Source organism: Aplidium turbinatum, chromosome 3, assembly GCF_918807975.1.
Source record: "Aplidium turbinatum chromosome 3, kaAplTurb1.1, whole genome shotgun sequence".
Classification (NCBI taxonomy): Eukaryota; Metazoa; Chordata; class Ascidiacea; order Aplousobranchia; family Polyclinidae; genus Aplidium; species Aplidium turbinatum.
In genome coordinates, this window is record NC_137474.1 from 7,418,938 (window position 1) to 7,707,295 (window position 288,358).

The 288,358-nt window shown below is 37.3% G+C and overlaps 10 protein-coding genes across 14 annotated transcripts; 3 read left to right on the forward strand and 7 right to left on the reverse strand.

Annotated features, from left to right (window-relative positions):
• The first annotated feature begins 11,718 nt into the window (after positions 1-11,718).
• On the forward strand, positions 11,719-21,496 carry LOC145767209 (negative elongation factor A-like). Of its 3 annotated transcripts, none has more exons than XM_082578988.1 (12): positions 11,719-11,937; positions 13,828-13,996; positions 15,538-15,699; positions 16,266-16,489; positions 17,294-17,446; positions 17,530-17,743; positions 18,296-18,446; positions 18,614-18,705; positions 18,770-19,026; positions 19,215-19,535; positions 20,409-20,543; positions 20,766-21,496. In XM_082578988.1, exons 1-12 carry the CDS (start codon positions 11,728-11,730, stop codon positions 20,931-20,933), a joined length of 2,256 nt encoding a protein of 751 aa, XP_082435114.1. In that variant the 5' UTR covers positions 11,719-11,727; the 3' UTR covers positions 20,934-21,496. The 3 variants fall into 3 exon arrangements, with proteins under 3 accessions (XP_082435114.1, XP_082435115.1, XP_082435116.1); XM_082578989.1 differs by having other exon boundaries at positions 18,773-19,026; XM_082578990.1 differs by having other exon boundaries at positions 17,533-17,743.
• Positions 21,481-28,696, reverse strand: LOC145767210 (protein TEX261-like). Its single transcript, XM_082578991.1, has 6 exons — positions 26,159-28,696; positions 25,946-26,025; positions 23,849-24,002; positions 23,172-23,239; positions 22,662-22,779; positions 21,481-22,513 (listed from the first exon to the last, which is right to left on the reverse strand). Exons 1-6 carry the CDS (start codon positions 26,226-26,228, stop codon positions 22,398-22,400), a joined length of 606 nt encoding a protein of 201 aa, XP_082435117.1. The 5' UTR covers positions 26,229-28,696; the 3' UTR covers positions 21,481-22,397.
• LOC145766494 (signal recognition particle 14 kDa protein-like) lies at positions 28,697-29,053 on the reverse strand. The gene has a single exon (XM_082578220.1). The coding sequence runs from the start codon at positions 29,051-29,053 to the stop codon at positions 28,697-28,699; it is 357 nt and encodes a 118-aa protein (XP_082434346.1).
• Positions 29,054-29,117: 64 nt separating this feature from the next.
• LOC145766495 (kelch-like protein 25) lies at positions 29,118-32,340 on the reverse strand. Its single transcript, XM_082578221.1, has one exon. The coding sequence runs from the start codon at positions 32,332-32,334 to the stop codon at positions 30,859-30,861; it is 1,476 nt and encodes a 491-aa protein (XP_082434347.1). The 5' UTR covers positions 32,335-32,340; the 3' UTR covers positions 29,118-30,858.
• A 41,069-nt stretch (positions 32,341-73,409) lies between these two features.
• Positions 73,410-83,992, forward strand: LOC145766907 (pseudouridylate synthase PUS7L-like). Its single transcript, XM_082578612.1, has 10 exons — positions 73,410-73,892; positions 74,222-74,377; positions 77,197-77,356; positions 78,455-78,589; positions 79,109-79,175; positions 79,344-79,508; positions 79,818-79,932; positions 80,543-80,865; positions 81,602-81,852; positions 82,021-83,992. Exons 1-10 carry the CDS (start codon positions 73,472-73,474, stop codon positions 82,223-82,225), a joined length of 1,998 nt encoding a protein of 665 aa, XP_082434738.1. The 5' UTR covers positions 73,410-73,471; the 3' UTR covers positions 82,226-83,992.
• Positions 83,993-107,245: 23,253 nt separating this feature from the next.
• LOC145766497 (A disintegrin and metalloproteinase with thrombospondin motifs 9-like) lies at positions 107,246-160,076 on the forward strand. Its single transcript, XM_082578222.1, has 41 exons — positions 107,246-107,414; positions 108,312-108,859; positions 113,893-114,058; positions 120,489-120,982; positions 126,705-126,794; positions 130,814-130,938; positions 136,840-136,880; positions 139,971-140,076; positions 140,434-140,589; positions 141,507-141,648; positions 142,425-142,532; positions 142,695-142,840; positions 143,958-144,021; positions 144,325-144,462; positions 144,811-144,948; positions 145,361-145,577; positions 146,078-146,268; positions 146,508-146,651; positions 147,087-147,193; positions 147,266-147,341; positions 147,585-147,737; positions 148,066-148,230; positions 148,343-148,507; positions 148,618-148,846; positions 149,001-149,131; positions 149,557-149,736; positions 150,096-150,404; positions 150,853-150,966; positions 151,070-151,225; positions 151,307-151,483; positions 153,178-153,354; positions 154,153-154,323; positions 154,506-154,688; positions 155,378-155,563; positions 155,633-155,869; positions 156,342-156,436; positions 156,751-156,884; positions 157,569-157,660; positions 158,082-158,186; positions 158,672-158,763; positions 159,341-160,076. The coding sequence occupies exons 1-41, from the start codon at positions 107,246-107,248 to the stop codon at positions 159,342-159,344; spliced, it is 6,621 nt and encodes a 2,206-aa protein (XP_082434348.1). The 3' UTR covers positions 159,345-160,076.
• Positions 160,077-160,170: 94 nt separating this feature from the next.
• On the reverse strand, positions 160,171-180,723 carry LOC145767183 (cAMP-dependent protein kinase type II regulatory subunit-like). 3 transcript variants are annotated; one of them, XM_082578956.1, is made up of 10 exons: positions 180,584-180,723; positions 168,436-168,628; positions 167,822-167,869; positions 166,339-166,472; positions 165,616-165,722; positions 165,338-165,497; positions 164,328-164,429; positions 162,600-162,746; positions 162,101-162,227; positions 160,171-161,502 (listed from the first exon to the last, which is right to left on the reverse strand). In XM_082578956.1, exons 2-10 carry the CDS (start codon positions 168,533-168,535, stop codon positions 161,375-161,377), a joined length of 1,053 nt encoding a protein of 350 aa, XP_082435082.1. In that variant the 5' UTR covers positions 168,536-168,628; positions 180,584-180,723; the 3' UTR covers positions 160,171-161,374. The 3 variants fall into 3 exon arrangements, with proteins under 3 accessions (XP_082435082.1, XP_082435083.1, XP_082435081.1); XM_082578957.1 differs by lacking the exon at positions 180,584-180,723 and adding an exon at positions 177,576-177,596; XM_082578955.1 differs by lacking the exon at positions 180,584-180,723 and adding an exon at positions 174,585-174,767.
• Positions 180,724-189,782: 9,059 nt separating this feature from the next.
• LOC145765899 (endoplasmin-like) lies at positions 189,783-200,076 on the reverse strand. The gene is made up of 19 exons (XM_082577566.1): positions 199,944-200,076; positions 199,215-199,332; positions 198,988-199,129; positions 198,614-198,730; positions 198,171-198,369; positions 197,500-197,687; positions 197,005-197,163; positions 196,752-196,910; positions 196,232-196,369; positions 194,830-194,907; positions 194,321-194,484; positions 193,696-193,867; positions 192,950-193,195; positions 192,769-192,839; positions 192,540-192,605; positions 191,912-191,990; positions 191,569-191,724; positions 190,963-191,127; positions 189,783-190,251 (listed from the first exon to the last, which is right to left on the reverse strand). Exons 1-19 carry the CDS (start codon positions 199,993-199,995, stop codon positions 190,231-190,233), a joined length of 2,490 nt encoding a protein of 829 aa, XP_082433692.1. The 5' UTR covers positions 199,996-200,076; the 3' UTR covers positions 189,783-190,230.
• Positions 200,077-206,921: 6,845 nt separating this feature from the next.
• LOC145766498 (IgGFc-binding protein-like) lies at positions 206,922-246,266 on the reverse strand. Its single transcript, XM_082578223.1, has 42 exons — positions 246,154-246,266; positions 245,441-245,600; positions 244,391-244,532; positions 244,043-244,236; positions 242,571-242,891; positions 242,059-242,211; positions 241,559-241,719; positions 238,694-238,832; positions 237,961-238,124; positions 237,630-237,757; positions 236,742-236,923; positions 236,273-236,377; positions 233,101-233,290; positions 232,246-232,372; positions 231,886-232,048; positions 231,473-231,605; positions 230,741-230,934; positions 230,508-230,655; positions 229,965-230,221; positions 229,240-229,395; positions 228,413-228,573; positions 227,202-227,340; positions 225,981-226,144; positions 225,652-225,779; positions 225,080-225,261; positions 223,758-223,862; positions 222,820-223,009; positions 221,289-221,415; positions 220,552-220,714; positions 219,842-219,974; positions 219,486-219,679; positions 219,252-219,399; positions 218,654-218,907; positions 218,028-218,183; positions 216,264-216,424; positions 215,516-215,654; positions 214,427-214,590; positions 214,080-214,213; positions 211,845-212,077; positions 210,587-210,691; positions 209,612-209,786; positions 206,922-207,746 (listed from the first exon to the last, which is right to left on the reverse strand). Exons 1-42 carry the CDS (start codon positions 246,264-246,266, stop codon positions 207,658-207,660), a joined length of 6,774 nt encoding a protein of 2,257 aa, XP_082434349.1. The 3' UTR covers positions 206,922-207,657.
• A 20,743-nt stretch (positions 246,267-267,009) lies between these two features.
• LOC145766901 (zonadhesin-like) lies at positions 267,010-286,144 on the reverse strand. Its single transcript, XM_082578608.1, has 25 exons — positions 286,022-286,144; positions 284,605-284,780; positions 283,944-284,091; positions 282,077-282,261; positions 281,407-281,554; positions 280,875-281,053; positions 278,889-279,036; positions 278,432-278,613; positions 277,568-277,672; positions 276,867-277,056; positions 276,522-276,648; positions 275,817-275,979; positions 275,405-275,537; positions 275,049-275,242; positions 274,797-274,944; positions 273,882-274,138; positions 273,329-273,484; positions 272,284-272,450; positions 271,952-272,090; positions 271,269-271,432; positions 270,916-271,052; positions 269,775-270,115; positions 269,136-269,240; positions 268,188-268,362; positions 267,010-267,497 (listed from the first exon to the last, which is right to left on the reverse strand). Exons 1-25 carry the CDS (start codon positions 286,095-286,097, stop codon positions 267,409-267,411), a joined length of 4,032 nt encoding a protein of 1,343 aa, XP_082434734.1. The 5' UTR covers positions 286,098-286,144; the 3' UTR covers positions 267,010-267,408.
• Positions 286,145-288,358: the final 2,214 nt, after the last annotated feature.

The following is a 288,358-nucleotide window of genomic DNA, read 5'->3' on the forward strand; positions in this document are numbered from 1 at the left end:
CCTGAAGAATAGCAAATTTTAGTCAAATTTAGAAAGGAATTTAATTGTGGTCATTTCAGTCCAAAAATTTTCGAAATCGATAAAGAATTCGCAAAGACAGAACAATTCAAAGAAACCCATATCAAGAATCCAAGTCTGCGGTTGCCGCATGTAACAAACAAGCTATTGACTCGCCAGCCTCAGCTTTGAAAGAATAGGGATGAGGAAAGTAAATTATTATCCAGTGAAGCAATTGAAGTACAGTACGGTAGAAAATTTATCAAACAACCATTAGTAAGCCATGTGGATTAATTGTTTTACATTCTATTGTGTAACATCTTGTTTGCTGCCCATTATCAAATCGGTTCAAAGTTTGTCCTAAAATTTTTTGTTTTAAATTGTTGTGTTTTAAACTTTTCTGGATTAGTGTGTTTTGTATCGGTATAAATCAATTTAATTAAACCAGCGCAAGAGTTTTTAATGATAATTTACTTAGTTTTTGACATAAAAATCGAACGTTGGCCAGCAATCAAGCCTAGCCAGTTTTTAAGCAGGGCTGCCAGACAAGTTTGGATCAATCGCACTTAGCCTAAATCGACAAAAATGCTTTTTTTTTCTTGCTTTTATTTGAATGCGAAGTGTTTGATTTTTTTAATTGAATTTAAATTTTGTTGCTTTATGTCAGTGGAAAAGTGACAAAAATTGTCATAAATTGTTATTTTGGGCTCAAACTTTGTAATGATACGTCGTCTGGATTTGATTTTTGTTAAATTTCGTCTGAAGAAAACATTATTGACCTATTGTGTTATTCGGTTACACTCAATTATTTCTCATTTAGCCTACATTCTATTCAATTTGTTTGTCAAATTATATGGTCACATTGCGCTAGTTTCATGCAGCCTAACAGGTACCACTGAGAGTCACTCAGCCATTTCTTTTATGACAGAACAATAGGCCTAGGCTATACCTTTTTTTTAAATTGTGATTATTTTTGTATTGTAATACTGTTACTGAAAATGTTTTTACTCGTAGCCTTGAACTATTTATTGGCTTGAACTTTTCTTGGTTGCACTGAAGTTTAAACGCCCTTGCTACAAGAGTTTATTGATTTCAAAAGTTTTTCCTATTTTTAATCACCCGGAATAAAGTTTATATTTGAATAAAACCACAGGACTTCACTTAAGGATCGCAGCAGCACATGATTTTTTTTTTCTTTTATTAATATTACTGAACATCAGCCTATCTTGTTTCAACGTAATTTGCCGATGCTTGACATTTGTCACATTAAGAACTGGGAAGCAGCTGACTCGATGACTGATATAGTCTTTCGCTGCTTCCTGTCTGTTGTGGTATTTAGATAGCTATGGTACTATTTTATTCGTATTGTTTATAATTGTACCGTACTATTGTCGCAACAGACGAAATAAAAGGTTTCTCTCTCTCTCTCTCTCTCTACTGGAGAATTCTTGTTGAAGAAGCTTCCCTTTCCCAAGCAGGTTTGCCAGATTGGCCCTTTTGGCGCCAAATTTGCGAAATTTGGCCCTTTTTAGAGGTAGTTGGCCCCAATAAAAATTGTTTGGCCCTTGGCCCTTTGTTTTCAATATTTGGCTCTTTTTGGAAGCAGTTGGCACATACTATCAAACTAGCTATTTAAATAAGTGTTATTCGGAAATTGAGACTGAAAAGTGTTATTACGATTTTTTAGACAGTGTTTAGCTGACAATGTTTATGCCAATGCCAAAGATTCGAGTGGAAACACTGTAGAAGATCAAGATTTGGAATTGTTCTTGTAGAATGTAGTAGACTGTGTTGTTGTAATGTTGTAACGTTATTGACGTTGTTAACGTTATTATGTATTATTAGCAACGTTATTAACATTATTGCACAATTTGGCTCTTTTTTACCCAGTTTGGCCCTTTTTTCGACATTGTTTGGCTCTTTTTCTCAAAAGCTGTCTGACAACCCTGTTCCCAAGGATAGTTCTAGGGCTAGCTTGCTTGTTCAATGGTCTGTCTAAGATACGATCAAGAGGCACTGGTGTGTCAGCCTCATCGGATTTTGTTTAAAAAAGTTAAGTTTTTCAATCAGTTTTCAAGTTGCCGTAATCTGAAACATGGCCTTTTTCCGTTGCTGCAAGTTTGTTTTGTTTGCAGCCTGAGTGTTGTAAAGCTGAAAAACCACACCATCCAACCTTTGTGTTTTTTTTTGTCTAGAAATTTGAAATATACTGCAATACTTCATTAAATAGCCTATTCGGATTCTAATGCCAACCTACAGACTAATAATATATGGTACCGTACTTGAGTGCAACCTAGTTCGTACCCTGAAAAGATCGAGAGAAAAAATGAAAAAAAGCTGAAGTCGCTGAACGCAGATTCCGCAAACAAACAAACTGAAAAGATCAAGAGAAAAAAATAGAGCAAAGCCGAAGTCGCTGATCGGAGTTTCCGTTTTTCTGCAAACATTTTTAAATTTCCGGTAATGATCCTAAGAATTTGCCGAAGTCCTGATCGCAGTTTCAGCAAACATTTTAAAAGGTTTAGGGTTAGGAAAAGATCGAGAAGAAAAAAATTAAAAATAACCAAAGTTGCTGATCGGAGTTTCGGCAAACAAACAAACTGAAAAGATCGAGAGAAAAAATAGAACAAAGCTGAAGTCACTGATCGCAGTTTTCGTTTTTCCGCAGTTTCCGCAAACATTTTAAAATTTCTGGTAATGATCCTAAGAGTTTGCCGAAGTCGCTGATTGCAGTTTCTGCAAACATTTTAAAAGGGGTTAGAGTTAGAAAACGATCGAAAGAAAAAATTTAAAAAAGTTGAAGTTGCTGATCGGAGTTTCCGCAAACAAACAAAACAATCTGAAAAGATCAAGAGAAAAAATAGAATTGTTTTTCCGCAGTTTCCGCAAACATTTTAAAAGGGTTAGGGTTGATCGGAGTTTCCGCAAACATTTTAAAATTTCCGGTAATGATCCTAAGAGTTTTTGTTTGTTTGCGGAAACTGCGATCAGCGACTTCGGCTTTTTTTAATTTTTTCTCTCGATCTTTTCAGGGTACGAACTGTTCAGGGTACGAACTAGGTTGCATCCACCGTACTCATATAGCCTATCTTTTATACTTTTTTTCAATTTATTTTGGTTATGTTTTGTTCATTTTAAACACTGTTCTGATTGATTAATTATTTTCTTAAAGTTTTGAAAATCAGTTTACTTAATCTGAACAGTTACAATCACCAAGTACAAATCCTACAAGAGAAACTGTAGAGTGATTCCAAGAGTTTACTTTTTTCAGGTTTTAAGTATGGTAATGAAGTTTAATTGGATCATTATTTAAAGTTTAATTGGAGTTCACTTGTTTTATCAAAAAAATAAAATACAGAAACATTGTGAAATTTAATTAGAGATGTACCGATATATCGGTATCGGCATCGGTATCGGTGATATCGGCCATTTTTTGAGTATCGGTATCGGCATCGGTATCGGCAAAAGTTGGCCGATACTGTGGCCGATACTAAACATGTAAAAAAAAGGCGTTTGCTGGGGATTTTCTGCAGAAGCACAGATATAGATTTTTTAAAGTTGTAACTAACGTTACATTGATGTAGAAAAATAAAAACCTATTCAAATTTTTGATACCTCACGTCCTCACACTCCCATGACTTCATGCGCGCACCTTTTGGCATTGTCTGCTTACAGTGATTCTTTCACTCAAACAAAACGTTTTGTTTCAGCAGTTTTGCGTTGTTCTATTCTTAAGTTGTGAAGGAGACTCAATTTCTCCAATATTTATCATTTGTGTTTCTCTTTTACTCTTATCAGAGGATAAAACCAGGCCAGGACTGCCCAGGTGGTGGAAATGTGTAATTTTGCATCGTTCTAGCGTTGCTGGACGTTTGGGGGACCCGTGTAACTTGGTTGTTTTTGGTGGTCTGGTTCTGTCGGTTTGTGATTTGGTTTCCACCTTTCGTTGTGGTGGACTCGCCAAGCTTGGGCAATGTCGTGGCGGAGTGAGTGGGAGCGGTGGACTGCGAGTCCTCGCTGGGCTGGTCAATAAGTGGCCTTGTTGCGCCTGGGATGGCGGCCTCGTTGTGAGGGGAGTGTTCTTCCCGGCTGTCGGCGCGGGGCGCTCACTGGTGCGGCGGGCTGTTGCGGTTCGCTGGCCATAGCGGTGTGGCTTCCACTCTAGCCATTTAGACCATCCAATCAACTATATGTTTCTCGGCAGCCATTTTGTAGCAAGAATTGACATCGACAAGAATTGAAATGGCTAGTGTGGAAGCTGCACCGTTGTGGTTGGCGGGTCGCGGCTGCTCGCTGTGCTGGTGGGTGCTCGGCCTTGTGCTGGTGGCCGGGAGGGGCGCTCCTTTCTTTGCGGTGGGGTTGTCGTATTGGGCGCGGCAGGACCGTTTTGATCGGTTTGGTGAGGATTCGTGGTCCCATTGCTTTCGTTTTGGGCCTGCTTGTTCTGCCGTGGCATTGTTTGAGCTTGGTTGGTTTGTTGCAGCGAGGGGTGGAAGTTGGGTCACGGACTGGTGGTGCCGGCTTGCTGGGGGTTGCAAGGGTTTTTTGGACCTTTAGCAGTGTGGGGGCGATGCGGGATTGTGCATTTTTGCTGCCTGGGTGGTCTTGGCCTGGCAAAAGCTTTTCAACCAAACGACAAGCGCCCTTAGGTTGCACATTACTTGTCGAATAGTTTTTGTACTACTACACAAATTACTTGGTTTACATTTTACAATATCTTATTATCAATTATGATTGCCTATATGGAGAGACTGCCGAATGGATCAGAAATCAAACGAAATTAAGAGATATATTGAGCACAATCAAGAAACTAAAATGGTCCTGGGCAGGTCATATAGCAAGATATCAGGACAATAGATGGACTAAAAAATTAACAACATGGACACCACGAGAAACCAAAAGAAAGAAAGGAAAACCAAAAGTAAGATGGAGGGACGACATTGACAAACAATGCAATACAACCAATTGGTACCAACTAGCACATAATCATGTAAATTGGCATGAAAAGGGGAAGGCTTACGCTCTGCAGTGGGCTCTCACAGGCTGAAAATGATGATGATGATATGGAGAGTAGGGTGACCCAAAAAAAACTAAATTTTGATTTTTAAACTTTTTCTTGTTTAGACCTCTGCATTGTGGTCCAAAATGACACCTTGCCAAGTTTGGTTGAGATTGGTCTACATTTGACGCCCTAGCACTGGGCTGGTACCCACCGCCGAGTCAAAATTGGCCAATCTGGCTGTATCTCAGCAACCGGTAGGCCTAGAATGCTCAAACTTGGCTTTAAAGAAGCAGAATGCATGGTTTCCTATCTAACTTCCAGAGGATTTTGGGGTCTAAAACATTTAGTTTATAAAAAAATTGTAAAAAACACATTTTTGACCAAATGCGGCACCCCTAAACGTGTAATGGTCAACTTTTAGTGTAATATACATCACCAATAACACAAAATTTAAAATACAAGCAACTTTTGTTTTATCACAGACAAGTTTTATTGTTTTGCACTTTGGTTTACCACTTAAATCTTAATATTTTTTTCAAATGACCACTCCCAGTCTCTTTATTTAAAACATTCAGTAGCCTACCACTGCAAACTGGCTTCTTTTTTTTTCACTCTTTCGTCTTTTTCCTTAGTGTCTTGCCATCCCAGTGGAGCATCCACACACTCCCTTTATTTTGTATTGTTTTCACCAATTTATTTGACATAAAATTGTCTTATTTTTGTAACTTAGATCAGGGTTGCCAATTTGGAAAATTCTCTGCCAAATTTGTAAAATCTGGCAGTTTTTTTTGTAAAAATGGCACTTTCAACTTTCAGCAAAATCTAAAACTATACTTTTTAATATTATGCCATTTTCAGATTTCTGTGGTATCATTGTGATAAAAGTTAAGTTACCGGTATTATCATAAAATGCAAACTAGACGTGAAACGTGTTTGTAGCCCTTTAGAAGATCTTTGTATCCTTGTGATGACGATTTTTCATATCAAGGAAGATTGCCTCCAACTGTTGAAGATGATCTGTTTAACTTTTGTTCAAGGCACCAAAAACAACAAGAACTAACTTCCAGGCAGTCTTCTCTCACAGATGCAGCAAAAGGAACAGTGAAAGAAATTCAAAATTGGTGGATAAAGGCTGGGTACAAGTGTAAATCGGAACATAAACTTGTGTTGCAAATACTAGACCTCGATAAAACTTGGAAGCAACTAACCCAAGTTTACAATAAGATAACGAATAAAACTAGAAAACTAACTCCTGCCACTCACAAGAAGCAAAAAAAGTTTCTTAAAGACAGTAAAAAGACTTTTCAAGTGGTTACCAAGGCATACGAAGAATACTTGAAACTATCTCTATCAACCACAACTGATCCTAAAGCTAAAGAAAGATTTCAAGCAGACTATCAATACTTGGTGAATATGCATCGCCTTAATGGTGACGAAAGATATGGAAGTCTTGGTTCCAAAGATGTGACACTTGCTTCTGCTAAAAAGAAAGCTGATGAAAGAAAGGCAAAGCACATAATCACAAGCTCAAACCCTCTGGGTGAGGAAACTCCACACTGTTCTGGAAGTCTGACTGACGATAGCTCTTCAGACACTGGGACTGAAACATCGATTTCATCATCGGATGAGTCGGTATGCATACCCATAGCAAAAAAGAAAAAGATAGAAAAAAACACGATGACTCTCACCCTAAGCAAAGATATGTTGAAAACAGTAAGCTTACAAGCTGATGTGTATGGTTTAAGTACACGCCAGCAGTTGAAATATACAGCCAATTTAATCGAAGGTGCAGGTGGAGACATAAATGACATCAGCTTGTCTCAAACCAGTCTTTTGAGGTATAGAAAAGAAGCTCGACAGAAAAAGGTTAAACAAATTGACGATGAAAATGCAGCTTTGTTACAAAATGAAGAGAGTGTGTGGGTGCTCCACTGGGACGGCAAGACACTCAAGAAAAAGACACATACAGGAAAAAAGAAGCCAGTTCTTGCAGTGGTACTGAAATGTTTAAATAATGAGGCAGAAGTGTTGGTTGATGTGATAAACATGACGGACTCAAGTGGATCAAAAAATGAAACAAGAAAGGTGATTGAAGCACTGAATGCTGTCAATTTTGACATAAAAACAGTTTTGGGTCTTGTTTTTGACACAACTGCAGTAAATAGTGGTTATAAAACTGGCGTCACCGTTCAACTTCAAAGCCATATAGGACACAGTATCCTTCAACTAGCATGCAGGCATCATATCATGGAGCTTGTTTGTGGTGGAGCAGCTTCAGTGGTCTATGGTGACACAGAATCACCACATGAAGCTGTATTTAAAAGCTTTGCAGAAGTTTGCGTGAACATAAACGTTCACGTTTATGAAACTTTCCAAACGAACAACAGAAAATTAAATGGGATCAAAGAGTCAGTTCTAGATTTCTTGTTCAGTTGGCTTCAAAATGGGAAGAACATACGAGAAGATTACAAAAAGTTGGCTGAATTGTCCATTTTTTTTCTTGGTGGTACTTTCCCACTTGGATACAATTATACGTTCAAGGCTCCAAGTGCATTTCATCATGCACGTTGGATGGCGAAGATCGTTTATACCATTCAAATTGAATTGTTCAAGCAGCAGTTATCAGAAAATCCGGCTTTTACCAAAGATTGTGACCTTGGGAATATATATTCACTGGCTGCTTTTTTAACACTTTTTTATGTTAAATATTGGTTTACATCCAAAAGTTTGACAAATGCTGCAGTGAATGACTTAGAAATGTGGAACGCTCTCACAAATGCCATTCAGCTCATCTCTAAAAGAAGCAGCTTAGGCTACCCTGACCTTTTCCTTGAAATGACTGTTGCTGCTCGTGCAAAACTCAACCTGCACCTGTGGTACCTCACTGAGCGCCATGTTGTGTTTGCTTTTGCAAGTGATCGTGTGAGCATATCCACCAAAGTACGAACGTGGCAAAAGATGCAAACATTTCGATCAAGTTCCGAGAGAGCCGTTATTGGAAAGGGCTTAGTTCAAATGCCTTCTATTCAAAACTCCACTCGCTTGCCGGACTTGATTGGACCAGACTCTTTTGAACTGTTTAGAGTTTTGCCTAAGTTTGAATGTTTAACTCGTGAAAGTCCCAGATCTTGGCACCATATGGAGGAGTTTTCATCATTCAAAGCTCTGCTACAGAACATGCCTTGTACAAATGATGTTGTGGAGAGAGTTTTGGGCATGGTCACTGATGTTGAGGAAAGGGTTTCTGCCCCAAGAAGTGAGAAAGAGTTGAACAAAGCAATTAAAGTCACTCATGCTTACCGTTCCAAAGTTCGAGATATGGCCAAGAAGTCGTTGTCCACCAAAAAGCTGGACACAACCACAAAATCATTTTTAAGAAATGTTAAGTGGTAAACTAATATGAAAAAAAAACTGTCTTGAATTATTTAATGGGTAATTACAGTGGCCAGTGGTTGAGAGTTAAGTGGTAAACCAAAGTGCAAAAACAATAAAGCTTGTCTGTGATTAAACAAAAGTTGCTTGTATTTTAAATTTTGTGTTATTGGTGATGTATATTACACTAAAAGTTGACTATTACGCGTTTAGGGAGGCCACATTTGGTCAAAAATGTGTTTTTTGCATTTTTTTCATAAACTAAATGTTTTAGACCCCAAAACCCTCTGGAAGTTAGATAGGAAACCATGCATTCTGCTTCTTTAAAGCCAAGTTTGAGAATTCTAGGCCTACCAGTTGCTGAGATACAGCCAGATTGGCCGATTTTGACCCGGCGGGGGGTACCGGCCCACTGCTAGGGCGTCAAATGTAGACCAATCTCAACAAAACTTGGCAAGGTGTCATTTTGGACCACAACGCAGAGGTCTAAACAAGAAAAAGTTTAAAAATCAAAATTTAGTTTTTTTTGGGTCACCCTAATGGAGAGTTTGCGCAAACACTTTATTTAATTTTTCAGAAACCCCAATTATGATGTAATGTTTCTTCCCTTATACCCCAGTCCTCAATTATGGTGGCCTTTCATTACTAAAACCTACTATTATGACACAACAATGCGGTTGAGATTGGATTCTTGAATCTTTAATAAATAATGCCAATTGAAAGCTTTTTTTAATAGTTTTATGCAAATAAGGTAAAACTTAGCATTTGATATAATTCCTTGCAAATACCAAAATTGCTTCTTTTTGTAACACCAAAGTATCGGCCAAAATATCGGTATCAGTATCGGTATCGGCCTAAAAAAGTGATATCGGTATCGGGATCGGTATCGGCCAAAATATTGGTATCGGTACATCTCTAAATTTAATTATCCAACTTAAATCATACATATTTAGCCATTTGCTGATAATGTAAAATTAGTGTTTGCAATATCCTGAAACTGACCTAAAAATTATGATTTTTGTTTTGGCATTAATCCACTTGTACAATGTATAATACATTATGCAGCACAGAGTGTATACATATTTTAACCAAGTGCGGTATGTTAGTTAATACATTTATTGAGTTCCATTTAATAAAAACATACCGTGTGTTAGATAATCAATATAACAGCTGTAGATTAACCTTTCATTTTAATCGTCAATTATTAATTTATAGCTTTGAACAATAGTTATCCAGTGTTTTGCTATCAATCATTACTACTGGGGTATATGGAAAAATTGCTCTTTTTATAAAACAAATGAATCATTCGAGAAGCTACAATAATGTTATGTTTATGTGACGTCACCATCATCAGTTTTCTTGGCAAACCCTAGATCATATAAACATTGTCTATGTTGTCATAGAAATGCGAACTTGAATAAGAGTGCAAAATAAAATCAATATATGTTTGTTTAACCTGGTAAAGAAGACTCTCCTACAAGTCTGTGGTTGTTGGCTGAGCAAGTGACAACTGACCTAGCAACATTTCAGCAAGTGGCTGAAAGTTTGCAATTCATGAAACCGGGAAAGTAACAATTGAGCAAGCTATTATTATTGACTGTGGCTATTTTTACGCTATATAGTGTAATTTTACTAATATTTTACACTATATGAGAAGAGTTTAAATCTGTTGAAAACAAAAACTTGTATTTTGGAAATTTTGTTTAGTCCTAGGCAAAAATCAAAGCCCTAATCTTTATTCTAACTCTAACCCTTACCTTAATTAATCCTAACTCTGGCAACACTTGATTGTAACCATGGCAACAAGTATGAAAAAATAGCCACTTCCAGGCCTCAAAATTCCGGCGGTCATGGCGGACATGACCTCCGGAATGACCTCGAATGTCTGCCGAAGCCGACTCATTGGTCGGTCATAAATGACCGCCGCAAAATTCTTGACAAAAATAGAGATAATGCAGCAAAAATATATATATTTTAAATTTGAATTGTTACAATTGTTTGTCGCGAACAAATACGGAGCTGAAACAATAATCGCACAGGCAATTGCTATAAAGATCACATTAGAGTGGCGTGGTTAACGAGCTGATGGCAAAAGTAGCCATTTTTACATCATTTCAACGCCTTGCAATGTTGCCTTGAAATACAGTTGTCAGAACTTTTCGGCAGGATATGTATTCTAATTTTAACAATGAGGATTATTGCGTTACATTGATCGTTTGTTAAAAAGAAACGTCACAGAGAAGCAAGTCTCAGCTGGGTTCCGCACGTGCTCAGGCGGATGTGGCGACCTTATTCACGCTGAGACTGATAGAAATAGAATTTCTGCGCATAAGGGAGGGTGTTAGACTAACACTATTGTGTAAGTTAGTTAACACTAACACTATTGAGGGCTAACACTATTGCGTCACTAATGCGCATTTGTCTGGACAGTCCTGACATGGAGATTTACGACCCCGCGCCGGCAGTAATCGCTTGGCACAACGATTCTATAACGCGAAAATCACCAAATAAATGACCGGAGTTGCTTTTGTAATAAGGAAATTTGGACTGTTGTTTTCAATTGTGTTTATTGCGTCATTACACGACTGTCATTAACGCACTGATTTATTTGCAAGCAAAAAATATGTCCGGTTGAGATATTAAATGTCCGCTGAAAGGGCCAGTCCGGTAGGACATGCTTGACCGCCGGAAAAAAGTACAAATTTCGAGGCCTGCACTTCCATTATTATCATTTATTTGCATCAGACAAAGCTGTCCATATCCAAAACAAAGTAAAACACAAATTGCAAATGCACAAAGGTCACAGCGAGCCACTTTGGATGTCGTCAGTTTAAGAGCTCACTAAATATCTAACTCACTGTTACAAATTAACATACAATGAGCAATGAGCATTGTAAGAGTTGAAAGTATTCAGAATGATAAAAACAATCAGATGACATCAGGTCTGATATGATATATAATATAACTTAGCATGTCATAAGTCAGCACATTCAGTTAATTGTAAGTGATGACCAAGCAAGTCCAATGCTATGTGAAAAATCTTATTTGCTGACTTGACAGTAGCTGAAATCTACTTGGTGAGTTGAAGCACTTGCTGAGTTGTCACATGCTGATTGGCTGACAAAGAAGCAGGCATTTTTTACTGTTTAAACTGCAAAAGGAAAGTTTTTTTTTGAGCGACTTTGAACATCCTTGCAAGACAATTTTTTTTTTATTATAAAGGGGGTCTTTCCTCCAATGACAGGATGTACAGTAACTCTATTCCAACCTAGTTACAGTATTTGTTAACTCGGTAGCCTAGCCTAATAATTTTGTAAATTTTTTAAATGTTTTAGTTGATACAGGTATGTAAAAAAATGGCTCATGTACGTGATAGTGATACTGCCTTGTGGTTACACAATAAGCTGGGATCAGCTGAAGAAGTATGGATACCATCAAGCATAAGTGGAATAATAAAAACAAGTACCATCGACAACATATATCGATGCTTTCCTGTGTTAACTGTCACTGTAAAATTAAAATTGCTTTTGGGAGTTCTTCATCTTCCACGCCGAAACTTGGAAGAGGTGAGTTGTAAAATATTGCAATTTAAAAAAGTTACTTGTATCATGAATAGGTTTCTCCAAGTAATGTTTGATCACATCTCAAGCTGTGCATTTGAACATCAATCTTGCTAGTTGTAAGTAAGGTATGTATAAGCTGCACTGTATTGGTTTGCAATCAAGTTACAAGCTACCATATTTTCTTGAATAGAAGGTAGCTTATTTTATACCAAAGCAACACAAATTTGTTTTTTGTAAGTTCAGCTGCTGTGTTTTGAGTACTTGCAATTTTGCAAAGGAAAATGAATATGAATGTAAACACCCCTTTTGCCATTTGAAATTGTTGGATATGTTGCATGCAAAAAACAAATTACAAGTATATGCCTGATTAGGGAATCCTCTATGTATGCTACTTTAATCTCATTAATGACAAAAAATATAAACAGTGTAAAGAATGGTGGCACACTCAGTCACTCACAGTGTATTAGTTTGAAAGAATGTAAACACCCCTTTTGCCATTTGAAATTGTTGGATATGTTGCATGCAAAAAACAAATTACAAGTATATGCCTGATTAGGGAATCCTCTATGTATGCTACTTTAATCTCATTAATGACAAAAAATATAAACAGTGTAAAGAATGGTGGCACACTCAGTCACTCACAGTGTATTAGTTTGAACTGTCTTGTTATTTCTACAATAGCATACATTCAAGGTTCGATAACTTGAAGCTCTTTAACTCAAAACTTTCTCTACCTTGAAGGAGGTTGACTGGTCCCTGCAAAACGCCCGTCAAATACATGCAAAAACTATCCCTAACTTGAAACTTTGATAACTCCAAGCGTTTTTGGTGTCCCAAAGACATATGCAGTGCTCTTTATTAAATTATTTCAAAATTATTGAAAAAACGCCAATGTTGTGGAAGCGTTGCACATGCTTGATAGAGTTTGGATATCAGTTGAGGCAAAAACGATGAGCATGCTTCAGACATGCCAGTTTGTTATGACTCATGCAACTGAAACTACAACGGACACATCTGATGACAAAGATGACATCCCGACTGTTGAGCTCACCAGACGTGATGCAAATGCCGGTGTGATTTTGACCGAACATAGGAAGACTATGCAACAGCTGATGACAGTGTTGCACCATTACCCCTTTGGGGTCTGCTACTATTCGGTGAGTCCGATTCGGTGAGTTCGATTCGGTGAGTTCCTAACCTCTAACCCCAAACCCCTAACCCTTAAACGGCAATGATAATTAGGTTACGGTACCCGATAATTAAAAAAGAAAATTGAAAAAATCCCCCGTTAAGGGATCGGACTCACCAAACTGGACTCACCGAATCGGACTCACTGAAACGGACCGTTCCGACCCCTCTGACAGAGCTATTTTTGAGGCAGTAACAGAAAAACGAAAAACACACAACAGCTGACACTGCTATGATGTTAACAAGCGGGTAGTCAGACCCATATCCATTATCCACTGTAACAAGGACGCTTGATCATTACATGGAGATACAAGACTTTTTTAAATACTTGAAGATTCTGCTAAAACTTTTGCCCATCCAAGAAACAAATACACTGCTTTGAAGAAAGTGAAGGCATTGAGACAAACTGCTGTTGACGGCTATTTGTGTGTGTAAATTATGCATATGTATCAGTGCTTTTTGCAAACTGCGGATAACTCAAAGTAATTTAGCCGGTCCCTTTAACGAGCTAACAATCTTTTCAATTTAAAAGATATATGGTAATTGTTGGGAAGCTGTTGCACACTTTAAAAAATAGTACTAGTGAGTGCCTGCATAAGATTATCTCTCCGAGAGATCAGGGTTTATCTGTGCAGAATGCAAGACTGATGTTTGTAGTTAAATTTTTTTTCTGGTAGGCCTAATAAATTTATTGATGACTTCCAGATGAAACATACTATTGACGGAATAATTGAAGTTGCTTTGGAAGATTCGGACTTGTGGGTGAAGCTTGTGGCAAACATAATAAAAACTTATCCTATGACTTGCAACTTGAATTTGGATTTAAGAAACAGTTCAATTGCCCAAAATGTAATCCAACAACTTTCAGACAAAGGTAAAGTTTCATAATGTATTTGGTTATTAATAGAGTTTCGCTTTTAGCAGCATGATTGTTGCTACTTCACAATGTAGATTTTAATTTAACGACCTGTTTTAGCCTGATGCTGCGAGTTTGCTGCGGTAATAGCGGATTGCACTAGCTTTCGGAACACAGTTCCCTAGTCACGTGCTATGCTATATCTTTTGTTGCGATACAATTTATACATTGTCCAAAATGTTTAGGGTCTTATAACTCTTATATTGTCGGTTGAAACTGAAACGTGATAACAAAAACTTACTTTTGCAAAGCTCTGCTTTCAAACTGAATGTGTAGCTAAGGATATTGATCGATTTAAAAATATGCACAGCTCAAGCCAATAGTTAAATTATAATAGTCTTTTTTTTTGCCACAATTTAATTTCTTCTGATGCAAAAAAGTAGTGGTTTGTTAAATAGAAATACACTTTGTGGAACAAGCTTATCGGAAACGGGAGCAAGTCTTTTAGGCGCAGACAGTTAGGCGCCCGTCAAATAGGCGCGCACTCTGTGGCGTCAGGATATTTAGGTGCGGAGCACTGTGACGCCCGTTTAGGTGCTATTCCTAGTAAAGTCTGCAGATTGTATCAACTTGGCAGGTACTAGGTAGGGCAATGCTTTTCACACAAAATTTATATTGAACAGAAAAAATGTGTTGTTTTGTTAATGCGCGTGCATTTATTTGTTGTTAGTCATGGCTTCAGTGAGTGAAGCTGCTTTATCCGGCAATGCTTTTCACACAAAATGTTGTATTGAACAGAAAAATATGTCATGGCTTCCGTGAGTGAAACTGTTTAAACCGGCAATGATTTTCACACAAAATGTTATATTGAACAGAAAAATATGTTGTTTTTTTAATGCGCGTGTTCGGCATTTATATATTTGCTGTTAGTCCAGGTTTGCGTCGGCGAAAGCTTCATCAATAAATTATTCAAGTTTCCGAACATGACTGAGTTCACTTTTAGTTATATAAGTCAAATAATAACTACACTAAACATCAGTAAAAAATATACCGTAGCCTATATTCAAGCCAAGCGGGTGGTAAGCTTGAGTGAAGAGTAACTTAGTTTTTCGTCAAAACCTTGACTAGGTTTTGCCAAAGCTGAGCTGATACAATTTGCAGACTTTACTAGGAATAACACCTAAATGAACGGGCGCCACAGTGTTCCGCACCTAAATATCCGGACGCCACAGTGTGCGCGCCTATTTGACGGGCGCCTAACTGTATGCGCCTAAGAGACGTGGACCCTTGGAAATACACAGCATAGTCATTGCTGCAAAAAGTTAATAAAAACTCACTATAAATAGACTTTGACTAGTTTAGTGTTCAGTTGATGACAGTTGCACTTAATAATTGTATATATGTATAGTCCTTATTTTGTTTCAGGAAATGCAATTGTTTAATATGACTTTTCGTATTATGTGGCTAAACATGATCGACTGTCGGACTGATTGTGTATCTTTTCATTGGTTGCAAATTGCAATGCAATAAAATTAAAATGTGATTTTATTGTATTTCAGTGACCAACGCTGATCCTTTTGCCAGTCTACCTCTTGAGTGTCAACTCGTTAACAAAAATTCTCTACAAAGCTTAGTGGGAAGCGTACCTCCTTTAAACAGACATTTCGCTCTAAAAAGGAAGCCTAAATCAGCTGCTTTGCGAGCAGATTTAATGCAAAAATGTAAGCGTATAGCCTATTACACTAATAAGCGGAACGTAGATGTGTGACTTTAAAAACAAATAGCAAAAATTTATGGTGTACAAAATTGTACATATATAATTATTACAGTATGAAGACTCTGTCGAATGAGCTCTGATTTGCATTTAGCACCTCGAAACTATCATAAACCAATTTTCTAAGTTTCTGCAAGAACAATCGTATTGACCAGTGTTATCAGTGCAATTACATAAAACGTTTTTCCAAGCTCCTCAGCATCTGTTAATTGTACTAACATCTGGATTTTTATTTAATATTGGAAATGGCAAGATTTATATAACAATTCTGGCTAATGCGAACTACATGAGTAAGCTGTGCACTCAATACAGTATACCAATTTGGCCGAGTTGATGGTATATATTACATAAACAATTATTTTATCTCAATTCAATTTTACTTTTGCATACTATAACGAAACTTTGAGAACTATGAGCCACAAGCCATTTTTGACGACCAATAAAATTCTTTCGAATTTTGTTTTTATATCATGTATTGTATACATTTGTTAGAAACATTACGTTACTTTTTAGCCAACGAGGCTGTCAGCCAAATTAAAAAGGGAGGTATTGGAAGCGGAACTAAAACTGTTCCTGTAAAGCATCGCGACATGACCAGGCGATCGTCAGATATCGTTCCTATACGCCGTATTCCGAACAAAACAACGATACATCGTTCCGACAGTACCCGTGGTACATCTGCATCAAATACCCCAAGTACCAATAGAACACTTTCTCGAATATCTGGCAGACAGCAAGTATGGTGTTTTCTTTTTAGTTTAAAATTATCATATTAGTTAAGGAGACAGCTCCTGATGGAAAGAATTTTTTTATCAATTTTTTTATATCTATACAGCAGTAAATATCACCAAGATTCTGAATATGGTAAAAATTTGACTCTATTCAATGTCTTTGTGTGTCAAAACTTACAGTGTTATTCACTGTCCCCTTAGGGGGGTGTAGAGATTTGTGCTGTCATTAAGGGTGAAACTCAAGTATGGCGTCTTCCATTTTCGTTCAATCGGAGCCTTAATGACGATCATATGGATGATTGGACAATGGACATTGTCTGCACTTCTTCAGATGACGTATTATATGACTATGTTTTCAATGTACTTTCATTGAAACTTTCATTTTTTCCCCATGGGTCAAGCGCTGAAAAACAAATTGTTGCTCGCATCTCAACGACGGTGCCATCTTTAGAATCCCAGAAACCTTAACCCCGCCACTTTGAACTCCTTCTACAGCAAAAAGTGTTGAGTCACCGACGCAAATCTAGTTACAAGAGTTGCTAGTTTGAAGTTTCTCCTCATCGAAATGTTGATGATGCCTCTGTCAGTAAACTTTCCAGCCTATCCACTGAAAGCTGCCAAATGAGAGTTGAGCATGATTGCTTCATCTTGCCATTTATTTAATCACAACACTGGTGATAGTTAACCACATTGCAAGAATAACGGTAGCCGGGTTGTAGACCCCAATAACTGTGATGACTTTGCAAATTACTGAACATCTTTCGTTTTTTAAGTTTTAACATAATGGTGAAAACATTTTTTCACTTGCAGGTCGGAGGAACAAAGCTTTTAGACATTACTGAGCAGCCGATTGGAGGGAGTGGTATTGGGGCTAGAGATAGCAAGCGACGAAAGAAGCAGTTACAACAGCAAGATGCTGCTGCGGCTGCTGTTGCTCAGCCTCAAGATGAGGAGACTGTGGAGGTTTGTTGTTTCGTTCAATGTTGTTTGTGACTTGTGTTCTAACCATCCACTTTCAATAATAATTCTTACATTGTTCATTTTAGCAGCAAGAAAAAACTCCGGACTATGCTGCTGGACTTGCTCCGCCTTCGGTTGCAATGCAACCTCTCGAAGACGAGGAGGATGAAATAGCTCCTCAACAATCAACTGTTGAAATCCCATCATCTAATACTCCTACGAGAAGAAGCACAACCGAGTCCACGGCCGACGAGTCTGCATCAGAAGAGGAACCAATGGAGCCTCAAAACTTAAGCAAAGGTATTTGAAACTTTGGTATCAGTTTAAATTTATGCTTCAGTGTTATAACGTAAAAAAAGCTGAATTGCGTAAAAAAGTGTCAGAATCTATTTTAGAGTTCTTGTTTAATTATTATGGTTGATAGTGATAGTGTGATAGCTAATTTTTACTACTGTACATTCTATGGTTGGAAAGTCCAAATGTTCAGGTTGCATTCATCGCGTAGCAAAGGAAAGCTATTTTTTGTGTTTTTGTAATATATTTCGTGTTTTGCTGGATTCCCTTCTTGCCTAGCTTCCTAGAAATCCTTACGTTTACCTTTACTTATAAAAAAAAGATTCATGTTTTTTTATGATAAAATATTTCAAGCACCGCTACATGCCCTATCATTCATAAACGCTTTGTGCTGCGTAATGATATTTCGATTGTGCTTCGCAACTTGAAGCAATGCAACGACTCGGTATTTAACACAATATGCAATATCGCTTATTTTTATTTGCTTATGGTTCAGCAAAGTTGCATCTCTACCAAAATTGCATTAAAAAATAAAAACTGTCATGCGTATTTGTTCAGCTCAACCTGCTACCAAATCCCTTCCTCAACCGGTTATAAGTATCCAGCCACAACCGAGCCAACAAGAGGCGGTCGCTACTACAGTACAACCTGTTGTTTTATCCCAACCTGCTAATTTGTCTACTCATCAGACCATCACGTCACCACTGTAGTAAGTATTCTGTTCAGTTCACCTCAGTTGAAATAGTCTAACTTATGTTGGCACCTAATGCTCACGGTGATGTGATCCTTCCTCTTTGACGTGCTATACAGTCACAATGACGAAGAAAACTGGCTGTTTAATTTACTTTCCTTGACATTTTGTTGTTGTGCTTTCAGTGCCGTTTCTGCCTCACCACAATACCAGCCTCAGAGGAACGTGGCTGTATCTCATCAACCACAAATCTATCAAAGACTGGCTTCCCCTACTGGTAAGCAGCATGTTATGTAGCCTAGTTTTCACCACAACACTTCGGTCTAAAATATTTTTTATAGCAGGTCTATCCTCCCCACCGCATTTGGTGCAAAGGTCCCCCTACCACCAAGTCCAGTTGGTCCAACAGGCGACTCCAAATCGGAGGCAAGCAACCCTATTGTCGCCTGTGCGAACGCCGGCCAATTCATCGGCTCAAAGCGTAAGTTCCACCCCGGTGCAACAACTACGTCACATTTCCATGCCAACGTATTCTCCTAACACCATTATCATGGCCCATCAGCAGCCATCCGCAATAGTCAGAACTCCGACTGTTTTGGTAAGAAGCGTTATTGTTTTGGTTTTGGACATGAAAGTTTATCTATCAAACTGTTACAACTCGAAGCATAAAATTGCGCTTTTTTAGTTTATTTTTGGTAGTGGGAATAATTGTGGAGTCTTTTTGTTAAAATAAAAACTACGGTACAAGAGTAAGAACGGTACGGTAAAAGCTACTTAATTATTTAGGTGCGTCAGCAAGTGTCTCAGCAGCAATTGCAACAGCAATTAATCTCTCGACAGCAACAGCAACAACAACAACAGCAGCAACAACAACAACAACAGCAGCAACAACAACAGCAGCAGCAACAACAACAGCAGCACCAGCAACAAACTAGACAGCAAACTCCAAGGGCACAGTTGCATCTTTCTAATCCAAACTTCTATCAACAACGACTTCCCCAACAACAGCAGCTACCAGGCCAACCTGCCCAACCCCAGCAACAGACGGTTTTCATGAAGCCTCAAATTCTCAACCCCCCAGCTTCGAAACGTGGATTGATTCTTTCGGTAAGTAAAACACTCGTTGGTTATTGTCATTGCACATGACTAGGAAACTGTGTTCCGAAAGCTAGTGCAAACCGCTACTACCACAGCGAACGCGCAGCATCAGGCTAAAATTGGTCATTTTTATGTACATTTGTGAAGTAAACACCGATCATGCTGCTGAAAGCGAAAATCAAGCTATTGCACACGTCTGTAAGATGGCAGAATGCCGATGAAACCGCTTTTCTTCGTTTTTGTAGGAAGTGATCTTTGTAGGATGCCATCATGAGGCTAGAATCTTCGTGCCCATAGTATGTTTCTCACATAGTTCTTTTAGCTTCCATACGACTTTACACATCAACATGTTGTTATGCTGCAGTACATACCCCAACCAGTCCTTCTCATTATGATGCCTATTAGATATTGCGTCATGGCTCATAGCCTTCCTCAATATTGTTTCGGTTGTCTTGTTAGCTGACTTTCTGCAATATTGTCCATCATCACGTTTCCGTTTTATTTTCGTTCTTGATAGATCGTAAGATAGGGTTGCCAATTGCCATATTATATTTCATAGAATAGGATTGCCTATCATAGAACACACTACCCACGATAAACAGCCTCATTGTCTTTGTAATCATTAAATGTGATCAACATCCGAGTTTTAAAATACTTTGTTTACAAAACTTTATACGATACTTTCATTCAAATTTAGCCTACTTAGTATAATTTTGTACCAATTATTGCAAAATAGTTATATCCTCTTAGTTTGACTGTTTATTCTGTTATTTTTAAGGCACGGCGTAATTAGTTTTATCGAAATGGGATAAAAGATATACGGTGTGATTTTATGAATTAAATTAGGAAATTTTTTTAACACACGCTGGACCTTCATTCCAGAGAGAACAAATGTTCGAAGCACAAGAGCTTTTCCGCACTGCCAACCGCCTTAGTCGTCCTGAAAAAGCAATCATCCTTGGCTTCATGGCTGGTGCCAGAGAGAATCCTTATCCAGAACAGGGGGATATTGTTCGGGTACGTTAAAAAGCCTTGTATGTATTTAAAACCGTCGATGAAGTTGTTAGAAATGGTTGCCTATCCAGAAATCCTTACTGGTTTCGAATTTACTCAATATTGTTTGCTTGACTTGACCCGAACGACGATTTTTGTTCTGCACGGTATGAGAAATGTGACCTGGTCGTTAATACCGAGCCTTTTTGTTTCAATGATTTCAGTATCACTGTCCTTGCGTTGCAGATTGTCCTATCAGAGTCGGTGCAAAACATACAGAATCCCAATGGAGGCGGAATCATTCCTGTTATCATTGAAACCATTTTTGAAATGGATTATAGAACTGGGCGCACAAATAAGGCACAGAGGTTTAAATCGGCCATGGCTACCCACCAGCCAGGCATTAAAACCTGATTTTGTACAGTACTTTAAATGTTGCGTTTGGTAATTGCATGTTTTTGTATTCAGTCTTTTTGGCAGAACCGTTTATTTTTGCAGAAGCGATTCTTTTTAATTTAAACTTTTAAAAGATGAGGATAAGTGCGAGAAGAGATGCTCAAGACACTTTGGCATTGAAGGCTGTTCAAATATTATCCGATGATGCAATTTTATTTCTCTCCGCTTTCCCGGTCGCGTGGTGAGAACATTCGAAAGGGCGCGGTTGTGAAATTTGACTTTGCCTTCCTGTCCACTTAATCTTCGCCAACCGATGTGAACACAATAAAATGGACATGACGTCACATGATATTCGATCAGTCACTAATCCCAACCCAGAGAGCAAAGTCCGTCATTTTTACATTGCAGACGTTAAATCAATGTAAAAATGACGGGTTTTGCTCTCTGGGAAGGTGTACTCTCCGAATTTATACTCAGTGATGTACCGCTGCCCTTGAAGGATGTGACAGCCAGGTTGCATGACGATGGCTGTCGAGTGTCGAGCGTTTAAAGTACTTGCCAGAAGTAACCGTATTGCGTTTTGTAATTACAAACAAGGACGGTTTGCACAAAAATAAAACTCTGCCAATCGCTTCGTGTAAACCTACTTTCATTCCATGAATAAGCATGACCTTTGTGAGCAGAAACAAACAACCGTTTAGTAAACATTTGCATCTGTAAATTGAAGAACACAATACTGTATAATAAATCCAGTAAAACACCTAACGTGTTTTTAAGCATTTTGTAAGGGTGCTAATAAATGCATGACTTGATGCTCATGATGATAAAGAGGTCCCAGTGGATGACTACTTCGTCTGGGCAGAGCTGTTTCTTGACCTTTGTAAAGGTGCTGTAAGAGGTCAGGAAATTTATTACAGAAAGCACGACAAGAAAAAATCTTGAGTACCGGTACCCAGGAAGCTGAATCGCATTTACTTTTGCAGCATAAAAAACTAAATGTTAAATACAGTATTTTGAAAACAACTAGGAAACACCAAAGCGATAACATCAATATACCAATTAAAAGCGCAATATGTCAACGCTGACCGAAACACAATAGGCTCGACATAGTTCAATATGATGCACAGAGAACTGAGTGTTTGCAATAATTTCAATGCCCAAATTTTATCGTATTTTTTTTATAGCCGGTGCAATTGTTTTGATCAGTGATGCGGCATATTGCCAACATGTGCGAAAAACATCGTTTTATATTACTGTAAATGAACAGTTGAAGACGTTTAATTAACGTTAAGGTACATGTTACTAATGGGGAAAGACATACGAAGCTTCTATGCCAACTACATGCGTTTTGACAACGTCAATACTTGAACACTGAACAGTGTAGTTGAGAAAATCCCCTGCGCAGTTGTTTCGTGCAGAAATATTTTCCACTTTAAATTCGTACATCAAAGATTTTATTCGAAAGATCTGCATTTGATACATTTAGAACCGTTTCGACCTGGAAGGTACCACTATGTCTTTGCAACTTTCAAATATTGTGAGCAGAACCGATCGTTTCTTTTTTCCCTTGGTCATGTAGTGTGACAGCACGTCACTCTCTGTAAAAAGTAAAGATTTGGAGTAAGCTGATTAGCCTCGTAGTCAGTCGTCTCTTTAGACATCGCTTATCACCTCACTTAGCAATCTAAATGTAGCTGATGAGTCCACAAGCTCCTATTAAATCATGAAAAAGAAGTGTTTCCATACCTTGGTTGTTGTACAACTGCGGCTGCATCGTTGAAGGCAGAACATTGTCGCTTGCAGAAAGAGAAATAAAAAATATGAATGGAATCGACCACAAGCATAGCGTGAAATATGCTAGGACCTGAAATATGATCAAAGTTATAGGTTACCGTGCGTTAAATGGAACCATATGGTCCCCAATATGGCTAGTACAACCAGGGCCGCTGAGAGAAGAATTTGGGCCAGGTACCAATAAAATCCACGGGCCCTAAGTTCTAAGAAAAATGCCCCGCATCCAAAGTATACGCAATAGCGTCTTCGTTCCTGGTACCAAAAGTACCCCATGAACCCCCCTGCTAACATTACTGAGTACAAATACAAAACTTTGTCGGAATCTCTTTATTGAAGAATGCAGTATCGGTACAGTGTATTTGTCACACAACGTTTTTTATTAAGAAATAAAGCATAGAAGTATTACATTTGTTGCTACAGAAAGTGTCTAAGTGACTGCATATTGATATAAAAACTACCTACCTCAGAAAACGTGTAGTAGACGTCGCTAAAATATTGAAAAGCGAAATAATGGTTGACGAACACAAGCACTGAAAAACAAACAAGCAGTTAAGAATAACAGCACATTTCAATAAATGATGTGCTTGCACAGTACAAGCACATAGAAACTTGAATTTCATCAACACTACACAAAGCTTTTGAAGAAAATACTATTTTCATATAAATTCTAAATTCCCTTGTTTCACTTTGGTGCCTGTGCGCTAACGTAAATTGATAAACATCATACCTGAAACTAATTTCGATGGTTTATCAGCACAACTATCCAGCGGCAAGAACATGTTAATACTGACTGCCTGGCGCAAAATGGCACACGTCAGTTTGTAGCCTATATGTGAACAATTGTTTTCAAAGTTCACGGCGCACTAAAGAATATTCTTGAGTCGGCCATGAGTGGTACCATTTCACACTGAGTAGGTATTTGTTGCCCGTTAAGCCCTTGGATGAAACCAGTGCTACTGATAGATGATGTACAATGAAAGTAAAAATCTTGTGGAAGAGTATACTGACCGGAAGAATGTGATTTCAGATTTGATGCCTACTAAATAGCCTAGTTATACTTTTCATTAACGTTGTTTCATCAAGATTAATACAATAACAATTACTGCTATATCACAACAGTATTCAATTATTCATCTTACCAACTGTGAGCATAAAATATGGAGAAGTAAGCTCAATGAATGGAAAGGTTTGCAGTAGCGCGAACTCGACTACGTTTGACAAAAGACCAAATCCAATGAGAAAAAATGGGAATCCTTCGAACACCCACAGGCCGAAGTATATGCCACATGACAACTGTAAGCATATACACGTTCTTGTCAATCAAACAAAGTACAGAGCACAAGCTGTTTTACGTACCTGCAACAGCTGACAGGAATTGTTCAGGGTGAGCCAGAAAAACCTACCACATTTCAAATTGTTACTGTACCAATGCTGTAGCAGTCTGACAGAAGGTTGAATTGAAATTTTGCAGCCAAGAACTTACCATTTGTGTTTCAGGTTTTATAAGTAAATAATTTTCTGTGCAAATTTTTAAAATTTTGTATCGGTATGTAAAATGGCCTGGACTGGCGAACACCGGGTATTTATTGTGAAAGATTTCATTAGAAATGGGAAAATTAAGAAACTTTAAGACTCATTTCAAACTAAACCGTAACGATCCTGGTCCCAATCAAAAATCTGTAATGCTCTGGGTCAAAAATTTCTGAACTACGGGTTCAGCACTAAAGCGAAAGCCACCCGGAAGGCCTCGAAGTGTTCGAACTCCAACAAACATCCTTGCTGTAAAAGAGTCAATTTAGCAATCTCCCAGTCGTTCAGCTCGCAAGCACGCCTCGGCATTGAGCGAAATACATCAAATGATAACCTTTTCACTTTGAGATTAGACAATAAATGTTTTGATTGCTTAATGCTCATAAATTTAGTCTCTTTTTCCTAGTTTGAAATGTGGTATGTTTTTCTGCCGCACCCTGTATTTACGCCTGCCTTAAGTCTTCTGTTAGATAAGACACTAATAAAACTTTACAAGTTTAAAACGAAAAATTTGTCGCAGAAAAAAAAGGATTGAAAAAATTTATTCACTTTTGATTGGTCAAGTTCTATCATAATATGGATAATAGCAACCTACAATATACAAACTTGCGTTAAATCTTGCGAATATGGTATGAACCCGCAGACAATAGTTTTAGCTTCAAATGTTGGTGTTCGCTTGCCAAAGTAACAGCTCGTACAGGTTATGTTAGCTTCTATTTGAAATCGTCTTGTTTTAACCTTTTAAAAATACTCCATTTTATACGGTGTCCGACAAATTGTTCGTAAGCAATTGTTCGTAAAGCAACTGTTTGTAAAATTAATTCTTCGTAAAACAATTCTTTCTGAAGCATTTTTTCGTGCATGCAGTTAAAATTTGATGTATATGAAGAAATGCTTTAGGGAACGTTCAAATATTACGTAACGCTTTTTTTCCGAATTTTTGACCCCCCCCTCCCCCATGTAACGCCAACGTAACGCTTTTTTCAATCCCCCCCTCCCCCATGTATCGCTTTTTCACTACGAATTCAGCACAAAAAACTACCATTCCGTACTCGACAGCGTTACGTAACGTTTTGCTTGAACCCCCTCCCCCCCGATGTGACGCTAACGTAACGCTTTGCATAACCCCCCTCCCTCCCCCTCGAAGGCGTTACGTAATATTTGAACGTTCCCTTACGAAGAATTGTTTTACGGATTTCATTTTACGAAAAACAGTTTACGAACAATTGTTTTACGAACAATTGCTTTACGAACAATTGCTTACGAACAATTGCTTACGAACAATTTTCCTACAACCATTCTATACAATAGCTTGAGTTTTTAGCAGCATGATCGTTGTTTACTTCATTCTAAGCGGTTGAAGTCTAATATCGTATCAGCACAGATGCAGAACAAATTCTGCACTTGTATGGTCTTGACAATTTGGGGCGCTTTGAAACCAAATTTTGTTCCGGCAATCTACTCTACGCCACAGAAACAAATTTAGGATGGTAAACTCAGTTGTGGTAAAACTGTCTAACTTGTAATGAGCCCACAGGAACAGTGGAACACATCTCAGATCGATGGCAGCAGTGTGTGAAACCTTACTGATTATGAAGACATGTTTTGAACTTATAAAATCGTTTAGAATACTTCTTTTTCCCCTTCCTGACACAACATTGAATCTGATTGATTTATTGAATGTGAGACAAAACACACAAACTTACAGAAATCATGACTTTTAGAATTTTCTTTGTCATCACAGTGTATTCTTCAATAATTTCAGCAAGGTAATACAAAGCAGCCGCTGAAAAAAATAACATTAACAAATGTTGAGTAATTTTATTGCTTGGGAAAAATATTAAAGCTAAGTTATCAAAGACCAGCTAAACTTCGCATAGACGCAGCTTGTTTAATATGCAAGAACATTTATTACTTACCAATAGCCAGAGTTATAAATAGTATTTGCAAACCAGTGGAGATCCATGATAGTAAATATAGGAACCACATTTTGCATTCTGTAACAAAAGCAAATTTCTTTTGAATGTATTCATCCGCGCTATTAAAGCAACCCCTTCAACTTATACCTCACACTTACAAAAAGTTACACATCAAGTCCATCCACCATAACGTTTAAAATAGATCAAATAAGGTTGAAAATTTGTTTACCCAACTTAACGTTATCACACAACGCAAATATCCTTCAATGTTAAACAAATTATTGAGTGACAACATAAAACTGTATATTGTAGCACTGAAGTAAAAACAAAATGTAGTGAGTTATAAGTTCCCAGACAGTAAATCAGTCGTTTTTTACATTCTAATAAAAAACGACTGATTTGCTGCCTTGGTTACGACCATCAACGTACATTCACTAGATGACGGCAGTAACATATTCACCAAACCCTAGACACCAACCAGCGTCAACACGTACAGTACAAAAAAACAATATATAATGCAACTTCACCCAATGTGGCTGGACAAACTGGGGGTGCAGCCATTAAATTATCAGACAGTAGGATCAATAATTTCGTTCTATCGTAAGTGACAAAAGCCCATGATGAAATTTACTGAATTTTATGTCTGCTTGGATAAAAAATTCTTACACATATTCCAGCATTACGTAATTTTATGGGTAAAATAACTGTGTTAGTGACTGCTTGTTGAATGATTTGATTAAATGCCGCCACATCCATTCTGAGAAGTGTGTCCTGAAGCATTCACATTTCACAATATACGGTGCAATCCAGCTCTAACAATAGCAATTCTATTAGCTGTTCGTTGCTATCAAACAATTCTTTTCAAACAATTCAAAAAAACAAGTGGTTTAGCAGACAAGACAACAGGGTCAACGAGATTTGCTCCAAATAATTTACATAGATTTAGCTGACATGACATTTTTGCGTGGTTTTATAAGATTTGAAAATACAAATCATGGCAATGAATCAGAAATTGTATGTTGCATTTATCGGTCAATGTAAGCCAATGTGTTGAGTAAATTAACAAATGCTTTAGGTAGAAACACTTTGCAATCAATTCAACACCATTAAAAATTTCTATCTATAATAACTGTTATGAAACATTGAATGCTCAAAATTAGCGGTTAATGATGATGAGTTGCAATGTGATGAAAGCTGTGAAATGTCATTGTTTCAACGTCTTCATAATAATCATTTTTAAGTAATGATCAATTTACTCAATTCCTTAATAATTAATTCTAACGGTGTCTAAACCTCATCTGAGTCATCTGACCTAACAAAAAGTGCCCTTTTCAAGGCTTGAACATCAAGGTAATACTAACAGGCATGAGAAATACATTTCAGACAGTTTTTATGTTTGTTTCGCATAGTTATGTTTAACTTGTTTTTCGTAGTGATGGTCAGAAATAAAAACAAACTGAACTGATAGCTTGAGCACTCAAAAGCTCTGAAAAGCAACTTTACTGACTGGACAAAACCTGAATGAAAATCATCCAATGTGCACAGCCTCAGATAATGAACAATTTAGGAAAGTGAAAAAATCCACGATGTAAAAACGTTACATGAATTCAAAGCAAGACCTAAAGCAACTTCATCTTATCTCGCGAACACTTCATCTGAAGTGTGACAACAACAAATTTTAAATCTAAGAAACAATACAACACTTTTGAAAACTTTAGTTTACACATGTTCTCACGACAATTTAACTATAAGATTACACTACCAAACTAGTTTCACGATTTGTTGTTGTTAACTTTAACTCAATGCATTGCATCAGGACAATACCGGTGCATTACTTTTAGGGGTAGACACTTGGGCACCGACACTGTGACGCCGAGATATGTAGGTTTTGCCACACTGTGGTGCTGGGTGATGGGCGCTTTTCCGAGCAAAGTGCATTTTACTGTGTGTTATGTATAGTTTGTATACACATATAGTTTATGTTAATAACACTGTAAAAATATTTCCTATTTTTCTTTTACCAGTGTTTCCAGATGCTCTTTGCATTAGGAACACAAATGCCAAAATGTATGTAGTTTAATATTTGCATGGCAACAGGAGTAGAAAAGTAGTCCAAAATCACACAAAGTATCAACAAAGACTATAATTATTTGCCAACTATTACTCAGACTATCAACTTTTATTGACGATTCTGACTGCTATCAAGGGTAGCAGATTGGCCTCCAGTCAAATTTTAAGCTTCAACATTGACATGGCCTGTGTATACGCCATTCAACATACCGGTTATTAGGCCCAGTAGGGTATGCAAATGCATTGATAAAATATACCACGCAAGCAACTGTAAAATACACTGTCCTCAGAATAGAGTCGAAATCACCAGATGCCACAATGAGGCAGTTCCTAAATGTCTCAGCGTTGGAGTGAGTCTGCCTACCAGGCAGGTACCTTGGGTCTGAGCCAAAAAGTCATAGCCCAGAAAAACTGCATTCAAACTAATTTAAATAATTGTTTGTTGTCTAATATTGCAGGAATACTTTTTCATTGCTCAGCTTTTACAGTTGATTTAGCAGCTTTCTTGCCCCGTTTTTTCAAACCATCTAAATTAGCTCGTAGCACACTTGAGTATGCCATTTGAAATCTATTAACGTCTTTGGCATTGACAACAGTGCTCAGTTTCTTTTTCCCATTTGTAGCTCGAATTAAACAAAGTCCTTCAACCACAGGCTGTGGTGCGGATTGCCACTTTGCTTTCTTTGCTGATTTACGTTTTTTCGGCCTGGGCTTTGTTCTTCCGTCATACTTCTTCATTGTCACATGGACTGTTCCTGAGGTGCGGCATTTTTGATAAAGCGTTGTTAGTTCTGTTAAAAATGCATCATTTTCCAACAATACCATACTTGTTTAATTTTTATAAGTTCTTTTTTACAAAATGTAGCCTATTATAGAAATAGAGTGCAACCTGCAAACAAAAAATAACAGGAAAACATAATATTATTTTACAAAACGCTACAAAATAAGAGTACATTGAAGAGATAGAAATAAGAAAAATGCTATTACCTACCCTTGCCAGGACTATTCAATATGAAAATAATTAAATATCCACCTTTAGGGTAAAGTGCAAAATAGACATAGATTTTAGTTACCGTACGTCACATAAGCCATGATTCATATTTGAAGATAGATTTCAAAAAATACATAACTAACATGTGCACAATGTGACTTAGAATAGCACATATCCAAAAACCAAGCATAAATTTCAGAAACATAGTTTTTTTTTGAAAACTTGTTGAAGATACAGCACATTGAAAACAGAGAACAATTGAATAACATACAAAAATATAAGTTCAGCCAAAAGGTACCTAGGCACAACCATCAATGATAAAAATTGCAAACTTTGTTGCAGCAATCTTACATAAACAAATTGTTTTTGAATTAACTAAATAATGTTAAAATGTTATAAACATAATCTTGCAGGCCTATAAACCAAACAAAGACATTTTGGAGCTACCCTGTTTAATTCATAGAAAGACAATAAATAATCACTAGTTCACTACAGTTTTACTAAAAATACATAGTTATTGTTACTACACCCGTTAGTTTCAAAATGTCTATATTATATTTGGGGTTGCATAACTGCAAAGATTTTAATATTTCCAGAGTCAGTTTTCAAAAAGAGCAAGAGTGGATAAAATTGATAGGATGAACAATCGGGCACTCAAACTCTAACTTCAAAACCATAATCTTTCATGGCTACCTACCTAGTACCTATAGATATGACACGATTTGTCACATTCTGCAGATTTTTTCAGATTTCGCCAACTTTTGATAACTATCTGAATGAAATGTTCTAAAATTATATTTCAAAGTTTTTTTATACTGTTTTCCCCATGTATATAATAAAATAAACTTTAACCACATTAGGCGTTGAAAAACATAGACAATTTAAATTTGATTCATAAAAATTCAGTCAGACTGATAACACTGGTCTACAAAAAAGCACTTTTCTCTGCGGTTGGAACTCTGATAACTGATTTGGGATAAATTTGGAATCCGAACTCAGATTTTTACTATCACACCACATGTTGGAGGTATAACAAAAATACCATACTTTATTTTTGCCAAAAGTGGAAAAGTGTATAGCACACCATGTATGTGTGATAAATGCACTTTCAAATCTTCCACTTTTGGAAAAAATAACAGTGTGTCGTTATCGTATCTCAAAAATTTGACATTATGAATGAATAAATCTGAGATCAGATTCGGATTCAGCACTCCAAAATTACTCTAAATCAGTTTTCAAAGTTTGTACTGCAAAAATCATGTAGACTGGTGTAACCACTCGTTAACAGTATGATCAAACATTTTTTAAATTTTTTTCTCTTTTTCTACTACTTCCCCAAGGCAACAAAAAGCTATCATTACAAGTCAGCAAAAACAAAAAACCTTAAAAAGTTTCTGTCATGCAGTGGCAGAAATCAAAATCTGAAAAACGTGACAAAACAGGCCACCTCTCCAGATAGCCATAATTTTTTTAATGTAACATATTATAAGTAGATGCACTTAAATAAAGAATCAATTAATCCAAAGCAACAAATCTGAGCTCAGAACTCTTGCAGAGTCTAAAAATTCATGTTTAATCCAACAAAACTTAATCAATTTGATATTTCATTAAACATTCAAATAGAATTCTTTCAAACAATTTAAACAACAACGACACAATGATGGACTAGTTCTTCATCAGTTTCACCAACGACACTCCATTTATCAGTCAATGGATCATAACATTCAATTTCTTTCACAATGTGATCGGCATCCCGGCCACCTGTAACATATATTTTTCCTTGCATGATGCAGGCAGCACAACCAACCCGTTTAAACTTCATGTCACTGACATACGTCCATTTATCACTGTCAACATCATATTTTTCAACACTTTGCAATCGTGTGTTACTGCTTAGTCCAGATTGCCCACCTATGGCATAAATTGAGTTATTTAACGTCACAGCAGAAAGCCATTTTCTTGGAGCGTTCATTGGTTGGACATTCTTCCATCTAGCATTAACTTCACTCAGACATTCAACAGAGGGAGTACACCCCCCACTAGAACCACCAATGGCATAAAGGCAACCTTTGCATGTTACAAGTACATTTCCAAAACGACCTCTGTTAAGATTTGAAATGCTCATCCAGGTGTTCAAAATTGGCAAATAATATTCTCCTGAAGATAAAGTTATCTCGTGGTCACCTCCTCCGACCACAACAAGAGTCTCTTTGAAAACAGTGGCACCCATGACAAATCGTTTCACATTCATGGAAGCAATTTCTTCCCATTTAAGCTCATTATCCTGAAGATTCATTCGCCATGTGTTAGAAGATGTAAGTAAATCCTCAGTTGAGATCGCTCTTCCACCAACAAAGTAAACATGATCATTCAGCAAAATAGAGCATCCACTATCTCGGCCATCTGGTAAATCAGGATATGTTTTTGATGCTCTGCTGAGAAGACTAAAGACCTCAAGCACTTTTGACTCTGTATTTTCCCCACCGAATGAAAGAATAGTTGTTCCACCTTCTTTCATTTTAAGTTCGCGTGTATGTTGATTTAAAGCTCTTATTAACAATTTTGAACACTCATGGGATTGGATCATTAAACTTTCTTTAGAAACCACATTTTGTAAGATGTCAGGGTGAATTTTACTGAGGTTAATTGTTTGCACAAGTTCATGAAAAAGTTTGCAACGGTTTTTTTCATCATGGTATATCCATTCTACAACTGCAACAAAAATAGATATCTCTGCAACCTGGCACCTGTCTTGCTTTGAAATCAATGAAATGAGATCAATCTTTGATAGATTCTTGAAACCTGAGGTCGAAGAAACATCAATAAAATTATCAGCAATAAATTGTTCAACAGAAATTTTCATTGTATGATCACTGTAACGATCTGCCATTGCAAGTATGGCAAAGCAATTATCATTGTTAATTGAAGATTTTAGAAAATCTAAGCAAAATTGTTTGGCTTCTTCAATTTGCAGGTAATCAGCAGCACTGAGAAGATCACACACATTTTCAGAATTGATGAGTAAGGATCCAGAGTAAATGTATTCAATTAATTGCTTGACTGACTTTCCACTCATACATTGAATTTCAACAGACTTCTGATATTTTTCTCTCATTTCACTTTTAAACATTGACTCAAAGAAGTAAGAATAGCATGAAAGAATTAATCTGTTGGCAGGAATTTTTTCGTTTTCAACACATATCACAACATCAAAGAAAGATTCCAAATGTTCATAAGAATACTTCAGCAAATTTTTAGTGTCTTTTCTCTTTTTACAAACTTCTTCAATATCTTTCAATCCAGGAATTGGAAATGACATCTTACTCGATTTTTATTGGTAAAGATTCTGCAAAATTTAAAAGAAACTTATTTTATTGAGAAAATAAAGTGTCATAAGTTTTAAAATGCCATAATCTGAGATGCAGCCTTTTTCCAATACTGCAACATGTTGGGAAGCATAAAACCTACAATAACCTAAATGAATAAAAAAAATAACAGTTAACCTCTCAAGTACATGTAGCTCCACACAGAGTGAAATTTACATGCCTTTTGACTCTTTTTTATTTCTTTAAAAGTATTATTGACTCAAAAAGAATGTCTAAAAAGACATTACGAAAAGTAACTACGGACAAAGGCCAGTGTTTCGATCTTCCGATCTCTTCAGCGTAGTAAAGTGAAAGTAGAAAGTTGTCTTGAAGCGTTGGTTGAGATGATGATTTGAAACTTGAGTGATTGTTGTGAGACAATGAGACTGGATTTAAGTTTTAATTTTGGACCTCAGCGAAACGTAGTTTTACAGCCTATCAGAAGGTGCGATTTTTTAGAGAATTTGTGCTAAGAAATGGCAGGAATTTGTTAAAAATAAAAACTAGAAAAAACGACAAGAATTTGAAACTGAGCTAGGACAAAACAATCATCTGAGATGGATCAAAAATACAAGAAATTAGATACTAGCGGCACATATATTATACGGTCTGCTACTATTCGGCGAGTCCGATTCGACTAGTCCGATTCGGCGAGTTCCCTATTCGGCGAGAGCCCTTTTCGGCGAGTGCCCTATTCAGCAAGTTTTTGAAATTTTTGAAAGGAAATTATCGGATACCGTAGCCTAATTATAATTGCCGTTTTCACATCGTTTTAACGTCGCTAAACGTTGAAATCGTGCAGAAAGGAATAAAAAGAAAATGTTTGAACTATTAAATTAAAATTTGTCATGTCAGTTCAGTTGTTTTTATTTCTGACCATCATATGAAAAACAATACACGTCAACATAGCAAAGGTAGAAGCGACAAAACGCCAAAAACTCGCCGAATAGGGCATTCGCCGAAAAAGGCTCTCGCCGAATAGGAAACTCGCCGAATCGGACTAGTCGAATCGGACTCGCCGAATCGGACTCGCCGAAACGGGCCATTCTGTATATTATAAGTATTAAAATTCAAAGAAAATGAAGGGATGTACAAGCAAACATCTATAGGATTGGCCCATGATACAAGAGAAGGATCCCCAGAGGATACAAACTGATATGAATGAATCAACAAGTGAATAAAAAAATAACAGTTAACCTCTCAAGTATATACATGTAGCTCCACAACATGTAGTTGCAAATTCTGCAGTTAACTGTTTTTGCATGTTTTAGATCCAGACTTCTGTAGGCTACAAAGAAAATTGAATGAAAATTGATGTAATGTAGGGTTATTATTTATGCTTGATGCAATATTGTCGCAAACCTATTCGAAATGTGTTTCATGATGGTCTCTGCCTGTTCTTTTAAGTTATTGTTGGATTCTGTTTTGTATCCTTTGATTTTGCGTGCTTGTTTCATTTCACTGTGTTGTTTTTTTACACTTTTCTTTACAATAAACAAATCATTTCACTTTGAAATTCAAGTATAATTCCGAAATCGAAGCAACGTGCGGCACTTCAATATACACCAAGATTATGATTAAATGACCTCTGGCTTAGGCTATGCCAGGTGACAAAGATTTGGTTTAAGAGGACAGAAATGCAAGAAAGACTATCATTGTGTTCAGATGAACCCAGTGGATAGAATAGTATGCAGGTAAAGTACTTCAATGACAAGCGGATACTTCACTTCGTCAGTGGATCAAACCCTCTGCAAGTATGCGAAGGATGAAGCCCAAGGATAAATATTCTCACCACAAAACCACTATTCTTGACTTTAAGTTTCGTGCCACGTATTTTCAATACCGGTAGGTGTCCAACAGAAATTCCTTGCAATCTCAAAGTGCTCAACACTTTCGTAAAACTTAAAGCCTTCCCCGTGTGCGAGACTGTGATACTCACTGAAGGTTGATGGAGTTTTGACTACCGGTTGAGGGCTGTATCTAGCAACCCGGCTTTTTTTATCTCATCGACTCATCCTCAGACCTCAATTCTGAATTCTCAAATCTCAATTTCTCATTCCTCAGCCTGTCTCAGCATCTTGCAAGAGGGTGTTGCCAAATGCCAAGCCAATCGGTAAATCTTTCCAGCGCCTCTCGTGCTTAGGCTATTTTCCCAAAGTTTAATTCGCCAATCAGGGCCGGATTTAGCCCAAGTGCTGCCCTAGGCAGATGAGAAAAGTGCAACCTCCAAAAAAATTTTGCGATGGTGATTTTCGATTTTTCGATACAACACAGGCACTTGTTCTCATTTGTCCTTAATGCCGCCATTTTTATAAAATTTCATGAAGCTAAAGTTCTTTTGTATACTAGTCTTACTTTTTGGCTTGTTTACATACTTTAAGCATCAAAGCAAGTAGGCCTACACAAAATAGCCTGCAACTTTTCCATCAACCTAACATTGACTAAAAACATTTTTTCTAGGCTCCTTCAAATTTACTAACAGTGAAACAAACCGAACAAAGATTAATAAAAATTGCACAGACAAAGCCTAGTCCTCCATACTAAGCGAGACAGATAACAAAAAGAAGTGCTAAGCAGCACACATCGTTGAAAACCAATCAAGCGTGAAGTACTCTAGGGGCGATGACTTGCCATACATGACTTGCCGCACTGTTTATAAATGTGTGTGATGTGATAACATATTTATTAATTGCTATATAGGTTATATCTGAATATATCTGTTGTGAATTATTATACCCTATTCACGTACAGTATTATCAATGTAATATATTCATATATTTTGCCGCCCCCAGTAATTTGCTACCAACTGCCTACTCTGCCTACTGGTAAATTCGGCCTTGTCGCTAATGTGTACCAAACTTTTCGCGCCTCAATCGTTTTCGTACGTCATCATCATTATGTTCCTTCCTCGTATTGAGGATTGGATACAATGCGCCATTGTTTCGTACGAATGTCAGGCTTTTTCGCTAAATTATGCATCAATGCGGAATGGCATCTTCTTTTTTGTATGAATGTGGCGCTGAGAAACAGAACACAGCATTCACGAATTGCACTTCTGTATCTTCAACCTTAGGATCAGAAGATTGAGTGATGAAACCGGCACCTTTAAATACCCATTGTCGTCAGGCATTGTCGTCTTTTTTTGTGGGGGTCATTGTCAGAGTTGCCAATTCAAATTGGACCACTTTTGCGAATTACAGTTTGTGTTGCAATTGGCTTGAGAAAAAGTCTGGTAATTTTCAAAGGTTGCCAGATTCACAAGTTTTTCCCGCCAACTGGGCTAGTTTGACTTCCCAGTTGCCGGAAATTGTTGGCAGTTGCAGGTTTTGATATTGTTGATTCCTTTAATTTCCTATTATATCGAATCGACTTCAATAGAATAAATACTATTTTTAGTGAAAAACATCTTGCAACACTGACAATGCCTGATCTAGCGGACGTGGCGTAGTCTACTGCATGATGAGACGCCTGCTTATACACAGCTGTCGTTAAGGCGACAACCGACAACGCTTCTGGGCACGATGGTGGCGAGGCGTGATCAGGAGTCAGGACACGGTGGTCTTCAGTGTTGCATTTGTTATAAATCTAGGTATGGGAACGAAGGTGTAACACAGCAAGCATGACGGAATCCAAAAACTGGAACATTGAACAGAAATAAAGGTTACCAGCCCCGAAACCAGAAACTAACAGTGTTGTACGCGTCAATGAAATAAATTGACGGCGTCAGCGCGAATTGCCTAAAAACTTTACGGCGTAAAGTAATGCGTAAGCTCTTAAAGAAATTGACGGCGTCAGCGTCAGCGCTAATTTGTAGCGCTATTTTAGCCAAGGTCTCACAAAACGGAAGTATTTCAACCAAGTTTAGGCTAATAATAGCTAGGCTATAAATAAAGAGCAGGTTTTATGTTTTGAGACTGTATTGTAACTAGCTGCTTTAGCTTATTAGTTATTTCCTTGCAGAAACACAAGCATTTCAAAACGTTTGTCTGACAATCTGCTGCGTTTGGGAAGCATAATGTATTTTCCAAGTGAAAACATGCGTTCCACAGCAGCATGGTACTGGTGTGTTGTATTTCAAAAACAAGTCTTGAAAACGTTTACTCTTAAAGGTAGCCTATCACTGTTCCAAGCGTGCTGTGATGGCTTAGCAGTTAGCATGTATAAATCTTTTGACGAGGACCACTGTACCAACATCGCTTAGGGCTACCATAGGCTATGTCCTCTTTTAAGAGGATTTGTCCTCATTTTTCAAGAAAAATGACTTGTCCTCCGAGGACACTAAAAAATGCTCAAATGTCCTCTTTTTTGACAATTTAAGTTTTCATGCTTATAGCCTATTTTCGATGGGATTTTATTGCTTGGTGACGTTTCAACGACGGCTTGTAGGCTATTTGTTTTCTAAACATTTTGTATACCAATGTAGGCTAACATGCTAATTTATAAATTCTACAAGATATTGGCGCATTTTATGGAACCGTTGTTGAACGTTCATTGCCTGGATACTGTAAGATATTAAATGACATTTCAAAGGCCATGCTCACACTTTCACAAAGAATTTCTTTTACCTACATAAGTTACGTTTTATATTGATACCGTACAACGCTGGTAGACGTAACGTTGTTGATTACCAACTCAGTTTGGTACTTGAACAAATCGAAACGAATGTCTAAAAGTGCAATTTGTATAAGACCTAACCTACGGCAAAAGAAATCGTGGCATGAATAGGCCTTGGGAAGGATGAGGTAAGTTGAGCCACTTTTTACTTAAACGCTTCCACGAAGAAAACAGCTTGGTTTACAATAAAAATGAAAGTGGCAGCATAATGATTAATGCTTTGGCCTTAATTTAACAAAAAATTTTTTTCATAACTCATAAGAATATTGAAAAAAAGCATGTTTTAAATAGCCTATTACTTCATTTTGGCTCAACTTACCTACCCCACGTGGTAAGTTGAGCCGGGGTGTGAGGTAAGTTGAGCCACTCGTTTAAGCTCAATAACAAAAGCTGTAGCGATGGTAGCCTACATTGGTCACAGCGGTAAACCATAATCTCTTCGTGGGAAAATTGTAACGTAAGATTCCCAAATCCGTTCGTCTGCATGCAATGACCCAAAAATAAACACACTTTCGAAACGTCTATTCAAACAGTGTATTCCAGTAAAATTAGCCCGAGGCTATCGAAAATAGGTGTAACGCCTACACCTCTAAAAAAACTGTCACTACAATACAGATTAATTGGATAAAAGACGGAACCTTTGTCCAGCTAGCAAGCACTAAGCCAACAGTTAAATGTGCGGCCAACTTTCAAACAATCATTTTACGAATGACCAGAATAGATAGCAATATCTCAAATTCACGTATGCAGTACTGTGACGCAATAATGAAAGACAATTATGAAGTCATTTCAACAGGTGTTTAAAGCTAATGTAATATTTCCTGTTTAAACAGGCCCAAACAAGTCCTAACAAGTTTGACACAAGTCTATGAACGATGGTGCAATTTTGGCACATTTTCTAGCAACTTCCATGACGTAATATTCAGTAGACTTGAACGGTTTTATATGACGTTTGATTTGTACAGAGATTGGCCGTAACATAGCGGCCCCTAGTTATGACAGTCTAACATGGCATAACTAAAAAAGAATTGAAGGACAATCGTGAGCCAATGAATAAAACACACGATACACAAATTTTTTGAATCACTCACGTTTAAGTTAATACGCAAATACAAAGGGCATGCAAAGAATGAACAGCAATAAGAATAAACACGACGATACATGAAATTGGTACCATAGGTATTAGGTACACGCAAAATGACGCTATATACAATAGTTGCGATAATAACCGACTGTTCCGGGCTCAGACAAGTATCGGCCACCGCAGACAAAACCAGGCTCAAACCCTAACACTTAGGTGTTCTTTACGGGGGCGAGGCACGAAATATCCCTCAACACGTAGTCTACTTTCACTTTCCCCGTACTCTCATCATAGTTGCAGACGGCAACTTTGGCTCTACGAACCACAGGCTTCCCTTTCCTAATTTGTGGAACTACCTCATGCACCCTCCCAAGTTGATACTTCCCACGTTTACCAATGTCTTGGAGAGAACCTACCACTACAAGTTGACCAGGCTCCAAATTCTCGGCCATTTTTAGCCATTTTTTCCGGCCCTGAAGACCTGGCAAGTAAAAATCGATCCATTTATTCCAAAACTGCTGAGAAAGTGACAAATTGAACCGATAATCCCTTCTTAATTGGTCACGATCATGTGGTTGCCCAACAGCACAGTATGGGTCTAAGTATGGGGTCAAAAGTGAGGCAGGGGTGATGACAGTAAAATCCCTAGGGTCGTCACTCAAAGGTACCAAAGGGCGTTCGTTCACGATCCGAACGGCACTACTGGTGTACGTAAGCAGTTCAATAAAATTGGGCTTACGAATTGAAGAGTCCAAAATGTGAAAAAAGTATTTGGTCACATCAGCCATGAAACCAAATCTTTCAAGCCGAAATCTAGCCAAGACATCTGCCAGAGGGTTTAACAAGTCAGACAATTCAGGACAAGAAGACATTACATCATTTACACAAGTTCCTCGGAATTCAGATTGTTTTAAAGCCTTCTTTCTTAAAGCAGCAGCTCTATCTGACGCCAACACAAAATTGTTAGGTAGATCAATATCTTCCTTCAACGGAACAGGTATCTCAAATCGACCATCTTTCAACTCAATATTCGGTTCGACAAGTTCTCTAGCCAAAATATCATTGCGAGACAATTCACAGGTTTCATTTTGCAAAGTCAAATCCCGAATGACTTTATTCAGGTCTGCTATTTCCATATCGCGAGACTCAATTTTACGCTGAAAGCCAGAGATGACATCCGACTCTGAAGACGTCTGCACTCTGCACACTTTAGCAACGCTTTCAACTAAGGGTGACTTACCACCACAAGCCAACCAACCGAGAGGAGTGAGTAAAGCATGCGGTTCACTGCGATTTTCACCAACACGTTCTTCTTTTGCCCACATCAAATAAGCGTTGTCGTTTCCAATCAGTACATCTACAGTACTACAATCATTCAAATGAAACATATTCACGTCATGAAAATGACGGAAACTACTTAAATCCTGCTTATGTGGTAAAGTCTTAACATCGTCAGCCCAAGCTGGGTTAACCACCGAAGTTATATCACAAAACAGTTCATTCGTCTCTAACGACTGAATGTTGAGTTTAACAAGTTCAGCACAAGTAGGTTTCTGACCAGCCAGAGTATCCATTTTAAACGACGCTTTATCATACGGTTTAAGACCAAGTTCGCACACCAAGTCACTCGAAACAAAGGTCAACTGCGAACCAGGATCATGCTGACAATACACCAACTTCGATTTGCCAGTCATTGGATTCAAAACACGAGCAGCAGTAACGCGGTTAAAGGCTGCTTTAACATTTCCAATCTTAACATTACGCACAGGAACTCTGGCACCAGCATCATCTTTACCGACCGAATCCAGAGAATCACGTGACGTCACATAAAAATCATGCAGAAGAAAATAGTGTTTCCTATCGTTGTTAGGCCCACACTGACGACAGTTGTTTGCATGATTACATTCCTTAACCATATGCTGGCGCAAACAGTTCAAGCATTTTCCAGCTTTCACAATGACATCTCTCCGACCTTTAGGTGTCAAGCGCAAAAATTCTTTACAATTAGACAAAAAATGATATTCAACTTGACCACGTGATGAACAACAAAAACATGCCGGTATGTCACTACGTCTGGCCACACCGCCGCGCGGTGCGCCAACAGCAGTCGAGTACTGCGAACTCCCTGAAATCACATTATCATGGGGTTTTACCGACGTCTGCCTAACCGGACATGAAGGCAATTTTCCTTTGCCAAACTTTTTAAATTGCTGCGACTCACCAGAATCGCCCATTAGCATAATGCTAAAATCAGTCGACTTGCGCGTTTCCTCTCGTACTACAAATTCAAACAAACTCTGAAAGGTAGGTTCCTCAGTGCTACCATACTGATCACCTAAAAAGTCAAGATAACGCTGCTTAGCGTCAAACGGGAGTCGCTTAGCCAAATCCAAAACAAAACGTCCTTCTAATTTATCACGCTGACCATAAGCTTTCGCGTAAAGCAAACACTGCGACAATTCATCTTTAAACTCTTTCAAATCACTGGAAGAGATCGAAGTCAATTTGCTACCATAGCGATACTTTCTAATTTCTGGTTCTGCGAAAAGACCTCCACGAACTCCAAAACGTTGGGACAAGCGAGCTAACGACATTTCTATCCTGTCTTCCTCTGACAAGCCAGGAGTGTCGGAAACCAAATTAGCAATCGTTTGTGCAGCTGTTCTAACACAAGCTGCTTGCAACAAAGTCAAACGAGTTCCCTTAAAGGGCGAAGCTGCCATCAAGGCCATAACACGATTTTTAAAGAAGACAAATGGCATATTATTACCATCGTAACCAATCAAGGCCGCCTTATCGAAGAACGTCCTACTATTTTGGTATTCAAAAAAGCAATCCTGCTGTTGAGAACTCGATTTAGCGGGAGAAGACAAGCTATATCCCTTAAGGGGCTGAGTGGGCTCAGTCACATGCACAGCCCGATCACGATCCTCACACACGTTAAAATCAGGAGACGCGATACGCCTCTCACAACCACCCAAATTACGTGTAGCTGGGCGATCAAAAACTAGCGGCGCAGAAAACTGTGAAGGCGGCAAAGCATTACTGCTAATGGCGGCCCCGTGACCTGTACGCTCTGGGGGAGGAGTTCGGTTGTAATTTGCAGACCTTGGCTCTACAGCCTTCGGAAGACCCTTAGCCGCGGCCCCGAGACCTCCTGAAACAGCTGGAAAACATGTGGATTGTACAGGTCCACTTACAGATTGAACAGGCGTCTGGAAAAGGTTAGGTAAATTAAACTGTGATTGATGTTCACTTCTGGAATGCCTAGAAGAGCCCTTCCTAGAGCTACGCCGGGAGCCCGCCTCTGATCGATATTCAGCTAAAACTACCTCTTTTCGTTGTTCAGCCCTCAACTGAGCGTCTTTGAGTGCGAACTCAGCAGCTCTCGCGGCGACCTCAGCCGCTCTCGCTTCGGCCTCAGCTCTCGCGGCAGCCTCAGCTCGAATGGCCTCAGCTCTCGCGATGGCCTCAGCAGCTCTTGCTTCGGCCTCAGCTTGGATCTGGAGCTCCTCTCGTCTTAGCTGCAGGTTAATTTGTGCCACTATCCGAGACGAAGTCTTAGACATCCTAGTGCTTACATTTGAGGCGCTATCCTCAGGATGTATGTCAGCATCCAACATATCTGAGAACTCACTTTCTTTTTGTTCAAAGTTATTTTTTAACGAGTTAAATTCGGGATCTACCCTATCACGAAGTTCTGCCAAGATTGCAGAGTTAAAGATTTTAGTCAAAAGAGCATGGAAATGCCGTAATTCCTCTTCTAAAGTAGATAACTTAGATCGAAAAATTAACAGTTCCTGCTTATCACTCAAAGAACCTAGGGCCACAGAAAGTTTCCCAATTTGAGTCAAAATATCCCGTCTAAGATGCCGGGCCTCTCGAACTGACTTAGCCTCATCGTTAATGGGTCCCTCCCCAGAATGGCCTGCCCGACCGCAAAGAACATCATCAGGCTTAAACTCAGTCGAGTCTACGGCGGTCGAGTCCTTGTCGCCACCGAGTGTAGACATATTAAATGTTAGGGCTAAATTTAACAATTAAAAAAATTAAGTTACACAAACACACAAAATTAAGTTATAAAAAACTTAACTGCAAAGACCGTAAAAATACAAAAAAGAATTTAAATGCACGATACCGTAGCTGTACGAGTATGAAGTCCTAAAGTCCACAAAACTTGCTTGGATTCTTCGACTTGAATCTTCAAGCACAGATGGATTGCCTTTAATCTTCTTTCTTGCCAATAAATGTCAAGTTATTTTTCTTCTGTACCAAACTGAGAAGAAATGTCTTTACTTTTTAGCTTAAAGTTCTTCAGTTGCCTACCGAGAAGAAATGTCTTTAATTTTCTTTGCTTCTTTAGACTACCAACCAATAAGATCTTCTTTTATTATTTCTTTGCTTCTAAGTGCTTCTTAGCCTACCAACTACAAACTTCGTCTTTTATTTTTTATGGTCACAGCGGTAAACCATAATCTCTTCGTGGGAAAATTGTAACGTAAGATTCCCAAATCCGTTCGTCTGCATGCAATGACCCAAAAATAAACACACTTTCGAAACGTCTATTCAAACAGTGTATTCCAGTAAAATTAGCCCGAGGCTATCGAAAATAGGTGTAACGCCTACACCTCTAAAAAAACTGTCACTACAATACAGATTAATTGGATAAAAGACGGAACCTTTGTCCAGCTAGCAAGCACTAAGCCAACAGTTAAATGTGCGGCCAACTTTCAAACAATCATTTTACGAATGACCAGAATAGATAGCAATATCTCAAATTCACGTATGCAGTACTGTGACGCAATAATGAAAGACAATTATGAAGTCATTTCAACAGGTGTTTAAAGCTAATGTAATATTTCCTGTTTAAACAGGCCCAAACAAGTCCTAACAAGTTTGACACAAGTCTATGAACGATGGTGCAATTTTGGCACATTTTCTAGCAACTTCCATGACGTAATATTCAGTAGACTTGAACGGTTTTATATGACGTTTGATTTGTACAGAGATTGGCCGTAACATACATATAAAATGCTATGCAATACATGTGTTCACGAAATTATTGCCCAGCTATTTGTCCCGAATTGTAACATGGACGGTGATGCAATGGTGACGCCATCATTGCGATGCACTGTCATGTTTGAGCGACAATCTCATTATTTTTTCTCTATTTAATAGCTCGTGTTTTCGCTGCTTGGTGAAAATGTGGTTCGGCCTTTTACGATGTGATAAATCTATCGGACGGACGTATAAGAGCGTGCAGTGACTATTCCACTTCACAATTGATCCAGTCTCTTGTTGACAATATGTAATCTTCATTCAACACATGTAGAACTTGAGTCGAAAGTTAAAAAGAAGACAGGTTGGGTAGCAGTTAATACATAGCTGTACCAGGAAGAAAAAACAACATGTAAAAGGATAAATTTATTTTGTTATGACTGTTCGACTGAGAAATTGCGCACTTCTCAGCCGACAAATCCGCCACTTTTTTGTTGATTAAACGTCAACAGACGTTGAATCAATGTAGTACTAGCAGATCGTGTTAACTGAGCCGCAGAACGGAAAATAAAACGATGAATTAGTACATAATCCTGATTAAATAAACCTCCAAATGTGAATTTTCTAAATCAATTTCCGTTGTCTGTTAGATCTAAACTTATTCCATATGCCACTGATCAAGAAAAGCACACTCATCTTCTGCTTTAAAGACAAAGGACAACTTTTCCTCGGACTTTCCAGGCAATTTTCTTAAAAAGTTGGCCTCAATTTCTCCATCTTCATTGAAGCATTCGATTTTACCAATGTAATGCACAGGTCGGGTTTTCCCTTACATGTTGCTAGTAGGCTGCAGGTTACACTACAAACAGTGTTGGGCGCGATAACTCATTTTTCAGTTAAGCGATAACGATAATCGATAAACGAAAAATGCCTAAAGCGATAACGATAAACGGTAAATCAAAAAAAAGTTAAGCGATAACGATAAACGATAAATTATCGCCGATAATGTCCGATAACGATATTTTTTTTTCTTGATTAGCGCTGCCCCACCCCATGCAGCACGAACTGTTTTCATCAACATGACGAAAAATCGAACATAATGTAGGCCTACTGTAAAGGGACAAAACTTTTTGTAAGTTATGCATGAATAGAATCGCAACAGCGGCAGTAGGGGCATAACACATGTTATGCCCTGAGACGCCACGCAATGGTAATTACGCAGCACTGTGCGCGTACCTGCCGTTGGGCGACGCAAGGACTGCTACGTGAGCGATGACTGAGGTTTTTGTGGTCATTCGAGACTAACACAACATGGTGTCAGAAGTGGGATTCGAACCCACGCCTCCATTCGGAGACCAGAATGGAGACCCACAAAATGGAGACCCACGCCTCCATTTTGAGTACCACAGAACAGAACTATGCTCAAATCGAAAAGGAGGCCCTAGGTGTCACTTGGGCATGTGAGAGGTTTTCTGATTACGTCATAGGACTGAAGTTTGTTGTCCAAACTGATCACAAGCCATTAGTTGCAATCTTAGGAGCAAAGTCGTTAGCAGAATTGACGCCACGACTGCAACGGTTTCGGATTCGCCTAATGCGTTTTTTTTATTCTGTTTTGCACATTCCAGGAAAAGACCTAATCCTTGCAAACGCACTCTCCAGAGCTCCGGTAGAGCCACCTTCCAAAACAGACGAAGATGACTGTCAGCAGGTCCACGCTTTCGTCTGTTCTCTTGTTGAATCGCTGCCAGCTACGGAGAGTCGTCTACAACAAATCAAAGAACGTCTGGCTGATGACCCAGTGTGCTGTGAGATTATGCATTATTGCACAAATGAATGGCCAACCTTAAGTAAGTTAGGCCCAAAACTAAAAGTATTTTATCCCTTTAGAAGCGAATTGTCCGTACACGATGGATTGCTACTTCGAGGAACAAGATTAGTGATTCCCGTTTCATTACGATTGGATATCCTGGAGAAAATCCACGAAGGCCACATGGGAATCGTCAAGTGTCGCCAACGAGCTCGCGATTCAATTTGGTGGCCAGGAATGAGTAAACAAGTCGAGGAAATGGTGAGGAGTTGTGTTTGTTGCGCGGAACATTCCCGCAATCGGTGTGAACCAATGCTGCCCGTGGAAAGACCGAGCAGACCATGGCAAAAAATAGCGAGTGATCTATTTGAGTTCAAAGGTAAGAAGTATCTTTTGCTGATAGACTATTTTTCGAGATGGATCGAATTATCCTTGTTATCGAGTACAACATCTCCTTCCATCATTAATCACATGAAGTCTATGTTTTCTCGTTATGGCATTCCCGAGATACTAGTTTCTGACAACGGCCCGCAGTAGGGGAGGATGAGGTAAGTTGAGCCACTTTTTACTTAAACGCTTCTAGTAAGAAAACCGCTAGATTTACAATAAAAGTGAAAGTGGCAGCATAATGGTTGATGCTTTGGCCTTAATTTAACAAAAAAATTTTTCATAACTCATAAGAATATTGAAAAAAAACATGTTTTAAAGATTACGTCATTTTGGCTCAACTTACCTACCCCACGTGGTAAGTTGAGCCGGGGTGTGAGGTAAGTTGAGCCACTCGTTTAAGTTCAATAACAAAAGCTGTAGCGATGGTAGCCTACATATAAAATGCTATGCAAAACATGTGTTCACGAAATTATTGCCCAGCTATTTGTCCCGAATTGTAACATGGACTGTGACGCAATGGTGACGTCATCATTGCAATGCACTGTCATGCTTGAGCGACAATCTTTCATTATTTTTCCTCTATTCACTAACTCGTGTTTTTGCTGCTTAACGAAAACGTGGCTCGGTCTTTTACGATGTGATCTTCTTCTTCGTTTGAACCTTCTTTGCCACTCCAGGGGTCGAGGGGCTCTGCCTTTTACCACCCTTGGGCAGTGGCGGCGACGCGGTCTAGATGTTCGGGCAGGTGTCGAGCAGCCATTGAATTGATTCGTCATCCAATTCGCGCTGACCACGCACATCATTTGGCGCATGGCAGATGGCGCAGTTACAGATGATGTGGTCTACGGTTTGTTCCTCCATGCCACACTCGTGCAGTGACTATTCCACTGCACAATTGATCCAGTCTCTTGTTGACAATATGTAATCTTCACTCAACACATGTGGAACTTTAGTCGAAAGTTAGAAAGAAGACAGGTTGGGTAGCAATTAATACATAGCTGCTACCACTAAGAAAGAACAACATGTGAAAGGATAAATTTATTTTGTTGTGACTGTTCGACAGTGAAATTGCGCACTTCCCAGCCGACAAATCTGCCACTTTTTCGTTGATTAAACGTCAACAGACGTTGAATTAATGTAGTGCTAGCAGATCGTGTTAACTGAGCTAAAGAACAGAAAATAAAACGATGAATCAATACAGCACAATCCTGATTAAATAAACCTCCAAAATGTGAATTTTCTAAATCAATTTCCGTTGTCTGTCTGATCTAAACTTATTCCATATGCCACCGATCAAGAGAGCATGGAAACCGGAATTTCTGCTGACGGCAGAAAGTTTCTCCAAGTGGTCGTGTGAGGAAGCTTTAACGATATCCTCTTTAAGAAAAGCACACTCATCGTTTGCTTTAAAGACAAAGGACAATTTTCATAGGCGTAGCCAGGGGGGCGAAAGGGGCCATGCCCCGCCCAATTTTCAAAGTTTGGATTCCGAAGTTGAGCCCTTTGTTGAAAATATAATAAAATTTGTAGAAATTTATAACGTTTTCCAAGAGATCTGGCTATTAACACCCCCAAGGACTTGTTTTAGATACACAGAAAGACAAAGAATCGCGCAAAATTTACGCAATTTACGTTTCTTTTAACTAGTTTGTGGAAGCAATTTCAGAATGGCTTACTCTGTTGGGTTTTTGTGTCGCTGAGTTTTTGGTGTTCTCTAATTTTAGCCGCAGATTTTGCCCGTTCGTGTGTAAGAGCCACCTTTAATAAGTTAATAGCTGTTTATCTGCTAATAAATTTTATACAAATATTACCCTAAAAGTGTTTCCAGAAAGCTCTATAATCCATTATTTAAATGTAATTTTGCAAAAATTTTCCAGGGGAGCATGCCTCCGGACCCCCTAGATTACGAGTGCCTTCGGCACGCTATAACCCCCAGTTTCATTGCTTCCCTTGCTCAAGCCACCAGGATACGTCACTGCACATCAGGTGGCGATGGCTTAAACAAAACACTTTGTCGTTCTCTTTAATTCATCAAATATTTGCCCCCCCCCAAACAATTTTTTTCTGGCTACGCCAATGACAACTTTTCCTCGGACTTTCCAGGCACTTTTCTGACAAAGTTGGCCTCAATTTCTCCACCTTCATTGAAGAATTCGATTTTACCAATGTAATGCACAGGTCGGGTTTTCCCTTGCATGTTGCTTGTAGGCTGCAGTTTACACTAGGCAACAAATAAATTTAAACTTTAATAGACCAATGGACAAATTATTTTTTCAGAGATTTAGACTATTAAAGAGTAAAATACACGTTGTTATCTATTTAATGACTACATGTAGGCTATCATCACTTAACACTGGCAGCTGAAGTGAGGTAAGTTGAGCCACCGGCTCAACTTACCTGTACATCACTGGCTCAACTTACCTCAAGGCCGCCATTAAAAGTTAAACGGGAATTTCTCCAGTCATATATGAGCCAGCAACCTCACTTTAATAGTTTCTGAATAAGCTAACATTAGTGATTACTGTTAAATATATCAATACTGGTGAATGCCACAGACATTTTGTAAAACACAAAAAATCTTTTTTTTCAAAAAGTTCAAAAAACTTCCCAAAATCACTAAAAACAGTTTTTCTGTCTTTCTACAAGACAAAGACCTATAATCTTTACAGAACAGCTCCATATAAGATAAACGGTCAGGTAGGTGGCAGTAGAAAGTTGATGCGATTTTTAGTTTTCGAGTTACGGGGGGTGGCTCAACTTACCCACTGGCTCAACTTACCTCACCTTCCCCTATAAGAGCCGAGACTTTTCAAACTTTGTAGAAGATTTTAGCATAACTCATGTTACGTCTAGTCCTAGATATCCACAATCTAATGGCGAAGCCGAAAGAGCCGTCAGAACCATGAAGACATTTCTTGACAAATGTAAAGATCCGTACTTGGCAATGTTGGCTTATCGTTCGACGCCATTGAGGAATGGATTTTCTCCATCAGAGTTGATGATGGGCCGCAAGCTCCGGACAAAACTTCCATGTTTTTTCGACAACTTGCTGCCAAATTGGCCAGATTTTGCACTTGTACGTAAACTTGACCTTGAGGATCAAATCAAACAAAAAAAAGACTTTGACCGTCACCATGGAGCGAGACCACTACCCACCCTCCATCCAGGTGATGAGGTGTTTGTTAGAGACAGCAGTGACACGCAGAAGGGGGTCGTGAGAAACGAGTATGACGCCAAACGGTCATACATCATAGACACCAATCAAGGAACATCAGTTCGTAGAAACCGCAGAGCATTGATAAAAATACCACAGGCTGGTGAATTTGATATAAGTAGTAGGCCTAGCGTGAAATGTGAAATCTCTCATCCTATTGACAATCACTTAGTTAACAACGAAGCAAATACGGAGACCAGCGACGTCCAATTTACAAGAACAAGATCCGGCAGGATCTCAAAACCACCTGAACGCTTGGCATATTAACTGCTTACGTCTTGTGTTTTTTTTGGGGGAAGATAATGTAGGACTATAGTTGTGTCTTACTAGTGCATATTGTTTTGATTTACCATATTTCCTTGAAAGTGTCTTACGATAGGAAAGTTGACAACGTTCCGCGAAGTTTCATGATTGTTTAACTTGCATACATGAGACTTGCTCACAAAAGCTTAACTGATCTTATTTAATACCGTACCCTATTATCTTCCCATGAACCGTGTGAAAACTTATTTTGTTTATTGTACTGTATTTGCAATGTGTGGTTATACACCTGTTTCTGTATGATGTCTTTACAGTACCTCGATGCTTGGGCGGAGATGTAGTGTAAAGGCATAACACATGTTATGCCCTGAGACGCCACGCAATGGTAATTACGCAGCACTGTGCGCGTACCTGCCGTTGGGCGACGCAAGGACTGCTACGTGAGCGATGACTGAGGTTTTCGTGGTCATTCGAGACTAACACAACAGGTATCGAATCTTCAACCTCTTGATCCAGAATCAAACCACTGAGGTAACCGCCGTGCTTATAATTATACCTTCAGGTACCAGTTGAATGCTTTTATCAATTGAGTTACACTGCCGCTTACGTGCAGTAGGCAAAATAATTAAATCAAATGAAAATACCATAAAAAAATTCCAAACTTTGTATTTTGCTTTCTACGGGCTGTTTACAGCAAAGTCAGCAATAATTGAAAAAATTCCAAAAAACGCAAAATGCTTGAAAATTTATCAGTAATCTTAAGCGTTATTGGTAGTGAAATGTGCATACTGTGAAATCCATCAAGCTTGTCAAATTAGTCGTGTTTGTTCAAGAACAATAACATAATCAGGGCCTCCAAGAGCCCTGCCGGGCCCCGGTGCAGATGTTGCTTCCGGGCCCCCCAGCGCAACATGTCGCGTGATATCTCACCAATCACAAGCAAAATTTGCGGTGCGCGTTCTTACAAAGGATAAATTAGGTTAAAGCAGGGGTGTGCAACCTTTATTACAGAAGGGCCAGATATTAATATCTGGGTGAAACCGCGGACCGCACGTTTATTTAACATATGCTTTCTAGTAGTTGCAGGCACAAAAACTTAGTTTTTCTGTTATTCGTGTTATTCTTATGGCATTATTAGGGGACCTTATCTCTTTGAAGAAATAATAAATTAAGACGCATAAATTTCTGAAGAAAACTGCTATTCAAATTTATTGTCACACTGACTTTAAACGAGTTCACTGAGAAATGTGCAGCTGGTTTCTTTTCCGGACGACCTTCTGTTTTAGAAAAAAATTGTTCGCACAAATACGTTGAGCCAAAAAGAGCCATTTTTGAAGCCATGAATTTTTTCAAATATGGAATGTCATCTTGGTTGAGAAGTTTTCGGTAAGAATCGCCAAGATTCATTTTGAAATAGGCTACTTTGCTTTCAAATCCGTTTTTTCTTGAAGATCAATCAGTTCGTTGGATATCAGCTGGTGCTTTGTCAATGTCTGTGTTGAATGGCGAAGAGAATAAGATTTGAAGTCCTTGAAACGAGCCAAAAAATCATACAATAATTTTTCAAATTGGTCCGCAAGTTCAGTTTTCTCCTCAGGATACATTCCATAGTCTTTCAAAGTTGGAAAGTGGAAAAGATTTCCTGTCTGTATATGGGCTTTCCAAAGTCGTAATTTGTTTATAAAGCCTTTTATGTGACCATACATTTGATTTGCATACACTGATTTTTTTTCTCTGCAGTCTTGTATTGAGATCATTCAGGTGCGTAGTTATGTCAACCACGAAAGCTAGATCGCATATCCACTTTTTGTCTTCCATTTCAGCAATTGGGTACCCTTTAAGTTTCAAAAAATTCACGACTTCTTTCCACAGATTGTAAAATCGTCGCAACATGCATCCCTTTCTTAACCAACGCAACTCGAAAAAGTACAGTAGCCTACATCTTTATGTGTTGTGTTGAGACCATGCAGAAACTTTTGAAACTGAGGATGGTTGAGCTCTCGTGCTCGAATGAAATTACTGCCTTAACAGCGGGCTCAAGACGTGTTTGAACTTCAAGGATTTTGCGCACAATTTTTGCTGGTAAATAGTACAATGAAAAATAGCTATGTCATCATCGATTTTTCTCTCCTTCAAGGCAGACTTCAAGGGACCTATGAATCCAATGCCAGTTCCGGACATGGATCAAGCACCATCAGTTACGATTCCGCATAAGCTGGACAAGTCCAGTTCTAGCTTCTCAAAAGCATCAATTATTTCAGTAAAGATGTCAGCACCAGTTGTCGTACCCTTCATTGACTGTAGTGACAGAAGCTCTTCCGTTTCGTTCAAGTCTTTGAGCACTCCTTTTCACATATATGGCCATCTGTGTTGTGTCCTTCTGGTCCGTACTTTCATCGATCGCAAAACTCCATGAAACAAAGTTCTTCACCTTATCCCTGAAAGCGTCACTAATATCACAAGCAAGATCATCGATACGCCTCGCTATCGTCCACCGTGACAGACTTATTTTCTCGAACTCACTCTTCATTTTAGGGCACATTTCTTCTGCGACATCGATAAGACACTGCTTCACAAAATTACCGTCAGAATACGGTTTTATAGTTTGAGCTGTTTCCTGTGCAATTCTATGCCTCTGATCTACTGACGTTCCAAATAATTAAATACAATCGGATTAGCGGTGGCTGGTGGAAGATTTCTAAAATGGTTAACAGAAGGTGCGAAATCTAACCTGCAATAATCCGCTCTAATCAATTGTTCGCACGTAGACTACCAGACTAAACTAAATTATAAACACGTTTCGCGGGCCGCACACAATTCAAAATTGGCACATCTTCGCGGGCCGCACAAATTTTCTTTGCGGGCCACATTTGGCCCGCGTGCCGCACGTTGCACACCCCTGGGTTAAAGTATTAACACTCCATTATTTCACAAACAATGCACTATGTAAATATAACTTTAATTCACAGATACACACTAGTTATACACAAAGATAAAATGCTGTAAAATGCTAAAACACTACATAGTGTAAATATAGCCTCAATAGCGTTGTCAGATATGGAATTCTGCCCTAATTTGAGGAAAAGTTTATAGCTGTTGAAAACAAAAACTTGTATTTTGGATATTTTTTTAGTCCTGGGCAAAGATCGAAACCCTAACCTTTCCTAACTCTAACCGTTCCTAACTCTGTCAACACCTGATTGTAACCATGGCAGCAAGTGGGTAAAATCAGCCATTTCGAAGATAAAAATTGCAATACTATCCGACATGGCTGACATAGCATTGCATATGTGTGCTTGCAGCTTTACATTAACATACAATACCGTACCATTTCTGACCTTGAAATCTGCAGAGACTAGGGCAGCAAACTTAGGATGAATGCATTGCTATTGTTCATGACATTAAGAAATAGGGGAAGAGCGGGACCTGTGAACAGGGGTGACCTGCGAACCAACCCCCGTAATTTTTTTTTATACAACTATTTAGTGCCAAATGTGGATATTGTTGACTTTGACACGCTTCGTTAGGTTTTCCTAGGAAGTAACGTCATTTTTTGAGCTGATTTGTGGACAGGAGACCTCATTGCTGATTTTGACATAATTTTGTAAATTTTTGAGGTCGTACAACATGTTTTCTAGTTTTTTGACTTGAGTGATGTCTTGGTTTTCAGTGATAAGTGGTTAATGTACGATAAATTAGTATTGTTTTTAGCAATGTTGAGTGAGACTAAAAGTTTAGGTTTTAGGCTGGGAGCAAAAAAATTATCGGTCACGTGGTGCGTGACCTGTGAACCTCCCTGTTGGAGCGACCTGCAAGCCACCTTACTCTGGGTCAACAACACGATCTAAAGAAATTAATTGATACCTGCTGACTTCTCTGTGTACAATTTTGAATAAACAAGTTTGTGGTGATAAAGTACAGTCATGTTTGTCCAATGGGAATTGCGAATTAAACTTGGTGCACGGACTATTTTGTGCTGATAGTAAGATCCATCTGTGAGACCAGGAAAATCAATCAGAGAGATTTTTCGATGAGCGCATGCATTCAGTGTTTCCCATTTGACATTTCTTGTAGCAGCATGACAACAGCAAAACATAAAACTGTTAAATAAATGGAAAATCGAAAATACTGCATGTTTTTTTCAAGCGGCTTAGAGGATCCTCCACATATGGTCGTAGGACCCTCACTTGCGGGTTCTATGAACCACTTTGGAGGACGCTACATTTTTCGCTCTAGGGACTTCCGCTTCCACCGGAACATGCTTAAAATCCATGACAGTATGGAGACTGTAGGTAGGAAGATATACATAAACTTTAAGACGAATCTTAGACACAAAACAAAAAATGTATGAGATTTTGTAAAAATCGGCTCGTAGGTCCCGCCCTTCCCCTACCAACTTCAATATAAGAAATACCAACTTCATATAAGAAATACCAACTTCAAAATATTAAAAAAATTTCGTGCAAAATTGACCTTAACACGCAAATTTAAACATTTTATTGGCCCCCTAAACGCAAAAAAATGAAAATTTTGTTGTTCTAAAAAAGGGCATACCCATGAGGGGGCCCATTCAAAATACAAAACTAATATTATTATAAAAAACAATATTTTATGCAAAATCGACCTGAACACGCAAATTTAAACATTTTGTCGGGCCCCCCTAAACTCAAAAAATTGAAAATTCTGTAATTTTAAAAATGGGCATAACTTAGGCTACCCATAAGAGGTCCCATTCGACATACGGAACTAATATAAAAACAATATTTTATGCAAAATCGTTGAAGTCAATCTTTTTATCGCTTGAATTCATACATTTTGTCGGGCCTTTTTGAACTCACCGGGCCCCGGTGCAATGCACCGGTTGTCCTCCCCTCTTGTGGGCCCTGAACATAATTATCGTAATTTACTGATAATTTCAGAAAAATTTTTCTGTTTTCTTTGTGAACACCATCATTAAAGCAATGGCAGAACACTGAGTTGTTGAGATAAGAATTACAATATAGGCACTGTATTATTAGTGGGAATAAAAGATTTGATTGAGCGTTGGCTTTGTTGCATAGGTAAATCGTCGTCGTATCCAGGCTTACGCCCGGTGGTTGAAGATTTTAGATTAAGTGGACGGGAAGGCAAGGAAGCCAATCTTCATGTCCTCCTTCAGGCATGCCTTTAAGTGTCCTGCGAAAGACAGTGTCCTGCCCTTTCGATTGCCGTTCCAGCGCTCTCACCACTCGGCTATGCATAGGTAAATGAGAATGGTTATACTGTATTTAGCATAATTTTACCACGCAACTGTATGCTCATGAGCAGTGTCGAACCGGCGCCCTTTTGATTGCCGTTCCAGCGCTCTCACCACTCGGCTATGCAGCATAGGTAAATGAGAAAGGTTATACTGTATTTAGCATAATTTTACCACGCAACTCGATGTGCTTATTGTCATGCAAAAACTACTACAAGATGCAAAAAGTGTGATGTCGGTCTGCATGTCAAATGCTTCAAGCAATATCATATTCTGCAATGACTTGTTTCAGTGATGGTGGCGCGAAAGACCATGTTTCCGATGTAAAAGCGGCCTCGTATTGCGACACTTTCATAAACCACTTGCCAATTTCTTTTGCTTCGCTTCAAAGGAATCTGTACCGCCTGTGCCCTTACATTTTAATTGTAAAATTCACTCGCGATTGCCGATTGCAGCAAAACAACAAGAGACTTATTGCATGCATTTCATTGCATTGCAATTTGCAACTCTAAAAATTATTGTGTTGTCAGGGCCGTCGCTGCAGGGGGCGTGCCCCTCCCATGACAACGACCTGTGCACACACACTTCAGGTACTGAAGATGAACTGGTTTTAATTTTAGTTTCATGAACTAGGTGGCTAGTAAAAATATTACTTTTCATGTTTTTTCCACTTGTGCGTTGATCCGAAATAAAATTTATCGGCGATTAATTATCGGCGATAATCAAATGTTGCCTTTGGAGATAACGATAAACGATAACTGAAAAAATAATTGAGCGATAACGATAAGCGATAAAAATTTATCGCCGATAATTATCGCCGATAATGCCCATCACTGACTACAAATAAATTTAAATTTCAATAGACCAATGGACAAACTATTTTTCCAGAGATTTAGACTATTAAAGAGTAAAATACACTTTGTTATCTATTTAATGACTACATATATCATCACTTAACACTGGAAGTTGAAGTGAGGTAAGTTGAGCCACCGGCTCAACTTACCTGTAGATCACTGGCTCAACTTACTTCAAGGCCGCCATTTAAAGTTAAACGGGAATTTCTCCAGTCATATATGAGCTAGCAACGTCACTTTAATAGTTTCTGAATAAGCTAACATTAGTGATTACCGTTAGACATATCAATACTGGTGAATGCACAGACATTTTGTGCATCTCAAAAAATATTTTTTTTCAAAAAGTTCAAAAAACTTCCCAAAATCACTAAAAACAGTTTTTCTGTCTTTCTACAAGACAAAGACCTATAATCTTTACAGAACAGCTCCATATAAGATAAACGGTCAGGTAGGTGGCAGTAGAAAGTTGATGCGATTTTTATTTTTCGAGTTACGGGGGGTGGCTCAACTTACCCACAGCTTTTTAGTTCCTACTGTTTCAGTCATATTTCTTGCAAATAATTTAACAATTTCGTTAAAAAAGTTAAGGGTTGACCTGGAGGTCGTGCTTGATTCGTCACAGTTTGCAGATTTTTTGTGATCATTGCTGTCTGACTGAAACTGTCTAAAAATTAGGTCTTTTTTAACTTTTTGCTTACTCTTAAAAATATAAAATCATTTGTTATCTGGAAGCACTAGAAATGAGAACAAATAAGTTAAACGTTCAGTCAATCTGTTTTCTCGTTTTGTTTTTTTTTGATAAATTTTGCTTCGTACGGCAATATTGTAATGAATGATCTAAAAACATGTAAACGATTCTTCAAGCGCAAAATTTACTTGCAGGCGAAACGTGTCTTCTTTTTAGGCGATGAAAATATGGTAGGCCTAAACATCGCTCTTTTCAGGAGCATAGAGCTCTTGAAATAAAGTAGCCTATCTTCAACCACCGCGATGACATTCATTGATTTTTCGCTTTTTTTGTTTTGTTTGTTTTTGTTTTATTATCTTTATCCTGCATTGCGGGAAAGCGGACTTGAGCGCTATGCATCGGTGCACGCCTTCCGACGTACACCTGACCCACGCTGCAGCCGAATGCAATGTCTGTTTCCGGTTGTCTACTCTACTTATATAACTTAAATTTGGTACTACCCATTACTCGAAATCGATCACTGGGTAGAGGCAATTATCGTAAAGTTTCTTGCCCAGAGAAACAACAGCAAGTGCGGGTGGCTGGAGTCGAATATGCAGGCTCTCGACTCCGAGCCAAACGCGCTAACCACTCGGCCACGGCTCACGATATGAGTGATCACCATTTGGCGACCTGCTTCCGTTAGTATTCCAGGTAGCTAATCTAACCAGGGAGTCGAACCGAACCCGAACCGGATTTTTGTAAACCGGTTTTGGTGCGATTTTGTCTGAACCTTAACCGGAACTGAACCGAAAATTTGAGTTAGCTTAAACCCTAAGCGAACCCGAACCGGTTGAAAAAAGCGGTTCACTCCAGCATTACGTCATTGTTCGCATTGTGGTAAGTGAAGTTGTACGTAGCATGTTGTTATCTTGGAGGCCATATTGTACGGATAAGTTATAGCCTATTCCGTAACACACGATCCACTATCATCGATGCTTTGGAGAGGAATTTTTTGAGGTAAACAATTTCTGTTCTGTGACATCATAGACAATATAGTTTGATTGTAACTTGTGCAACAAACAACAAAGGCAAGCTAATTGAGCAAAGCAGTGTTGAGATCAGTGTTGCCAACCTTGCGGTTTTCACGCCCAATTGGGCTAGTTAGTAGTTGGGCAATAGTAGGCCTAGGCCTAATTTTATCGGACCCGAACCGGAACTTATAAAACCGGTTTTAAGTTTCTTCGAACCTGAACCGGAACTGAACCAAATTTTGAAACAATCTTTGAACCAGAACCGGACCCGAACCGGAAAAATCAAACGGTTCGACTCCCTGAATCTAACCAACGCAAAAGCGGGTAATTCGGATGAGTCGCGCTGGCCAGAATACATTGTGAAACTCTTATTGCGAAACGAGATTTTCCATGAAAGCAAAAAATGACGCATAGCGCTTGACGCTTAAAATTGGCAAATAATTGCTGACGGCGCTATCACTTCCGTCAACTAAAAAATAAAATGACGGCGCTAACCTCAACGTCAACGTACACCACTGGAAACTAATAATAACAATGCTATGCTGCAATATATGGTAGGCACTTTAACATGCAGATATCAAATCCAACCACAAACCAATCAGATGCTACGTTGTCTGTCTAATTGTGACCATTCCAGCATTCAGCCTGAGAATTGATTAGGCTATTACTTTGAACTTGTTTGGTAATTACAGAAGAAAAAAGAGTTATAGCATAGGTGGGAGTCAAACCCACGTCAATGAAATGACTAGGCTACCACCGCCCTAACTCTCTGCGTCAACCAAGTCAACCGATGGCAAATCATCATCATCATCATTACGTTCCTTCCTCGTATTGAGGGTTGAATACAATGCGCCATTGTTTTCGACCATGAGCTGTTCGTAGCCTACTGCATTTTCATAACTTAATTTTGTCCATTTTTAAATACTGTTAAGTGTGAAGCAGAAAACTAAACTTTTATCTGGCAATAATCTAGTGATGTTACTCAAGAAATTCCAACCTTAATTTTAGAAAGCAGAAATCTTCCTTGAAAGAATCCTATCTAAGTATTGCATACACTAAACATATCATACTAATAGGCTATTTCATTGCCCTGCAATAATAGAACAATGTGTGTAGATTTATTAGCAAAACAGTAAGATTATAAATACTCCTACTGGATTTCTGATTCTTGTGTTTTTTGTCTACAGAAGTTCTACAAGGTCTACAGAAGTTTTTCCATCCTCTTCGACCAATCGCCATCTTTCGGTGAAGCGATGGTCATGTGCTCCAACCAGTTGTTTTTTATTAATATCTTGGGCTGGATCGTCATGCTATTGTCTGTTTGTTTGTCTATGACTTGTTTCAACGTGATGTGCCGAATTGGAATACTTTTATTTTTGTTTAACATATAAAACATACGGTAACCCAAATTTCTCATATCACTGTGACATGTCACTTAGTGACATCCCAGTTAGCGGTGCCTGTCATTTTTTGCATTGATTCAACGTCCGCTGAGGTTGGACCGGTGTGATGGTGTCGAGTTTAGCTGGCTAGGGTCTTATAAGCTTAATTATCGCTTTATTGACGTAACTTTATATCAAAGCACGCAAGACATAACTTCCCTAGGTATAATTGGATTTCCGCAAGATAATGATATTGTTTCTACTTGTTTGTTTTATTTGTTTTTGTCATTGTTTTGTGTCGTCAAGTTGTAACTATTTGATTGATTGATTGAATCTTTATCCTCGGACTGGGAAAGCTTTTTGCAGAGCTTAATCCTGGCAGTTTCGCATACTTGTAGAGGCTTTGAATCACTGACGCATGACTGACGCAGGCCCGGTCACCGAGATTGACAGAGTGAAGTTTCCGATTGTTGAAGGCTTGTTGTCGGGGAATTATTCCATCCATTAAATGCCGCTGAATGGAGAGCAGCCCTTAACGTGCGTTGCTCAAGCGCACACCCCGAGAGTCGAACCAGCGCCGCTATTGATCTTGAAGTTTCTTCGTTCCAGAAGTGACGCGCTAACCAATTGAGCTATTTATGAGTCGTGCAAGGCCTGGTGCGTTGCGCTTGAAATGGCTTTGCCCGTGGTAGGATTTCTTTGTGGGGTTTTCTTTGCCTGCCTTGCTCTTGTTTGCTATGAGCTAAATGCATCAAGATGTGTTCCCCTCACGACCATCAGCACTCTTGATAACGCACCATGGCCGATCTTCATAGCAAATGTCTATCTATACAAATCTTGAAAATATCAGCTAAAGCTATACGTGGTAATAAGCTGTTTTTTTTCTTATTTTTGTTTGAATCATTTTTATTTTTATTTCCTTTCTACCCTAAATTTTTCTGAAGGTGTTGCGACCGTGCCAAACTTTTTTTCAACTTAAGAACTTACTTCGATCACAATCACGTTTTAACGTTCGCGTTTTGTCGCTTCTACCTTTTTCTCGACCTTTGCTATGTAGACGTGTATTGTTTTTGGTTTGATGGTCAGAAATAAAAACAACTGAACTGAACTGAAAGTGCTGAGAAAATGAATAGACTACTGTATGTATTATTAAAGGGGTGATTTGAAATTTTCTGTTTTACGTCCAGCAAATGGCAACAGTGCTTTGTTTATCTTTATCCTGCATTGTGGGAAAGCGGACTTGAGCGCTATGCAATATGCTTCGGTGTACGCCTTTCGATGTACTCCTGACCCACGCTGCAGCCGACGGCAGTGTTTGTTTCCGGTTGTCTACTCTGCTTCTCTACTTATGACCAGGGTTGCCAGATGGCCTTTTTTTAGGCCAAATTCCAGAAAACTGGCCTTTTTAAATTGCAGTGGGCCTAAAAAAATTGATGCAAATAAGGCCAGAAAATCTGGCCTTATTTGGCCCTTTTTATGGCTGCAAATTTTGACCGGTTTAGAAAGTATTATTTTAAGGAAATTCAATTTCAATTGTAATATAAAAGTATCACTTATCATCACTTAGAGCCTGACCTATATTCGTTTTAATTTTAATTAGTGAGAAGAGACATAGATAGAGAGTAGAGAATGTGTTAGCGGTGGACAGGGTGGTTCTATTAAGTTGCACCTGCCGTAAACCGTAAAGTATACACTTGCCCAGGCCCGTAATTATACATTTTAGCTTGGGGGGGGGGGGGGCTCAAAAGCTGTTGCGAAGTAAAAGGCTATGCACATAACATTTGTAGTTGCAATGAGTCTAAGTTGCGGTTTTTCGGGCAAAGGCACGGCATATGTTATAAAGTCACAAGGTGCTAGATAGCAGTAATTTCGAATGATTGGGATAATTCCAGCCAAAATGATTGCAGAATAGAATAGATGCAATAGCTCAGTCTACAATATGTATATCTTACTTTGAGCTTGGGGGGGCAATGGGCATTGCCCCCCCCCCAAGCCCCCCCGGTAATTACGGGCCTGCACTTGCCTTGTTTGTTAATGTGATGTGTTTGCATTCCATTTGTGCAATCTTGTCGTATTTTGTTTGCTGCTAAATAATTTCAAAACCGAGTATTAGTTTTAGTTCTTATGACATCTTAAACGTATTGATTTCGTACTGGGTTGGTCTGTGAATAAGTTTATTATAAAAGCCTACGACAACACATTTCACTCATTGTTGGAACACTCCACGTTTACTTCTGATCCGGTTTGCAATACGCAAAATGCTACAGAGCGACAGGGAATCTTTGCATTCGTTCCGTTTGTTTTTGATTTTTTAGATTCGTGGTTTTAAACTTCTATGATACATCAAATAAGTTTTGATGTGAGTATAGGCTATATTATTAGGCTATATTTTATATTATTATTGCGAAATTGAATTTTATACATTCTTTAGTTGATACGAACAGTGTTATATTGTAATAATTCTTCTGTAGTCATGTATAACACTGAAAAGAGTTTCCAATCCTGTAGTTGTAGACATCCCTGGTATATATACTCAATAAGACAAATTCATGCTTATTTCTTAGCTACAGTAGATGTTCCGAATAGCACTGTTCATGAATTGAAGTAATAATGGTTTCTAGTTTATCTGCTACTACAGTAATTTTTCATTAATCAAATTATGCAAACGAACCGGTCATTATGCTCTGACAGTGCTAAATTATTATCTGTCATATTTGATCGTAAAATGCCATTTTCAAAAAATGATTTCAATTAAGTTGTTAGCGTTTATTTAGCCTTAGAAGTAAATAAAAATTTGGCCTTTTTTTGGCTTTATTTTATAATGGATTTGGCCTTACTATAGCTTGAGTATCTGGCAACCCTGCTTATGACTTAAATTTGGTACAACCAATTACTCGAAATCGATCACTGAGTAGAAGCAATTATCGTAAAGTTTCTTGCCCAGAGAAACAACAGCAAGTGCGGGTGGCTGGAGTCGAACACGCAGGCTCTCAACTGCGAGCCCAACGCGCTAACCACTCGGCCACTGCTGCCATACGGTAACCCAAATTTCTCATACGGCGTGCTAATGTGAAGTGGTAAAGATTAAACAACAGAGATGAACAAGAAATGGAGGTGAATTACTTGAATTATTGTCTATGGTTCAAGTAAACGTATGTTGAATTCAGTAAACCTGTTACACTTTAGCTAGCAGATAGCAAAACTTTGCACATTAGTTGAGTGGGTTTGGACTACCTACATGCGTTGTGTCTGTTGCATAGTGTCATCCAATAGTTTTGACTTAAAGTCTTAAACTCCAAGCATTTCGTAGCAGAGGTTATAGCATCATAATGAGTCTTTTTTATCTACGTTTGCTTGCAAAGGACAATGCTGCAGAGGATAGTTTCTTAAAATTTGTTGGGCCATGGACCACAAGCAAAGGTGGATCCAGCAAGTAACCTTAAGGGGGAAAGGCGATTTCAGAAAGCATAATTAATGTGTAGGTCTGCTTAGAACTGACCTTGTAAATACACCTCAAATAAACAATGAAATACTTTTCTGTGTTTTAGGGAGGCAATCGCTCTATTCCTCCCTCTCCCCTTAGATCTGCCACTAATCGCGAGTGTATTTGTGAATCTATTTTTATGGCCCCAATTATATTTTGTAACTATTTTTCCTTCAATGGTTCTTTTTAATTTGTAAACCAAACGTGAAACATGTTCGAATGCTTCCCTTCAGTCTTAGTTATTTTTTATTTTAAATATCCTTCACAAAAACTTTGATGAATATATACAAACATTTTTAGGTGCTCTTGCACAAGACGCCCTGTTGGTCAACCGGAAAAAATGATGACGTCACACATATTGGAATAGACTATTATGAAAGAGGAAGAGCGGGGTGGAAATGCACTGAGACACACCGGAAAGAAATTGTCTCCGATTTATTGATTTGTTGTTCAATTTCAACAAATTTGCTATCGTAGGAAAGCAGAAGCATAGATCTAACCAACTAAGTTAATACCAAGCCCCAAAATACTACTAGCTCCATCTAGTGGTCACCTAAACTTGACCATCAAAACTTCAACCAAAACTTCACCAAAACTTCATTTTAAATGAAAAACAATCTAAATCAAATCCAATTAAAAGAACATGTTACTGTGTATTGAAGTACTAACTTTCATTTTTATATCTTATTTAATATGCGAGCAATCGTTGTTCGAAGACAGCCCCCCAACGAAGCTTTTGCCCAATGCATTTCAATGACGAATCGATCGTCTTTCAGTTCACGCCCTGTGTGTTCACGATAATTAATTGTCTCCCATTTATTCATTTCTTGCTCAATTTCAACAGATTTGCTATCGTTGAAAAGCACAGGCATAGATCTAACCAACTAAGTTACGTAATATCAAGTCCCAAAATACTACTAGCTCCATCTAGTGGCCACCTAAACTTGACCAAATGCAAACCATCACCAAAACTTCATTTTAAATGATAAACAATCTAAATCAAATCCAATTAAAAGAACATGTCACTGTTTATTGAAGAGCTAACCTTCATTGTTATATCTTATTTAATATAGGAGCAATCGTTGTTCGAAGACAGCCCCCCAACGAAGCTTTTTCCCAATGCATTTCAATGGCGAATCGATCGTCTTTCAGTTCACGCCCTGCATGTTCACGATAATTAATTGTCTCCCATTTATTCATTTCTTGCTCAATTTCAACAGATTTGCTATCGTTGAAAAGCACAGGCATAGATCTAACCAACTAAGTTAATACCAAGTCCCAAAATACTACTAGCTTCATCTAGTGGCTACCTAAACTTGACCAAATTCAAACCATTATCAAAAGTTTATTTGCAATGATAAAAACATTTAACGACAACCAATTGCAAGAACATATTACTGTTTATTGAAGGGCTAACTTTCACTTTTATATCTTATTTAATATGCGAGCAATCGTTGTTCGAAGACAGCCCCCCAACGAAGCTTTTGCCCAATGCATTTCAATGGCGAATCGATCGTCTTTCAGTTCACGCCCTGTGTGATCACGATAATTAATTGTCTCCCATTTATTCATTTCTTGCTCAATTTCAACAGATTTGCTATCGTTGAAAAGCACAAGCATAGATCTAACCAACTAAGTTAATATCAAGTCCCAAAATACTACTAGCTCCATCTAGTGGCCACCTAAACTTGACCAAATGCAAACCACTATCAAAAGTTTAATTGCAATGATAAACAGTCTAAATTAAATCCAATTAAAAGAACATGTCACTGTGTATTAAAGTACTGACTTTCATTTTTATATCTTATTCAATATGCGAGCAATCGTTGTTCGAAGACAGCCCCCCAACGAAGCTTTTGCCCAATGCATTTCAATGGCGAATCGATCGTCTTTCAGTTCACGCCCTGCGTGTTCACGATAAATAATTGTCTCCCATTTATTTATTTCTTGCTCAATTTCAACAGATTTGCTATCGTTGAAAAGCACAAGCATATATCTAACCAACTAAGTTAATATCAAGTCCCAACATACTACTAGCTCCATCTAGTGGCCACCTAAACTTGACCAAATTCAAACCATTATCAAAAGTTTATTTGCAATGATAAAAACATTTAACGACAACGAATTAAAAGAACATATTACTGTTTATTGAAGTGTTAACTTTCAATTTTATATCTTATTTAATATGCGAGCAATCGTTGTTCGAAGACAGCCCCCCAACGAAGCTTTTTCCCAATGCATTTCAATGGCGAATCGATCGTCTTTCAGTTCACGCCCTGCATGTTCACGATAATTAATTGTCTCCCATTTATTCATTTCTTGCTCAATTTCAACAGATTTGCTATCGTTGAAAAGCACAGGCATAGATCTAACCAACTAAGTTACGTAATATCAAGTCCCAAAATACTACTAGCTCCATCTAGTGGCCACCTAAACTTGACCAAATTCAAACCATCACCAAAACTTCATTTTAAATGATAAACAATCTAAATCAAATCCAATTAAAAGAACATGTCACTGTTTATTGAAGGGCTAACCTTCATTTTTATATCTTATTTAATATATGAGCAATCGTTGTTCGAAGACAGCCCCCCAACGAAGCTTTTGCCCAATGCATTTCAATAGCGAATCGATCGTCTTTCAGTTCACGCCCTGCGTGTTCACGATAATTAATTGTCTCCCATTTATTCATTTCTTGCTCAATTTCAACAGATTTGCTATCGTTGAAAAGCACAAGCATATATCTAACCAACTAAGTTAATATCAAGTCCCAAAATACTACTAGCTCCATCTAGTGGCCACCTAAACTTGACCAAATGCAAACCACTATCAAAAGTTTAATTGCAATGATAAACAGTCTAAATTAAATCCAATTAAAAGAACATGTTACTGTGTATTAAAGTACTGACTTTCATTTTTATATCTTATTCAATATGCGAGCAATCGTTGTTCGAAGACAGCCCCCCAACGAAGCTTTTGCCCAATGCATTTCAATGGCGAATCGATCGTCTTTCAGTTCACGCCCTGCGTGTTCACGATAAATAATTGTCTCCCATTTATTTATTTCTTGCTCAATTTCAACAGATTTGCTATCGTTGAAAAGCACAAGCATATATCTAACCAACTAAGTTAATATCAAGTCCCAACATACTACTAGCTCCATCTAGTGGCCACCTAAACTTGACCAAATTCAAACCATTATCAAAAGTTTATTTGCAATGATAAAAACATTTAACGACAACGAATTAAAAGAACATATTACTGTTTATTGAAGTGTTAACTTTCAATTTTATATCTTATTTAATATGCGAGCAATCGTTGTTCGAAGACAGCCCCCCAACGAAGCTTTTTCCCAATGCATTTCAATGGCGAATCGATCGTCTTTCAGTTCACGCCCTGCATGTTCACGATAATTAATTGTCTCCCATTTATTCATTTCTTGCTCAATTTCAACAGATTTGCTATCGTTGAAAAGCACAAGCATAGATCTAACCAACTAAGTTAATATCAAGTCCCAAAATACTACTAGCTCCATCTAGTGGCCACCTAAACTTTACCAAATTCAAACCACTATCAAAAGTTTATTTGCAATGATAAAAACATTTAACGACAACCAATTAAAAGAACATATTACTGTTTATTGAAGTGATAACTTTCATTTTTATATCTTATTTAATATACGAGCAATCGTTGTTCGAAGACAGTCCCCCAACGAAGCTTTTGCCCAATGCATTTCAATAGCGAATCGATCGTCTTTCAGTTCACGCCCTGCGTGTTCACGATAATTAATTGTCTCCCATTTATTCATTTCTTGCTCAATTTCAACAGATTTGCTATCGTTGAAAAGCACAAGCATATATCTAACCAACTAAGTTAATATCAAGTCACAAAAAACTACTAATTCCATCTAGCGGCCACCTAAACTTGACCAAATTCAAACCACTATCAAAAGTTTAATTGCAATGATAAACAGTCTAAATCAAATCCAATTAAAAGAACATGTTACTGTTTATTGAAGTGTTAACTTTCATTTTTATATCTTATTTAATATGCGAGCAATCGTTGTTCGAAGATAGCCCACCAACGAAGCTTTTGCCCAATGCATTTCAATGACGAATCGATCGTCTTTCAGTTCACGCCCTGTGTGATCACGATAATTAATTGTCTCCCATTTATTCAATTCTTGCTCAATTTCAACAGATTTGCTATCGTTGAAAAGCACAAGCATATATCTAACCAACTAAGTTAATATAAAGTCCCAAAATACTACTAGCTCCATCTAGTGGCCACCTAAACTTGACCAAATTCAAACCATTATCAAAAGTTTATTTGCAATGATAAAAACATTTAACGACAACCAATTAAAAGAACATATTACTGTTTATTGAAGTGTTAACTTTCATTTTTATATCTTATTTAATATGCAAGCAATCGTTGTTCGAAGACAGCCCCCCAACGAAGCTTTTTCCCAATGCATTTCAATGGCGAATCGATCGTCTTTCAGTTCACGCCCTGCATGTTCACGATAATTAATTGTCTCCCATTTATTCATTTCTTGCTCAATTTCAACAGATTTGCTATCGTTGAAAAGCACAGGCATAGATCTAACCAACTAAGTTAATATAAAGTCCCAAAATACTATTAGCTCCATCTAGTGGCCACCTAAACTTGACCAAATTCAAACCATCATCAAAAGTTTATTTGGAATGATAAAAACATTTAACGACAACCAATTAAAAGAACATATTACTGTTTATTGAAGGGCTAACTTTCATTTTTATATCTTATTTAATATGCGAGCAATCGTTGTTCGAAGACAGCCCCCCAACGAAGCTTTTGCCCAATGCATTTCAATGGCGAATCGATCGTCTTTCAGTTCACGCCCTGCGTGATCACGATAATTAATTGTCTCCCATTTATTCATTTCTTGCTCAATTTCAACAGATTTGCTATCGTTATAAAGCAGAAGCATAGGTCTAACCAACCAAGTTAATACCAAGTCCCAAAATACTACTAGCTTCATCTAGTGGCCACCTAAACTTGACCAAATTCAAACCATTATCAAAAATTTATTTGCAATGATAAAAACATTTAACGACAACCAATTAAAAGAACATATTACTATTTATTGAAGTGTTAACTTTCATTTTTATATCTTATTTAATATGCGAGCAATCGTTGTTCGAAGACAGCCCCCCAACGAAGCTTTTGCCCAATGCATTTCAATGGCGAATCGATCGTCTTTCAGTTCACGCCCTGCGTGTTCACGATAATTAATTGTCTCCCATTTATTCATTTCTTGCTCAATTTCAACAGATTTGCTATCGTTGAAAAGCAGAAGCATAGATCTAACCAACTAAGTTAATACCAAGTCCCAAAATACTACTAGCTCCATCTAGTGGCCACCTAAACTTGACCAAATGCAAACCATTACCAAAACTTCATTTTAAATGATAAACAATTTAAATCAAATTCGATTAAAAAAACATGTTACTGTTTATTGAAGTGATAACTTTCATTTTTATATCTTAATTAATGTGCGAGCAATCGTTGTTCGAAGATAGCCCCCCAACGAAGCTTTTGCCCAATGCATTTCAATGACGAATCGATCGTCTTTCAGTTCACGCCCTGCGTGTTCACGATAATTAATTGTCTCCCACTTATTCATTTCTTGCTCAATTTCAACAGATTTGCTATCGTTGAAAAGCACAAGCATCGATCTAACCAACTAAGTTAATATCAAGTCCCAAAATACTACTAGCTCCATCTAGTGGCCACCTAAACTTGACCAAATGCAAACCATCACCAAAACTTCATTTTAAATGATAAACAATCTTAATCAAATCCAATTAAAAGAACATGTCACTGTTTATTGAAGGGCTAACCTTCATTTTTATATCTTATTTAAGATATGAGCAATCGTTGTTCGAAGACAGCCCCCCCAACGAAGCTTTTGCCCAATGCATTTCAATGACGAATCGATCGTCTTTCAGTTCACGCCCTGCGTGTTCACGATAATTAATTGTCTCCCATTTATTCATTTCTTGCTCAATTTCAACAGATTTGCTATCGTTGAAAAGCACAAGCATAGATCTAACCAACTAAGTTAATACCAAGTCCCAAAATACTACTAGCTCCATCTAGTGGCCACCTAAACTTGACCAAATTCAAACCATTATCAAAAGTTTATTTGGAATGATAAAAACATTTAACGACAACCAATTGCAAGAACATATTACTGTTTATTGAAGGGCTAACTTTCATTTTTATATCTTATTTAATATGCGAGCAATCGTTGTTCGAAGACAGCCCCCCCAACGAAGCTTTTGCCCAATGCATTTCAATGGCGAATCGATCGTCTTTCAGTTCACGCCCTGTGTGATCACGATAATTAATTGTCTCCCATTTATTCATTTCTTGCTCAATTTCAACAGATTTGCTATCGTTATAAAGCAGAAGCATAGATCTAACCAACTAAGTTAATACCAAGTCCCAAAATACTACTAGCTTCATCTAGTGGCCACCTAAACTTGACCAAATTCAAACCATTATCAAAAATTTATTTGCAATGATAAAAACATTAAATGACAACCAATTAGAAGAACATGTTACTGTTTATTGAAGGGCTAAATTTCATTTTTATACCTTATTTAATATATGAGCAATCGTTGTTCGAAGACAGCCCCCCAACGAAGCTTTTGCCCAATGCATTTCAATGGCGAATCGATCGTCTTTCTGGATTCGCATTGCGTGTTCACGATAATTAATTGTCTCCCCTTTAACAGTAGAACTCGGTTAATCCGGATTCGGTTAATCCGGATCCTTGCCTAATCCGGATGAAGCTGTAAGTACAAACGAGTCAGGTTTGATAGAACCGTCATCGGTTAATCCGGATCTTCGCCTAATCCGGATGGAATCGCCAGTTAAATCGAATCCGGATTAACCGAGTTCTACTTTTATATTGAAAAAATGCTAAAGTCATAGAAAGGATTAGGATCAGGCACACAAATAACCTAATTGGTGGTGTAATGGCTTGTCCGAATCAAGTAATGTAACAAACACTGATCAATAGGAAAGCGATGTGTGCTCTAGAGCGGTGTAGAACTTTGATCCTTTGTGAGGTCGTGGAAGAATTCTTGTCACTCGGCGCGCAGTCGACATCAACTGGAAAAGTTCGGTTGAGGAAGCAAGTGATGTCAGCTCCAAGTGCAGGAACCAGAAAATTGTTCCTATTTGGATGGAGAAACTTCTGCAAATAATAAAAAGAAACAACAACCAGCGATACAGTGGGTGCGGATACTTATGTTTTGTTCAATGCTTAGCCAAATAATTTTTTCACAACACATAGGCTAAGCCGAATAAACCTAGGCTTAAATATGGATCAAAGGTAAGTAACGAAACCGTAATGAAATGACTTGGGCTTGCATTCTCGTGTTCTTTCATAACCACATGAAGTCATTTTCCCAAAGGCATCCGTGTGTGTAAACAAAATGATTCATAGGTCCAAACCTTAAACGTTGACACACAAAAATCATGTTACAAACGTAACTTTTATTAAGTTAAAAAAATAATTTTGTTTCATGCGACATTGCACTTTTGTTAGCCTAGTTTGTTTGTAATAGAATAAACATCACAAAGTATGTGGGCAGCAACTCTTTTTTATCATTAGGTAGCCTTGAAAAGGGCTGTTTTTTGGCAAATGGACGATGTGGCGGCTACAGTAATGGGTAGGACTCCCTTATGGCGCGGAGAACTTCCGGAAAATGTCGTCCCCGTGGAAACTGATGTCGCCACATAAATTCATCAAGATACCCAGGTATCATGTGTCTTGTGGTGCCACCCATTCTTTTAAATTTCCGTTTACAATTCAACCACAGGTTTTCAATGTGGTTCGTATGAACCCTTGTGGCCGAAACATAATGATGGTGATGGTTGACCGTTTGGTCGCGATATCTAAGATCTAAAAACATACGAAAGCAACTTTAAATAAATTTCAGCGTAAAACGCTTGCTGCAACGGTTTCCAAATAGAAACAACAAAAACATGTTAAATTGGTAAATTTATTTTTAATGGATGCATAATTCTTTTGACATGAGCCATCGTGCTTTTTGAAAAGGAGCTGTGCAATTAAGTGGCGAGGTCAGTTGATTGTTTTTTCTGCTCCCAAAGTAACTTTAAATCAGTGTTTCTCAACCTTTTTTGGCCCAAAGCCCCCTTCATGAACTGGCAAAATTTTACCGCCCCCCAACAAAAACGATTAATTATGAAAAGCGAATATAAAACAATAAATATTATTTATTCTACAAAAAGTGCTCAATGCCAAGCAAAAAGACAAGCAGAGCGATATAATTATATCAAATATAGTTACCAGTCTCTAAAACCCTTACAGCCTGTTTTACCCTAAAAAGGGGATCATCAGAAGGTCCTTATTCAAACAGAATTATGTTTCTATTAGAATAAGGACCTTTTGATGATCCCCTTTTAGGGTGAAACAGGCTGTAAGGGTTTTAGAGACTAGTAACTATATTTGATGAAAAGCAATATATATTTGCGAGCATGAAAATAGTATAGGCCTACTGGTAGTCAGTGTGAACCTTGGGCTTGGTGACAAAGTGTCAGTTTCTTCACATCCGGTGTAAAGCCAGTGAGAAACATTCGAAGATCACCTCTTATGGATATGTCAAGTGGGATTCGCTGTTTGGTATGTAGCAGAACAACATGAATCCCTTTTCCACCAGGTATGAGGTAGGAAATGCTACCACGTACTGTAGATACGTGCTCTTTGACAAAATCGTTACGCTGGGCGATAGATGGGTTAAACCAAAATGCACCCTAGTAATCAAAACGCCCCCTTAATCCGAAGTAATCATACCGCCCCCCTGCAAAATCAAAAACGCCCCCTGGGGGGCGGTACCGCCCACGTTGAGAACCACTGCTTTAAATGGTTAACTGTTGTTAACAGTTTCTACACTATGAATAAGTTGTATCAAGTGGGACTTGGCATGACAGTTTAAGCCATATGGTTGGGTCTGATGCTATCACAACAGAAACGTACACATTGTACTGTGATAGGCTATGTCTTCAGACAAGCTAAACACAAACTGGTGGTTGAATGACCAATGGGACTGTGCAAGCAATCAATTTTGGGACATATTCTTAGGTTATTTTAAAGCTGAAAGGAATTTTTTTCACTTAAAAGTATTTTTCGCTAGGGATGTAGATAAGAGCTACTGCTTTATTTTTGTACAATCTTGAAAAGCCTTATTACTATTATTCTGAATTATGAATATTAAGGATAAGATCATGTTTTCTTCGGCATTTTTCGGAAATAAAGCTAAGTCTCTATGTTTTCTTATTGCTAATTCCTGGCTGAGATGTTTGAATGTTTGGTATTGGCAAAACTTGCTCTTTTAATGCAGTTTTGTATAAAATTAGGCAATTTTTTTTTAGACTGAAAGCATCAATCTCAATATCGTGATGTCACACGCGTGCCAAAGGGGGGGGGGTTGCAACCCCCAAAACCCCCCTCTTGGCTACGCCACTGGTTAGATCTATACTTGTGCTTTTTAACGATAGCAAATCTGTTGAAATTGAGCAAGAAATGAATAAATGGGAGACAATTAATTATCGTGAACACGCAGGGCGTGAACTGAAAGACGATCGATTCGCCATTGAAATGCATTGGGCAAAAGCTTCGTTGGGGGGCTGTCTTCGAACAACGATTGCTCGTATATTAAATAAGATATAAAAATGAAAGTTATCACTTCAATAAACAGTAATATGTTCTTTTAATTGGTTGTCGTTAAATGTTTTTATCATTGCAAATAAACTTTTGATAGTGGTTTGAATTTGGTAAAGTTTAGGTGGCCACTAGATGGAGCTAGTAGTATTTTGGGACTTGATATTAACTTGGTTGGTTAGATCTATGCTTGTGCTTTTCAACGATAGCAAATCTGTTGAAATTGAGCAAGAAATGAATAAATGGGAGACAATTAATTATCGTGATCACGCTGGGCGTGAACTGAAAGACGATCGATTCGCCATTGAAATGCATTGGGCAAAAGCTTCGTTGGGGGGCTGTCTTCGAACAACGATTGCTCGTATATTAAATAAGATATAAAAATGAAAGTTATCACTTCAATAAACAGTAACATGTTCTTTTAATTGAATTTGATTTAAATTGTTTATCATTGCAAATGAAGTTTTGATAAAGGTTTGCATTTGGTCAAGTTTAGGTGGCCACTAGATGGAGCTAGTAGTATTTTGGGACTTGATATTAACTTAGTTGGTTAGACCTGTGCTTGTGCTTTTCAACGATAGCAAATCTGTTGAAATTGAGCAAGAAATGAATAAATGGGAGACAATTAATTATCGTGATCACACAGGGCGTGAACTGAAAGACGATCGATTCGCCATTGAAATGCATTGGGCAAAAGCTTCGTTGGGGGGGCTGTCTTCGAACAACGATTGCTCGCATATTAAATAAGATATAAAAAGGAAAGTTAGCCCTTCAATAAACAGTAATATGTTCTTGCAATTGGTTGTCGTTAAATGTTTTTATCATTGCAAATAAACTTTTGATAGTGGTTTGAATTTGGTCAAGTTTAGGTGGCCACTAGATGGAGCTAGTAGTATTTTGGGACTTGATATTAACTTAGTTGGTTAGATATATGCTTGTACTTTTCAACGATAGCAAATCTGTTGAAATTGAGCAAGAAATGAATAAATGGGAGACAATTAATTATCGTGAACACGCAGGGCGTGAACTGAAAGACGATCGATTCGCCATTGAAATGCATTAGGAAAAAGCTTCGTTGGGGGGCTGTCTTCGAACAACGATTGCTCATAGGCTATATTAAATAAGATATAAAAATGAAGGTTAGCCCTTCAATAAACAGTGACATGTTCTTTTAATTGCATTTGATTTAGATTGTTTATCATTTAAAATGAAGTTTTGGTGATGGTTTGCATTTGGTCAAGTTTAGGTGGCCACTAGATGGAGCTAGTAGTATTTTGGGACTTGATATTAACTTAGTTGGTTAGATCTATGCTTGTGCTTTTCAAGGGTAGCAAATTTGTTGAAATTGAGCAAGAAATGAATAAATGGGAGACAATTAATTATCGTGATCACGCAGGGCGTGAACTGAAAGACGATCGATTCGCCATTGAAATGCATTGGGCAAAAGCTTCGTTGGGGGGCTGTCTTCGAACAACGATTGCTCGCATATTAAATAAGATATAAAAATGAAAGTTAGTACTTCAATACACAGTAACATGTTCTTTTAATTGGATTTGATTTAGATTGTTTATCATTTAAAATGAAGTTTTGGTGAAGTTTTGGTTGAAGTTTTGATGGTCAAGTTTAGGTGACCACTAGATGGAGCTAGTAGTATTTTGGGACTTGGTATTAACTTAGTTGGTTAGATCTATGCTTGTGCCTTCCTACAATAGCAAATTTGTTGAAATTGAACAACAAATCAATAAATGGGAGACAATTTCTTTCCGGTGTGTCTCAGTGCATTTCCACCCCGCTCTTCCTCTTTCATAATAGTCTATTCCAATATGTGTGACGTCATAATTTTTTCCGGTTGACGAACAGGGCGTCTTGTGCAAGAGCACCCATTTTTAGCCTCATACCGTACTATGGATTAGAATAAAACAATGTATCTTTCAAATACTTGTGTAAAGTTTGTTGGACAATTAAAAGTCCAGCCTTGTGATTTCAAAGTTGTGGAGCTCAATACTGACAATGTAGCAGCTAGTGGTCCTTGTGTTTCCAATCAAGTTTCCTTACAAAAGAAAAATGCAAAGCGTGAAGCATGCAAGGATTTGGTTTTTTCTGGTGATAAAAGCCAACTTAACATGTCAATTTCAAAAAGAATGAAACTCGATAATAATTGCAGTGAAGAAACCAATTTTTCTGATGAGGATGTCACATGGAATACCACATTTTGTAAAGAAGCTTTAGAAAACTTGTTATCATCAAGTCTTATGAAGCAAATTGAGTCGTTACCATTTTATGATGGACAAAGCAAAATAAAATCATTACTTTGCCTTGGGGTATTTGAAGATAAAACTGATCGAACTAAACTTCACAAATACATTCGCTTTCTTTATCCTCATATTTGCACTATCACTGATGCTGACCGTTCCATATCAGTTCTACACTGTGATATGTATAAATATTTTAGTGAGCTTATAGGAAAAGAAGAATCTGAGTCGTTTCTTCGTTTTGCCTGCGTTTTGGTGTATGAAACTAGTCAAGAAGTTCACACCATATCAGGTGATTCACCATACTAGCTTTAAACTCATTCTAAATTAACTGTTTTGTTTTTTAAACGTGAAAATTTGCACACTGTTACACTTACTAAGTTTTTGAAATCTTGATGTAACTTTAACAATGTGTAGCATCTATTCTTCGACAACACAGAATTGCAGCATTAAACCGAAATAATTGCTTAAGAACTGGTGGATAATTGTTTAGATTTTCAATTATTTATGCAATAAAACATTTGCAATTATTTAATTGATGTTGCAACTGGATTCGCTCACAATTTAAATGTACTGTAACAAGTTTTTCTTTGTTAAAGTTTTGATTCAAAAATGTTCCAGGAAATTTTGAAAAAGAAACTCGTCGTTTGATCCATCGAGGTATAGATCGTTATTTTGGAAAATTATTGATGGCAAAGACAAAATCTGGTGGTGCATGCATTGAAGTAAAGAAAAAGGAGTTTAAAAAGAAATTTTCAAAACAGAAAAAATACTGTAGTAAGTGTTATATTAATGTGACTGTATTGAGTTATATTTTGATACAGCCTCAGAACTGCCAACTACAGCCATGTATTATGTGTATGGCTGCTGAAAGCAACAGCGCAGGTATGCAAAGGCTTATAACATTTCGGAGCACATGTTGCTTTCATTATTATCCTGAAATCCTCCAAACTCAATTTGGTCCGAGTCACTAGTGTGGGGGGTCTGCTACTATTCGGTGAGTTCCTAACCTCTAACCCCTAACCCTAAAACGGCAATGATAACACTGGTCAACAAGAAAATTTTACAAGCTAGACTAACAACCTTTTCTAGGTAATTCAGATGTGCTGAGCTCGAATCTGAAGTCAGAATTTTCATATCACGTCAGGATTTCAAGATAATTTCACTTTTGTTCGTTTCTTAGCAAAAAAAAATCAATTTTTTTACAGTTGATTGTCTCCAACAAAGGTACATAATGACGTAATAATAACCTTTGGCTTTACGCTTTTGTGACGTCATAACTGTCATAATGGACTGCTGGTTATCATTCAGTTCTAGGTATACAGTAATATTATATCAAGTGACTGTATCATTGGTTTTGGAGTTGTTGCTGCGTTTGTCTTGCAGTTATGCGCAGCTATAATGTATTTGGTTAACCTTAGTATTGTGTTTGGAGGCATCACAATGTATCTTTTGAGGTTATTGTATACTTTTTACTAACGTAGTCAGCAATAGAGACTGCAAGAAGTATGAGTTCTCCACCAAGCAGCTCAAGGCGAGCTTGCTTGAACCATCCAGACAAGTTTTGTTACATATGCGGAGAATACACTCCACTTTTCCCACACTATGAAGCTCTCCACCAGAGTCAAGTTTGCGTACAAGCACTATTTTGGATGTCAAGTCGGTGACCAAGACAAGAGCTGGGCCCCACACATTTGCTGCAATCGATGCAGAACAGGCCTTCTGTTATGGCTTGATGGTAAAAGGAAGGCTATCCCTTTTTCTGTGCCAATGATATGGCGTGAGCAAAGTAACCATCACTCAGACTGTTACTTATCAAAGGATTTTCACACAAAAACAAGTCTAAGATTGAATATCCAGTTTGCCCTTCAGCTCTTCTACCTGTTATCCATGGTACTGAAATTGCTATTCCACTTCCTCCAGTTAGAGATAAGGAGTTCTTGTTTAGCGATGAACCGGTGAGTAGTGAGGAGAATACAGATGCGGAAATGGAGGCATCTTTGTTGGATGAAAGATGATCACTTTTAATCAATCAGGATCACTTGGACGACCTTGTGCGTGATCTGTCTTTGTCCAAAGAGAAAACGGAACTTTTGGGGTCTAGATTACAACAGTGGAATTTGTTAGATTCAGGCACCACAATTTATTTTTTTCGTGAGCGCAGCAAGAAACTTTCGCACTTTTTTACAACTGAAGATGATATATGTTACTGTAAAAATGTAGATGGTTTAAAGCAAGAGCTAGGATGTGAACGCGATCCTGTAGACTGGAAGCTATTCATTGATTCCAGCAAAACAAGTTTGAAAACTGTGTTGTTGCACAGTGGTAACAATGAGCCGTATCTTCCTTTAGCACATAGCAATAGCAAGAAAGACACATATGAAACAATGGAAGTACTTCTAATACTGCTAAATTATTCTGTGTACAAATGGAAAATCTGTGGAGATGTAAAGTCATATCTCTTCTCTTAGGATTGCTCTCCCCTCCCCCTTCCTGGCTATGCCCCTGATCACCTACTGAAGTTTACATTGCTGTTTACATTACTCTTGACTGCTTTTGATTGTTTATTGTTTACGTTATTGTTGAATGGTCGATAACTGTTTTATCGTTATTAACTTTTGATGATTGTTTTAGAGCTCAAAATTTTGCTATATGCTGAAAATAGCAAAATTGGGTTCATGTCGGTATCTCAGAAACGTGACGTGATAGAGAAAATCTGACTTCATATTTGAAATCAGCGCCCCAAATTCAGCTAAGAACACCTGTTTTCATGTTTTGTATCAAAAACATTTTTTTTTTTTGTTGACCAGTGTAATTAGGCTACGATACCCAATAGTTTAAAAAAAAATTGAAAAAATCACTGAATAGGGATCGGACTCACCGAAACGGGCCATTCCGAGTGTGGGTGACTGATTTTTGTTAAATATGCAACAATTGTTTTCAGCATTTTTCAACTTCATTCTATCCATCGCATCTTTTTCAATCTGACCCTTGTTTGCCTTATCCTCCAATTGTTTTTATTTTGACGTTGTTGTTTCCTCTTCCCATTTCTAGATCCTTCCTCATATCTCGGATACCGGTAGCACATCCATCAGTTCTTCAGTTTACTTCTCCCTCCTCGTTTTTACCCCACAACCTGGGTTTTTTTTTTCGGTCATTTATCGGTCATTGACCGATTTTTTAGCAAAATGACCGAAAAAAATATAGTCAATTCGGTCAAAATGTCCGAAAAAATATATAGTCAATTGACTATATATGACCAAAAATGACTAAAAATGACCGAAATAAATAAAAATGACCGAATTTTTTCAAGTCATTTCGGACAAATGACCGAAAAGTCTCAGCGAAAAAATAAACCCAGCCCACAACCTCTCACCTTTTTGCAAAAGGCATGGCATTGGCCTTTCCATTCTTTTTAAGGTTGCTAGTTCGTTCTTTTCTAATATTCATGTTTTACTACTTTACAGTACTGCAGGTATGCATTTATATCACATAATGCACGGGAGGGCCCATTGTAATTTAATTGTATCCCAATAGAGGATGGTGGTTGGGAATTACGGGGAATTTACTTACGTTGAAGCCAATTTGTGGTTTAGAATTCATATTGTACAAACGTAACACGGAAACACTGGATGCAATCCACCAGCTTGCCCGTCATCTTCATTTGCGTCCTCATCAGTTTGCTTATGCCGGGACTAAAGACAAACGTGCCGAGACGTGGCAGTTTATGACTGTTGAAGGAATAAATGAAACAAAGTACATTTCTTTAACTTGCATGTTACGCCTATTATATATTTTCACAATGGAGTGTATTTCCGTTCAAAGAATCACAAATGTAGCTAACGTATTTTCTTGCCAGGTGTATTTGTGCTGAGCGGATGTCAAAATTTAATAATAAATCCGCCAGATGTCTCTCTTGAACCTTCTGATAATAATCTTCCACCCCTCGAGAAGAAGGAGACGTTTTACCACGTCTGCAGTACGTGTGTTTGATCTTTCAAAAAAGGCATTCTTTCACCATCGATTTAACATCTCTCCCGGCTTTGAAACGTTGGCTAGGTTTTCGGTTAAAAACAGTACTAGTCAAGACGCTAAAATCAGCATTTTATCTGAACTTGTAAGCTACATTTTGGTCTTTTGCTGGGATAAAACTGCTCAAATGCTCAATAAGCACGATTAATTGCTCTAAATTATTTTTATCGAAGTTAAATCCTCCCTTAACTGTGTTCAATCGGACAGCCAATTGACGAATAGGACGTCTGTGACGTCAAGGCTTTCTCCCTAACTTCATTTATTCGATAACAATGGCTGCGTCTATAGCCCACCGAGCGGGCGATCGTGCCATACGACTTCCGATCTGTCTTGGGCTTTCAACTGCTCGCCAGGTCACCTACATTTTGTTTTCGTTTTTTATCCAATCCCATTTCCCCAATGCGCAAAATTTTATCATCCTTGACGTTTTATCGATGTTAATGATTTTTATAAGAATTTTGCATTTTCACGCCAACGTCGATGTAAGCTAGCTAACGTTATTTATCTTGAATTTACATTACTCCATTCGTAACTTTTCAGTTTGTTAGCAAGTCGCATTGCTACTTTCCGATAAGGCAATAAGATTGAAAATTTTCAACCTACTTTTCTCACCTTGTTTGCAAATCCTTGTCCTTGCATTTTACGTACGGTAAGCGCGACACTTGAAGTTCCTTTTCTGCTTTTTAGTCTCGATAGTTTTTTTTTTCTGAGTAGCTGAGCGGAAAATTTATCTTTATGCTAGTGTTTTTCCTTACTGATTATTATAAATATAATACTTTAATGGAGCAAAACACACTTACACGTTCCTTTTTTGTTTTTCAGGCTTAAAGCATTCTCAAAAACTTTACCCAATCATCTTCAGATTGATGACGTAACTTTTACGTCATCGCCTTTACGTTTGGGAGAGTTATCTGGAAATCGTTTCACTATAACTGTGCGGAACGTCGAAGGCGCAGGGTATATTTAGTCATTTACTTGCAGTTTGCATTGGTGTTAATTATGCGTTCATTGTTGTTAATCTCATGGGGAATCTTTTGCGTACTTCATCTTTGTAGCCAAATCAACGTCCGCAGACGTTGAATCAATGTAAAAATGATGTATTTTGTTGTCTGGTTAATAGCTATGCACCAATCAAACTGAATACTCTCAGAGAAACGGAGATGTTGTACCAGTGATGTTGTACCCAGTCAACAAACCACTTTTTTTTCCATCAATTCGCCTGCAGACGGTTTCAAAAGTATCAAAAAAGTATTTTTGTAAAATGTTTGCAATTACCAATTCCGATGTTAAAAATGTAACGCTTGGTATATTTTTACTGAAAATCTTGAACAAGCGGAGTTTTGCCCTTTCGCTTAGTTAAAATTTTACGTTGGAAGTATAAATCTACCTAAGTTTAAGACGCTCAATCATTTCCAAAGAAATCTGACTATGCTTAAGCGACATACTGATGAAACCATTACTTGAAATGTGTTTCAGACACAAGATTGCTGGCCAGGAAACGACCTTGCAAGAAGATATTGCCAAGTCCTTGGTCGATGCAAAGGTAGGGACCAACCGTTGATTTTCAACTCATACTTTTAATTTCTTATTTTGGTGTTTACTTAAGGCAGCTCGTGACTGTGGATTTAAAAAACATTGATAACTAATACCCTGCTGCAATAATAAATCACACTGTGCTGGCCTATTTTCATCTTCATTGCACTTTTTTCAGAAAAATGGTTTTGTGAATTATTTTGGTGCCCAGAGATTCGGTAGAAGGTGCTGTTTGCCTCCTCAGCCAATCAACGCGCAAGCCGACGCATCATGTGATGACACTGACCAATCAAATCAACTGGAAGCACCTGCCATTGGACTGGCCATCTTGAAACATGACATGGTTAGTGGTAAATTCTCAAGCTTTTGAGTGAACAAGTTTTGCACTTTTCTCAGATAGAACCGTATCAAGATAAAGTACATTTTCTTAAAGAGGTTTTATGTTTACCACTACAATTTAAATACCAAGACCTTGTCTTCAATTCATGACGTACTACATAGCTTCAATTTGATTGTAAGTTGTGAAAAACTCAGCTATTACCTTTAGTTTAATCTTCAATATATCGACATCAAACGCTATATTCATTAACTTCTCTGTTTATGTCCCTTTGATCTATTGTGTCAAGTTTTCAAGTTGTATATATTATTGAAGATCGCAGCTGTCACTTCATTGTTGTCCCCTTCATTTGAAAGCGGCGAAAACCACACAAAAACTGACGTCACACACGCAGCGAAGCGTTACTTTTGCGACACCGGGGATATTGAAGGTACTCGGCTGACCTCTTGGTTAGAGATGCTGAAGTTCGTTGTTAAATATTTCCGTTCCTTCATTAATGACATGGCAACGGTACAACCACAATTTGAACTAAACCGTGAATGTTTACATAAAGAAAATGGAAATACTTTTTTGCTTGTCGTGAAGTAGTTTTTGAAAATTAGATAATAAATAAATTGTTCACTTATGGAAAAGGCAAGATTCGCAAATAGTTATTTCATGCAAACTTGCAAAAATTTATTTTCAATTTTTCATCTGCTTAAGACTTTTGTATTGAAATTTATGAATCAAGATTTTCCTAAATTTATAAACAAAAAAATGAAAAGAAATGTCTTGGCCTAACTTCTTCTATTGAGCAAACGATCAATGTGGCATTTGCTTTGTCGTTGTGGTTTATACATGTACAATTGTACAAGTAAATAGTGATAACTAGAAAATTATTTTTGGCGACTTTACTTACCCAGCAAACCACTCTTTTTGCATTGATTCCACGTCTGCAGACTTTGAATCAGTGTAAAAAGTGCTTTCCTGGCCGGACACTTGATCATCAAGTTTAATTTTTCAATCCCAACTTTTCACAAAATTGGTACCCATTTTTCCAGGCACGATAAAAAGGTTTCCAGCAAATAAGGTGCGAGAGCTATCACTGCTCCGTTCCTTGCGTAAATTTGCCTCCAACTTCAAAGATCTTGCTCCGGAAAAGCGCTCCTCAAGCAGTGAAACACCTGGAGTCCTTGTCAACAAAGAGACCTATCAAATGCAAGCGTGCACTAAAGCTCTGCTCAGCCTACCCCACAATGCCCTTGTGTTCTACACGCACGCCTACTGCAGCCTTGTGTGGAACAGAGCAGTGACGCAACGGTTACGTCAGTTTGGAAATGACGTTATCGAAGGCGATCTTGTCTTCCGTGGTAGCGAGGACCAGGTAAGGGAGACTGAAATGTTTATCTTCTTTTGTTTTTGGACTTTAAAACGCGAAATTTCGACCAAAAAGACTTTTTCGCACTCATATGGCTTCTGTAGTTATTCTCATGGATTATCAGTGGTTATTCTCATTGGTCACTGTCTTCTCAAAAATTGTTATCACTTTATTTCATTCATTATCTGGATGCTTTTTAGCTAGCATAGTTGCTTTTTTACATGGTTTCAACGTCGTGAACATGGCAACATTTTCTATCTGTTTTCACGGTTTCTCAGCCGGAACCGACAGATTGTGTACAATTCCTCATTGGTCACTGCTGTAGCTTCGTGTGTGTCCTGTCTGATTAAGATATATTGGATTCAGCCCAGCCAGCAGACCAGTCTTTGCAGACGTTGAATCAATGTTAGAAATTAGTGATTTACTAGCTGAAGTGAACAGTTTCGCGTTCCCTTTCTTATCAAGAATTATTGTATTTTCAACTTTTGGGTGAATGAGGGTTTGCCTTCAGCAACTTTTGACGAATCAATCAATTTTTTTAGAATTTCTGATCGGATCTGAAAGCAAATAACTTTCCACTTTTGTCCAATTCTAAATTTGAATCGCAGCTCGAATCTACTTCAAACATGGATATTTTACGCAAATCAGACGTTGCACTATGTTTTTGTAACATGCATCACAGGCAGGTTTAAGCAAGCCAGTTTCTTTGCTTCCACGCAATGAAACTTCATGTTTTTTTTAGATATACGCTGTAACGAAATATGACGTCACAAACAAGTTGTACTCTATTCGTGATGTTGTTCTTCCATTGCCTGGCAACCGCGTCATCCTGCCAAAAAATATGGAAGAATTCTATCTTAACGTGCTCCGACAAGATGACGTACTCCCAAGTGATGGAAAAATGGGTGGAGCTTTTCGTGTCAATCAATTTCGAATCAACCTATCAGGATCGTATCGGAAATTAGTGGAAGCCCCAAGCAATCTTAAGTATAGGTAGTCTGTTTGATTTTCGTATGTCTGTTTTCTTTTTGAGATTTATTCTCAATTTTTACACGCACAACAGTAACTCCATAGCTTTAGTACTTTGAATGACAGATGAATATCAAGCATACAGAATTTTTAATGCAAGACAATTTTTACAAATTCGTTTTTACTTTTCAGTTGGGAAGAGACCGCAATTCCACCTTCTGACCGATCAGGTTTTAAATCTAGTGAGATATCTGACCATGTTCAAGATGACTTGAATGCTGAAGGAACTGGTCGTTCTGCTTCAATGAACTTAACATTAACTTTTGATTTGCCACCATCTTGCTATGCGACTACTTTCTTGGATCAAATTTCCAAAAGTGGAATTTACGAAAAATAGGAACACATATTTTGTTTTATTTTTGAAGAAAAATAAAGTTTTGCATTGACAAAATGTGTCAAAAACGTTTGAGTCATGAATAGAGTTGAGCTTTCGAACAATACACCGTAACATTTTCGTTTGTACTGTATAAGGCTTGAATTAAGTGTTCTATAGGTTTATACATTATCACCTAATGTTGATTTGCAACAAGTGTCAATTTTTTTTGCTAAAAGCTCGAATAAAGGTCTGTCATTTTAGTTGCTCATTTTGAATGTAAAATTTTAAAGAAAACTAGAATTTTTATATTTTTGTTTATCATGCCATCAAATTTTGTAACTCGGTCTCTGTGAAAATTAACAAAGTGTCCAACTGCACAGTCAATAGGCCAACACTAATTGTAGCCTCCGCTTACAGGCAGTGTCCACTGTAAAGCAGCCAGAGTTACAAAAAGGAATTATGTGTTGCTTCTACTAAAACACTTTGTTGAATCATTTTTTAATTCTGACGTCGTGTCCTGCCACGTATCACCGGCCTGGTAGGCTGTAACCAAAACGCTTATTAGTCAAGTTTGAGGGCAGGAGAAAATTTAATTTTAACTAAAATTCAAAAAAATAAATATGCTTGAATGATGGAAAATAGCGTGGATCGTTTTCAACATGTCAGTGAATGCACGAATAGGCAATTCTATGAGAAAAGGTAGACGAATTCTCTATCGATTTAATATAGGCTACACCTGGAACAAGAAAGCTTCCAGCTTGATATGGACACTGCGTTTGTTGCTTTTACGTTTTTATTATTTCCAATCGTTTTTAGACCTCTGTTATAGTTTTCGATGCAATATTCGAAACAACAACTGAAATATTTTTTGCAGCCTTTTGTTCTGTATGAACATTATTCTACTTACCTTTAAAAGCGTGTTTTGTTTCTAATGTTTTGTCTGTAGCTATAGGCTACGTTCATAGATTACGCATGGAGGTGGATCACGTTATATGAAGATTGCACAGAACATCATGTTACAGTGTTGGGTTCAGATGCGAGAGAGCCATCAGTTGCTTGCGTATAATCTAATGACAGACTATGCTCTATGCACACACGCAGTGGCGGCTAGTGTAATTGCGCTGCAGCTCCACCAATTTTTTGGCTCATTCTGCCCGTGATAAGAAACGTAAAACACGACGTGATTTTTCATTATTTTTATTAAATTTGTTTACCTTTGCAGACCTTTACAACTTTTTGCTTTGTTGACTGGAAACGCCTTCTCAGAGAGGGAAACTACCTCGTTGTCACGTCACATGACTTCCACTCAAGCTTGACCGCGCTATGATATCGCTCTGTGCGGCGCTGCGATTTTCCGTGCATCTAAGCGCGAGGTCGAAGCATGGTCGTGACACGTGACAATGACATAGTTTGTCAGTCTGGCAATGATAACATTCGTCGTTTTGGCGCTGTTTCGAACAGTGCGCCTAGGGTTGTCATATTGCCAATTCACCAATTCAATTTATTATTTTAATTTAGTCTACACCTCAATTCAATTTAGTCTACACCTCATGTGATCTGTTTCCCACCGCATAATTTACTCGCAATCATTCTCGTATCATTTGTTCAGTTTGTGCTTTCAGTCCAGAGTGTCGTTACAGTTACAGTGCATAGTCAAATTTATATTACGATTTTTCATTTTATGTATTGCAGATTTAATTCCTGATGAGGGCACACGTACGTGTCGAAAACGTTTGAGTTTATTTTATTTTAATTATGTTATATTTTGTGTGAAATAAAGTATGATGAACCCGCTAAAGTTACTATGCTTTATTTCTCTAATTTATTATTTGTAAAACAGAAGAAACAATATTGTAGAAATAAAATACAGAAAGAAATTGTTAAAACAATGCAGGACGATGGCACCAAACATCTATCACAAAAACAAATTAATACACAGCTTTTTGAAATTCTGAGTACCGTAAGCTGAACGTGTAGGCTGCAGTGAGACGGTAAGCTTGGCAGATGAGTTCTGTTTTCTTTTTTATGAAATACCGGAAGTGCAGGCACCCGTCCCTCACTAACTCAGTTGAAGGTTGTCTGGCTGCCAACTGAAACTAAAGTTACGGTTCTTAACAAGTCAATAATTTTGTTTGTATTTTAACTTTTCATCACAATTGAGAGTTGAAAATATCTTCAGAATGCACAAAACTCAATTCAATTTTTCAAACTTTGCTGGGAGTGGGAGGGGCCTCCCAGACTCCCCACCGTTTCTGGAGAAAATGCGGCCAAGCTGCGTCCGTTCTTATAGCACCACCACTTTTATAGCTCACCAGCCGCCACTGCACACACGAACGCATTTACAAGAAGGTCTCGGTTGATAAGCAGCTTACACTTTGTTCTGCGATGTAATCTATTGCCACTTAGCGGTCCTTATAAGACGACGCACGCAAATTGATAATATTTCCCACTCACAAAGTTGTTGGCATTGATGAAAGCTATCAGATAGTTGGTCTGGTTTCCAGTCCATGCTTGACACGTTAATCCTTGCTTTGAAGCAGCAATCCGGATGACGTTGAATAGGGATACGACCAATAGCTTTAATCTTGTGCTTCCAAACAATGTTTCTATGTCGGGCATGCAATAGATAACTCTCAAAGTCATGTGGATAGTTTTTAATAAACTTTTGCCAGATTCTTAACAAAGCAAGCTGCTGTTTCAAATCCTGTTATCACTTCTTTGAAGACAAATTCTTTCCTGCATTGCTCTACACTGCCACTTGAGAGCCACCTTAATATTTTTGTTTTAAATTGCCTCTTCCGAAGTAGACTAGTTTTTACACTAATCTGCAACAAGCAAAAGGGCATTGCCAGCGACTTTTCCATTTTGTAAAGTCATAAGAAAAATACCAATCTGCATTAATGATAAAAATGAAATCAACAATTGTGCTTAGGCAACGTTTGTCGTGAATGCGTATAGGAAAAGCATGGTTGGAGTAGGAAAGGTTTCGACTTGTTCATGGCAAAATGTTTTCTAATTTTTTTAAATTAATTTCCACAGCCGTTTGCATTGTTTGGAGTCAAAGGCAGTATGTGCTTTTAAAACAATGTGGTTGAGTCAAAGTCAATTGTTTTTCATTCCGTTTACAACCTGTAAACGGAATGAACCAATACGGTGGGAAAGACGATAACCTTCTCGCGGTTCACCCTGTCAGTACTGATTTTTCAGGAAGCTAATCATCGTCTAGGCTTGCGGGCTGACAGCCGCATAAACACCGAGTGGGTGGTAAAAGGATAAACCCTCGGCCCAACCTCGGAAAGATGTCTAACTTTCAACAAGCACCTTCAAGGCCCAACACTATACCATGGGAAATCACCATCGGCACATGGAATGTACGAGGCCTTAATGCTGAAACCAAAAAGCAAACTCTGGGCAAAGACTGCCAAAGCTACAATATTGACCTCTTATGCATTCAAGAAACCAAAATCAAGGACCACCAAGAAGTCAACTTACAAACAGGGCACAAACTTGTCCTGCTGCAACAAAACAAATCAGTTCATTATGGCTTGGGATTTATTATTGGCCAAAGACTGATCAACCACGTTGTGAACTATAAGTACGTTAGCGATAGAATTGCAACTATGGACCTCGCTATTCCAACTCGAAATGGTAGTCTAACAAAAATGCGACTGATCAACGCCTATGGACCAACCTCTGAAAGAGCAGCAGAAACACCAGAAAATCTTGAAAATTTCTATGCAGAACTTCACACTGCTAGCTCCACCCCCGCTAACTGGCTTACTTTTATATGTGGCGACATGAACTCCAAACTCGGAAAGCTTACCCAAGATGACATTGACACGGGCCTAAACGCATGCCTGGGCAGTTACGGCACTGGCCAACGCAATCTGAACGGTAATGCACTCATGGATTTCCTTTCTGCCAATGGTTACTTTGCTAGCAACACTGCCTTTCAACACCCAAGCAGACACCGCACTACCTGGACGGGATTTATTAAAGATCCAAACAACCCCAACTTAAGTAAGCCTATTTACAACCAAATTGACTACGTCATCTGTCAACAGAAAGCACGCCCTCTACTACAAAACGCAAGGTCTTTTGCAGGCACGGACCTAAACTCTGACCACAAGCTTGTTTCCACGAAACTAAGAATTGATAAAATTCATTTAATTCACAAACGCCATCCAAAGAAATCCAAGCAACAGAGAATCAACATCCATCGTCTGAGAGATGATCGAAAGACCCAGCAATCATATAGGAAAATTCTGAAGAATATGTTGAGCGAATTAGACCGCAACAATGATCCAAACACAACTATAAACCATCTACTTGACTGCATGAAAGTTTCAGCCATAAAAGCTGCCGGCATCACAAGAAGCAACCCACCACAACATACGTTTGATCAACAAGTAGCAGATCTGTCCAAACAACAAAAAGCCTTAAGGCTACAAATTTATCAAAGCACAAACAACATGGAACGCTCTAACCTCCGAAAGAAACGTACAAACATCCTACACAGCATATCTAAAAGATTAAAGGAGGTTGCAATAGAAAAAGCCAACTCTTTGGCAGAAGAAATATCCGCATCTGAAGACAGCAGTAAAATGTTCCAAGCAGCAAAACTACTTAAAGCGAGAAAGCCTCCTACCCCCATCATGATTCAAGATGTCAATGGCAGTTTTGTGCTCTCAGACAAAAGCAAAGTAGAGATTGTAAGAAAATGGTTTCAGCAACAATTTACAGATTCAGATGATGAACCAATACAACCATTCACCGGAGAAGCAAGACCCTTGCAAACACCAATAACCACTGAGGAAGTGTCTGCAGCAATTTCTTCTTTGAAAAACCGTCGTGCTGCTGGCCCTGATAACGTCAACAACGAACTCTTCAAATTCTCCAAAGACATAACCTCCGGTTTAATATCACAGACTATTAATGAATCTTTCAAACAACACAAACCAGTAGACACCATCGGCGAAGGCATACTAATTGCTATACCAAAACCCAAGAAACCAAAAGGACCACCAGCTAATCTTCGACCCATTGTGCTCCTCAATAGCATCAGAAAAATCCTCTCCATCATCATTTTGCATCGGATTAGAGACAAAATTGACAGCTTCACTGGACCCTTCCAAAGCGGTTTCAAACGTGGCAGAAGCTGTGCTGACATTGTCTGGGCACAACGTATGCTCGTTTCAGTGGTAATGGCTAGAAAATGGGACTTCCACAAAATGGGAATAGATATGTCCAAAGCCTTTGACACCATCAAACGCAAAAAAATCCTTCAAATTTTAGACCAAGCTGGCTGTGATGAAGATGAACTGCGACTAACCCGCGCCCTGCTAGCTGGCACGAAACTGTATGTGCGCATTAACAACGAAATGTCCGCAAACTTTGAGACTACCATCGGTTCCCCTCAAGGAGACAGCCTCTCCCCAATACTCTTCACCTGCTACCTATCTGCAGCATTGAGCTCAGTGCGAGAGCAGTCCTCCAGACCAAACCCCCCTATATCTGACACATGCATGCCTTTGGAAATGGAGTATGCAGACGATGTTGAGTTTCTGGATGAGGAAAGACAGCCACTTGATATGCTACAATCTATTGCTACAAAGAACCTGAAAAACTACAATCTTTTCATGAATGAGACTAAAACTGAATTCACCCACATATTTCTTGCAGACACAAATGAAACTGATACTGATAGCCTACCGATTCGAGGAAACGAAACATGGCGTACACACAAACTTTTGGGATCATTATTGTGCAGCACTGCCGATGTCAAATCCCGCTGCAATTTAGGCAATGTCGCTTTCAGATCACACTGGAAACTATGGAGCAAGAGATCGAGAATCCCATTACAGTTGCGACTAAGATTGTACAACGCGTACTGCATCCCAATTATGATCTACAACTGTAATAGCTGGTCTGTTACCAAAGCAAGTCTTGAAAGATTGGATGCCTGTCATCGAAGACATTTACGTGTCATAACTGGTCATACTTGGCCAAACAGTCTTATCTCGAACAAAAATCTCTACAAAATATGCAACAGTGAACCATTGTCTTGCAAGATCTCCACCATGAGATGGAACATGTTTGGACACATTCTGAGACTTCACCAGGACTCACCTCCTCAGAAAGCCCTTGAATTTGCAATAATTGGCAGCAAAAAGTACCAAGGCCGAACCGGACGTCACCGTACCAATTTATTACAACTGCTGAGATCTGACATCAGAAAAGCTGGCCTGGGATCCTTGCTCAGCACACCACATCTCCATCGATTGCAAAACATCGCAAAGGACAAAACAGAATGGAGATCCTATCAACCTTGTTGAAAGACTGATCGAAGCCAGCGGATGCCAAACGATTTGGCCACACTGGCGGCGGAGACAGTTACAATAATAATTACAACCTGTATGCAGGGCGTGGTCAGTAGGGTGGAGTGAAAAAAGAAAATTTTGATTTTTGCTCTGTAATAGCGATTAAAAGTTGTAGTGTGGCTTGACTATTAAGCTTTGAAAATTTCAGCATTTTAAAATAAAGTTTTCGTCTGCCGCAAGCAAGTTCAAGATTACAAGGGACGTGCTGATTAAATATCACAATTTGCTTCAGAATTTTTTCCACAGCAAAACCATCGCATGTGACGTCATAGAGGATATTTCTTACGATTCAATTAGTCCATTTAAGCAACATAATCGGAAATACGCAATTCTTAAAAAGGGCCTGAAAAAGCCATTGCAGCGGTTTGTATGTCTGTTGCATTTTAATGAATTACCACTGAGACACTTGATGCATTATCTTGATGGAGTTACATCTGCTCCACAAAGTTTTTCTGGCTCCATTGGTAAAAAACTTGAAGACTGTGACAGTTTACCAGTCTCTGAGTTTGAGGCTGTTGATATTCAACTGCCTTCAATTGACGTGAGCTTAAGCAAAGACCAGCAGTAGCCTACTGTACTTGTATGGCATCTGTAAAGCAATTAGCTCAGGGCGTTGTGATGCCAACCTTGCCTATCGTAATCCAGGAAAGATGAATCACTCCAGATTGCTGACAACAACCAATCGCACTTTGAGGCGTTATGTTTCACAAAAGAATCCCTGTGAAAATCTGTGAGCGTTGGTGGAGTAGCCTACAGTGCCAAGGTATACGCTCCAACGTGGTTTGCAGTGAAAACGCAACCTTCCTGTACTACTGTAAAGGAGCTAAACATTTGTTTCACGTAGTTAAAAAGTCGCGCTGTCTTAGCGCTAAGCTAAAAGCAATAGTTGAACCTGCTATCAACCGAAATGCCTTCTTTGCTCACCAAGAGAACCTATTGCTGTGGATGTTGGTAGATGAACGTCTGTACAACAGAAAATTAGCACTGAGAAGGATACTTTCCAGAAAACAAGGTCATGAAGATTCCATTCGTCTCTTTAAAGTTCTTCTCTTGAACTTTGAAGCAAACGAATACTTTGAACTGATTGATTGGCAGCATACCGAGAGATATGAACTACCGCTAACTCGAGACATACCGGACAGTCAGTTAATGTCGTTCATTGACGATGCTGCAGCTCCAGAGCTTGAATTTCCTAGCTATCCGTGTCACACGCAAGCCATGGAAAGGGCCGTGCGCCTCGTTACTGAAGCAGCATCTGCGGTATGTGGACAGAAACAACGGGAGGGATTCATTCGAAGTAGACTGCAGTCAAAATTAGAAATGCCTGTATTCAATACAAAACGGGAATTTTTGGAAAATGGAGTGCTTAATGAGATTTAAACTCATGGGAGTCGGCAGAGAGGGGCACTTGTCCCCCTGGATTTGGGTCTTATAAACGTTTCTTTCCTTATGAAAACGATATTTCAAAAATGTTTCTTACCTTCGGGCGATAATATCTTTTCATCCAATTTTCTTCGAAGTAAACCAACATTTTTCCAGGACTATTTTTTCGCGCTTTCGGAAGTTATCGCTAAGTATACCTTGGAAATATCTTTAATTGCAACGTTTTCGCTCGTGCCGTCCAAATTTACGTTACATTTCATCAATACACTTAGCTACGTTGCACTCGTTGCAGCTCACAAGATGAAATTTGGCTTGAAAGATGTTTGCCCCCCCCCTGCAATATTTCTGCCAACGCCCATGTATTGTATAAGCTGATGATTTAAAAAGCGTTTAGGCCTGCAATATTTATATGGGATCAATAGTAAACAGGCAACCGAAATCTCATCATTGTTATATTAAGAAAAACACTTTTCTACTGTAATTTACTTTACATTCATTACACTGTGCTGATGAACTTGTGAAAGGAACAGAAATTTAAAGAAAATATCTTAAAATCCGTGTTTTTTCTAATCAGTTGATCATATACATGCAACAAGCGTTCTACAAGACGTATTTTCCACTGCATTGCAACGATTTATGTGTAATTTACAACTCTGATATTGTTAGATAGAAGTACCGAAGGTAGAAGTTAGATAAAAGTGACGATCTGCTAATTTTGATGACGTCATAGCTCCAAAATACCAGTGAAAACTTCAATCGACTTGCGGCAGACGTAAACGTTATTCAAAATTGGAAATATTTCAGCATGTGAATACATTTACCAGATCACAACTTTTAGTAACTATTACAGATTAATTCTATCAACTTTCAGTTTTGACCTATGTTTCACTCCACCCTAGTGGTCAGGGGGGGCAATTGCTTCCCCTGAAATATTTTTCAACAAAATTTTACACTCTGTTACAGCATCATTTGACTATTTGCTAAGTGTTACTATTGATTTAGGCAAAAAGTACAGTAGAATTCGCCTATAACGGCACCTCTAGGGGATTTGCAAAAACTGACGTTATAGCCGAATTGACGTTATAGACGAACTACCGCAAACTATTCCAAAACTGTCTTTTGATTAAAGGAAGAGGTGTGTAATCCAGTCAGGTTCACTGTATACCACCAAACTGACAAAAGTCACGCAGAAAATACAGTAAACAAAGAAATTGTTTAAAAAAAATAAACCTGCAGCGAAAGGTGGCCTACAGGAAATTTGCGCAATACAGCTCGTTACATACAGCAGTAGAGAAGTTCATTGTTATTAGCCACAAAGGCATTGATCTTCAGCTGTTTCGTTTCTCTACCACATAGCGTTCAGCTTTTGCTAAATAATGTAGGATTTGCTCGCTATCGTCGTGACTTCGGATAGTTTTTCACGCGGGAAAAAAAGTTAATTAGTTTATGCAGTAGGCTACTGCACAAGTGCACGTACACCTGTTGCTTTGAGTTGTTTAAAAGTCAACTGTAGAGCTGCTTTTTACACACGTGATAGTTTTTCACGCGGGAAAAAAGTTAATTCAGTTAATTAAATTCCCTGCTGCGAACGACTTAGCAAAATAAAGGGAAGACATTTTGCAAGCAGCAGCGCTAACTGGATTAAAAAACTGATCGTTCGTGGTGAAGGTGATGGCTTAAAGTGACGTTGTAAACGAACAAAAGACGTCTGGGTACCAATAAAGGGTGCTGTTACATGCGAATTGACGTTATAGGCGATGCTGTTGTAGCCGAACTACAATGTACGTAAAAGATAGGAATTCTGCCGGGACCGAGCGAAATGTGACGTAATAGGCGAATTGACGCTATAAACGAAGCCGTTGTAGGCGAATTCTACTGTACTTTCAAAACGCGCAATTTTAAGTTTTTTTTTCCATCAGCTTTTAAAAAGAATTTTGACTTTAGGGTGGGATGATGTTCTTGGTTCTTATTTGACAAAAGTAAAATACAAATAGCCTACTGTGGTTTTCCGAATTACTTTATATTAACACGGCAACTAGCTCTACTCTTAATAACATTACTGTAGATTTAAAAAATTAAACAAAAATAAATTGAACTATAGCTTTATTATTGGCAACAATTAGCCTACACACGTGCAACCTAAATAAAACGTCAATTTCAATTTTTTTAAGGAAAAAAACATAAGCACAAAAACATGTTTGGATGCCTCCATAGCCTAGCCTACGTTCTCTTCCGTCTTCCAACTTCAAAATCATTGATTTAAGTGCTGCTACAGCCCTACACTTCTTTTGTTTCAAAACGATCCTGTATTTTCCAACTATCCGTGCATTGGAGTAGAAAAATCAATAGGATTGATTACATTTCCGTTTGCTGAGTAACATCAGCCACTTCTTCTAATGCTGACGAAAACCAACTGCAAAAATGACTAAGGTGGGAAAATAAGTAAATTCCGGAACTCTTCAAAATTTTGTTTCTTTACACTCAAAAGCTGAAAGCTTTAATTAAACTTAGGGATGGATAGACGGTAGAAGTTAAATTTCTACCGTCCCTAGTTAAACTATCAAAATATGTCATTCTTCCGTCTCTTAAAAACACTTTCCAAAACTTACTTGCAACATGCTTCGACCATTCAAATTTTTAAGTAATTCAATTCTATCGTTTTTTTGCATTTTCACCGCTCGGAAAAAGTTTGCTTAAAAATTTGCATTGTGTTCAACACAAAACGACAAATCGTGTACATAAGGACTTCATAGTTTTGATGCAAAAATAATGGCAATCTATTTCAGAAAATGAGAAAGCAACTCAAAAGAGCATTAGCTTAGTTTAGGCCAGTGCTTCTTAAACTTTTTTTAGTTTTGTTCACCCCTAGCATCTATCTCCAGATTTCATTCACCCTTGTCTCATGATATGATAAAACTATCTCGTCTATATATAACAAAATATTTTTATTATATATTTTTATTTAAAATTTATAAAAAAATATTGAAATTTATGAAAAAAAACAATTAGTTTTGATTAAAAAATGAAAAACTTAGAATTGATTTTGTTTTTGGAACTTATCACCTGTTCACAGAACAGGTTGAACACCTGGACTATCCGCCCTGCTCGCAAGCTATCATCCATTTCTGACGGTTCACCCTTATTCATCCTTTTTGGTTGGTTCACCCCTGCAAAAATTTTATTCACCCTGGGGTGAACCATTCACCTGTTTAAGAAGCACTGGTTTAGACTACCATTTTTATAGCATAAACTGTTTCAAAGATGATCAAGATAAATATTTCCCATGCCACAACCTACTTTTCAATATCAGTTTTTTGTGGTTTTGTGAAAACTAACACAGTAGGCTATCTTAGATTAGCGTCTTTAAATTTCCACGTCTTTGAAACTAAGTCAACTGACCAGATGATGACGATAGGTTGAAATAACAAAGTAGTTTGTTTTGGGAGTACGTGCATTTGTGTCATGTGTTATCTATAAACATTAATCTTTGGGAATGTCTGAGCGCTTAGGCCTCCAATTTCAGCCAAAAGAAATCGTAGCATGCAGACGGTTCGCTTCTAGTATCACACTGAGCTCAGTGATTCTGACTGGTTCATGCATTTTTTTTCGGCAGCCATCGTGGCCTACCTGGAGCTCCTTCTCGGCGGCCAAATCTGCGTGCTTGGAGGCCAAAATACAAAATAACGATAGCACAAGTAAATAGAATTAAACTTGCAACAATTCTAAAATGATCACTTAGCGTTGGTGAAGTCTGGGCCTGGGCGACGTCCTACAATAGAATCGTTGCACCACGCAATAACTGTTTTATCGGGATTGTAATCCAGTACTGCGGGACCATCTAACGACACTCGCACGAGTGTCTCCAATGTAGCTGATTTTAAAAAAGTTCGCCACTCCCCTAGAATTCTTTTTAGCAACGAAAAACAACGTTCGACATGTGTTGACGATGACGGCAAGGTCTAAAAGAAGCATAGTTTTTGCAAAATATGATCAAAAAATGTTTTCCCCTCACATGTCAACTAACCTAGTTCTCCTTTTTAACAACGATTCAATGTCCGACAACATCGAATCGACATAAAAACGACAATATTGCCGATGTAAGTTAGCACTTCGGATTAACACTATGTTAAAATAAACGTCGGGAATTACAAACAAGACTTACAGCGCTGATGATCGCAGATGGATATATTCCATCAATAACAAATATTCCCGCACAATGCAACAGTGGCGATTATGACGCGCTGACCTAATTCTGCGTCACTCTTTGACACTACATATTTTCGACAGTTAATCCACGATCATTCTATTGCGAAATTAGATAATTGGCTAGAAGAGACCGGCGGCCAAACTTGGCCGATTGAGGAGGTAGCACCGGCGGTCATTCAAGCACTACTTAGCGGTCATGGCCGCCGGCTGCTTTAAGGCTTGACAGTAGGTTACATCGTTATAACATAGCATAATGCCCTTCTTTGTATACGGGACACTTGTAGGCTATCATTACTCAATACATAGTGAGCTGATTGATTAGCATTATCGCTATATCTTATCTTAAAACTTGAAAAAAATTGGCCTTTTAGTAAACAAAAGTGCCCTTTTTTCGTAATCCTGCCCCCCCAGTCAAAAATCGTTCCGGCTCCCCTGGCCATAATCTTTCTACACTTAGTTTGTATGATACCAACTAATTTGTTTTCTAATATCAAAACCAATAACATTTTATTAAATATAACTTACAATTCGGATAAGTTCACAGAAAAATACTTGCCTTTGTAGGCACTCGTTGAGTGTGGATTATAAATTTTATATTTTAAAACGCTGCTTCAAACAAAACGTGTTCTGCAGCTGTGGATGTCTTCTTTTTCATCTTGATGTTGATAGTATCGTAGGCTACGATTCGTAGCCTACTTCAAAGATGTTTGTTCCATGGTTTCCGGATTGAAATAATTAGGATTCTGATTTTTTAAGGTTTTATCCTCAACCCCATTTCAAAGCTTTCAATGAGTTTCTTTCTTGCAAGTTTTGAGTTTCTACGGCGACGAAGGAATGAGTTTGGCATCGTGTTCTGACCACACGTTTATTTATACAGCAGTAAACTTGTGTGTCTCAGGGCATACTTAAAATTAAACGCATTACTTCAAGAAAAATTGTGTAGCGTCTAACTGCTACAGTATGGTGACATAATTTACTCAACTTTTAAGTCCACCGATAAATACGATGGGTAGCCTAGTAGCCAGTGGCGGCTCGTCCATAGAAACTGCAAAACTGCAGCACCCCCTGCACATTTCAGTATTTTATTATTTTTTTTTAATTTTACGTTTTTTCTCGTGTTCTCTATAGATCCTACGGACTAGAAGTTTCATAATTTCTGGGTTTTAAAAAATATGATGATTTTTTAAGTTTTGTATTTGGCAGCTCTGAACTGCAAGCCCTGCAGTTGCGATCTTATAAAAGAAGAACAAAGAGAAATTGTGACGTCATATTTTAGCTTAGGTTGCTTCAAATCCCACAATTTCGAACTGCAAATTTTGCAGTTGCTGGTCACGTGGTCAGGCTAGCTACTGTTGCAAATACTGTTGTTTTCAAGCACGATATTAGGTGGCTGCGACTGATGCTGTTACATGGTTAGACTAATGTGCTTTGCTTTCTCCACAAAAAGATAAAGCTTAGACTAGGTTTTCATTAGTGTTGTTAAATTAAATTTAAGAAAAGCTCTACCAATAAATTTTTGTGGTTACCAAACCTGGTTGATTTTTTATAAATTAAATGTAACCTAGGTTCATTGTTAACTTACGATAATAAGTTAAGGCCAAAGGTCACATGCTAAAACAGCCTATTTAAACTTGATGAACATCAGGAAATTAATTGCTCAAATAGCCTCAGAATTCATGAAATACCACTAAAATAAGGTAAAATCTATGGGGGTCATGTCCCTAGACCCCTTGGCATCGCGCCTTTGGCGCTCGCTCTTTCACGTATAGGCTACCTCCGGTTGCAGCACCCCCTGCTATAAATACCACGAGCCGCCACTGCTAGTAGCGAACAGGGCTGTGGAGTCGGACAAAAATTACACAGTATGACTTCGACTCCTCGATTTATAACTGGCCGACTCAGTGTTGCCAGATTTTTAAGAGTTGCCAGATTTTTTTGAGTTTTTATCCTTTTTAAAAATCTAATTTCACTTAAGTTGCGTTCGAAATTGAAATGGCGACTTTTCCAAAAACTAGCAAGAACAAACACTTCTAAATTTTAGAGCACAATACAGAGAATAAGAAAAAAGGTTGCAAACAAAATTTTATTGTTCATCGTTTTGTATTAAGTAGGAGTCAGTCTTTTAATCGACGACTCTGACTCTGGACAAAATCCTTCCAACTGCAATACTGCGACTCCACAGCCCTGGTAGAGAAGCTGTGGAGAGGGCACTTGGTCTCGTGCCCATGGTAACTGAGAACCATTCATTGCAATAAAATGAAGTTAACTTTTTAAATGTTTTAAGATCACACCAACACCCATGCAAAAGCTTGGCCCTATTCAGATCTTCTACTATATTTGCATTGCTTGCTTATTTGCAATCCAATGAGTGTCTAGAACCGTGTCGCAGTTTCTCACTTATTTTTTTTTTATTAGGTCTATTCAGTGGCGGCTGGTGAGTTCTAGAAACGGGGGTGCTGCGTGTTCGCCGAAGGCGAATACAACAGAGGGAGGTCTGAGGGGCCTCCCCCATAAAATATTGAAAAATAACATTTGATTAGGTGCATTCTGAGCGTATTTTTAGCTCTGAACTGTGATAAAAGTTTAAAATAAAACTGGCTTATTAACAGTTTCGCAAATATATAAGAGTTTTCGCAAATATTATAAGAGTTTCGCAAATAATTTGAAGGTAATATTTTGAAGGGGACGATCAACAAACAAATGTAAATAACACGTTCAAGCTATTGTGCTGTCACAGCATCTGAGCACGACAGGGTAATGTAACTCACATGATAAAACAATGTTAGTATTAGTAAAATATTAATAATCATTACAGTAACGGGCGGCAGGCCTGACTGGTCAGTCATAAACAACGGCTGCAAAGCTTAAAACCAAACAAGTGGTTAGTCACGTGAACAAAGTTTAAAAGGCCAAATTAAAAAATGCCAAACAAAATTTTTCGGGCAAAAAACTGCCAAATTTTGAAAAAATGCCAAACAGGATTTTTTCATGCCAAACAACATAAAAAATGCTAACCTGGCAACCCTGAACAGTACAAGCAACTCAAGAAAACACGCGGCTCGTTGACGTCACGATCGAGTGTTTGTTTTATTATAACCTTGCGCAAAATATTTCACAGCACGCAGAGTTGCCAAATATAATTTACACAGTCAGTAATTCTGTGAACAGAAAACATAAACTACATTTTGGGCCGAAGAAACGCTAAGATATTTGAGAAACTTTTCGTGAAAACTTTTGTGGGAGTGCTGCAGCACCGCAGCACACACTAGCGAGCCGCCCCTGGGTCTATTGTTAGTGATTATGGTAATCCATTAGACTTCATATCACGAACATGTAAAAGAGCTGAAGTCAATATTTCACGACTGATCAATACAAAACTATAAGCGAGCATGCCAATAACTTAGTGTTGTAATTTGTAAATTACTAGTTTTCCAAAATGTCTTTCGTTGAGGGTGTGTGAGCATGTTCGGGCATATCGTGACGTCAGGAAGCATTAACTTGGCCACCCAGTTGTTAAAAACAGACCGGTTAAAACCTGCATCAAAATTGGGGCTATTTAAAACCTTTTTAATTTGGGCTTGACTCCCTTTAAATATTTATGGTACCGGTACTAGGTGTAGTGAAACTTTAGTGGAGGAAAGATACTATGCATCTACTATCAATATTGGGATAGCTTTGCAGCAATTTTGATTTTGCATTGAAACTTTAAGATGTTATAATGATGATTATTAACATAGCCAGGGATGGAGGAACCATTTTAAAAGTAGGTGGGCCCAGAGGCGCAGCAATCAAAGTCAATCCAACTTCTGGGGTGCTTTGCCCCCCATAACACTGTTGCATTCCTAATATTTCAAATCGTTTACACCAGGAGTCGGCAGCCTACGGTCCGCTAAGAAAATTCATTCGGCCCGCCGCTCCTTTACAAATTATAATAATATGTGGCGAGGTCAGTGGCTTAATACAGTATAATCGAATGGAAGAACAAGTACTTTTCATAAATCATTTTAGTAGGCCCACGTCTTTGATTTGCAGCGTCTCTGTTTGTATAAACAAACAACTCAACATAAAGCGCCATTATGATACAAAACATATTATTTTTTTCCAAGTTAAATGGGTCAAACAAGGAACGGCAAAGTTAATCTACTCAAAAATAGCTTTAAAACAGCAAATTTCTCTGTTACAAAGGACAGGAAAACCAATGAATCAAAAAATTCTTTTGCTAGCTACAAGGTAGCACAATCAATAGCAAAAGACAAGAAATCGTAGGCTATAGTGATGGAGAATTTGGGAAAGGTGTAAGATGGATGTTATTGAAAACTTATGTCCAGAGAAGAAAAAAAAAACTACTTTTCAGATATAGGGCTAAGTCTTTCAACAAGAACCGTCACTCAACGAAAAGAAGAGATGTCGGAGAACGTAACATCTAGCAAAAAGTTATTGTATATATCTACAGTTCTTCGCAATGGCAATAGATTAGAGCACAGACACGACAGATAAGCCTACAGCTGAGCTTGGCAGTATTTGTGCGTGCAGTAAACACAGATTTTGATGTTTAAGAATTTGTTCAGCTGATTCCCGTCGAGGATATTACTAGCCGATATTCTGAAGGCATTAGGCTACGTCAACGCCTTGAAATCATGCCTCTGAATCTATCAAAACTGGTATTAATAGGCTACGGCCCGCCAAGACCATGTAAAGTTTGGCTTTGGCCCGCTGTTAGAAAAAGGTTGCCGACCCCTGGTTTATAGGCTACATTGCGTTTTCATAATTGCCTTTCGTGCCAACAGGCAAAATTTTCCATTTTTGGGCCGAATTTGGTCAAAAAATGCACATCAATAATGAACTCAACAGAAAAGTTTGAAGTTTGAATTTCATCATTGAGCTATCAAAGATAATCAAACTACTGTGTATCAAATGAGTGAAGACCTTTTTTTGGAACTCCCTCTCTGATTTGCCGTTTTCGCTAGCTTTTCAACGAAATTTGGCTTTCAAAAGTGGGTGGGCCAGGCCCACCCAGAAAATAAAGTAGGTGGGCCCAGGCCCACGAGGCCCACGTGGTTCTTCCATCCCTGAACATAGCCGTAAGAGAGTAAAACATTTTGGGGAGCGAATAAAATTTGGCCAAATTTTGTTTTTGCAAGTATATTTTCAAACACGCAACATCACTTAGGCTACAACCCTTGAGGTAGTGGATAGTCTAATTCAGGGGTTGGGGACCTTTTCAGGTAATAATTCTACAAAAGCTACATCTTTGGAAATGGGTTTCTGTGAGAGCCATATAATGCTTTAAAACGCTTAATACAACTCACATGTAGTGACATATGGTAAGTTGTAAAACTGGGGCCATGTGTTTACTGAAGATGAAAAAAAGAGCGAGGGGTCTAGGAGACATTTCGAGCGTATTTTCAGCTTTAAATTGTAATGAAAGGTTTTTGAGGCCAAAACAGAAACCTCATAAGGTTACCAATAGGCCTACCAATCCAGCAGACTTTCAAAATTGTACCGATGAAGAAACGTAAGCTAGTATTCTAATGAATATCTGTAATAAGTTTACGTCTGCTTACCAATTGCATTCTATTACATTTATCTTCTGCAGATACTGAATCGAAGTTTAACATTTAGCCCAAATTGTAATACCAAATACAAGAGCTTCCAAAATTGATGATGCTACATTTTACATTCTGAGAAAAATGTTGATGCATTTTGCAAAAATTCCCAACGTTTTTTTCAGCGGAGAAGCGACCACCCCTCTGCTCCTACGGCTATGATTATTAAAGACGATAATAATTAGATGATGCATGGCCACCTGGAGATGCGGCCTGATTTGTCACATTTTGCAGATTTTGATTACAGCTACTGCTGGTGCTTGACTGACATTTTTTGAGATGTTTTTACTGTTTGCGGTGTCCTAATGACATAAAATTTTTTTGTTGCCTTTGGGAAGCAGTAGCAAATGAGAAAAAGTAAGTTGAAAAAAGCAAAATCAGACTGTTATTGAAAATTAACAGTCTGACTAAAATCTTTGAAATCAGATTTTCTTTGATTTTCAACAAGTGAGGATGTTAAAACCTATTGTGTCATCTGGGGAAAAGAACAAAGAAAGCGTAAAAATCAAATTTTTAGAAAAATTTATTTAAACGCTCGCCCAAAGTTAGAAAAACCTGGAAATTTCTGCAAAATGTGACAAATCAGGCCGTATCTTTAGGTGGCCATGGATGATGTTAAAAATAAGCGTTCCTTCATAATGCTATGCCCTTTAAAGTGGTAATATTTTTTTCTGTTTTTACAATATACCTTTTAAGGATAAAATCAGCATCTTTTTTCACATTTAGGTAGTGGGCTTATCACCAATATTTCGTCAACTTCTTTTTCCATTAAAATACAATATTGCATTTAATGATATTGACACATGATTACGATGACGCTAACTCCAAAGCTTTGATGTTAAAGAAAATAAAAAGAAAATCTACGTTGATGTAGGCTGTGAGCAAACATCACAGGCACAGCTTCACATGAGATTCTGCTTGAGATTATTTTTAATATTTCAAAGCCTGCGTTTGCTCAGGTTGAGATAAGTCCGTTTGGAAACAAAGTGTTGTTACTTACGATTACTTACACTCAGCTAGTAAAATTGTGTTTTTACAATGATTCAACGGACCTAAATTACATGAGTTAGTTGCCTAGATTTTTTAACATGACCAGTTTTTTCCATTCTTAAGCTAAAGGAAGAGTTAAATTTTTAATGAAAGGAGCTAGAGCAGGTAAAGGAGGCGTATTCAAGTGGGTAGTCCACTTGTGGGTATTCAACCCCAACTGGTCTGCATAAGAAAAAACTGACTGCACAAAAATGTTCATTATGTGCCTAAACGTCTTACAGAAATCTGTCTTGGCGATTGAAGAAAAATCGGGAAGAAATTCAGGAAAGGCAGAAGTGTTTCTCGGCAAGCGAGTGTAGCAAGAATTGATCAGCGATTCGCTGTCAGTTAGAGCTGAAGCCAGGAAAATCGCTTGTTCTCAACAAAGGCAGAAGTTGTCATTGAATTGTATGTGTTCAGGTTTCAACAGGGCCCCTAGTGGTTTGTGCCAGGGGGCACTATTGAAATATAGTGTGGTTAGCCCACTGGCTCTCTCCTAATTTCTATTTCCAAAACTTGTCGTCGAAAAGAGCACTAAAAGCAACGCGATTTAGAGCAGCAGCAGCTTCTCTCGTTGGATAAAAGGCTTCAAATTAATGTTGTTATCTGGTTCCATGCGATTTTGAAAAAAGCTGCTGCGTTCAACGACTGCAAACGTTGCATCAACACAGAAAAAGATAGGTTTAATCGAGTGTTGGCAAATATTTCCAGTTTTATACCATTTCATCATCTGGAGGCGTTGAAATGGTGTAATTAGGGCATCGCCTGCTAGGTAATGACTTCTGTACGATTCTATTTTATAATCACGAACAGTGGACGTTGCGAATCTAGTGGCCTAGTATTTCTGCAACTAAGCTCTCTATGTTTAATTTTCCTCCCACTTTCTATTTATTTTGCTTACTAGACAGCGGAGTAAAAGAGACAAGAAGCTAAAATTAGAAAACAACTAATTCACAATCTTTTGGATTTTGTTTACTTTTTGGCAGACAAATGTCATCATAGATAGGGTACAAACTACCTTCTTCCTAGACCTTTGTCTGCTGAGTGGGCGATCTTGGCTTCCTTGCTGGTGTTATTGTTGATGTTAGATATTCATTCAATCTCTTACAACATCAGATTTGCGTTGATAATACAGTTTCACCACTGGGTTCCTTTTTTTTCGTTGAAAAGCCGAATTGCGTATTTCACCATTTCTTACAATACAATACCAAAATTACTTTGAAAAATCTCCTACCTTGTAAAACTGACGTTTGATGACGTTTAGATGCTAAAGCTACGTTTATGTTTGCTGATTCTATTGTTGTAAAGTGACAAGGTAACGATATCTTACTAAACGATATTTTAGTTTTTTTTAGTTGTTTATATTTTAATAAAAACTTCAAACCGTTAGGAAATCATGCGAATGTGCTTGTAGACGTTGTTTACAAAATATAAACGTTTTTATTTGATTAGTGTTAAGTTGTGTATATATTTTTGTCATGTTCCTACTTAAAAGCCGATTCAACTCATAATAATAAGTCAAAGTGTTACGTAATTTCTCTTTCATCTGATAATTTGTTATGAAAATACAACGTCCCTTTGATGAAGGATGATTTTACCATTAATATTTTTACAAATTTAAAACTACTCTTCACATTATAAAAACCCATGAAATTAAATATTGCTTGGGTATCAAAGGAACGGATTTTATCAATGTAGTGTTTTTTCTATTATTATTTTTCTATCAATTTTAGTTTCCAATCTATAAAGAAGTCGAAGCACCTCCCAGCCAGCAAATCAATCACTTTTTACATTGATTCAACGTTTGCAGACGACTTGTGATTGATTTGCTGGCTGGGCTCAGCTTGTAGTGATTGCAGACACATCAGCTTACCGCCTTTTCGTTCTCTCTCACAAGGAAACGAACTTCTTATCTTTGAAAACAAAAGAAACAAAGTAGGCTTGCCTACTTTGAAATACTTTCGTGTCAAAAAGTCCCAGCATTAAAGCTGTTAATACTTTTTTAGAAAAAACAAAGTTTGTTTTAAAGTGAACTTAAATTCTAGTGAGCGTGAGTCCGGAATTGAAACTCAGGGAAATAACTTATGCAAAACCAAACTTGCCCGTTGAATATTGCATTTGAGACTTTTAGCTGAGGAATTGTGGGTTCACTGCTTTGTTGCCGTTGTGGTAAATGTTAAATCATCAGGTTAATAGAAATGATAGAGGTGGTATGATACTGATACTTTTCGAAAGACTTTGACCCTGAATTGAAAACTGTTAACAAAATGCAACAACTATCAAGTATTATTTATTACTTTAAAGGCAGTGATGACGCGAATTTTGTGACACGTATGTGCATTTTGTGAATCCATAAACTTGTAAGTTGTTATATTCCTGTGAAGAAGTTACATTGAATCAACATAAATAATCTGAGACGAGACGTTATCAAAAGCCCAGTCAAACTACACACAACCAGTTTGCTGACTGGATCTATGGTTGACCCAAACAAACTTAATTTAACCCTTACACGATATTGAGCAAACAATGTGACACAAACTATTTGTGTTAAACCGCATTGCACAACATGAAAACTTGTTAAAGTTTTGTCATTAACAATTGTTTACACAACAATATGTTCTCAATCCACAGTTCGCAACAATAATCATTATTTTTTTACTTAAAAGACAGACAAAAATTAGAAAACTTCAAAGGAAATCATACTTAGATCCTTTTGCCTACTGTACAGTAACCCATCTGATTTTTAGTGTTATCTTGTGGATTGGAAATTCTTGCACCCTTAATTTTGGCTATGCAGTTGCAAAGCTTTGTGGCCATTCGGCGAGGTGGTTCTGTAATTGACTGCTGAGACATAAGTATTTTTTTGTAGACAGCCGAAGTAAGTTAAAATTACAGAAGAGCTTTTGCAAGAATAGCTTCCGGTTAGCGACCTAATCAATTCGAATGATTCCGAATAACCAGTTTTATCTGGATGAAAATTGCCGAAAAAAAAAAATGAAAAAGCAGTTAGTTGCATATTTTATACCTATGGACTACATTGCACTTTAACGCTGTGACAATTTTTGTTGAGATCTTTCATCCAAACTTCTACTCACTGTGAACTTTTCAGCAAGTTTTCTGCATTTGTGCAACATCCAAGCAATGTCAGCGGGTTATCATCTGTGACCAATACACCCCATATTGGGCTTATTAAATATAGCTAAATTTAGGCAAAGTGTTTAGTTTTTTTTTATCAAATATTATCTTTTGATATATTTAGGCCTATATCTTTTTAAGAGCCTCTGTAAAGCAGTTCTTAATTTTTCCAGTTGCTTATAATGCTTAACTACTCCCAGTCTATTGCGTTTCTATTGCTACACGAGCAGTTAAATCAATGTGAAACTTCATGTTCACTTGACATAAGTTTGCTTTGAAAATATTGAAAGTCACCGAACCTAGGCTTAAAATAAAAGAGCTTGACATGGGGACTGAAGAAGGAATATTTTGTTATTGAAAACACCAACCAAGCCTTCAAGCACACCTTTCCTTTCTTTACAAGATGATCTGAAACAGTCCATTTCATCTGATAAAGTATCTTATTGGAATTTATCTACAGTAGTTCGAAAGACTCTTTACTCTTTAGTTAAAATATTTCCTTTAAAAACACAAATCGGCAACTTTGATTTTAGTCGTAATTGGAAATGCCAAGTCTCTTTGCTGAAGCGGCAGTTTAAGGCTTTCAGATACATCCTACACAAAAATATACGGTTTTCATAGAATCACATAGTGATCTGTGTTTAGTTAAGTGTATGCTTTTTTCAACACTGAAAGTCGTTTATAACTTTAAAGGACTTTGATGAAAAGGAAAAGCTGCGATAAGTATGGTTATCAAAACTTTATAAGCCTATATCAAAAGAAATGAATTGAAATAGGCGAGATTGAAGTTTGTGTGCACAGTTTGAAGTTGAAACTCACATATTCTGGTTAGAATTGTAAATTTGCTAATCACTCTTAGAATCCTAATGTCTGCAACATTACAGAAAGTCAGATTTTGTTGAGTTAAAACTCTCTGTTCTGTCTAAGCCTGCTTTGTTTGCTCTTCGATATTCTTAAGGGACATGCACTGCTTAACATGATAGTCACAATTAAAAATGGTTGGAAAATGTTTGCTTTACAAACATCATTCATTGATACGTTTTTGCCTGCGTAGGCTCTCAGTTGCGTAAGAATACTTTTTCATGGAAAGATCAAGTCGGTTCGATTTGTGCTACTCTAGTTCGGCGTGAAAAACAACTTAACAATATCTTGCTTTTATATATTTGAACACACGTTTATGGAATGACTGACAAACTGTTTCAGAATGAGATAGTATGAAATAATAGTAAAGAATGTTTAGGGTTAAGCGCTTTGAAGTAACTTACATCCTATATGCGTTTAGTGAGTTAACCATGTTGTTGAAACTGCAGTGTACCCAATCAGATCTGCCGGTGCATGAGTCTGTGTGAAAGAAGTTTTATAGTATTTCCAGTGAACTGTCTCACCAGAAGTGGAACCAGACGGTAAAGAAAAAATGAATTTTAAAATAAAGAATTAGACTGAAGAGAGAGCAGTGCTTAGAAAAAGGAGCGCGGTGAATTTTGCCGGCAACCGCTGCGAACCAAAAGCAAGAATTGGACAGGATTTGTTAAATATATGATTATGATCAGTCATAGTTCGGAAAACGTTGTTTTCAGTTTTTGATTGTGCCTCTCATTCACTAAAAGGCAAAGAACTATTTCAAGCAATTCTACTTTTAACCTTAGTTTTAGGTTTAATTTATGACCGCCTCAAATACAATTTTCTCATCACTGTTAGTATGATAAGCCTGTGTATCTGAAGCTTTATTGTCATGAATAGGGTTATCAGTGTTCTGTAACAAAGTTTTTTCAAAATAACTCAACAGCACAGAACATTTGCAAATAAAGAAAAAAGCGCAGTCTTTTAACAAAATAATTGGTAGAATGTGTTCACTCAAGTCATACCTTACGCGACGTGCAACATGGATGATCGCTTACGCGAAACGCAACATGGATGATCGAGATAAAAAAATTAGCATTGCGGGAGCAACTTCCTTCAGATCAAGTGGCAAGGCGAATGGCGCCGATGTTGTGTCAATGTAGCCTACACTAGTACCGAAGATTAGTTCGCTTTCAAAGTATAACAATGCAACTGCGATATATTTTGCATTAATTGTAAAACATAGAAACCGAAGATCGTTCGTGGGATAAACTCAGATTAGCGAAGGGAACAAATAGGCTACTCCAGTTCCACCTTATTCCAAATCAGAGAAGCAGTGCAGGAGCTGAAAACCAAGTGTTGTGCAATTTAGCAAATTGTAATGAGTAGAGCTTGAACACCTGCTGACACTTTCACACCGAACCAAGAGAATATTTGGTGCCAGTGAAGGCTATTTGGATTTTTTGTGTGCTTTCTTTTTGGACATTGAACTTAGATAGCGCAAGGCTAAGGTAAAGGCAAGGCCATGTTTGCTCAGTCAATCTAGTAGCTTTTTTATCAGTAATTGGAAAGCAGATTTTTACATTTCAAAGTTTGTTTTTAGCTTTAGTCGTCGGATCATGTTGCAGTGATAGTTTTACAGTTATCTGAGTCAGGAATATTTTCTCTCTGTGTTAATTTATTGCTCATTCCAGGTTTTAACGAAGCGGTGTCTGATCGCTATCTTTTGAGGATTAGGCGATCAAGTTTTAGCTTTAAAGTAATCTAGGCTATTCCTGCAAATACAAAATCAGACTTTTCAAGCACAATTTAACATTTAGCTGATACCTCACCATGTCTGTTAGAAACAATTTTGAAGTAACTTAAATTCAGTGAGAACACGAAAACGCTGGACTCGGAATAAAAATGGATTATGGCTCTAAAGCTTTTACGCAATTGTTATGTAGGCCTACATATTCATGCCAGTTGCTGAGTGAAAGTAACAAGCTGTTTTGGTTTCAGAAGCTGATATACTTGTTGCGTAGTGTAACTTTTGTCCGGTGAATCGTTTGCCTCAGACAGCATCATCACAAGTTGGATTTATTACCGGAGAACGTCAGGACTTGTCAGCGCTTTTGCGTGTCACTCAACAGACTTTACTTTGAATTAATCCGCTCTGCGTAATGTAGCATTCATCCTGAGAGTCTGTTGCTGAAAATTTTCCCGCTGTTCTTGGCTTTTGTGTTGCCAATTGTTGGGGACCTCCTAGAGACATTTTTATAAAATATAAGAAGCTTCTTCATGGGTTTCTGTTGAAGTCTGCAAGCAAATGTTTATTTATTGAATTACATCTAGTCGATATCATATATTTATTAACAAAATAAAATACTTTTCGGAAACCGCAGAATATTAACCCGTTGTTACCATCAAGAATGAATTTCCTCAGCAAAAGAAGCTTTTTTGCTACCTATTTTCTATTTATTATGTTCTGCCTTTGTCACTTCACTGAGGCTGGTGTATGGACACCAACTGGTGGCATTAACACTGTTCTTAGGCAAGACTTTTCTTCTAATCGTGTTCTCAAAACGAAGAAAAGAAATAGTGAAATTAAAAAAACACCTTTCACAAATCAACCTACCAAAGAACATACAGGTAGGTGCTCATTTGTTTGACTTTCCTTGCGAATCTTTTATTTTGCAACATCGCATTATCAACATTTGATGAATACAGACTTTTAAAACAGGTTATTAACTGCACAACTGCACATATTTGTTTATAAAACCGGCGTTAAAATTGCCATGTTCAAGACTTTCAACGAATGAATTAACTGGAGAATATATTCTAATCTTGAATTTCAATTTATCGGTTTGCTTTTCATTCAAACCCATTCCGTGGGGATTGTGAAACCACATCAAATTTAAAACTGCATGTTTTATGTTCACGCTCAAAGAAATATTGTAATCAGTAACGTTCATTATGTATCGTGTCTTCAGTATCATCAATTTTTCAATTTAATAATAATCTGCAAAATTGCTACTTTTATTAACCAAGCTGAGGCGTAAACGATTAATCAGTGAACCATGTTCAAGTTAAAAGTGCCATTAGAATTGAATTGCTTTATACTTGCGGTAAGCGAACGTTCAAAGCTTTCAAAAGAACCATAATTTGGCGATAATTTTCCCGATACTTGGCGACTTACCATAACCTAAAATCTTCTTTCATGAGCGAGTGCTACTTTTGCTTTTGTGCTGTAGAATTTCATTCATAATGGTTGTAATTAGCCATGGCTAGAGGCTGTTTTCAAATTTGTTTCTTTACATGTGGAAGATTTCGTTTAATTGTATTTCCAGACAGTTGCTTGTGTTTTCATGTATTGGCATTGTCCATTGTCTCAAATCAAAAAATAAAGTAACAAAAAAGATCATTTTCACGTTAATTATGTTGTGTAGATTATTATAATAGTGCTTTAATTAGCCTATTGACATGAAGTATAAACGTTTTCTCTTGGCTATGTTTGTGCTCCATATCCAATATTTATTACTTTTTCAGAAAACGTTGCTCACGGATTTGAAGACCACGAAATCGTTGTGCCCATTCGGCTTCATCACGTAACCGGACATCCGGTTTCCCACGGTCGTCACTTTCGGAAAAGACGCAAAAATACAGATGATCATCCAAAAAAAAGAAGAAGGAGAGATTTAGGAGTTGAAAAAGAAAAACTTCACTTTTTACGTGATCTGTTGCGTCGATCACGTCACACTAATTCTTCACATGACGTCACCAAAGGAACTTACTATGATGTTATTCCTGATGAGTACTCGGGAGAGACTTTGGATTTTATTGATCCTAACGAAGAAGATGAAGAACCACAAAATCACAAAGTTGCAAATTACTCTGTTACCGCGTTTGGTGAAACGTTTTTACTTCACCTTACCCCGTTTGAGGATTTTCTAGCCCCAAATTACACCCTGCATTACATGGGTAATCCAGAACAAGACAATCAACTTCACCCAGACGTGCCTCGGCACTGTTTCTATTCTGGCTTTGTAAACGGAAGAGAAGATCACAGGGCCGTCTTGTCTGTATGCCGTGGATTGGTGAGTTCTGATTGCTTTGTTTCGTTTTCAAAGGTTTGTCCTCTTCAAAAACGTTTAAACAACCGTGTTATCTTTGGCTTAATAACGGGATTACTGTGAAACATGAATATAAAACGAGTGACATTGAAAAGTTGGCAAAATTGCCTCGCCAAAACAATGTTGCTGCTCATGCAGTGAATGTTTCACTTTTGCTCGAAACTTATTAATCGTGTCAAAACCGGTTGTTTGGTAAGTTGATTTCTTCCATAAAAGAGTAAGAAGAACTGGCTTACCAAAGTCACGTGTAGTTAAATCATTACGTTTGCTTGCTTGCACAGTTATTGCGTAGTTTGAGGCTGCTTTTGGTATGTCTGGTTGATGCAGTGGAGAGAATATAACAACAAGCGGTTTTATTTGATTGAGCCGCGTAATTGTTACAAAATCCTGGCAAACTTTCGAAAGGAAAATATTCGCTGGTGGGTGCGGTCAAGTGCTGCTATAATGATCATTTTATCGATGGGTGGCAAAACGTCTAAAGTTTTACTTTTTACATTCATTTGTCCACAAAAACGTGGGTCAGTGGGATGCGGTGGGCTTTCTTTAAACTTATGACATAATTGGAGCTTATTTTTGCGTCCACAAATTGATGCCAATCGCATTTTGCTGCAATGTTTATCAGAGTGAGACACCAATAGCTTTTATTTGTAAAGATATCACTTGCAATGTAGCGGAAGTGAGATGTGAAAAGCATTTTTGTCGCGTCGCAAATTTTGCAGTCAGCGGCATTCCATTGTAGACCCGCAACTTCTGCGACAAAACGTCTCGACCCACGGTTTGGCTAACCGTGACATTTAAACAGTCGTCGCTATTGTCTTCTGTAGCAAAAGAGCGCATTATAGCGTGAAAAATGTCAATATTCTTCGTTGAATAGTTTAACAGAGACTTAAAGCGGTCTCTTCCTCAGTAGACATACAATAGATTTAGCATGTTGGTGCATTTTGAATAGCTTGTTTTGAGTCTACATGAGTCACATCGCATCTTGCATCGATACTGTTAAGTCTCTTCACGAAAGCAAGTTAGTAGACTTTTGAGCGTTGCCTCCGGCCAGTTACGCTGGCAGTTGTCTTTCGCTGCTGCTTTTTCGTTGTACTTTGCAACAAATCTGATTGCAAAGCGCATGAATTTCGACGTAAATGAATTGTTTTGTTCAATTTGATGGAACAAAATCTTGACATAATTCAGAAAACCATTTTTTGTCGTAGTTTTACTTTTAATATATGCACAAGATCTGTTGTGGAATTCTTCGAGCTAGGTTTTGCATCTAGTTTTTTGCAAAACCGATTTCATATTAATTAGTTAAATTCAATTTAAAAAAAGACTGCGAACAAAATTGTAAGTTTTTGTTATGGTGGTGGTGGTGTAAGCTTTGTGTTGGCATTGAGATAGCGCTTGTTCATCCTTTGTTTAGCTTCAGTGTTTATTTATCTCATACCGGATGCATACATGTTCCGTTGTGGTCGCTGTCACAGCTATTTTTGCCTCTGGCAATAGGTTATCATTTGACGAACCTATCTCTTCAAGATCAAATACCATCTTTTGTGTTTGAAGTCGGAAAAATGTCTAAAAAATCTTCAGGTACAGAATGAGACGTTAACGAGTTTGGAATAGAAATGTGCGGCATAGGCTTACCTAATCGCAGCGCGCGTTTTGAGTATGGTACTCCCAGGCACAAGAGTTTTACCACTTTGGTTTCAAGTTGCTCTTGGTGAATTTAATAGCCATATCTGTTTTCATAGTTTCTTTTTAATGCCACCAATGTAATATTTAGCTACTTTGGGCATGCAACTTTGACTGTTCAAACAAGATTCTACTTCATCAACTTAGGTGGTCGAATTGTGGAACAATCAGAGACAAAAAAACTAAATATCTTCGCTATTATCCAATTTTTATGTTATCTGGCGTCTTTTTAACAGCGACAATTACAAAAGTGGATGTCGCCTTCTTTCTTTCACATACTACACACATTTCTTCATCTCTACAATGCTTTTGTATAACTTGAGAACGGGCAAAAGAAATATCCTCACCTTCTTAAGCAAATGTCACTCTTAGATATGATTCTTTGAATGAGAAAATGTTTAATTGTACTGCAGATACGTTGTTTTGCTTGCTATTTATCTTATTACAGATTCCACAAAGTCTGACGGTGAAAGATATTCTTTACCTTAACTTTGTGTGTAGTTTTTATTTTAACAAATTTCACGCTGCATTAAAGGGTGTTTGACGTTCACGTATAAATATCACAGCATTTCAATGACACTAGGATAATGTAGAAACTTTACATTTTTTCTCCTAGTTTTGATTATATCTGGAAAGATTAGACTATTATATTGTAAGCACGTGGTGGGATTGTAAATTGGCTCTTCTCCTTATCTGTTGTACAAAAATCTTTATAAGTTAAATTAGTCTTGTTTTCAATTATTTTACTGTAATTTAACGGTTAATTACCAAGTAAGTTCTCGAAGCGTATTTAGGCGAGGGTTCAGTGCCATTCTTGACCCGGAGAGATATCAAAAATTGCGTCATAAAATATCAATTAATGCCAGAGTGGTTTTCTTGCCTTTCTAATCCAATTAACTGCAATTTGTGTTTGACACTCAGAAGGAACATCTTTTGCATTTCTATTCTTTCCAATTTTACTTTTAGTCGAGATTTTTAGTTTGAAATCATTCCAGATTTCAGCGTGTAAGAGTATTAAAAATCGCCTCTTACGACCAAACGCTTCAGTACGATTATAGCCTTACAAAAATACATACTTTTTTACGCTAATTGGCTTGTATACATACTCAGTCATTGCACTAAGTAATTTGTTGTTCTCACAAATTTGAGCATATTTTGACTTTCTATGTATGTAGTTTCTCATCTGTATTCGTGAAAATCAATATAGTCATCTCAGATAAAATTTAGAAAGACGGCTGCAGAATACCTACAATACAGCACAGCATGATAGTGTAAGGTTTCAAGGAGTCAGTTTGGGCTACATTAATTTAATATTTAACTACTTGTTACCATTTCCGTGTGGCAGCCTTATTTTGAAGGCTCATTTCCAACCAACACTGCGGTCGATTTTATTGTTTAATTTTTACAACGTCCAGCCATGTTAGAAGCACGTAAAAAGATAATTTTGCTGACCGCAGTGGGGGCACTTAACCTCTAAATGCCCAAGAAACCCAATTTCATGCTTTCCTGCAGATTTTAAACATAAAAAAAAAACTTAAGAGGAGGATACAACAACAAACAAAGACACTGGTTAACTTATGTAAATGCACAAGGGATTGTCCTGTCAAGAACACAATGAATGTGATTATGTCAAATATTGGGTTTTAAAAACGTTTATTCCTTTGCACGTAGGTTTTTAATAAACAGTTTCTGCTACCGTACATACCAAAGAGCACACTTTTGATTCAATGGTTGAAAACATTTTTAGAGCATTTGATCCATTGGTGTCTTGTACAATGTACATGGTTAAATAATTTGAAGAATGTTAATAGCCGGTAAACATCCATATTTGCTCGTTTAGTTATCGCTAAATGTAATTTCTTAAATCTTACTGTACTTTGTAACATTTATCACAAGAGCAATGAATCAGTACAAAAAAGCGACCGGTTTTACAATATTAGCTCTGCTGTCAAACCATATCGTATTATGTTTCAGTGGCTGTCAGTTAACAGAAAATGCCTTTGTTTTGGTTAAGTGGATATAAATTCCTCATCTTCAAAAGGGCATGCTTGGCATACGCTGCATTTCTGTCTGTCTGTTTTTTAACAGTTGACCATAACTTGTGTTTTTATGTTACTGTGCAAAGCCAATCTTTAGCCATGAACTTTCTTTTCTTCTAGCACCAACTAACATCTCTAGCAGCACAAGGATATTTCTTGTTTGCGGTTCTTCCCCATGAACCAATTCAAACATTTTTTATTAGAAACAAATGTAAAAAACAACTGGCAAAGCATGCTTGTTACAAGTTTCCTTGTCGTGTGCTGGAAAGAGATATATGACTTTAGGTTTTTGGAACCCGTGATCACTACTGTAAATCAAGGTCGTAAAAAGTCGCATGGGCCCAGACGCAAGGTCTATGGCTGCAGCGTCGAAGACAAGTCACTTCTATTTGTGTGCCTATCTGGTATTAGATGCTGAACGAGAATCATGCTGAAGAAAGTCATATATTTGCCAAGCATTCGAAATGAGAGTAGGAAGGGTTGCATATGTTCTCTTTACTTACTTATACTCACATGTGTGTTGGTATAACGCAGTAGAAAAAGACATGTTCTTTTGTCTTAAAAAGGCATTGGTTTTTCTTTATGTTTCCATGTCGTGAACTAAAATCATAGTAGTCATTGGTATTGGTTTTTGCATCAAACAACCAATTTCGTGGTTGTTACATGTTATCTGATGAACATTTTTTGAGAACCACATCCACGATTGAAGCCGGCTTCGATTTGAAGCAGTGAATATTTTGCGTTTTTTGCAAGGTTTTTGTGGCAAAGAACTGAAGTAGCTGGGCCCAATGATGAAAGGCAAAGCCCGGATATTTGTGTTAGCATGTCGGCGCAGGCCAAGACCTTTAGTGCAAATAGAAAAAAGCTATTTTTAGTTACAAAAGCCGTTTAGTTTTTGGCACAGCTCACTCCGTTTAAAAATAGACGAAACAGACTAAATGTGTTGAAGGCCTTGTTCACTTCCTGCATGTGGTGTTTAAAATCGCAATTGCTTTTACTCAGTGCTTGAGTAGATTATTCAATTTTTTTTCTATTATGAACGTTACTGTAGCCTACTGTTATTGGACTATATCTATAATCCATAACATAGCAATTTAAGAGTGAAACTCTAGTCCTAAAATAAAATAAAGTTATAACAAGTTCTGTCCCAGCAAGTTACAAAATGGTTTTACACAAATTTTTTTCAAATAATTAATTTCTTACTAAACAGCATTTCAGCAACAACATTTTGTTCGCACTGAACGCATTTCTGATTATTAAGCAGTTATTTACATTTAGTTTGGTGCTTTTCGCACCGATACAATGGATTACTTGATCCAGCCGGAGGTCATGGGTTCAAACTTCGGTGATGATGATGAAGAGGAGGGAACCAAGCCGCACAGAGTCTTCAGAAGAAGCACCAGATCCGCTGGAACAAGAGGAAGACAACTTTGTGGCTACGTCGGTATGTGGAATACTTTACCTAAAATAAAGCAAATTTGAAATATTTTTGGCATTCCTACATCGAGCAGTCACCTGTCAGCACGTCACATTTGTTGAAAATGAAACCCGTTCCACTGGCCACACTTGTTTGGTTTCCCATTCTTTACCAATTGCAAAAGGTTGGACCGTACTCGACTTGAGGGTTGTTGTCGCTTCAGTGTCAACGCGCAAGAAACTTGGTTTTTAACAATTCAGCGATGTTGTTAGTAGTTTCCGAACAGTCAAAGTTAATGACAACATCCTGTCGTATTGCATTTCAATTGTTTTCACACGAAATTGATACAAAAGACAAAAATGTTCCGTTTAAAAAACGTTACCATATATTTTCTTGGTGCAAAAATTTTCATGACAAAGTTGGCTGAAAGCCTGCGAAAACCATCTGTTGCCAGATTTGATTACTGTCTATTTACTTTCTCAATTGTTAACTTTTGAAGCAGTTTTCCCGAAGAAACTCCAGCTTCAAATTTTGCTGTTTCAAAATGTGAAAAAGCGATCGCGATAGAATTTCTCTGAACCACTCTAAACAACTTCCGCAGTCAGAAAGTTCCCAGCTGTATAATCTCTTTGTCGATTTAGCCATGTTCTGTTTAAAGCAACATGGATGTGACTTGTTTTGAAAAGTACACTGAGAAATGAGACCAGTTTAAGATCAAGCAGTTCCGTCGTTTTTAATCATGAAAGTTTGTGGTCCTTCAAAATCGGGTTGTAATTACAAGAAGGCACCACAAGGACTTAAATGCAATTTGATCTGTTGTAAGGAAAATCCTTGTCGTAAAACATTTTTTTACAAAACTTTGTGATAACAAAGACTTTTAATGATAATAAAATATTATTTTTATCACTTTCATAACGATTTTAACTTTTATCGTTTTACCTTTTTTTATTTTTTTGTAAATAGCTGGGATTTTTACTTGCATGAATCAAGGTGGCAATTTGTGTAGCCACCTAATTGAGATGACATTTCACCCACTTTGACAAACAATGCCCGTTTTCACCTGATCTACTGCACCGGTGGCATACATTCCAGTTTCAGGTCTGCATTTTTGAAGCAGCACCATCAAAGCCAGATTAGGAGGTATGCAAATGTAACTGTAGTGTTGGTCGATGATGTAACGACGTATGAAGCTTACAAATTTATCCAGATGACTTTTGAGATCAAGTTTATTTTTTATCTTTGATCAGTAATCACCGCTGACCCATACACTGCTGATCTGTGTGAGCACAATAAAGTACAACTGGCTTAAAAGTTGATTGTTCTTTTATTGAAAAAGAAGACAAAATGACAAAAATGCTTGAATGTCGGTATGAAGATTCATACAAACTAGATTGAAATTTCGACTTTGACCAAGGAATTGCGTATCATCAGATCAGACTTCTGCATTTGGCAAGGCAGGGTGCTGTGCACAGAATCTCACGTGATTAACGAACCGTAACAACACGGGAGTGCAAACAGTGTTTTTACAATGTCAGTGGTTTCCTCTGTACAAGGCTAATAAATGTGTTTTTGATGCTAATTTCTTGGTTTTCTTTCCTAAAACGTTTCATCATTGCAGGCAAGCGGCAACATATTGTATGAAAAAGGGCAGATTTTTTCCTCACGATTTTCTACAGTTATTTTCTAAAATTAAAATCTCTTCAAATCGTTGATCAAGTTTCACATATAATGATTGTGCTTTGATGAAAACGTTTTTGCTTTCAATATTTCAGTTTTGTACTCACAGTTTGTTTAGCAATGATAAGAATTATGGTCAAGATCTTTGCACGAGGGTAAGTATTTGATAATGTGGTACCATATGGGGCAATAATTTGCAAAATAATCCTTGATGGCGGCAGATATACAATAATAGACCTCAGAAGGGAAACACAATACAATCATATTGCAAAAACTGAGATTATTTTGACAAAAATATCTGTCAAATTTTGACAAGATAATCATCTTGTCGATGTGAAGCTATTTCGCTTTTTCACCCAATATTGATAAATGGTTTGCTCGGCACCAAATACGACTGCCCATATAGGACGATGCATTTACCTTAGCTTACGAACTCTATACGTCATTCAAAACGTTACATATTGAGACTATGATGGTATGCTAAGTGGTCTTGTTCCTACCACAAGATTTTATTATCTTTTTGCTAGATCAAACTAATAGAGAAAATAGTTATGAAACGAAACGTCTAACCATACAAGCTACAAGCTACTAGCTACTAAGCTACTATAGCTTCTCGTTGATTCCTAATTAATTGACACCATGCGGCCTGATTTGTCACATTTTGCAGATTTTGATTACAGCTACTGCTAGTGCTTAACTGACATTTTTTGAGATGTTTTTACTTTTTGCGGTTTCCTAATGACAAAAAACTTTTTTGTTGCTTTGGGGAAGCAGTAGCAAATGAGAAAAAGTAAGTTGAAAAACGCAAAATCAGACTGTTATTGAAAATTAACAGTCTGAATAAAATCTACAAAATCAAATTTTCTTTGTTTTTCAACATGTGAATATGTTAAAACCTATTGTATCATCTGGGGAAAAGAATAAAGAAAGCGTAAAAATCTAATTTTTAGAAAAATTTATTTAAACGTTTGCCCAAAGTTAGAAAAACCTGGAAATTTCTGCAAAATGTGACAAATCAGGCCGTATGTTTAGGTGGCCATGTTGACACCCATATGGAAAAGAACTTCATAGACTATTTTGCAAAACAGCACCATCTTATTTTTTGCGGTGACAAAAGAATTTAAGAAATTGTCACGTCGATCGAAGGCAACACAACGTGAAAAGGGTTTCGCTGCCTGTAATATAAGAAAATTATGTCGAATTTTCTTCAATCTGCGATCAGTTAAGCACCTTGACCTTGAGTTACCTGAAAACACGCAGTCTAACAAACGATTGTTCTCATGATGCTATGCTGACAAAAAAAATAGTGCATTGACTTACATTTACTGTAGACCTGTGCAGCCTGCAGTGGGTGAAACAAAGCGTTCTTATTGGCAAATTTTGAAAATTTATGTTAACGTTTAAACAAGCAAGACCCCAGTTTCACCCTTATGGTTTTTCGGGATGATAGAAGGGTAGAAGATGAAAGGAAGTTGCCTAATCTTTAAACTTCAAAGCCAACACGCATTGTAGCTGCGATATATGTTTGTGCTTACCTCAAGGGAAAGTTACGTTTCTTGTGATTACCTCCTACATAAATAAAACCTCGCTTTGCACCACTGGTTTGCACTGTAGGCTAAAACTTTCTGTAATTTGGTTGGTGTGTTATTGCCCACAAGCAAGTAGATGTTTCACCGTGTTAAAGACGCCTTAAGACGTGAAAGACTTTAAGACGACTTTAAAGACGCCTTAAAACGTGGAATGGAGTAAAAACTGTCAAAAGCCATTTTTTTAAAAATAAATTACGTGAAATCGTTTTAGCATGTCTGTAATTTCTGCAAGAACCAAGATTATCACTCTGTTAAGTGACATTTAACTTGAGTCCATTTAAGTTGACTCTGGGTAACCATTGGTACGTTTATGGCATGCTCCCCCCGTGGCCATGGCTCCTCTCACTGTTAAAAATAAAATAACATATATTGCAACTTGCAATTGCGGTGCAATAAAGTAAAAGCAATAGGCATTGATGCAGTTTGTGATAGGGCTGCTCAAACAAGTTCTTTTTGGTCAAAATGAAGTCAAGATATGCAATATGTTCGGTAGAAACGAAGCAATGTCTTCAGAAACTTCAAAACATTTTTGTTTCGAATCGCAGTCTCAGTTCAAAAGCAGATTAAACCTTCATGCGGTTGCGTTGAAAAGCTGTAATGTTGTTCGTCTGAGATACGTAATATTTTCTTTGGGACATACTGGTATATTGTTAACGCAGTTTACCGCTGATTGCATTGGAATAATCCGTTTTACCATTGATCATAGTTGGCTTAGCGCGGTTTAAATTTCCGCTGCTTAATTCCTTCCTTTCCAACGCGAAATGTAAGTCAAAACTTGTCGAATAAACTTTTTATAACTAGAAAATGAAGATTTTCTTAGAATTAGGATCACTTTGCGGGTCAATTCTTTGACACGTATTTTATGACTTTTCTTTTCTTTGATATGCTATAAAATCAAGCACTTTCTCGTCACTCTCTGACGACTTTTTACGTCATTACAACTCGTGACGTCATCGACAATAATAATGATGAATTGTAAGTAAACAAATAACAAACGTCACAACTCACAAGCCTGCTACCGAACACCGCAAGATATGCAAAAAAATGAAAAAAAATCTATTACAGTATCTTGAAATCAGTCGTTTCAATCAAATGTGTTTGTAATGTTACTGGTGCTTAAAAGTTAACCAGCAATTTTACTTAAGATCTTAGCTAACTAAGTCGTCGCTTTTGCATTGATCTAGTAGCCAAATGATCCCTGCATACGTTTACCACTTTTGTCAGTGACTACACTTTGACTACACTACAACAGATGATAATTTCACTTTTTTGGGGACGAGGCATATCGTTGAGAGTGTGGCTCAGTGGCAACCGCATTGGGTTCGGAATCAAGATCTCTTAGTTCGACGCCCTGTTCATCTATCCTTATTACGTTTTGAGTAAACCATCTATGATTGACGTATTCCGAGTTCACGTAGTTCACTGCTTTGCAGAAAACAAAATTTGAAAACATCACATCCGGTCTCGTCTTCATTAAATCAATATTGACAAAAATTCGATTACAAAATTTTTATTATCAAACGATGGTGCTAAAAGAATGATGTAAGGTGCTATTCTTCTTTCTATAAAAATTTGTAAGTCACATCTCAAACAAAAACTGTACCGCTCAAAGTTTCCGTCCAATTCTTCTATCCAATATGTCTGATTTGAGACTAATGTTTATCACCGGTGATAGGAAACCAGTCAGACTAATTGTTGCTTGAGATATCTTTAATTTTATTTGCAGTTAAAAGTGTTATTTTTGATTTTTTTTTGGCCCAAGATTCATACATTTGTTTTCCAAATCATATTACTTTTAATTGTCACCTATAATTAACTTCGACAAATTATTGGTCGAGTGAAGACAATATTAGGCTTGTTTTGACAACTCCTATTGCTTGAAGCTGCTCCAAATGGCCTCTTTTCAAGGGCTGGTAGTGTTTCCGGGCGTAATTCTTGTATCTGCAAATCAGTGAATGATTGGCTTGAAAATTACAATGAATTTGCCAAAGTTTACCATTTTTCACATCATCTTTGCATTGGGCAATGGTAAAACATAAGCAACCAAATTGTCCTGCTTGGCTATCCCAACTCATGTTGAAAATTTTCAAATCATGTCAGAGCAATAATTAATTACAAGAGAGGCCACTTAGTTAAGGTGGTGGTGGCATATACTCAAAAGCAGAGATGTAAGTTAGAGTCAATTTTAAAACTTTGAACTCTGCTTTTTCGTCACGAATTGACATTGATTATTGGGTGTATCCTCAGTTCGGTTGTGAAATATTTTTTCGTGCGAGATACTTGTTACAAATTTGAGTTTTTGCTGAGAATTGTTAAGCAAGTCATTTTTTTTCCATTCCATTTGTGTATTGAGGACAGCCTATCGGTATCACGAAATTGCTACAAATGTTAAAAAAACAGTTGGGTGTTTGTTTTCAAATACTGCAATAACTTGTAGCATTTTTTTTTAAAAACTAGTCGACTTTCCAACTGAAAATTGTTAATCTTGTTTAAAAGCCGCAAGATCAAACGTATTGTCAACCCTTTTTTTGGAAGATAGGCTGTAATCTGTTTGTCGATTCTTCAACAACTGGTCTTTTGTCTTGCCAAGGTCTAGATCTGTTTGCGGTATACCGCAGAGGTGTGAACAAAAACATTTACTTCCATGACAATAGTGCTCTTTGACGTTGCTTTAACGTAAAAGGTTTTCTTTAAACTTGACCGCTAATGATAGCCATCACAAAGATGTTTTACCATTTACGAGACCCAACCATGCTTGCACAACTACTTGATAAAGTGGAGATAAACCCGCTAGTATTTTTGCAAAGTACAGCTTAACATACTGTAGAAATAGTCTCCATCTATTTATTTTTTCAGCAGAAAATGTACCGTCTGTTTTACAATACTTAACGTTTAATAGCACGGTTGGTGTCTTCCAGTGCAGCTACACCACCAAAATGCAATTTAGCACTAAACGTTGGTATATGGCTAAACAAAACTTGAAAATATTTCGATTTTGCTTTTTTATTTCTCATCCAAACTTACTTTCTCAACTACAATGTTTCTTTTCATTGGCTGCTTTACTTTTCACATCAATATCAAATTGGTTTAAAACAAGCTAGTGCCTGTATCTTTGTTAATAAGTTTACATTGTTTTTGTTTCAAAAAATGTTCTATGATCAAACATTGCATTTAATCCGTTTGGCTTTCAGAACCGGAAAACGAACTTTTGGATCAAAAATGGAAAGACAGCGAGCTGCATTTTGATGACAAAATTTTGAAAGATCTCCAAAGACTTTCCAAGTCGGATTTAAACATTGAAAACGAAAAAGAGGAAGAATTTAACACCCGCAGAAAGTTTCAAGCTCATCGAAGAATTCACCGGCGGAAAATATTTAAACTTCGGCACCAATTAACTTCTTTATCTTCTTTTGTTAGTCCTAATGTTTCAAAAACGATCTTGCACAGTCTGAAAGACCTCACTTCATTTACACACTCTGCTTATATTTATCCTTTGTTACCACAACCAAAATCTTCCATAAGACTAGATGAAGTTTTGGAAAATGAAGATGAGGAACAAGTGCTCCGGCGGAAAAAAAGATATTTATCATATCCTCGGAATGTTGAAGTGATGGTCACTGCAGACAACGCCATGTTTAAAGCCCATGATGACGTTGAACACTACGTCTTGACACTTATGGCCATCGTGAGTATATTTATGAACTAATAAACTTTTTTCTTAACTTCTTAGTAGTGTAGTTTGTATATAGTTTAAGTTAAGGTGCATGCATTGTAAGAAACTGTTTGCCCTCGACTTGATTTGTTCAAAGGTGTGTCTGCAATGGCCTCTTCATTCTTCTCTTCACTGTGTGAGTTTAAGTAATTGGATTGAATTGCTTGCCAGACTTTTTTTTTGGATAGATTGTTTTGTGTAATATTTTGTCTGTAGTAAATCCCTCTTGGCTTTTGGCTTAGATTTTATGACGTGACTTTTCCTGGTTGGTTGAGATTAAGTTTTTGAATCAATGGCAAGCGATAAGTTGAAAGATTTACGAAGTTTTGCAATTATTTGTATCTTGAAAGTCGAACTTTTTATGAGGTGAAAGGTTTATCTCAGGGAGTAGCTACATTCTTGAAGTGGATGTTTGAAAACTTGTGGCGTGGTATCTCTATAATGGCTTGTTGCAAATCAATTGTTACAGGTCATTAGTTGTTGTTTTTAGTTAGAGGTCGGTAACCAAAAACCGGAGACGAAACATGACGTGAACTTTGAGAAGGAGAAGTATAATTTTGCACCAGAATCGTTTCCTTTTCGACTCATAACGAAAAAGCCTTTTGCGACTTAAAAGCATGAAATGTGCTTTCAAATTCCCGATATGTTTATTGTTTCCGCTTTAAAATAATTGTTTGATGTAAAAATTAACAAATTCAGAAAAAAAATTGTGGGAATCAATGCGATAGTTGGTTCTGTTAAAATAAAACGTGGCATTCTGTATTGTTAAGCTCACAAAAAATCACTTTACTGAAATGCATCCGAACGCATAGCCGAAAAAAGATATGATAATAATAGCGAGTGGCAACATTGTTTCTCAATTTAGCTATTTGCAAACAAAATGCTTCCATTTAGGTTTCAGTAATACACACACTTAGCCCTTTATTGCCGTTGTGTAAACCGGTGTCTTCCGTTCTTTTTATTGACCTTGGCGCTCTATTTGTTTGTGTATTGATGATGTCTGGAACCACAGGGCTGTTGATAGAGATAAAGAAGATATTTTGCCACGTTACATTACGGTAACGTGGTTAGACATTGTATTGGAATTATAAGAAATTGAACGTCTGCGGTTTCGGCAGTCGTAGCACTCGCTATCGTGGCTTAATAGAATAATGCTAAACCTATTACTACAAAGTCGACCTTTGGTAAAACCAACAGTGGACCTGTGGGAAAACTGCAGCAAGTTGAAGTCACAGCCTTGTGTTAAATCATCATTTCATGCAGTGGCTTGATTTCACTGCAAAATAATGAACAGTTTGTTGCTTCTCTTGAAGCAAAATTTCATATTTGCAGTCACATTCGTTTTACTCTAGCCTTTGTAAATGATCAAAATAAATTTCTTCTGTTCGCAGCAGGTGTCAGACTTTTTGCGGTGCACTTGCATTTGTGAAGGTACAAATCCGTTTTGAGTTTTACCAGCAAACAAGATATGATTCAAACAATTTCACTGTTTTCATTGCAAGCACTTTCAGTCAGATCTTGATCATAACCAGAGCAGCCTCGTTGCGTAACTCAATCAAATTGTTTAGGTGATCTTGCCAATGTATCACAATTACCATCAGCTTTTGACTTTGAGAAATGGGTTGTTTGTTTTTGCAAGCGCTTGTCGTTTTGGGACCTTTGGAGCGAATTTTGCTTACCTTGAACTGCTTAGAGTCAACTTGACCAAATATCTGAGGAAGTTAATTGATGAAACGAATTAGTTTAAATCGACATCCGATTACGTCATTAAAATGCTAAATCAACTTGAACAAGCGTAATTAGACCACAAACAAAATAAAAGACAATGCTTTTCCAGACAGCAAATCAGTCGTTGTTTACATTGATTCGACGTCTGCAGACGCTGAATTAATGAAAAATGACATTTGCTTTGTTGGTTGGTGCTGCTCTGCATGTCAAAGATCTTATATCCTGCTAATTTAGATACTGTAGAAATAGACCACCACACTTCGTCTTATAATTTGCGTAACTATTACCACGAGGAAGCAGGAACATTTAAATTGCCTAACAAAACGTTAAAAGACGATTTTTTAAAGGATAGATAGTAGTTGAAGACAAATTTCAACTTTGACTTAGCTTCCCTCTTGAAGCTTGGTATGTCATTGTCATGCAGAAAGGCGAGACGCCACAAATTTCGGTGACGCCATAATAAAATTATAACCAAAAAATTTTTTTAACAACTTTGCAATGCGTTTTTAGGTATTCAACGTCAAATTCACAAACACAAAAGTTCGTGTGTATTCAATATGTCTTTGTGAACCTTTCTTCATCTGACTTACATATCTGATTGAAATTATCCTTTTCCGTTGACCCAAAAGTGGTGGCTTTGCACTGCAAATAAAAGGTTTCATTTATGGCGGTAGTTTATTGTGGATGTGATGTATGTTAATGCAAGGGTGGTGCCTGTTGGTGGGAAAATATATCGAAAAAATAATAGGTGCGTTTAGCGTTTTCACACTTGAAGCTCTGTTGTTTTTTAGTCAGTTTTTCAATATATTTCTTCATTGGTAAACTGTGTTGAAACCACCGGGTAGTGCAGTCCATGGGGAGTCTAAAATCAAGTGATCCACTGTTTGCCTGCTTTTTTCACAACTTGGACAGGTCGGTGAGTTTTGATAGCCCCATCGATGAAAAGTGGTAATACGAAAGAGAAACTAAAGAGCATCGAAAACGAAACTGTATAATTGATTGATCAATTTGGCCTAAACAAACATAGGTGTTTTTATGTCACATTTATAGTCGTTTTTACAAAGATATATCATCGTGTTTTTACACGCGTTGCCAAATGTTGGCGCTGTTTTTACATCCAAGTATTTATTTCTTCATCGTGTAAGTTTTCTGTGGTTGAATTTATCACGAAGCATTGGACTGAACATTTTCCAATCTTTTCATACTTTAATACTCAAGCCAGGTTATTCTAAAACGGTCAGTGTAACTACAATGGGTCGTCTGGTCTTTTTGAGAAACCAGAGTGGTCTGGTTTTTATGTTTCCGCTTGTAGGAGAGGGCATGGTCTCCATCACTTCCTATTAGTTGAACCCCTGCCTTGATACCTATAGTTGTTCCAAAAGGCGCTAACTTCGTTTTTAGTCCATTGGTTCTAACGATTAACGAAAGCCAACGTGAGATTATAATTTAATTACACCGTTAATGCACATGTCGCTACAAGGTAATGGTGACCCTGGCTATTAATTGACAGTCAAGAGTGCGATTGGTCAATTATTTTCTTACACCAACATGACAAGATTGAATTCCCCTGATGATGAAGCAACACGTTTCTAATTTTATTTTCCCCTAATCTGCATTTGTTTAACAGCATTAGTTAAAAATTCAATGCACGTTTACAACCTCAGATTTTTTTTAGCTTGCTTCCTGACATTTATAAATTTATGTAAAACAGAGGTGGTTTGACTTTACATTGTACTTTTCCAGCCAGCCAGTGTTGCCATTTACACGTCGTTTCAATGTTGTTAGATGTTGAAATAATTAACCACCGCGTTTTATTTTGATTAACTTGGTGGCGAGTGATCAGTCACGTTTTGTGGAAAAGTTGTTGTTTATAATCTTCATTCATAACATCATTGAAATTCTTTTTCTTTGTCTTGGAAGCGTAAACATCAGCAAGGCACCGTTGCCTTTCTTCCATGTTGTAGCCCTGAAGTATGCCCTTGTGGAGTGCCTAAACTGGATCGAAAGTTTTAACTTTTCGAATCATCTTTGCCCCCTAAATAAGTTTTTAAGCAAACTAATTTTGAAAAAAATGGGAGAAATACATTTTGAAAATGAACATGTCTAAAATTAAAATGATTTCCTTTCCTATTTCAAAACTTATATTTGTAGTCTACTACTGTACGTTTGTGTATCTACCGTGTTATTTTTTGTGTTCTTTGAATGACGTTATGCCTTGAGTAGAAAACAATAGTGTGTCGTAAACCGTGCGATTGTGAATGGGGTGATGATAGGTTTTGCGTTCACAGGCTGCACAACTTCTCTCACAGCTGTACGAACAGCTACCACTACGTTTCATGATTTTACTGTTGAAACCACACAACTTTATGTTTTTCTATTGATAGAACGAAAGAGAGCGACCCGTTTTGCATTGATTTGATGTTTAGCAGCATTGAAATAAGAAAGAATAAAGCTTTTTATGCAAAATGTTTCGGTATTACGGTCTAAACTTCAGACACATGTACTTAAGATATGTAAGTCCGGCTTGTCCTAACCTTGAGTTCAACGTAACATTTACAGCGCATGTGGCTGCTGCCTTTTTTGGTTATTGTAAGATAACGGTTTAACACGTTGTTTTAACTTCATTGACTTTGAAAATTGTATGTTAACTATTACTCTTTCCCATGAGATGAAAATGTTGTGAACTTCTCCTGGATCACGTGACTTTGTCGGGAACGAAGCAAAACTTCTTTGAAAACCATTACGCAATTTGGTCTCATGCAAAACCGTCTTCTTTGAACAGGTTGCGGTGAAACAAATTTTCAAATTTTGAAGAAATGTTTTTTTTAGAAATAATTTGTCAAGTATTTTGACCACGTTTAACCTTCACAAAAACTTTTCCTCTTTAACATTTCCTGTTATCTTGTTTCCTGTGATAAATAAAAAAAAGAAGGAACTAAATTTAGTCAGTAAAAAGGACGTGTAGTATATTCTTAGGTCTATCAGTAGCTATTTTAAGACAAGTTTTTAAAGTTAAAGTTGTTAGCTCCTTTTTGAATTAATGAAAATATTTTTGGTGTCCTGTGCCACCGCTATTATTGCCCTCTTTTGTATTGGAAATTCTGCTTCAAGTAGGGTTACAATTTTTTCAGCAGTCTAAACAACAGACTTTCTTTGATATGCCTTCTTGTTTTCTGGTTTTGTCATTGTCATGTAGACATCGATCTTGACTTTGACTTTTGCAGCAAAATCTTGATAACTTGAATAGAATGTGAATGAGTCACAACTCGGTAGCGGATGTTTCTGATATCTTTTCACAAAACGGAAATGTCACAAATTTCTCAAAACGAATCTTTTTACGGTTAGACAACGCCTAATGTTAAATTGCAACAGTTGCGTAATTGCCTATGTGTTTACTAACAATAGTAAGAAAATACACATCCTGGAATTTTAAATATTTTTGTGTACGAGTAAGTTATTTTTTTCTCCTATTGATTTATGTGTGGATCAAGTTGCGGTGCTTTGCCATTTCAAGGCAACATACTTTATTTTTTTGTTGGAACAACGTTAGACAAAGTTGAAAAAACTCGATGGTATCTTGTAGATTTTTTGCAAGTATTTCGATTATTTTTGTCTTTATTTGTGTGGAAGTGGCCGCGGAAACGTGATTTTGTTTTCCGCAGAAATTCTCCCACAAAGAGATAACAAGAGTTTTGGTTTACGAACTGCAACATGTCGACAACAAAAGCTCAAGCCTTGATTGCGGCTACACTTGAACAAATCTCTTGTTTTGCATTCAAGTTTTTATCACATACCCGCGTATTCTTGTTCGTCGATGAAATATCGCTGTTTAAGCAAGTTTTTTTTAGATCCGTTTTTAACAAAATAAAAAATGTTTCAAATTTCCCACTGAAACAAAAAAACAGTTGAAACATTCAAGAAATAATTGTCATCGATTGTTGATCGATTAGTTTGTTTTTGTCTGCAGGTCAATCATGTGTATCATGACCCGACCATTGAGAACCAAATTAACATCATCTTGGTGAAACTGATTGTAATTGGAGATTCACAAATACAGGTAAGTGAAACGCAATTTTCAATAAGTGTTTTTGTACATTGTTTCTTTGTTTTGTTTTATATTATACATACAGTAGATACTATGCTTAATTATTTTTCACTTATTGCAAGTTGAACCATTAACTTATTGCTGAAGTAGGTGGCTAATGGGCAAGGTACATGCTTGACTGAAAGTTTAGAAACTATAATAATTAGTTAACATACACCGGAAGCTGATTTCACACATCATCAAGGTTGCCTGGCCCACTTATTGATACAGTACTTGTTTTTCTTGACTCCATTTACCAATAGTCCACTCAATTCAGAAATATCTTTTTTTATTGGTTCCCAGATGGCAATAGCCGTCATTTTTACATTCAGGCGTCAGACGTTGAATCAATGTAAACATAACGAATTTTTTTGTCTGAGATCGATCAATCTTTTTTCTTATAAATGTTCAAAAGTAAATGTAACACCATTATCTGTTCTTCTTTTGCAACCACATGCCATGCATATCATCAACTTCTTCGATTGTCTTCGTTTAACAGCTTTGAGTGTTTGCAAGGATTTAGATTAACTAATCTTTGCTGAGACTGAGGTTTCTTATTAAGGCTACATTATATGCTAGTTTAACCTTCAGGATCAAAGTTTACGTAAGGTTAAGTTTACAATCCGTCGTTTTTACGCTTATGGTTGGACTTAAGTTTAAAGTTGTGTGTGTATGGATTGAGTTTACTGTAGTTTGGGAGTTGCCACATTTGACATTAAAATGATGTAAAATTTGCGTCTTATTTGAAAGGTGTCTAATTTTCATCTCAGAATCAAAACTCAAAACGTATTCACACGAATGTTCTCTGTGGGAAAAAATTAAACACAGGCAGAGACAAGGATTTGGCAAGAACTCTATGTGGTTCATTTGTTTGTTGATAAATATTGATTTAATCGACAAAGACACTTGACAAAGTATATCGTTACTTTATTCTGAGTTGGACTTCTATCCTTCTACATGTACAACGGTATAACTTCAGTTGGCGCTTTTTCGCGCCGTTTTGTTTGTCGGAAACGATGCTACAAATAAATAAAAAAATTACATTGATTGTTTCACAACGGTCAAACAAGATCGTGTTGCTTCAAGTGCTTGGCAAAAAAACTGCGAAATTTCGTTGTTCTAATGATATATACTACAATAAAATTGTATTATAATGATTAATCGTCCTCTGGTCCGATTTTACTTAGTTGATAGACATCTTAAAACTCAATGTCCCTTAAAAAAAACTTTGCGATGTTGCATCTAACGCACATGTACGTCTTCCACATTGCTGCATTGCAAGTAGAATGTCGTGGGATTTTGTTAAATTCTCTCTAGTGGACAAAATCAGCAAAGTCCGCGCTGAATTGTAATGTCCGTTATTACGTTGACTCGACGTATGCAGACAATGAATCAATGTAAAAATAATAGGTTTGGTCGCTAGGGAAACGATCGCAAGACTATGTGAGTTTCTAACTGATAAATTTATTTTAAGATAAAAATTTCTCAATGTCAAGTGCGTTGTTGTGTCGGCTCTTCACATTTAAAGTGTCGTTTAGGAATTAGACAGTTAGATGAAAAGTTATACGTGGTATTGTGACTTAATCAGCGTGGTAAAATTTGAGTTGAAAGTACACCCAAAATTTTGCCGGAATTTTAACAGGGTCTAAAACAGAGTGTGGTATCTTGTTACTCTTGAGGCCAACGACTATACTTATCATACAAGAAAATGCTATTCTTGCTTCTACATTGAATCAATGTGCGTAGACAAACTGATTTTAAATTGCAAAAGAAAATCTGGTTTATTTTCAACCGAGTTAAATTTGAGTCTTTTCCGTCTGAAAACTGATGGCCACTTTCCCCTCTTCATAACCATTCAACCACGACAGGGTTGTGCCAGTTGAATTTACGTCATATAAGAGTTTACAATAATTAACAAGCTAGATTTCTTTTTAAAGCAGTTTCAAAATGGGTTAGGAGGAGTTATTATAGATGCCCCATTTCTCATCTAAAGCGATTAGTGTAAGAGTAAGTGCATCATGATGTAAGTCACTAAGAACGCCGGTTGGGTAGTTAGGTCACGGTTAATGTTGCATTTTCTCGCAAAGAATTCAAGGTTTAGAGGTTCATGTCCGCAATCTTGTTTTAAATTTTTCAAGATATGTTTATTTTTGAAGTTGTAACAATTAGAACAACGTAAACTCTTAAAAATGACAAAAATTTGACATTAAATGTTAACAATTTATAAAGCTTTTTCTGGCTTTAAACTACTATTTGTAAATTGTTACGAAGCAAACACCGTTAGTTTTAAGAGTGATAGTAGTAAAACCAGTAGATGCACTGTCGTGGGTGTTGAGTTGAGTCGTCTTTTTAGCAAGCGAACTAACTTACAATGCGATCAAAGAGCACTTTCTCTGTGTTAATCAAAGAGTTTATTATATGTCGCGAAGCTATGCATCCATTTCGCACTGCACTTTTCATGAGATGATTAAGTCAAAAGCGGTGTTTTGCCAGCTGCAAGTTAAATTCATATTTAATCATCAAATTGCCTCCAAATGCTCGATAAGGTAACTTATTTCTTTAGTGCAAAGTGGTGTAATTTCTAGAAGCTGCTTCTTCTGACAAATCATGCCTTTCATCGGCTTCAGTAGAACTTGTTACGCTCAACGCAGAACCATTTGCAAAATCACCGCTTTGCCTAAACTACTTTTTAAATTGAAACAAGCAGCCTTCACATCAATTTGCGGCGAAACGTGCAAAGATTGATTGCAACAACCATGATCGCAACAACTTGGAATGAATTTTAAAAGATTTCTTTTAAGATGAGCGTAAAACTACTCGACCTTTTCATGAATAGAACTTCTACGTTTGGTGTTCCTGAATTCGATCAACATATTTTATTTTCAGTTGTTATTGTTACAATGTTACTACACGGTCTACACCTCACCAATGTATTTGTTCGTCAGAGTTTCTGTTGCATCACTTGGTTTCGTATTGACAGTGGTTGGATTCCTTCTAGAATGCAGTGTTGCCATTTTACGTCGTCTGCACAAACGGAAATTTGGGATTTTTCTGATAAAAACATCGCTTTTTTGAACGATGCAGCATCTGACTTATTGCCTACTGACAGAACTGACATAAAAATAGTTAACAATGAAATATATAAATCCATATCTCACAAAAAGCCGTTCACTTTTTCAAGTGTGTACTTGAAAAGGTGACAAATCTGAGACTTATGCCAAGTGGCGATTATGAACAATACAAATATAAACCTCTTTTAGCCAATCCTATTCATTTTGAGTGCAGCAAATCAATTGACTATGTGAAATACTTTTCTAAGCGCACGCCAGAAAGGGCGTTTCAATGCACTATTTTAGTGAACACAGCTTTCCCTACCTGTTTGAAATATCAAAGTCATCACGTAGATTGGAATTTTTGGTATGCAGAAAATTATTTACCAGCTTGTAATCCATCAGCAGCTTGCCGGAAACTAAACAAAATATTGCACTTGTTTACGTTGTTTCAACACAAAAAAAAGTGATATTGATACGTACGTAAAAGTTTTAAAATTGCCAAAAATCAAATATTTGCGGTAACCTTGTCACAAAAGCAACTTGCTTTTTATCGTCCAAGGTTCAGTGTATCAAGCCGTTTGATTTTTACAACTTAATGTCTTGGTCAACGTTAAACAATTTTGCGATATTTTTGGTTATTTTTTTCCTGTGAGTTGAAAAGACGTCCAAGTTAGTTGCATGAACAGTTTGAACACTGAAAAGTTTGAAGTTTTTCAAACGATCGCTTTGATGAAAACAGAACAGAGCAGAAACTGCCATCTTTACAACGTTTAACAACAACGTTTGAACCATGAAAAAGTGAATTTTGCTAGTTGCACAAATCGCTCCTTGCTACCAGGACCTTCTTGCAAAAGGTAATTGTAAGTGCGTCACAGAAATTATGTTTTTTCACTCAAATAGATGCGAATATAGAAAATTTATTCAGCCTCTATGCTGCAGAACGGTCCAAGAGTCGTCAGAGATGCCCACTCTTGCCTGAGGAATTTTTGTGAATGGCAGTTTCGTCAGAACGATCCAGATGATTCACATCCGGGACACTACGACACATCCGTCCTCATCACCGGGTATGATTAATCATGATGGTGAAAAATGACATCAAATAAGATCAGAAAATGTTTTTCCACTTGACTTCGACAAATCGAGAAAAACCCATTAGTTGATGTAGAAATGTTTATATTATCATGATTGTTATTAGTAGTAGGCTATGCTTATTATGATGCTATTCCATCCAGCAAAATCCGTCAACTCACATCAATACAGTCTATGTAAAGATAAGCATGTTGTTGACGGAGTCTAAATTAAATTTTGTTGCATCACTCTCTAATGTACAGAGCATTGTGGCAACCCCATCGACAACGTTACCGATGAAGTTTTGTTTGTCGTATCCAGGCTTACACCCGGTGGTTGAAGATTTAGATTAAGTGGACGGGAAGGCAAGGAAGCCAATCTTCGTGACCACCTTCAGGCATGCCTTTAAGTGTCCTGCCACACAGCCGCATTCTTTTGAGCGGTGTCGAACCGGCGCCCTTTCGATTGTCGTACCAGGGCTCTCACCACTCGGCTATGCAACCGATGAAGTTGTGCAACAACTGATTCTGTGTTTTGTGTCTTAGATTCTTTTGTTTTAATGATAAGAAATTTATCCATTCCAAACACAACTATGAGTTAAAGAGACGTTAGACTACAACGCATAAATGACTAATTTCAAGAACGGTAGTCTACAAGACTCTACATAGGCTACTGCTAGAGTACCACTTAAATGTGATATATGATTAAAAAAATTGGTTTTCGTTAACATAACCTGAAACCAGTTATCGTTAGCCTGCTCGTTTTGCTCTGGGTTTTTTAATGTTTTGTTTGTTGAAGTCTGTTTTTATGTCTTCAATTTTTTGTTGTTTTTGTGAATGCTTGTACTGTAGAAAATGTACTCTTTGCGGTGTCACCATAAATAACATCTAGCCAAGTACTGGAGCTTCACTATGTAATTGCAAGAGATAGGTTGTAACTTTAATTGCACTGTGTCTTTTGGAGCTGGTTACGTTGATTGGTTAAATTATTATCATTCATAATAATATGATTATACCCTACGAGTAAAGACTTTCTAATGAACTTATGAAATTATCTTCTTTTCTATGAACATTGATGACGTTGGAAATAATTATCGAATGAAACCGCTCGATCGTGTATATGAAACATAAAAAAACTACTGCTTTTTTCAGAAGGTTGGTTAATTAGGTGGAAAATAAGTTGGTATAGGCCCACTGTCGTCACTTTTTAACTTTACGGCATCGATACTTTTAATGTTTAATTCGGCTGTCGTTTTTTATTTGGTGCTTTGAGTGACAAATTTAATTAACATACTCATAAATTCTTTGCCATTGGACGTAAAAAAAAAACAAACACCAAGAGAGAAAAACCGCCGATAAAATGACCAAGGTTGTTAAATTGCATACAAATTTCAAATCAAAATTGTTAATTTTGTGCCTATCCAGTTTCAAAGTTTTATTGACACATTCAATAAACTGATAAGAATGTTTCCTCACATGTTTTTTATCGGTTTGATCGGTGTAAAAGTAGTTATCGAATTGCTCTGTTTCATATTTTACTGCTTCAATTTCCTGTTGGCTCAAGATTGTTTTTGCTCGATTCCAAGGCTCACCTGTTCTTGATAATGGCTTTTTACCGACGTTTTGTTTACTAATACTAAGTTTATTTAACTTAATTTGTGTTGTGGTGCATATCAATCAGTGTTAACTGATATTCTATACATAAACACATTTACGTAACGTAGGCTTTACTGAACTTAAAATTGCGTTGCCCTGCGAAAACAAGCTGTAACCCAGATAGAAAAACCTGTCATTTTAACATTGATTCAACGTCTGCAGATGTTGAATCAATGTTAAAATGACGGATTTTAAGACTGCTAACAGAAAATATTCAATGCCGTTACAAAACCAAACAAGGCTTTACGTAAGCTACCGACTGCACTGGCAACACTGTCAACTGAAAACAACGAATCAATCAATGCGAAAGAAACAAAAACAAGTCACAGATAGGCAATTGGTAAACCCACATTGCGCTCAGTAAGAAATATGGTGGTGCAAAAATATAGTGGTGCGTCACGACGTGCCCCAGACCCCACTTGCTAGCAACCTTTGGAGTACAATGAAACTCGAATAGGGAAATGCTGATTTACAGTGTATGCGTACTTCAACTTGCCAAACAGTTGCAATCTCTAGTACGAACTTTCTTGTGATTTTTAATTTGTTAGTTCTGAACAGTTTTTTTTCCGTCATTGAAACTGGCAACAAAATACACATAACTGGAATTGTTGCCAATGTTAATCTTTATCACAATGTTGCATTTTTGTATCAAAGCACCATCTCAATATCTCAAGAATAACTTTGGTTTTATATTTTAAGCGTTTTCTTTGAACTGTATGAAAAATACCTATTTTTACGCGCCTTTTTAGTCTAATTGATCCTTTAAATACTGGGAGAAAATGCATATAGAAAAAATGCAAGTAACATATTTCAACTGGAGTCATTTTAAGCTGGTCGTAATGTTAAAGTGACGTTTTTGAACGTCAGTAGTTAGTTATCAAGAAGGTTGTTGGCTGGTGTGCACATTGTAATCTTGTATACAACTCTTTGTATCCTTTCAATCAAGTGGTTTTGTTATCGGATTTGCCGGCCAGATGAAGACACCAATTCACACTTTCTCGCCCGACCGGATCACGTGATCTGTTGACAAGGCGCTGAGAAAGCGCAACCAGGTTAGCTAACAAAGCAAAAAAGCTGATACGCAATGTTAAGTTAGGTTTCTTAATCCATAAAAAGCCGATAAACTGAAACATAAATCGAGAATTTCATGAAAAAAGGTGAATGCAGCACAACGTATCAACAATGTAGCCAAACCTAAATCACAATATTGTTTCTATTTTTTGTTCGGATAAATTGGTGCGATTTAACGTGCTTGAATGGGAGGCGTCAAATCAAAGATTTTTTCAACTTGCAGCTTGTGGTTACTCCAAAATATTTTAAATTTCTTTGGCACATGTTGTTTTGGCAATTGACAACTTTCACAGCAAGCGTGCTTTCAGGCTAGAGTTTGCACCGGAAAGCCAGTAGACTACATGGATGAGGTTCTCACCTTTTTAATTAAGGAATCTTAGCTGTGTGCTGGTATGCTTTTTTTTAAAGTCTTTAGGACAAAACATGGTTGGTTATTTATGTCTTGCAAACTTTGTGGCCTTAAATGTTGATATTACGTAATATCAATGTCATTTTGCAAATTTGACTCATCCTAGTGAAACTTGTGAAGCAAGTTTTCTGCTGAAGTCCGTGTATCAACACACAATTTGGGTCACAAAACACTTCAAAATAATGGAATAAGCATTTCAACCACGTTTCAAAATTTTTACGGTAGCTCGATGTCGCAAAACCATAAACTTGCGTAAAACAAAGACGTTTATTTGATATTTCATGCGTAACTTTAACCGGAAGCAGCATGTGGTCATTCTAACAGCGGATATTAGTTTTTATTTGTAGTGAGTAATAATAATATGGTAACCGCACAATGGTGTTATTGTGGATTGATCGTCACGGTTGACCGGTTTCGTACAAGCACTTTAATTCATCGTTGGATGAAATCTGAGGCAAGTTTATTCAATTGGTGCAAGTTTGCCTATGAAAAAAATTAATGCAGTGTGAAGACATTTTGTGTTATGGCAACAACTCGATACTCGCATTGAAAGTAATTTTAATTTGTGTGAAATTACGTCACATTTCTTAATTTTTCGCTTTTTAAAATTCATTACCAAGAATAGCTTTGAACCATGAGATAAAAGATATTGTTTTTTTAAGCAGAAAAAAATATTTTTCTCAGCAAGATGATTTCTTCGATCAAGTCGATCTTAATAATTCGCTTTTTGTATTTACATAATTTATTTTCTAGAATAGCTGCCACGTCACTTACGTCTTACTCCACTACTTTTGTTGTTATGTTAAAAGTAATAACTTCTCACAAAGAACACAACCATTTTTATATCGTTTTCAAGTGGTGTTCAAGCAGTATAATTGTTGCGATTGTTAAATGCTTTTGTGCAACTAAATTTACAGTACAGGGTGGATTTTGTTCCTTCCCTATTTGGAAAACTAATACATTTTCTTGTGTTCAAACACGCTTTGTGGGCTTTAAAAGAGACTTTGAGTAAACTAACTTTGTCCTGATTTTGTTTGATTGAGATCAAGCGAGACCTCAGAATATTTGTTGAACACAATCATAACAAATGCAATGAGTTCTTCAAACGTAGACTGATGTTGAATTTTGATAAACGTTAAGCAAAGCACTTTAGGTGTTTCGCATTTTCTGCTGGTTTTTGAATGTAGTCAAACACTTGTAAATGTTGATAACGAATTTGCATTGAACTCGTAATGTTCTTGCTCGACTTGTTGAAGTAAAAGTTTACTTACAAACTCAACAAGTTGATTCGCTATTGGTCAAAGACCTTGTTGTATTGCTGGTTGCCTAGAAGTTCTACATTGCAGATACATACTTCCAGATTTTTGTGATTGCATAATGAAAGTTTAATTTAGCCGTTGGTGCACAACGCAACAAAAATTGCATCAAATTAGCTTCAAATAATCTAAAAGTCGATTTTTGGGTAATATTTTCCATTTCATAATTTGTTTCGCATCAGAAATTGTTGCCACTTATTACCAAGCACTCGAATATCAATCTGACGTGATTAAACGTAAAAAGCAACTACAAATGTCTGAATTTTTGAACCACGTAAATTTTCGTTCATTCCATTGGGCAAAGTTGTTGTAGTTACTTTGCCTTCTTTGGACATTTGGCGCCGCTCAAGTGCTAACATCGGTGTGGAAAAGTACTTGAAGAATGTGACGAGAAAAACAAAATTGTATAAACAGTTTTGAATTAACAACGTTGATTCAATAACTAACGATGCTGTTTCTGAGTCGTGTTTAGTCATTCCAACAGTAAAAAAGTGCTGTTGTTTGATTTGATCGCCCATATTACAAGTGTGTAGGCCTATAACACAATAAGCCGCAAACTGGCCTTTTGTACACGTGTAAGTGTCTATTAAATCTTGCAAATGTCCTAAGATGGTAAATAGTAGTAAGATGGTGATGTTTTGATCTTCTGCTGTACCTCAGAGGCTCTCCGTCAAATTCTTTTGTTGTGGTAACTCAGTCATTTTAAGCTGATGGGTATTAACAATTCTGAACGAGTGTTGTCTTCTTCAAAAGACCAGGAAAGTAAATTTGGAATTTAGTGCGAACATCATGTGAAGCTGTATTGTTTGAAAGCATAACAACACATTGAATATGCACGGTGGTGTACTTTGCTGACACCACTAGTAAACCAATAAGTGAACGCGTTAGTGTCGTCAGTACAACTGTCATCAGTGCAGCTCTCTTCGGTGTGACTCTCGCCAGAACAACTGTCGTCAGTGCAATAGTAGTCAAGCGGTGAATATACAAACATGAACAACTTTTCTCTCATTTTTGTGACGTTGTAAACAGCCATAATTCTTGACAGTTGCAAATTAGAAGGCACCTTTTTCCTTTTATACCCATTTTTACCCGTATGGTAGGTTATATCAAATTTTGATTACTTCGGGCATACTAAAGATTGAGAAAAACAATTACTATATTTAACATCCCGGAATTTGTAAAAAGCAAATCTCCCATACGATTTCTTAACGTGCCTTGTATTTGCCTTGCAATGAAAATGAACAAGCTCTTTGCATGAATGGAATCGAAGCAGCTCTCTTTCATTTCAATTTACCACCAGCAGACATAACTTGAGACAGCCCTTTGTAACCTCGACTGAAAAGCGTTGTCTACTGTGTTTAGTTTTTTTTTTATTGGTACTCCTTGTTTCGGAGATAAAACATAGCATCAATGTAAAATTTACTTCAATTCAACGTTGTTTTTCAGACAAGATATCTGCAGATCGGAATCGGCTTGTGACACTTTGGGTAAGTAACTGACCGAGTTAAAATGAATCGTTAGGCCTAAACTTGACTTGAATGTTTTAAATCTATTTGAAAAAGAACCATCTGAAACTCCTATTTTTGGGTGAAACAGGTTGTCACTGTTTTACGTAATTTCCTTCAATCGTTTTGTGAATTTTGTTAACCAAGAAATATTAAAATGCGGCCTTTTGCTATCAAGTACTGTACTAAGTTAAGTCGAGTGAACCAATGTAGTGTTCGAGAAGTTCGTTTTTGTACTGTTTTTCTTTACTTGATATTGACTGTTAATATTTTCATTTTTCTTAGTGACTTGACGGTTTTCATCTCAACTCTTTAAGTTAGCCTTGGGCCAATTGCAAGCGATTGGTGAGGCCTATAAGCCGTTTGAAGATCTTCTTTCCTTCTATTTGTATTAATTAAGTTAAATATGTTTTTCTTTATCCTTATCTGATTTTACCAGCAAATATTGCTCAGAAGTATTGACTTCTTGACCGCTCGCTTCCGAACAACATGTCACCTTGTCACTGAGGCTATGACATAATGTCTTCAATGAAGAACAAACCGATATTGTGCACCTGTGAACACAAAGCAAAGCTGTTTTAATTTGTTGGCCTTTTATTTTTTACATTAAAGTTACGTTGGCATTTCTCAACCGAACGTTTGTTTCCGCATCTACCACAATTAGTGGTTCTCTTTTTTCGTTAGTTATATTTTCCCAGAGAAATGGTACAATCAAGTATGAATGAGCAGCACTTGATTTTTGAAATAACGCAACTTTACCTGCTTGGTACTTACTCTCCTACAAGATTGAAACTATTTATAATTTTAGGAATCCATCTTTCCGAAATGCATTTGGACGAACTTTTTGTATAGCCTATGTCTGCATGAGAAAGCTCTGAGATTACAAGAAGCAACGTTTTATTCATAGCTTTAACTTTTCGAAAGCTGCTACTTTGTTCTATTGTAAATATGATCAAGTCTAACAAACCCTTATTTGTACAAAATTATATGCATGGCTGTAAGATTACCAAACTATATCAGAGCAAGGGCTTAAAAATGTTGCAGACTGATTTAGAAAAACGTCTAAATAATAAGCTACGGCGTCTTATCCTCTCCTGCCAATATATTATTCAATGTTTAATCAACGTATAAAAGGGCTAGTTTGTGGACTGGTCAGTCAAGCAGTGCTTCGAAAGGATTGCCGGCTTACCCGTTCCTAATCGCCGGTGATCAGTATTTTGATTTCAATAATACGTTGACCTTAACTCTTACTATTTTGTTCTTCTCATTTTTACGTTGATTCAATGTGTTATACCAGTAGCATGATTTTTTTAGATTGGCTGTTTCTGGTTAAATCGTTTTTTTCTTTTTTGCGTGACAAGACATCTAGATTTGATATTGTGCAAAGTTCAAACCACATTCTTCACTAATGACAGCATCACAAACTTGTCCTATGTTGATATTTTTGTAGTACGTAGCTTATAAGATTTTTTTAAATACTTTTGGCAACCCTGATTGCTTCATATAAAATGGTAGCCACTGTAACAAGTCGAAATTCTGCCACTGCGAATGACTACAATGCAACCGCCAACCAATTGGCGGCACGTCAGAACATGTTATAAGAAGCTACCGTCCAATTGTGACCGTTCTAGCACTCAACCAGAGAGTTAATCCTTGTTTTGAACTTTATTTGGTAATTACAGAAGAAAAAGAGCAATAGCAGTAGTGGGAATCGAACCTGGGTCAATGAAATAACTGCTTTCTAGCCTTAACCCTAACCCCTAAGCCTAACCCTAACCCCTAAGTCAATGAAATAACTGCTTTCTAGCCTTAACCCTAACCCCTAAGCCAACCAGTTGACAAAAAACCATCAGTTAATTTGCTTTGTATCATCTTCTTTTCGCCATTTTTTACGTCACTTAAACCGTAGGTTATGATTGGTTGGCGGTTTCATTCTAGTCATTTTTAGTGGCAGAATTTCGACTTGTTAAAGTGGCTACCATTTAAAATAAGTGGTACGACGAAGGTTTGAATGTCCTGCATTTAGGATTGCTTCTTTGCTGGCTGAATGAAATTGCTCTTTTCGCTGGCTGAATAATTCTTTTTGGAAATTGCAGTCTTCAAATTTGTTTTTCACAATTGAGAATTACGGAGATGAGCTATTTATTTCTAAAACCAAAAGGATAAAATACTGTTGATCGTAGTTTGCACTTGCATTCAGACAGTCGTTTACGTGGCATAAGGCAAGGCCGTACAAGCAAGAAGATGAACTAAGAAGAATAGCATCTCAAAAAAATATTTTTCTGGGGAGTTTTTCATTCCTTTGAAACAGTTGCTCTTAAACATTATTTTGGCGTAAATTCTGCATGCTGGACAAAATTGTACAGTTCATTTTGTAATCTTTTGTATCATTTCAAATAGACCTTTATAGTTTCAGCTGCTTCCTGAATTAACCAGATTTGTCATTTAAAGTCAATCGACCACAAGTGCCCTATCACCTGTGGCTTATTTTGTTCATCAAATTACATCGGTTTGACGTTGTTCCAACATCTTGTGGTACATACAGTAATTCATACTTTTCTTTGATTGAACCAAAAGATGAGGCTCAGTTGTGAGCTTAGCGAATAAAGCATCTCAGATGTACCCCCGTGTCTGATTCTTCAAAACCAAATCGCTTCAATAATTTTCAATGAGATTACTGTTTTCTAAAGATTTTAACTGATGAAACATGCCGCTGATTACTAATTCTTGACAGATTCAAGTGCCATGACTGTGTTTCTCTTGCTGGCTTTTTTCAATAAAAAACGGAAGACATAAATTACAACGCAACTTGCAAAACCTTGACAACTATTTTTTAATTTAAAGGACAACAAACAGATTCAGATGTTAGGCAGTTGACCAAGTGATGAGAGTATCTGATTGTCACTTGTTCACTTCAGTTGGCAATAGATTTACTCACTTTTTGTTACACCTGTCGCAAACCTGATGCAGGATGCTTGTTGCATCGAAGTATATTCTTGCGTTATGTGCAAAAGTTTGATTTAATGCAAACCAATTTCTGAACATGTATTCCTGTTTATTGCTTCTCTACAGGACTAGCTGAACTTGGAACAATGTGTGACTTGAAACGGAGCTGTTCCATTAACGAAGATAATGGGCTAAGCACCGCCTTCACTATCGCTCATGAGATTGGACACGAGTAAGTGATCTTATTCAGTCAGTCAAGACGTTTTTAATAACTTCAGCAAGAAATATGAAAGCTTTGAATCATTGCTTACTCAAACCAATGCATATTTTTAATAACTGTGATTTTAAACTTTGAAATATTTAGTGTTTTTTTTCGTAGATGTGACCAAAAGCCAGCCAAACAAGGGTCTCAGTAATTACAATTTTTAATGACTGTTTTTAAATCAGAAGTATTAATAACAATTGCAAGCAGTATGACACTACGCCAAGTTGCAAGCCAAACACAATTGCCACCATCACGCCTTTTTTCCATACTACAAAATTTCTTCTAAATTCTGATTACTTTTGATCTTAACGATTTTCTTTCCAGATTTAACGCTCCCCACGACAATAACGACAAATGCATGGACGCCAGTGGTCGCTCTAACAAAGTGGAGCTCAATGTGATGTCACCCACCTTAGACAACAATGCCCATCCTTGGTCATGGTCGCGCTGCAGTGCAAGATACATCACCGGCTTTCTAGAGTGAGTCATCCATTTGTCAAACATAAAAACTGATAACACGCACCTTATCTCAGGTTGATAAAACCGTTGTTTTGTCATCGATTCTACGTCTTGAAACATCATAACGACATTATATCAGCCACGAAAAGGAAGATTTTGCCACCTTTTATCTCCTCATACTCATGTTGCTTGGAGTGTTTGATGTGTCTCCGATAACAGTTTCCTGGAGTTATTTTAACTCGCAAAGTTACCCAAGTGAAATGGAAACGTTATCAGACTTATTTCTATTCGTTTAAACTTCCCTCTCTAAGCCTTCGCTATATTTAACCTCATATTTCAACTTGGGATTGCATATTTAAAACATCGAATCATAATGCAGGTGCTCTTAAAATGTTGTAACGCTTGGGATGGCAATTTGGCTTGTCGCACTGTACCACCCATGTGGAAGAAATCAATGTTTGACGTAATCCATCATAAAATGGTCCTATGATTTACATGACACATAGTGTTTCTTTTCATTTGTAACTCGTGTAGCAGGATAGTAAATCATTTGAAAGCAACATTTTATATCCAACGCCACTGCCATGGATTTGTGTGTGACGATTGCTGTGTAATTTATGGTTTTGCAAACTAAGCAAGAAAATCAATCTCCGGCAGGTCGAGGTAGTTCCTTTAAATTCTAACTGACTGTCAAAAAATTGCCTCAAAAATGTATTCACTTCGATTCATGCAGTGCAAAATTTGCATTGATAAACCAAAGTAAATCGATACGAGTGTAGGCCATGTAATAGATGATGAAACTACACCTCTACCTTTCGCTTATTTTTCTTGCTTGGTAAAATGACTTGCACATTTACAGTAAAGGAATGCAAGTGATGAGACGCACAGTAGGTGAGACGATTTGAGAAACACAGATTAAAATAACTTATATCTGGTAGCAATGGGCACGGAAAATGTCTCCTGGATGAGCCACCCCAACGTGTTCTTCCTCTTCCAGTGGAGGATCCCGGAGAAGTATTTGATGCTAATGCTCAGTGTGGTTTCGTGTACGGAAAAGGAGTCAATCATTGTAACTTCATGGTACGTTGTCTGGAAGCAGAGATTCATTTTAGCGCGGGCTGAAAATAGTGGTTGGAAAAAAAACAATGGTAGGCTACGATACTGTGTGCTAAGGCGGGTCAAAATTAAAAAAAAAAACTTTTTTTAAGAAACTTCACAGTGACATACTGTTAACTTGGAAAATCATTCCTAATATCATTCCATGTGGTTTCAAAGTAATCTCAAACAAATAATCATGAACGTTATCGTTGGTGAATTCTAAAATAATAAAGAGAAACATAGTTTTTGTAGTTTGCAAATTGGTCAGCAGGGTTTGGCATTGAGTTGTTTATTCGACAAGCTTGTGATTTTTACTCTTGCGTTCAAAAGAAATCTTTGATGATGTCAATCAATCGGCGGTAGAGTTGTTCCGCAGCGGTGATGGTCGCACGATTTTAGTTCTCGAGTTGACTTATTTACTTTTGAAAACAATTGGTTTGGAAAACAAGTTCAATTGGAGGATGTAGATGGAATTTTTTATATTTTTGACGTTTTTTTTAGTACAAGGCTAAACGAACAAAAAAAAAAGCTGAAATTTCTCAATAACCAAAACCGATTACAAAAGTAGTCATCGTCATCATCATCTTGTTTTTTTATTTCCGACCATTAAAGCGAAAAAACAATATCACTTGCCATAAGATCTAGAAAAGGGTAGAAGAGACAAAACGCGTTTAACACGATCTTGTCCTTTGAGTTCATTTTTCCTATGTTTATGTTTAATTGCTGTTGTAGTTATCGTGTTTACTTTTTCTTTTCAGTTTCGCAACACTTGCAGGAGGTTATGGTGTGTCAGTCAAAATAGCAGTCACGGATGCAGAACTCCTCATGTGCCTTGGGCTGATGGAACGAGATGTGGAGACAAGAAAGTAAGCAGGAATACCAAAAATATATTGTTGTAAAAAGATAAAAACTGTAACTTCAACAAAAACCTTTAAGTTATGATTTATGAACGTTTAAGTTAAATCACTGAAATGCGCAACGAGTAAGGGCTGAACGCAGTTTTTGATTTCAGAAGTCTTTTATTTCAGTGGTGTCAGCGAGGCCAGTGCGTTCCGGAAAATCGAAATCGTATTCCGGTAGATGGAAGCTGGGGAGCGTGGAGTAGGTTCGGAAATTGTTCACGCCCTTGCGGGGGAGGGGTCAAAAGTGCAGTGAGGGATTGCAACAATCCAAAGTAAGAGAAACTACACGATTTCTAGACTTCAAGAAAGTGTAGTGGTAAACACACTTCATGCATGCGTATTGCGGCTGTGTGGTACACTGATACTGAATGTCTGGTTGTCACTGGCTGTAGTCGGCCTAACGGTACTTAATGGATTTACTGAAGTGATTGCAGCTCCGAACAAATCTACACCCTGCAACATGGTTTCAATTGAATATGTCTATATTAAATTTAAATTTAAATAATTCAAACTATGATTGTGTGATAATTCATTTACTGTATTTGAATTTAGACTGCTTCCGCCAAAATTTCAATTATTCTCTTTAATTTCATAGATAGGCCTACTTGAACATGTAATGAGCGAGGGAAGGCAATTTATTTCACCGATAGTTTGCTTTGACGTATTCTGTTACGTCACAGCTTGATTCGTTTGCTTTTGATTTGTTTTGCACTGACTTTAAGACTACATCGGGCAAGATTAGCATAATATTGTTACAAGCGTAAAAATTTGAAAGCCATGTAAACGAATGTTGGAAATTGCTTTGTCATTTGACATATCTATGTGCGAATTGAAGTAGAAATCAAGTTGGTCAAGTTACTCAAGTTACTGAATACAACTTGACTTTGCCGTCAAAATATTCAGTATTTGTGAAAAGCAACGATATCCCTTTGTTTGCAACGCACACCCCACAAACTCCCGAATCATTATTATAAAGCATTACTTCACAAATCTGTCGTTTAAGTTGCAAGTTTATTTTACTCGTAATCCTCTCAGTTGTCATAAATCAATCTGTCATATACAACAACGTCCATTTGGCTAATCCGTTCAATGGAAGACGTGCAGCGTTCGCCGTGGCAGTGTATTATAGTAGCCCGATTAGACCACCTGTACTGATACACATAAACATACAACGGATATGAACCTATTAGTTATGGTTGAAAGTAGTGTTCTTGTCGAAAAGCTTCACAACTTTAAAAACTTATTAAGATCATCTTTACGTACCACGGGTTCGTCATGAACTATGCGTTTGATCAAGTTACCTCCCATATAGTTTTAACGTTTTTTTCCTTATATCTTGGTGGAGCTTGGTACCACAACCATGGTTCTAAAGTGGTTGCTGTTTCACAGGCCTCAATATGGAGGGCGATATTGCACCGGAAGAAGGAAAAAGTTCAAACCATGCAACTACCAGGTAATGTGAAACAAACAAGATAAAATGAATAACTGGTCTACACAATGATGTAAAATCAGTTATTTTTCGTTACTTGAAAAGGGCTAACATGTGTATGGCCGAAAACGTTCGTAGTTTATAGTTTATGTTCACTTTAATGTATTATGTTAAATGCCGTGTGGTTGCTTGGTTTTATCTGTCTATGGTTGAAGAAAGTTACCTCTTTATCAAAATTGTAAACAAGATGAAAGTTTATGTTAAAAAGCTGTGATTTTGTGTTGAAATTTCCTCTACTTTGTTGCTGTGACTATGTTGCGTCTTCAGGATTGCGCGGATGGAACGGATTTCCGCGCGCAGCAATGCGCGGAGTACAACAATTGGTCACTTTATTCCCGCCATAGGATCAGAGGAATCTCCTCCACCGCAGAATGGATCCCAAAGTATGATGGAATTTTAGAACAGGTAATGAGATTCGTCACATATGCAATTTTCAGATCATAAAAAACGGATATAAAGTGGGCTAGCCTGTTCCATGTGAATTATGCAATGATTGTAATTATACACTAGGGTGGTAAGTTAACATCTTAATGTACATTACGAACTGGAATCACCAGCAGCGGTATAAGGTTAAATGGTTAATTTTTTTCCGCTTATTTTTTGTGATATAATAATTGGGTTTTGTGTCTTCATGTTATAACATGTCACGTGTTGCTTGTAGGTGCTGTAGATACAACGCAAAGTACTCTATGCGTCAATTTGTTTGCAAACATCAACCATAACCATAATAATTAGTCGTTTGTTCCCGTCCAGGACCGATGCAAGTTGATATGTCAAGTCAAGTCAAATGACCAGTACACTGTACCGTGGTACGTCCTCCGACCAAAAGTAGCGAACGGAACTCCATGTGGCCCCGACACCACTGACATGTGCGTTGAGGGAGTTTGTAAGGTATGAAGAATAATGTTTTTTTTTCTAAACTGCTGTAGCCAAAAATGTTTTATTTTGTATAAATTATACGTAGTTGTATCTGATACTCGTTTAAAAATTGTATCATGTACTAGTGTATGTTTGGTGTCCTATTGATGTTTATAAAGTCTTGTAAAAAGAAGAATTGATTCTTTCGCATTTGCATATACTGTAGCGTAGCCTATTAATGAATATTTCGGTAAATCTCCATGCACAAAGCGAATGTTTAAATTTTTGTTTTGTTATGTCTTGTTGGCTAAAGTTGCACGATTGATCCAAAACGTATCTTGGTGGTAGACCCTTCTAATAACAGTCTGTGAAAATCGACAGAAGTGTTTTGAAACAAAAAAGTCGTTCAAAAACACATTAATTACTAAAATGTTCAAACCCACAGCCGACGGGGTGCGATCACATCTTGAATTCCAAAACAAAAGAAGACGTTTGTGGAATATGCAACGGAGATAATTCCGGTTGCAAACTGGTTCAAGGCAGTTACAACTCGGGCTACAACATTGGCTACAACGAAGTCGTCGTGATTCCGGCCGGGGCGAATCACATTGAAGTCACTCAACGTTCATATACTGGAGATGCTGATGACAACAACTATTTAGGTAAAAAATTAAACGAACCGATTCAGTTAAAATCATCACATTTTGAGAGAACTTATTAAAGCAGAAACACTATAGAAACAAGACTTCTGTGGCAAAAAAAAACAGCCACAAAAGTCGTGTTTATGGAAGTGATTTTACGTTTTTGCAATCGGATTCTGAGGTCCTGTATCCGCGTGTTAATTTTTTGAATCCGGAAACTGCTACAAAGTTTGCATTTTTGGCGCTTGTAAACTAGTCACAACGATTGAATTTTGTTTGACAGAAAAACGTTGTAGATTAGAAAAAAAATTAAAATACGTTGGTTCAGCGACCATCTCACCCTCCACATGATTTTTAGATATTGAGGATACAAAGTTATGTTCACTGTTATATCTCTGGAGAGCTATCACTCATCGACGACTGGAATAAGAAGTTTATTTTATCTATATTTAAAACTAAGAAAAACGCAAGCTCGAAAATTGTTGTCCTATCAACACTAAGTTACATCATTTCCCTTTCAGCTGTTCGGGATACTCGCGGAAATTACATCCTCAACGGGAACAGGAGTGTGATGAAGAGCAAGCATCGGATGCACAGACGATCTCGTGGAAAGCCAAGAAACTATTTGTACTTTTGTGACTACAGCGGCACAGACTACATGATAGAAAGAATCAACTGCAGCAAAGCGATTCAAATGGACATTGTGATCGAGGTATCACTTCAAATTTTGATAAGATTTTTTATATGTGTTTTTAAAATCCAACTTCTACTGTACGTACGTAGAGTCTATTGCTGTAACGGTTAAAAAAATGATAACAGTGTCAATGTGAATGCATCTGCTGAAAGGCAGACGCAATGAGATTATAGTCTTATATGTAAACCTTGCTTGTCAAACTGTTTCTTATGTGTTAGTAAGAGACTATATTTTCGTTTTCACAACTATATTTCTAGGTTCTTTCTGCTGGTGATCTCATGCCTCCTAATATCGATTATCGATACAATGTCCCGGTGAAAAACAGGATCACCTACAGATGGGATCCCAATGGACCCTGGGGCCCATGTAGCGAGATCTGTAATGGAAAAAAGAAGGGAAAGGTAGAACAAAAGTAACTTACGTTGGATACAAAGCGGGTGTTTTTGTTAAATGTATTTTAGCTCACAGAAACATATTTTTTATAAAAAGGGAACGAAAAGAGCATTCACTCTCGACTTTTAGACAAATACCTAGTTGTTGTTGCTGTTCAAGTAATGGCATGCAGTTGCCATTATACTACAACATTTATAGTACATATAGTCTTCTAACAAACTAGTTTCTTGTTATGATATACGAAAACTTTGCTTCTACTTCAAAGCTTCAAAGCGGCCCTGCGTCAAAAGCCCCTGCAAGTATGCGAAACAACCAGGAATAACCTATCAAGGCTTTGTCAGTCCGAGGATAAAGATTTAAAACCAACCAACCAACCAACTTGAAAGGTTTGTCAGATTACTAACATTGCAATACAATCTTAAAATTGTCTATTTTTGTCACAGATTATTTGCGTTCGCTCTGACAACCAATTAGTCCATGATCGACGATGCAGTCATCTCCCAAAACCCAGCACTATTATCAAATCTTGCAATACGGATTGCCAATTCAAGTGAGGAGAAAAACATTGGTTATTTTTGCATCACATTGAGCCTTTCTCAAACTCTTTAAACTTACATCTCAGGTGGCATCCGAAACCAGCTAAGTGTAGTGTTAGATGTGGTACCGAAACAGTGAGTCTCGAATACGAATGTAGAAAGGTAAGGTTTTACATTATTGTACTGAGTAATATTCATCATTCTACGTACGTTTTTCTAAATTATATACGAACTTGCTGAGTATTCACCAAAAACAGTTTACGCTGTTTGGTTGAATGTCTAATAGCCTACACAGTTATGGGTTTATTTCGAACTGTTTATTATTTAGTTTTAACTACAAAAACCATCAAACTACTGTATACGTACATTAACTTTGCAGAAAAAAAAAACAGACTAACTTTTCAGATTACGAAAACTTATCTTGCGGATGGCTCTCCTGGTGCTCAGGAGGTACAAGTTTCTAAAGATCATTTGTGTCCGGATGCAAAGCCAAGTAGAACAAGCACTTGCGAAGGAGAATGTTTACCAACCCGCTGGGAGTATGGCAGATGGAGCGAGGTACTATATGAGTTATAACGATGTCGCTTGACGCTTTTTTGAACAAATTAATGTCAATGTCGTTTCGTTCAGCCTGAAACTACTCTATTTTCATTGGTCAAAATGTCATCTTGTATTTTTTCTGATTTGTTCTTTCTGTACCTCACCACAGCTAACAGTTGCTTTCATTCTCACGACTTACCCCGGAAAAGGGCCAGCTGATAAGGACTGCCGCTTTGAGCAATAAACCACCTTCTCGTCATATTAGTCAATTCGTCATAATATTTTGCTGCAGCAATCAAGATTTTAATGTGAATTTCTCATGGTACATCTATTTTTTTCTCCGCAGTGCTCACGCACGTGTGGAAATGGGAGACAGACCAGGCGTGCCGTCTGCCGCGATTCCAAGTCTATTCAGTTGGATTCAAGTGAATGTGTCGAGAGCCGACGTGTAGCAACCAAAGTATGTTCCAATGCTGCGTGTCCACGATGGGTCACTTCTGCCTTTTCTCAGGTCAGTATTTTGGAAACGTCACAGGATAGTTTTATTTTTACACCATTTGTGCTATGTGAAGTTGTGAGTTTTTTGGACAAATATCATTCAATTGTTTGCATGTTTTTATCAGTGCACAACATCTTGTGGAAATGGGATGCGCAGGCGCAGAGTGTGGTGCGGTTCAAGCAATATAGTTCATTCTGACAATGATTGTGATGCTAATACTAAACCATCATCTACTGTCACTTGCAAGGAACAAGATTGCTGGAAGTGGAAATATCGTGGCTGGGGACCGGTAACTCATTTCTATCCACGAAGATTTTGATAAGACTCTATTGATTTTGTTACTTCAAATTTTATCCCTTCGTTTTTTGTTTAAAGTTAAATCAAATGTTTATTTTTCAGTGTACAGTTACTTGTGGAAAAGGAACATCATCACGTTTGTACATTTGCGTCAACCTCGTTGGAAGAACGGCAGACAACTCTCATTGTGATGCCTCCACATTACGTCAAGATACACGTGTCTGTTCGTCACGTGACTGCCGTCAGTGGCTCACGAGAAGCTTTGATAAATCATTGGTGTGGCGGGGACTGATAGAACACGACCCAACTCCTGCTGCAACGGCTGTGGAGGGTAGGTTTTAAGTAGTCAAGGGGTAGTCATGTGTTAAACACCTTGTAGCCTATAGCGTGTTTGTTGGTATAAAAACCTAGAAAGGGACACAGTTCGTATCTATTTGTGACTTGAATGCGTTTTTGTGTATATTAGTCTACTTTACGTTTTTCAGAAGAGACCACGACTACAGTAGCGGCAACGTCAGAAACTAATCTTCTTTTCAACTACAACCGTGATTCCGCTGCTTCACTAATTAACACTCGCCGGGATTTGCCACGATGGAGAACTGGTTCATGGACGCAGGTACACAAGAGTCCATTTGATGGAGACATTTTTTACGTTTTAAACAAGTGAAAATGTGCTTAGAGGCTATACTACGCAGTATTTAGTGGAAAGCAGAGAGAAGGATTAAAACAGTTGGCATTATAAAGTACAGTAAAGATTACAGTACTAAAAATCTAGAAAAATTACACTTGTAGTTTAGAAAAGCTTTTGAAAGCTATGTCGTCGTCTTTTGCGATGCTTCGTTGGTAACAAAACAAATATGAGATGTCTAATGCTCTCATAATTAATCAAACCTAATGCATATGTTAACAATGTTGAGGATTTTCTCTATTCTGCAACAACATTCTGCAGTTCAAATGCAATAAACTGTTTCTTTCATCTTGTTACTTTTAGCTGTTTATTCTAACATCCACAAAAGTTCACCCACTTATTTTGTGTCGCAGTGCTCCGCTACCTGTGGGCTAGGGTTGAGACGTCGTTACGTCAGTTGTCGAGATAGAAATGGGAGGGAAGTTAATGAGGAAATGTGTGGCCCGTCCGACAGAGCACCAGCGGCCAGAGAGAAATGCAAACTTCGACCTTGTGAAGATGACGGTGTATGGCGTGTTGGAAAGTGGTCCAGGGTAAGGCTGAACAGTGAACATTATTATCAATTATATTTAATTATTTCTCTCTCGGTGTTTTCCCACAGTTTACTCGAAAAAATCACGCAGTTTTGCCTAGTCTTGATTTCTGATAATTAAAGTTTCTTTGAATATGAAAAAGTTTCCAATTTCAAATCTTTGTCCGAACTGCCTTGAGAATTTTCATCTCGCGACATTCCTTTTGAAAGAGATCAAGCATCTTTAACGAGCATCATTTTCAAATGATGCTGGTCGCGAAAAAGTTAATCAAGGCCAGACGGAATTAGTAAAATGATTCGACCACTTTGATCAATTTAAATAAAAATGAGTTCTTATTCCAGTTTCTATTCTTGTTTCAGTGTTCTGTGACATGCGGTTTGGGCGTGCGGTCACGTTACGTCGGCTGCCTCTACGCTGGCCATTACCAAAGCGATGGAGAGCATTGTGTGAACGACGAAAAGCCGATTGAGCGTGAGAGTTGCGCCGCTCCCACGCTGTGTACGACGACAACGACTGCAACTACTACAACAACAGTAACAACAACAACAACAACAACAACAACAACAACAACAACAGCAGTCGCTACCACACCAGCAACCACTACGACACAGTCTACAACTCTTAGACCTTCTACCAGAACTGGAGCGTCTGCTGTTGAAATACAGAGGGTAGGTTACTTCTGATTCTCTGCATAAAGCCGAATAGTGTTTCATAGACTAAGATTCTAAACTTCTTTTGTAAACACTACGCGTATTGAAAGGGTGTTGATAAGCTAGATTTATTTACATTCATGTTCTAAGACGCTTGTATTGTTCATTGAAGTGAGGTATTAGTAGAGCCAAATAGATCATACTGTATTGCTTTGAAGCAAACTGAAAAGTTGTCTAGTGCTTGCGCAAGTAGTGGAGGTTCCGGACTCACATTTTAAAGGTTGTTAAATCGCATTCCATTGAACGCAGTCAAATAGTTAACGAAAAAGTGAACGCGAAGAATGACGTCTGAGATTTCCATCCAAATCTTCATTTCTTGCGCGCTACTTTTCTTCGGTTGTGTTTTCCTTAACTGTAAATCCTGATTACGTTGTCTCTCTGTCAACGTTCCAATATTTTATTGCAGAACAGTTGGTCGTTGAACGACGTCGTGCGACCACGCACGTCAGTGACGTCACAGAATAATGACGCGTCAGTGATCCAGAGGAGAAATCAATGGAGAACCGGACCTTGGTCGCAGGTGATTCCCCAGAATTTTTTTTGAAAAATAGTAAACCTCGGCTTATCATTGCTCTATGAGAATTTCCGTTTCAAAAATTGATCATCAACATTGTTTACTACAGTGCTCAGTAACTTGCGGAGGAGGCACGAAAAGAAGAGCGGTCGTGTGCCAATCGGCCACTGGTTATTCGGCACAGTGCAGCAGCGACAAACCGAGCAGCACGCAGTCGTGTAATGCGACGCCTTGTCCCAGATGGCGCCATGATAGATGGGGAAAGGTGAGTTTGCACTGTTTGATAAAGTTACCGGCGTTTAGTGTAAACCGAGATCTCAACTTAAATTTCAATTTTTTTTTTCAGTGTTCTCGAACTTGTAACGGTGGAACAAGATCCCGACGCGTATATTGCGTCATGCGTGACGGAAGAGCCACGCACGATCACAGGTGCAGCGTCACATTGCGTCCAATCGCCACTGGAGCGTGCAGTCTGAAACCTTGCACCGGGGGATACCGATGGCGCAAGAACGCGTGGGGCACGGTACGCAATCTACCTAACGCGGTTAAATGATGTCGTGTTTTGACGTGACGTCTTTCGATATTGACGCAATAATGACGTATTTCTTCAAGAGATAAAAAAGGAGGAGAATTAAAAATAAGCATTCCGTTTATTCGTATTCTGTACTGAATGCTGTGTATATGAAGTGAAGCATTTTTTTGAACGACATTGCCTGATGTCATGTGTATGTGTTGTGCTTCAATGTTATGTCAACGTTAAACGATGTAATTATTTTACTTTTTGTTTGTCAATTTTGTTGACATTACTTGACGTATGTAAGGATCGAACTCACTTTGACGACACTGGGCGAGCTAGATAAAAACTGTGACTTACGGAAATCTGCTGCAAGCGGAGATGGCGATTGAATATTTGTATGTTAGGAAGCGTTTCTTCATTGTGTGATATGTGTGTGTGTGTGTGTGTGTGTGTGTGTGTGTGTGTGTGATTAAATAAAATGTAAGTGTATATTATCCAAAAATAAAAGACGGTTATTTGCGTTTAAGAATTATGTGCATCGACACTGTCTAGTTTGTATAAAGACCTGAACGCTGCAGAGAAGTAGTCTGTCTGCATTGATGTAATCCAATCACGCTTGCAGACAACCGCATACTTGGCTCTTAAAGAACATTCATTTAATAAACGTAAGACAATATCAAAACACGGCAAAATGTACAGCTCAGAAAAAAAGAAAACTTTGTTTTACGCAATCAGAAAAGTCCCATTTTAAGTCATTTCATCGTCGAGTGGTGTTAGAAAGATATAAAAAAGGCAACTCTGCTGGCTACTGGGCAGGAAACACTGTCACTGGTGTCGACTGATTGATCCACTAGCACTGTTTGAAAGGATGTCTGTTCGATATTTGTCGAGGGCACGCGGTTGTATTTTAGGCAAAGCCCGAAAGTGGTGTACTCCAAGATTGGCTTCCTTGCCTTCCACTTGGTTTAAATCTGCCGGTATTAGCTTGTTTCCGACAAAAAAAAGGTAACTGTTGCGTGTTGCCATTGCGTTGGTTCCAGTCAGCAAATGTTGCAGAACCACTTGCTTCGATATCATTTTTGTGGAATTCTGAGTATTGAGTAATGAGATACATTTAGCGACCTATTGCTGTGTAGCATTCTTTCTCTTGCGAAGAGGAAATTTGTGCAAGTTGGCTTAAATCAATTTTTTCATTAACATTCCATACCATCAATTCGAAATCACAGTGTAATTTTTGTTGTTGTGCAAGTCGCTGTCAAATCTAATCACAAAATCTGTTACTTCAGGCCAATTAATGGATTTCTCTGCCATATGTCAAAAAAATGTTACTTTACGCTAGATTGTTGCTATTGTTTCTTTAGTTGATATGATAATTTGGTATCAATACAGTATACAGTATCACCTTTATTGAGTTATTTTTGTGTTTATTTTTGGGAATGTTGAGTAAGCCTCACTCACTATACAAAAATACACCCCAAACCCACATCATTATGTTTGGCTATCTCTGCCTTTTCATTTTAAAAGTCAGAGTACAATACTCAGAAACTACATTGGGGAAAAGACCATTGGGGGAAAGATCTTGTGTGCTCGGATTTCAAAATTAAAATATTTGTAAAAGAACCAAAGAAAATGTTGAAATATTTCATTTTAATTTTATGTCTTATCACCGTTAATTAACGCCACGGTTTGTGATGTTACAGTGCTCTACCACATGTGGACGTGGTGTCAAGACTCGTACGATTCACTGTGCAGACAGAAGTAATAGAGTAGTTTCTGATGTAAATTGCGCCAACGCGCGGAAAGGAAAACCTAAGTCCAGACGTCGCTGTGCGAAACAAAGGAAATGTCCGAAATGGCGAACGGGAACATGGAATCAGGTAAACAAAGCACCAAAAGATTGTTTTATTGATATTGTTCCATGACCAGGAATCAGACATCTCATTGTTTTATCAATTTTGTTATTTTATTAGATTGTTGAACAATCATTTTTATCTGCTCTACTGGCTAACATCTCTTAATGACTTCGTTTCTTATGAATAAACGCATTGCTTTGATGGTGCAGAAAAGTGAACATGCTATGCTAGGTTATTATCGCTTGCGTTTGTCAGTGCTTCGCGGTTACATGAATTAGAATGTAGCTTGAGCAGTAACAGGACAGATTTCAGTTGTGGTCATCAGTTGTAGTCTGAGTCTTCAAACCGTGAGTCTCTTTTTATCCAACCCAATTGTTAGACTACACCGAGAGGCTGCTGGGAGGCATTCAGTCGTTTGTCTCATCAACCCGAGACACGTCATCATTTGCGACACCTGTGCAGATGTTCTACTCCATTTGTTTGGTAAAATATGATACAATCGTTGATGATATGATCAGCGGTATGAACGAATGTAATCGTTAAAAACAATAGTAACTGCGAAACAAAGCTAAAAGTTACAACACCAATACCCCAAACAACAATTCAATTGTTTTTTTTTTTTTTACATGAACTCAATGTAAAATGACTAATTTACTGTCTGAGAATGTCTCAGATAACCAACGTTGCCCATTTGCATCATTTCAACGTTGGCGTATGTTGAAACGTAAAAAAAACAGTAACTTTTCTAGGTGGACATAACCAAATTACGTTTCTGATGTAAAGTTTTTGTGACAATAAATCGACATTAAAATTTTTCCACAGTGTTCGGCCACTTGTGGATCGGGCATCCAGGTACGAAGAGTCAACTGCAGATACAAGAGAAAAGTGATCGTGGATAAGCTCTGTGACGCAAGCAGCAGGCCTGATGACGTGAAAAGGTGTAACGTCACTCGTTGTTCGACGTATCACTGGTTTGCTGAGCCGTGGAATCCTGTAAGTTACAGAAATATTTTATAATTAAAAATAGCTTAAATTCTGATATAAAAAAAACAACATTAATCAGTTTAATTAAACAAATAGGAAATGTGAATACAGTTGTGTATTGCATTGCGATAGTTATGTTAATTAGATTTTTTCTAAATTGATAGTTTTAAATCTTTTTTTCATATTTTCAGTGTTCCGCGTCGTGTGGAGAAGGTGTCCAGACACGTCGTGTAACGTGTAGAAGTGATGGGGACGAACGGGTGACAAGCGTGACTATATGTGCTCGGCTGGTAGAGCAAGAGAGGCCCGCATCTCTTCGAAAATGTGGCACAGGACCTTGCACAGCTTCCTGGAAGATCGGAGCATGGTCAGAGGTGAGGATATGGAATTGTACATGAAGTTGAGTTTCTCAATATCAAGGTTTTTCCATTGGTCCATTCTTTCTTTTCATCCTGACTTAATGTATAGGCAGGGCTGTCGTTACCATCGATTTGCACTCAAAAATAAGGACGATGAAAACGATTTTTTTTTTCGGTGTAAATGTCAACACGTGTGTCAAGTCATTTACTACCATATTTCACTTATAACCATTTGATATATTTGTGAAGAAGGGACGTTCTTCCCAGCCATCAGCACAAGGCTGATCACTCACTAGTACAGCGAGCAGCAGTTGCGCTTCGCTAACCATAACGGTGTAGCTTCCACGCTAGCCATAAGACCTCCAATAAACGATAAGTTTCTGGGCAGCCGATATGTAGCATCGAATAGACAGCGATCTATTCGATGTCTATTCGATGCTACAAATCGGCTGCCCAGAAACTTAACATTTTATATATTATTATAGAGTTATTATACATATCATATTGCCATTTTCACATATTTACTGTATTTTACTTTTATCCTTACTTAATGTATACTGCAGTGTACTTATGTGAACTTCACTGCTGCTCAAGCATGTATCAGTTTTGCTTCAAGATCAAGCACAACCGCTAGATCAAGAACTGGTACCTGTTGTTTTGAGCATTTTTGATCAGTCGGTAATTTCCAATATTTTCATTTTCAGTGTTCGCTTACCTGTGGCCCAGGTATACAAAGACGTGAAGTCAAATGTTCCTTCGTCAGCCCCAACAACTATACCGAAGTAGACGTCAGTAGCTGTGACGTGGATACCAGACCATATGACATGAGAGACTGCGACAGAGGAAACTGTGATTCCCGCGTTTACTGGCGTGTCGGCCCTTGGAGTGAGGTAAGCATGACGTCATCAAATGTTTTTTTTTTGAATTTTACACGGTTTAACTTTGAATTTTCTTTGCAGTGTTCCACTTCTTGTGGTGATGGAACCTCGGTCAGGCGGGTTGTGTGTTCGGAGAGGTACACACAGGCGGCTCAACACGACAGGGTGTGCCAGGCGATGCCTTCCTTTCAGCCTGACCGCTCACGCAAGTGTAGTAATAAACCCTGTGTTCCTGTGTCGTGTCATCATCTCAAAATTCAGCAGAGCGTGACGGAAGACGGAGAGTATTTTTTGAAAGTAAAAGACAAGATGGCGAAGGTTTGTTAGTGTTTAAAAGCTATTGCTGAGCATGTCTTACTTTTATGAGAAATAAAAGTAAAGAAACTTCTGTTTTGTCTACCATAGATTGGATTAAACTATTTTATAAAATAGTTTGAATTTCGCTTTTAGCACCATGATCGTTGCTTACTTCACAGTGTAGATATCAACGACCTGTTTTAGCCTGATGCTGCCAGTTCGTTGTGGTATTAGCGAATTGCACTAGCTTTCGGAAATCGGAACACAGTTTCCTAGTCAATCATGCGCTATGACAAACTACATGATCGTCATAGCACATGATTAAGAAACTGTGTTCCGAAAGCTAGTGCAATTCGCTATTACCACAGCGAACTTGCAGCATCAGGCTAAAACAGGTCGGTAATATCTACATTGTGAAGTATTTTTATAAAAGTTTGATAAGTAGGCTAGGTTATGTTTTGAAGTATTTATTTATATCAATTATGCTTATTAGATTTACTGCAAGGGAATGAATACGTCACATCCGCTTGAATATCTGACTTTAGCGAAAGGCGAAGAAGAGAATTACTCGGAAATCTTCGGCTTCAGGTTTGGACAGCTGTGAATAAGCAATATGTTGGCTTTTCTCATGTAGGCTACCAACTTGTCATAAACTTGGGAAAGCAAAAAGACAGGAGAAATGTTTTACAAGATACTGAGCAGAAACTCTTCTCCGGGATGTGATTCTGAAGTTCCAAATAAGACACGACTGAATAAAATGAAATTTTACACATCATACATAGCACAACTTCCACTTAAAGTCTGCCTGCTTATTACACTGGAGCATAATTTTTCTTCTGATTATATAAAATTAAGACAAAGAAAACTGCTTTGAAACCTTTAACAATCGAAAATAAATTTAGATTGATTAACGCGGACACTTGCCCGATGAATGGGTCACGTGATCCGAATTGTGCATGTCATCGAGACCACCCTGACGAAGGGTACACCGCGTTTACAAAAGTTCGATTTGACGTCATGAGAATGAGGATCTTGGGTAAGTAGATCGTACAGCTTTTAGTGTGGTCAAACTATAACAGATTTAACATATAAATGGAGTAATAAACTAAATTAGTTAAGTCGTGTTTATAGAGCTGTCACCAAACACGTATGCCTTCGCTTCTAAACTTCTTATTCAAATAAAGTGATGACTCGACAAATATGAACGGACAATCTTTAAACTGACCTTGTTTCAAGCTTAATAAATCTCGCGCATGAGTGGTAATTTTCTTGAAAAAAACAAAACAAACAATGACCGTGTGATGTTGGGGCTCATTCCTTTCTTAAGAAAAACTACACTTTGTTGTTTTCTGTTAAAAAAAAAATTCTTTTCTCCAACTACGTTATTGGAAGCTTCATAATTTCTTCTTAGATTAACCTTCAGATCAACTTTCTTTTAGCAAGCTTATCCAACAACCTTACATACCTGTATCTTGCTGCTAGCTTTGCACGTTAGAAATGCCATCACCAATGTCTTTTCCATTGAAGGTGACGCCAGATAATTGCGTCACGACAGCTGTCCTGTCAGTGCGCACTGAAGCGTGAAAAACAATTGCTTCAAATTATAATTTAACGTGGGCTTGAAATATTACCCATTTACATTACAAACCATAAAAAATTACCACTTATTATGACCCCTACAGGATAGGAGAACAAACTAAAGCGATTGTTTTATTTTTAGCAAATGATTTTTCATTCGCACGAACAAGGTTTGGGAAGTCGGTACCTTTCGGTGTTGCTGGGGATTGTTACAGCAGGAGCAACTGTCCGCAGGTAAGCAGCTCGGTAGTGAAAATTCAAGCATGAAGACACAACAAATAGGTCTACCGCTATCCAATAACTGGGGAATATTGAGAGTGGGAGTCTGTATTCCAAGATTGAGAAATCCGCTTAGTATGATCCTAACAGTTTCACATGGTCTGCTTGTACAAATCATTCTAAAAATATATTTTCCGATAAGGTGTTCAAATTGAAGTAGAAATTTCATATAACGCACTTGTGCAGATCAGCAATTTTCATCCGCTTCTGCAATATCCGTTATTATACGGGGTATTTTGCATTGTTTGATTACTGGGCCTAGAGAATTTATCCAATAGGCTAACTTACATAACCTATGATTATCTATGACATACACTTTCTAATGTAGTTGAAACAAGATGTTTTCGTAGATATTGAACTTTTGTTTTACTTCTAGGGTGTATTTCGAATCAACTTCAAAGGTACAGGCTTTGCGGTCTCTTCTGACACTAGATGGCGCTCTTATGGCATAGATTCCGTTCGTCGAATTCACCGAAGCCACGTAAGATTGATTTAATTTCGATGGAAGTTATAGCCTGCTGTGCAAACCGGGGCTGTGGAGTTGGAAATTTCAAAAGATGTGCCTTGTCCAGAGGTGGTCATTGTCCTTAAAATATTACAGTCCGGTAGTATTTCTTTCTCAGTCTGCACCCCTGGTTTTGCCTTGAAGATTTCAAAGATGACATTATTTTTGCTCTGTTGTATAAAAGATGGTCATTTTTTCAAATTACATTCTAAATTCTTGGGTAGATATCTAGACTGGCGTTGCATTCAGCGCAGCCGTAAGGCTGCAGCTTAAAACAATGTTGTTATCCCTGAATCTTACTTCGCCATGCCGAGTACCAGGTAGGAGATAGATTCAGTAGCCTACCATTTATTCTATGTCTTCGGTATGACTCGATAGGGTGTCGAACTCGTATCTACCAATTACCTAGTCGCCATAGAAACGGTGTGAAACCTGCGTTGATTTCAGTAATCTGTTAACAGAGTGGAGACACGATAGCGGGAATGTGTGGAGGCTATTGCAGCAGATGTCAACCCGACCCCTTAGTTGGACTTGCTCTCGTTTACAATAACCGGTAAGTGGTACAGTAGCAGAGTGGCAAAGTTTGATTCATGCTATTACTTGTAGGAATCTTTATTCCTGCACTTGTAGCCTAGTAGTTTCGTTTGGCGTTTTCACACTTGAAGCTCTGTTGTTTTTTAGTCAGTTTTTAAATATATTTCCGCACTGGTAAACTGTGTTGAAACCACCGGGTAGTGCAGTCCATGGGGAGTCTAAAATCAAGTGATCCACTGTTTGCCTGTTTTTTTTTACAATTTCAAATAGCCCTGTCGATGAAAAGTGGTAGCAGTTCGGGCACGACGGGATAAAATTTTATGTGATCACTTCCTTTCTGTAGCATGTCGAGAAACCTGGGAGGGATAATTTCTACACGAAAAAAATCTTTTGGAAGCTTAACACTTGCAGTTTGGCATAGCCTACTTGTAGAAGTTTATTCCAACCGAATACTGTCACTCACCGTAGTTTCTTTATTAAAAAAGTTTACCAACTGAGAGCGGCTTTTGATTGAATCGCCAATCTAGAGCCTATCGCTTAAGCGGACAACCAAAACACTGTCGCTTGCCAAAAACTTAAACTAACTTTTTTTGCAGGTGATGATGCTTCTGTTGACCAGAAGACTCTTCTACCTCAAGATGTTCCTGAAACCAAACCGTATTTATCAAAATATGCTAATTGCCCGTGGCAGACTGAATGGGATGTTCAAGTCGTGCATGCGCGGATTACAATGGTACTTTTAGCCTATAGGAATGATAGTAAATTATGTAAACCCTCAGTACACGAAGTTCACCTGATGTGTAGATCGCTTTCGTCACATTTCAACTTCAGTGTGTGACGGTTGTGCCAAAATTTTCTGTGGTTTCCAAACGCCAGCATATTCACTTTCCACTATGCACCAAGTCAAAATGTCAGTCACAGCAATGATACCGGTCACGTGATCAAAATCGTGGATGTGTGCCTACTCAGGTGCAACGTCATATGCGTAAATGAATACCTCATTTACACCAACGACTCAATGAGTGCGCTGCTATTTACTTCTTTTATTTGTATTTTTCATAGATTCTAATCGAGGCTGGTCCTTGTCATTGCCTGGCTAGCAAAAGGCGTCCTTTTTACATTAATTTAATGTAAAAAGAACGTGTTTTTTTCTCTAGGTAAATAGACAGAAAATCGTGTTATTTTAACACCACTGCAGCAGATGTAAAATAACCCGATTTTCTGCCTCCTTTTCGTGTCGTATTTCATTTGAAACAATTTTTTTGAGCGCCTATTGTAGTTTTTTTTTTCATGTTTATCAGCATCATTGCCTCACCACTGTGGTAGGGTGACCGTTTATTCAATTTGCATTAAAACAATCCCTTGAAGATGCGTTCTTTCAACTGCAGTGTGTGGCTCGATCTGGCATCGAAGTGCAGTCAGCGCGTGCGAAAGAAGGTTGTATTAACACGAAATAAAACAAACGAAAATAACATCAACTAGATTTAGGGAATCGGTAGCTCTCGTCCGCAGCAACTAGATTGGCCCGGAAACAACTTCATTGGATACGAGGTTTTTTTGTAAAACTATAGAAAGTTAACGCCTTTTTGAGCAAGGAGAGATATTCGGTAGACTAGGCCATTAATTGGGCTAAGTAATACAGAAACATGTGAACCACATACCGTCGTCTTTACATCAATAAGACATAACACGCTAAATTAACCAAAAATTGCAAAAACGAATGAAAGTGGTGACGTAGTAACATTAAAAAAAGCAAAGCAACCAGTTCTTTTCCTTTGCCAGTTGGAAGTAAATACTTCACTGACGTAAAATGCACCTTACGCAAATGGCTGAAAAACCTTCCGTAAACAAAGGTTTTTGGATACAGGTCAAAGTCATGAACTTTATATGTAAGACAACACAGTGCTACACTCATCCATCAGACCATCATAGATGACATAAAATATTTGGACGTAGATACAATTTTACGTCTTGTCATACAGAAAACCATTAAAAAATGTGACTAATGCGCTGATCATCTTGAGGCGCATCATCTTAAAGCAAAGATGCACTTGTTGCAATATCATGGATTGACTTGCCATATACTTTATGAGTTGAGAAAATCTTTCAGAAGAAATACTCCAGTCCAAATGAGTTCTTGATATCTTCCTCGAGATGCAGTGGAGAATAGGGCCCCCAGACATCAAAACTCGTTTTTTTACATTGATTTAACGCCTGCAGACGTTAAATCGATGTATAATTGGAGGATTTTGATGTCTGGGCTTACAATAACTCGTCGATTGACACCGTATCACAGTTTACTAATTAACGCATACAAACTGTAGGCTACTTGTTCAAACTGGTTCTGTGCAGTAGAAGCAGTGGTCAAACACCGAAAAGTGGTTAAGCATAAGTGAACCAATAAACAAATAAGAGCAACTGTTTCATTTAAACGAAGCGTTGTTGGAAGCATTTGTCAAAAGAACAAGACTGTATTTTCACGTAAGTACAGCGTCGTCATGAGGAGGCAAAATTGAACTAAAAACTTGCAATTTTTCGACTAGCGACAGACCGCCGCTGCAGCCACAAACTGCGAGCCTGAAAAAACGGCTCGAAATTTGTAATATGAGAAGACCCGTTCCTCATCAATCTTAGCAGTCGTTACACAAGGACATGTCTTGGTATATCTGGCTGAGTTGCTGCTCGTACAGAGGGATGTTACGCATCAGTAACTCCTTGCAGGGGCCAAGCAATCGTTCGAACGCTTGAACATCAAGGACTTGAAATAAAAACAAGCTTGGTTATCGGAGATATCAAATGCGCAATTAAGTTGCGCAGTGCGGTAACAGCGCAACTTAAATAGCCAAGTTGTAGTTTTTATTGCTTCACGCTCTGATGATAATCAACAAGTGTCACAATTCCGTAACAACGAAAACCCTTTTTTACCACATCCAAGCTTAGACTATGCCTGGTAATTGAAGATTTATATCAAGTTAAGGGGTTACAGATCAAAGGCAAGAAAGCCAATCGTTTTGTCCATGTTCAGACATGTCTTCAATTGTTTTGCTGAGACACAATCCCCTGCTCTCGGCGGGTGTCGAACCGGCATCCTTTCGAGCGCCAGCCGATCGCTGTCACCACTCGGCCACGCACCCAAGTACAATACTTGGCTCGATCCATAAACCAATCAAAAGTTCCGATGTAAAATGCACCTCAAAAAGCGCTCAGTTCAACACTAGCTGCTGTTTCTTGCTTCAAAAATCAAAGTTGTTGAAGCAAGAGACCAACTCAAAGTAGGTTATATCACAACTATCACATAACAGCAATATATAATAAGGTTTCCACCGCTTGGTATAACAAATACTTTAGTTCCTTACCAGCGCAAGTACAAGCACCATCAGCAAGGGCGGAGGCAGCGCGAGGTTGATTTGTTATCAGAGCCAACTCGCCGAAATATTCCCCGTTGCCATAGCGATTCAACACAACCTCTCTGTCCGGATCGTTCTGTTGAAACATTGTTTTCTTTGAAGATCAACCCTTCAGCATAAGCCTTTGATCCAAGAGACAGCCAAAACCAACAAAGACCTTAAATCCTCAGCAAAACGACGCAGTGAACAAGCTTTTTATGACAAGAATTGTATGGAAATCAATCATAAATATCTTAACAAAGCAACAGGAGATTTTCACCTCACATTTAAAATAGTAAAATCTTCTAAGAACAACTAATATGGAAAAAGAAGCAGATAGTGTCTTGCTATCGCAATGTCAGCAAACAATGGATCGTGCTAAGTTCTTCCCTCTTCTAAACCAATGCTGTGTGATGGCAAGTATCATTTTTTTGCTTTGATGGTCGAAAAAGAAAATTAAAATACTCACCGGATCATCACCACGCCGTTTAACGACGACATGGCCGTCAATGACGATGTAAAAGTAATCGGCCGACCCTCCTTGGTTCAGAATGATGTCACCGTCCTCAAAAGACATGGTGGTCATGGCGTCTGCCACCTTCATCCTTTCCTCAGGCTGTGGAACAAAAACAGTTCTTGTTATTTTTATGAAATAATTAACTTTTATGAAATAACAAGAAGACTCATTAAAGAGTTTGTTTCAATTATAAATCTTAACTACCAAATCAATTGTTCGCAGACGTTGCATCAATGCAAAAAAAAAGAACCGATTGATACGCTGCCTGGAATTGTGTCATTTCAATATTGCCGCTTGATTCGACCAGTCGTTCTCGTTGTTTATTGACTGGAAATAGATTTAACTATTGAGCCAGATGGTTATCTTAAGCGTTTTATTGCAGAGCGGAAGACGACTGTAACGACTCATGTGAGTAATCGCTACCTTCCTATTGCGTTGCCTTGCATTATTCAGCACTTGCAATAGCCAGCAGATACAGCACCATCTTTGTAACATACGAAAATCGTTATACACTTGCTCCTTCGACAAACTTGATTGTACAGATAGAGATGCATTTAGTGGTAATGTAAAGGTGGAGATTTCTACTCGCTAGGGGCCGCTAATTTGATGGATACTTTGATAAGAACTTTTCTTTTTTAAATGACTACTCTGCGCACTCACACGTTCATTAAAACTGAACAGTGTTTAAACAAAGCAGTTAGGCATACAATATGGCATTGGCAAACCATTGAAAACAAGATTGAAACAAACAAAATCGCGAGTGTGCCAAACAAAGCTTCAAAACCAAAACAACACAGGCAAGACTACCAAAATGGCGGCAACAACATTCAAACCACTGCTCCATACAATTATGCAGCTGACTCAGATCAAATTACTGATTCATCATATCAATATAATTATAATAGATTGAATTTCGCTTTTAGTAGCATGATCGTTGTTAACTTCACAAGAGTAGATACAAACGACTTGTTTTAGCCTGATATTGCAGATTCGCTGTGGTAGTAGCGGTTTGCAATAGCTTTCGGAACACAGTTCCTTAGTCATGTGCAATAACGAGTGACATTATCATATAAATGTTGTTTATTGTGTGACAAATGTCCAGATCAAATGGTAAATTGCAATGGTCTATGGTTAGTATGAGCAGGTTTAGATTGCGCGCGCACGTTTTTCGCTGGAGTCACGTTTAACACTTACTGAATGCGAATGGCATGACGTGGTTGGTGACCCCTGACCCCGTCATACGTAACAAAACAATCTTGACGTAGTTGAAACGTGCAGTGCGTGATTTATCAAGAACCAACCCAGACGGCAAATTAGCAGCTTGTTACACTGATATCAACGTAAAAAAGGGGCAGATTTGCCGTCTGGCAAGCGATTACCATCAATTCAATAAGCCATTGGCCATGTCGCAAAAGTTTTCAAAGTCTCACGACATTGAAACGATAATAAAATTACAAGTTTTGTTTGCTGCGAGGCCCCCTCACATTAGGTTGCCTTTTCTTGTTAATACAAAAAAACTACCATTTTAAAATCTAACACCAATCAGCAAAAATCTACAAAGACGTTAAAATTGACTAGCTAGATGCCAGCATAACTTTAAACTTTAAAATCGTACTCGTACACATCCCAGACAAAAAAATCCGTCACTTTTACATACAACGTTATACAAACTGTACTCACAGTAAGAGTGCTAAGCAAAGGCACGGTTGCAAGAAAGTCTTCGTATTGTTTTCGCTTCTTGGCGGCATTCTTCACAATGATACGTCTGAAGGTGGCGCGATCCTAAAATGTCATCAACAAATCGGGTTCAGTTTTGAGATATTTTTCCAACCCAGGTAGTTTATCAGTTCTTTCCGACATTTTGCAAACGTCAAATCACTGTCAATAAGGACTTGCCGGCTAGAAATTAACAAGCCGTGGTCTTGTGTTGCAGAGGATTACGTCACAGAAAAACGTCATTGTAAAGTTGTTTTTATGCGGTTTTGTTTGTTTGTCAACAAACCCCTAACACATGCCTCAAACAGCAAATCAAACCTTTTTTTACGGGTCTGCTACTATTCGGTGAGTCCGATTCGGTGAGTTCCTAACCTCTAACCCCTAACCCTAAAACGGCAATGATAATTAGGCTACGGTACCCAATAATTTAAAAAAAAAATTAAAAAAATTCCCCGTTAAGGGATCGGACTCAACGAATCGGACTCAACGAATCGGACTCACCGAAAAGGGCCATTCCGTTGTTTACATTGTTTACATCGTTTACATCATACATCGTTACATACATCTTTACATTGTTACATCATTGCTTACATCGTTTACATTCAACGATGTTGAATCAATGTAAAAAAAGGTTTAATTTGCTGTCTGGGGCGTTGTGTGTACGAAAAATTATATATATTTTTCTAAACCAGATAAGGTCATAAAACGTATGTAACAAATGAAAAGATACAACCGGTTGAAAGAAACCATAAACAACCGGTTTCTTTACCTCTTTCTTTACCTCAACCGGTTTCTTTACCTCAACCGGTTTCATTACCTCTTAATTACTTTACATTATTACATTATCTCTCTACCCAAATTGTATAGTTGAAAGAAATTACCGCAAACATGTCAAACTATTTTTCGTTGATTCAACACAATCAAGCATTTAAGTGGCGCAACAATAAAGATTTCAAATGATTAATGTTCATTACCATGGCCCATAAAGATCCATCCGTGGTGGCAATGATTGTGGCCAATCTTGGGCAGTTGTACATGAGGGCTAGCTCTCCGAAAGCACCGCTGCCCTTGTAGCTACCTTTGTGCACCGGCACTTTTGTCACTGTATCATTGATGAAAATATCGAAGTCACCCCTGAAAAAAAGATATAGAGATTTTTGCAAGTTAATTCCGAAAGCAGCAATATTACTTAACAGCCTGGTTGTGAAGCAAAAATAGCAATGTCACAAAATAGCAATGAAGACAAGCATACCTTTCAATGACGTAGAAATTATCGCCATCGTCGCCTTCATCTATGACATGTTCGCCTGCAGCTACTTTTCGCTCAAACATTGCATCGAGGACGAATTGCGTTTGTTCCTGAGATGTGCAAAATGAAAGATTGTGAGATTGCAACGTCACTTAGGTGGAGATATTTTAATTTCACCGTTTTTGCTATTACATAATGTGATCGTAGTGTTAAAGCTCCTCACAACGTATAGGATTTGTCTAAGTAACTGGTTCGCCCCATTAGCTGAGATGTTTGTTCATTAGATCAACTGAGTACAAAATCAATAAATTGATAAATCATATAGGCTACCCAAAAAGCGTAAAGTTATCGAGAAGGCTGTGTTACTTGGCATAGAGTAGGCTGCAAATTAAATCATATTATCTATACAACAAATGCACCAAATTTAAAAAAGTGTCGTCTTTTTAGCCAGAAAAAGTTACCTTTTATACGTCAACGTCAATGGACGTTGAAAGGATGTAAATAAACAACTTTTCCGGCTGGATTTGATCTCGAAATGATCACTGCACAAAAGCTGTTGCTGTATAGCAGTTTGATTCAAGACGAAGTTAAATGTTGAAGCTGTGTGATTGTATTGTAGCTGCCCAGACAGCAAAATCCGTCATTTTTACACTGATTTAACGTCGGCAGACGTTGAGTCAATGTAAAAATGACTGATTTGCTGTCTGGGGCACTTCATCAACTCACGACATCGAGACTGGAGAAGATCAGCATGTTGGAGATGACACGAGCCAAACGCTCCCGTTGGTCATCGGTCTTGGGATGAATGACTCTTTCTTCATCCGTGTCATCCGCATCCGGATCAAATCCTTCTCCGCTAACTTGAAGTCAAAAAAACAATCACTCATTGTTTGATAAAACACTTGGGGTAAATTTTTCTTTGAAGTTAGTTTACAGTTTTGCAGCACAAACACACCATTCTTGAATTTGATGTTCAAGAGAGTTTTTCAGATAGCCAATTTTTTCCTTTTTACATTTGCTCATCATCTGCAAACATTGAATCAATAAAAAAAGGATCAATATGCTAGCTGTGGTAAAGCTGAATGAGGAGAGTACACGCTCCAAGTCTGTGCGTTTCTTGGTAACAAGTCACAAGACTGAGACACAATCAACTTGAAGCCGTTGAAATTGCATCAAATTACGTCAAACTTCAGCACAATGGAATGTAGCCATTAGCTCAACCATCCAACGACCAGTTCAATTTTCAAATGAAAATTAGATTATTGTAAGGGCCACCACCACCATCATTTACGTATGTGCGTACTAGGAGCAACAAGAACAGATATTTTAAGAAATAGTTTTCCGTTTATGGTCGGAAAATCAACAACAGTTCAAAACTGCTTTGCACAGTTTTGCCCTAGGCCTATTGCAAAAAGTTTACTCAACAGCTCTTAAAATCGCTATCTTCAAGCGACAAAAGGCAACAGAGTTTGTTTGACTAACTCGCTATAACAATAAAAGTTTTCAAGCTCAATTTTTTTCAGCGTCAATCGGCTTGGGTCGGAAAATCAGTAAATTACATTTGGTGGCGACGGAAAGGCTTTTCGAAACACTTTGTTTCGACGTGAATTCCCTTGCATTGGTGTTGTATTGAGTTTCTCAGTAAACAAATGGTTTTGTTTCGAAAGTGGAACAACTTGCCGGTTTCGTTTCGAACTCGAAACACATGAAAATCTCAAAACGTGGAAACCACGTAAAATTTAAGTACGATAACTTTAAGTGGCTAGTATCACGTTCTTTCAAAAGGCACCATATATACTATGTGTTTGTGTACATATAACCATCTGATTACTAAGCTTCGATGGGTTGAGCGTAAAGTATTTAAAACAATATTTCGTTTTGGCGCATAACTCCTTCATCCTGACTTCATTTTAAATTGTCTCGTTTCGTGTATTCGTTTTAGTTGTAAAATTGAAGATTTTGTTTCAAATCGCTTTTCACACAGTAAAACGTCATTTCAAACACCAGTAGTGTCATGAAAAGATAAAAATTTTGTAACTGCGTGTTTAGGTTAATTGGATGGCCATCTTACAAAGAGGGTCTTTGAAAAGAATCACCAGGTCCAGGTTGAAAATTAGGACTGTGTGCTCGTCGTTAATTATAAATTTTAAAGATTGCGATTATAAATCAATCAACCAGGCAGTGAGAGGTGTTGAAATCAAACACTCACCCGATTTTCTCCGAGATGCATTTGCCCTTCTAGCCATCATGGCCATCTCTGTAATGAATCAATCAATTAATGACTTCACTGTTTTTGTTGCAAACAAGGTGTAATGCAATTAGACCAACAGAAACAGAGAGGCAAATAAAAACTGATAAAAATGAAACAGCTCAGTATTGAAACTAAACGAGTGTTCAAAAGAGATTGGCTAATCTGAGGATTACAGTCCGTTTTACACAAATACTGGCATTGCTTGAAGAAGTCCTCATGTAATATCAATGGACAAACAAAATTATGTAGTTTATGTTAATAATTTGTTGATATCAAGTATCTATCAAAAACGGGACGTTACTGCAACGGATTGCTCACCTTTTCGTAATTACTTAAACCCACACCCGACATCAAAATCCGTCATATTACATTGATTCAACGTCTTCAGACGTTAAATCAACGTAAAAATGACGGTATTTGTTGTCTGGGACAGTATCAACGATGGCGTTTCGTAAGTCGAACATTCGATAAATCGATTTTAATAAAGAAAAAAAAAACTGCCTTGTGTTGTTTGTGACGTTTGCAAGTGTCGCTGGATACATTTTGAAGACGTTTCTGTACATTATTCTTACCTTCTGCTTCGTCCATGAAGTCATCGTGGTCACTGTATCCCGTTTGATCTTCGTCTTGATTCGCTGATAATCCCATGCTCCCACCAGGCCCGTCTCGCATGTGATCACGATTTTCAAGCAAATCCGAGAAGTATTGCGCGGCAAACTCGATAAGATCAACCGGCTGGTGCCGAAGGACGTTTACCACGAAGCCCTGAGGGGTGAAGCAAAGTTATCAGGTGCCCAAACTGCCCATTCAGTAAAAGTTAAACTGCCCATTCAGTAAAAGCTGCCATTTTTGCTTTCATTATCGTTTCAATGTCTTATAATAATTTCCATTTTGCACTCATTCAAACCGTGTAAAATGGAAACTTTTTCTGGGTATATGTGTGTTTGGTTTGCTACATTAAAATTGTATGCAACATTGAAATTGAAAAATAAATTCGCTGGAAGGATTTTTAACAACAACATTTTGCTGTGGCAAAACTTGATTTAGCAATTTTTCTGCAGAAAACATGAGATGTTGTTTTCTCAATCCGTGAGCCATGGCTGGTTACTTAGTTGCAAGAAAGAGCCTTTGGCGGTCATGGCTAAGCATCAGCCCAACTATAAAGCACTTAATTCCGATGACCGATAACACAGTCTGTTGCGTCATGAAAATTTTAACCAGATCTTTCTCATTCAAATTTTTTGATAAGGGCTTTTGCAAAGATTTGAAAAGTCAATTTCTTGGTTTGTCAGAGTTTTTAAAAGGTCGAAATTTAAAAGCCGGTGGTACCAAGAATTAGACACACACGAGACTTGTAAGCCAAAGCTTACTCAAATTTTGTTTGAGGTAAAAAATCGACAAAAACCATATTGCACAAAAAACGTTTTGGTATGCATTACATAGCATGCTTCAAAGCAGCCAAAACAATAATCCTCAACTAGAATGCAAAAAGAGAATAGATTTTAAAGACATGCAACGCAATTACAGTACATTCATCAACTATATAACAGTTTCATGTGTCATTTGCAAAATACCGGTATATAATTCAAAATCTTTTAAAGCATACATTTAAACTTCAATAAAATATCTGGACATTGGATACTGCCAAACTACACAGGCAAATAGTAACAAAACCTTTTTTCAAATAACAAAACAATGTCACCATTGAGTTAGTAAAAATTAATGATATGAAAGAGAGAACTTCTACGAACAGAAAGTCCTGATAATAAATTATGTAGATCTAGAAGTAAGACTGTACACACAACAAATTAGTGAACTATATGCAATTTATGCATAAAACACCACCACTAGGGTGTTTTTAATTTTCTCATATCGTAAGTTTGATTTGTACCAGGGTTGAGAAAAACCCGAGTTTTTTTAAAAAAGCCCAACCCGCCCGTTTTTTTTAAAAAAAAAACATTTTTTTTGGGGTTTTATTGGTTTTTTTTTAAAAAGATGCAAAAAAGGTAGATTCATGCTTATTTCACCTCAAATACTACTTTTTAGCAATGAAGTGCCTCTCATTCACAGTACACGCTTGCATAACTCAATAAAATAATGCACTAGGGCTGTTGTTGCTTGAATGTTGCATCATCCATTAATTTCAAGATCAAGTTGGATGTTGTATCATCCACTGATTTCTATACCAAGTTGATGCTACCGTGGTAGAAATCACATTATTGCATCATTTGCTTTAGATTTGAAGGCAAGGAGCATTTATGCCATCATGTTTAAATATTTTTTGTCATTTATATACTGTATATTATATAGTAATGGATGAGCAATTGCGTGGCGTTAGAACAGCCATGCATTAGAATCCAGAATCTGTAATTGGTAAATAGCCTACCTTTTAAAAATACGGTAGCCTCCTAAATTGCATTTCACATCATTTTACAGACTACAGTAGAGTAGTACTTTCACCAGTTTAACTATAAGGCCTTCTTGCATAAATCAGTTTTAGTGTAGTATACACAAAGTGGCATTACTTGATTTTTGTGTACAGTACAATATCCACTGCGTTTTCAGTTTATTCTTGGAAATTTACTTCACAATCACATCCTTAAGTCCTAATTTAAAATTTGTTTTAAGTGCCTTGTAATGTTTTTGTTCATTTTTTTTTAAATTTTCTAATAAAAACTGGACAAATATGATGCTCTGTTTTTTTTTTATGTTTTTTTAAAAAAAAAAAAACACCCAGGTTTTTTGGGGTCGGGTAAAATACCAACAACCCTGATTTGTACAGGGCACCAGATTGTTACAATTGGTAAGAAAACAATGTCTTTCAAATTTCAAGAAATTATTTTAACATTTACAACTTGCGCAAGGAGGTTGAAAAATTTGCAAAATCAATAAAACAAGCAACTTTACAACACGCAACCAAATAACCAGCTTTATTCAGTACTTTTAATATGCACACATTTCAGGCACGTTTATAGGATAACAAAGCAAATATAGCAACAAAGCAACTATTCCTCTAACAACCTTTACACCGTGTTTCACCCATAACCGAGATGATCAGAAGCAGTGGCGTATTTAGAAAGCTTATTAGGGGGGGGGGGGGCAATACATTATGTCAGTCAGCCGTGTAGCGGCCCAGAATCGCTAAAAATACCGTCATATGATATTTGAACGGCCCCATACTTTAAATCAAGAGCGATTCCGCAGAAGTAAGTTACTGTTCCAATCAATGAACCAAAAAAAGATATAATAATAATAATAATGTTAGTTTTTATATAGCGCTGTATCCATCGCAGAATGCGTTGCTCCACAGCGCTTTACAAAGCAGACTGTGTCAATGCAGCCGTATAGAGGCGCAACTGAGTACATTATTACCCGAATCCACTCCATGGCTCAGTGCCAAGCAGAAATTAGATTCAGTACCATTTTTAAAAAGTCTTTGGTATGACCCGAGTAAGATATCAAACACTTCAGAAACATAAACAATAATGAAACATAAACAATAAGTTAGTCCTTCCGACCTTGAATACTTTTGAATATTCTCGACGATTCGCAATGACAGCCATCGTATTAAACTTAGAGTTTGAGCTTGGCAAATATGTCAATGATTGCATCATACTCGAGTACAATATCCTTGTCTAAATACATCTGAGCTAGACCATCCAAACATGGCTTTTAATTTTTTTTGGCTACGGGAAATTTTCTTCGATGATGCTCCACTACCTGCAGAACGTACTGTTTCTGCTCCTCATCTCTGGTCAATGTCGAATTGAACTCTGTCATAAGCGCCACTCCTCGTTCTGCCAAATCGTTTGTCACCCTCAGGGCAGAAACTGTTTCCTTGGCACTTTGGTACGTCTCATTTTCAGCCCAGTATTTAGGATCAAGGGTTAAGAAGCTTTTGTCTAGACCAAGTATTGTGAATAATCGTTCAGTTGCAGTAGTGCAGAAATCAGACAGTTTTCTCTCAGCAATATCGGTAGGTACCACGGCCCGGTTTGGCGGATCTTCGGATCCATGACTGTTTGCCATACTGCGAACCATTTCCCTCTTATCAATGTCAGTAACTCTGCTGTCAAACAGTGCAAAGGCAATGAGACCTTCCGACAAGTACCACAGGTGTCTGGAGTAAGCCTTGAAGGCTAATTGAGATACTTCTCCATCAGCATACGTTGTTAAGTTCTTCATAAAATTCAGGTCGTTGAGAGGTGCCTGTATGGCTGAATCACAGCTGTACCAGTAGCCTATGTAAACACTCACAATAAATAAGCACATGCGTAGCAATTGTCTGGACGTTTTGGGCTGCATCTGTCTTCGGCCAGTGGTACGAAGGTCCAGTTGGAATTGCTTCCTGAACAGCCATATTTTAAGGGAATATATCGCTCGTGCCATCCATCTGGCTTGATGAAAAGCACCAGGGTAACGGAATTTGACACCTCTCTTCGACACTCCTTCGAGAAATATGATACTGAGTTCAAATAATTCAGCGTAATCGTCCCGAAGATGATTGAGATCCAGCTTGTCGGCCGCTAACTTCAGGATTTTTGCGCGGACAGGTTGTAACTGATCAGAAACAGCAGGATCGTCCAGAGATGTGCTGAAGTTTGCTTGATCTATATCTGGCCAGAAGTCGCGGAACCGAGCAAATAAGTAGATGACTGGGGACTTAGAAACAGCATCTACCAGAGAGAAAACTTTTTCAGGGACAATCTCCGACATGTGATGTCGACAGGCTAAATTCAAGAGTTGTTTCTTAAGAGAAGCTTCGATCAAAACATAGACTCCGTTCTGCCAGCCAGTGTTGACACTGGTTGTGTCAAAACACATTGCACGTACAAGATCCGCCATGCCCCAACTATATATTTCGGAGACCACTGCTTCAGCTTCGACGATTGATTTTCCCGATTCTAGTTTTGGTACAACCCGAAGTTTGGTAACGTCTTTGCCAGACACTAAAATTTACAAACGGTCTACTACTTGCTCATAATCACCCATGATCTTCCCATCACAATGTATGGTCAGTGGGGTGCAAGGGTCAAAAGCCTCCCTAATTTCGTCCGACAGCTTTTGGCGATAGATCTGGCGAGTTTTATGAATTGAACTTGGGCTAATCATCAGATCACCGGTTGGATGGAGCAATTGCTTGGACACCGCCAGTGCATTTAAAATATGAACGGCCTTCCTCGAGATAGTATTGGTCCTGTACAATGCTGCTGATATCTCGGGGTTACTACAGCAATTTTACCTCGTCGGAACTTCGGCAGACAGCTTGCAGCACTGGACCCAGGCTGTTCGGAGCACGTCGATCCACCTGCTGATGGATGACGCCCATCTCCAGACTTGTCGAGATTATCTTCTTGCTGAGTTTCCATTTCTGAATCACAGGATTCCAGTATGGTTAAATTAGTAGATTCGGCAACACGAACTGCTTCCGCCTCAACTCGCTCTCTCTCCTTTAATGCTCTATTCCTCACTCGCTGGTCTCTCCTGCATAGAACCATATCAACGCCAACCATGGAACCTAGGCGCCCCTCTTCTCTCTGGGCAAGAAGGAACTGGCGATCTTCTTCTATGTTGATCATATCCAAAGCATTACTATGTGCTATATCGAATAGGTGATCCAATGATTTCTTAAAGTCTGCCCGTCTGACTAACTCAAGCGCACTCTTACAATTGATAGATTTTTTCAAGTTTTGCCATTCCTGGTGTAATTTTTTCACCTGATTAATCACATGGTTTTGATGGCGTATTGAAATTCGTGCTCGACTCCAAATAGGCAAAAGCAAAGATACTGTGTTCTTGACACTACTTTTCAAATCAAAACCTTTTTTACAATGAAAATCAAACAAAACTTGAAGCACTTCTCCCCTCAATGGTAATTTTACAGCGCTGAAATGACCTGAACTGCTACCTACCAGCCAAATTTTATCTTTAGACCTTGTCACAGCCATTGCACAACCGCAAACTGTTAGTAAACTGAAATAAATGCAACAGCACAACAGACCGACAGTGTAATTTTTGTAGTTTTACGAGGTGTTGCAATTATGACGTAACAATGCTTTATTTGTTCTGTGAAGTGACGTAGCCTACAGCCTACAAGTACCGGTAATTGCTTATATTCCGCTGCTAGATTATCCTATAGGCTAAACAACCTAAACTTTAGCTTCTTTGCGCAAGTAGTAAATGTCGACGGATTTCAACAAAAATTTGCCAAAAGGATTTTTTTACTGAAAGGAAATGAACACCACCCTGTACATTAATATTAACAATGGTTAGAATTTTGCGGATTACGCTAAAAACGGTACCCGGTCATTTGGTCGACAGGACGTTTGGTCGACAGACATTTGGTCGACAGGACGTTTGGTCGACAGGACGTTAGGTCGACAGAACGATTTATTTTAGGGTTAGGGTTGGTTAACTAACCATAACCCTAATCTAACCCTGACTCTAACCCTAACCCAAAAATGAATCGTTCTGTCGACCTAACGTCCTGTCGACCAAATGTCTGTCGACCAAACGACCGTGCACCCTAAAAACACCCTAACCACCACCTGAAAAATCAACCTGCTAGATTACTTAAAAATTAAAATATGTATATCAAGCTGTCAGATATTAGTATTTTCAATGAAACTCCACCAGATCAAAATGTATATAACTTGTCAAGATTTTTACAAATGCAAAATAACAAAAAAATGTGTTAGATCAGAGCAATTTAAATTCAAACCTGAAGTATATCATGCAAGCCAGGCGGAACAGGAATATCGGCCATAGCATAGAATAGTCACAAAATTAATTAAGACTTACTACACTGTTCTTAAGTGTGTATGCTTAGTAACATTTATGCTGTTATAAAACAGATAAGTTGAAGCTTTGCAAAAATGAAAATAAAACTGTAAAAGAAATGTTAGTTGTTATTCAAAGAAACACAGAAATTCATATTATTATTACAGTATTCAAAATGTTAAGCAATACAAGCAATAATGTGTATCATAATGCAATATACCAGGTCCAGTCCAGTATATAAAAGTGATATTATGAGAAAATATGAACCAGTGATTCATTGATGGCTTTGAAAGTTGAGTGCATTTACAAGTGAAGTTATTAATGACAACTAAAAATTGATTTTAAAGGTTTTCTTTAAACACTGTTATGCAATATGCATGTACATTGTACAATACATGCCCTACAGTACACTACCCAATAAAATAGAGACTTATTGATCATTAATATAAATTAATTGTCTAAATCCATGCATTTCATGAAAACAAGCATAACTATAATTAACAAAGATATCAAGCAATGCTGAAAAAATTTTGGCACATGTGCAACACAAGCAATCATAAATTTATGGAAGACATTTGGTAAAACACAAGGTTGGCCAGAAATATACATTTTATATCATGATCATTAATGTTCATCCTGCTTTAGTTGTCTAATGACATCATCTTAAAACATAAACTAGACACCCTGTAAAGCCTGCGAGAAATCACAAATTTTAATAAATGTGGCTAAAAATAAAAGTCAACGCACATGACTAGGGAACTGTATTCCGAAACTAGTGCAAACCGTTATTACCACGACGAACTGGCAGCATCAGGCTAAAACAGTCGTTCGTTAGTATCTACATTGTGAAATAAGCAAATACCATGCTGCTAAAAGCAAAACTCAATCTATTGCGTAAAAATAAAAGATTTCTATTAAATAACAACAATAGCACATAAGATAGTTGCATGCATCAAACAATATAATAAAAGCAAAAAAATTATGTTTGTTGATGTTTGAAACGCATTGCTACCAGTCAAACCGTTTTTCAAATCTTGAGATGAAACAAGGTAGAAAATTACCCAACATATGATCTAAGTTAAAACAATTTATAAATCACACATAATTGTTTACAACCTAGATTAGGCAGCAACAAACAAAACTGACTCAAATTTTAAAACAAAGTATGATATTTTGGCATAACTCAAGACTACGTGACCACCTTGTCCATAGAACATTTTAATGCTCCAAAGCAGCAATCTCCTTAGGGTCAGCACTCAGCAAAAGACTGACTACTCACTATATAAAAAGAAAGTTAAAAAAGTACTTTAAGATCCTGGATACTTTTAGGAGAGTGTAGTCATTCCAAAGGGCCCGAAAACTTTGGAAGAAGAAGGCATTTAAGACTAATGCTATAGTCAACAATCAACATGTGTTGTGTAGTGCAACAATGATACATAAGATTAGATTTACCAAGGTCATAACCTTAACCACAGCCACATACACACACTTCTGGGTCGAAGCCACTATCACCGGAGCTAGAGGTGAAAAAAGAGGCCGAGTTTGGCCTGAGCCAAAGGGAGTTCCATCACTTCACTACGTGTACAACAACACAAAACATTCTTGCAAAAAGCAAGTAGCTATCAAGTGCAACAAAAACTAGACAATCAATCTACCAACATGCATGTCTGCTCGTTAAGTGCAATTATTCTGTTTAAAGCATAGCTTGATAGACATAATTGTAGACCAGTAGTCTTCAAACCACAATCCACAGCAACAACAAAAAAGATCCAAATATCACTTTTAAAAGAACAGAAAATCAGTAAATTGTGATTGAGTTTCTTGTTTTCTACAGCTTCTAGATTTTTAATGCTTTAGTTAGGCTAGTGTTGCACAAGAATATTTCAACAAACAAATATGTTACAGCACTGTAAGCAAGGTTGAAAACCACAGACAAAACAGGCTGTTCGAACATTATGATACCTTGGGCACTTGGACAGGTTGTCTGAACTATCATGTGATATTTCAACAACCTCTAAAGTGCACAAGAAATGTGTTGCTGTGTTGTCTGCATCTTGATATTTTTAATGCTCAATTGATTTTACTTTCTCTGTTTTTATTCCAATTGTGTAACCAATTAGTTTCTTTAAAGAACATTTATTTTGTCTAAAATATTGCTGGACCGACTCAGCTCCTGCTTGGTGATCATTAGCTGTCATCTGCTATAACAAAAAGACAATTTATCAAGTTTCGTTTTGCACCAAAATGGTTCCATGACAATATCAAAATGTCTCCATCTGTAGCACAGTTGGTAATAAAAAAATGAAACAAAAATATGTCAGTTTTCTATTGTTATAACATTTTTAAAGTTTTTTCTCGTACCGTACACTTATGTATCAGTAATAATGCTGAAGGTAGTGCCATTTTGTGCATGCTTATGACATTGTAGGCAGCAGCCTAAAGCTTGAAGATGTGGCAAACAATTATTTTATTTTCTCAATATATATAAACAAAACAATACTAATGACTGAGTGAGTATTGTAGACCGTGTAACGCTTTTTAACAATCTTGTTGTTTTTAATTAATACAAATACAGGTGTCAAATCTTATTTGCATAATTTACAAAACTTTGCATAGTCAAAATAAACAACACACTTATACTTTTATTCATTTTGCAATAGTTTTATGGAGGTTGATATGATGATAACATAAAGGGTTGATCGACACAAGAGACTGGGCTTGCAGCATGCTTGACATGTTTAGTTACCTACTTTTTGTAGTCAAGTATAATGCAATACCGGCACATATGTCAAGTTTTTGTCTAGAAGGAGACCTCTTAAAAGACAAATTTTATCATTTTTCGTAATTTTGTTTGAAGTATAAGTTATCCTAATTCTATTTTCATGCAAAAATAACAATGCTTGAATCTTAAATGTGAAACAATATATTATACCTTGACAATGTGGAAAAATTAGCAAGCATAGACTAGTTCATAATGCCCACTGGTAAACTTCAATTTAAGAAATAACATTCAATCCACCAAGCATATGCATAATGCAGGAGGGTAAGCTTACATATCTTTGACTTATGCTACAGAATTTAGGCTACCTATCTTTTTCGTCTGAACTGAGGTGTAGCGATGTTTTTCAGCTGAAAATATGATAGTATTTGACAATAACCACACCATAGTTCAGGAAAAATCTGTTGTGATAAACTAGGCTGAGCGACTTTCTTTTAACCCACACTGCACAACCACTGCAAAGCCTTCAAATTAGAATGGACTAGTTTGCCAAGTCTTAAGCTTTAAAGCATTCTTGAATGATACCAAGATATGCCTTATCTTCGTAAGTCAATAAAATATTGATACCAACGCGTATGTTTGCGTGGTGAAGAGCCTTCACGAGCAAAAGGCAATAAAGTTGAAGCACTGCGCTGCGCTTAAATTCAATGACGTCATATGACGTCAATCGAACAAATGTCATTGTTGCGACATAAATACACGAAAACAAGAAAAGTAGCTCAGGGGTGAGACCGGCGAGACTCACAAAAGCAGGGTTGTCAGATTGGAATAATTGATTCCAGATCTGGAATCAAAACGAACTGTCTAGTAGGGAAAAAAAATGTCTGGAATCTGGAATAATTTTTAGAAGCAAACTGGGATTGTTTAGACAAGTCTAGATTGTTTCGGTAATTGTCTTTTTTTCATTGCATTTAGCAGCTGCAATGCGTGCGCGTAACTTTCTGCCTTAGTTCCGTCTCTTTGATTGAAACTGTGTTGCTGAATTGCACGCTCTCTGGCACGAAAGCCTGTCTGTGAGAAGTGTGACGCAACCTAGTTAGCTGACAGGACTTTCCGCTCACTTAACACTGGGTTGTATTTCCATGTATGTTAAGTTTAGACTACTTTTAATCTGTTATGTTTTTAGGTTGTTACAGAATGCAGTACCGTAGTTACTGTTAAGTACCGGTACGATATTTATTGATTTTCATATTTTGTTGCATCGAAGCAGTTAGATAAGAAGTTCAAAAATCCAAGCGTATGTGAAGTTTATTGTAGGAAGAATATGGCTCTACGCAGTGGCGTATCCTGGTGGGTTGAGCAAGGGATTGAAGGGAAGCAATAAAACTCGTGGGGGGTAAGAACGTTCCGAAGGCACGCGTATTCTAGGGGGTCCGAGGGCATGCCCCCTGGAAAAATTTTGCAAAATTACACTCAAATAATGGATTAAATGTAGTGCTTTCTGGAAACACTTTTAGGGTAGGCTAATATTTGTATGTATATACGTACGGTATGAAATTTTTTAGTAGATATACAGCGATTAACTTATTAAAGGTAGCTCTTACACAAACGGGCAAAAACTGGGCAAGGCTTCTCAGCAGGAGGCAACCCTACGTACATTTTTCAAGAATTCTAATGATATAAAGAAAAAACAGTTGCTCTTTCGCTTGCTGTGTTCATTTGTCAGCATACATCGTTTACACTGCCAATCATTTGACAAACTTAATTTTTCAACAAGCACGCAGGCACAGACATAAAATTGGGGTGAACAAAGGCTACAAAACTTGATAAAAATGTGCTGGCATCATCTTATCTTAGGGATATTTTCATTTCAACACGAAGATTCTCACCACTACTTATTGTAAGTTATATCATATTTACAATATATATACACTGCGTATTTAATGGTATTTTGTTTTAGACTTGAAATGAAATGTCTAGAATAAATTTAGAATAATTTAGAATCAAACTGGCATGCAATCTGGAAGGGAAGGCTACAACTAATCTGACAACCCTGCGCAAAAGCCCTATGTATTCTTTGGAAGTCTTCTGCAATAGCTTTTCTTTGGCGCCTTGGCGGAGGGTACTTTTGAGCTCAGGCCCGATATAATTTACGGGCGGGAATCTATGTAGAACTAGAACCCCAGAAAACTTAAAGAAAACGTGTCCTCTTTTAGAATTTTTTTTATTAATAGACGGTACTGCATTCAGTACATTGCCATGGAGTCCCAGAAATTTTGTGGCGTTCCCTTACCCCATACGCTAAAATTTCACAGATAGGCTACCGGGCTCAAACAAAATAACCGAATAAAATAACCTCTCGGTACTGCTGGTCTCCTGTCAAGCCTCTCCACGGACCTACCCACAAAGTTAAGGATTGAAATATCGCACAAAGGAGTAGGCAATTACCCAGACAGAGACAGCAACTTTATTTGGTCCAGATCTACCAGATCGGGTACGGAAATGCCCAGATCTGAATCAGATCAAGTGGCTGTCGGGGTATTTTCTTTGACATCGTAAGTCACATCGCAGTTAGCCTAAATCAACAAACAATCAGAATAAAAATCGTTTTGCTGAAATACAAATGTATGTACCAAATGTATGTATGTATGTAATAAAGAATTCTTTATTTATTTTAATACAAAATTCTTTATTACAAAATGTATGTAATAAAGAATTTTGAAAATCTTTATGAATGCAAAGCAAAGATTTCATTTCAAAGAATAGAAGAACAAGCAAACGTCTAACTTTGCAAGCTATATAGGCAATTATGAAACCAAATTGGTGAAAAAATCTTAGCCAAAACAAATCTGAAGCACACAAACTAAACCTGTAAAAATCACAATCAAAGTATAAATTTCCTCTACTAGCCTACATGCTACATTAAGCTACCGCATCTCAACGCAGTGGTGGATCCAACAAGTAGCTCTACGGGGAGAGGGGAGATTTTAACATAACACAATAGTGTGTGGGTGTTTACATTAATCCGACCTTGCAAATATAGCCTACGGTTGATAAAGCAACTTTTCTGCGTTGTTAGGGGGGGCGAACACCCCAGTCCCCAATCGCCACCCCTGGATCCACCACTGCCTCAACTTCTCGATATATATGAAGACATAGGCTACTAATATAATAAATAATAGCTTACGCTTCGATTTCAAATAGTACGTTTAAAAACTTACTGATGATCTTGAAAAAAAAGTGTGGATTTGCTTGCGCGATTTCTTGAGTGACGCTGTAGCCTAATTCTCTACCTTGATCCAGAAACAACGCAACCCCAAACCTTGCAAAGTCTCACTTATTCATGGTAAATTAAGCTTAGAGCTGCATTTATGTCAAAAGACAATAAAAATTAAATTTTTGCACACGTGCCACGTTTGAATAAAATATTTTATTTTACAGAATTTCTCTTCAAAATGTAACTAAAGCTGTTTTTTCATTTAGCGAACTGAACATGCACTCATTAAAACTAGTTTCGCACTAAATGAACGTCAGTAAATATTGTCGAGTTTGTTTCAGTCAGTCTTAACTGTATCAACCAAAATGACATCAAACAAGCAGACGTAACCTTTTAAAGCAACTGTTTGCCTGGGTCAGGTTTACAATATCAGAAAGGTTTTATTAGACTCACTAAATACAATAAGCAGCCTGTTTTCTTTCCACCAAAGCTGAACTTCAAAGTCTCGTGTCATGCACTCACCAAAAGGTTGTCAAATATCATTTCCTGAGAAAAGCAAGCGTGTAACTGCTAGGACTTGCGATAGGATTGGTGTATAAAAAAGAGGCCATGCTCTGTTTGGTATATTTGCTCAATCACGCATGGAATTGTTTTTCCTGAGTACTCTCGTACTTTAAATTTTGTTTCAATGCACCTCACCTTTACCGCTTATCTTCACTCAAACTTATCGCTATTTGCTAAAGATCTTGTTTATTTTGACTGGTCTAACATGTATACGTGTGAATATGAAGATTCGCTGAAGCGCGCTCTGTGAAGGAGTTTTCTATTTTTTCTAAACTTGTTCGATCATTCAGCCATAAAGTTGTTAACTGGTGATGTAATGACGCTTTGAATACGCACGCAACGTAAAACTAAATACGTCAAAGCAAATTTATGATGCACGTTTGAGCAAAGTAGGTTAATATAGTCTGTGATAGACGACTTCGTTGAAGTTTAAAAATATAAAATTAACAAACTCACATTTAGAGATTGTCAGTTTTACTTGATAGCCTACTATCCTAGGCCTTAGCACAGCATTTACTTTAAACATTTTTTAACGATAAAAGTACGGTAAGCAATGTTTGTGTTTAAGTCTACACTTTGTTAATCAAGACAGAATAGATGCCGTAATAGATAAACTAATGGCGAGTCAACAAAGCGGACATATTATATAAAACATAATGCAATTAAAAAAGTAACAAACGTAATTAAGCTGTTAAATCTATCAGTGAAAAGATTTATTGCATTGAAAAATATACCAGAATATATAGTTTCGGGAGAGAGTTTGCTTTTTTATACCAAAGACAGGCAAGACACAACAATAACACAGGGTTGAGCATTACTTTGGGGTGTGCTAACGGTGCGATCGCACAGGGCCCGCAATTTACTCAGAAAATGCAGTAATTTTTCGATTCACAATTAAGCAAATACCGGTAATCCGGTATCCTTGAAGTCTGCCAAAGAAAGCATGATCAAGAAAAATGCCAAAGAAAACATGATCTTATCCTTTTGCTATGCCACCGGACAGCACCACTTTACAGTAGCCTAATATTCATACCAAATTTTTGTTGAGCATGCTCTCAGAATGCACCAAATTCAAAGCAATTTTTCAAAATTTGCTGGGGGAGGCCCCCAAGACTCCCCGCCACTAGCACGCCGTCAGACTTCACCTGCCGGCCGTCAAAACCCCCTTCCCTTTCAAAATACCCAACTACGCTACTGAATTAGATCATTGTCATTGGGGCCCGCAAAGCATATTCTACACAGGGGCAGAAATACCCTAAGACCGGCACTGCTGCAATCCTTGACAAAAACAGGAACAGATGTCTAGATTTTTTTGGCAGAGAGAGAGCTTTAGAGCAGTGGTTCCCAACTCGTTTTTAAGGCGACCCATTAAAAAAAAAATTTAGTTCGGTAAAATCTTGCGACCCAAGCAAATTGTCGTAATATTTTAAAAGCCATACAAGATTGTGTTGCAAACAAACAGCACTACAAAAGCAGTAACTTTTTCCGAAAATTGTGAAGAAAGGGGCGTTCTTCCCGGCTATCAGCACAAGGCTGAGCACTCACTAGTACAGCGAGCAGCTACGATTCGCCAACCATAACGGTGTAGCTTCCACGCTAAGCCATTCAGACCAGTGCTTCCACTTTTGACAATTGATAAATCCTCTTCAAATTCCTTTTTTGTCCTGAAAAATCCCTTTTTTCTCAGTCAGATTTCTTTCAAAATTTCCTTCATAGGCGAGGTTATTTTTGACGTTATTTAGGTTAAAAAAGGTGCTAATACAACTTTAAAGTTATTATAATCTTAGTTAAAGCTATTTCAATCTCGATTTTATTCAGTAGCACTGGTATGTCGAAGCAACGTTGTTTTATTAGAACAGTAGGCTGCACAAAAGCAGCCCATATTTTACAACAACATGGTTTACTTCCTTTGTTCACTGTCCAGCCAAAAAACTGCTTGTCAGTTAGTCGGTTCTGGGACATTTACCACCTGGAGTCCTGGACATCATTTACCAATTACCGCTTTCATCTTTCCTACCCGGACTCCTAACCTATCCCTAACAGCGAAAATGTACAGGTGGTAAATGTCCAGTTTCAACGAATTATCTATCCATTACAAATTTATTTTTGTGTTTAGTTTTTCTTGATGCCCTAAGTCGCTAACTTAACACTATTGGCTAGGCTATCTCTTTTTTCTCCTTGTCAGTAACGTCTTCACAATCATCTGAGACTGACGAAAAACTCCAGGATACTAGGCCTATTCATGATACTGACTCAGTCTGACTGTGTACACTAGTATGTTGTATACACACTACATAGCCTCTATTATTATGACACCATAATCAGTTAGCATAAGCAAAAACTAACTTTTCTCAACCGGAAGGATATCACTAGCCTAAGCTAGGAACAGTAGATTACGGGATGCGCAACTTCATCCGCTTTTGGCTTATCCGCAACACTAGAAGGGTTACGTTTTTTTGTAATTTACAAAATATTTTACTTTTTATGGGTTATATAAGAAGAGTGAAGTTGGTTTTAAAGTAATTTAAGGTTTTTAGTTGAAAGCAAGCCAGCAGTAAAGCGTAAAAAAATGTCAAATTGGCAATTGACCCTTCTAATGTTGAAGGAACAACGGAGTTGCGCGTCCCCGTCCCTACCTAACTAGGCTAACTGTACGTCGAACTTAAGTGAAATTTGTCATTGCTACTCAACTTCAACTGTAAATCAACGGGTTGCCTAATTTTAACTAAAAGCACTGAGAACTAACTCACTCACTGCAGTCTGCAAAAGGCGAGGATGGGATGGGATTGGGAAAGAGAGTAAAGGGGTTCCGGATGTCGAGGAACGACGGAACCAGCTGATCATCGTTATTCCAGTCGTTGTTGGAACTTTTGAAAGGGAATATTAATAAAATTGTCTTTAAAATTGCTAAAAACAACAATTCCCTTTTTAAGACAAAATTTCCTTGTAAAACTGTTAAAAATCCTTCCTAGCTTCATTTCCTTTTTTTATCCTTCGAAGCGTTGAAAAATCCCGATTTCGGGATAAAATCCTTCAAAGTGGAAGCACTGATTCAGACCATCCAAACAATATGTTTCTCGGCAGCCGATTTGTAGCAAGAATTGACAGCGATAGACACGTGTTTCGCCCATGAGGCTGGGCTTATTAGTATCGCACCGTATTCTGCCACAAATTTATTCGACCACCGCTTTACCAGTCAGTTTAACTCTTATCTTTGTGGAAACAAAGAAAGAGCCAACAAAACCAGCAGGCGCCAGGGCAGAGGACATTGTGAAGAAAGGGGCGTTCTTCCCGGCTAGAGTTAAACTGACTGGTAAAGCGGTGGTCGAATAAATTTGTGGCAGAATACGGTGCGATACTGATGAGCCCAGCCTCATGGGCGAAACACGTGTCTATCGCTGTCAATTCTTGCTACAAATCGGCTGCCGAGAAACATTTTCCGAAAATAATATGATTATCAAATCACTAGTGAGATAGCTGGGCTGGCTTGCAGTCAGTGAGTTTTTGAAATCGAGGCGTTATTTTGCTTAGGCATAGCCGCATGTCGGCTTCAACCAGGGCCGTAGCCAGACTGCAGAGCTAGGGGGGGCCAACTTTTTGTTAGGGGGGCCAAAAAAATTTAAATGATTTTGGCATTTTAACCTCTTAAATACCGGTATCCACAAAAATTGCAATATATCATATTAGTGTTAAGCCCAACACTGGTCTCTTATTTTATCCGCTAGTTAAATCACGGCAACCATATTACAATGACCAACATAACACAGCAATTGTTGACTTGTTGTATAAATAGCGTTAGGCTACTTGTTATGAGCAGTAGCGTAGCCAGGAATTTTGAAAGGGGGTGGGGTTGACGGCGAGTTTCGCTTATCGCGACACCCAGCGGCGGAGGGTCTGGGGGGCCTCCCCCAGAAAATTTTGAAAAATTACTTTGAATTTGGTGCATTCTGAGAGTATTTTCAACAAAAATGTGGGTATGAATATTCCTGTAAAATGGTGCTGTCCGGTGGCATAGCAAAAGGATAAGATCATGTTTTCTTGGGCATTTTTCGGAAATAAAGCTAAGTCTCTATCTTTTCTTGTTGCTAATTCCAGGCTAAGATATTTGAATGTTTGGTAATGGCAAAACTCGCTCTTTGCAGTTTCGTTTAAAGTTAGGCAAACTTTGTTTTAGAGACATAAAGAGACCCCCCCCCCCCCTTGGCTACGCCACTGGTTATGAGCAAAAACTTTAACTGGCTCGAAGAAGCTAGTGCCGAGGATTTTGATATATATGATTACATTCCGCCTATACACCCGTGAGCTAGTCTATTGCAGTCGCGGATGTTTGGATGCAAACCGTCTCACAAACAAGTCTAAATCGATAGATTTCGATACAGAATGTTCAAAGGCCATAGCCTAAGCACCAAGTTTGCCTGTCTTGGTTGTAACATGCTCCGTCTAGTGGGAGCGTCAACCCTTGTTAACACTGAGAATCCACACTCACAAACGGCAGTGCTAGATCCAAATGTAGCAATATCTGCTGCAAGGTTGAACACTTTACACATCCCTGACTTTACAGATTAGAAAACTAGAAACAAAATTTATTTACACTGATTGAAGAGAAAAAATAAACACTGCTTAAAAGATTACGGTTTATATTTTGTTTTGTATGCCTTGTCTTCAAAAACCACTTGCTTTACCACTGCACAGTTTGCGATTTATCTCTGCACAAATTTGGTTTATCACTGCACAAATTGGTTATCACTGACCCTTAGAATATGGTACCGAGAATAGCGACAGCTGATATCAAATAGCCTAATTTGTACCGGTTTGTAGGCCTGCTGGAAAACCATTCCCTCTTTGTTAGGTTATCATTCTTTCTCAAAACATTTTTATTTTGCACAGTTTCTGACAATTTTTCTACCAACCTAACACGTGTTGGCCTTGGTTGAATTGAACATGTTGAGGTTGCCAAAGGAGGGGGTGGGGGGGGGGGGGAAGGCGAAATTGTTTAATCATCTTAGCTGTTAACTAAACAAAACAATTGTAGTTAATTGGGCCTAGGTTGGAGCTCTGCAACGGGAAAGATGGGCAAAATCATTACAATTGTAGCTGTTGCTCGAGAATGTTGGAATTTTGCTAGGGGGGGCGAAATTTTTTTCAGGGGGGGCGAGGCCCCCCCTGGCCCCCGGCTGGCTACGGGCCTGGCTTCAACTTCCAGCCGGTTTTGCTGTTCAGTTTTCAATACACACATGGCGCTAAATCCAATCTTACAAAGCCGAGTTGTTGCAAATGGAATCTGTTTTTGAATCCCTAATTGTGAAACTGTGGGATACACTTTGTAGGCTACATGGAAGCCCAAAAGTGGATGTTTGCAGAATCTTCGGGGTAGCCTATTTGTCTTTGAAGGACGCAAAAGAAATACGGTTTGCTACTTCTGTCGTTATGTCCATAAACTGTTCTGCAACATGGATGGAAAGTTGAGGCAGATCTTTTCCAACAAATGGATCAATTATCCAATCATTTTAGTTATTAAGTGTTAGAGATTCTCCATAGTAGTGCACAAACTTTTTGGCAAACTGTTCCAGGTGTCTAATTATCGTTTGCTTAATATCAACTTCTTTGCCACAGATATATTGCGTTAGCTGAGGAAATATATCGTAGCCTACTCATTTCTGGTGACATAACTTTTCCAGAATATGAGTTTTTTGTGGTAAGCAGAAACTTTTGCGGCGCGATCAATCACCGTAAAACCGTTGCCTTGCATATATAAATTTAGAGAATTCAGAGAATCAAATATATCGGCAAGGTAAGCAACTTTTGCGTTGAAATCTTCTTGCAAAACTTGTCGGCTAATCTCACACAGTTCTGTTGCCTCCAGTGACGTGCGGTGAGGTTCCTAGATGGTGAGGCACTACTTTTTTCAAGTCACTTTTACAATAAATTTTTTTAACAACAAAAACGGTGTCATAACTTACTAATCAAAAAAATTAGCAGCATGCTTTCACATTTATTAAAAATAAAATCCATGCGCCTATCCTTTTGGACTAAAACATCTGTGACTTTGTTGTAGAGACCCTTCTTTACTCCAAACATTATCACTAGATATTGAAAATAAGAGACGGGAAAGCAGAAAAGGCAAATTTTAAAGCATAGCCACACAGCCACTTCTTTTTTGAGTACCAATCTCTTTGAAAGTTGCAAGTTATTTTTTTTTTGTTCAGTCGTCTGATGCAAACCTTATAAATTTGGAACAGGTCTTCCTTTATTTATGACTTCAACTTTGGATTGAAAGTTTAGTTTTTAAAAATCTCTCAGATTTGATACTAAATCTTCCTCCATTTTATTTACATTTTATAAGAAACGATCCTTTACGCTGCAAGAAGTTACATACCACGTAGGCTCGCGGGCACTCCAGCTTGACGAAAAAGGTTTCATAGCTGTGACGTCACATTTGAGGCGCGCCTCAAATCGTAGCTAAATCGTTCATGATGATTTCTGACGACTTTGCGAAAGAAAAAGGCACGCATAGTGCAGTGTATGGAAGTTTTCTGATCTGAAGTGAGGCAAAGCTGGCGTTGCCTCTCCTTGCGTATTTCAACGATTTTGATCACATGAACGCTCGATAGGAATATCGCCACAGAAACAGAAACAAATTAAAACACAGTTTGGGTGTAGAAACGTAAAATTTGGGGGAAAGGGGGCACGACTACAGCAATTTACACAAACTAAAGCACCTAAAAACGTGCAATATTTACTACTTTTTAACAAAAAATATTTATTCTGTGATAACCATTTCTTTGATATAACTTTTGCTTTGCCAGATGTTGGCAGGTGAGGCACTGCCTCACCTGCCTCCCCTGACTGCACGTCCCTGGTTGCCTCAAGAAAATAGCAATCTTCTCTCGCAAATTACAAACTCGGTTCAGGACACGACCTCGTGACAACTATCGCACTTCTGTGTGCAACAGCAATGCTTGATAATAATCAGAATCCACAAAGACGAAAACAAATGCCGATTTAGTGGACTTGTTTTGATGAAGTTTACACACTTCACATCATTCAACACTTCGTGCAGCTCTTGGGACAGCTTTTTTGCAGCAAAGGTCTCTCTGTGGAGAAAGCAATAAGTCCATACAGCACTTGGGGCTTTGTCTTTGATGCGTTTTACCACACCAGACTATGCGTGGTCCAACGTGTGGAAAACTTTATCATAGTTTATCCGACATAGCGTTCGTGACATATAGTGCACGTTACAATATATAGATCCTGTAACTTTGTCAAGTTAATTTATGTTTGAGACTGAAATTTTTGTTGGGTTTACATTTAATAATAATAATAACAATAATAAAAGCGAAAATTGTTAAAACTTCTTGCACTACGATCATGCTACAAAGCTTTCCGATGTCTCGACATGAAACGCTTCATGACTTGTGTTTATATTTTCCAGTTTTGTGATCGATCTCTTCACGTTATAAATTTTTTTTATTGTTATTTTTTTTCGCCCAAGATACAATATGCCCGAAAAACAAGCGATCCAACTTTGGGTCGCGACCCATGAGTTGGGAACCACTGCTTTAGAGTACAAATATTTATGCTGTACTGTACAAAATTTATGCTGTAGGCCCACATATAAAAAAAAATTTTGAATTGTGGTTTATGGTTTGCGCGCTGAGTTGAAGACAATGGCCCCAAAATGTTTAGAGAAATGGAGTTAGGATCGTCACAGACTTCGTGGTTGGAGTGGAACAGAAGTCCATTAAACCTGACTCCGTACACCTCTGGCTGCTATTGCAAGACTAACAGAAAACTATTACTAGTCTCTATTCCATTGATTGTACCGGTGTTGTTAACACTTAAAATATTTTTTTCTCAGACCGAAAATCTTTTCCGAAGCTTTACCATAGAGTAGTAGCCCATTGGGTAGCTTACTGGCATTGACTTTGAATCCCCAAATTCGTCCGACCCGGCAGTTCAGTAGTTAAGTACACGACTCAAAATCACGCGGCGCTGGCTCGGCTCACGGGGTGTACGTTTGAGCAACGTATTTCAGGACTGCTCTCCATCTAGCGGCATTTAGTGGCTGGAATAATTCCTCGGCAACAACAATCAGAAAACCACTGCTAATTTCCGTAACCAGCCCTGCTTCAAAAGCCTCTATAAGTAAGGCTAGTAAGCTATGCAAAACTATCAGGAATAACGTATCAAAAGCTTTGTCAGTCGGAAAATAAACGTTCGAAATCAACCATAATCGAGGTTTTTAAACTATTCTGCTTTTTTACACTCGTGCAAAGTTGACTTGTTTTCGCGGTAGCTGCAGCCTGCAGGCAAGCAAAAAACTTTCTAAATGCTGCCAATTGTATATATATAAACGTTGGAAGGGAATATTAAAAAAAACTCGCAGTGGGGGTTGTTCAATCTTTGAACTAAAAAATAGCCAGCTCGGGACTTTACTAATTAGTAATTATCTGCCAAATTTTAAACTAATTAGCAATTATCTTGTTTCGGTGTCCAGCACGTTATAACGTTAGCGTTTGGTCGCTTCTACCCTTTTCTCGACCTTTGCCATGATTGGCATTCGGTACTGTTTTTCGTTGTGATGGTTTAACATAACTGAAACAGTATGCTGCCTTAGTCTTGAATCAGGAAAGACAAGCTTAAACTGAAAAATGGATTTATTAAACACAACCACCATGTTTTGGGAGCTTCATTTATGCTTCGTTAGAACAAGGGAGGCAAATTACACTAGTTTTGCATCTTCTGCTACAAAAACAACGTAATTTTGGAACTAGTACTCGATGTAGTTGCGACGCCAGTAAATACATTTCAAAACTTTTGAAACAAACCGTTAAATTCCTTAAAGGTATCCATTTAAAAACTGACGTATAATGGCGAGAAAAGACAATTTTCACGAGTCAGGCAAGTGCCGGATCAACATAATTTCGAAGATAAATACTCATTTCCAACGAAAAAGACACAATTCAAAATGGCAACACTGCCACTTGACGCAATAATTGTTTGAAACATTTGAGGGCATGGAATGAAATTCATGCGACTGTTAGCACATTAATTGATGTATTCCATTTCATAAAGTTGTGAGGGGCTTTATAATTCATCATGAGATTCCTGAAATGCAAAGTAGAAGTTTTAGAATATATTTATCTTAAAAATAATTATGTAACAAATATCCAGCTTGGTATGCGGCCGTGTCAGCTAAAAGTCATTACACCAACTCACCAAGTGACAATAGTTAACCTGTTATTTTTTCATGTTTATAAGCGTTCTTGTATATTTCAAAACAAAACTTCGTTCCTGAACTTTTCATCTAATTCTCCTATAATTGAAGTGATGATCCACTGGGATGTGCGGCATGACAAAACATTTTATATAAACTAAACAATATCACACCAAATCAGAAGAATCAATTTATTAGCTCTAGTACATTCTGGAATTATTACTTTAGTTTTCATGCAGAACGCCTATGGTGAAAAATAAACTTCACAAATCAAGTTTGAGCAGGTGAATGTTTTCATCCTGGTAAGATTAATGATTCTTTCAGCTCTCTAGCAGTGGCCTCACTTTTTTTGCGTCGGATGAGCGTCAACATGTACTCACGTTCTCTACTAAACAAGTTCTTTGATAGCACTTCACTTTTTCAACGTTACTCCTGAGCTTTTTCTCAAAGCGTTGCACCATTAAAACGTTGTCGTTATTTCTTGCGAGCCTTTCTTTTACTATGTAAACATCCCTCTACAAGTTTCCTTTGTCTAATATGTTGAGCAGCTGATTGACATCTGCCTTCTTTGATATTTCCTCTTTAGGATGCTTATCTCTCACCTCTGTTTCGTCAGATTCCTCGGTCTCAGTTGCCTCTGCTGGTTCTTCCTCATTTTCTCCTTCATCGTCGTCATCATCTTCATTATCGTCGTCGTCGTCTTCATCGTCAGCATCGACTTCTTCCTCCTCTTCTTCCTCTGGTTCGTCAGATGGCTCCTCTTCAATCTGAAACGCGAAAGACACAAAATGTAGATCAGTTGTTTCCTCCATAAGATACGCTGAAAACTGGGAAGCTTAGGGATCCCACGTTGTTGGAGCAGATTTTTAACCGGACAAAGAAAAGCAATCTTGAAATCAGAACTTTAAATACTCTTTTGGGTTTCCTATGATAAAGGTCCGACTGCAGGAAGATGCGACAGACAAAACGAGATCAAGAATAGGAATGAAACAATCGTTGCAAAGAAAGAATCGGCCATCATCACTAGTAGGGACAAAACCGAATGTGGATGATGATGATAGTGAAACTAAACTATGATTTGAAACAATTTGTAAGCAGAGTACAACACAAGTACTGCCAGATGTACAAAAGACGTAAATTTTATGGCGAAACTAGCCTATCTGCACGATTCAACCTCTTGTTTCCCGTCTTAAAGTATAGCTCCTTACCGGAACATTGGGGTCAATGTTAAGGTTGGTGTAAAGCATGTCAAGGATTCTCTTCGAGAAATCAACTGAGTCCTTGAGAGTATAGCCGGATCGGAGCACAGCGGTGTCGAACATGACTGTAGCTATTTGAGTGGCCTGAGGATCTTCTTCGTCAGCCTGTGGAAGATAAGGAATTGGTTGAGTGCACATTGAAAGGAAGCTAACTGCTTTCAGACAACGGTTTAGGTGTATCAAGAGATAGTTATTGATCATTTTCTCAGTGAGGATTTTTCTTATAAAGGTGTATAATGCTTATACTATTATTAGTCTGAACTGGCTATTTTAGTATATGTAGAAGTTGTACCTCAATCTTCTCCAAAAGATTTTTAATCAAAGGATGTCTTGGGTTAATTTCCAACGTCTTCTTTTGGTTGGCATAGTAACTGTAAAATTGTGGTAATTAAATAATGAGCAAACAAAACGGCATGAGATAGTGATACGCCCTGGGCGGTGTTGCAATTTTGAACCATTATGACGGATGAACATGCTACAATTTCGGTTATTTAAAGAGAAAATCAAGGATAGGCGTCGTGTAACAATTACAAAAGCAAGATGTAACTACCGCGTGACTGTTAAGGAGCACTAATTCTTGCTACACTCGACTGCCGAGAAATACCGTGCGACTATTGATGATTTTTACACTTAACTACACGCGGTACTATCACCAAAAGGCGTTGAGGTGACCACTGTTGAGGTGAAATGAAGTCTTCAACGTATTCTCTATCCTACATCTTACAAGTTGCCATCCCACGAGGTTATGAACTGTCTACGCTACGTCATATATTGCTAGGCAATGCATGACGGCATTTGATTGCGCTAAATGACGTCACGGTGACGTCACTACTGGACTCACGACTGCTTCTGATTCTGATATCGTTGAGCATTTTGCAATCTCTCCATGTTTGCCGACCTTTAAAAGCACAAAAACTTACTTAGATGAAGAGTCTTTTTGAGTTTGGTAAGCCTGTGCTTTCATTATACGCTCCATGTTTCCAGACCTACGCAACAAAAGATGTTAGGAAAACAGAAACAAGGCTAATTGAACATTGGGTTGAAGCAAATATTGCGGAAGTAACACCGCGCTGCAATATTAATTTGTTTTATAGTTTAATTACAATTATTTAAATGTGATTTTAATCGAATTGCACAAAGAGATCATACCATCCATATTGGCTGGCCACCAAAGCACAAGGAGAATCGGTAAGACGCTCTGTGATCACAGCCTTTTCAATCTGTTAAAAAAACAAAATTATAGTTCAAGTGAAAGCGTCACTGCAGAAGGGAGACGATTAGTGTGTCAATAAAATAAATATTGCGTCGTCGATTACCGAACGGAACACACCTTTTCCTTGAGGGCATTTTCTTTCAACCATTTAGCCAGGGGTTCGAATTCCTTTTCCAAAGCTTCTTTCCTTTCTTTGGCTTTGTCGCCGTCGTCAAGTCCAAGCCCTTCCTTGGCGACATTTTGGAATCGCTTTCCGTCGAACTCTGGGAGAGCTTGGATCGTGTACTCGTCAACAGCCTCGGTCAGATACAGGATCTCGTAGCCTTTCTTCAACAGTCGCTCAACGAATGGAGAGTTTTCGACCTTGAAGAGGCAAGATACTTGTTGAGACTTTAAATTCAACATGGCAAACAGTCAATCTGAATGAAGACTTTACTGTCACAAGATTAAGCAATGTCTGAAGATAACATATTTCGAATTTTAGTGGCGGTTAAGAAAATGAAGTATTTTAATATCAACCACTGCATACAGCAATCAAGCATCTAAAATGTAGCAAAGCCCATGGACCTGATAATATCCCACCAAAACACTGCAGCCTTAAAGGGTCTGCTACTGAAACGATATTGTGGAATAAAATACAAAATTCTCTAAATAAACAGAAGGCGTCGTTGGATTGTCAAAAAATCGCCGAATAGGGAACTCGTCGAAAAAGACTGCCGCCGAATAGGACTGGCCGAAACGGACCATTCCGGCCTTAAATGTCTCTGGTAGCGTAATGACTTCTACTCGATTTGTCTCAACCGCAACAATATGCTTGCAAAGGCAGAATAATAATTATTTCCACATCAAACTAAGCGACCCACCTCTGTCCTTCCATGTCCGGCACAGAAATAAATCTTCTCTTGCTTTTCCTTCATGCGTTCCACGTAGGACTCCAGGCTGGTCAAGTCGGTTGGATGGTTGGATGAGTAGAATCGTAGGAGCTTGGCAAGTCTGGTTCTGTTGCTATGGTCTTCAATCACACCGAGTTTTACACTGAAAAGTGAAATTTACTGGTGAAATCTAGTGAAGTAGTGATAGATTTATTTTATTAACTTATACGATAAAGCAGAGGTTCTCAGGGATTCACAAAAACATTTCCAGGGGTACTTGACGTGGAGCATGGCTTACGCGTGTGCCATCCTGGATTGTGAAAATTATTTACAACAGGGATACTGGGATAACCTTCACACTAAAATTTAGTATATACAGCTAAAATTATTAATACTGTTACGAAGTGTTGGTTTGTTTGTGACCTGCTATATAAAGTCATTGAACTTTCAGATCATGAGTTAGCATCATCATTTCTAACGAATTATTCAACATATCGTTAGTTTATTTGATGTCTTTGGAGGCTGAGCTGTTTCTTATCATTTAGAAGTAGTTAACGGGAAAAAGGTTGAGAACCCTTGCGCTAAAGACCGAAACTTAGGCTTCTGTAAATCTTACTTGGTGCCGAATTCCTTCCAGAACTTCTCTATGAAAACTTCAGGATCAATTTTTTTGATCATGTCCAAAGCCTTTCTCACCAATTTCTTCTTGATTACCTTGAGGAGTTTATGTTGCTGCAAAGTCTCACGGGAGACATTAAGGGGAAGGTCGTCGCTGTCCACCTGATTGCATACAGCAGGGTTGTAAGAAAATTTAGACATTAAACTTCTGAATTTCCATAGCATCGGTTGGATCATGGATGTGCAACACAATGAAACCAAGAATTAACACAAGTTTACATAAATTACTTGACTGTATTTCATGATCTTATGATATTTGATGATCATCATCAAATATCAGTACCTGTCACGAAGTGTGTGAAAACTACACTCGTCTTTAACTACCACAAGTGAAATACAACACTACACATTGCTATGGAAGCGAACGATGCTATCTTTATTAGTAGTGTGTGAGATAAATTTGACTCTTTTTAAAATAACCTCTATTCGTGAAGACAAGATACTTACCACACCACGGACAAACTGCAAGTACTTGGGCATCATGTCCTTGAAGTCATCGGTGATGAAGACACGACGTACGTACATCTGTTTCGGTAACACTACAGTTAAGTCTACAGTTGAGTATAACCAAGCCAAACATGCCAATTCAACAAGCGCCTCACCATGAAAAAGTTATGTACGTTAATTTAACGTCGCAAGACGATAAAATAACGTGAGTTTTACAATAATGATTACTATGCGCTTCTTGGTGAATTGTATGCATGTTGGCATCTCTACAAAATGAAACCTTCGACAGGTTTTGAACTCACCACCCCGTGAACAAATCGTAAATACGAAGGCATCATGTCCCTCATGTCGTCGGTTATAAATACTCTCCGTACGTAAAGCTGACAACAAAAATGGGCTTAGAAACAAAACTGGATTAGATTAATTCTGTAAGTTACTGTGATGTTGCAGGAAGTACACTGGTTAACGATATTGCGTTATACACAAGAATTACAATGAGCAGTGAAATCACAACATATAAAGTTATAAACACTGTTACACAGCTAACAAAGTCGGCCAACTTTATATTACATCTGCAGACATTGCATCCATATGAAAAAGACCAATTTTGTTAATTCGAACGGTAATACTGAAATTAGCCAAACAATTTAAAAATTCATGCAAATTACTCATGCAAGCGAAAGTAAAGCAAAACGACAACCACAATTGACATCACATAAATATTTAACACTAACTTTGAAAATAAACAGATGGATTTAATATCAAGTGTTAGTAACACTAACAGAAGCAAAGAAATTTGTTAACACAGTGTGAAGAAAAGAACTACAGCACCACTGGAGTATGGTACGGCTATACTAAATCAACTTTGCACCAGTTTTATAGGATCATAAAACCGCTGTCTGCCCTGCCATTAACTGCGGGTACCTTTAAGTGATCAACCTTCTTGCCGCTCGAGTCATGCATAGTTTTTGGTGGAGTTTCAGGCACGTACAGCAATCCTTTAAATGAAACCTCTCCCTCGGCGGCAAAATGTATATGGCCCAAGGAACTGTTGGAATCCTTGTCAATAAGCATGCAAATTAACCAAGCTCAAAGAAAAGTGTGGGGGCAATGTAAGTTGTTTGTCACAATTAGGTTGACAGCGTTAAACATGAATGAAGGTGATGGGGAGAAACAGTTAGCAATGGATTCCTTGGAATATAGGACATGCACTTGGATTCTTCCGTAATGAATGAAAAACGATTTTTAATTGATGGCATCTTTTTGTTCATACCATTAAACTTCCACTCTGTAAGTGTTAAGCATCATGCACAAGCAAAAGAAAAACGGGTTCATATAAAAAAGGCCTTTTCACACAAAGGGTCATGCAGCATGCTAACAGTGCAGGCAGTGCCAACTCGACCTTAATAAAATCAGTTTGCTTTTGTCCGTAATCTTGGAACATTCCGCTTGGGGATGAGCCAGGAATAAACAGAATTGATTTGAATGAAACCTCACCTTCGGCTACAAAGTGAGTTTTAGCTATTGGCTCAGAATGCTCCTGTAAGTGATGGTGGTTACAATGCTTGATGTTTCATAAAATTTATGTTTATTAAATAACTTTGCCCTATTTCGCAACTCTATTGCAATGCATAAAAACTGAGAATTTCGCAAAATTTTCTACAATCAAACGTAAGCTGTGTACACTTTACAGGTACCAGTAGAACATTTTAATCTTTTTATCATCCAACTCCTGAAACAATGTAGAATTAAATGCGAAGCTTATAACACATATCTCTTGAGTACCGAAGTGAAACTTCCTGAATCAAATCAGCTTTTAGTTTGTGCTACATAATAGACAAGTCCCTACTACACTTTACTGTAATGCAGAGTGCAGACACAACGTAGTTAAAAAAAAACTGTAAGTTGAAAGTTACATCTACCTTGGAAATTGATTTGTAAAAGTTGTTGTATTCTTCGTCGGTGATTTCTTTGGCCGGACGCTGCCAGATTGGTTTCATTTCGTTGATCAATTCCCAATCCCAGACGGTCTTCTCAACTGTTTTTGTCTTCGGTTTCTCTTCTTCTGTTTCCTCTTCAACCTGACAAGAGACCAGTTAAACATACAATGTGAAATCTTGCGAGGTCATGACTTGGTGTTCAGCTGACGCCAATTGCATCAAACGAAAACTGTACCTCGGCTTCTTCGGAATCCTCACTGTCTTCGTCTTCAGCTGCCTTCTCCTTTGGTTTATCCTCCTCTGCCTCATCTTCTTCGATTGGCACCTCTTCCTTGACGGTTTTCTCAGTCCACAAATAGATCGGGAAGTTGATGAATTGGGAATACTTTTCGATCTGAAACAAACGTAATGCGATCAAATTCTGCAAACAAATATACATAACCTATAATTTTTATACAATATTTTCTGGTGCTTTTCTTTTGACTGCATGCTAAGTTACCACAAGATACGTTTCTTATCAGAGACTTTTAAATATCAAAAGGGCTAGAACTGATTGACGAAAGGTCCGAAATACAGATAGTTATCATTAACTTCTTGTGATAGCCTAGCTTGCTGTCACAAGAACGCAAAAATATTTTACAATTAAATGCCCGGTGATTAGTCCCAATTTTTATTTACCATTTTTTTGGCTAAATTTTAGCTTAATGTGTAAAAGCAGGAAATTGCTTACCAATCCTTTGACAGTTGAATGTTCCAAGAAATCAGATGCTTCCTCCTTCATGTAAAGAGACACAGTTGTTCCTCTGCCGAGAGTATCTCCTCTGGGATCAGCAACAACAGAGAAGGATTCAGAATCAGATTCCCAAATGTACTGAGAATCATCATTGTTCTTTGACGTCACGACGACCTTATCGGCAACTGAAACAATGTCGCTAAACTTAACTAGCGTGTTACAATGAAATAAAACGACTATTTAACCACAAACCGAGATTTTAAATCAGGCTTGCAAGCTAAGTTAAAAAAAGACTTTAAAACTTTGGGACCACAAAAAAATTTTAGATGGAATTTAAAATTTGTGAACTTGCTAATTTTGATACAATCTATTTCTATCTTTTCAGATAATAAATGACAAGACCACAAGATTGAGCATTGTAACAATAGATTTTACATATTTGCAAATAGTTCTAACAGTTAAACGTTGTCAGCTTAACTTAAGCCCTCATCACGAATCTAACAATATTTATAAAAATGCAATAAACTTCAACTTTTTGAAGGTAACTAGCTAACTGACTATAAGCATCAAGAAATATACAGCGATTAAAATATGTAAAATAAATTGTTATAATGCTCAACTTTGCTGTGTTGTTGTGTCTTGCCTGTCTTTGGTATATCTTGACTTACCCAAGAAAGACGAATAGAATCCTACACCGAATTGACCAATCAGGTCAGAGACTGATTCCTCCGATGATGCAGAGGACATCTTTTCAAAAAAGTCGCTTGTACCAGACTTGGCTATTGTTCCAAGGTTTTTCACAAGGTCAGCCTTGGTCATCCCGATACCAGTGTCAGTGACATGTACAACATTGTTCTCCTTGTCAACCTAAAAAAAGATTAGGCATTAAATAAACTGGAAAATATAGCATAAAAGCGGGCCATCATTGTTACAGTTGCTTCAGCACTGTATTCCTTATTTTTACCATGCTTCAAAATCTGGAATGAGCAAGATGTGCGTTTTAAAAATTTATAATTGAGTACGAGTTTCCTAGACAAATCAAATACTACCAAACTTTCTAAATTTTATTGGTGTCATTACAATACCATTCACCATGCTATATGCAACATACCTTAACTTTGATAGACAGTTCACTAGTGGCAGCAAGTGCAGCTTCATCGGTGAGTGAAAGGATGCGAATCTTATCCAATGCATCAGAAGCATTGGAAATCAATTCTCTTAAGAAAATCTGAAAAAAAAACTCACAATTATAACGAAGTAAAAGTTGCACAAATTATTGCTTGGCAAGAAAGGGAAATGCAAGTACTTCTTGGAACCAGAAAAGTTCATTTCTATCTAAAGACAACCCTTACAAGATTATGAAAACTTGGTTGCCCGGCATTAGATGAAAGTGTTTTCCAATACAGTGCCGTATGTTTAAGCATTTTCTTAAACTTACGTTAACACAATATCATTACAAATCCAATTAAATACTGTCATACTAACCTCTTTGTTTCTGTACAGTGAATTAATAATCAATTTCATCATTCGGTTAACTTCAGCTTGGAAAATATGTTTTTCTGACTGTTCTCTGAGCTGTTTTACTTCACTAGGACTTAAACCATCAATGTGGATCGCCTCTTCTTCTCTGGTGACAAAAAGAAAACAAGTAAAAAATCATGCTACAGAACAATGCTTCCAAGAACATTCAACAGCTGAAAAATTGATCTTACCTCTGCACTACTTCATCATCAGTTCTTGAGCCATCAGCTGCTTTACCAATGTCTTCTTCAACTTTGGGGTTTTCATCTGTGTCTGCTTCATCTTCAGCAGATCTGACTTGAGGGGCAGCTAAAGATAAGTGTAACAATTTAATTTGAGTACATAAAAGTCCATAATAAACCAGATTTATGCATATGCTGGATTGCTGGGTGATGACTTGTAGCACCTCACGCCTGATCTACTTTTTATCTAATAAGCTTGAAAAGGTATTATACAAATTAGAAAAGTGTGACAATTATCAATATATGATAAATTTTTGTGTTAAACTGTTTTAAGTGTTATTTTAATCAGTAAACTGTAGCCTATTATAGCTGCTCAATAAAGTAAAGATTTTTCCAAATATTCCAAAAACAATTAAACATGTGGCAGTGTGGGTTGAATTGATAGCCTACATTGCTTTAGTCAAGTCAACTCAGTGAGTTCAGCAAATGTGAGCAATTTTTTTACTTCTCCAGAAGTCAAGGTGTTACAGGAATGAATTGATTGCCGAGCTTCATTTTCAAAGAGCATCTCCACTTAACAAAGTATTTTCAATCACTGATTTTATAAAAAATTGTTGTTACAAAACCTTGTATATTTACTGCAACAATGACTTACATAACCCAGATTAATTGTCACACTGTCACAGGCTATCTTAACTTTTTGGTAGTAGATACAGCAAACAGCAATAAAATACTTACACAATATTAAACAACTCGCTACTAAAGCGAATATCCAAAAGTGTCGATTCATTGTGTTTGTTCAAGTTGTGTGTGTGATGTTTTAAATAAGTTGACTAAAAATAAATTCAATTTCACAAATGGCTTCTATCCTGAAAAAGAAATACATACAGCTGTAAAACATCTGAATTTTTTTTTATTAAAGCTACGGTACTGTAAGCCGGTGATTTTTTGAGTGGTCGAAAGATGGCTTTAATTTGAAAACTTTCATATTTTAAATTTAGTTTAGACTTAATTTCCTGAAAAAAATGTTTCAACTGTGCAAGCAAGGTCGATTCATTCTTTTTGTCTTATTCATAGTTAAGCTCGGTGGTTGAAGGTTTAAATTGGAGAGGAAAGCAAGAACGCTAATCATGTCCACCTTCAAACACATCTTTAAATGTTTTGCCAAAACACAGCTGCATGCTCCCCATACCTAGATGTCAAGCCAGGATGGTTTTTTAAGCAGCGTTAAGCACTCTTCACTCTTGACCATATATCTGACATCTGATTGTGTTTAATCAATCAACCAACTTTATTAATATTTATAAAAAAATAAACTTCACATTGAGAAGTTAGCTATGCTCTAAGTTTTATCACAGCAACAATAACGATCATTGTGGGAATGGTGTAGGAATGAAAATTTAATACAGCCCTCAAGTTTTTTTTTTAGCTTCTCATGTACTTGACATCACAAACAAACCAAACACCTAAGAAACTATCTTAAACTTCTTCTACTCAGAATTAAACTGCCACTTTCATCTTGTGAACTGGTTACTATGCTTAATTCAACGTGTCTTTCTCTGTCAAGTCAGGCATATCCGCTTGGAACCTGGAATCAGTGGAGCGTACTGAAAAAGACGTCACGGTATTGGTGCAATCAGGTTCCACCACGATAAATGCGTCACCACCAAGCAGGAGTTGGCTGAGTTTGATTGGTTAATATTTTGTCAGAAACAATCAGCTGTTCTGTTGTGCAGGATGACCGGCAATTTGATTAGTGTTGCCAGATAAACAATAAAAAGAAAATTTTTGTTTCATTTATTGTGGAAGTAGTGCGGTTGCGGTATAAGCAGAGATGGGCGTGATCTTGACGATCAAGATCAAGATCGTCAAGATCAAGAAAAAAATCAAGAAAACGATCAAGAAAAAAAATCTTCAAGACCACTTTTTAATTTGGTGATCTTGATCTAAGATCATTTTTTTTGTGTCATCTTGAAGAACAATGAGATCAAGACTACAATGAGTTTGTCGCTTCTACCTATTTCTAGACCTTTGCTATGTTTGGCATAGCCTATATTGTTTATTTCGTTGTGATGGTCGGAAATAAAAACAAATTGAAACTGAAGATCACTTTAAAATTGAAGTTTCCTTACGAGATAGAGACATATTTTTATAAACTCGCACTGTACAAAGTAGTTAGTGGCAACTAAGGTTGTGGAGTGTGAATTCGAGCAAAAAGCATACAACTCCGACTCCTCAGTTTATAACGGAAAAACCTAGAACATCACACAACTCAGGCGAAAGAGAAATTGAAAAAAGAAAACTAATCGGGAAAAAATGATGGTTTGCGAAAATGAGAGAACTTGTATAGGGACTGGTATATAAGTCCCTCCCTACCCCCCTTGGTAACTCATGACAAAGACAGGACTCAATGGACATGGCTCTTTCGCCTTAGTTGTGTGATGTTCTAGGCGTTACCGTTTATAACCGGCCAACTCTGGATTCAGTGTTGCCAGGGTTTTCTCATTTTTGTTTAAATTTATTTCATTTCAGTTTAGTTTTGATTTATGAATCTTCATCCTCGGACTGAACAAAACCTTGATAAGTTATTTCTGGTAATTTCGCATATTTGTAGAAACTCTTAACCGAGTTACCGAGATTGGCAGAGCGAAGTTTTCTGATTGTTGAAGTGTTGTTGTCAGGGAATTATTCTATTCATTAGGTGCCGCTGAATGGAGAGCAGTCCTGAAATGCGTTGTTCAAGCGCACACCCCGAGAGTCGAACCAGCGCCGGGTGATCTTGAAGCTTCTTTGTTAACAAAGTCACTCGCTAACCAACTGAGGTATTGGGGCGGATTGTGTTGTTGTGAACAAACCAACAGTTATAAACAAAATTGAAACGGGGCATTCCCAAAAACCAACAGGAAACAACACTTCTATTTTCTGATGAGGTTTTAAAGCGCAATAGCTTACAGCAAACAATAAACAATATTTATAAAAAAGGTACTTTATTAAGATTCAAAGAAAATGAAGGGGTGTAGCCTACTAGCAAGCATTTATAGAAATGGACCATGATATAAGAGGATCCACAGAGGATACAAACTTTATTAAAAACTTTATTGTTCATCGCTTTGTATCCGGTCGGAATTGGCTTTTTATAACGACTCCGAACACGCCAAAATCCCTCCGACTCCACGATTCCAACTCTACAGCCCTGGTGGCAAATAGGCTACAAACATTAACTCTGATATGTGATCATACTGACCAACAGCAGTCGATATGAAGTTTCAATCTGATTTGGGTACCGGAGTAGCCTATTGCTATTTCAAAATTTTAAAAAATTCTGCATTGACCATAATAAAGAAGTCAATGTTGACGTACCGGTATGATAAAAACAGATTCAACTTATCACTATCACTAACATTATCACTAGGCTAAATCCACTAGTGGATTTCGGGGAGAGGGGGGCGGGGGGTGAGATGGTGCTCACACAGCCCTGCCCATAGTATAATCGGAAACTTTATCTATTAATTTACGTTAACACATTGAAAAATCGCAGTCCAATGGCCAGGTCCCAACTATCACCTTGCAGTGATCTGTCATCTCGCGCTCCATTACAAAAACGCATAATAACTGTGGGAGACTAAAACATTTCGGGAGGGCAAACACAATTTTCCCAATTTTTTCTAAATTTGCTCAAATTTTGTCTTTGCATATATATTTTCAAAACCTCAAAATTACTCACAATCTTTGAGGTAGTGCAATCTAGGCCTAATAACTCTACAGTCATCAACTTGGCCATACAAAACACAGCCTACAACAGCTAAACAAGGCTAAATTAACTTTAATCTGCGTTGATAGACCTGTCTGTGTCCCAACTAAATAAATCATCAAATTAAAACATTCTTGTGTGGCACAAAAATATATATATATTAAGTCTAACTGGATTCAACAACAATTTGAACTGAGACTTCAGTGCTGACTGGATAACAATTGCTGAATACTGAAAAGCTTGGGTGTTCATCAGGACAACTATCGTTTCTAGCACTATAGTTGCAATGTTCATCTGATGAAAGTGAAAGCAAAAGCAACAATAAACAAGTTGATTATTGCTTCGCTGACGTTTCGCGCATCATGACAATGCGCATCCTCAGCAGTGGCGTACAGTGACCACTTTGACAGGGTGTTCAGTGACGGCAAAGCAACAGCGGGGGGGTCTGGGGGGCTTCCCCAGAAAATTTTTAAAATTAACATTGAATTTGGTGCGTTCAGAGAGCATTTTCAGCACAAATTCTGAACATGAACAGAACTGACAAAAATAATGTTGTCGGAATGGAGAAGAATACAAAATAGATATTTATTTGACAGCGCATTGAATGAAAAACTTAATAATATCAAACATTAAGTTGCATTTCTAAAGTCACATACTTCAGTTCACTTTTTATTTCCGACCATCAAAACGAACAATATTACTTGCCATAACACAGCAGGAGTCTGAAAAAACGCGAAAGTTAAAGCGTGCTCGAGATGGAAATGATTTACTTCATGCAAAGATTAGGCACGGTCGCAACACCTTGAGAAATGAACAAGCGAATTAAAAACAAACAGGTGAAAGTTAAAACAAAAAACAATAGCAAAGCAACTCGATAATAAACAAGAAAAGAAAGTCGATTGCTATGTTGGTCGGCTGTACTTTTATCCGCCGTACTACTTAGTAAAAACGAAAATGTTTAACACCTCGAGTACAGAAGGAAAATTCATCTATAGCATAATTCGATTCTTTTTGTTTGTGCAATAAATTTTTGAATTACATCGTCGTAGAAAGCTTGCTTTTGCTTCAGTTCTAGCAAAAGTTGTTTCCAACGCTAATCACCTCAAACTCTAATCCAACAAGCTAAAACTTGCTATTGCCTGGGATTCCCCCAATGACGCGCCAAGGTGTGCAGATCAGCGAGTGCACAGCCTGGCTGACCTAAAACCATTGCTGTTTTCGCTGCCTTGTGACGTCATTTTTCTTAATTGTTTATTTTAAATAGCACTCGCCAAGCTGTCAATGCGGTAGCCACTTTAACAAGTCGAAATTCTGCCACTGAAATTGACTAGAATGCAGCCGCCAACCAATCATGAGCTACGGCTCAAGTGACGTAAAAAATGGCGAAAAGAAGATCATAGAAAGCAAATTAAGTGATGGATTTTTTGTCAGCTCGTTGGCTTAGGGGTTAGGGTTAGGGATAGAAAGTAGTCATTTCATTGACGCGTGTTCGATTCTCACCACTGCTATTGCTCTTTTTCTTCTGTAATTACCAAATAAAGTTCAAAACAAGCATTAACTCTCTGGATGAGTGCTAGAAGGGTCACAATTGGACGGTAGCCTCTTATAACACGTTCTGATTGGTTGGCGGTTGCATTCTAATCAATTTCAGTGGCAGAATTTCGACTTGTTAAAGTGGCTACCTGTCAATGCACGGTAGCCACTTTAACAAGTCGAAATTCTGCCACTGAAATTGACTAGAATGCAACCGCCAACCAATCAGAACATGTTATAAGAGGCTTCCGTCCAATTGTGATCCTTATAGCACTCATCCAGAGAGTTAATGCTTGTTTTGAACTTTATTTGGTAATTAAAGAAGAAAAAAGAGCAATGGCAGTAGCGGGAATCGAACCCGCGTCAATGGAATGACTACTTTCTAGCCTTAACCCTAACCCTTTAGCCAACCAGCTGACAAAAAATCCATCACTTAATTTGCTTTCTATCATCCTCTTTTCGCCATTTTTTACGTCACTTAAACCGTAGCTTCTGATTGGTTGGCGGTTTCATTCTAATCAATTTCAGTGGTAGAATTTCGACTTGTTAAAGTGGCTACCTCAATGCACACCCAGCTTAAAGGTAATGACCGAAAAAAATTAAAGGCAATGACCTCAAACGTTGGAGTATTAAAATTAGAAGGGGACGAGTTTTGCAATTGAAAAGAAAGCAATCAGCATGCAGCAAGATGTTAGAATATCATGAAAGTAAAGAACATCGACAACCGATGGAAATTTTCTTTTTTTCTGGATTTCTTGGGGTGTGCAGTGCACACCTTGAACACCCTGAATATACGCCACTGATCCTCAGAGCGAATAACATACAAAATAAAATTTACAAATTTTTATAGCCTACTGCAGTGCGGTTGAAGGCAATCTTTAAAATAATAGGTGTTTCATTTTTTTTCTTGCAATAGCCTATTACATGCAATAGTTTTTGAAATCGATAGGCTACTACATTTTACATTCATTGGAAAATATCAATGTAGGCCTATCTCATAAATTATAACAGTTATGTAAAGTGTCTAAACTGGTGAGATGTCAAAACATCATAGTAAGATTGATTTTCCCAAATAACTGGACATTTTTGCCGAAATTCACGACATTTTTTTCTGCGGAGGAGCGACCGCCCCCCTCCCCCTGCCCTCCATCTCCTACGGCTTTGCTTGGCCGATTTGGTATAGAAAGCAGGAACTAACACATTGCGCGCTGCAAACTAATGTCTTAACAGTGTAGCTTGCTATTATAGAGGAGCATGAAGTGGAACCGGAGTTGACTCGATTTGCAGAAAATGCAACTTTGCATTTTAGTGAAATCAGTTCGTAGGTCCCTTATGATTCTGTTTGTAGAGGAAAAAAACTATCCCTACGATATTCGACCTGGCGTTAAATGCTTATAAGTGTGCTCCACTGAAAACATTTATGTGCTACTAAAGCTACGAAAATTTTTGCCCCCTTGAGCTATGTCGTGCTATTTGCATTGGCTAGGCCTAAGTTATTACGTTTACAGCCTATTTAGAATTACATTTTGGAGAGGAATGGATTTGGAGTCTAAAATTATGAAATTTTTGGAGTTGGAGTCACACACACTGCGTTAACAGCAAGTGAATACTCCATATGTACGTGTTGCTGTGGTTTTAACCTGTTTGCGTAGTTCGTCGGTTCGCCCAATTCGTCACTTTTTATCCCCTTGAGGTGACGAACTCTATGCATATTTATTCATCTAAAGAATGCCAAAAGAAGCATCGGTTCGATAACCTTCGTTTGTTTTATTAAGAATCCTGGTGCGCTGTCTTGTGCATGTTTGGCTTGTTTGTTGTTTTGTATACATTGCCATTTTTGCAAACTAAAGTAAACTTTTCTGATTTCTGTTGAAAGCAATTTGGCGTGATTAAAAATAGGCTACACTTTGTCTGGAAACATACATTACAGAAAGTCTGGCAACACTTTTGTATAACGCTTTCTCCTTTCAGAACCAAGATAGCGTAACTTGCGCTTCCCAGTACGTTCTTGATTTTCCTGATTTTCATAAAAAAGTATCTCTTACCTCGATGGCATTTCAAGGACTTCCCTTCCCTTGAAATCAGTCTTGTTTTTTTTCAGGTGGCTTATTATGCTGTTATGGGGGCCGCGGATTTCGTTGGTAGTGGGAGTGGGTCTAAAATATTCTCTCAACGACCTTGATTGTGACTGTAAACTATGCCGGAGGCCCACGCCATTGGAGGATCTTTTTATTTTTAAAGACATCTAACCCACCGACTTAATTACAAAATTGAGTAGAAAAATCTCACAACAGAGAAACTTGGCGCCTCATTGCCTCCAACCCTCGACGAGGATAAGGAACTTAATGATGATGATGGGCCCACCGAGCTTCATCGCAAAAAAACAGCTTGTCTCTTGGTCAACAGGCATTTTTTTTATCACTAAAGCAGAGTAAAACTGTAAACATCGTGTGTATTTTCGCACTTTCACCGACTTGCCAGTAACCGATATTTCAAAGTAGATAGCGTTTACAAAGAAAATTGCTTCTAACACTTGTAAGATTACACTCTGTCCAGCTTTCACATCTACAGCAGGTTTGTATTTTCTCCTGCCAAAACTTTCAAACGATTATTTTCTAGTAATAAATTCGCATCATTAGAAATGCATTCACCAACAAACAAAGTTTTACTTCCTAACTCGAAAGTTGTGGCATTTTCGAAAGCGGCAGCATTCGCAAAAAAAGAAGGGTCCGAAATTAAGCTCCTTTAATACAGAGTTATTATCAAGATGCAATGTGTGTTGACAAAATCAAACTAAAACGTTTCTACAAGCATCATAATCTTTATATTATTTTACTATATTGCAATCAACACATATCTTTAACAAGGAGTTATTTAAACATTTTTTTAAAACGGAGAGCATAGCTCAATAGTCCCCCTGCGAACGCCACTGCATAGGCTGGTAACATACATCTTATTTTACGTCATATATAATGTTTGGAACACTCTTGGTTACATGCAAATGCAATAATAGGCTAAAATTACTAAGTAAGCTTACTCGTTTAGCAAGATTGTATGATCAATGATCATACTCATGTAAGGGTAACTATGGAACAGCAACGTGATGGGTTAAAATGGATGATTTTAACAAGATTAGCAAATAACTTGAGCAAGTGTTATGACTCTGCTTTAGTTGATTTCTCTGCAGAATAGTCTAGGCAAACGACGATTGCCTGCGTTGATAAATTGAACCAGTCTATCTCCAGTGACGCACCAACCTGAGAATAATAGTAGCCTACTTTGTAAATTTTAGCGTAGGTGATAAACAGTTAATTTTAGTTTGAACATGGTCACATCATTAATATTTTAACTGCAAACAGTGCACACTGTTTCGGCCTTCCGGCCTCCTTAATGAAGGCGGTACGCCGGTATGATCATGGATATATATAGTTCCATGTGACATTTTCCCATTTGTGAAACCCAAAGAGCTCCGAAAATGGCACTACTTCCAACCATGTTAAAGTTCTCAAACTGCAAACACTGAGCTTTGCGCATTGCGCAATGCATAGCAAGGTGCATATAGCGCAATGCATAGCAAAGAGCAGGTGCAATAGCAAGGTGTAATGCATAGCAATATTTTAAGTGTTTCAAAAGCATTTGAAATTGAATAGATAAGGAGAAGTCTTAACCCTTTGAAGGTTGGGGGGGGGCTGTCAATTCAACTTTTTTGTATCAACAGTTGTATCTCTAAAACCACTGAGGCTGCGACTACGAGATTTCTTGACTTTTCCTAACTTTTATTCACCTCTATTGAGCTGAAATTTTGAGCGAATAAAGGTTATAAATCGAGAAATATAAGGCATTTCTCAGCACATCCTCTGAAATATTTCATATTCTATTGTTCAAAATTTTCCCACCAGCTGGATGAAAGCAATTAATTTGGCCCATGTCTCGTTAATCAAATGATTTAAATTGAGATTATGTAAAAAAAAATTAATCACAACATTGCATTATTTTGCAATGCATGTTTTTCATTACTCTATCAAGAAATACCAAATAATTCAAACGTCATAAGTCACATCAACATTTCAACGTATATAAGCAGTTCTAAAATTTACATAGTTTTAATTTTCGGATATGCTCTGCGTGAATAGTTTTACAAAGTGAATCCCAAATTTTGAAACCGTGCCTTAAAAAATAACAGAGATATCACTCCTAAAGCATAAGAAGAATCGACAGCCCCCCCCCCAAACTGAGCAAGACTCCAGGAGCCCAACCGCCTAAGGGTTAAAACCTTAAGAAGCATTTTGGGTCAATATAGGTTAATTTAAAATAATATAAAGAATGAAGTCAAATCTCGTGTTTATTTTACAGTACTCGGTGACCATTCTACTGAAATACGATGAAAGATAAACGTTGAATTCACATCCTAAATATTACAGTGGAGAAAGAGACTTCTCGTCGTTATTCTTATAATGCAGGAACCTTGTGGTCAACCGAATGGAAGGACTTGAAGCCAATTTTTCGTCGGATTGTCCAGTGTACGTAGGCTTATTATTTCACTGGGAGGGGAATACAGGGGACACCCCAAAATGATGTGGTTGGCTGTTAGCTCCATTACACCGCATTGCCACGCTATAGCTCGTTGATCATCATGACCTGACCTTTCATGGGACTGAAAAACCCATTATCGTAAAGTTGGTTTATTCATGGCCACCTGGAGATGCGGCCTGATTTGTCACATTTTGCAAATTTTGATTACAGCTATTGCTAGTGCTTGACTGACATTTTTTGACATGTTTTTACTTTTTGCGGTTTCCTAATGACATAAAACTTTTTTGTTGCCTTGGGGAAGCAGTAGCAAATGAGAAAAAGTAAGTTGAAAAACGCAAAATCAGACTGTCATTGAAAATTAACAGTCTGACTAAAATCTACAAAATCAAATTTTCTTTGTTTTTGAACATGTGAGGATGTTAAAACCTATTGTGTCATCTGGGAAAAAGAATAAAGAAAGCGTAAAAATCTAATTTTTAGAAAAATTTATTTAAACGTTCGCCCAAAGTTAGAAAAACCTGGAAATTTCTGCAAAATGTGACAAATCAGGCCGTATCTTTAGGCGGCCATGGTTTATTCTATAACTTACCAGAGAATATTTCAGCCTTGGCGCGAGGAAGAGTGATAGCAACCTCTGCTCCCTTCAGATGATAAGAAACAGTCATGCCAGCATCGGTTCTCAAAGTCACGCGAGCAGGATCTCTCGCAATGCGTATTCCTTGCACAGTACTTGCGTAAGGGAGTTGCACAGTTCTTGAGTTTACCTGCAGCAAATAACGTTCATGCAATGGTGAGCAGAATGTTGATTGTTTAAAAAAAGAAGTTATGATGACAGATTTTGAAACCCAACATGTAAGTACAGGCAATAGGCCAATAAAATTCTAAGCAAGAATTTTTTGTAACTGCTTAGTGCTTATACTATTTTCTTCGAAAAAGTTAAGAGAAAAACAATACTCAAGACTTTCAACAAGTTTAAATAAATTTATTCCGTAAATAACAAATCTACACTTAAATGATAGATAAATCCATTTAAAAAATGAAAATAAGCCAATAGGTGTAGATGTTTCTAATACTACTAGACAAAAGAGCCGGAAACGTTTTTATAGCCATGGCTACCAAAAGATAGGCTAAGGCCTGATTTGTCACATTCTGCTGAATTTTACAGATTTTGTTAACTTTTGGTGGCTGTCTGAGCAAATTTTTCTAAAAATTATATTTTAACGTCTTCTTTACTGCCTTCCCCAAATGACACAATGGGACACAACATCAGACTTTGAAAAACCAAAACAATTTGATTCAAAAAATTTCAGTTGAACCGTTAATCGCTTTTTAACAGTCTGATAGAGTGTTTTTCGAGTTAATTTTTTTCGTTTTTTTACTGCTTTTCCAAGGCAACAAAAAGCTTTGATATAACTACGAGTGAGAAAAGTAAAAAAAAATGTAGAAAATTTCAGTCAGACAGCAGCAGTAGCGGTAATCAAAATCTGCAAAATGCGACAAATCGGGCCGCATCTAATGATGTGGCCTGTAGCATAATTAAACTAAAAGTGTTTGTATATCTTACCATTGCGTCTGTGTGAGCACGGTAAATTTGTATGTCAGTGCCTTTGTAGTTTACAATCAACGTTCTGACGACATGATAAGATTTGGGAGAACCTTCACTTCCAATCTGCGTGAAACAATAAAAGATCTACAAGTGGAAAAGATAGCTTGACTACTGCAGTCGGTGGTAAAGCAATATAATATGTAATAAAATTTACTGACATCTGAGACACACTTTTGAAGCTAAAATGGTAGTTACAGGCATTGTAAAATTGAATCAACATTGTAGGCCTAAGTTATTGAAGTTTGAAGAAAATACGTGTTATTCTTTCTTTTATTTGTTCCGATAGTTTGCTTGGATAAGTGCAGGAGAAGTCTTAATGAAACAAGATTAAGCAACTTTGGTTTAAATCTCTGGCTAAGTGCTTGACCAACGCATTATAAAAAAGTTCTCCAATTAGCGGTAGCGGCAGTTATTATGTAGAACAATGGCCAACGGCACTTCAACAAGCGAAAAATTCAATTTTTCAATCTCGGTGACCAGAAACCTTCGTCATTGTTTTAAAGCCTCAACAAGTAGTCTATGACGTAGTTTCTTGGAGACTTTCTCAGTCCGGGAATAAAGATTCCAACAATCTACCAATCAGTCCATTTAGATAACGGATGAAGTAAAACGTTTGTCGTTTTATATTATATCTTCAAAATTAACTGCGAAATTCTTCCAACATGGTACATAACTAAAAATACAAGATCATTTTGTACTCGTTATGGTACTTTACAATGGACTGCGTTACTTTACAATGCAGAAACATGGACACTATCATCACAAATGGTTAAACGACTTGAGGCATTTGAAATGTGGATTTATAGAAGAAAGCTTAAAATTTCATGGAAGGATAAAATCACAAAGATGTAGCCTACTATCTAGAATACAAACCCTGTACAAACCAACATTGAAATTCTACAAACAATTAAATCAAGAAAATTAAGATATTTTGGCCACATGATTCGCAATAATTCTATTCAAAGACAACTACTAGAAGAAAAATAAACGGCAAACGAAATAGGGGCAGACCATTAAGAATTTTGACTAACGATATTGAAGACTGGTCAGGACTTAATTACAAAACTGCAGTAAAAAATCTCACAACAGAGAAACTTGGCGCCCCATTGCCTCCAACCATCGACGAGAGGAAGCAACTTAATGATGATGATGGTACATTATACAAAACACGGATTTGCACGTTCTTAACTCTCAGGCAGCAAGTAAAATGACATACCGAGACTCTAAACGTAACATTTCCTTCATTGTAAGTGACTAAATTGATTGGACAGAGCTGCCTTGTTCCTTTTCTTTCATCTGTAATTTGAAGAGGTGGCAACTCTCGGTTTACAAATGTCTGGAATGGTCCAAATTTCAGGGCACGAGGTACGAAAGAGAGACCAAGTATGTTATTGGTGAACGTTGACAGGCGAGCGCTCACACCGTTCACTGTGTATGCGCATGAATGACCTGAAAGCATAGCGCAAAAACAAATAATTAGCCTGCAAATAAAAAGGTGTCTTACCACACTCTCAATCAGTTGTTTTGAAAATTTGAAGTAGCCAATTGTCACGATTTCTTTCTATCTCTTACCAGGAAAAAGACTTGGAAAGATTCAATGACGTAGTTTAATGGGTCAAACCGAAAAGCAGTCAATTAAATTCACGGATAGTTCTACTGGTGAAATGATATATAAAAACGCTTGAAGGACTCCAACGAACGGCTTCTCAAATAACTCTAATTTCTGCATCAACTATACCAATTCATATTGCGCTCTTCTTTCTTCAGCTTCTGCTTCGCGCTGCGCTCTTCTTTCTTCAGCTTCGCGCTGCGCCCGCTTCTCCTCTGCTTCAGCTTCAAGTTGTGCTCGCTTTTCCTCAGCTTCAAGTTGTGCAGCTTCAGCTTCACGCTGTGCTCGTTTTTCTTCAGCTTCAAGTTCTGCTTTCCTTATTTCACGAGCAGCTCTTCTATCTTCTCTTTCGTCAGCTTCTCGCTGAGCTTTTTGGTCCATTATCTTGTGATACTCTTCCATCACAAACTGAGACTTCTCATTACCAGTCAGCCCCATTCGTTCAGCCATGCTCCCTAAGTCTTCAATCATCTCATGTTTGACAGTATCCGCCATCTTGACATTAATTTATTATTCTTTCAATAAATCTTCGGTATTCTTCGGTTTTTCGGTTATATTCTTTTTCGGTTTAATCTTTTCGGTTTGATCCCGGACGAGCCCCCAGAATGTCACGTTTTCTTTCTATCTCTTACCAGAAAAAAGACTTGGAAAGGTTCAATGACGTAGTTTAATGGGTCAAACCGAAAAGCAGTCAATTAAATGTCGAATAATTCTACAGTGAAATGATAATCTGACTTCTTGAAGAACTTTAACGAACGGCTTCTCAAATAACTCTAATTTCTGCATCAACTATACCAATTCACAACTCATAGCACAACTCTCATAATCAACTCGTAACAATCACCATAATAATAATCTCAGAATCTCAGAATAAACATTACACAAACTACACCACTATTTATAGTTGGCTGTTCAGTCCAATAACTTCGAGAAGATTACATCATAAAGAACCATCGTTCGGTCACGTAGCATTTAAATGTCAACAAGCAGAAGCTTATAGAAGGTCACGTTCGCAAGAAGATTCTTACATAATAACGATTTCGTAATCAGAGGTCCATTCGTAAACAACCTTGTGACATCATGACAAACGATATTGGCAATTGTGAAAACAACAGAACGTTCCAGATACAGAATAATCTAGAATTACGTTGCAGAACAACGACTTCACAATTAGAGGTTACTACTGGTCATTGACCGATAATAACATACCGCTCAAGAATTCCATAATGAAAACAACACGCTTGTTGAAGTAACAAAGCAAGCGATCGCGAGGCATTTGCACCTTGATTGTGACACCAATATTAAAAATATTATTATTTCATATTCAGTAATCCCACAGACATTTACCAAGAAATTTAAATAAATATAAGACTCGACTCGACACTCTAGTTTTAAATGTGCAATAAACGTCAGTTTCTATTGTTATGTATATAACCTTGAAACGTGTTTTTTTACTGCGGATGCAACTATGTGCAAATGTAATGCTATCATTATGTACAATGTACAATATTAGTACAAGTACTGATTCTACATGCTACCGCAAAATGACTTCGGACCTTTCTAAATTTTCAAGAAAAACTAACATTTTGTATACAATGAAACCTTTCAATAAAAACAATCGACCATTCTTAATATTTTGTCAATATTAAAATCTTCTTTACATTTTTCACAATCTTTGCATTGTTTGTCATAATGCTTAATGTTAGTCATATGATCTGATGTAAAACGCACAGCTACAAACTGGCGTAAATTTTGCTGTACACAAAAAGGTCCGAAGTCATTTTGCTGTAGCTGTACATTAAACAAAAAACAACTCATCACATTTTGACAAGAACAGGTTACCTTCATCGGGCGGAGATGGTGGTAGACCATCATCGGTGGTTTTCTTACACTCTGATGGACGAACACAATTGTTTCCTTCTTTTACAAAACCAGGGTTGCATACACAAGCCTCCACTGTTCCTTGGATATCGCAACTGCAAAAACAAGAACGTTTTGCGAAATTATTTCCACAGCACACAAATCGTATAAGCATTTCCTCTTAATTTTCGTCTTCATATTTACGTGCATCAGCTAGTGAGTATTGTGGGGACCCGAACTGGCACTTCGAACACATATTTCAGTTCTGCATATTGAATGTTAGAGGTGATGTATCAATTAGCATTACCGATTTTTCAAAGGAAACTTACTCGTCCGAAGCATAAGGATTCAAGCAAGTGTCAGGACATGGAGTAGCACATCCTTCATAGCGGCTGTTTGCCGGGCAGGTGAAGGTACGGAAGCCTGTACTGTGTCTCCAGTTGCATAACTTCACGCCTGCAGCTTGGCACGCCGAAGCGTAACTTTCTAAAGACTGTAACGGAAAAAGTATATTTGTAACATTTGTATAAATAAATGTTTGTTTTATACAAGTAAAGTAGGCTATTACAGATACAGAAGGGCTGTTTATGACCAGCAGACAACATAGTTGCGAAAAAGTTTATCAACTGCGAAAGACTTTTTGGCAATATTCGGGTTGAATAAGCACACTTTTTTTTATAATTACTCGGTTATAAAGAAAGTGGCCTCTTTTTATATTCTTATAATTACCTATGATGGCTTGAACAAACGAAGAAAACTCTCTTGTTACCTTCCCTTAAGGTCTGGTTTTCACAAGAGTTCAATAGCTTATTTTTGTTTTTATCAGCAAACTACAAAAACTGCACATTTACAACATTATTTACATTTACATTGTCGGCAGCAATGGCCGAGTGGTTAGCGCGTTGGGCTCGCAGTCGAGAGCCTGTATGTTCGACTCCAGCCACCCGCACTTGCTGTTGTTTCTCTGGGCAAGAAACTTTACGATAATTGCCTCTACCCAGTGATCGATTTCGAGTAATGGGTAATACCAAATTTAAGTCATAAATAGAGTAGACAACCGGAAACAGACATTGCCGTCGGCTGCAGCGTGGGTCTGGTGTACGTCGGAAGGCGTACACCGACGCATAGCGCTCAAGTCCGCTTTCCCGCAATGCAGGATAAAGATAAACAAACAAACATTACAAGGATGTAATTGCTCTGGGGCTAAAAGTTGTCAAACGACGTCCATTGCATTACGAAAAGTGACAATAGTTGGGCTCCAAAAAAGCATTTCAAGAACAAAAATAGAAATAAGAAAAGTTTATCAGGTGAATTGCATCATCGACAAGCAAAAGCAGCAGTAATCATGTTTTTTTTGGCAGTCGAGCAGTTAAAGTTTTCTAAAATCACTTATCACATACTTTTTGTCGTCGTTTTACCTTTTCTAGAATAGCCCTGTTTCCATTGTTCACGCAGACATCAAACACGCAATCGCTGAGGTAATTTCCAACGTTAACCATTTTACGACATTGAGTGAAAGCACTTCCCAGTAAACGGCCACAGTAGCTTGCTCCCCTCCTGCAATGCACAGAATTGGCTACGCTATCCTCATGGCTTAGAAATATTGCATTTACTTTGCATCTTTACTTTACACAATCTGTTAGCAAAAGAAAAAAACAAATAATTTGTTTAAAACTCTTGTCGTAAAACAAAAGAAAGGAAAAGTGCGCTCTGAACAAATGTCTTCTGACCGTGCTGCCAGACTCACAACAATGCTCGCTATAAACGACTGGGATGTGTGCATTGTAATATAAATAAACTTATTTTCACCCAAGCAAGTTCAATTCTATTCAAATGAAAATGTAATTCGATTCGCTATATCATCTTAAATTAGAGTTATTTCAATAGAATCTTATTTAAATAAATTCATTATTTATTCAAATGAATAAAGTTTATTCATAAAGTTTCAATAAGTAAAGTTATTTAAATAAACTAAAGTGAAGATGGTTTAGCAGGTTGAAATCTCTTTCAGTAAAATACGATTGAACTGATGCATGCACTTTTTTTTTGTAATAGTTTGTGGTATTGATTTAAACGAAGCAATACTACTGATATTATCATTGCAAAGCGATTTAAGTTTGTTGTTTGTTGAAACCAACAACGCATGAAGACATGCTTATTGCTTACCATCGACGATCGTTCGTAGGGGAGCACCTTGCAGCAGGTGGTGGATATATCGCGTTTTTCCCAACTTGAAATTTTCTTCCAAAATCATTAATATTTCTAACAAATTCTGGGGGAATGTCATCTGCTGGATTTCCGTTGTAGTTGCCAAACAACCCGCTTATCTACATCATTGCATGAACTAATGAATAATCTTATCTAAATCATTGAACTAAATCGAAGACAACAATGGATAAAAAGAAAAAAATTAACATTAAAATACACAAGTTGCTTAGCATTGTCAAGCAACACGTATTGAAGAGCCATAAAGTAATTATCAAACGCTTTATAAAGAAGTTTTAATAACCATTACAGTATAGAATAGTTTTGAAGCTATGTTTCGTCATTGCCCATGTAATCTACACGTCTTACAACGTAAAAAAGATTAAGCATGGATAATTGTAAGAAATGTTACTTTTGATCGCTTACCACTTACTTTTGCAGGAGAAATCTTACTTAATCTATAAATCTACTAACTTTAACTCCCTGTTTTGTTTAACCCAGGACGGTAAAGTCAGACAAAAACATACGACTTGTACTCTTCGATTTAAAATTGGCCGATTTCGATTCCGGCTTCAGTGTTGCCACATATTTTTAAGTTGTCAGATTCTGTTTACTTGTTTGATCATTTAAAAAGAGTAATCAGCAATTTTATAAAACATGGGCATGAAAGCTTAATTGTTGTAAGTAATGGAGTTTTGGTCTTTTTTACCATATTGCAATTCAAAATTCAATTAATGTGTAAGGTGAGCACAGGTTCGTCTTCGTTTGAAATATTTACTGAAGTAATCTGAAAGACAGTTTTGTCGTCGGTATCTAATGTAACTTGTTTTGTTTTTTAAACGTACTTCACTCCTAAAACTTTGGTGTTGAGCGGTATTGAAATATTTATAGGCTACTTACTTGTTTCTTATTTGTACTCAACCTCTAATCTGAATAAACCAACTGTCAAAAAGCCAATGAGATACGTAGCAACGTCGCAATTCAACGTCGGTTTACACTCTGCAAACGTTAAATCAAAGTCCAAAACGCATCATTTGCTGTCTGGGTTAATTGAGCAACTTTTGCTAACTTTTGTAAGTTCATTTCAAATGTCTTTTACTTGAAAAATCCGTGGCTTTTTTCAAATTGTATGCTTACCATATATTGAATCGATTTTACTTGCTTAATTTGTAAATCAACTAACTCACATGTTACAAGTGAATGAAAAAAAAAACAAAAAAACTTTCAAACAAAATCATTGTAAAGCATTTGATAAATCTATTTTGTAACAATAAAAATAAGACGTGTGTTTACCATTAGACGCTCAAACTAAATTCTGGTTACAATGAAACCAAGTGTCCATTTGTATTATATTAAAGGTGTCTAAATATTATGCACTTTAAAGTTTGAAGAAGTCGATGTGTATTCTGAAGTTGTGATCGAAATTGAAGCGGTGACTTTACAAAAGCTTAGAAGGACAAACTAGAGAAGACAAACATTTTTATTTTCTGGTAAAATTTTAAAGCTCAATGTGGAAAACCAAAACCTATATTTTGAAAAATAATCGCAAACAAAATTTTATTGTTTATCTTAGGCCCTCCTTGTCAAGTCGGAGTCATAGGTAGCCTGTTTTAACAATTTTGATTCCAGATACGCTAAAATCCCTCCTACTTCACAACTCCGACACCAACCCATAACCCTGGTTTGATCAGCCTAACTGCAGATAGGTTACTGTAAAAAAATCACCTTTGATGAATAACTGCCTGGAAGCGTCACTGATATAAAATGGTCGTAGGCGTATTTAACAGTGACAAAGTATTTTGTTGTGAGGACAGTGGTTCTTCCAGCTGTACGAACTTTGAATAAATCCGATTCATATCCTTCAACAACATCTCCGTTCACCTTGAAAAGAAATATATCCTTGATTATAGAACTACCTACTATTATAATATTTCTAAAATGGTGTCATGTTTACAATTTATTTTTATTAACCTACAAAAAAGGTAAGTAACATTGAAAAATTTAACTGTTTAAAATGTTATTGATGATATTTTAATGTATAGTATAATCTACGTAAATTGAATCACTATTATCAAAGTAACCTTTACAGCTTGTTTCATCCTTTGCGGATTGTCAGAAGGTGCTTATTCAAATAGAAACGTAGCTTTGATAGTAGTTTTACACTGTTTAAATTAAGTTTTTACCTGGATGTTCAAAAACTCTTTCAAGGTGTATAAACCAAGGTTTTGGTGCAACTAATTCATTGCATAGGTTACTACTCTAAAAGTCATTGAAATGATTTATTAAGAAAATTGAAAGCGTTGTTTTGGATATTATTGTATACCAGTAAACACATCACAATTGTTTTGTACCTTTATAACGTTATTTTTTTCCATTCGTACAACAAACTGTTCGTTTAGGAGTTTTACAATTACAGCTTTTGTCCAGGACACTCTTGTATTTCCCCGTCTCTCGTTTTCTGCTTCAACTTTCAGCCATTTATCGTCAGTACTGGGAATAGCATCTGTCTGAACCATAGTGAAAGTACCAACTCCCATGAAATCAAATCTTCGCTTATCGAAAGATGAATAGTGAGGATCTCCTAATGCAGTTGCGGTACTTGATGCTGTGAAGAAACAGTGGATGATTGTAAATGGCGATTTTAAAAAACAATGTCGCATTAAACAATCTGTAAATATAAAACAAAAACTAAAAAAGACTTTAAGTTTAGTACTTTTGGGTAGACTACTGTAAATGCAACCAATCATGCACAGATGAAAAGCTGAAAGCTTCAACCACTTAGATGTTCTCAGAAAATTGGCAAGCAACATAAATTGTAAAATTGTTTAAATTATTTAACTTTGTTTGAAACTTGTTGACTGGGAGCGTTATGAAGCAAAAAATAACTAGTCCTATAGCAATATATTTTTTGCATCAACAACAGTGGAAATGTACAGATATTATACTTACAAGTTGGCACACAAGCAATCTTTCCAGTTTGAGGAGAAACCTTACACGTTTCATCTGCGGAACATGGTGCTGATACACATGTTAATCTGCCTTGACTACAAGTGCATTTTGTTGTGCAAGTCATGTTGGTGTAGAACACTTGATCGTTCTGGAGAATGATAAAACAAATCTCAATGAGTTTGATTCTAAATAAGTCCAACTTCATATTTTTTATGGATTGTAAGAAATATTTACCGTGTAATATTCTCCATCAAGCTCACACCCACAATCCACCAGCTTGACACACTTGCTGTTTGACAAGAAAAATCCATCGTCACAAAAACATCCTTCATTGGTACTATTGCAAGGATTAGGATTTTGGTTTACGCAAGTAGCGGGGCAAGTTGGTCCAAAGAGTTCGAAGTGAGAATTTGCCTTGCAAACAGGTTCTGTGAGCAAGTAAAACAAGTCGTAGGCGTTACTGTAAATAGGAAACTTAACTTACAGAAATTAACCTACTTTAACCTTGAATCAATATTACTGCAGTCACAAATAGTTTTATATCCAGACGAAGTGAACAAACAAATATCCACGCTCAAAGCATATTATACCTAAATTCAGACGTTTTTTCCAGTTTCCTATTGTGATCCCTGGCTTGGCCTTGCATTTCTTTGTGTATTCGTAAAAGTTGTCAGCGATGGCTTGGTAAGCGTTGGCACTGGCACAAGCATCGAACACACAATCCTGGTGCAAAACAATTTGAACTTTTTAAGAAGCAACACCACTGTGCATAACTTGACATAAGTGGGCTAAAACAAATTATTAGGCTACTATACACTGGAGTAGTTGTCAAAGGCAAAGTTCTGTATGGCAAAGCACTGGAGCGTTAATCTTGGGGATGTTAGTTCGAGTCTTTTTCCAACTCTCAGTTTGAACCTTGTTTTGATATAATGCATAACCTACATGTTCAGTTTAGCTTAGTTTGTTATAGGTTGAGTTTCGCTTTTAGCAGCATGATCGTTATTACTTCACAATGTAGGTATTAACGACCTGTTTTAGCCTGATGCTGCGAGTTTGCTGTGATAATAGAGAATTGCCCTAGCTTTCGGAACGCAGTTTCCTAGTCATGCGCTATGACGAAAGTTTGTATTCGTGTTCCGAAAGCTTGTGCAATTAATCAAACTCGTTGTTTTATATCAGCATTGGTCGATAAACTAATGTCACCCCAACGTTACTATTGAAGGCTTCTTAACGATTACCGAAGGATAGTATTGATTAGGTAGCAATATCGGAATAGCAATAAAAAATAAACTTTACTCACCTTAAAATATTGGGTTGGATCCACAGCAGGGTTCGGACCTTGGTTACAATCAGAAAAGATTGGGTCGTTTGTGTTTGTTAGAAGCGAACACTCCATCGAGTATTTCGCTTTGTCTTGAGGTGAACATCCTCCAGCATCCACTATGTGGTTGCAATTCATGTTTCTTAGAAACAAAACTCATTTAGTTTTTTTTATGTTTTTTATTATATCAATGTAGGCCTATGCACTGTATTTCATTTTGTATTGAAATAAACACTGGTTTAGGAGAATCATAAACATAGATAATGTTTTTATAATGATATTCATCTTGACTTACATACACCTTCAACATGTCTTTGTTGTTAATAATAATTTGATAAGTGAGGTAGTTTTGTAGGCGTTGCCATTTTCTGCATTTTATCAATATGTTTCCAAAGAAAATGTCAATATCTAGCAGTTGCGCAATGAAACAAAAATTTAGTTATCGAGAGAAAATCAGTTTTCATAAATTTTTTTTGGCGAAATGATTTTCATGCTTAATAGCCTATATTTGGATAAATATTCATTGCTATGATTGCTGCACAAACAAGTTATTTCTTTTCTGAAATTGCAAAAGTAACATTTTTGGTTTTTAGGCACAAAATAACTTCTAAAACAGTATCAACCTATACAAATTGCAAAGTACAAAAGGTAACACTTGCTGTTATTGAAATTTTATGAACAGCGACTATATTATGCAACACAGTTTTGCAACTTACGGTTTTTTGCTTTCTGTTTTAAATGCATCTGCATAAGTATTGGCCAAGAAATATCTTCTCTTGCTTAGAACATAAGGATTGAGCGGAAAGTCATCATTTCTCACTCCGTTCATATCACCACATAACCCTAGTCGAATGAAAATTATTTATTTCGTTAATGTGTTGTGTTTATCAAACTGAAATCGTGCATGTTAGGATGTAGGCCAAATTGTATACAATTAATGGGAATGAATGACAGAAAATAGGATTGAAAATTCCTCCTCTTCTAACCTTAATCCTTAGCAAACTACAAGTCAAAACTCGACTCCTACTGAACAGTAACACAGTATGAATCACAATTGTGGCTAATTAGACTTTTTCAATCATTTTTGACCTTAGCTACAAACATTTAGTTACATTGGTCGTAATGGTCAATGATTGTACTTTATATGTGATGAATGTATGACACATACAATACAATTACATTTATTAACAAATATTACAAAACATCTTTTAAATGTATTAATTACTTGTGAATACAGAATTATTACATGGACTTGTACATTACAATAATAATCATAAATATGAATTAACTGGACAATGTTTATTGCAGTAGCGTTGACAGGAGTGCCCATGGAATTCTTTTGGAACCAGGCCTGAAATAATTTTAAGGCCTAAGATCTTTCCAACAGGGTCGTGAACGCAGAAAACACCGAATATATTTAGGAGTTCTATTGTTCTGTTTAAAATTGTCTTGTTAGTAGAGCCCTGGCTTCTTGTAGACATCGGGCCCAAATCATCCGCTCAACTTTCCTGGTTTACTCTACAATAGTAGTTCTTAACTGGGGGAGAGCGCGCTTCCCCCAGGGGGGCGTGAAGCATCTCTCAAGGGGGGCGCGAGCTCTACTACAATTTCAATTTTTTTTAGTTACTTTAATGTCCTAGAACCTATGTTGTTCGTCATATTTTGCATTTTATCTTTTTTTATATTGTATTCAGTAATTCTTGCTTTATTAGTTAGACCAGACCTTCACAAAACTATTTTACGCTGAACTCCTTCAGATTTATCAAATTTTCTCGACGCTGCTTCAATTTTACTTTTTTGTTCAAAGTGATTTTTTTACAGTTTTATTTACTTAATGCTCGATCACCTTACTATTACCGGTAATAATGGCCTGTTTTATTTACATGCTCGATTGCTTTTTTACACTTTTATTTAATGCTCGATCACCTTATCTTTGTGAAGCTGCATTTTCTGCTCTCGTTGCTATCAAGACCAAGTACAGAAACAGGCTGAGAGTTGAAGGAGACTTACGTTGTTCACTCTCTGGAGTTAAACCTCGCATTAAAAATCTAGTCGCTAAAAAGCAGTGTCAAGTGTCTCACTGATGTGTACAATAAACAGACAATAATGCATTTTTTTTTGGTATGATACTTATTTAAAATCTAGGGGGGCACGAGGCATATGACCATTATTGAAGGGGGGCTTGATAGAAAAAAGGTTAAGAACCATTGCTCTACAAGCTTTAAACTAATGCAAAAACGTACCAACCTGTTATTTTTCCAGAGTATGAATTAGATAATGTTGCTCTCACATTTGAAGGGGTGTCGTAATGTACTTCAAGCCCGAAGTTGCTTTTAAATGTGATTGCACTTCCACTGATCCAAACTGATATAAAGCTTTTATCGAAGTTGTACGGTGTAGCCTTAGTTACAAACGGATTTGTTGCACTAAATCGAACCTGTTGAAAACAATCCACTAAGTATATTGATCTACTTACATAAACAACAAATCCACATACAACCAAGACATGCACATATATGAAGAACTACCATGTAGTAGCCTCATATTTCAACAAATGCATTGTAAGCATAAAATAACCAAGGGCTTACCCTACATACAATACGAATACACACTGGTACGGTGGTACCCATATCCACGCAAACATGCGGCCATGTATTATGCTCACGGGCTATATCCAAGGGGGGGGGTTAAGGGGGGTGATCACCCCCACTCATGAAGTGGGGGGTAAACAATGCAAAATCACCTCCCTCCCACTCATTTGGCTTTGAAAAGGTTTTGTGATATTTTATTGATCGAATTTTGAAAAAAAAATATTTCGGCTGTTATCACTTTTTTGATTTGGTAACCTTGAACTACGAGACCGGCGTTTACACTGTGGAGTTTTAACTTAGTTAAATGCTTACCCAAAACTGCCATTTCCGAAACATAGTTTGTGGAACCATTTGGAAACCCTGTGCACGTTTATGATCAATGAAGCTGATGCTACAATGGGGGGTCTGAGGGGCTACGCCCCCAAAAGTTGAAATGACTATGATGATTTTAACCCACTGTCCAAAATCACCCCCCCGAATTCTAAAAATAGATAGAGCCCCTGATTATGCTTACAACTCATTTATTGAGCTGGTGGTAACACACCAGTGGGAGACAACGTTAACTTTCTATGGCAACTAAGTTATTTTTTTTACCTTTAACTTTCCTTCTTTGCTGAGCTGCAAGGTGACTTTCCCGACAGTTATTTGCACCTTATGAACGTATGCAACAGTAGGACCAGTGCGGTGTTCTTGAAATACCTGAAGATAAAAACGCAATAAAGGTTTTGCTGCATAAAGATAATACGATCGTACTGAATCCTGCTGATGTATTGATGCAATTGAAGCAATAACGGATTTTTTTATAATTTTTTATTTATAATACATCTGGAAAGGACATTTTTACAGATTATGTTTCACATATCTTTTTCGATAAGGTCAAATGCCAATCACGTTTAAAACTAACACGACAAAACAATTAAGCAAAAACGTCAGTAACTCAAAGCCTCTACAGTTTGCTTTGTGAAACTTCCACGATTCCAGTTTCAAGAAGACTTTTTCTTCCCACAATCAATCAATCGATCACTTGTTTAACGCAATGAAGTTGACAGCCGATATCTTCGGACTTAAAACCAGGGCTGTGGAGTCGGAGTCGGTGGGATTTTGGCCTGTTCAGAGTCGGAGTCAAAGTTGTTAAAAAAGCGGCCGACTCCGGTTTGATAAAAAACAATAAAAAATAAAATTTTTGTTTGCGGTATCCTACACTTTTTCAAAATATTATTTCTTATTCTCTGTATTGCGCTCCAAACCTTTACCAAAAAATAGAAGTGTTGGTTCTTGTCAGTCTTGTGAAATTCTCCATTTCAACTTTGATTGCAAATTTAGTGAAATTAGTTTTTAAAAAAATGAGAGAAGACAAAATTTTAGAAAAATCTAGCAACACTCTAAAATCTGGCAACACTGAAGCCGAGTCGGCCCATTAAAAACCGAGATGTCGGAGTTGTATATTTTTCACCCGACTTCACAGCCGTGCTTAAAACTGACTTCGGACATCAAACTGAAATTACTTTAGATAGGCAGTAGGCTACAAAAAAAGATTAAAGAACAACGGTCGTGTCGTGGTCCACAAGCCGAAAAATATTGTTGTAACAGGTTATGTAACTTATTACTTTAATTCGGGAAAAAAAAAAGTTATTCTTTGCTGTCAGCCTGTGAGTACAGAAGAACAGACTTAACCTTTTCTATATCCTGTCAAAAACACTTCAACTCATCAATCTCGCAGTATAGGCTATATTGAATCATGGATTGAATGAACGATTACGTTGTTGAATTGTAGGCTACGTTTCTGTTCAAGTTAAAGTCTCCGCTTGACATAACCTCATGCTATGCAGTCCACTTTAAATGCTATAGCTTAGGCTACTTGAACACGGCGATGCGTTATTGTCGCAGTTAAAACAAATTGTCTCTACTTAGCATACCTCTACGCTGAAGGATTGTGAGTTTTTACCAGTTGACTTTTTACCCTTCGGTTTATAGTCAATCAAAGTGTAGGAACAAATGCCGTGGAAATCAAAATATGCTCCATCAAAGGTTGTGTAATGAGGGTCACCAGTGGCAGAGCAAGTAGTGACACCACTTGGGTTCATAACCACCGGTTTTCCTAAAAAAGTAATTGCTTTTGTCAAACAACATGCAGTAGGTTGCAGCGTGTGTTGTAAAATTGTTTTGATGGCATTGGTTTGTTATGCCAACACTATTGGAAATGCAACACAAAAATATTGAATTCCACCCTGATCAGCTGAAAACTGACAAAGAAAGAAGATAACGACCGACGTTTCATGTTTTACGAGGGTGATACAACATAACTGTAGAGCTTGAAAGGTAAAAACTATTGGAAAAGAGGAAAGGAAACAAATGAACATCTCTCTGGAGCATCATTTTTCCCATGGATGCGACAGCATACAAATGTAATGCCATTATTGTACAAAACATTATTGTTCTTATTTCTGCTCTCAGGAAAAAAACTCAATGAATTTTGATAACAAGTTACCCGGCGGAGGTGGTGGTAATCCTTGAACGGTAGTTTTCTTACACTCTGATAGACGGACACAATTGTTTCCTTCCTTTACAAAACCAGCATTGCATACACAAGCCTCCACTGTTCCGTGGATATCGCAACTGCAAAACAAAAAAGCTTTGCAAAATTATTTCCACAGCACACAATCGTGCGAACTTTTCTTCTTCATATTTAAGTACATCAGCTAGTAAGCATTGTGGAGCCTTGGATTAGCACTTCGAACGTGTATTTCAGTTCTGCATATTGAATGTTAGAGGTGATGTATTATCAACTATCGTATGAATTTTTGAAAGGAAACTTACTCGTCCGAAGCAGCAGAATCCAAGCAAGTGTCAGGACATGGAGTAGCACATCCTTCATACTGGCTGTTTGCCGGGCAGGTAAAGGCACGGAAGCCTGTACTGTGTCTCCAGTTGCATAACTTCACGCCTTCAGCTTGGCACGCCGAAGCGTAACTTTCTAAAGACTGCAAAGACAAACAAGTGTGCAATGAACAAAACTTTTGTTGATACAAGTAAAAACATCGAGGAAACACCGTCAATTATTGTTACATGTGTTTACTTGTATAAATAAACATGGCTAGCAAACAAACAACATAGTATAGAAAATATTTACCAACTTCTAGATACTTGCTGGCAATATTATGATTTAATAATTCGAATTTTTGAACTTAAATGATTATGACGAAACTTGCAACTCCGCATACTCTCCTTATATCCAATAATTACTTGACCAAACAAAAACCTTTTCTTCTCTCAAATCCTGGTTATTTTCCATTTTATCATTAAACTACAGGAACTGCATATCTGCTAGCCTATAGACTTATTAGGCTGTAGTGGTGCAATTGCCATGACATCAAAAACTCGTCAAACGACATTTAGAGCATCACAAAAGGTGACAATAGTTAAGCTTTAAAAATAACACTTCGAAAACAGACAGAGAAATCAGAATAGTTTCCCAGTAAGTTGTTTCACCGCCAAGCAACAGCCAGGCCATCTAAAGGCCAGATTGGGCAAGGTACCCATGACAGTGGGATGGCGCAGCGGATAAGGCGCTAAGTTTCCAATCATGCAATCTTGGTTAAGATGATAGTTGAAAAACACCGCTCAACTCTACCCAGAGTGTAATAAATTAAGTGGGCGTAGTTGTTGCTGAAAAGAAAGGCCGCCGAGTTGGCCACCCTACACTCGTTAGTGCTGAACGTTTATTATAACAAGAATCTTATCTCATCCCTTGATGCTTTGGATTCAAGTATGAGACACACTTTTATTTCTTGTCTGACATTCCCAGGCCCCAAAAGAAGATACCGCTAAACAAATGCACTGTAACAAAAATATACGCAACGTATTTAACTTCCCGGCCCCTAAAAAGGTTTCGGTCTACAAAATTTATTCCAGGCCGCTTCCAAAAGTATTCTATGGAACTCCTTGTCAACGCTACTGGCAGCAGTAATCATGTTTTGTTGGCAGTCAAACTCAAAGTTTCCGAAAACTAATTGTCATAAATTCTTGTTGAGGTCTTACCTTTTCTAGAACTGATCGGTTCCCATTGGTCTCGCAGACATCGAACACGCAATCGTTGAGGAAATTATCAACTTTGACAACTTGGTGACATTGAGTGAAAACACTTCCTTGTAAAAGGCCACAGTGACTTGCTCCTCTCCTGCAATGCAAAAAGGGAGCCACTTAAACAGGTCAATTTCTAATAAGTTCGTAATAACAGCAATGACACCGTCAATCAATCAGAACATCTTTAAGTGGCTACCGTCGTTGTGACCTTCTAGCACTCAGTCAGAGAGTTGATTCTTCATTTGAACTTTGTTTGACAATTACAGAAGAAAAATAGTTATGGCAAAGTGAAAATCGAACCGACGTCATCAAAATTACTACTTTTCTAACACTCTAGGCCACGCTGCCGACGGCGAAACGTTCACTTAATTTACTTTTTATTAAAATTGTTTGCGTTTTTTCTTCTAACTTTTAATTGGTTGAAACACTGTTCTACATGTAACTACTTCTGATTGGTTGATTGGGTCGAAGTTTCACAGGGCTCTTACAAAAGTTGTTATGTTAAAGTAGCTGCCTGTGAAGAATTGTCAATGCCACCATCACTACTTTGAAATAGTGTAATAAAATAGTGTAAACAAAAGAAGTGCCCTCTGAACAAGTGTCTGCTGATGGTGCTGTCAAACGCACAACAATGCTCGCTATAAACGACTGGGATATGTGCATTATACTGGGATATGTGCATTGCAATACCAACGAACTTGTTCAGCTGATAGCAGTCATTTGACTTATGCGCGTTAAGTAAATTAAGTTACAAACGTTTCTCCGTCGGTGGCGTGACCTAGCAGCTTGAAAGTTAGGGTAATAGGCGGTTCGCTGATGTAAGTTCGATTCCCACCTCTGTCATTACCCTTTTTTTTCTCTAATTACAAATTAAAGTTCAAAGCAAGAATCAATTCTTTGGCTGAGTGCTGGAAGGGTCAAAATGACTGCAGTCAGCTGGTTCATAGGGAAAATTGTCCTATGTTAAAATGTCTACCGTTCAAAATATTCCATCTGCTGCAGCGACCGACAGATTACAAGTACGCGAACGGATTCAAATAAAAATACATTTGTTTGTATTTCCTTTATTACCCTTCGTACATAAAACAACATAACTGATGTTATCATTGCAATGCCATTTAAGTTTGCTGTTTGTTGAAACCAACAGTGTGTGAAGATATGCTTACCATCGACGATCGTTTGCAGGGGAGCACCTTGGAGCAGGTGGTGGATATATTGCGTTTTTTCCAACTTGGAATTTTCTTCCAAAATCATTAATATTGTTTGCCAAGTCTGGAGGAATATCATCTGCTGGATTTCCGTTGTAGTTGCCAAGCAACCCGGTTATCTGCACCATTGAATGAGACACATGACAACAATCGATAAACGGTAAAGTGCAGCGCTAAAAATTCTTATAGTGCACGCATTGTCAAGCAACACATATTGAAGAGACACAGAGGCGTAGTCAGAAAGGGCAAAGAGGACAATTGCTCCCTGCCCCTGAAATGTATTAAATAAAATTTCACACTCTGTTATAGCATCATTTGACAAAGTTTTACTATTAATTTAGGCTGAAAGTGCTTTCAGAACACGCAATTTTGAGGTATTTTTTCAACATTTTCTGGTGGAGTCTCCCAGACCCCCTTTGTGGGTGCTCTGCCTGTGATGACTCGTTGCCAGAATGACTTACATCCGCAAAATATATTTATTTGCCCCCCCCCCGAGATTTTGTGCTGTCTATGCCCCTGAAGAGACGTAAAGGAATTAACAAACTTTTTTTAAAAACGTGAAGCAATTGCTACAATAGAGTGGTTTTAAAAGGTGTCTCATCATTTCATTTGTAGACTTACAATGTAAGAAACGTTTACCGTGGATAACTGTAAAAAAATGTTATTCTTGGTTATTATTCACCCCTTAACACTTGCCAAAGGAATCCTACTTTATTTATAATTCTAACTATTAAGGCATTGTTCAATCAGCCAAGCTGTCAGTTAGGTTTTTGTTGAAAAATCACCTTTGATGAATAACTGCCAGGAAGAGTCACGGATATAAAATGGTTGTTGGAGTATTTAACAGTGACGAAGTACTTTGTTGTAAGGACAGTGGTTCTTCCAGCTATAAGAACTTTGAATAAATCTGATGTCAATCCTGGAACAACAGCTCCGTTTACCTTGAAAAATAATGAAATCTTGTTGAATCATTACTTTTGCATAATAATATTTTGAACCTGGTGTTACCTGTACCACTTGTTTTTTAATAAAGTATAAAAAAGTTGTTTAAATAGATTGCAAAATTTAACTTATTGAGATACAGTAGTTATGGCGCTGGTTCTTCGTCGTGTGTCACAGGCCGTAGCCCAGAGCATCACGCAAAGTCTTGCTCTATCGTTGAACTCGGATAAATCTTGAGCAGAACATCTTGCTTTTAGGACAGGGCATTCGAGTAGGCTAGATGTTGTCCGTTTGCAGCGCTAGTTTATTATAATACTCAAAAGCATGGCCTACTTTGCTTTAATAGTAGGCTAATGTTGCACTGCTTAGAATAATTTTTTGCTCAGACATTCAAAAAGTCTTTCAATTCATATTAATTTTACTATATTAAGATTTTACTGCAGTTATTTTATTGTGTGTTACTTAAAAATTAATTGAAATATTCCATTGGGAAAATTAACAATGCTGTCAGCAGCCGATAGCCTATTATTGTAAACCAGTAAACACATCACAATTATTGTTTTTATACCTTTATAACGTTATCTTTTTCCATTCGTACAACAAACTGTCCGTTTAGTAGTTTTACAATTACAGCTTTTGTCCAGGACACTCTTGCATTTCCTCCTCTTCTCTCGTTTTCTGCTTCAACTTCCAGCCATTTATCGTCAGTGTTGGAAATAGCGTTTGTTTGAACCATAGTGAAAGTACCAACTCCCATGAAATCAAATTTTCGCTTGTCGAAAGATGTGTAGTGAGGATCTCCTGATGCAGTTGCGGTACTTGATGCTGTGAAGGGACTGTGGCTAGTTATGAACGTTTTAAAAGAACATTATCAGATTAAACAATTTACAGTTGGAAAAAAAACGAAAAAAAAAACGCTTGGCAGGCTACTTTGGGTAGGTTGTCTGTAAACAATCATGCACAGACGAAACACTAAAAACATCAACGATTTGGGCATTTTCAGTAAATTAGCATTATAATTGGTTTGAAGCTTGTTGACTGGCATCGGGAATAAACAAATATAGCAATATATTTTTGCATCAACAACAGCGGAAATACGGATATTACTTACAAGTTGGCACACAAGCAATCTGTCCAGTTTGAGGAGAAACCTTACACGTTTCATGTGCGGAACATGGTGCTGATACACATGTTAATTCGCCTTGACTACAAGTGCATTTTGTTGTGCAGGTCATGTTGGTGTAGAACACTTGATCGTTCTGGAGAATGATAAAACAAATCTCAATGAGTTTGATTCTAAATAAGTCCAACTTTATATTTTCTTGGTTGGTAAGAAATATTTACCGTGTAATATTCTCCATCAAGCTCACACCCACAATCTTCCAGCTTGACGCACTTGTCGTTTGACAAAACAAACCCATCGTCACAAAAGCATCCTTCATTGGTACCATTGCAAAGATCGGGATGTTGGTCTGTGCAAGTGGCAGGGCAAGTTGGTCCAAAGAGTTCGAAGTGAGAATTTGCCTTGCAAACCGGTTCTGTAAGAAAACGTAATAAATCTTGAATATTTGAATTTTGAATAATCTTGAATAATAATAAATTTTATACATGTGCAATAGATTGCGTTTCGCTTTTAGCAGCACGATTGTTGCTTACTTCACAATGTAGACATTGTGACTTATACATGTGGTTGGTGGAATAAATGAGAATTTTTATGTTCGGACTGAAATCGTTTATTTGAGCTCATTTTTGCAGATTTAAATACTTGTAGAAACTTTAAACTACTGAATCACTGGCACATGTCTGGCCAACGAAATGGACAGAGTGAAGTCTTTGCTTTTAGAAGTGTTGTTGTCTGTCAGTTATTTCATTCACTAGATGCCGCTAAACAGAGAGCAGTCTTTAAAATGAGTTGCCCAAATACACATCCCAAGCGAAGCAATTTTTGCAAATAAGAAGCAATACTTTTTGAAATTTTCCAACTTTAGCTGAAAAGCAATCGTACTGCATTTACAGATAGTTTTATATCAAAATAAAGCAAACACAGACAGTATCCACGCTCAAATCATATTTTACCTAAATCCAGTCGCTTCTTCCAGTTTCCTATTGTGATTCCTGGCTTGGCCTTGCATTTCTTTGTGTATTCATAAAAGTTGTCAGCGATGGCTTGGTAAGCGTTGGCACTGGCACAAGCATCGAACACACAATCCTAAGGCAAAACAATTTGAACTTGTTGAAACGTAATGTCAGTTTGTATGACTTGACACTAGTGGCAAAGAAAACGAAATGATTTTATCTGTGGACTATAGCTTAGTGTTAATTTTATCAAACTTTTGTTATCAATTTTTTTGAATTTATGACTCAGCATTGGCAAATAAACTCACGTTACTTACAGCAATGCTTTTATCGAATATTTCTATGCGACTAGTATTGAAGAGTAAATTCCATTATAACTACAAAACCAGAAAAATATTTAAAACTCCACCCACGTTAAAATATTGGGTTGGATCCACAGCAGGGTTCGGATCTTGGTTACAATCAGAAAAGATTGGGTCGTTTGTGTTTGTTAGAAGCGAACACTCCATCGAGTATTTCGCTTTGTCTTGAGGGGAACATCCTCCAGTGTCAACTATGTGGTTGCAATTCATATTTCTTAGAAACAAAATTGATTAAGTGTATGATGTTTGTTGTGTCTCAACGTAGCCTATATGTTTCATGTTTATAACTTATAGGAACTTCTAAAAATGTATCAAGTTATTCGAATTGAAAAATAAAAAGTTAACACTTGCAGTACTATTTGAAATTTCATGAACAGCGCCTATATTATGCAGGACAGTCTTGCAACTTACGGTTTTTTGCTTTCTGTCTTAAAAGCATCTGCATAAGTATTGGCCAAGAAATATCTTCTCTTGCTTAGAACATAAGGATTAAGCGGAAAGTCATCCTTGCTTACTCCGTTCAAATCACCACATAATCCTATAGTCGAATGAAAATCAATCATTTTTGTTAATGTGCTGTGCTTATAAAACTGAAATTGTGCATCTGTAGGTCATTCTTGTGTACAACCAATAGGAATGATTGACAGAAAATAAGATGAAAATCGCCTACTCCTCTCACCATAATCTGTAGCAAACTACAAGTCGAAACTGTTTTTTTTTTCGCGCAACGCTCAGAGTTCAAGATGGATAGCCTACCACTACATCTTGCAGGTTTACAATTTTCTATTTGAAAGTCGAAACTGTACTTCAGTTGTGATTACTGACACAGTTTGATCACAACTGTAGTTAATTTATGTGCTATAAATGGGTGACACCAACAGATTTATCTTAAAATATTACAAAGCATGTTTTAATTTTATTGTTTGGCTTTGAATACACAATAAGCCTATTACATTAACTTGCACTATAATAATAATTATGAATTTAAGTTATTCTGGTATTGTTTATTATAGAAACGTTGACAAAGGGGGAGAGGTCCAGAGAGTAGGCTACTTTTGGAACCGGGCCTGAAATAGCTTTCACGCCCAAAGTCTTTTTGAGACGGTCGTGAACGCAAAAATCATCGCATATTCCCAGGAGTTCTTTTTTTTAAAAAGTATTTTGTTTGTGGTTGGCGAGCGTCTTGTTGGCACCGGGCCGAAATAATTTTTACAACGGTCCTGGTTTGGTCTGCAAGCTGCTTACTAATACAAAAAACAAACCAACCTGTAATGTTTCCAGAGTATGAGTTAGATAATGTTGCCCACACGTTTGAAGGGGTATCGTATTGCACTTCAAGCCCAAAGTTGCTTTTAAATTTGATTGCACTTCCACTGATCCGAACTGCTATAAAACCTTTATTGTACTTGTACGGTGTTTTCTTAGCTACAAACGGATCTTTTGCACTAAATCGAATCTGTTGAAAACAATTCATTAATTGTTATTGATTTAAATCATTGTTGCAAAAAAGAATAGCATACCATGTTCGCAATAGAGTATAACACGTTATTTAACGTTACTTTTATTCGTGAAAGAAATCAGTTTCTGTTAGAAAAACGTAAATTGGTTGTTATTTATTTAGATATTCTGTTACATGTTTAACCCTATTCAGTTCGCATTGGTACTTTCCAAAGCGATATTATTAAACTATAACGCAACCAATATTTTCGAAACTTCATAAGTTTTCCTAAAATTTATTCATGCATTTATTTAGTTTTGAATGACGTTGCTATTATGTATAGTTAGGATTAAAATCAAAGACAAAAGCACTGATGCATTTTAACATGAATCGTCTACACCAGTGGTTCCTAACCGCTGGTCCGCGTAATTTTTTTGCCAGTCTGCAAAAGATTTTACTTTTTGCAAGGATAATTTTAATACGGAATCATGGGCATTGAAAAGTTTTCATCCCATTTTGAAACTCAATTTACGCTTGGCCGATTAACAGTTGAATTGTATTGTGATTTTACTTTGCAGTCCAATTGCAAAAAACTGTAACAATTCCAAATAGGCTACAGTAGTAGGGATTGTAGATCATAGGGATGCGAAACTTCATCCGCTTTTAGCTTATCCGCAACACTAGAAGGGTTACGTTTTTTTGTAATTTACAAAATATTTTACTTTTTATGGGTTATATAAGAAGAGTGAAGTTGGTTTTAAAGTAATTTAAGGTTTTTAGTTGAAAGCAAGCCAGCAGTAAAGCGTAAAAAAAATGTCAAATTGGCAATTGACCCTTCTAATGTTGAAGGAACAACGGAGTTGCGCGTCCCGTACTGTACCGTCCCTATACAGTAGGCTATCTCTTGGAAACAAATTCGTGGCTGACTTTCCAAACACGTGTTTCAGAACCTCTTTGTTGTCTCGCATACTGGCAACGTAACAACAATAAATTTCCCACCGACATTGACTTGTATGTAACTTGGTTGCAGTTTTTGTCTTACAGTAAATACATAGCCCATGCTAAAATCTTGAGTTAAGATTACAAATATCTGTTTTATTTGTTACGATTTTGTTGTCGGTACGCAAACATTTTTTTAAATTTTTGCTGGCCCCCCAGTGTAAAAAGGTTGTGAACTACTAATTTACACTATGTGAAAACTTGAGTGTGGATCTGTCTTGCATTGTTTTCTAGTTAGACAAGCTCAAACATTTTGGATCTAACCGAATTTGAATACCGCAAGTCATCTAATCAAAATATATCACACGAAATAGGATTAAGAGAATACAGTTAAAAGTAATTTTGTACAAGCAAGAGATAAAAACAATACTAAAAGAAGCGAAGCCATATTGTCGACAACAGTGGCCGAGTGGTTAGCGCGTTCGGCTCGCAGTCGAGAGCCTGCATGTTCGACTCCAGCCACCCGCACTTGCTGTTGTTTCTCTGGGCAAGAAACTTTACGATAATTGCCTCTACCCAGTGATCGATTTCGAGTAATGGGTAATACCAAGTTTAAGTCACAAGTAGAGTAGACAACCGGAAGCCGACATTGCCGCTGGCTGCAGCGTGGGTCAGGTGTACGTCGGAAGGCGTACACCGATGCATAGCGCTCAAGTCCGCTTTCCCGCAATGCAGGGTAAAGATATGAAAAACAAACAAACAAACAAACAAATAGTAATAAAAGTCAAGCTTTTGTATACTTTACACAAGCAGCAAATACACCTAGAACCAAGACATGCACATGCATAAAGAACCATCATGTAGATTGTAAAAGCTTCATATTTTAAGAAATGAGTTTGTAGAATAAACATAAGGCCAACCAGGGCTTAACCCTATCTGTAGCGACACGGGGCTTTATGAGGACGCCCCATTCTATTAGTGAAATATTTCACAGAAGGTAATATGCTAGAAATGTGAAATTTCTTGACTTTTAGTTTTTACTCTTTGCAAATTTTCTAAACCTAAACTGGTCATTTTTGTACCTTCTTGCCCTTCACAATAGGCATTTCGTCTCAGGTGGCTAGACATTTTCGTGCAATGCTAATTATATATATGTTATTGTTAGTGCAATTACTTTTATTAATTTTTTATTTAGTTTAGCATTACTTTATGTTAATAATTTTGAAGCTATTTTCGGGAAATTAAAATAAAAACCGACTTTCTGACGTTTTTTCATCTCAAACAATTTATATTTATTTAATTAATTTATTTCAATAAATTTTTTGGGTAAAAATTTAATTTCTGTATGCATAATACACATGGTTATTATCTTGTAAAATACTTTGGCTCTGTGATTTTCATAGCTCCTGTTATTAGCGATTAATTAGCACGGGGCTAAGACATTCCGTGACGTACTTTCCGCGTACGAAAACAGTTCATATTATGATAGGGTTAATATTGAACCATGAACATATGGAGTAGAAACGTGGTCAATCACAAACCAGTTAACAAGAAAACTGCCAGCAGCGCAAATGAACATGAAAAGAATAATATTAAACACAAATAGAAAAGACTAGAAATTAAATTAACAGAAACAAAACACATATCAAATCTGAAGAGGCAATGCGGCGGGACATGTAACAAGATGGACAGACGACAGATGGGCAGAAATTAGGCTACCGCAGTATGGACACCAAGATATGCGAAAAGAACTCGAGAAAGACCGAAAAAAGATGAAGGGTTGACATCGAAGAAAAATTGGCATTACCTGGATGATACCAGCGAAAGACAAAATGATGTGGAAACATATGCGGAGGCCATCTGCCAGCAGTGGCATGACTGGCTGGTGATGATCATAAAACATAGGGCTTACCATTACCAAGCATGCAATATATACTGGCACCCACATAGATATACTGTACACTTGAAACCATGTGTTATGTTTGCAACTCATTCATTGAGCTGGCGGTAACACATCAGTGGAACACAATGATACATTTCCATGTCTATTAATTCTTTTACCTTTAACTTTCTATTCTTGCTGAGCTGCAAGGTGACTTTTCCGACAGTTATTTGCACTTTGTGAACGTATGCAACAGTAGGACCAGTGCGGTGCTCTTGAAATACCTGAAGATAAAAATGCAATACAGGTTTTGCTGCATAAAGATGATACAACCTTGTTGAATCAAACTGACAAATTTTTAAAGATTGTGTGTTAAATATCGTTTTTAATAAGTGCCAAATGCCCAATATGTTTAAAAAGACAACATAACATTTTTATGTCCCGAAAGCACTGCAGATGTAAATTTTACAGTATATTGAATGAACGATTTCGTTGTTGAAATGTGCGTTTACGTTTTAAGTAAAAGTCGCATGACATAAATTTATGACATGCTGTTCACTTTAAATACTAGAACTTAGGCCTACTTGAATACGGCTATGCGTTATCGTTAGCTTAATAGTCAAAACTGGTTGTTTCTACTTAACAAACCTCTACGCTGAAGGATTGTGAGTTTTTACCAATTGGCTTTTTACCCTTCGGTTTGTAGTCAATCAAAGTGTAGGAACAAATGCCGTGGAAATCAAAATATGCTCCATCAAAGGTTCTATAATGAGGGTCACCAGTGGCAGAGCAAGTAGTGACGCCAGTCGGGTTTATAACAACCGGTTTTTCTGGAAAGTATGATAGACTTTGTCAATAACATGTGGTTAGGTTGCAGCGTATATTGTAAAATTGTTTTGATGGCGTAGAATTGTAATGGCAACACTGTTAAATATTTTACTGAAAAAAACAACACAACAAATAATAATAATAATGTTAGTTTTTATATAGCGCTGTATCCATCGCAGAATGCGTTGCTCCTCAGCGCTTTACAAATCAGACAGTGTAAATGCAGCCGTATAGAGGCGCAACTGAGTACATTATTACCCGAATCCACTCCATTGCTCAGTGCCAAGCAGGAATTAGATTCAGTACCATTTTTAAAAAGTCTTTGGTATGACCCGACAAGGTATCGAACCCATGCCTACCGATTCAGAGGCGGACGCACTAACCACTAAGCCACCGAGCCGGTAAGAGCCAGCCACCACAAAGCCACCGAGCCAAATAACGAATTCCACCCTGACAAGCTGAATACTGACAAGGAAACAGGATAACGACTAACGGTTCATGTTTTACAAGGCCGATCAAATATAAATGCAATGTGTGGATGGTGGAAACTTTTTGGAAGAAAAGAAAAAGATCAAATGGATGTCACTTTGGAGAGTCATTTTTCCTATGGATGTGATGATATATAACGGTAACGCCACTACTGTATAGTATCATTGTTATTATTAATTCTGCGGTAAGTAAAACTTCAGTTTATTAACAACAAGTTACCGGGCGGAGGTGGTGGTAGACCATCATCGGTAGTTTTCTTACACTCCGATGGACGGACACAATTGTTTCCTTCCTTTACAAAACCAGGATTACATACACAAGCCTCCACTGTTCCTTGGATATCGCAACTGCAAAGCAATAAAGTTTTGCAATATTATTTCCACAATACACAATCGTGCAAACCTTTCTTCTTCATAGTTACCTACATCAACTAGTGAGCATTGTAGAGCCTTGAATTATCACTTCAAACATGTTTTTTACATAAAAATTATTGAATGTTAGAGGTGATGTATCAATTATTATCGTATATATTTTTTGAAAGGAAACTTACTCGTCCGAAGCAGTAGGATCCAAGCAAGTGTCAGGACATGGAGTAGCACATCCTTCATAGTGGCTGTTTGCTGGGCAGTTGAAGGCACGGAAGCCTGTAATGTGTCTCCAGTTGCATAACTTCACGCCTGCAGCTTGGCACGCCGAATCGTAATTCTCTAAAGACTGAAACAGAAACAATGTTAAATGAACAAAAAGTTTGTTGATACAAGTAAAAGTGTTGCCAATGCAGCTACTATCAATGCTATCAATGCAGTTAATGCCCAGCAGGTGACATGATAATCAGTAATAGAAATCAACTCCTACACACTTGGTGACAACATTTTGATTGAATAAGCACAATTTTTTCATTAAACGATCATGAAGAAATTTGTGATTCCTCATACGGTATTCTTATCGTTGCCAGTTGCCACTGATTTCTTTCAAGGCTTGGTTTTTTATGTAAAAGTTTATTGGCCCATTTTCCATTTTATCAGCAAACTTTAAACGGCATGTCTGCTATAAAGTGGTGCAATAGCTATGATAAAAAAAAAACTTGTCAAACGACGTTTATTGCACCACAAAAAGTGACTATAGTTTGGCTCTAAAAAGCACTTCGACAACGGATAAGAAATTAGAAATAAGAAAAGTTTATCAAGTAAGTTGCTTTACCGTAAAACAAAAGCAGTAGGCCTAGTAATCTTGTTTGTATTGGCAGTCAAGCTAATTATCACGATTTGTTGTCGTCCTCTTACTTTTTCAAGAATAGCCCTGTTTCCATTGTTCTCGCAGACATCAAACACGCAATCGTTGAGGTAATTTCCAACGTTAACCATTTTACGACATTGAGTGAAAGCACTTCCCAGTAAACGGCCACAGTAGCTTGCGCCTCTCCTGCGGTGTAAAGAATTAGCTAAGCTATCATCATGCTTAGAAATATTGCATTTACTTTGCATGTTTACTTTACACAATCTGTTAACAAAAGAGAAAATAAAGAGTTTATTTACAACAAGTGAACACAAAAAGATAGGTAACTTTTCAAGCGCACAAACTTGAAAAGGTGCTTAGCACTTTGTTTCAACTTGTTTGAACCTTTATAAATAAGTTTGTATCCTTTTTGGATACTTTTTTTTGCTTCATAAGTTAATTTAATAGATGTTTGCCGTTATCACCCGCAAACAGGTGTTACCAGCATGCTCTATAGGTATAAAAGTTTATTTACAACCTTTGACCTAAAACTAAAAAAGGAGTGATACAGCTTCGGTAGAGAGTTTGTCTTGTTGAACCATAGGCATACGAAGCCGAAGGCATATAATAAGCATTGTATTTTATTCAGATGTAAAAATTGTATATATGAAGAGCTTGTTTCCAAAACCGCTTACATCCACTTTCGGTGATTTCGAGAAAACCACGAAAAACGTTTATGACAGTTTCGCTTGGTAAATGTAATGCGCTTTTGATTTCTGACGATGTATAACTACCTACTGAATTGAGCCATGACGTTTGTCCAGATCTAAGGAATATTAGAATGCTTAGAATCGCCTTTTTATAAAATTAGAAATGTGGATATAAGCGGTTTTGGAAATAAACAGGAGAATAAAAATTGCCAGAATGAAAGAAACCAATTTTTGAAACCATTTTTCCAAGCTGACCACCACTAATTCATCACCACAACCCAAATCCACTTTAAACAAAGCAAAAAAACACAGTTATAAAGCTCAAGTAGGCTACTAAGCACCGTTGGTAACTGCAACAATAGGCTGCAAGCCTACAACACTGCTTATCAGTGTTGCCAGATAGTAGATGCTTCAAACTACCAAACACATTTCAAATTTTTCCAAACTGACCAAAGACTGACTGTCAACTCACCAAAAATGTTTTCCAAAATTCTGCCAACTCAAAATTTTACTGCCAAACAACGTAAAATTCTGCCAAATCTCGAATTTGGTAGTGAAATTTACCAAATGGTAACACTGCTGCTTATCACGAAACGATGACGAAAACGGTTTAACAATCAGCGATATGTCACGTGATACAATGGCTTAATGTGATTGGTTAATTGTGGATACAAGTGGTTTTAGAAACAAAGTGTGATGGCGCGTAAGCGGTTTTGGAAGAAAACGCAATATTTAGTGTCGAATTTGAAGCAGAAAGAGAAGGTTTTGGAAAAAAAAGGAATGGATAGTAGGTACCTATGGTAATACTCTACCTAATGACACTCTAAACTCAATTTTGGTAAAAGTGGCGCCTAAGCGGTTTTGGAACTGGGCTCTTCATATGTTATTCCTGAAGAGGACATCGTGTGATGTCGAAAACGTTCGATACTTAATTGTTGTGTAGTTTTGTGTTTATTGTAAATATAATAATCTTTAATATGTTAAACTTGATAACGTTGCTCGGCTTCGTATGCCTATGGTTTAAAAAAGGAGTGTTATCTGAAGAAATGTCTTCTGACAGTGCTTTAAAACGCACAACAATGTTTACTGGAAACAATTGGGATATATGCCTTGAAATAGCCTACAAACAAACTTCTTTTTATGCAAGCAAGCATTATCTTAGACCAGAGGTGACGAACCTGCGACCCGTCAAAGAATTTTGTGCGGCCCGCAAAACAATTTGACAATCGCTCATGCATTAAAGACAAAAGACATCTCAAAGCTGTTCTTTTCTAAAATGCACTTTACAAAAAGTCGTTAGGCTACAGGTCAAGGCTGACAGATGAAAATCTTAGTATGCAGTTGAGAGTTGCCACATCGTCTGTTCGACCTAATATTGAAGGCTCAAGCAAAAAACTTTCCAAAAATCCCACTAAGCAAAAGAATTCAATGCTTCAATGTTATTTTTTATTATTTTATGCTTCAATGCTGCATAAGATGGCTTCAGCTGTATGATTCGCATGGGCTTTTGTTTGTTGTTTGAAAAAGAAATTTCATTAACTGATTTGTTGTTTCTGAGCATAGGCTAATGGTCAAAACGTTTAATCAATTTGAGCAAAAAGGATGGAGCCAAAAAAAGAAGAAACCATATCCATATGAAAGCAAACGCTTCGAAAATTAAACTGTCTTCATTATCAGTGCAAGTACTGTTGCTCTATCCTTTTTGTTCAAGTTGATTTGTTTTTATTTTTTACTGTTGTATGTTTCGATTCTGCGTAAGATAATTTCAACTGTGTGGGTTTTATTACTTTCATCTGCCGTTTGTTACTTTTCATGAATAATATCTTGAGTCGCTTCTAAAAGATCTCTTAGTAGGTACGATTAAAAAGTTGTGTGGCGCGATAACTCATGTGTAATTGACAAAGTGGCCCGCGATCGCAAAAAGGTTCGCCACCCCTGTCTTAAACAATTAAAAATTGCATTCAATGTGCTTTATCATTTTAAGGTATTTAAATAAAATCTTATTGAAATAAACTTGATGTAAAACCTAAAAAATAACTTAGCAGATCAAAGTAGATTTTTAGCCGTATAGGATTGAGCTGATTTCCTTGAAAATAAATTTGTATCTATTGCCTTTAGGTGTTACTCTTAGTGAATGTATGAACAATATAACTGATGCTATCATTGCAATGCCATTAAAGTTTGCTGTTTTGTAAAAGCAACAACGTGTGAAGATTTGCTTACCATCGACGATCGTTCGCAGGAGAGCACCTTGCAGCAGGTGGTGGATATATTGCGTTTTTTCCAACTTGGAATTTTCTTCCAAAATCATTAATATTTCTTGCAAATTGTGGAGGAATATCATCTGCTGAATTTCCATTGTAGTTGCCAAACAACCCGGTTATCTAAATCATTGAATGAGGCAAATTACAACAATGGATGAAAACTAAAATAAACACTAAAAATGTTTACATTGTGTTGCATTGTTAAGCATCACATATAAAACATAAAGCCAAAAAGTATAATTAACAAAAGTCTTTTAAAGAAGTTTAAGCAATCATTACTGCTCAATGGTTTTAAAAGATGTCTTGTCATATCGTATGTAGACCTGCAATGTTACTGTTGATTGTTCACTATTTAACTCTTGCCAGAGGGATCCTTACTTCATTTATATATCTACTGCTTAACGCATTGTTCAATCAATCGAGCTGTCTGTTAGGTAACCTTAACTGTCGAAACATCACCTTTGATGAATAGCTGCCTGGAAGAGTCACAGATATAAAATAATTGGAGTATTTAACAGTGACAAAGTATTTTGTTGTAAGGACAGTGGTTCTTCCAGATGTACGAACTTTGAATAAATCCGATTCGTATCCTTGAACAACATCTCCGTTTACCTTGAAATATATATAAGTTTTTATTTTAGCATAATATTTTAACCTGGTATTACGTTTACAACTCTTTTTTTACAAAGTGTAAAAAATACAAAATTCAACTATTTAACATGTTTAAGGCGCTATTTTATTACAAGTTAATAGTCAAAGGCATGGCCTACTGTGCTTAGATAGTAGTTTTAAACTGCTTAAATTAAGCTTTTGCTTAGATCTCTAAGAAGTCTTTCAAGTTATATTAGTTAAAGTTTTGTTGGAGTTATTTTTAAACTTAAAAACTTCATGGAATATATTTTGTTGAAACAATTAACAATGTTGTTTGTATTGTATTGTAAACCAGTAAACACATCACAATTGTTTTGTACCTTTATGACGTTATTTTTTTCCATTCGTACAACAAACTGTCCGTTTAACAGTTTTACAATTACTAGTTTGACATAGGACACTTTTGTATTTCTTCCTAGTCGCTCGTTTTCTGCTTCAACTTCCAGCCATTTATCGTCAGTGTTGGGAATAGCGTCTGTCTGAACCATAGTGAAAGTACCAACTCCCATGAAATCAAATCTTCGCTTGTCGAAAGATGAATAGTGAGGATCTCCTGATGCAATTGCGGTACTTAATGCTGTGAAGGAACAGTATGGCTGATTGTAAATGGTATTTTTGAAGAGCATTGTCATATGGAACAACTTGCAGGTACAAGAAAAATGAAAAAGTTGTAAGTTTGGTGAGCCTAATTAGTAATTACGTAGGCATCCTGCAGCTAATCATGCACCGATTAAAAGCTAAGAACATCAATGGTTAACCGCAAGGTTGTTCGGTGCTGCCAGACCTTTCTATTGCTATATTTTGATTCTTATGTCATTGTGTTTCTTTTTCTCGACTCGTATTAGGATATAAGAAAGCAAATAAAATCTCTCTCTCTCAACAATTTTGGCGTTTCAGGAATCTGGCAGACTACATAAGATGTAAAACTGTTTACATTACTTAAATGTGTTCAAAACTTGTGGACTGGGATCGTTAGGCCTACACCGCTTGAAACAAGTTATTACAGTAACATTTTTTATGCATCGACAACAGTGGAAATGTACAGATATTACTTACAAGTTGGCACACAAGCAATCTTTCCAGTTTGAGGAGAAACTTTACACGTTTCAGCTGCAGAACATGGTGCTGATACGCATGTTAATTCACCTTGACTACAAGTGCATTTTGTTGTGCAGGTCATGTTGGTGTAGAAAACTTGATTGTTCTGAAGAATTATACAGAAAAGATGACTAAATGACAACGATTTTCAGCAGCTGCTCGTCCAGAAGGACTGCACCTTCCCAAATTGTTTTTGTAGAAGAAAGCAGTTTAAGTGTTATTTTGGTTAAATTAATAAATAATTGGCTTCCTCTAATTTGTTTTGCTTTTTTTACTATTCGAAAATATGTTGTTATTATGAAATCTTAGGCTGCATTATACTCAGTATACGCTAACAATGTTTTTCATCTTATACACTAGAGACCGATACCACTTAACCCGACACTTGAAGCTGAATCGAAAAAGCTATCGAGTTGGGCGGAACGTCGAGTTAAACATTTCGTGAATTTTCCACACAAGAAAAGCAAACTCTGTGTATTTTTTGCTGATCAGTAGACGCTACCCATCTGCAGAAGATAAAACGAACTAGATATGAAAATAAGTTGCTACCATGAAAGAACAAGCATTGCAAAACACCGCGTCTAGAAACCGGAAAATAATGGAGTGAATTTTCAATTTTGTCGAATTAAAGTTACTTTCTGGAGCCGTCCCTAAGTCCAACTTCATACTTTCATGTTTAGCGAGAAATATTCACCGTATAATAATTTCCATCAAGCTCACACCCACAATCTTCCAGCTTGACACACTTGTTGTCTGACAAGACAAACCCATCGTCACAAAAACATCCTTCATCGGTGCCATTGCAAGGATCAGGATTTTGTTCCGTGCAAGTAGCGGGGCAACTTGGTCCAAAAAGTTCGAAGTGAGAATTTGCTTTGCAAACCGGTACTGAGAGAAAATAAAACAAGTCTTATATAGGCTACATGTATTTTTGCGATGAAGAAACAACACTTGAAAAAATGTGGGTACTTTTTTATTTAAAAATTAATCATTTTCACTACAATTGAATGAAGGAAACACAGAAAGTATCCTACGCCCAAACCACTGAAACCTAAATTCAGTCGTTTCTTCCAGTTTCCTATTGTGATTCCTGGCTTGGCTTTGCATTTTTTTGTGTATTCGTAAAAGTTGTCAGCGATGGCTTGATAAGCGTTGGCACTGGCACAAGCATCGAACACACAATCCTGGTGCAAAATAATTTGAACTTGTTAACCCTTAAAAGGTTGGGCTCCAGGAGTCTTACTCAGTTTGAGGGGGGGGGGGGGGGGGGCTGTCGATTCTTCTTATGCTTTAGGAGTGATATCTCTGTGATTTTTTAAGGCACGGCTTCAAAATTTGGGATTCACTTTGTAAAATTATCCATGCTGAGCATATCCGAAAATTAAAACTATGTGAATTTTAGAACTGCTCGTATACGTTGAAATGTTGAGGTGATTTATGACTGTAATTGTAGCGTAAGTTTACACATAATTTTTTGGTAGAGTAATGAAAAACATGCATTGCAATGTTGTGATTAAAATTTTTTTAACATAATTTTACATACAGCCAATTCCCTTCACGCTGTGAAACAGTTAGGATTAATTAAATGGGCCAAATTGATTACTTTCATCCAGCTGGTGGGAAAATTTTGAACAATAGAATATAAAATATTTCAGAGGATGTGCTGAGAAATGCCTTATATCTCTCAATTTATAACCTTTATTCACTCAAAATTTCAGCTCAATAGAGGTGAATAAAAGTTGAAAAGTCAAGAAATCTCGTAGTCGCAGCTTCAGTGGTTTCAGAGATACAACTGTTGATGCAAAAAAGTTGAATTGACAGCCCCTCCCCAACCTTCAAAGGGTTAAAACGTAATGTAATTTTACTTTGAAAAAAGTAGCAAGGAATAAGAAATTACGATAATGTATGATTATAGTCCACTTTTAACTTAATTAAAAAAATTTAAATTTTTTATATGACTTTGCCAAACAGATTGACGTCACCGTAATGCTAATACAGTATCGAATACTTCCAAATGACAAGTGCGGTAGTAAAAAAAAAATACGATCACTTTTAAACATCGGAATAGCAATAAAAAATAAACTTTACCCACCTTAAAATATTGGGTTGGATCCACAGCAGGGTTCGGACCTCGGTTACAATCAGAAAAGATTGAATCGCTTGTGTTTGTTAGAAGCGAACACTCTATCGAGTATTTCGCTTTGTCTTGAGGGGAACATCCTCCAGTGTCCACTATGTGGTTGCATTTGTTTCTTGAAAACAAAATGCATCAAGTTGCATCAAAATGCATCAAGTTGATACTTTGCAGTACACAATCAACGTGCATAGCCTAGACGGCAGACTGCATTCTATGTTCTTAAATAGGTGTGCTATTTTAATTGCGTAATTCTTAACTAGCTGTTGTGGTCGATTATATTGTCATAAAGCAGGTGTTCTAAACTTTTTACCAGCGGGCTAAAATTCGTTAGCCCTTCAAAGATTTCGATCTGCACTCTCAGAAGTAAAACCATTTGATTTTATTTAATTGACTGGTTTAACGTTTGATATTCCATAGAACTACGTCATCAATCTTTCCAAAGTCTCTACGCTTTTCGTTGTATCAAACTATCTATTCATGCTTGTATTGAAATAGAATTTGGTTCAAAATACTCACAAGCATGGGGGCCTTTACACACAGGCCATGCCAACGTGCAACTTCAAATTTGACTGGAGTTCGATTTGTTAGTAGCTAAAATCACTAGTAGCCTATATGTTGATAGCTTGGAATTGAAAACAGCAAATTGTAACATCGAAAATGGGACTTACGATTTTTTGCTCTCTGTTTTAAAGGCATCTGCATATGTCTTGGCCAAGAAATATCTTGTCTTGCTTAGAACATAAGGATTGAGTGGAAAGTCATCATTTCTCACTCCGTTCATATTACCACACAACCCTACAGCCGGATGAAATTTAAATATTTTGTTAAGTTGCTAATACAAGATTCATCTGTGTGTATGCTACAAATGTGTACAAGTAATTGGAGTAAAATAGTGCGAACGCCTGGTGAATCTAATTCAAAAAAAAGAGCCCAAAATGTAGATATTAAACTCATGTTCAGCAAACGTTTTGAAAACTATACTGTCTTCATCTTGGTTTGCATATTGACAGAAAGGCAGTGGTGCGGAATGCAAAAAAGTATTCATCTCCAAGTTTGCAGTCACTACAGCCGAGACAAGCAAAGATGGTGCAACAATTGATTTTTTATAAAAATTTGACTCAAGAAAAATTAAGACATGGAGAAAAGCCAAATTAAGACAAATCAAGAAGAAAATTTAATTATGGTTACTTCAATCGCAAAATGTTTGAAATCGAAATTGAACTCGCAGAGAAAAGACAACTCAAAGCAACCTTGGAAAAATGTGAAGGCAAGAAGAAAAGAAAGTGACGACATGAAGTAGGCATAGCCCACACGAGCGGAAATTAAATCATATTAAAAAGTAGACTGTATTGGACTGAGATACTGTACAATTAATTATTATTGGAATGCAACTTTAATTCGCGCTATAGTTATTTTATCGTTGAATTGCCACTAAAATTAAATGTTGGCTGAATTAACCTTGAATTAAGAAAAGACGTTAAGCAAATAAGAAGCACTTGCGGCAAACAACTCGCCTCAATACGCAGTTGTTTGCCGCAGGTGCTTCTTATTTGCTTAACGTCTTTTTTCATGATATGATGCGTGTTTGCCTCGCGGAATTAACCGCCATGTAATGTGCCTATCTCCTCTGCTTTACCGTTTCGTTCTTATGCATTTCGTTTTCAATTCATTGTATAGATCAGTTGTTTATTTCAATGTAGATGTAAAATCAGTTATTTTTTCGTTACTTGAAAAGGGCTAATGTGTATAGCCGAAAATGTTCGTAGTGTATAGTTTATGTTCAGTTTAATATATTTTGCTAAATGCCGTGTGGTTGCTTGGTTTTATCTGTTTATTATAAAAACTGTTGCAAATATAATCTTTTTCCTTAATTTGCTTTTGAATAATTCTTTAAACTTTTTTCACGAAGCCTACCTTTTAGTGAAATTGCAAATACATTTAAATCGCCAAATTTTTGTTTCGTTTTTGATTTTTCTAAAATCTCCACAATTTTCAACTGCACTTGATTAATTAAACCTTAGGTAAAAATAAATGGTACGTATGTATTTGATTGTATTTAAAATTGTATCTGACGTGTCTTCATGTATGTAGCCGGTTTGTTGAACTTTTCACCTTATGAATCTTTTTTTTTGTGACATCATCATACTTTCAAAGTGAAAAGTTCTGGAAACTTGTCACTACTATTTTTTTCTGCAGTAAGGTTTAAATCGCTCTTGTTGCAATTCTTTTTTATACGTCATAAATTGGAATTGACCAAGAATATAGGGTGAAGTGGCTGTTTTGTGTTTTGACCACTTTCCCTTTGCTTTACTAGTTTCTAACCCAAACCAAAACCCTCACCTAAGCCTGAAGGTTGGGGTTGGAAGACAGTGAAATAAAAGGAAAGCGGTAAATTCTTGAATTTATTTTTTTGTGTGATAAATTGTTAATTGTTGGACTATTTTTACAAAAAAAGTTTTATTTTTTCTATCTCTCTGCTAGGTTTGGTGGCTGTATAATTTTAAGATAGTGGTAACGCTGTTTTATGGATGTATATTTTAAACCTTTGGATTTTGCCATCTTTTCCTTTTCTTGGTGTCAAATTTGTATGTTTACTTTGCCGTTCTGCACATGTTTGGGCCAGCAGCAAAAAATAAATTGAATTGTATAGAATCTTCAGTGCTATAAATGTAAGCAATCCCTGATTCCGTATAGTTTTAAGTTGATTAGACCTTGTGACGAACGTCAGCTGGCATTCAATTCAGAGTTTTAGACAGCATAGTTTTCGAAACGTTTGCTGAACATGAGTTTAGTATCTATATAATTGGAGTAACTTACAAAAATACGAAAATAATGTTATACCCTCCTTCGGAAAATTATATAGAAACTGGACTCCGCTGGTTACACAGAAGCAACAACCCTATTGTGGCCGATTCGACTTTTTTAATTATTCTAGACCTCTTGGGCAACCACCTGGTTATACTGATCAATGCTTTGTATTGTGACATAAGCAGATTTATTGAATAATACTTTAAAAAAAATTACATTTATGATTGAGCTGTAAATACACGATCATTGCATAGATTTGTACAATAACAATCATAAACTTTTAAATGTTTTGTTTTTTTGGTTTACAAATTTTAAAATAATTGAAACAACATACCAACCTGATATTTTTCCAGAGTATGAATTAGATAATGTTGCCCTCACATTTGAAGGGGTATCGTAATGCACTTCAAGCCCGAAGCTGCTTTTAAATTTGATTGCGCTTCCACTGATCCGAACTGCTATAAAACCTTTATTGTACTTGTACGGTGTATTCACAGCTTCAAATGTATTTGTTGTACCAAATCGAACCTGTTGAAAACAATTTATCATTGGTTTACATCGTATTGTTGCAGAAATAGTTGCATACTAAGTTTGCGGTAGAATTACCAACCATGACATATGACATCAAGATCACATTAGAAAAACACAAGCTGTTAATTAATATGTATATTGTATAATGACACATAATTGTTCACACTGATACTTTGAATTTTGTATAAGTAAAATATAAACAATGTTGAAAGTAACAAAGACTCTTTTATGGAAAATACAGGTAAAACTCTTTTAAACGAAAATGCCACACAAAGAACCAAACAGCTTGCAGAACTTAAAAGCGTTATTGAGTTTTTAAATAAATGAAGGGCTACATTTCGCAAGAAATAGGTTGTAGGTATCGAAAGATAACCCAAAAGATAATCCTACATTGCTACATAGGACACAATGTGTATTACAATTACAAAAACTATACTACTTGAATAAGTGTTGCGTCTGATGGTTGTTACGCCATTTCGCATGAAACCTTATGTAGCGTATGACTTAGCCAGTTTAATTTTATTTTTTGTAATTGTATTAGGTTTACCAGCTACACTGAGCACTTTGTTTGCATTTGCTACATTTTATTCTTAAAATGTAATGTGTATTACACATACACGCATACATGAGGCCATGCATTATGCTTGGAACTCCTTGATTAAACTGGCGGTAATGCATCATTGGGATGTAATGATACATTTCCATGTCTATTAAATTATTTATTTTACCTTTAACTTTTTATTCTTGCTGAGCTGCAAGGTGACTTTTCCGACAGTTATTTGCACTTTGTGAACGTATGCAACACTAGGCCCAGTGCGATGCTCTTGAAATAACTGAAGATAAAAATGCAATATAAGTTTTGCTGCATGAACATAGATACCATATTATCGAATCAAACTGACAGAAATAGTATGTTATAGTTATGGTAAAAGTAATACTGTTGTCTGTTAATTTTTTCATGCACCGAATGCTGGCATTTGTTTAACAACCTAATTTCTTATTATGAATCATTGAAGAATCGATTTTGCTATAATAAGTGCATCTTCAGCTTATTCAAATAGAGTGAGATTCAAATAGAAAAAGCGTAGACATACGAAACCTGAAAATCTATACGTTTTTGACACATTGATGTATTTGAAGTAATAATGTTGATGTTGTGTACTACAGTTAAGCCAACAATTTTTTTATGACGTAATCCAACGTCCAGCCCCCCTTTCTATAGGTGTTAAATGCCAACCACGTTTGAAATCACTATGACAAAACAAATAAATGTTGGGCCAAAACATTTGCTGTTCAAATTCTCTACAAGTTTGCGTAACGTTCAAGATCAAGCTTCCAAAAAGAAGACTTGAGCTTGCGCTTGTATAGCTAAATATATCTTACTGTAGTTTGCTGCTATTTTTTTGTACTTGGAATACGTGATCAAGCATAAATTACATTAGATAGGCCGCAATCAACAAAAGAATGCAAATAGCCAATTATGAAGCCATCGACCACAAGTCGATCCTTGTTGCATTACCAACCAAGGCCTAGCATATGCATCACTTTAGCAGTAGCTACAATGGATGGACAAGATATTGTTTACTATGTAACCTGTAAGTAGCTTATCGAAAAGCAGACATAAAATGAAGTGTTTTAAAGGCACTGCAACCTAAAAATTTCGTATAGTGCAATGATTGACCAACGAGATGTATGTTTAAATTAAATTTAAATAAAGCCGGACATGTCACAATTTTATAGCATAACCATGAACCAGTTTCCGACTTCTAATGGTACATTTCAAGAAATTTACACAGTTTCGTTAATAAAGTTGCTAACATAAGTTTTTTGTCCTTAGCATACCTCTACGCTGAAGGATTGTGAGTTTTTACCAGTTGGCTTTTTATCCTTCGGTTTATAGTCAATCAAAGTGTACGAGCAAATGCCGTGGAAATCAAAAGTTGCTCCATCAAAGGTGGTGTAATGAGGGTCACCAGTGGCAGAGCAAGTACTGAAGCCAGTCGGGTTTATAACCACCGGTTTGCCTGGAAAAGTAAATGTTTTTGTCAAATAACATGTAGTAAGTTGTAGCCTACTAATTATTTTAAACCATCTTTAACAGCGTAGATTTTGTCATGTAAAAGTTGATTAATATTTTACCTGAAGTGCAACACAGAAATTATCAAATCCTTACTTGACCATCTAATTCAAATATCTGGAGAACACAATGTAGGAAAGAAAATAACGACTGGCGTTTCATATTTTACGGGAAAATGCAAAGTTTGAATGTTGGACACAATTGGGAAGTAAAAATAAAAGAAAGCGAAAAACAAACTTAGAGGAAAACAGTAACCAAACGAAACATCCCAGATAATCACTTTATCTGGTACATATCTTCATCAGGTCGGGTACGGATCTAACCAAACCTAGTAAAGATACAGTACGTACCTAAAATGGGCCGCCTGGCATATCATTCAGTAGATTTATCGCAAGCAATAAACATTGATCGTTCAAAAAAAAGCTACAAAAAGATTTATCGCGATGACCCAATTGCTCTGTTTTTTCATGTTTCACAAGACGTGGAAAAAGGAAACAAAAAAGCAGCTAATCTAGTCAATTAAACACCAGTTGGATGCACCAACAAAAGATCATCTATTCATTAAGCAAATGGGCCGATTAAGCAAAAAAACATCCGAGAACTTTTTTTTCCAGCTTATCCTTTGATTGTGATCTCTGACTACTGCGTAAACTGATTTTCGAAAAACTAATGAGACAATTAGCTTAATTGGCCGTTTAAATAATCCCCTGTTGGTGCTTGCAACTCTTAAACGTTTAGCCCACGTGGCTTACCAATTTGTCTGTATTTTGCCCCGAATCCTGGTCTGGTAAAACTTGCGTCGGTGACGTAACGCAACCTGAGAGTTTGTCCAGTTGATCGAAATATTTTGTTAGTGTCATTTCCTTTGAGTGTTCCAAGGCTTGTTTGTCCGTCAAAAACCTAAACCATTTAGAATATAATTGAAAAGTGTTTATTGAATATTTTTTTATGACAGTTCAGCTTAAAAATAAAATAGTTTCTTTGCAAGAGATATTTCAATATGCTGGCTGCATTTAATAGCCTAATCGTGTGCGTGGCCAATCCGTTGGGAGCTTCCAACTGACCCTTCAAATCTCATTGCCGACACTTAGGCTATTGAGGGTGAGTCTCAGCACATTTACAATATTCACATCTACATTTATAACACGGCCCAGTTACGTGCGGCACCAAGCCCCAAACAGCGGACCATCTTCTTGTGTACCCCCAGCTTACCACCCAGTGCAGCAACCCGGACATTTTAATATATACGACGACACAAGAATGTGTCGATCTATGGTGTATCAACTAAATTTAGAGGAATCGATAGAAGAAAAATACATTTCATAATATGTTTTGAAATTTAGTAAGTATAAGTAGCCTATTGGCTTCTATGTCTCATCATTCTTTTAATGTAAGTTTTCAACTTCAACAAATGTAAGTTGTCTGCAGACGTTGAATCAATGTAAAAATGACAGATTTTGTTGTCAGGGACTGGATACAAAAAGCATACAATAACTAAACGTTGTTACAACGCTTTATAATTACTTCAACATAATCACAGCAAGCCTCCGTGTCAATGTCAAGAACAACTTCCACAGTGTTGCCAGTTTGAGCTTCAAAGACGTAGGTGCACTGCAGATCGTTCGACGAAAAGAATGGATAGCCAGGTGACGTCACAATGACTGGCAAGAAATTTGTGACCGGAAACGTGCCCCCACAAGAAACTAAAAATTTGAAATGGATATTTTTTAATCAGTTGGAGTGTTGCAGTTAATTACAAACGGGACGTAACCTTCGAGAAATATAAATTGCAACGCATTATGGTAAAGCTTACCGTCAACAAGTAATTTATGTCTCAAGTTTTACAGGCGAGCTCTTTCATTGAACTGCTACATTTTAAGTGATAATAGCATGACCAACCTATACGTCTTATTTCTGATAAGCACTTGATGTTTGTTCTATTTTTACAACTTACTTCATTAGCTATTTTATAAACAGATGTGATTATCCCAGAAAGCAAAATCTGTCATTTTTACGTTCATTTAATGTTTGCAGACGTTGAATCAATGTAAAAGTGACAGATTTTGCTGACTTGGTAGGCTTTCATTTGAGCGATAGTAAGCTATAAGATTAATTCAAGATAAGCAATTTTTAACGCTTGCATGCATGCTGTTTAGGTAAAAAAGGTTTAAATTAAATTTAACTCACTCTCTTTGTAGGAGGCGCTAAATCCTTCTGAATTAGTTACAGCATCAGAATGAAAATATGCTGTCAATTTTTGTTCACTGGAGGAAACAGTTTGCAATGCATTCGATCTACCTTCAACATGAGAGATTCTTTGTTGGCCTTGATAAACCTAAACCAAAGATAAATTAATGTTACACCATATGATAATTTTCTTTTAGGCTTAATAAGAGCTATATGTGTAGCCAAAAACTTTCTTTAATTGTGTTTGTTATTATGTTAAACGTTGTGGTATTGCTCAGCTATGTCTATGTATTGTTGAAAAGTGTAACCTCTCTGTCTCTACCCAAATTGTAAATTAATGGTAGGCCTAATACAATATAAAGCTACAAATAGAGTGATACTTTGAGCCATTGCAAGTCTAGTCAGCCACTAATATTTATCAAAACAATTCTTACATACTGTAGCTATAAAAAATGTTGTGCAATAAAAAAATTTTAAAAGTAGTTTGTCAACAACACCAAAGAACATGAGGCCTAAGAAAGTCAATTATTCCAACGAAACATCGAGTTGGTTACATCTTAAAACAAAACACTGTTCAACTTTTCTCATTTTAAAATGTTGTTCCCACCGAAAGATAATCATTTGCACCAAACGTTGCTCCTGGTTCTATATTTAGTTCCACATGCTTCGTTGAAGCTGTTGTTGTTATTTCCCAGAAACAATCTGAGTTTGCTGGATACGCCGCAGGATGATTGGGCGAAAAGAAGATTCGAGGCTGAGCGACTGCCGTCAGTTTTTCACCGCAACTTTGTACTGTAAACATTGCGAGGATTTACAATTTGTAGCTTACATTTTAGTAGTCAGGAATTACGCAACAGATATTGACTATCACTCTTTTCAAGCATATGTTTCGATTAAGTTACTGCCAAGAAAGTTGCTGTAAAGTAAAAGCATATGTTAGCAGTGTTCGTCAAATTTGGATATATCTAACAAGCCCAGCTATTTCTCATCTAAAAACTAAACAAATTCAAAGCCTTCTCGATGTTGTTTTATATTTATGTGGTAATAAAAATGAAAATAAAATGCTTTTTTTACAGTAAATATTTACTCTAGTTTACTACAGAGTTAGATCAATTACAATTGTATTGCAATCGAATGAATTTAATTACACGTTTTCATGTCATTGTGATTTAGACTTTTCATTGTTTTGTAATGTATTTGTAACTTTAAAAAATTCCCTCCAAATTACGGTTACATTTTGTTAATTCCACTCATGATATAGACCAGTGGTTCTTAACCTTTTTTGTCTGTTTTACCCTTTTAACAAAGATGAATATCAGGTTTATCCCCAATATACAAAATGGTGCTCATTTATTAAAAAACGAAAGTATCAATTTACATCAGTTATATTCAATGCGACGGCTACCCTTGCTCTTTGGCAAGGAGTTGTTCAATGTATCACTATCAATTAGCGAAGCATAACGTCAACGGTACTAGACGATAAAGACTCAATAGGCTACTAAGCTAGCTTCGAATTACCAGTTAACCTGAACTAAGAAAGTAGGCTACCAATACCTACAGCTGGCACAATTTTTCTGCCCCGTCAACTGATGTGGATATTTTGATTGATAGCTCATTTATCTCCTAAAACGAAGAAATTTACCCCCAGGGGTAAATTTACTCCAGGTTAAGAAATGCTGAATTATAAAGTATGTTTATTGAACTGCCAGTTGGGGTTCAAAATGAACTTCTACATCGTAACTTAATCTATATCAAATGCAAATCTACTGTATTGGATAAAATCCAACAGTAAAAAATCATTGATGAACATAAATACTGAAAGTTTTAATTTTTGAAATTGAAACGTGTAGCCTAATTAATTACGTTTGAAAAAACTGTAATTCGAAAATTTCAGAACAATTTAGTCTTAATTGCAATCGGATTAAAAATTTGCATGGTATAAACACAACTAAGTCTGAAACTACGTAAATATCCATCTCTTGTTAACTTTCCTTTTTGTAGGATAATATTTGCAAGCAAACGCTTTTGTTAATGACGTGATGTATTTCACTCTTGTATATACTGGATAAATCAACTGTTGTTTTTAGCCTATATGTTTAACCATGGCCAGTTAAAGATACGGCCTGATTTGTCACATTTTGCAGAAATTTCTAGGTTTTGCTAACTTTTGGCGAATGTTTAAATAAATTTTTCTAAAAATTATATTTTTACGCTTTCTTTATTCTTTTCCCCAGATGACACAATAGGTTTTAACATCCTCAGATGTTGAAAAACAAAGACAATTTGATTTCGAAGATTTTAGGCAGACTGTTAATTTTTCAATAACAATCTGATTCAGCGGTTTTCAACTTACTTTTTCTCATTTGCTACTGCTTCCCCAAGGCAACAAAAAGTTTTTATATCATTTGGAGACGGCAAAAAGTAAAACAATCTCAGAAAATGTCAGTCAAACACTAGCAGTAGCTGTAATCAAAATCTGCAAAATGTGACAAATCAGGCCGCATCTCCAGGTGGCCATGGTTTAACATTTATGTGTATTATCAACCGTATAAATTTATTTGAAATCTAATGCAGTCAGTGGGAGTTTTGTCCATTTCTAATTAAATTTAAGTTATCTGGCATGTGAATAAAATATAACTTCATACCTTGTTTGTAGGTGGCTACAAATCCTTTTGCTGACTGGGAATGATCGCTTTTGAGTTTCAAAGTAACGACAGATGTCGACGATATAAAAGGGATACCAACTTGACTTGAACCTTGAAACTTTGCAACGGTAACCCCGTTTTCTTGAATCTATTCGACAAGCGGAACGTGTATTTAAAAAGAGAAACTATGTTAGCATGCTTTGTTAAAAGATTTGATAATATGGAATACGTACAGCAGTTAAGTTACGCAGTCAAAATGAAGTAGTGAGAACATTGATTAAACGTAATGAGGAATTTGTTACTTTAAATTGTCTTGATAGAGCAAGAAGAGAAAGCTTTAAGTTCTTATATTTTTTAACGCAAAAATTTAAGTTATTTTTTTATTGATTGTATATCAAAAACAAGTCGTTACTTCGACGTAGTCACAGCATTCTTCTGTGTCCAGCTCAGTGATAATGATTAAAACTTTTGTTCCAGTATTACTCTGAAGCTTCCAAGTGTAATCCAGATCGTTGGCATAGTTGGTTGGATAGCCTGGAGACCGCACTGTCTGAGTGGTGGCGTCCGGGTATAAAAAGTCAGTTTTACCTGAAACAAAAAGATATGTAGCTCACTGGGAAATACAAATGCCACCAAAGTTTAAAACATTTCAATCTTTTGAAACTAAATATTCACTGGAAGAAAAACAAATGCTGATAGGCTGTACATTTAGCTTGGTGCTGATTCTTAAATACTTTTTAGCTTTCATAATTACGTTGATGTATGCTTAATCATAAACACTTCAGCAATGAGCAAACTGTTGGCAGAAAGTTGTCTTTTGAACGCGTAAATGTGTTTGCTAGGCCAGTAATTTTCAACAGTTTTTTTTTTTGCGGAGTACTGGTGTTCCGCAAGAAATTCATTTGTTTGACTAGTGTTCTATGGAATACCAGTCCAAAATCAAAATCATAAGAGCTTTGCGTTTGTCTTCTGCAAATTTTGGCCTAATATCAACTTTGTAAACATCCAAACAAGCCCAGATATCACATTGACAAAAACTAAAAGGAAATGAATTGTTGTTGTGTTGTTTATTTTATTGCATCATCATAAAATTTCGTTTGGTGTTCCGCAAGACTATTTTAATGCATAAAATGTTCCGTGACTGTGCTACTGTGCTAGGTAACTGTGTAAAGATCACAATACGTTTTAGTTAAAGAAGTGTTAAAAAGGTCAATAGCTGCAGTGCAGCTTAAATGAAAAATTTGTAATTAAGCCATTTTATGATTTTCTGCAGTTAAAAGCGTGAAGTTGATTGGATTAAAAAGCGTCTGTGTCCATAATTATGTAGTCACGTCAATTTAAGACACAGCCGCGTGCTCTTGGATTCTTTCCAAACGGAGGTCAAACGCTCTAACCACCGGACAATGCACTCGATTCTGCTATACTAAAAATCATTCTTGTTGCCATATAGTTACCATATATTGTTGCATATAGTGAAATTTAATATGACAAAAAAGATAAACAAACATTTGCACTTTATACACTGTAAAGTCACGGCCCACTAGAAGGTCGTGGTAGAGTGCCATCAAAAGAACTACAGAGCGTTTCAAACACTTCTTAACTTTCTGTTACCTTGTGCAAGATGCAAACAAGCAAACAATCCAAGCAAAAGCGAAACACGAATCGTTGACTTCCGAAACGTTTCCATGTTTTGCAGACAAAAACTGTGAAACGTCTTGAGAATGAGGTGGGATGATCTGCGCAACGCTTATGTATGACTTAGAGCAGTGGATTTCAACCTTTTTTCTTGTACTTTCAATCTTTAAATCAGCCCTTTTTATTATTACGCAAAATTTCTTTAGTTCTACATATCTTTCATGCAAAACAAAAACTACGTCAGATACATGTGAATTTATTTCGTACATTAAAGATAATCTTGTTACAGAACTTTAATATTGACCAATTGACTTTTTCCTCGAGTATCAAAAATTTATGCAAATTCATATTCTACGTAATTGCAATTATGTTTTCGTTTGGCGTTTTAGCGTCCCTTTCAGTGTTTGAAATTTGAAAAACAATGTCTTTTCAACTAAAACAATTAAAAAAAGTTTCATTATATCAGTAATTAAGTTCTATCCTATTCAACCAATAAATAATTAAGTGCTGCTGTGTTTCGACACATACTTCATCCATTTTGTGGCTCAATTAAAGCTTGCTGTGATGGCTTACCAATGGGCCATGACTCGAAGGTTGAGAAATCTCGAATTAGACTGTTGCAAAGTGTGTGTGTGTGTGTGTGTGTGTGTGTGTGTGTGTGTGTGTGTGTGTGTGTGTGTGTGTGTGTGTGTGTGTGTGTGTTGTGCTAATTATCCAGTCCTCAGCAGTATTCCTATTTTGTTTGGGTTTGTGTTACTGTTATCTGAAACGTTATTGAAAATTAGAAATAAAAATAAAATTGAATCAAAACTTTATTCACTTTTCTTGGTTGGGTAGAGTGTAGCGGCCGTGAAATGTAGCCTACGTTTTAAAGTGAGATGAAGTCTATTGTTCAGTTGCGGTTTTCGGATTATTACTGTAATTCAAAAATTTAACGGAAGCATATCAATTTTAATATTTGATTGAAATCTCTCCTTTTAACTTAACTCCCCGAATCCACTCCTGACTTTAAGAAGTGATAAAAGTATGAGCGTATGCTTATTATACCGTTGGTTCTAATACAACTTAATAGGCTTACTGTATGAAAAATGGTTGGATGCTGATTGCATATTGTAGCGTTCTCTATGAGAGGCCTACAGGAAAGTAATTGAAGAATCTTATCCGGTAGTAGAAACAGGAATAAAACTTTAAAATGAAATCTGCTTGACGGAAAAGAGGCGTTTCTTATCAAATCATTGCTCAGACACGATAGATGCAAAATGTGTGTTTGGACGAAACGAAACGGGTAGGCTACTGTTATTTTAGATATGACATGATTGCTTAATTTCCTCCTTAAAATAGTTTTCTAAGGCTAGACAGCTACTCGTTTCAATGTTTGAGATTTTTTCTGGATAGGTTGAGGAAGCGTGGGATAAGTTATCATGCAGTGGCTTTTCAATGGAAAAATAATGCTTCAAATGTTTTCTAATTTTACTTTAAGAGAAATACAATTGACACTTATCCTTACCAGCTTTTATCTACATAAAATATATTGCAAGATTGTAAAATCATCATTTTTGTTTGCTTTATAAAGTAAACTAGAGATAGCACGTAAAAACGCGGCCTCTTTCTTTCAACATGAAAGCCTGAACCACATTCAATGCATAAAAAACGTCTAAACGTATTTACAGAGCGCGGCCTTTGAACCAATAAGAATCTGCCAAATTACCTGCACAGGACTTTCTTAGAAAGGATATTCCTCATTCTTTTTTTTTAATAACGCTCCTTTGTTAATAACACTGGGCAACTTCAAATATATTCCTCAAATGAAAACATATGACCTACACCAGTGGTTCTAAATCGGGGGCCGCGGACACCAAGGGGTCCGTGAAGCGATTTCAGGAGGTCCATGAAAGTTTCCGAGTTTTCAGCATGATTGATGAATTACGAAATTTAAAAATTGTTTGTGCTTTGTTTATGTATTAGCCTACAGTGATTCTCAAACTGTAAGTCGCAACGCACTACTGCGTCGTTTGAGATTGCAAAGAACATTGCACAAAGGTTTGGTTTTTTAACTAAAAAAATATCATATGACTTAAACCTTTTAATAATGCTATGTTGGCTGTGTTCAACTTAATTCTTTTGAGACAGCAGGTTGCTGATCAATGGTTAACTTGGAAATACAAATGTTAGTCAGCAGTCTATTACCGCTCACAGTTTTGCAATGACTGTGATTATAACGAATTAATATTGATTACAAATGAAAAAAAGGAGAAGTTCTTTGTAACGGTCGCAAACTTTTGATAAAATTTATAGAAAAACCTTAAATTAGCATATTATAAATTAGGCTACTGATGTTTGGTCCTGTGTGCCAACATATAGCTGATAACATAATTTCGTCAATGTCATCAATCGTTGAGTGCGTTGTGAGTTCAGCAAATATTGCTTCGAAACTTATGTACATGTGATTCGATAAGACGAGATATACCAAAATTTCAAATAGAAATTTTTAGGGGTCCGCGACCGCTTCGAAGGCACCAAAAGGGGTCCACCAAGACAAAGAGGTTGAGAATTACTGACCTAGACTAACTTTGGGATGCTGATTCCAAATCTGCAATCAGAATTGGTCTATGACGTCAGGATTTCAAGATACGAAAATTCACAAAATTTAGATTTTGCATTGATTGGCACTGTATTAGGTAGGCTAACTTACTACAGTACAAGGTATTGTGCAATTTTTTTCCTAGCAAATTGTTGGTCAACAATGCATATTATGTATAGGCCTACAGTTAATATTGACATTATTTTGTAAATGTAATGTTATACCTTTTGACAATTAATGCATACTTGAGTGTTCTTGGTCATGGCTATATAGGGAGGGGTTATTCAGCTTACTTGCGGTGTGGATTGTAGGCTGTATCGATTAACCAACAAAGCATAATATGGGTTTTCACCAAGCATATGTGTTTTCTTTGTTTGTGGGACAGTCGAAACGATGCAAACTAATATAAAATATAGGCCTAACGCAACCGAATGGCAAATGAGAGCTGACGACATTGTTGCAAGATGTATTGTTAAGTGCCAACTCCTAATTGACCCCAGCAAAGTGTATTTACCACCACTCTATATTAAACTCGGCCTGATCAAACCAGTTGTGAAGGCAATGGATTTCAGTGAAGATGTATTCCTACACATAAAAGAAAATTTGGTGCTATACTAAGTGACGCTAAACTGAGAGCTGGGATATTTGTTGGGCCCCAAATACGCGATTTGATCCGTGACTCAGTATTTCTATCCAAGCTTAATTCAGTTGAATTGGAATCCTGGAATGAATTTGTACAGATTGTACAACATTTTCTCAGAAAATACAGGACAGAAAATTACTCGGAACTAGTGGACAATTTTCTGGATTCATACCGCGAAATAGGCCGCAAAATTTCGCTTAAATTGCATTTTTTTAATTCACGCTTAGACTTTTCCCACCAAACCTAGGTGATGTCAGCGACCAGCACGGTGAAAGATTTCACCAAAAAAATCTCTGTGATGGAATCGCGGTCTAGGGATCGATTTAACCCAAACATGATGGGGGACTACTGCTGGCTTCTCCAGCGTCAAACTGACACTTTATGTAGCGCCATAGAGCTCTGTCTCTGACGTCACGCCCACGTCATTAGAATTGTTCCAGAAAGTTCTGGCCTTTGAGCACATACCGCAAACTGATTTGCACGTCTTGGGAATTCAATTCAGTAATCAACCTTTGGTAAGGCGCTATGCCAAATTCCTACCATGGTTTATCGTTATGTGGATTTGCAGTCGTGTTGCGTTCTATGATCATAGCCGTACGAGACCAAACGATTTTGGGGGGGCAGAACGTAAATTTGCCCAAATGTGCACGCTTTATAGAAATTGCCCAAATATAATGTATGCGGTGTATAATAACAGTGAAAAACTAGCATAATAAGACCACCAGCAGTGGCGTAGCCAGGAATTTTGAAAGGGGGTTGACGGCGTGTTTTGCTTATGGCGACACTCAGCAGTGGGGGGTCTGGGGGGCCACCCCCATAAAATTTTGAAAAATTACTTTGAATTTGGTGCATTCTGAGAGTATTTTCAACAAAAATGTGGGTATGAATATTCCTGTAAAATGTTGCTGTCCGGTGGCATAGCAAAAGGATAAGATCATGTTTTCTTCGGCATTTTTCGGAAATAAAGCTACAAGTCTCTATGTTTTCTTGTTGCTAATTCCTGGCTGAGATATTTGAATGATTGGTAATGGCAAAACTCGCTCTTTGCATGTTTCATTTAAAATAAGGCAAATTTTGTATTTTGTTTTAGAAGCATAGACTGAAAGCATCATTCTCAATATCGTGACGTCACACGCTTGCCAAAAGGAGGGGGGTGCAACCCCAACCCACACCCCTTGGCTACGCCACCGATCACCAGCTAGCTAGAATTTCTTACCAAAGGAATCAAGATAGAACAACTGAATTCATCTTTGAAGATACCTTGCTTGTGCATTGCTCGATGCTTCTGCACTTTGGCATGGTAGGTAGGAGTAATAAATATTGTTTTACACACAACAAATATAAAACAACCCCACTTAAATATTTAGTTGAGATGTCATAAAAGACTCAGAAAAATAAACATTGTAGAAAACCGGCTCAGGGTGACCATGCGGATTCAGAAAAAAGTACATAACAATAGAGAAATTATAATTAAATGCAATAAAACACAAACATACTACTTCAAATAAACTTTGTTCAATTAATTAAAGTAGTTTTGATGATACGAATATTAGTACAAAAAATAAAAAGGTCTGGCAGCACTGCTTCTAAAAATATAGTTAGGCTAGGCTAGATAATTTGATGACAAAAATAACTAATATATTCTAAGGTTGCATACAGACGGTGACGTAGGATTTAAAGAACCCAATTAGTCTAACGGTTCATATTGACATTGATTCAACGTTTAAATATTGAATAATATTCAATCGTCGGATTTGCAGAAGGTGTCGTTGGATTTTCAAAAAATCGCCGAAAAAGGCTATTGCCGAATAGGGAACTCGCCGAATAGCAGCAGACCCTTTCATAAAAGTAACCAAACAAAGCTAAGCAACACCTTAACATTACTTTTAACAGGTATAACATTTTTTTGTTAAATGTTGTGGTGTTGCTTAGCTATGTCTGTTTATGGTTGAAAAAGTACTGTAACCTCTCCACCAGAATTGTTTTATAAAAGTATTCACCAGATTTATATAAATACATATATTTTCTGTAGTTGCCGAGAAGCAAGATGATGCATTTATAGATATTATGAAAAAATTAAAGACTTTGTAAATTTTGATGCGAGGCAACTGCATCATGCCAATTTGGGCAGTTTTATAAATAGACTATGATCACATAATTTCATATTTTTTGTTGCCCAAATCTAAATGATACAGTTATGTAAATGGGAAAAATTAATGAATTTGTTCATTTTGGGGAAACTGCCTCACGGTAATTTGGGCAGAACTTTGCATAAATAGACTAATCAGTTTCATCAAATAATTTCATGTTTTCAGCTGCCCAAATCAACACGATGCATTTGTGAAAATTAATAAAATTAGCTATATAGCAAACTTTGCGTTTTGATTTGGGCAGTTTCACAAAAGTATTAGAGACATACTTTGGTGGCTGCCCAAATTGGCATGATGCAGTTGGTTAAATGCATTTCGTACTACAGGTTGATCACCATGCAATACAATACATCAATACGGGTGTGCCAAATGAAAATTTTGCCGCACATTTCTTGTGCAAATAAGAGGCTGTACTTAGTTTGATAGGTAAAAGATATTAATTTATAGTTTTTCTTAATTCATGCAATTTTGTAGCTTTTTATATAGCAATTTTTGCCCGAATAATTGCAAAATTTTGCCCGAATTCGCGACGTTTTGAAACAACAGGGGGGGCGGCTGCCCCCCCTGCCCCCCTGGCTCGTACGGCTATGTCTATGATCGTATGTAAAACTCGCTATTCCAACCTAGAAGCTTTCTTAAAGAAGCTTAAATCATGATTTAAAATCAGTATAAAAAAAATCAAGATATCAAAATCAGTATATCAGAATCAGGATATCAGTATGTCAGTATTCTAGATGTCAGATATCAACGTATCAGTTTTATTGTCGCTACTGCTTCTACTTCTGCTGCCGCTAGTATAACGTTTGTATCAGTTTAGCATTATGTTCAGAGTCTGTATGCTATGATTTTTGGTGCAGCAGCTATGATTTCTGACCCAAGACTGTTAACAATGTAGAAGCGACAATACTTTATGTCCAGTTTTCGGTGGTGGAACGCTAACCATTCGGGTGTTTTCTTTTCTCGCTTTTTGTGTTACTGGATCGAAGATTAGTCGAAGATTAAAGTCATAAACAAATATACTTGTGAGCAAGCACTACTCGGTTGGATTTAAGTCAGTGGATATACAGCAGCAAAGTCGACCTCGTGTCCTATCATTCCTTGCCGACTTCGCACGTAACGCTCTCTAAGTCCCCGACTTCGCCCAGGAATGTCGCCATCCCACTGATGGCTACGTATGAGCGTGTATGCTGAAAAGCAGCGTCCGCTACACTGTACATGCACGAAAGAGCAAGTGCATAGGCTAAAGCACTTTTGAGGGGATACAATGTTATTTTTGTCTGGCTTAAGCATCCTGAATTGTGTTAAACTGTGTAGTATGATAATGCTGTTATTAGCAATTGCTTTCATTAGCAATTACTGTGTTAATTACCTGTAATGTTTTGTTCTGCACAGCCAAAATGACAATTACGGGTTGTCGGTGCGCATATATCATATCTCAAAAACGTGATGTGATAGAAAAAATCTAAGGCCAGATTTGAATTCAGCATGGCCACATTAGTCTAAGTAAACTTGAAACGAGCAAGGAATAAAAAATAAGTTGTAAAATGTTGTCCAGAGTAATAGCTAGCATAAGATAATGTCTTAAATATATGCCAAATTTTGATCTGCTTCCGGATAATGGGAACGTTTAGAAGAGTTATAAAAATGCAATTGCATATGATGCATTAATGGTCAGATAGTAGGTGCAGTTTAATTAACAGCGTCCGCTAATAATTTAATAGCTTTTTTGAAATTTAAAAGCTTTTTTAATAATTAAATAGCTTTTCTTCTGCAGATTGGCAAATCTAAATATATTAGATTAAGTTTCGCTTTTAACAGCATAATTGTAACTTATTCCATAAGTGTACTACGCAGATAAAACGATCTATTTCAGCCTAATGCTGCGGGTTCGCTGTGGTAATATTTGTTTTTCGGAAGAATTCCCTAGGCATGTGCAGTGACGAGTAATAATGATAATATGGTATGGTTATATTTCTTGTCGCTCTACAACAGCTAAGGTCTTTTAGCGACAGGGCTCATTTTTAATTTTATATCAGGTTTACGATGTTATCACATTATTATTCGACTTATTCTCATTGCGTTGTGCAATAAAGAACACAATAGGTACCGTGTGCAAAGTCTTCGGTTTGACACGCCCTGGAATCAATCTTAGATCTACCAGCACTAGAGCCCACAAAAGAAGATAAACCCGTCACAGCAGAATGAAACTATGGTGAAGAGTAGCCTACTACCAAGCGCTGGTTTGATTGGAACGGCGCACGAGCAGCAATCAAATCTGACGTTTGTAGCCTGTACACAAGAGTATTACGTAAGAAAAATGTAGAACTAAAACAGGTTGTTATACTTAGTAGTTGGGCCAGTTTGGCACTCGTGTTGCTAAATTGCATACCTTTGTGAATCAACTAGCATACTGTACGACACTGGGAGTGCAGAAAAGCCTTTATTGCGTCTACCTGATTTTGAAAGTATTACAGCTTATACCTTAGAATCACAGCTAGTCATGTCGCCATCAAGGTGAGTGATGACGTGGATAGGCTTGAGCGATGAAATAAAAATATTTACACTATAAGTTTCTCACACTCAAGCCGCAAAGCATGAAGCACCATCTGTACTCCTGCAGTCTCACTGGCCATCAGGTGAAATCCGATTCATATTATGCTGGAGCAGGCCCTTTTAGATTAATTTGCAAACAAATTTCAAGCTCGAATCCACAATCGACAGTTCAGGTTTGAACATGAATCAACCAATTAATTTTTTTGAGTGCACATTGCAAAATTTTGTGATTTTCAACACTTGAAAATTTATCGTGTGTTCCGTTTGCGTATTTACAATCTGTGGGTCACTGCAGCAGATAGGGTATTTTGACTACTAGACACTTTAACTCCAGACAGCTACTTTATCTGGTGAAGATCTGGTCAGATCCGTACCCTATCTCGTAAAGATCTGGACCAGATAAAGTGGTTGTCTGGGATAAGACTAAGTTCTCTATGAATCAGCTGATTGCAGCATTGTAAGCCTTCTAGTAAAGCCAGAGAGTTGATTCTTGCTTTAAATTTTGTCTGGTAATTAAAGAAGAGTAGGTTAATGGCAGGGGTGGGAATCGAACCCACTCCATTGAAATGACAATCCCTAGCCCTAACACTCTAGGCCTGTTGTTTCCAATCTTTTTTTGAAGCGACCCGAATTTTCTAAAAAGTGAAGTTTGAAAAATTTTGCTACTCAAGCATAATTGTTTGTTTGTTTGTTTATCTTTATCCTGCATTGCGGGAAAGCGGACTTGAGCGCTATGCATCGGTGTACGCCTTCCGACATACCGTACACCTGACCCACGCTGCAGCCGACAGCAATGTCTGTTTCCGGTTGTCTACGTTACGTATGACTATAACCACTCGGCCATGGCTGCCTAATCTGATGTCTTAAGCTAGTTTGAAGGTATCCAGAAAAAATAGCATGATGGCAACATAACGTATTTTAGATAGGCCAAAAGCAACGTGAATAAGAATGAACGGAGGTACAGTAGACTACTTGCAAAATAAGAACGATCGATAAACGCAGCTTCACTTGTAGCAAACCTTTAAGCTCCAACAGGCGGCCATCGCCGCTGAGAAGTCGTTCAATGAAAAACTACCGAAAACTTCCGACAACTACCGAAAACTTCCGAAACTACCGCGCCGGTAGGCCATGTTTGGTCGCCAGCTTCCAAAATCCAACATTTCTCCACTTTGTTGGTATTTGAACCAGGCAAAAACAGGGTAATATTTCTGATAAAAGTTTTGCAAAAAGGCTGAACTTCGACCTATAAAATCTCGAAGACTAGCTCTACACTAACTTGGGGTTGGGAAGCATTGCATTTGAATATGCTACAACTTCAAATATGTTTCAGGGGCTTGTTCTTTCCAAAATGAACGTAAAAAACACGACATTAAGGAGCAGTCCAACGGATCTTTAAAAGCACGAATTTTTAACGGATTGTTCATTTTGGCTGCCGAGCGCGAGAATTTGGCAGGCTGGAAGATCTGAAGCTCTGATAGTCTATGCTTGGCTGCCGGAAAAATAAAGGAGCTTAGAGACTTTGGCTCGCGATCCATAGGCTGGAAGCCACTGCTCTAGGCCACGCTGGCGACAGCAAAACGTTTATTTAATTTACTTTCTAACGTGCATGAGTCGCTGACTGAAAGTAGCTGATTCAAGTCTTGCCTTATGATTGGTTAATAAACCTTATAAACAAAATAAAAGAACTTCTTCTTCTTATCTGTTGCAGCGACTTGCAGATTACAAATGTGCGTCCCGTTTAGGCCATTATCACAAAAAAATAATACACATTTGTAACACGTCTCTTGTTTATATTTTTGTAATGTTTTTAAAAGAATGATGAATGCTTTAAACATACAATGCGATTATTTCTCAAATATTGCCACATGAATTTGATTCTTTTAAAAATATCACTAAAATCTTTTTATAACGCTCATAATTCCATACAGGTTACTGTAAATACACAATAGTCACAAATTAAGCTTTCTCGCTTAGCGAGATTTGACAGTACAAACAATATATTCAAAATAGTGGATGCAAAACAACAATGTTGCACAATATGATGTGTCAAAACTGGATGATTTCCAAAAATCAGCAAATAACTTGAGCAAGTGTATACTTTTAAAATTCTAGGTTAGTTGACTCCTCTGCAGAATAGCCTAGGCAACCGGCGATTGCCTGCCTTAATGATTTGAGCCAGTCTATCTCCAGTAACGCACCAACCTGAAAATGAAATCATTCTGTAAATTTTAAATTAAATAACAAACTTTAATTTTGTTTGACGTTGTTCCACCACTAGGCCTATATTCCAAGTGCATTCATAGCATGTAAAAACGAATAAGTAGAAAAAATAGAATAAAAACAACTTGTATGTTTCTTTTTATACTTTCGCATTCATCAGATGAACGTTGCAACTACTATTAGAAAAGATAATAATCCCGATGAATACCTAAACTTTTAAGTTTAGTTCAGGAAGAAGTCGTAAAACCTTAAGAAATGCTTTGTCAAGATTAAACAAAATGATAAAATGAATGAAGTCAAATGGTATCTTGATTTTACATTAGTGAGTAATTATTCTACTGAAGTGCAATGGAATATAAACGTCAAATTCACATCCTCAATACGATAGTGGAGAAAAGGGACTTCTTGTGACGATAGTATCCTTGGGTATGACCATCATAATCATGTTTTTTGATTTCCAATTGTCAAATCAAAAAAATATCATTCGCAATAACATAGCATCAAGGGTCTCGAAAAAAGTAGAAGCAACAAAATGCGAACGAGCGTGTGCGAGAAAAAATGATTTACTAAATACAAGGATTTGGCACGGTCGCAACACCTTAAATATCGCATTGTACTGAAAAACAATCAACATATACTGTACTGTAAGATTGCCTTACTTTGTAAACTTACCAGAAAATCTTTTAGCCTTGGCACTAGGAAGAGTGGTAACAACTTCTGCTCCCTCCAGATGATAAGAAACAGTCATGCCAGCATCGGTTCTCACAGTCACGCGAGTAGGACCTCTAACAATGCGTATTCCTTGCACAGTACTTGCGTAAGGGAGTTGCACAGTTCTTGAGTTCACCTACAGTAAAAAACGTTCATGCAATGGTGAGCAACATGTTGATTGTCAAAAAGATAGGAAGTTATGATGACAGATTTTTAAAACCAACATGTGAGCAGGCTATACAGTACAGACAATAGTTAACTTCTAAATAAGTATATTTTGTAGTTGCTCGTTATTTGATAATTTATCAGTGTTCTTTTTCTTTCAAATAAGTACAGAAAATGAAGCATTTACCACTTTGAACAAATATAAATAAATATTATTCTTATCTAGTAAACCTATACGTAAATGATAGAGGAATTCAGAACTTATTTTTATTAAATTTGCAGAAAATGCGTTGATGAATAACAATTTTACAGTATCTTCAGCATTTTCACAGTTGATGTTATAATTTGTAAAAAGACATTTTAAACAAAAGAATTTTTTTTACAAACAATACACAGCTACACTAGAGACCTGACATGAAATCATGGCCATAAAGCACAAGAAAATAAGGCAATTAAAAATGTAAGTGTAGTCTATAGACGTTTACTATGAAAGTAACCCACAAATGTTATTCATACAAGACATAAAATCTGGAAACAGGAGGCGATCCAGTAAATAGCCTTTGGGGGGAGATTTAACAAACACAATGATGTGTAAGGTCTGCATTAATCAGACCTTGCAAATACACTGTGATTACAAAGTTTCTTTTCTGCATTTTAGGGAGGGCGATCGCCCCAGTCCCCTACCCTGGATCTGCCGCCACCAGGAAATGTTTGTGTAGCTTGCATGCAAAGTGTGTATCTTACCATTGCATCTGTGCGACCCTGGTAAATCTGTACGTCAGTGCCTTTGTAGTTTACAATCAACTTTTTAACCACATGGTAAGATGTCGAAGCTCCTTCACTTTCAACCTGCGTGAAACAAAAGATCAATAAGTGATAAAGGTAACTTGATTACCTCTGAAAAATTGAACCAACATTGTAATTCCTTGAAAATTAAAGAAAAAAACGTTTCTCAAAATTTTTATTCCCCTCCCCCCTGATAGATCAGTAGGCCTACAGGTCTTTTAACATACAATGAAACAACTCGTTTAAGCAACGTTGGTTCAACGCTTAAGCACCGTAAGATATCCCTCCATGCTGCGCCAGCTGGCGGATAGAGTACTTTACGGGTACAACATTTGAACAACAAACAAAACTTCACTTCGTCAACCTCAATATGCTGACCTACGTCAGAAGTTCAAAACCTCTGGAAGTGTGACAAACTGCCAAGAAATCTTTTTTCTGTATTATACCGTAGCTTCAAATTTAACGATGGAATGTTCTATATTATACATGATGTATAACTAGAAATAATTTGTATTGTTATGACGCATTGCACTTAGCACGAATGCGCATTGTTTGTTTTTAAATATCAGACAATAGCAGCTGAGTAAAATCACATACCGAAACTCTAAACGTTACATCCCCTCTCTGATAAGTGACTAAATTAATTGGGCAGATTTGTCCGACTGCTCGTGGTGGTGCTTTAGTTGGTGGGCCAATGGTTGGCCGTCTGACACGGATTGGTCCGAATTCTCCCTCTTCTTCAATTCGACGTGGTTCCAGCGCTATATTTCTCTTCCTACGTTGTTGTTGTGGTAAGGCAAAAAGTAACTCTCGATTTAATCGAGACCGGAATGGTTCAAATTGCAAGGCACCAGACACAAGGCGGAGACCGAGTATGTTATGGGTAAACGTTGACAGACTAGCGCTAACACTGTCCACGCTGTATGTGCACGAATCCCCTGCATAATGCAAAAAGAATAAGATTACAAATAGAAGTATGTTCTGCCTCACTCAATCAAATGTATTGAAAATTTAAAGTGTGCAGTGCAGCACTGTGCAGCACATATCAAAAAAGTCCAATTTGTCATTGTTATGCACGTCACTTTGAAGCATCGGTTTTATTATGAATAAGACGATGTGCGCATGCTAAGTCAAAATGTTGAATACATACAACTTAGATTCTCGGGTCGTAGGTGGATTTTGGGAAGTGGAACAATGTTTTTTAAGTAAATGTCTTACAAAATTATAAAATTGATCCTTTATAGCCCCAAGTTGCAAATCTGCAACATATTTTACTGCTCACTGTTCTGTGTGGTTGGACTACATATTATCCAAAAAAAAAAAAAAAATTAAAGTTTGTTTCATAGTTACGCGCTTGAAGAAAGTACCAGTTCAGAGCGTGATTTCATTATGACGGCATACAAATTTCATGTTATTTGTCAAGGTTGCCAGGAGGTCTAAAATTTAGACAAAAAACCGACAAATTGGCCTAACTTCACACCCTGTGTCCAACGGCTAGGAAATCATTCGGACGTTTATTTGTGCCAACAACGACGTTGGCCCAACGTTTAAGTCCATGTGACATCAATGAAGCGCTAGACCACAAATAAAACAATTTTATGTTGTTCTGAAATGTCAAAATTTCAAACTAATACTGTCCGAAATCTTTTAAGATTACCTGGCAACTCTGATTAGTGACAATATTAATTCTGCGATAAGGAAAAAATTATTATATTTTGACAATAATAGATTAGGCTACCTTCTTCTTCAGGCGGAGGTGGTGGTAATCCTTGAACGGTAGTTTTCTTACACTCTGATAGACGGACACAATTGTTTCCTTCCTTTACAAAACCAGCATTGCATACACAAGCCTCCACTGTTCCTTGTAAATCGCAACTGCAAAAGAGAACATTGTTTTTATAGCACACAATCGTGCACACCTTTCTTAAAATTTGTTGAAAAACAATGCCGTGCTTGGGTTGAAACTAGTTCTGTGATATAAGTTATGCTGTATTCTGTGATATAAGTTATGCTGTATTGTTGGTAAGTTTTTTGTGTTTTCAAGAATAGACGTACCACAAATAGTATCCTTTCTATACAAAGAGAACTTACTCGTCCGAGGCATAAGGATCCAAGCAAGTGTCAGGACATGGAGTAGCACATCCTTCATAGTGACTGTTTGCCGGGCAGGTGAAGGCACGGAAGCCTGTACTGTGTCTCCAGTTGCATAACTTTACGCCTTCAGCTTGGCATGCCAAAGCGTAATCTTCTAAAGACTGCGATTTCAAAGAAGAGTTGAATAAACAGAAGCTTGGTTGTGCAAATGAAAATACAACGTTAAAAAATGGTGTTATGGCAGTAGGCAATTGATAAAATTTTGCCACTTGCTTGCAGTAATTTGATTTGACAAACACATCTCTAAAATTAAACAAAAAAAATCTAACGGTCCATCTTCTCGTTAGTGCCGAAAATGACTTGATCAAACAAAGAGCACCATATCTTTGACTCTTCTCAAGATGTGATTCATCATATAAGTAGGCTATCCAGTATTTTCCACATCGGCAGTAAGCTACAAAACTGCACATGAGGCAAAGATATGCAATAGCTAAAACGAAAAAGCTTGTCAAATAACGTCAATTGCGTCAGGAAGACGGTATTTTTAATTTACAAAGGCACTTTGAGAACAAATATAGAATGAAAGTTCACCAGATAAATTGCTTCACCGACCAATAAAATGATCAAGTTTTTGTTGATGGTCAAACTCAAAGGTTTTCTGTTTTATTTATTTTACTTACTTTTTCAAGAATAGCCCTGTTTCCATTGTTCTCGCAGACATCAAACACGCAATCGTTGAGGTAATTTCCAACGTGAACCATTTGGCGACATTGAGTAAAAGCACCTCCTAGCAAACGGCCACAGTAGCTTGCGCCTCTCCTGCAATCCAGAGATTTTTCATGTTACTTGTCACTGCTTGCTCAACCATTGGCATGAAGCAAAAAAAAGGAAGAAGTAATTTCAGACACTATTTTCAAGATTACTTCTGTTTAGTAGACAAGCAAACTATCATTTGCATAGCCAATTAAGTTAGCTGTTTGTTAAAATCAACAGCGTGTGAATAAATGCTTACCATCGACGATCGTTTGCAGGAGAGCACTTTGCAACAGCCTGCGCTGATGGGTATTCTGCCCGTTCCCCGACTTGAAATCTTCTTCCAAAATCATTAATATTTCTAACAAATTGTGAAGGAATATCATCTGCTGGGTTTCCGTTGTAGTTGCCAAACAATCCGCTTATCTAGAGCATTAAATGAGACAGATGATAAAGATAAGTTGTTTTCTCAAGCAACACAAATAAGTGAAAGAGTTAGAGCGGAGTGAGAGGTTGAGTGATGAAGTGATTGAGAGAGTGAATGAAAGTGAGTAGAAACACTAATAAAGTTACGAAAAGCTTTCCCGAGATGTTCTAACTATCCATTAGCTTAGTTAGTATGAAACTGAAACCGTCTCGTCGTCAGCACTGCGACTTGACTGTCAGTCGAAACACAGGTTATCGAAACGATTGTTGATCGAACGTCAGTTAAACGATACAAAGGTTAATGAAACGGTACCCGGTCATTTGGTCGACAGACATTTGGTCGACAGACATTTGGTCGACAGGACGTTTGGTCGACAAGACATTTGGTTGACAAGACATTTGGTCGACAAGACATTTGGTCGACAAGATATTTGGTCGACATACATTTAGTCGACAGACATTTGGTCGACAGGACGTAAGGTCGACAGGACATTTGGTCGACTGGACATTTGGTCGACAGAACGATTCATTTTAGTTAATCCTAACTCTAATCCTAACCCAGGGTTACCTAACTCTAACCCTAACCCAAATGTCTTGTCGACCAAATGTCTTGTCGACCAAATGTCTTGTCGACCAAATGTCTTGTCGACCAAATGTCTTGTCGACCAAATGTCTGTCGACTAAACGACCGGCTACGGATGAAACCACAGTCATGCAATGATGAGTGATTGGAATCTTGAATGATTTGAATCAATCAAACACATTTGTTGATTCAACATGACTCCTGCTTGAGCTATCAATCTGCCACGTAACTCAGTAAGCTTTCCAAACGCCAAGCAGTCACTTATGGAGCCTATAGGCTCCTAAAGAAAAATCACCTTTGATGAATAGCTGCTTGGAAGAGTCACGGATATAAAATGGTCGTAGGCGTATTTAACAGTGACAAAGTATTTTGTTGTAAGAACAGTGGTTCTTCCAGCTGTACGAACTTTGAATAAATCCGATTCATATCCTTCAACAACAGCTCCATTTACCTAAAAAAATATAAGCTTGTTTTCAACTGTGATTTTGTGATGATAATATTTCAACGTGGTATTAGGTTTACTCTTTTATAGCAATAAAGTGCAAAAAACGAGATAAGCACATTTTAAAATTGAACTACTTGAATGCTTATGGTGATATTTTTGCATGGGTTAATATTTAAAGCATGGCTTGCTTTTCTTTGATAGTAGTTTGAACTGTTTGGAGTAAGCTTTTGCAGGAATCTTCAACAATTTTTTCAAGTCAATTATTAGTCATAAACTTTTTCTGCAAGTCTTATTGATTACTATTTAATAGGTTATTGGAATAATGTGTTGAAATAATTGACAATGTTGTGTACAGACTACATTATTATAAACCAGTGAAAACATCACAATAAATGTTTTGTACCTTTACAACGTTATTTTTTTCCATTTGTACAACAAACTGTCCGTTTAGAAGTTTCACAGTTACAGCTTTGATGTAAGAAACTCTTGTACTTCCATATCTTCTCTCGTTTTCTGCCTCAATCACAAGCCATCTATCGTTTGTGTTGGGAATAGAGTCTGTCTGAACCATAGTGAAAGTACCAACTCCCATGAAATCAAATCTTCGCTTGTCGAAAGACGTGTAGTGAGGATCTCCTGACCCCGTTGCTGTACTTGATGCTGTGAAGAATTGCTGGCTAGTTATTGACTTTTTAAAGGAACATTGTCATATAACGAACAATTTGCAGGTACAAAAAATGAAAAAGTAACTTATATGTTTAGTGTAATACAGGGGTTTTAAGCGAGGGGTGCACGCACTACTAAGTGCTATGAGACCTATTCCCAAGAGGTGCGTGGATGCTGAATCATTAGGGTCAGTCATAAAATATCAGAAGAAGCTAGGCTTACAATCAAACATTTTGAATTGCAGATGATTATTACTTCTCAGCCATTTTAGCAAAGGATACGAGAATTACGTGATTTCAAGGAACGTAGTGCTCAGACGGAAAAAGGTTAAGACACTTAATAATAAGACACTTTAAGACACTGTGTCTCGGCAAAGACACTTAATGGCAAGCCAAAAATAAGAGGAGCAGCTGACTCGAAGACTATATGTCACTTCGCTGCTTCCTGTCGTCTGTTATATCGCATGTGTGATCGCAGTGTACTGTATGATATCGCAATGGGCGCAAATAAAAACACGATTATTACTATTATATTATTGTAAAACTGTTTAACTCAAATATTTCTGTTAGAAGCTTTTTAACTGGCATCGTCATACAGCAAGACACAATAACAGTAGAAATCTACGAAAAAAATTCTGCAAAACATCACTTACAAGTTGGCACACAAGCAATCTCCCCAGTTTGAGCAGAAATCCCGCACATTTCATCTGCAGAACAAGGTGCTGATACGCATGTTAATGTGCCTTGACTGCACGTGCATTTGGTTGTGCAGGTCATGGTGGTGTAGAAAACTTGATTGTTCTGAAGCATAATACAGAAAAATTAACTAGCAATTACTTTGATTCTATTGTATGTGAGTAACTGAGTTTAACTTCATCACTTTAAAATCGATAAGAAATATTTACCGTGTAATATTCTCCATCAAGCTCACACCCACAATCTGCGACCTTGACACACTTGTCGTTTGACAAAACAAACCCATCGTCACAAAAGCATCCTTCATCAGTACCGGGGCAAGGATTGGGATTTTGTTCCGTGCAAGTAGCGGGGCAACTTGGTCCACAGAGTTCAAAGTGGGAATTTGCTTTACAAACCGGTTCTATAAAGGAAAAAAAAAATCTTAGACCTTGTTACAAAGTACAAGATAATGCTTGTAGAATGTTTGTAACCTTTTCTTTAACTTCTGATCAATCTTACTGCAATGACAGAAACTTTTATACTCAAACAAAGCAAACACAGAAAGTATCTAAGTATCTTTTACCTAAATTTAATCGTTTTTTCCAGTTTCCTATTGTGATCCCTGGCTTGGCCTTGCATTTTTTTGTGTATTCGTAAAAGTTGTCAGCGATGGCTTGGTAAGCGTTGGCACTGGCACAAGCATCGAACACACAATCCTGGGGCAAACATAACTTGAGCTTGTTAAGACGTAATGCCATTTTGTATAACTTGACACAAGTGGCAAGAAAAAGAAATTATTGCACTGTAAGCTATATGGCTTTATATTAACTTAAACTTTTGTCATCAACTGTCTTATTTTTACATTTAAGATGTGACAAGTAAGTTGGCGTCACCGCAATGCTGTAATGGATCACACGTAGTGAGAAATGATGAAAAATAATTTTGATTACAATATAAACAATAGAATAGCAATATAAACAATAAACTTTACCCACCTCAAAGTATTGGGTTGGATCCACAGGAGGGTTCTGACCTTGGTTGCAATCAGAAAAGATTGGGTCGCTTGTGTTTGTTAGAAGCGAACACTCCACCGAGTATTTGGCTTTGTCTTGGGGGGAACATTCTCCGGTGTCCACTATGTGGTTGCAATTCATGTTTCTTGGAAACAAAATGCATTAAGTTTATAGCACGTTTCGTTGTTTCAACGTATTTATATTATGTTGGTATTGAAATTAAAACTTATTCAAGATAATTGTATAGCTGCGCTTTTTATCATCATATGTATTTTTCATGTACTTTCAAGTTGGTACGTTACCGGTATTAGTATATTGATGAGTGAAGTATTATAGTTTTGTAGGGGCTGCCATCATTGTCTATTTTTCCGTCATATCTTACCAAAGAATTTACGATGTAACAAATACACAAGAAAACGAAATTTCGAAATTTGGCTATCAAGAAAAAATGAAGTCTCCATAATTACGTTGATACAAAACTTTCATGTTTGATTATTGAGTTATTTTTATTCTAACAATTGCTGCATGTGCTGGCTAGTCTTTTCCTAAAATCGCCTGATTTAGATTTTTCATTAAGCCTCCAATATTCTAAGTAGATACGAAACAATGCGACTCGCAGAGTGAAAAAGTTAACACTTGCAGTATTTGGAATTTCATAAACAGAACCTACAAGACAATGTAACTTACGGTTTTTTGCTTTCTGTTTTAAACGCATCTGCATAGGTTTTGGCCAAGAAATATCTTCTCTTGCTTTGAACATAAGGATTGAGTGGAAAGTCATCATTGCTCACTCCGTTCAAATCCCCACATAATCCTGATGTATGATAGAAATCAGTTTTTTTTACTGTAGCCTACATACTGAACAGATGTAGGCTATATTCGTGTACAAGTAGACTAATGACAATGATTGACAAAAAGGAGAGAGGAAAACCGCCCCAAATATATGTCGAAACTGCACCCAACTAGGTAGATATAGTTTACATTACAATTGAGGCCAGTTTGACCCTTTCAGCTATACAAAAACATGCCAACCTGTTATTTTTCCAGAGTATGAATTAGATAATGTTGCCCTCACATTTGAAGGGGTGTCGTATTGTACTTCAAGCCCGAAGTTGCTTTTAAATTTGATGGCACTTCCACTGATCCAAACTTTTATAGCGCCGTTGCCGTAATTGTACGTTGTAGCTTTGGTTACAAAGGGATCTGTCTTGCTAAATCGAACCTGTTGAAAGCGATTTATTATTGGTCTTTACCGTATTGTTACCAAAAGACTTGCATAGCATGTTTGCAGTAGATTTATAAACCATTTCATATGACTTTTTTGTTCTGAAAATGTTGAGTTTGTGATTAGCTAAGGCTACGCTAGAACAATATTAATTTATTCACATAGCCTACTTGGTGATGAATTTAATAGCAATTTTGTATAAGTAAAATTTAAACAATCATCTACCTGAAAAATAGGGCAACTTACCGTACATGAAAATAAATACATTGTAATCATCAAGAATAAATATAAACGCTACACGCCACATACTGCAAGAGTTGAGTTGTAGGTATATAAAATAAACCTAAGGTTAAGCAGGTGTAGGCACATACCCTACATACAATCTATATCCACATATATACGTACATTAGGCCACGTATCATGCTCACAGCTCATTCATTAAGCTGGTGGTAACACATTAGTAGGGCGCAATAACCAATTGCTATGTCTATTAAGTTATTTCTTTCACCTTTAATTCTTTATTCTTGCAGAGCTGCAAGGTGACTTTACCAACAGTTATTTGCACTTTGTGAATATATGCAACAGTGGGACCAGTGCGATGCTCTTGAAATACCTAGAGATAAAGATGCAATAAAGGTTTTGCTGCTTGAAGATGATGCAACCTTATTGAATCCTGCTGACATCATCTGGTAAAAATATAGACAAACAGAACCTAAAAATCTTTGCATTAATGATATATAACTTTATTTGAAATATTGCCGGACACTTTCTTATATCGTGATCCAAACTAAATAGCTGCCAAATGCACACTGCAGTTAAAGCCAATACAATAAATCAATTTGTTCTTGAGCAAAACATTAACTGTTGAAAGCCACTACAAACGTGCGAAACCTTCAAGGTTGAGCTTCCCACAAGAAGTGTTTTGGATAATACAACATAGACTGCCATTATTATCTTTTTGCTTAAATTATTTCATCAAACTGAAATGGCAGTAGCTATTGTATATTAAGTAGGCCGCAATCTACAAAAAAATGCAAATAGGCCACTGGTGGATACGTGGCCCACAGGCAGCAGACTAGCCTATATTGTTGCATTAACTTAGGTATCAATTTAACTTGGAAAGAGGTAAGACATTGTTGATCATGTAAATCCTGTAAGTAGCCTACTGGAGAGTGGAGAAAATGTCTAACTTTATTCATGTCCCGTCAAAAACAATGCTGCAAGTTATAAATTACGCAATATAGTGAAGGAACAATGACTTGCACGTGTATATTCGTTAAAAATATCCCGACTTAGCATAACCTCCAAGGACTATGCCTACAAATGCAACATCTCGTCATTAGTAAGAACATGTAATATCTACTTAGCATACCTCTACGCTGAAGGATTGGGAGTTTTTACCAGTTGGCTTTTTACCCTTTGGTTTATAGTCAATCAAAGTGTAGGAACAAATGCCGTGGAAATCAAAAGTTGCTCCATCGAAGGTTGTGTAATGAGGATCACCAGTGGCAGAGCAAGTACTGACACCAACTGGGTTTATAACCATCGGTTGTCCTAAAATGTAATTCCTTTGGTCAAATAACATGTGGTAGGTTACATTGTTCTACACAACGAGTAGTTTCTGTTTTCCCATGTGCCACCAAACACAGAAAACGAAAAAACGAAGAAGTACTGTTTTTATGAAAGGCAACATTCTTCTGTCTTTATTGATATCAAACTGTAAAAAGTCATTGATAAACATTGTAGCTCCAGCAATCTTTCTCTGACGTCACTCACTCTTGCTTCGCTTAGGAATTCTGCAATACAATTTAAGCGTTTACGTAGCTTACCAATCTGCCGGTATCTTGCTCGGAATCCTGGTTCGGTAAAACTTTCATCGGTTACGTAACGCAATCTGAGAGTTTGTCCAGTTGATCGGAAGATTTTGTCGGTGCTATTTCCTCTAATTGTTCCAAGACTCGTTTGCCCATCAAAGACCTTAAACATTTAAATTATGCATGAAAATTTGAGTGAATGGATTGGGTTTACAAGTTTTAACAAAGAATAAACTCTCTCAAATTTTCTAGAAAAAAAAAAGTTGACATGCGGACAATGCAGGAGGCCTACTGTGAGGCCTACTGCAGGAGGCCTACTGCATTGTGAGGAGGAGGCCTACTGCATTGTGAGGAGGCCTACACGCATTGTGAGGCCTACTGCAGGAGGCCTACTGCTACTGTGAGGCCTACTGCCGGAGGCCTACTGAGGCCTACTACAGGAGGCCTACTGCATTATAGTCCGCTAATCATAACCTGTTTTATGTAGCGTTCGTATTTGAATTTGTTTTAGCCTAACTTATTCATGGCACAGGCTTGCCAGATTGGCCCTTTTTAGAGGTAGTTGGCGCAAAAAAAATTGTTTGGCCCCTTGGCCCTTTGTTTTCAATATTTGGCTCTGTTTGGAAGCAGTTGGCACATACTATCAAACTAGCTATTTAAATAAATGTCTGAATACTGAAAAGTTTGGGTGTTCATCAGGACAATTATCGTTTCTAGCACTAGTTGCTACGTTCATCTGATGAAATTGAAAGTAAAATTAACAACAAACAAGATGGTTTATTGCTTCACTGACGTTTCGCGCACCATGACAATGCGCATCCTCAGAGCGAATAACATACAAAATAAAATTTCACCAGGTTATATACTGCAGTGCGATTGAAGGCAAGAAAAAATAAAACACGCAATATTTTAAAAATTGGCCAATGATGTGTGAGCAGTTACTTTCCAAAACTGTAACTGCTCACACATCATTGGCCAATTTTTAAAATATTGCGTGTTTTATTTTTTCTTGCCTTCAATCGCACTGCAGTATATAACCTGGATAAACCCACTTGGCATATCCATAAGAGGTGATCTTCGAATGTTTCTCACTGGCTTTACACCGGATGTGAAGAAACTGGCACTTTCTCACCAAGCCCAAGGTTCACACTGACTACCAGTAGGCCTATACTGTTTTCATGCTCGCAAATATATATTTGCTTTTTATCAAATATAGTTACTAGTCTCTAAAACCCTGCAGCCTGTTTTGTTTCAAAAGGTCCTTATTCTAATAGAAATAGAATTCTATTTGAATAAGGACCTTCTTATGATTCCCCTGTTAGCGTAAAACAGGCTGTAAGGGTTTTAGAGACTGGTAACTAGCCTATATTTGATGTAATTTGCTCTGCTTGGCTTTTTGCATGGCATTGAGCACTTTTTGTAGTATTAATAGTAGCTATTTATTGTTTTAAATTCGCTTATCGTAATTAATCGTTTTTGTTGGGGGGCGGTAACATTTTGCCAGTTCATGAAAGGGGCGTTGGGCCAAAAAGGTTGAGAAACACTGCTTTAGCCTTTACTACACGTATTGTAAATTTCGGATCGAAACCATCCCGCTTTGACTTCACAATCGTTTAGAAACCCAGTCTTTGATTCCATGACAATGCAAAGGCCATAGAGTTTAAACTAAAAAAATTGAATTTTTTTTTCATGACATATGTTGAGACACACCTAACCAAAGTGTGTCTTAACATGTCACATGCTTCGAAGTGGATTTAAAAACTGGTTTCTTTGCTCAGCCAATCGCCATATTAAAATCCTTTAACTATCAGGCACTGGCATTCATGCAAAAGTAGCCAAACCATAGGCTAACTGTTGCTAACAAAACTGTGGAATTGAAGTGGTGGAGTTAGAGGGATTTTGGCGTGTCCGGAGTCGGTCAGTTATAAACCGAGGAGTCGGAATCGTATATTGTTCTACCGACTCCGCAGCCCTGCCTTTCAAGGGTGATAATTATTTTACCTCAACGTAATCACAGCAAGCCTCCGTGTCAATGTCGAGAACAACTTCCACAGTGTTGCCAGTTTGAGCTTGTATGACGTAAGTGCATTGTAGATTGTCGGACGAAAAGAATGGGTAGCCAGGTGACGTCACAGTGGCTGGCATAAAATTCGTGATTGGAAACGTTGCCCCACAAGAAACTAGAAATTTAAAGCAGATTTATGCTTTTGAACGTTGGAACACCACAGAGAACAGAAAACTTGATGTGACATTCGGGAAACAGAAACTGGAATACATGTCGTCATGTTAAAGCATGTCCTCAACCAATTAATTGTGTTAAAAAAGTGTGGTGTAACTATGTTTTATTCCTGATAAGTATTTGATAGTTTGTTTTTACAACTTTTTCTATCACCCTTTTGATAAATAATTGCGTTTAAGCAGACAATCAAGTGATAATTAAATATAACATTGACATTAGTAAATGAAATAAGCCATTTCAAAGGTTTGCGTTGAAGGCCTATGTTATTTAGGCAAAGTTATAAATTTAACTCACTCTCTTTATAGGTGGCTCTAAATCCTCCAGAATTAGCTGCAGCATCGGAATGGAAATATGCTATTAATTTCTGGTCACTGGATGAGAACGTTTGTAAAACATTCAATCCACCTTCAACATAAGCGACTCTTTGTTGGCCTTCATAAATCTAACGAAAAAAAATCAATGTTAACACGATATCTCTGTCTCCATCCGATTCTACTCTCGATCACTTCATGATTCATCTTCCTTCACAATTCTCGAACTCACGAAACCGCCTTGAACTCAAGCATGCCTCTCCCGTTGTCGTTAATTAGGCTACTGTGTCGAGTCGTCTCGTGTTTGGAAGCTCTTTTTTCTTTCTTCACTGGCTTAAGCTAGCGTGAACGTTTTTTTTTAAAGATACAGTGCAACACGATATGCTTACAAAGGCTATAAAAGGACACATTTCAGTCATTTTGACTCTGACTACCAGCTTACATTTGCCAGAATAATTCTTAGTTTAAAAATGATGTACAATAAAAAAGTCTCAGAGTAAATTTGTCAACGACACCAAAAAACATAAATGGCAAGAAAGTTGATAAATCTGATGAAATATCGAGTTCCTTCAGCTTCGATACAATATCGAGCTTCAATACCAAAATACTGCACAGTAGCCTACTGCTTTTCTCACGTAACATAACTTTCTTACCGAAAGATAATCATTTGCACCAAACGTTGCTCCTGGTTCTATTTTTAGTTCCACATGCTTCGTTGAAGCTGTTGTTGTTATTTCCCAGTAACAATCTGAGTTCGCTGGATACGCAGCAGGATGATTGGGCGAAGAAAAGGTTCGAGGCTGAGGGACTGCCGTCAGTTTTGCACCGCAACTTTGTACTGTAAATAATTTAAACATCTTAGTAGTCAGGAACTACGCAATAGACGTCGCTATTTTTTTTCTTTTTTAAGCGAAGGCTACTATCAAGTTTCCATGAGCTTTCATCCGTTTTTCTGGTAAAAAAATGCAGTCTATTGTAGGCATATATTTAATTGTATAACAAATGCTACAAATGGTTTTATAATATCAGGGTATAAATTGGTAGTTAGCTGTGAAACAACGCACTTGTGTCGGTCTATTCTAGGTGTTTCAAACCTAATAAGCTTTGCTGTCCCTACTCTAAAAACTGAACAAATTTAAAGCCTTTTCAATGTTGTTTGGTCATATGTGGTAATAAAACTAAACTTAAAGCTTTTTTTTCTGTACCTGTAGCAAAATGGAAATCCTATTAGATTATAAATAGATATTTATAGACAAATATCCTTCTCAAAGTATTTGCAAGCAAACAGTGTTGTTCTTAATTGGATACATTTTACCCTGGTAGGCTATATAAAAATAATTATTGTTGTTTTTATACTTGAGAGAGTGCAGACTCGACGACTTTCCGCGCCTACACTAGGCTATAGTCTATAGCAGGGGCGGCAACTTCTCCAGTCGGCGGGCCTGATATGGGAAATTGAAGTAGGCTACTTGGCAGGCCGGATTCATGAACCGCTACATTAATCGCGTATTTATCTTCCTAGACAAGGGATATATCGTATTTAATGTAATGTAAACTTTTAGTTTAAAGCATAGAGACCAAAAACAGTATTTAATGAATTTATTAACAATTACCAGAATGAACTTCAATAGCTGCTGAAGTCAATGAGATAATGTGGTCTATGAGTATGAAAGTTGTCAACAAGTTCTTTGAGCTCTGGCTACATGTCGGATGTAGAAACCCTCAGTAAAGATTGCACGTGAACATCAGTGAGATTGGGTCGTAGCTTTGTCTTGTTAATGGTCATGGTCAAAAATGCTTGCTCGCAAATGTATGTAGACCCGAACAGAACAAGTAGTTTCATGGCCATCTTTCTCAGGTTGGCAAACTTGGACTCATTCAGTAACGCATAAAATTTGTCAATGCTTTTAGATTGGTATATCTCTTTCAGGGTAGAGTCACACTACAAACCAATCAATTCCAGCTGTAGAGCTTGAGACTGAAGGAGATTCTTACAAGAGACAAAGAAAAAGGATGGAAGTGCACGTTTATGACGGAACATAACATGCTTGTTACTTGACTAAAAACCGAAAACAAAGAATAAAAAAACACAAAGAACTATAGAATAACTAACAGTCACTATTATTTGACGTAGTAAGAAAGTAGTAGGGGATTGCGGCAGAGTGTGGCTGCGGGCTACATTATCATGCAGACCGGAAACTGTCTGTGGGCCGCTCAAAATCCCATTGCGGGCCGGGTCCGGCCCGCGGGCCGTATGTTGCCCGCCCCTGGTCTTTGCATTTTCTTATTGGATGCACACTGAACGTTTTTGTTATTTTTCTTATGTACGGCACTTTTTTTCGCATCAGAATCAAAAATTAATGACCAATAGCCTTCATTTGAAACTTATGGGTGTGCGCAAACGTATAGGCTAGATCTATTTGAAGTCACACAAAACAGTAGGGATTTTGATAATTTTCTTAGCCAAAGAACAACCATTAGAAAAAAACTTTGGTGAGCAAATAAAATGTAATTTCATACCTTGTTTGTAGGTGGCTACAAATCCTTTTGCTGACTGGGAATGGTCGCTTTTGAATTTCAGTGTAACGTCAGATGTCGACGATATAAAAGGAATACCAACTTGACTTGAGCCTTGAAATTTTGCAACTGTAACCCCATTTTCTTGAATCTGTTCGACAAGCGGTACGCGTGTTTGAAAAGAAATAATTTTGTGATTAAAAAGTAAAATTAAGAAAAAAATTAATTAGGCTTAAACAAGAACTTTGTAACTTCACATTATCGTTGAAGCACAAAGCGAAAGTTAATTGTTTTAGTTCTTAACTATGGGTCATAAAGTTCTATTTAAAACGTTTTTTCTACATTGTACATTTGTGCAACATTTAGTGAATGTTTACTGATCGAAACTTCCATGCTAAACTTTAACGCTTTTCCGATGTTTTTCGTTGTTTTTACATTAAATAAATTGTTTGTCAAAATAGTGTCTCACCCTCATAATTCTTCAAACTAAATGTGTCTTTTAAACTAAAAAATTTCTTTTATAAAATACACAGGTTTTATTATTCATTACATTACATTCTGAATGGAAGGTTCTACACTCTACAGCAAGAAGGAAAAACGAGAAAAACAAAAATTTATACCCACAGTAAGCAGATTAATTGTAGGATAGAAAAAAGAGCCTTACTTCGACGTAATCACAGCATTCTTCTGTATCCAACTCAGTGACAATGATTAAAACTTTTGTTCCAGGAAGAGCTTGAATCTCCCAAGAGCAATCTAAGTTGTTGGCATAGTTGGTTGGATAGCCTGGAGACCGCACTGTCTGAGTGGTGGCGTCCGGGAAGAGAAAGTCAGTTTCACCTGAAACAAACAAAATATGCAGCTCAGTAGAAAATACAAATTCCAACAAAGTTTACAACAGTTCAATTTTTCTAAAATCAATACTTGCTGGAATATAAGCAGATGCCTATAATAATCTTTAAATTTTGATTTAATGTTGGTTTTAAATAAAGTATAACTCGCCTGTAAAAAATAAAACTGAATTGTGACACCGGAAGAGACCTTTCAAAAAGTGTTACCCTAGCGAAATGTCACCATAGCCGAATCCTACTTCTAGTTTAAGAACGGGACTTTGGTACAAATGCCGCTGTAGCAAAGTATCACTTAGCCAAAATGTACATTTCATTTTTTAGGCTATTTGAAAGTCACTCCTAATTAAACGCTTTTGTAATGAGCACAGGCTGTATAGCATTGGTAAGAAGTTATCTTTTTGACGCTTAAACATGCTCGATCGGTAACTTTGCAAAGACTAAAATCGTTTTTAAATTTACCAATATTTGAAACGCGTTATTAACTGAAGTGTAGCATTCACAAACAATTTACGTGTAAATATTTTTCCGATCACTCAAAGTTGAAAAAGGGGAGAAGATTAGAACGTATGAAAAGTGAACAGTAGAGTTGACAAATGGGTCCAGGGGGGTAATTTTGGACCCGGGCCCGAGATGATTTTAGGGGCCCGGAGTATTTTCAAGGAGCCCCGAAAACGTAAAGAAACCACCGCGTATTCTTTTGATGCAGTACGTTTTTCTTATAATTATCTTGATTTGAGACCTAAATATCTTATTGGTACCGAACCTAAAATATCTTCTCAACGGCCCTGGAAGTGAATCTGTATCCGCACTCAAGCATGGCATCACGTAGCATTCCAAAACACAGCTACGAGCTTTTGAACGGTGTAGAACCATGGTCTCATCTAACGCAAATCAAACGGTCTCAGCACCACTGCATCACACAGTCGATCTCAAAAATCAGATTTATGATAGTAGTAGCCTACCCCTACAGTTCAGTTTATTTTTGTTTCTGACAATACATGCCAAGCATAGCAGAGGTGTAGTAAAAGATATAAGCGACTAATTGCGAACGTTATATCGGGCCTGAGACCGAAACAGGGGAATCAGTTACAATTTGGCACGATCGGAACACCTTTAAACAATAATACCAGTAGGCTACAAATTAATAACTGCAAAAAGCCTCTGCAACTTGCATGGAGTATTCTTTAAAATCATGAAGATCTCTCCAAACACGTAAAAACGTTATATTACCTTGAGAAAGATGCAAACATGACAACAATCCAAACAGAAAAGAAACACAAATCGTTGACTTCCGAAACGTTTCCATGTTTTGTGGAGAGTAATCTCAAAGCGTGTTGAGAATGATGTTTGAATACACTGCCCGACGCTTTATATACGACTTAGGCCGATGTAAATAATGACATTAAAAATCGAGGCATGACGTTTTGAAAAAACCCTACTCAGAAATTTCGAGCCAAAGAAAAAAACTTTTCGCAATCGTTCAATACGTTTAATTTAACCTTTAAGAAAGCGCCCGAAGCAAACAGCTTGGTTTGGAAACTTGTAGACCAAAGTTGTTTTGCTCGTTTCAATTCTGATGTGGCTTTTGGTTGTTTGCAGTTGTACCGAATGCGTAGCCTATGTGTAATTTACCATTGAGCTTTTGCCCACCATTTGGAATGTTTTTAAAGAAAAACTTTTTTGGCGGTTAAAAATGTTTCATGTGAATGCTTGTTGAACATCTTACGTCACGCCAAGGTCACAAGGTGCAGTGCTCAAAAAATACCGACACTTTCCGGCTGATTACGAACAACTTTTTGAAGTCCTGTCGGTTTCAAAACTTTTTGTTCATGCGACCAAGCAATCAAGCTTTGTTCTAATGAACTCTAGTACGCAAGGTATATAGTAGGCTATTCCACTAATACAGAAAAATACGCTAAACTCTACAAAATAAGTTTATCGATTGGATCAGAAAGAAAGTCCTGTCTCCGTACAAACACTTCGTGGTAAAGGCCGAGCGTTACGCCTGACTATAGTAGCTATGTTAGAAATGACTTTTCAGGACTTCGAACGATTGTGTTGTTTTTGCTGTACTTTAAAAAACATTTCGTCGCTCGAATTTTACCTATATTTTCAAACCTTCAAATAAAAGCGTTGCCTTATCGAAATCAAAATGTCAAGATTCGTAAATGTTTTTCAAAATATTTTGCAAATTATTTACCGGAGGTCAAAGTAGCTATGCTGGATTTTCCAAAACGTAAAAGCTCTGTGGTACCGGTACAGCGATACTTGCTTACACCAGTGAATCACTTTTTGGATTGTAGTTTTGCAAAGTGAAATAATTAATTTTTGCAAAGAAAATGTTTGGAAATACATCAGCTGTATCTGATGTAGCCTACTAATAAAATGACGTTAAGATGCGTTGTGGCTTTTGAGCTTGTACAAATTAAGAAAGTATTAAAAAACTTGTTCAACACAAAAACGTAATTTCAAAAACTGCCCAAACCATAACTTATAATAACAATTAATATCAAATATAATGTGGCTAGTCAAAGTTCGCTATACGCTTATCATTTATGCTGTGCATGTAGAGTATGCTTGAAAAATACATCTAGTGTTCTAATATTTTGGTTAGAAGAAAATAATTTCAAAACGAATAGCCTATTAAGATTTTTCGTTTGAAAACATGCGACATATATTTTAAATGTGTATAGCACCCTTACAGGTACCTAGAAACTAGCTAGAAACCATATTAATCAAGACATTAAAATTGCAAGTCCTTGAATAGAAAGAGTCGGCTAATGTAGCCTACCGAATTTGAAAATGACCTTGTTTTAAAATTTTCCCAATAAATAATTACTTTTATTGTTTGTTTGATTAAGCGATTATACGCTACGTTTTTAATGTTAATTAATAAAAAACTGACTTAATGGGTTTTTTTGGGAAATCCACAGCGGTAATATTTTTTTTTTTTTTGACATGATTGAAGTGCATTGCTGTCACGTAATTGCCAAAAGCGTATTTCGAAACAAACAACTTCCAATTTATTCCAAAAGCGTATTTTGCAGTGACTGGAATCATTTGGCATACTTAATGAGTTTATTGCAACAAAAACAGAAACTGTGTTAAGTTTCGGTTTGCAGTGCCTTGCGCAAAAAGAAGAGTAGATAGTAGTAGATAGTAGCAGACCTGGCCAGCGGGGCACTTGGTCGGGTGCCCCCTAAGCAAAAATAGAAGGAAATACAGGGATTTTGTCTTAGTCTAGTGGAAATTCAATAAATAAAAAGCATTCTATAAAGGTTTTGACAAACTAACTATAACGTATGTTTAAAAGTACCCTAGTAGCGGTCTAGGTTGGCCTTGGGTGGCGTGGCTTTCAATAACCGAGAAAAACAAGTAATTTTTTCCAATTTTCACTAAACAAAATTCTGGCTATAGCTTGATCACGTTTACTGGTAGCCTACTTCAACCTAGCGAGTGGCATAGTTACACTTCCTACATTGTAAAGTGAGGTGCCCAAACAGCAGATCAATTGTTTTCAATATTGATTAAATGTCTGCAGTCGCTGTAAGAAAAGGTATATTTGCG

Bases quoted from the DNA above. Each gene is read 5' to 3' on its own strand.
- LOC145767210 (XM_082578991.1), bottom strand. From the start codon at position 26,228: ATGTGGTTCCTATATTTACTATCATGGATCTCCACTGGTTTGCAAATA. The intron at 24,003-25,945 runs GTAAGTTTGTGT...ATATGCTTACAG, and splicing joins TTCTAAAAGTCATGATTTCT to TTGTCATGTGGCATATACTT. The intron at 22,780-23,171 runs GTAGGTAGTTTT...ATCATATTTCAG, and splicing joins TCTACTACACGTTTTCTGAG to GTCCTAGCATATTTCACGCT.
- LOC145766498 (XM_082578223.1), bottom strand. From the start codon at position 246,266: ATGAACGGAGTGAGAAATGATGACTTTCCACTCAATCCTTATGTTCTA. The intron at 214,591-215,515 runs GTAAAACGACGA...TTTCCGTTACAG, and splicing joins ACAGGGCTATTCTAGAAAAG to TCTTTAGAAAGTTACGCTTC. The intron at 212,078-214,079 runs GTAACCTGTTCT...CTATGCTTTCAG, and splicing joins ACCATCTCCGCCCGATGAAG to GTCATTCATGCGCATACACA.
- LOC145766907 (XM_082578612.1), top strand. From the start codon at position 73,472: ATGTCAATTTCAAAAAGAATGAAACTCGATAATAATTGCAGTGAAGAA. The intron at 73,893-74,221 runs GTGATTCACCAT...AAAATGTTCCAG, and splicing joins AGAAGTTCACACCATATCAG to GAAATTTTGAAAAAGAAACT. The intron at 74,378-77,196 runs GTAAGTGTTATA...TTTGTGGTTTAG, and splicing joins AAAACAGAAAAAATACTGTA to AATTCATATTGTACAAACGT.
- LOC145766494 (XM_082578220.1), bottom strand. From the start codon at position 29,053: ATGGTATTGTTGGAAAATGATGCATTTTTAACAGAACTAACAACGCTT.
- LOC145766495 (XM_082578221.1), bottom strand. From the start codon at position 32,334: ATGAGAGAAAAATATCAGAAGTCTGTTGAAATTCAATGTATGAGTGGA.
- LOC145766901 (XM_082578608.1), bottom strand. From the start codon at position 286,097: ATGGAAACGTTTCGGAAGTCAACGATTTGTGTTTCTTTTCTGTTTGGA. The intron at 281,555-282,076 runs GTAAGAAAGTTA...TTTTTTCGTTAG, and splicing joins GTGCAAATGATTATCTTTCG to ATTTATGAAGGCCAACAAAG. The intron at 279,037-280,874 runs GTAAAATAATTA...TAAATGTTTAAG, and splicing joins CTTGCTGTGATTACGTTGAG to GTCTTTGATGGGCAAACGAG.
- LOC145765899 (XM_082577566.1), bottom strand. From the start codon at position 199,995: ATGAATCGACACTTTTGGATATTCGCTTTAGTAGCGAGTTGTTTAATA. The intron at 198,731-198,987 runs GTTAGTATGACA...TTTTTTTTTCAG, and splicing joins CACTGTACAGAAACAAAGAG to ATTTTCTTAAGAGAATTGAT. The intron at 194,908-196,231 runs GTCGAGTTGGCA...TTACCGAAACAG, and splicing joins AGCAAACTGATTTTATTAAG to ATGTACGTACGTCGTGTCTT.
- LOC145767209 (XM_082578988.1), top strand. From the start codon at position 11,728: ATGGCTCATGTACGTGATAGTGATACTGCCTTGTGGTTACACAATAAG. The intron at 15,700-16,265 runs GTAAGCGTATAG...GTTACTTTTTAG, and splicing joins AGCAGATTTAATGCAAAAAT to CCAACGAGGCTGTCAGCCAA. The intron at 17,447-17,529 runs GTTTGTTGTTTC...TGTTCATTTTAG, and splicing joins AAGATGAGGAGACTGTGGAG to CAGCAAGAAAAAACTCCGGA.
- LOC145766497 (XM_082578222.1), top strand. From the start codon at position 107,246: ATGTTCTGCCTTTGTCACTTCACTGAGGCTGGTGTATGGACACCAACT. The intron at 144,949-145,360 runs GTATGAAGAATA...TCAAACCCACAG, and splicing joins GCGTTGAGGGAGTTTGTAAG to CCGACGGGGTGCGATCACAT. The intron at 146,269-146,507 runs GTATCACTTCAA...CTATATTTCTAG, and splicing joins AAATGGACATTGTGATCGAG to GTTCTTTCTGCTGGTGATCT.
- LOC145767183 (XM_082578955.1), bottom strand. From the start codon at position 174,629: ATGGCCGATATTCCTGTTCCGCCTGGCTTGCATGATATACTTCAG. The intron at 162,228-162,599 runs GTGAGTATTTTA...ATGTTTCAACAG, and splicing joins AACGGCGTGGTGATGATCCG to AACGATCCGGACAGAGAGGT. The intron at 161,503-162,100 runs GTAAGGAACTAA...TTTTATTTCAAG, and splicing joins TGGTGCTTGTACTTGCGCTG to TCCTTGATGTTCAAGCGTTC.